Source organism: Calonectris borealis, chromosome 5 (genome assembly GCF_964195595.1).
Source record: "Calonectris borealis chromosome 5, bCalBor7.hap1.2, whole genome shotgun sequence".
NCBI lineage: Eukaryota > Metazoa > Chordata > Aves > Procellariiformes > Procellariidae > Calonectris > Calonectris borealis.
The window spans coordinates 19,215,766-19,504,123 of record NC_134316.1 but is presented as its reverse complement, the minus strand read 5'-3'; the positions used below and the strand labels follow the sequence as shown (position 1 = coordinate 19,504,123).

General features: G+C 40.8%; 2 protein-coding genes across 15 annotated transcripts in view; one reads left to right on the top strand and one right to left on the bottom strand.

The window, feature by feature from the left end:
- The window catches only part of CALM1 (calmodulin 1), a 9,666-nt gene extending 164 nt beyond the window's left edge, over positions 1–9,502 (top strand). The window contains exons 1-6 of the mRNA XM_075151290.1: positions 1–79; positions 3,197–3,227; positions 4,130–4,273; positions 6,380–6,486; positions 8,015–8,150; positions 8,382–9,502. The exon at positions 1–79 is cut by the window's left edge and continues 164 nt beyond it. Coding sequence (XP_075007391.1) covers positions 77–79; positions 3,197–3,227; positions 4,130–4,273; positions 6,380–6,486; positions 8,015–8,150; positions 8,382–8,410 — 450 coding nt within the window. The 5' untranslated portion in view covers positions 1–76 and the 3' untranslated portion in view covers positions 8,411–9,502. The remainder of the gene's footprint in view (positions 80–3,196; positions 3,228–4,129; positions 4,274–6,379; positions 6,487–8,014; positions 8,151–8,381) is intronic.
- A 119,782-nt stretch (positions 9,503–129,284) lies between these two features.
- On the bottom strand, positions 129,285–278,897 carry TTC7B (tetratricopeptide repeat domain 7B). 14 transcript variants are annotated; one of them, XM_075151288.1, is made up of 22 exons: positions 278,627–278,893; positions 255,890–256,044; positions 254,587–254,755; positions 241,116–241,246; positions 238,789–238,910; positions 223,455–223,533; positions 220,910–221,082; positions 215,973–216,036; positions 209,858–209,995; positions 206,474–206,557; positions 205,174–205,278; positions 203,733–203,850; positions 203,476–203,533; positions 199,522–199,594; positions 198,093–198,253; positions 184,507–184,623; positions 180,333–180,430; positions 176,665–176,829; positions 174,570–174,620; positions 168,932–169,072; positions 163,025–163,227; positions 129,285–130,285 (listed from the first exon to the last, which is right to left on the bottom strand). In XM_075151288.1, exons 1-22 carry the CDS (start codon positions 278,745–278,747, stop codon positions 130,064–130,066), a joined length of 2,748 nt encoding a protein of 915 aa, XP_075007389.1. In that variant the 5' UTR covers positions 278,748–278,893; the 3' UTR covers positions 129,285–130,063. The 14 variants fall into 14 exon arrangements, with proteins under 14 accessions (XP_075007389.1, XP_075007375.1, XP_075007380.1 ...); XM_075151274.1 differs by lacking the exons at positions 174,570–174,620; positions 176,665–176,829; XM_075151279.1 differs by lacking the exons at positions 174,570–174,620; positions 176,665–176,829; positions 255,890–256,044; positions 278,627–278,893 and adding exons at positions 245,015–245,205; positions 245,877–245,988 and having other exon boundaries at positions 254,587–254,651.
- Between the last annotated feature and the right edge of the window lie 9,461 nt (positions 278,898–288,358).

The following is a 288,358-nucleotide window of genomic DNA, read 5'->3' as shown; positions in this document are numbered from 1 at the left end:
CCGGGGAGGAGGCAGCAGCCGCCGCCGCTCGTGGTCGCGCAGTTCGTGCAGCCGCCGCTGGGCCCGCCGCCGCGCCATGGTAGGTAGCTCGACCGACCGCGGCGCAGGTGCCCGGGCTGCCGCGGGGCCTGGCGCGCTGGAGGCTCGCTGCCGAGCTGGGGACGGTCGGGCCGGCGGGGTCGGACTCTCCCCGGGCAGGAGTGGGGGGGAGCCTCGCGGGGATGGGGCGGCGGGAGGCCGCAGCCCTTCCCGCCGGGTCTCCGCGGGGTGAGCGGGCTCGTGGCTGCGGACGCCCTCCCGCCGCGCTGCGCGGAATCGCTGCGGAGCTGCGGCCCTTCCTCTTCCGCCGCTTCCTTCCCCTTTCCCCGGGGCCTGCCGTCTGGGCGCCCCGGCCCCGCGCCCTCCCGCCGCGGCCCCGCCTCGCCTTCCCCCGCATGCGGCGCTCGCTCCCCTCCGGAAACGGCCGGGCGCGTCTCCCCGGGGCCGCGGCCCGTCCGCCGGGCAGGGCGGGTAGCGGGGCGGGGGCTGCGCCGGGTGGGGCACGGGTCTGCGGGCGAGGATCCCGCTCGGCTCCGGCACCAGCTGCACTGCGCAGGGAGAGGGGGGGCGGCCCGGGGGAGGGCACCGCGCTGCAGCTACTGCGCCTTAGCCCCCCCCCATCCCCCAAAAAAACGCAGCAGCCGCGGCGAAGCCCATCGCTGTCTGCATTACATCATGTCTCCTCCTCTTCCTCCCCGGCCCCCGCGCACCCCCCGGCTGGGGGGGACCGGGGCGCAGTGCGCGTTGCTCGGCTGGAAGCGGCCCAACGCCCGCCTGGGGGGCTCGGCGGGGGGGGGGGGGGGGCGGGGCAGCCTTCCCTCTCCCCCGGGAGCTGCGGGGGAAGAAGAGCCGCTGCCCCCGCCGCCGAGGGGAGGGAAGGGGATGCGGGAGGCTGGCTGCGGAGCCGAAGCGCCCTCCCGGCTGAAGGATGAGGACGTGGTGTGGCCGGCGGCTGGAGAGGGAGGGGGAACGGGGACGCACTGCAGCAGTGGGTGGCTGCTGGCCGGGAAGGGCGCCTGTTGCGCCCGGCGGGCTGCGAGCCTCCGCTCCGCCGCCCGGGCGATGCAAGCCTCCGCCTCGCCCTCCGAAGCGCATCGCTGGTGGGCTCCGGGAGCAGCTCACGGCCCCCGGCCGTCGGGCGCTGCGGTGCCAGCCCGGACTCCTCGCAAAAGAGGGCGAGAGGAAGGGCTGGGATTTTCCCGGCGGTTTTTCGCTTCCTACGAGAGCGGCCAAACAGTTGCAGGCTGACCTCTAATCGCATTTTGGCAATCTGGGTGTTCCTCGGCTCTGTCTCTCCATCTCCCCTTCCCGTCGGGGAAGGCTGACATCACCAGGACAGGATTTGATGACTTGGCTGGGTGGGGTGATGGCTCCAGCCCTGGGTACCTTTGTCCTGTAGCGGGGGCGAGCGGGCAGTGGTTATGCCTGTTGCTCGGGAAGGTGAACCCCATGGCGGTTTAGGGTCGGGTTGCGTGCTTCTGGCATGGCCGTGTGTGCTTTTGTTGTGGGGTTTTTTTTTATTTAATTCGAAACACGATTTTTAGAAATATCCAGTGAGCTCCGGCTAATGGGGCAATGAACTGGTGCTGTGGGTTGGAGGTTTTTGCCGAGGTGTGGCTCTGTTTCCTCTTCTGCAGGGCATTGAGTCTGTTATGTAAATTCCTTAGATAATCTTTAAGTAAAACCTCGCATTTTCTGGAAAATCACGAAGAGACTGCGGAAAGTCAAACTGGATTTTGAACACAAGTTTTCTGCTGTTATTGAAGAAGATTTATTAAATTTGAACTCTGTCTTTAGCTGTTAGCATTTCTACCCTTTTCTCCCCCCCAACCCATTGTGAATATGGGGAATTGTTTAATCATTACATACAGACATCAAAACATTAAAAAAAAAAACTACCCAACACCTTTTCACTGACAGATGAAATCTGTGTATGTCACTTAACATATACAGCAGGCTTTCAACCCTAGCCTGTTCACCTGTGCAAGAGCGTAACAGATTGTATAGCCTGTTAATTCTCCATTGTATTTGTTGCTCTTTACTGCAGTTAAGTAGTTTTATACTTGAATAATGGTATTTTAGGACAAAAGGGTTACAAGATGCCTGCTTTCTCTGACCTAGAAAATTCTCTGTTCTATTAGTAAAAACTGCCCAATAAAATGGGTATAAAAGGAGTTAGTACCTTGTATTCTCTAGTATCTGTGACTAGGTGTGTAAAATCCAGGCGATTTTTCTTTTTTAATTACTAGGAAAATGCATATTTTTCCATAGATAACTGGTTAGCTCCTTTGAGTCCAAACAGCGGAGCTTTTTGTGATGCTCTATCCATACAGAAGGGAGAGGCTTCTGGAAGGTTGTGGTTAGCACAGTTAAGCTCTGGGAAAGCCCGTTTAATTGCCCACTGAGCTGTATACCTTTGGATGCAGCAGTGGCCTCTTGATGTGCAGAAGGTCATTAGCAGGCATTTTAAATCTTGCCACTTAAAATGATGTATAAAACAACCTGCATATCAGTGTGAGGCACCTTATTTTTCCATTCAGCCAAGCAGTTTAAGGTGATGCTTGAAAACTGGCGTTTTCTTTGTCAGAGATGGCAAAAATCTCCATAATACCGAGTAGTAATTCCTCCTAATATCACAGCATGGTCCTTTCTGTTAAGCTTACACTAGGCTAATACTTGAAGCAATGTGGTGGGGGCGGGCAGACTTCAGTAGTGTTAGATCACTAGGTGGCACACTTGTCATTAGCCCACTAATGTGCAAATACCCCCACGCAGTACTGAGGTCACTATACAGCTGGAAATGACATCTGATGTGGTGTGAAGCCCCAAACATATGTCACTAAGGATTTTGTGCCTCTCTGACCAATTGCAAGGAGCCTGCCCTGTGTCCTTCACTTGACCAAATCGGATTTTTCAAGTCGAAGGATGGCATGTCCGGTTCTTCCTGTGCAGTTTCAAAACAAATTAGCTTACATGCTTTTGGAAACGGCTGCGTCGTGTAGGTGAGTGGAATCTCCTTGCAGAGGCAGAATTCCAGGGGTTGAAAGTGGCTTTGTAAAAGTAATGATAAATCACTACTGAAATCTAAAGGAAGTGTCTCATGGCTTGACATAGCTAGAGGTAAACAATATTCTAAAATGTTCTATTCTTCGTGTAGGCTGATCAGCTGACTGAAGAACAGATTGCTGGTAAGTGTCTTGATGAGAGGTGACTTTTTTTTTGCTAACTCCTTGTGACTAAAAGAAAATATATTACCTCAAACATAATGGAAAAAAACTTTTTGACAATTTCAAATCTGTACTAACACTTGTCTAAAAAGCACTCACTTTTTTTTTAAAAAAAAAACCCCAAACATTCTGGAAGATTACTGGTTCATTGCCTCTTAATTTAGACTGCTTGTTCCTTGGACTACAGATAGTGATTTTTTTTTTAGACTTTCAGACTTGAGCCAAGTCCTTCTAGATTTCTTGCAAACAGAAATAATTGCTAGTCTCAGTGAACTTCTTGGAGTCAAAGCAGACCTAGGTACTCTTTTCTTTTTAATAAAGTGAAGATAAACTTGAAATGAAATGGCAATGTATAAACCTAAAGTGGATTTATTACACATTAATGTAAGCCAATGGCTTTTAAATAACTTCTAACAGAATGTCTGTAATTCAAACTGGTTAGGAGAAGTAGCATTATTTGACCTTCTGGAGACCAGTCACCCACTTGTGGATGATATCAATTCTTATTGTCTGCTGCCTTAAAAATAAGTGGTAAATGACAACACTTATTGTTCCTGTAAGTCCACACAGCTGCTGTTTATGGTGCAACTGTGCCTCAAGTAAGATGATGTTGAAATGCATTACAGAATTGTAATGGAGATAATAGCCACATGAAATAAGTTCGAATATACTATGCAAATTATGTGTTGGTACTGTAAGGAATTTTTTTGTTAATAGTTGAGTGTTAATTCTCTCAGTACATGGACAGTTAGATAGAATGTTTCTTAAAATTCTACCAGGCATTGTCTGTGCAGTGCATTTTTAGTATGCAGTTTTCTCATGCTGGTGATGTTACTAAACACTGGGACTGTTTCTGCCTCTAGAATTCAAGGAAGCCTTTTCCCTATTTGACAAAGATGGTGATGGTACTATCACAACAAAAGAACTGGGAACTGTCATGAGGTCATTGGGTCAAAATCCAACAGAAGCAGAATTGCAGGATATGATCAACGAGGTAGATGCTGATGGTAAGTGTTGGAAAGGTAGTTATTAGCACTGTGATCATCTTAAGTATGTATGACCTCCACACCTCGGAGGCTTGGACTGCATAGAGAAGATTCTGTGACATTGATCTCTTGCAGCAGTTTCAAAATACTCTATAGAATCTAAACTCAGAGGGGTGTCAATTTTTTGATTTCTCTCTGCACAGCAGTCAAAGATGCTAGCAGTATTGGAGAGAATCTGAAAAAGGGGATGGGCAGAGACAAAGTTATGCTGTTTGTCTTTAATATTTTATGGGTCACAGGCATCCTATTGCTATCTGACTTGCCCTGACCTGCTGTTAACCTGCGTTTCCACCCAGCTTTTCTATACATGTGTCATCAGCCCATGTTGGTCTTAATAGCTGTACTAATGTCTGTGGTTTTCTCTAAGGCCAAAAATGTGGTAGGAGTGGAATAGTGCTAAACTTCCAAGAATTGAAAACACAACAGGGAGAGACTGTATAGTGTAATGTAGTGTATTAGATCACTAATAGATAGGGGGGAGGGATTGGAGGCAAAAGCAGAAAAACCTTCCTGTATCAAGTCTATCAGAATTATTTTAAATGGATGCCAGAAAGGGTAACTGCACATTCTTGTTTCTGAGACTCCAGACAGGCTAGCAGTTACAAAAAGGAAAAATGCTTTCCCCTGCTCAGTGATGTCCAGGCTTTGATCTTGTATGTTGGTTGTGATAGTGATTTTTCTCTAATATATCTGTAAAAGAAGAATGAAAGTATATTGGCAAGAGTATAGATTATCTGATTATCAGACTACTTGCAACTACTTTCCTAAAAGTGTAAGTTGACCTTATTTGCTAACTTTTGCAGATACTGAAAACTTTAGGGTTTGCAGTGCTACGTGGAATTTGTGTGTAGTGGCTTGTCTAGGCTGCAGTCAACAGTGCTGCACTAGTAGATTAAAAATGAAAGGAGACTGAGGACTTCAGTTAAGTATGCTTGCCCATCTGTTTAAACTTGTTTTATGGCAGAATGCTTTGCTATTATTCTACTTGTTCACTGAGGATTTTTCAAAGCTGAGTACAAGACCTGTATTCAGATTTAGTTGGTAGATGAAGCTGGCCATGATGATAAATAGCTGTGTATGTCTTAATCTGGAATCCCTAAGCTGCAAAGGTTTTCTTAAACTGCATTTATTTAGCTTCTTTGCTATACTTACCCAATAAGTTTGTATGTTTCCCTCAAGCAATGTGTAGATCTTAGTTGCACTGTGGACTATTTAATGCAGGTTTTTTTGGCATATAGGGCTGAATCCTGGCTATACAAATCTAGTTTCTGCTGTTTTAAAGAACTTGTTTCTTCACCATACCACTTTTCTCATAGCTTTGAGCAGCCTGAAGTTTGAATCCTTGCTTTGAATGAAGAACTCAACATCCAGGCCTCGCCCATAAGATTTTTACCAGGGATTTTCAGTTTTGCAGTGAAATACCTATAAGAACACCTACTGCTAAGCTTATCAGAAATACCAAATAATAGCAGCTTTTATCATGTCACTGGAATTCGCACGTCCTTGTTGCCCCTTAAAACGGTGCATTACTTTTGTGGTGTACAACACATGTTGGTAAGGAAGTTGATTTTTAACAAGGAACAAGTATTTATGAGCAGCTTAGTGAAGTGTAATTTTCTCAAATTTTAGATATTCTGGATTTGTAGTGCCAGCTTTATAATACATTCCCTTCTGGAATCTCCTACAGCAATTGGGAGATTCTGAAGAAACTAAACGATTAATTTTGGGAAGTGATTTGAAGTAAAGATAAGTCTTAATATTGTTAGCCTTGAGCATCAGACTGACATTTTACTTGCAACTTGGGTGGCAAATGGTATGACTTGACCCGGAGAGAAGGCAACAGTTGATTTTTGTTGTGCCAAAACACTGCAGTGACAGTGGCTGCTGCACATTGTAATAGCAAAAAGGCAGTGGTAGCAATTGGGGGAGAAGATCCAGTTCTTCTATAAGAATGGTTTACAGAGGATCTGTCAGTCTTGTCCCTGGCTAAATTAAATGCCAGATTCTTCTTTTTTTGTATAAAGAAAAGCATGGAAGTTTAATTTTTGGAAGTTTCTTTTCATTAAGGCAATGGCACTATCGACTTCCCTGAATTTTTAACCATGATGGCCAGAAAAATGAAGGACACAGACAGTGAGGAAGAAATCCGTGAAGCATTCCGAGTCTTTGACAAGGTATTAATAAAAGTACAAATACTCTTTAGAAGCAGTAATGATGTCCATTTTTTCCTCAGGGTTTTCTCTGTTCTTGTCTAGAAGGAAAAAAAAAAGTACTCTAGTAGAAGCAGAGGAGTTGGAAACAGAGCAGGGACTGTTCTGGAAACAGAACCGGGACTGTTGGCAGGCTGGTTCTACCTGCTTTACACAGCAGGTCTAAGCTTTAGGCTGATCCATGAGGAAAACTTTCTGGCCTTTCCTTAGGAGCAGAGATGAGCAGAACTTGATGCTTGTGGGGTGGTTTTTTTTTTTGGGGGGGGGGGAGGTATAGTGGAGGGATGGGGTTATTCCTGTACCTTCTGACTTTGGGGGAATGGGGAAATGTTTGCATGGATGCACAAGGTTTTACACTTCTTTATGGAAGCTTTTGAAGCTAAGATGATGTGACCAGTATTTAGAGGGACATGAAGTATTGCGTGTTCTGTTTTCAAGATGTGGACTTTGAGGTTGCTTTCAGGAAAACTTAAGAGCTCAACTCCCTCTGTCTTCTTTAAGGATACCTGGGCATACATGATGGTCAATTATTTCTAGAACAGGGGTTCCCCTCTTTGGATTGCTTGGATATGACAGATGTTACAAGAGCATTGTGTTGAGCAATGGCTGGTGCAGCTGCTAAGCTGATGCACACACATGTGTGGAAGAAGGCCTTACTACTACTCCTTTTTATGGAAAAAAGTGGCAGTCTCTAGTACTTCGCTGGAAAATGCTAGAGGAAATGTTCGATTGTTTGGTTAGTACTTCATCTACCCTATGGGGTTATTTCTGCAGACTAAATTTGTGTTTAAAGCCACTGAGGTTGCTTATCTACTGGTGATGGCCGTATGAACTCCTGCTTTAAGCTAGTGTATTCTTCCTGTAGGTGGGAGAGGACAATTTCTGAAATGGCTAGGGATGAGCTCTAGTTTTGGATATTACTAATGGGAACACTGATTTAAAAGTGTCATTATCTCTTTTTTTTTTTGTCACAAAGCTTTTCACAACTCCTTATAAGTAAAATTTAAGTGTTTTCTTTGAAGGTTTGTTCTATATCATCTTATCCAAGAGGCCTAACCTAGCCACCTGCAGTCTGGTTATAGAGGTAGTATTACACAGAAGAGAAAGCTGATTTTATTCTTATGGGTGGGGAAATTGTGGTGGGGTTTTTTTTTTGGCCTTGCTTAGGCAGCAGAGACTAAACAAAAACCATCTTGTTTCTGGGTTTATTTTTGAAAGCTCTTTAAAAGCACTAAAAATACCTCATTGCAGCTACAAATCAGGCATGCGCTTATTCTTACAGTACAATAATTGTATAGAAGGATATGGTGGCATGCATGCTTCCTAAGGCAGTGAGACTAGTACTAGGGTTATACAGTGTACCAGGTCTGTATTTCTGTCCTAAGTGCTGAAAGACTAGTTCAGAAGCAGTTACTGGAAACCTAGATGTAGTTTCAGAGTTATTCAATGTCAGGGTTGTTGATCATGATCTTGTGCAACTCTTTCCTTACAGGATGGCAATGGCTATATCAGTGCAGCAGAACTACGTCATGTTATGACAAACTTAGGAGAAAAGCTAACAGATGAAGAAGTAGACGAAATGATCAGAGAAGCAGACATTGACGGGGATGGGCAAGTCAACTATGAAGGTAAAAAGATGCTTGTCTTGACTCAAAACCATTACTCAGATTGAGTGAAAGCCTGTTGCATAGGGCATTAAATTCTAGTACTTGAGACACCAGTTTATTCAGTTGTTGCCTTCTGTTGACAAAAACTTAGATGCAGTGAAAGGGGCTTTTTTTATGCCAAGTGTGTTTAAGAGACTTATCAGTTGAAATACTCTGGAGACAATAAATCACAGTGACTTTTTATCTTTTCAGAATTCGTACAGATGATGACTGCAAAGTGAAGAGACTTCCTTTACACCTTTTTTCCTCTAGAAGAATCAAATTGAATCTTTTACTTACCTCTTGCAAAAAAAAAATGTTCATTTATTCATTCTGTTTCTGTATAGCAAAACTGAATGTCAAAATACCTTCTGTCCACAAACTGCATGTAATGGTTGGTGGTCCTGTCCCCAAAAGATAAAGTTAAACATCAGTTTTACAATATAAATAATTGTACTACCTTGAAAATAAAAAAAAAGGAAGCACTTAGTGAACTCAAAAGTTCCATTTGCTAATGACTATTACACTGTTTGGGCTGGCCAGTTTTTCATGCATGCAGCTTGACAATTGAGCACAGTCAGACATTTGTATTAAAAGGAAAAAAAAAACAACCTAAAAGATCCACTCTTTTGTTCAACAGTGGATTCTAGTTCAATTTGTAGTATAAATTGTCATAGCTGGTTTACTTTAAAATTGGTTTATACCTCAGGATGGTATGCAGCAAAATGGTTGAAGGATGCAAAACTTAGAGAAAATGCCCTAAAGGTTGAATGGTTCACCTGTACGTAGCAGCATTGTGCTCCAAAAATATGATGATCTTAACTATGGATGGCATGTCTGTGTTAAAATACTGGTTTAACATTGTCTGCATTGCACTATAGTGAAACGGGTGTCGGGCTGTTACCGTTCACAAAATTTTTAAAAGAAACCTGCACCAAGGGAGCATCTGTGGACTCTCATATTTTTAAAACCTTCTGTACCATGACTTGGAGCTGGCGGAGTAGCCTGTGGACTTCAGCACAACTATCAACATTGCTGTTCAAGATATTACAATTTATGTCCATTCCAAGTTGTAAATGCTAGTCTTTTTTTCCAATAAAAGACCATTAACTTAAAGGTGGTGTTAAATGCTTTGTAAAGCTAAAATATATATATAATTGAGATAATAAACCAAAAAAGCAGTAGGAGGGAAGTGTTTCTATGAATGACTTGCTGCTAAATTATAATGCACATGTATGCAATAAGTTATCCCCTATCTTTTCAAGATGGCAAGAACTGACCTCCTGTAACCCAAGACCTTTGCTATAAATAAATGAACTTGTGCTTGCCTTTCATATTACGACAATGTTAATTTAGTTGGTCTCAAAGTCGTGTAATGCTGACTCGTCAACTATCAGCACAGAAGTAACACCTCATTTCACTAAAGTGGAGAGCTCTGAGCATGCATGTCAATAGTGGGGAAACGTATAGGTTGCTTATGGTTTTTTTTGGCAGGTTATAGAAACTTGTTGGAGAATTTAAACAGCGTGGACTTCATAGATATCTATGATTCTCAAACATGCCAAAAATGCATTTCTCTACCCACAGAAAGAAAACAAAAGGACATTTCTTTTACAGTATGTAAAAAAAAAAAAAACAAAAAAAAACACAACAAAAAAAAACCTAAGCCTTTTTGGAAAGTGGGGCTATTATGTCTTGATTATGTCTTGACTATCTTCTCAAACACTTGCATGAATTTTGTGGGGTGGAGAAGAGGACTAGGGTTAATTTAAAAACCATCTTGTTACTTCTGCTTTGCATGCACTAGCAGTGCTTAGTCATTCCAGGACTCCTGAGTAAGTGTTCTCTGATCCTTCAGCTTCCCCATGAATGAGTGGCAAAGCAGCCAGTGTCCACTCTTCTTTGTTTGAAAGAAGAATGCTTGCTTCCCCCACCCCCCACCCAAATAGCAGAGCCTCCATGTAGAAGGCTTTTATGCTTGGGAGGGAGGGACTACAGCTTAATTACTTGACTGTAAGTTTGTGTCCAAATGTAACTGGAGTTGCAAACCTTAATTGCTTAATTGCCTTTGGTTTTGGAGAGTATTGATACTCTGTTGGAAGAGATGCAAGTCTCCATTCATCCTGTCTAACTGAGGTGCCTGTGTTAAGAACTTGGTTGCTTGAAATGCAGCTTTGCTCAGTGGGGGTCAAGAGACCTCCAGAAGGCAATTAAGACTATCTGCCTTCAGTGGTTTTTTTTGGTTTTTTTTTTTTTTTTCCTTTCCTGGGGGGGTGGGGGGAGTTCTGGGTGACTAGGGGCCCAGACACCTTAACCAAGTGCCTAAAAGTTAGATGGGCTGAATGTAGGCAATTGTTTAGATCTCTAGTTGTTGCAAAGGCTTTTTGCTATGGCTGCATATGCTGTCTTAGCAAACTGGCCACAATGATGGGACTGTCTGACGACCATTTGAAAGTAGTGTCTTGCATGGCAGCTGCAAACGGCTACTTTGGTAGTGCTTGAGAAAGGCTGCACTGATTCTGTAGACTAGCTTTTAAAGAGAACGTACTTGAGAGACAGGCAAGGTAGGAGCAATGGTTGCTGCTCTGAACTAATTACTTCTTCTGCCTGAGTGTGCAGAGAGATCTTGTCTAGTAGGTAAATGCTTCTTACCATCTATTTGTCATTCACTCACGGTTGGTAGGGTAGTTCATTTAAGAACAGCTGCTTTTAGCTTATTCAGTGTGCTCTGCTTGCTAGCGAAGAGACCTCATTCCTGCAAGAGGTTCTTGGCTTGATTAGAAATTGTCTGGCAGTGTGCAGTGTTGGTATGCCCTGTAACTGAATCTGCCTGGAGGTATCTAATTATTAACTGACTTCAGTACCACATCAACCTCGAGTAAATGTATCCTCTGTACAGGACTTTAGCTCTGTTCCCTCTGCATAGTGACTATCTAGAGAAATGAAACGGTGTCATCAAGGACTTTTTTTTTGAATTTTTTTTTTTCTGTGAGAGTGTGTGTGTGGCTTTGGCTTTTTCCAAATGTGAAAGTGTGGGCTGGATACACTTGGTGCATGGCTTAGAAACATGGGACTGGAAAGAACTTCCTGGGTCATCAGATCCAGTCCCCTGCTATTGCGGGCAACCGTGTCATATAATCCTTTTAATAAACTGATCAAGCTTAACCACCTGCTTGTAAGTGGCTTGTTTTCATGGAAGTTCTGTAACTCATGTTGCTTTCAACTGATGCAAGTAATACATGAAATATGAAGTTAATCAAAAGGTCCTCCAGTTTAACTTTAGGTTTATCATTACACTTATTTAACTGACTTTCTCAAACCTGTTATTCTTTGCACAACACTCAGGAAAGTGTTGAATCTTTACACCCCCTTGCTATGAATAAGAGTTGGTGTGCTTGCTTATTTTTTTTAATGGAAAAGATGGATGTCTGGCTTGTTGAAATTTGTTAGATATGTTAATTGTCAAGGCAAGAAGCAATTGAGTTACTTGTATTTGATACATAAATTTAAGGCTAGAGTATACATAACCATTTTTAAAATACATCAACTTGCAGTGTAGTTTTATATTTAATACTGAAATTGTACTGCTAAAGTTTAAACTGCTGTTAATCATATTCCTCTTCTGATCATAATGAAAAAATAAAGGGTAAGAAAATGCTTAACATAGATTATTCATTATCATGCTTATTTTATTAATAATTCAGGCTCTGAAACGTCTCCAGGTATGGGGCATTTGTTTTGTTTGCTGGGGTGGGGTGGGGCGAAGGGGGGGTTTTACTGATATGGTAGAAGACTTCTATCTTCCAACCATTTGTCACACTTGTGCAGCTTCAGAAACACAGATGCTGTCAAAAACTGATCAAGAGATTACCCTACGCCTTACCGATGCATTAAATGCACGTGTGGGTGTGGGTCTCATCTGTGGGCAGTGTACAGTGCTGCAGCTGCCAGCCCCTGCGCCCTGCCCAGGTGAGTGGCGAGGGGGACGAGGCTGTATCTGGGTCCCTATATTGCAGTACGGGTGTGATGTGAATGCAGATCCCTGTTCCCAGGTGACACCATCCTAAACTAAAAGCACGCTCATAGGATTTAGAAATAACAGAGTTAATACAGCTTGCTTTTCCCCTACCATGAAATTAACTGGAACACTTGTCTTACTGCAATCCAACTAGGGTTTGGGGTTTTTCTTTTGTTTGGTGGGATTTTTTGGTTTGTTTTTAAAATTTAATGACTAAGTGAAATCTGACAGAAAGGACTGTGGCAGGACCATGACATGTCTTCTGACCACAGACATCTAGCTGTCAAGTGAAGATAGGTGATGAAGGCTGATGCCATGTTTCTCCCGACTGACATTTAGGAAAGCAAATGGTATACTTGCAAATAGACTTGCAAATAGCAGGTGGACTTTTAAAATGAGTAAGACAAACGCATACAAAGGTGTGTGGGGATTTTTACATAACAGCATTGTAATTCCAAAATATTAAAGGGTTTTTTTTTTAAATCCAAATATAAGATTTTGAAGTAATGGATTAGATGATGAATTGTGTATGGATCTGGGGTTCCAAAGATTCCTGATGTTATTTGCTACAGAAAATTTGTATGAAGGCCCAAGTACTTAAAGGATTTTATATTTTGTAAGGACCACTATCAGTGGGTGTCCTAGGAAAGCATTCAGAGGATATTTGTAATAGTTGATAATTTTTTTAAAGTTTGATATTAATAAATCCAGTTTTGAACTGAAGTGGCCAAATATCCCAATAAATGGCAGAGCTGCTGCTGAGGTAGACACTAAGAAAATCTCTTAAAGTCCCGTAGATGATTAAGCACATTTGATATCTAGCAATAAATGAGTGCTTGTGTTGCTCTCCATCCTACTGGTGATGGTAACCAGGAGCAGAGGAGAGCAGACCAGCCTGTCGTGCTCTCCGCCCCATGGCACTGACAAGGACCCTCTTCTTACTTCCCTGTGCAGTGCTTTGCTCTGCAGAGGTAAGAGCACGCTTCAGAGCACAGCACAGCCCTTTCGGCCATCAAACTACTAAACTCCAGGAGAAAAAAAAAACTGATAGAAAAAAAAGGAGTGTATTGCAGCAGGGAGTTAAATTTCTCCCAGACTCTTGTGGAGTCTGAGATGCTGAGTGACACCAGCACCATATAGCGATGTTACAGACACAAAGTTGAGAAGCAGGTCTCCCAGCGTTGCCACCAGAGACCCTAATAAAGAGGTTGCAAGCTGCCCCTTCCAGCATCCCTATAGGTGTTGGACAAACCTGGGTCTAGCTCGCAATAAGTACTGCAGCGTCGTATGTGGTGACTTCTTGTTCTGATCTTTCACAGAAGTTTCATCGACTGGGAAATTTTGTACAGGTCTCCTCTGAAGAGCCACTTTCATTTCAGTTGCCTCAGAAGTCAGCATCTGCAGAAATACGGAAAGAATTATTCATAGTGCAGCCTTTTCCTGGCAAAAACATCTCCTAAGATAATTAGTGGTTGAAGTACAATATGAAAACTGGGCTAATCACCTAAAAATGAATCAAAATGTTTTCTGAATTTTTTTTTTATTTCTAGATCTCTAGATATGATGTATTTGAAAAACAGATTCTTGAACAAAAGTGCTACTTGCCCTACTAGTTGCGGCATTTTAAAATGAACACAATATTTGAATAGGAACCAGCTGGATCAACTGAGAAATCCATAAAAAGGTATTAAATAGCATTCCCCATTTTACTAGTTTGCAGTGGGGTTGGCAATAACAATGCTGACAGCGTAGTAAGTATTCTGAAAAAGGATATGGTGAAAGAAATGGATAGGGCGAGAGCAAAAAGAATACCTGAGCATGGGACTGCTTTGTAGTCTTGTCTCACAGAGTATTTGTTGCCCATAAAGCTCTAAATATTTGATTGTGAGCTCCCTGCGCATTAAGTTTTTCTAGCAGCGGTGCTGTCATTCAGTCTGTCCACTTTTCCTAACGCAGCCCCCAAAGCCCCCCATGCTAATTCTGAAAATATACAACCTGGAAAAGTTGGTTGTAAGCCTGCTGTGGTTCAGAACTTGCCAAATGTGCTCTGCTTATTCTGAGCTTTCTTCACAAAGACATTAAAAAGAATCATTTCCTCCAGACATTCCGGTAGGAGACAAAATATAACCACGATTTCAGAGAGGTTTTTAATGAATCTATTTTGTTAAGTAAAATATTTTAACCCAGAGTATTCAGCTTCCTAGGAATCTGTGTGCAATGTCATCAAAACTAGTTTCCCAAGGATTTTGACATAAAATTTTATGGATATTTTCTAACAACTTATTTTGTTATTTAGATATTAATAAAATAAAAATTCCTACACACATACACCAGGTGCCCTGACAATAAATAAGTGTGCATGATGCTGTCCACCCTACGTAGCTGAGTTAAAGACAAGTAGATTCAATCAGTAAATTAAGTTAATAAGTAAAACGTCTTTGCACTACCAAAGAAGGTACCTTGCTCTACCGCACATTTACAAAAGCATAGCTAAGGTGCAAAAATTGGCTTGCTGATCTGTTTTCCATCAAATTAATTTGTAGAGGAAGGTAAGTAATTTCTTCACTAGCTCGGGTTATTATTCTTTTCTATATTAAACAGTTGCACACACGGAAAATATTATGGCAAAGAATGGTCTTAGGGCTACAAAACTAAGCACTCAAAATTTAAAAAATACCCAATTAAGATATTAAGTACCCATGAAACTCCAGTTTGGCCTATTGCAAACGTGATTCCAAACATTATGACACTGTCTTGTCTCATACTATACTGCCCACAGCATCTTTGCATCAGTGTATTAAATATTGCATTGCATCTTTGTTTTTGAATGCATTATTCCATACCCTAGTCACTACCCACTACCCAGCTCCTGTTCCAAAGGCAGAGTTACTAGTTTCTTCAATTTTTCCTATGGCACTTAAGTATCTAAGTGCTTCACAAATACTGCTTTCTTTTTAGGACCCACAGTGAAGTAAGCACGTGCTTTATCCTCATCAAACAGAAGGAGCCGAGGTGCAGTCACTGAAGTCTAAAGCAGTATTTCTGAGAGCTCAATCTGAGACATTTTCATTTGTCAGAATCATAATCATGCCTTATGTGTGGTACGAAGAGACCTCATCGGTAACAGTGTCCTTTGTGTCCAAAAATCAATCTAAGCCTCTGGGTCAGGCAGTTGACTGACATGCTTAGAGGCAGCGACCGCCTGTAGACAGCTGAGTCTGAGCGATCAACCCACCCGATGCAAGGACTCCACGCAGAGACCACGAGCCCTTGTTTTCCAGAGCAGCAATAGCCTGCCTCGTCCAGCAGGTCAGCTTTCCTCTTCTTCCAGCCCCTATATCACTCACTACGCATTGCCTGATTTCTGCAACACAAGAAAAGAAATGAACTACGCAGCATTTCTTTCATTGCAGCACACTGATTCATGCCCAGAGCTCCCCTTATGCCAGGAAGAGAAGGAGCTGAAATAAACAGGGTGATTTCACGCTAGGACCACAAAATAGGGGGGTGGAAGGGAAGTAGGGCAGTAAAACTGGCAAAGAAACTCAATTCTGGCACTTCCTAACTGTGAGGCATAACTTTGTGCTTTTGCTGCTGTTTCAATCCTGTAATTTACTACTGCGAGAGTGAAAGCAGAACTATACTCCCAGCACAGGAAACTCCCTTGTGTGGCATCATGGTGACACCCCCGTGAGTCATCATCTGAGCCGCTGCCTTTGGGTTCGGCACAGACCATGACCTCTTGAGGTAACAGAGGGACAGCAAGCAAAGCTTTTCCGCTTCCTCAGCCAAGCCGAAATGTGGAGGGAGCGCTTTGCCCACGAGTTTGCAGAGGAAAGGTGGGTTCGGGGACTGTGGGAGCAGCCCAGGGCTCTTTAGGAGGCTGTACTTTAATGGTCCTAGGCTCTTCCACCCATTCACTGTAACCATGACCCCATATCTCCTGTCCTCTGCCTGTCCTGCCCCCTCCCTTCCTCTCCATTTTATTCTCTACCCTTATCAGGTCCAGCTTGTGCCTCTCAGACTTTTGTAGTTTTCCTTGTCCCATGGTCCTTGCCCCTTTTTCATCTTCTCGGTTGTCATGGGTTAACCCTGGTGGGCAGCGCAGCCCCACCAGCCGCTCACTCCCCTCCCCGGTGGGATAGGGAGAGAATCGGAAGGGTAAAAGTGCAAAAACTCGTGTGTTGAGATAAAGGCAGTTTAATCAGGAAAGGAAAAGCCATGTGCACAAGCAAAGCAAAATAAGGAATTCATTCACCACTTCCCATCGGCAGGCAGGTGTTCAGCCATCCCCAGGACAGCAGGGCTCCATCACACATAATGGTTATTTGGGAAGACAAACACCATAACTCCGAATGTCCTCCCTTCCTTCTTCTTCCCCCAGCTTTATATGCTGAGTGTGACGTCACATGGAATGGAATATCCCTTTGGTCAGTTGGGGTCAGCTGTCCCAGCTGTGTCCCCTCCCAACTTCCTGTGCACCCCCAGCCTCCTCGCTGGTGGGGTGGGGTGAGGAGCAGAGGCGGCCTTGACTCTGTGTCAGCACTGCTCAGCAATAACTAAAACATCCCTGTGTTATCAACACTGTTTGGGTCACAAATCCAAAACCCAGCACCATACAAGCTACTGTGAAGAAAATGACCTCTATCCCAGCCCAAACTAGTACATGAGCCCATGTATTTCTCTCTCTGATCAGGGCTGCCAATGGCACATCTTCTTCCAGATTCCCACAAACACCCACTTTTTGTCCTAACCTGCTGATTTCTCACCAAGCAACTTCCTCCTCTGTGTTGCCTAAGATCACTCAAGACAGGGCACAAAAGAAAGTCTTCCTGTGTTCTGCTCAGGCCCCAGGTTCTAGACATGGATCTGAGCCTCGCTCCGCTTGCAGCAGCAGAGAGCTGTGGTTGCGAAAAAAAAAGATACAGAGCAGGTTGCCCTGAGCTTCAAGCTGGGGGTACCTGGTCTGGGAGGAGGTAAGCTGTTGGAAGTCTACCTTGGCCATGAGTGAGGCTGGAGGGTGCACTGCACTGCCCTGCCTCACCGCTTTCCTGAAATGCCGCTTTCGTCTCAGACAGTTACTACTTTTGAAAATGTGAAGTGCACCACTCTATCCCATATATATACACCAATATCTTCTTGCTTTCAAGAAGAGCTTTGCTGTCCACTTCTCCTGAGCAGAATCATATTAGCTATAAGCTTAAGTAGTCACTTCACCCACCACTGACATCCAGCCATCTGGAGCCTAAAATGTGGTAGATTTTTAAGGGATGGTCTTTGCACATCGGTTGTTCCCAGCGGAGATCAATGCATCAAGTTTTGAACTTGGGGCCGTAACGTGGTGCAGGATGTGTGTAAGTCTGAGAGGAAAGTGGGACCAGGGACACACTCTCCCAAGACACTGGCACCCCTCCTAGCCCTCTTCTCCCACCAACTCTCCTCTCCCTCTCTCTTCCCTAATCTCCATCTCTTCTTAGGCTTCGTGAACCACAATTTACCTATTCTACAAAGAGCACCTCACCGAACTTAATTCTGTTAATAGGCAGCTTTAGATTAGGAGATCAGTTAGTATTTGCTAAACTACTGCAGGAGTACCCACACACAAAAAGTACAAGTAGGAAGCTCTCGATTGCAGAAGTATGCCTGCAGAAAAAGTCACACAGAGTTTGATTGCACTGATATTAAATTATTATGGTAGTTTGAAGTTTTATGAAGTAATAGTTATAATAATGCCATTTTAGTACTCTGTACTTAGACACATTAGACCTGCTTCCATATAGTAGGTAGTTACTATCTGGGGAAAAATAACCTTCCTTCCCTGATGTGGCAAAAAACTTCTTCATATCAAAGCTATTGCCATTAGTGAATATGTAGAAATGAAAAAGTAAAATCTAATAAAATATGTATAGCTAGGTACTTTTTTTCAGACTTTTGCAGTACATTGCTTACTATGAAATAATGGAACATAGTTTAGTGCTGCTCGTTTTAACAGGATAGGGAAGAATTCAGATTCTTATTCATGATTAACGTCCATCACATGCAAGTGACTTCACACTGCCAGTTGATATCACTTCAAGGATGAAGTATGAAACTAATCTGTTTGTGGGTTGTTAATTACTAAAGCAATACTGAATCTCACATGCAGCTTTAGTTCCTAAGCTATTAACCAGAGCTTATAGAACCTACTTGTATGTCAACATAGGTATTTTTAGTGATTTACAACTTGTAAGGCATTGTCTTGCACAAATTCCAGATTAAATTAATTTGAGCAGTTAATACGATAACAACTGGAGTGGGCATTAAGGTCACATGGCTGAATTGGTGAGAAAATGGAACCTTTTTTTAGGGCTATTGCTGGCTGCACATTGTTGACTGCTAGTTTTAGAATTTATTTCACCTCTTCAGTCTTACTCTGTTGGATTGGCAAAGTCTTTTTACATGCAGATTTTCTAATGAATTGAGTATACTTCCTTCTAAGTGAATAGGTTGCTGTTAAATATTTCAGTCTGGGATTTGACCCATTTTGCATATTTACAGCAAATTTTATCCCACTTTTATGTTTCCAAATATGAAAACTCCATCACTCTTCTCAAAGAAAACAGCAAAAGCATGACTCTACAATCATCGTGTTCTGTTCCTGCCCTACCAGCTCGGTGCCCATGAACTCTGGCAATTAGGCAGGATTAGCTGAACAAGGCAAATTCATCATTAGCTCAGAATTTCTTTGATTCTGGAGATGTAGGTCAGACCAAGTTTTACAAAATGAAGTTTTGTGGTTTCATTTAATTTTTTATTATACCCTCTATAAAAAAGAAAAAAGGTTTAAAAGGAAAAAGGTGTTACTGGTATAAACAAGGGCAGGAAAGCTGGACTGATGGATTTAGGGGGGGAATAAAAGATGAGTGTGTTTGGCAAAGCACTCGCACAAGAAGAGCTCTGCTAGGGATGATGAGAGATTTCTGTAGAGCCAGCACCGGGAGAATCCCTGCACAGAAGAGAGATGAGTGGGGGCAGAAGTGTTTGAGGGAAGATCTAAAATAGATGAAAAAAGGTGAAACATGCAAATGGCCTTGGGAATGCAACCTGCTACAAATTATAGCAGCCCTGCTGCAGAAGCAAAGCCACCATGGCCTGCATTAAGTTCCCAGACTCCCTGCAGGGATTACAGGGAAAGAACCAATGCACAGGCAAAGATTGAGGGAATGCTCAGCAGGGACCAGTTTAATGTGGACATTGGGGAAAAAGTACGAAGAGATGACAACCAGACTTGCTGCTGGGAAAGCTGTTCCCCTATACAAGCTTTGTCTGGTGCCATGCCTGTTCCCACTTGTCTGGAAGGCAAGCAGATGAGGACCACGCGGCCGCTGTCACCAGACATTGCTGTGGTCAGCCCTGGGATCATGCCTTATACCCTGCCAGGCTTTATCTACTTCATTCTCAGATGCTGAAAGGCATCTCCATTGTGAGGGAAGTCAACGGAGTGCTCCGAGCCTGCCTGCAGCAAGGGCTGTGCTGGCAGGGCCATCCATGATGGTCAAGCTGTTCTTCATGATACAGGGGACAGGGATAGCTTCTCTCCATCCCTGCACAGCTTCCCACCTTGCACAGAATGAATGCCCACTTGGTGCAGAAGAAAACAACATGCATGAGCAAGCGTGTCCCTCATCTCTTACTCTCCCTGGAGAGGGGAAAGCTACATCCCAAATCTTTGCACCAGTGATGCTGGCTTCAGGATAGTGAAGTTGTCAGGGGACCTAAGGCTGGTGCCCAGGCCTGCGCACCCCAGCCATCAGGAAACAGACTTGGGACCCTACTGCACAGATCCCAAGGGGGCAGGACCTATATTGGACATAAATGTTGAAGCCAAGGAGATAACAGGCATGTCCAAGGACTCAGAAAACAATTTTCAACACCATAGCCTTTAGGTAGAAGCTGAGCAGGGGTTTAGGAGACTGTGACTTGGGAGGAGTGGGACAAAATCCTTTTGTGTTTCCAGTTCCAGCAATGACTCTAGTGGTGGCTTGGCTTTCTGCCTAGTCTTTAAAGCTGACCTTGTCTCCTGTGCTGCAATCCATGTTACCCAGCTGGGTACTGGTTTTTTAGGGTGTTTTCTCTATCCAGTTATTGCCCACATGCAGTTCTCCTCAACTTTTAAAATATTAGCAGACCGCAGTTTAGGATTGAAGCCTTACACAGGACTAAGCTTGAATATGGCCTATTTGATTGAAAACTGTCAGACGAGAGCTTTGAATGGTTTAAAATACAGTACGATATTTTCTAGCTCCTTTCTTTAGCCTCTAGCCCTAATTTTTTATTTTATCACACCAGTTTTAAAACTAGTGAAACAGAGACTACAGAGAAGGTATAACAGGTCCCAAATTAACATTTAGTGGCAAAATTAAATGCGAACACTTTCCTCATTTTGAACACTTTGGCAAGTGGTCTAGAAAAAGGAATATGGTGCAGAGGCATGCAGCCCAAGTTCATCAGTTCAGATGCAACCTGCAAGAAGTTAACAGAAGTTATTGCCAGCAAATGCCTGCTTGGCAGTCTGCGGAGGAGCGCTGCTAATAACTTTACCCTATGTAAGTACTTGTGGTTGCTGATTTCCTCCTCACAGGTGCTGCTACAGCGGGGGACAATACTCGGTCTCCCAGTCTGGTGGTACTCCAGCTGCTGAATAGACGTCCTCGTTTTCAGCAGGCTGAGCACACACAGCTCCGAAGTTTAAATACGTGCCTCTGCAGGCCACCCTGCAAGCGGAGGCCAAGGCTCATTGTGTCGCAGCAGTGACCAGGGGCTGCTCAACCAGCGAGGGCTGTCGGCTGCCAGGCGTCCTCATTGTCACCCCTGGCGGGGGGCTGGGGCTCGCTGCTGTGGCGGGCACGCCTGCCGGCCCAGCTGTGACTCGGGCTCGGGTACCTGCCGGCCGGCCGCCACTTCCCCGGCAGGTTTCGCAGCCCATGCCGAACGCTCTGCTGCTCCCGCCAGCGCTGCCGGTTGACGAACCCAGCTTAAACCAGCTGGCAGAGCCCCACACGATGCTTCGGCTGCTGGGGATTACATCCTCAAAGTCTACTCCGGCTGCTCCACAGGGCCGAGCTGGAAAAAGGGATTTCTTGTTATTGTTGATATCATTATTGGAGCCAACAGGCTGCTGTGAGCTCCCCACTCGCTGTTTTTTACTGCCCTTCACAAGGAAGTCAGCCATGGAGCTGCTTCCTTCCCCCCCAGCCGAAACCTCCCTGTGCCCATGAGAGCAGAGCAGCCGCCAGGCCGGATCCTGCGCGGCCAGCCGGCGCTGACCCGAGCCCGGCACTTGCGGCTCGCTGGCACACGCCGTCGCGACCGCCGGCCCAGGGAAATGTGACTGGACATTTGCATGTCGGCAGGCTGGAGGGACTGGAGGAAACTGGTCTCAGCTCAGCAGCTCCCATCGCTGCCACCTGGGATACAAACACAGGGAAGGAAACACCTTACAAATGGATTCGGGCTGTACACAGCGATCTGTGTTAAACATTGGCAGCCAAAGCCCCCAAAACTTTTGGCAAATTCAGATTTAAACTTTGTCAGTGGCCTCTATCTTGTTAATCAGACGAAACACCCCCATTCCCCTCTCACCCCCAAACGCAGTATGTTTGAAATTCAGATGCAGAGAGAAACTTCACACCTGTAAACCTCCTCCCCCCCGTTGTTTATAGCATGCCAGACATGCTGTTCCTTTCTTTTTCTTTTCCGGGTCAATATGAACATCTTTAATACTTTTATGATTGGTCTCTATAAATATTATCAGGAAAACAAATACCAGAAAAGAAGGGTCATTTAAGTCAAGGGACAATTCTAGAAGGACGAATGGGTAGGAAGGGGCCTAGGGTAAACCTACATTGGAAATTAAAGGTTTCCTGGCATCAGAAGAGCGTAGCCCTGGAGCCACCGTTCTGTAAGTAGCCATGGGAGAAAAAGAATTGGCTAGTTTTCGCTTAAGCCTTACCAAAGGGAATAGATGATGTGACTGCCTGAATCTCCCAAAAGCCAACCCCAAGCCTGTCTCCTGTCTTCATAATGGCACTTGCAGTGGGGCTAAATAGCTGGGACTTTTTATTACAGTATATTTCAGAAAGAAATTTATGGCAAAATTGGTGTTTTCCCACCGTCCAGTCAGTCTCCCTGTTCCTAATGAAAAGTTCCCTCATTTTTTGGTTTGCATTTTGCTGTAGTTTTTTAATTGTTTAACAATTACAGATCCTGCTCATTATGCCCACAGCAAACTAAGCAGAAGAGGAGCTTTCAATCAAATCAATTGGATTCCGGGTATCTTGTGCAGCTCCCTTGGTTTTTTTCCAGTTAAAAACCTCTGAGTGTTTTGCAGCAGTGCTATTAGTGAACTGCCTGCCTGCATATAAACAACATTACCACATTATTTCCATATGTCCAAATGATTAACTCAGCTTCTCCCTGTCTTCATTTTATCTTTTTTTTTAGATAACTAACACAGTTTCTTAAGTGTGTACTCAGGTCAATGAGCTCAAGAGCTAATGCTCAAAGAGGAGGACTTATTGGGAAATAAGAAGAAGAGCTCAATAAGGATTTATGAGCCTCTTTCTGGTGTGGCTGAAGCCTGGTTTGAGGCAATAGTGACAGGTACATTATTACCATACACCATATATTTAATTTTTTTCTGGAACAAGTTTGATAGTGACAGTTGACTTCCCCCGGGGCAAGTGGCCTCTTAGGAACATTATCTTCACTGTCAGCCTTGTTGGATGTCTTGAAGGACAAGCTGAGAACTAATTGGGAGCTGGATAGCAAAGGGCTCATGCATAGGGATAAGCCCTGGGCCACGAGTAGGTGGGGTAGGGAAACCTGGTGTTACCACTTCCAAGCTGTATCTGTTACTGGATAATTAGAAGATTTCGATCTTCAGGGGTGCACAAACTCTGCTATCCACCCAGTCATTCTCTGAATTATTCACAACTCATTAAAAAAATAAGGGAATGAAATACAAGATGTGTGCACATAAATCATAGTGAGATCTTGCCAGTACCTGCTATGGTCAAGAATGAAACCCAGCTTCCATTACAATCTCTTTTTCTCACATGTTCCTAACTTAGAAAAGAAAATAAAAATAGAAACAGCAACTTTGAAGCAAATGTATTTGGGTTGGTTGCTCTCCAAGATCGATATTTAGGGGAAGTTTGACTATCACCTTTTTGCCGTCACCCAAAAGTTTTTTCCTTTAAAAAGGAAACAAACAAAGAAACTAAATGCAAAGTGTTCAAGTTGACAAATGCCAGATATGCAAAAGGGAAGTTTCTAATCGCCTCATTGTCTGACACTGTATTTTGTATTTCTCTTTGTTAGGTTTAATATAAAATTAAATAAAATAATACCTGTAGTTTAGCTCATACATCACAGACTATCCAGGGGGCCAGGTTTTCAAAGTCAGCAATAGCTCAGTTGAAAAGAGAACAGGAACTGCAGAATGGCGAATACTTTTGAAAAAAATCTGGCCTCTTTCTTAGGTAGTCAAGTCTTCCCCTGACAAATAGAGGAGGCATCACTTTCCCACCGGTTTGCCTCTCTGAGTAAAGTTACTGAGATGGCATTGGTTGTGCAGCTTCAGTTTTAAAAATTTTCTACAGCGCACCATTTTGAAGTTGTGTATGTTTTCCCAATATGATTAGGTAATGTACAGTGCTATGCTGAAAAAAAAGGAATTTTGCACTCACAGAGAATAAAATGATCCATTAGAACAATACGTGTATTAATGAAGAATTTCAATGAATATTTAATATTACAAGAATGTCACTTTGAGTTACAGTTGACTTATACATGCAATCCCATTTACTTTAATTGAGAGAAAAATTTGCTACTTCTCTTTTCTGTAACTAATTGTTCATTAAATGGTTGTGAGTTCTCTGCTGAACCATGTGGCACTTGAAAAGACCAGTATCTTCATTGCTTATTTATGATCTCTGCTGAAAGTCTCCATTACAGTTGCAATTTTGCCTTACGTTAGCAAATGTACTAATGGAATTACCCTCTTTTGGGCCACTTTTTACTTTGCAACAACAGTTTCCATGTTTTGTTTTAATTTTATTTCCGCTCCTTCAGGCCGTTTTTCTAATGAGTTTCTCTGTGTGAGGTGCAAGGACTTAGGTGCCTGGATGCTGCAGGCAATACAGTGATATTCTGTAAATCCAGTGCCTACTTAGATGGTATTAGAGGACACAAGGTTGTAGACAAATGAATTTAAAAACTTACTATGTAACAAACTCCTCACAGTGAAATGCATACAGTATCTTGTTGCTATTAAGAAATTGGATAATTAAAATAAGAAAAACAATTGGAATTGGGTGCTATAAAAGTGGCCATAACATCAAAGAAGGATCAGGGTCTGGGATTTGGCTCAGGTCCTAAAGATAGTTCACAAAGCTCTGTGGGTAGTTTAGGTAGTTTGTAGGCAACAAGATTGGCGGCTTTAATGTCTGTATGTATTTATGATATGAAAATATTGCAAAATCATTTTACATGGTTTGATCCTCATGGCACAGATGATGATACTTTCGTTAATGGCTTGAGTGGGTGTAGCCTTTTTAAGCTAGTAAAATAGTGAAGGTGTACACCAGCATTTAGAATAGAATCATAGAATCATTAAGGTTGGAAAAGACCTCTAAGATCATCAAGCCCAACCATCAACCCAACACCCCATGCCCACTACACCATGTCCCTAAGCGTCTCATCTACACATCTTTTAAATACTTCCAGGGATGGTGACTCAACCGCTTCCCTGGGCAGCCTGTTCCAAGGCCTGACCACTCTTTCAGTAAAGAAATTTCTCCTAACGTCCAGTCTAAACCTCCCCTGGCACAACTTGAGGCCATTTCCTCTCGTCCTATCGCTTGTTACTTGGGAGAAGAGACCAACACCCACCTCGCTACAACCTCCTTTCAGGTAGTTGTAGAGCGCGATGAGGTCTCCCCTCAGCCTCCTCTTCTCCAGAGAACTCAGCCGCTCCTCATCAGACTTGTGCTCCAGGCCCTTCACCAGCTTCGTTGCCCTTCTCTGGACACGCTCCAGCACCTCCATGTCCTTCTTGTAGTGAGGGGCCCAGAACTGAACACAGGATTCGAGGTGCGGCCTCACCAGTGCCGAGTACAGGGGCACGATCACCTCCCTGCTCCTGCTGGCCACACTATTTCTGATACAGGCCAGGATGCCGTTGGCCTTCTTGGCCACCTGAGCACACTGCCGGCTCATGTTCAGCCGGCTGTCAGTCAGCACCCCCAGGTCCTTTTCCTCTGGGCAGCTTTCCAGCCACTCTTCCCCAAGCCTGTAGCGTTGCCTGGGGTTGTTGTGGCCGAAGTGCAGGACCCGGCACTTGGCCTTGTTGAATCTCATACAGTTGGCCTCGGCCCATCGATCCAGCCTGTCCAGGTCCCTCTGCAGAGCCTTCCTACCCTCCAGCAGATCAACACTCCCGCCCAGCTTGGTGTCATCTGCAAACTGACTGAGGGAGCACTCGATCCCCTCATCCAGATCATTGATGAAGATATTGAACAGGACTGGCCCCAGTACTGAGCCCTGGGGAACACCGCTCGTGACCGGCCGCCAACTGGATTTAACTCCGTTCACCACAACTCTCTGGGCCCGGCCGTCCAGCCAGTTTTTTACCCAGCGAAGAGTGCACCTGTCTAAGCCATGAGCTGCCAGCTTCTCTAGGAAAACGCTGTGGAGAGTGTCAAAGGCTTTACTGAAGTCCAGGTAAACCACATCCACAGCCTTTCCCCCACCCACGAGGCGGGTCACCTGGTCATAGAAGGAGATCAGGTTGGTCAAGCAGGACCTGCCTTCCATGAACCCCTGGTTGTCCCAGACATGGCTCGTGAGCGCCCTCAAAACGAATCGCTCCATGATCTTCCTCGGCACCGAGGTCAGGCTGACCGGCCTGTAGTTCCCCGGATCCTCCTTCCGGCCCTTCTTGTAGATGGGCGTCACATTGGCAAGCAATTTGGACCAGCTCTTACAAATACTGTATCCCCTTGACTATAATTTATGTTAACAGGTGATGTGGACACTGAATACTTGGAACTGCGCTGATGGGATCAATATTACCAGATGCTCAGCGATCCTATGAGATGCTGAGAGATTTCTAGTGAAGCAGCGAGAGGCAGAGTGTCAGCTCCTGGCTGGCTTGAGGCTTTGCAGAACACAAATTAGGTCCTATCTGCTTCTCTGCAATTTTGCTGAAAATGCTCACTCTTTCATGCTGTCTAGTTGTTGCTCTGCTTTATTATTGTTTATGACAAAGTAACAGTGTAATCAAAGTCAGTCTTTTTATAATCATATAGGAGTAGTGATTTAGTGGGACATCATATTTTTCTGGGGGGATTTTACGAAGCCTGTTTTAGTCATCTGGAATGGAAACACACAAAGCTGTGCAGTCCCAGTACCCAGTTAAAGATCATTGGAACAAATACACAACATCATCTATAATAGAGTTGGACAGTTTATTTATTTGGAATAAAATACTGAAGAATTGCTCCAATTAGAGTGATGTTTGTCCAGATCATCTTTGTTGGACTTGAAAAGAAAATACGGTGCTCTTCTTGTTGCTCTTTTCTGGGTTTTTCTTTCTCTCCTCACACTTCCTTAACCTCCTGGCTTGCTTGCTTTCATAGCTACTGTAAACCATGCAATTTAAGAAAAGATCTACAAATTTGGGCTGTTGTGTTTGTTACTATACATCTGTATTCAAGCAAAATAAAAGGCAGTGTTTGAAGATAGACAGAGGCTGATGACATTCACCATGGAGGTCTTTCTGAGGGCCTGGAAACCTGTCTAGCGTAGCGGGGGGAAACAGGAGGACACACACCTTTTTTCTACACTCTTTATTCACACAGAAAACATCAGGGTTTGAGCTCTGTCTGTGGCTGGCAATCTCCTTCTGGACATGAACATTGTGTGCAAGACCACAACAGGAAGAGATGGCATGCTCTTGAAACTGAAGACAGGTCTGTAAGAAGATAACAGTCCGTGGAGGTGCTGCCCTGCTGGCAGCCAGACTAGTTCTTAGCACACAGACCTGGTACCCCTCCCAGATTCCTCCTGCCTGCAGCGCTCGCTTCTGCTGCCGGTGTCCTGGCGCGTGGCTGTATGAGCTGCAGCTGCATGGAGGTCCTCGCTCTGTTTCTCACTGTGGATTACAGATTTCAGCCCTGCAGCAAGAGCAGTCCCAGAAGTTCCCAGGAGGTGCACAAACTCAGGGGCTGGTAGCGTTCGTCAGGAGAGGGCAAGGGCCTGGGAGGTGCCCCACAGGTTCTTCATCCCTCAGGACCTGCCCATTCCCATGTAAATCATGGCAGAGTTCAGATATAATTTTGTTTTCTTCACATAAATCTTACTTAAATTTAAAGCTTACAGCTACCTCTTTCTGCTATGCAGAATACAGGATGGACATGACATGTTCCCTAAAACGTCGAATAATGTTCTGGAGGGCTGCAAAGACCCATGAGCTGTACAAATAATAACTGTAAACCTCCTGAGACTCTTAGTAACATTCTAACCAGTCATCCTTCTTCAGGCTAGAGAAAAAAACCTGTCTCACCCTGCGTCTGCACACATAGCACTAGTATGATTCATCACGCTTCCCTTCTTTCTCAGAAGCTGCCTTCACAGCCGTTTGGTCCTCATGTGTTCTTTCACAGAACTGAACTGGGCATCTTTTCAGAATTACAGAGCAACATGTTCACACCATAATCACAAGATGGAAGCAGCTGGGGTTTTTTCAGGCACTTGAGCATATGCATTTGTTTCCTGCAACATATTTCCAGTGGTAGATATTGTACTCACAAAAGGGTTAATGACTTCTCTGCAGTTGCTAGGTAATGCTGTCTTGTCATTGGGACCACTTACTTGTTAGTGACAGCCTTTCTGATGACGTAATGCCTAAAGAGTAATTGTGGAGTGCATTAAATTACCTTTCTATTTTTCCTGTTTCCTTTAGGAAGCTAGGAGATGAAACATAAAAGCCTGCAGCATTGTGATATTATAGCTGCATGGAAAAATCAACCAAAAGCCAGAAAATACAGAAGCTGAACATTCGTCTAAGGAGACGTCTTCAGCCTCTTGATAATGTATTGTAATATAGCTTTTGGTAGAAAGTACTGTTGCTTCATAGGTCTTTGACCAATGTGGATTGAAATGATGGGTCCAAGTGATGGGTCACTACAATAATAAATATGGAAATGTCAAACGGGCTATATTGCAGTTAAAAATTCCTTTGCTCACTTTAATTTTTTTTTCTTATTTCTGTTTAATTCAGCAATTAGAGCCGCTCTTATAAAACAGCAAGCACTGTTTGGATTCAAATTACTTTTGGACACAGACCAAACTGCTTAAACTCACATGCAGACCGAAGTGCAGCCAGAACCCATGCAGTCAGGTCAGTTCCAGAGGTACATTCTTTGGATATCAGATCTGAAGTAGTTGCTAATTTGTTCCTAGGTAACAGGAAAACACATTAAAGTGAATACAACTATTCAATAAACATTTCATTCTCACTTCTGTTCATTTCATTCAGCCAAGTGGTCCAACTCCAGTTCCCTCCTTTTCTAGTCTGGGAAATACCGGAGGAGGGAGCTGAGACTCATTGGGGTTTTACACCCTTAAAATCCTCGGAGCTTGCAAGAGCCCTTGACCCTGGCTGTGGCACACGCCACCTGTGCTTGCTCTCTCAGCCTCCTGGGACCCTCTCCTCCAACCCTCCTGCCCATCCCCAGCATCGTGTGGGCCAGGGCTGCTTTGCTGATGCCTGCCCTAAGGTTGCACAACCCCAAACAAGGCTACTTTAAAGTGAACACAGCACAGGCTCAGCAAGTGGTCCCAATCAGCATGCCAATGCCTTCTTTCATGTGGCCTTTTTCTTTTCCTCCACGAACATCTCAGACTGTGAAACAGCATCAGGAGTCTGGGGACTTACGGCGATCAGAAAGTGTCTGACTATGTTTTCATGCAAGCAGGGCAAATCCACTTGTGGATGCCATCCCCGAGGCAGGATCTTACCCAAGATTAGAAAGCAATCACATAATGGAGAAGTGGGTATTTATATAGCTGGCACCATACAAATGGAAAAAGAAAGTTATGGATAAACACCAGGTTCTTTTTTTAATCTCTTTGTGTGATCATTTATGAACCCTTTGGTGACTAGGAGAAACTGCACGCTCACTCAAACCTATATAATTGTGCTGAGCTCAGCTGATGTGCCTGGATGTTGCTGAGAGTAGCTGTCTTAACCAGCACCAGTGGCAACCCAGCATCTTTGTACTTCCCATTTGTCAAATTAAAGGTCCTATTTCAGGCTTTCCCTTATGTATACTCCTACAGTGCTGCGTTCAGTGGACACATGAAAGGAGACCAATTGCTCTCTGAGATGTGTGTGGGATTGTGCCAGGAGAAAACAAGAAGTCTGCAGGCTTCAGCACCCAGCTTTTTTATGCCGCCAACAAAACTAACAAGAATAAAATATACAGGCTGAAAGGAAAAGGGAACTAATTGTATACTTACGTGAGCCCTTCTCTGTGTTTTGGGATTGCAGTGATAATAATGGTGGACACTGCATAGAAAACAATACACGGGATGAGGTCATTCTTGTAGTCAAGTTCAATACAGGTATTATTTACCAGAACCACAGTGTACGGAGACTGTTTGCAGGACAAGTCTGTCCTATGATAGATCATTCAAATGCTTGTGGCAAGTACAGTGACCGCTGATATGAAAAAGCAGTAGTAGGAAAAGAACTGACTACAGATTGTAAACCACTTTAGATAGTTAGATTTTATTACACTAAGTTGAGTTTTAGCCTGTATGTAGGTAGCTATACCATAACAAGGATGGTGAAGTATCACCAAAGCTGTGAATGGCATTAGCAGTCACATTTGGTTCCATTTGATTAGATAGGAGATTTCATTCTACTTACTCATTTGTCTCATCTCGAAAAACATAATCCCCTTATACAAATACCTGATATATAATGTAACATCCCAGCCAAAGGAGTATGCACTGTTTTGAAGTCATCCCGTTTTGCACTCATGTTTCTCCCCACACGGAGCAAGTGGCTGGTAAACGCCTGATGCAGTGCTGAACGGCATCCGCGGGTACCGCATCCATCCCGGAGGGCTGACAGACACGTGCGTGTGAGGTGAAGCCTGGTTTACTGATTTGCACATTTCTCCATTTGTGAACCCGTCATTAACAGTGGTGCCGTGTCTAATGTATGGCAAGCGTTTAAAAGAGTTACAGAAACATTGAACACTTTAAGGGAAGAAGGTTTAGCCCCGCAAATCTCTCTTTCAGAGATCATCCCAGGATCTCTCATTGTCTTCCACTTAAGTAACAAATTCACAACAAAGACTGATTAGGATAGTAAGAGGTTGCACTACATTACTACTGAAACTGAAGTATCTCTTTGGTACTCTTTAAAAATACTTTTCCCTCTAAGTATCAGTGCTCTCCGCAAACATCAGTTACACGTACACTTACAACCGTGCTGACTGAGCTTCCTGCCTGCAATGCCGGGAATCACTGCTACCCCTGCCTTCCAGAGAAAGGACGTTGCATGCCAGCAGTCCACCTGTCCTCTTCCAAGTATAAATCTTGGCACAAAGTGCGGTCCAAAATTATTCACCTGGTCTGTGATGCCTCTAACCGCAGATAACTACAGTCACCCGAGTACCACCTGAAGGAGTCCTGGCAGTGCTGCTTGCAGGGACTTGCATGCAACTCCTGTGTTCGGGTCTCCACAAGCGAGCAGCGTTTCCTCTTCAGTTTCCTTTGGCTTGGGAGAGGTAGAACATCGTCCTCATTCACTGGCTTTGCTGGAGCAGACTTGGCCTTTGCTTTAGCTAACACAAGAAATACATAGATCGAAACCAAATAGTGGAATAAACATGTATTTCCAAGTTTCCATTTCCTAAGTGTATCTGAGCTTAGGTCAGCATCTGTCCAAGATCTTACCCCACACTTTGTGGCTTCTGCATGCATCCACGAATCTTCTCCCTTCTTGCAATCATTTCCTTTGACCGTGGCTTATTCTGCAAGTGACAAGGTCTTAGCTAATATAAAAGCCTTCTCCAAAGCTTTCTTTTTCTCCTTACATGCACCCTGCCAGGTTAATGAGTTCTAGCACCAACAACTGGCTTCTGTGTTCAGCTACTGGCAGTTTCTGACCTCTGCTGTGGTCAAAATATCTGCCCGGTTTTACCTCCCACCCAGCCCTTGAAGAGCCCCCTGCGCAGCGGGGTGGGCGTGCCGGGGAGCCGGGCGGGAGCTGGGGGACCTGTGGCCCTACACACACACGCGAGTCAGGGACACCCGTGGTTGTGGGCGGAAACGGGAGATTCAGGGGCCCGTGGGGAGCTCTGCTCCATCTTCCTTCGCCTAGCACTGTCCAGGCCTGATTCTAGACTGGGGACGCGTGTTTTGTCCTCCTCCCAGTTCAGCCATGGTTCCCTTCGCCAAAACCCTCTTACAGTAGCTTTGTCTGCAGGATTGGGCTCCTGACAAGTTATTTCTATTCCGTACATGTGCTGGGGCGTTCTCATCAAATGGTCACAAAGGTTTGTTTCTGCCTCTCCCCTCCTCAATAAATCTGCAATTTGGGAAGCAGATTTCATTTTGCTGATTCCGTCCGACTGTTTATTATGCTGGATTTCTAAGGCACTTATGCTTGGCTCGGTGATTCCTCAGAAAGGGAATGGTGCCTATTGTAGTTAACCCTGTAAAATGTCTAATGAATAATTAAATAGCATGTTGTCTGTAATTCAGCTTTGTCAGTTTGGTCAGTCAATTGCTGGTTGCTGCTCCTATCAGACAAAAACCTTGCTGTGAAGCTTGTTTAAAATTCAGCATTTGCTAATTAGCATTGTTCCGAATGTAATTCTAAGTGCCACTTCTTCAGGCAATTCAAGAGAGCAATGTAGGACTTCAGTGTCTCTATGGAGACCATCTATAATTTAAAAGACAGAAACAACAGTTTAATGCCTTGTAATACTTAAAAAAATCACCAGTAGCTCTTTCCAAAATACCCCCAAAATACAAATAGAAAAAGGATTGTGCCCTACTAGTATAGAAAGACAATTTGTTGAAGATCGCTGAATTGTGATCGAGATGATTCAGTGAAACTAGTTGAGGGCTAAGTTAAAGCACCAGGATTAGTCTCAGGGGTTTAAATTAAATACTGAATAAATATTTAAAATGCAAAAGATCAAATCGTTAGGCACATGTGCCAGCTGTAGGAAGGTAAAAGCATTTTGTTGGATTTATGCACAGAAAGACCAAGAAATGAATTCAACAGCTCTGCTAACCATCTGGCTCGCAGGACCGTAAGCCATGACTGATCTTGATTTCCAGGGCAGAAGCAAAGAGGGTTTGATCACCCACACCGGGCATATTGCCTCCAGCCACGCCTTATATCCGACGCTTGGGAGAAAAACAGCATTGGGCATGACAGAAAGACAGGGTCTTCTGTAAATAACCAGCAACCACACAGGTGAACTCTGGTGAGTGAGTAATGCGAGATGTATGTACAGAGCTGTACCTCCTCCTGTACAGAAGTATTACGGCTGATCAAAACCCAGTGCTGAAGCTGGTGGTGCTGCAGCACGTTGGGGAGAGCAGAACTGACTGCCTGCAGCAGGGCACCGGGATAAACACAACTCCTGGGGCTCTTCAGGCTTGCAGACAGCTCACCGACGCCTTGGAAAGTCCAAAATCATGGACAGAGAACAGTGCTGGGCATGATGTAGGGAAAACGTGCAGACAGCAAAAGCCATGTTCCCTACAGCTGAGGAGCAGAGTAAAGGTGAAGGCTGATGGGGTAGCAGAGAAGGTCCCAGCAGCCATGAAAGAGCCCTGTCCTGGCCCAGACCTACGCTTTGCCCCTGGCAGGTTTGGGGAGCTTCCTGGTCTGGTGGCATGTCATGAAATCAGCAGGGAGGGCAGGAAAGGGAAACCAGGAAAGGAGGAAGAGACGGGAGAGAGACTGGGTGGGGAGGGTTGTGAGCACAGCCTTTCTCAGCGTTGGGTCTGAGGCACCAGATATGAGAGGGGATAAGCCCCATCCCACGATGGATGGGCAAAACACAGCACCTGGCAAGGCCCAGCACTGTACCAGGCAGGCTTTGGGGAAAAAAAGCTGTGTGCCCTGAATTTTGCAGGTAAAGGGGAACACGACAAGTACAAATCTCACCATGCAACCTGCGGGAAGAGGTAGGATAAAAGGCAGGCTACTCTGCCTGAAAAGTGTAAGCAAAAGCTAAAGAAAACCTCTAAAACTGAGGTCTTTATTGCTCAAATTTCTCTATCCCTTTTTCAAGGTTGCCTTGCAGCTGAGAGCTTCTGCTCTCTTAGTGTGAAATATCCTAAAATAAATAACGCTATCTTCTCCAATGGTGCATTATAATCAGAGTGGGAGTTTTTAAAAAGCCAAGCGGAAATGTGTGGTCTAATTTCTAGCTGAGTTGATCAGCGATCAGTTTTCTTACATCCTTAAAGGTATTTTAATATAGTAGGATTTCTTATTATACCTTGTTAGATCACAGGAAATATTTACTACTCAAAATTGTTAAGGAATACATTTTACCTTATTCATTGTCTTATTTCCTTTGCCCCTTCAGCAATAATGTTCATTAGTGTCTGTAAAAATAGGCATTTAATGAGATGTTTACTTCATTTAATTAAAGTCTAATATTTTCTGCCTGGAGTACAATATCTACTTAGTCCTTTTTTTCTACATTAGATACATGTTAACTACATAACTGGATATTAACAGTGAACAGGGACTTTGTTCTTTAATACCAATAATTCTATTTTTTTCCTTATTATTCACTCACTGTTCCAGCTGATGTCAGTGGGAAGACACATATAGGAAAAGCATGATCCGTCAACTCAATGCACTTCATATTTCATGTGCAGCAGTATTTTTCTCGAAGAAACAAATGCTTTTTGAACACCAGCTTTAGTTTTTAGGTGGCTTACGTGATTTCTTGTCTTGCAACATCTTCATTTGGAGCACTAGGTTATATGCAGCCATGGGATGAAAGAAATGCTTTGATCACGGCAGTTTTCAGAAGCCCTACTTGGCATATGACTAGGGATGGCTCACTCCGCTGCTGCCCTCACCACCTCGATGCTCAGCTCACTCGCTTTTGTCTCCTTTTCCCCCTTTATTTTCTTGCTTCACTCTTGCTATATGTGACTAGTTATCACACTGCCTTCAGCAGTCCTCTTGAAACACCGCCTTCGCAGAAGCCGCCAGCGCACACCGAAATCCCGCTCCTTCCAGTTGGTAGAGTGCTGGTCCAACCAAGGAGCTGTACATGCTACACCTGTCTAGTGTCTGCAAGAGCATATATAGGTGCAGTTCTGCAATCAAATGTCCCTCTGTTTCAGCAAAGGTTAAACCAATGGTCCATGGCTGCAAAACCATAGGTTTGAGTCTTGCACCACAACTGTTTGTGAGTTAAAGAGGGTGAATAGCTGGAAGCTCCGTACGTCTTTCTCCCTACAAAACAAGCATGTATATTAGGGCACAGCTGGTCACGCCAAGCCAAAGAGCAGTAGCGTTGGATCAAGCCAGCTGGATTCTGGCAAGAGCCTTACCACCAAATATCAATCTTTCTTAATTGGCCAACATTTAGCCTGAAATTATGCCTCATCAACACAGCCATATTCCCGTTGAACTTTTTTCTTTTATGGTGGATCAGCGTTACTTGACTGCAAAAAAAAAAAAAAAGCAAAGAAATACCCCATCAAAAATGACACCTCCTTCCACCCCCGGCTCCAGCGAGGGAGTGTTTCATGGATCAACGCTGCTGGCTCCTGCCTGGAGCCAAAGAGGCCCCACCTCTCTAATCAGACATACATCCGTTTTGAAAACAAAAAATTAGGTTCCCCCTTCATTCCGTTTACTTTCCTTTCTGTCTACTGGAGTAAATACATACAACACATATCTTAAGAGTCTGTGTGATGCCTTCTGCCCCACTGGATCGCACTTCAGGGATCTGCTTCAGACCTCTCTTTTAATATCATGTCTCTTCCACTTCAGACTAGGTCAGCTATTATTGTGTTAAGGATACTAGAAGTGTTTTTTAAAATGGAAAATTAAAACCTACCATTTCTTATGTGTCTCTCTTCCTTTCCAATGAGATTGTTTGGGCAATACATCATAAAAAATGCCTCGCTACAGTGATGTATGGCAATAATCTATCATGCGAGCACTATCTTTTTGGTGATATATTAGAACAATGCATCATTAAAACATCATTGATGTAGATATATATTACTCAGCTACCGACTGGCTAGCAACAATATATATATGGGGACTTGTATGGGTTTAATGTATTAAATCAAAAGTGCATGGATTTGAATCCAAAATAATAATAGCCGAATGCTGTTAAGAATGGTGTGAAGTTGTATATTAATAGGTATAATGAGAGCCTCCGCAAGACATTTCAATTAAAAAAAAAGCTATTTTAATGTGGTGGAAGCTGCCCTTCTGCCATCTACATTGTTTTCAGAATGGCCCAGAATGGGCCAGAAAGGAAAGAAAAAGGCAGAATGAAAAGATATAGGGCAATAGTCCAAAGGCATCACTGCCTCCCACGGCTTTGATGGGAAATAGGAAAAATAATAAAAGCAAGTGAAAATTTAAATGGAGAAAAGCAGTACCATTCTTCTAGAATTTGCTGACAGCTTTGGGTCTTTTTAATATCCCTGACTTTGAAGTTAGAACAGGGTCTCTGATCTTTAACAAACTGAAGTGAGGTGGACCATGGGTGTGGGCACTAATAAAGAGAATGAAAGGGAAGCATGACCATGAAAGGGAAGTATGTAATTCATTAGTTTCTAGCAAATTATGTGGCTTTGTCCTGGAGCATTTGTTAAATTCCCTGTCTTTTTCTAGAATGATTCCCTTTGCCCAAATGAAAATATGGGGTCACATCTCTTGAGGAAAAATGGTGTTGACAGAGCCCTTCGCAGACTTGTGCCAGAACATGAGATGCACCTGCAGTTTCTGGATGATGTTGGCTCTTCCTGACCCCCCATCTTTTGGGAATATTCAGGAAATACTCAGGGGGTCGGGGAGAGGCCATTGCATTCTTCTGTATGGGTCCTTTTTGCCTCCAAGTGCAAGCTAAAAGCAGAAGTTGTGTTACAAATCTCTGCCTGCTCTGGTTCCTTTGGGGGGATGTTTTTGGTTGTGTAGGGATTCTCAATGACCTGAAAGCTAACTTTTTATTTCTAATCATCTGCTCTTCATTTTACATGGTAAGAACACTCTACATGGTTAATAATTTCATCTCATAACCCACCTTTGAACCATAGAAAAATTAACTAATTTTTCAGAAGCTTATTACAGCAAAGCATAACAACTGTTTTATCCAAGCTCAAGGAGCATATTGGTGTCAGAGCTGGGATTGCTGTCAGGCTCCTTCCACGTTTTCCTAGATTTTAAGCCATATTTACCTTCCAGAACTTCCAGCGGTCCTTCACATTTGTTAACCATTTTTTATCAGTCTGATTTCTTATATTACCACATTAGTAGCTTAACCAAACTTTCAGGCCCACTATCATAGCACAGCAGATTCAGCTCAGTAATACACAATATAAATCATTTATTCCCAATCTATCTTTACTCCTAAAGAGCAAAGTGGATGATTATCCCACAAAGAAGCATTCTGTGGACATGGTTTGGAAAGGATAATCCAAACTCCAGAGTAATCTCTAGGGTGCAGATGTACCCTGGTCTGCAAAATGACAAAGCTACCTACTAACATCAGACTGAAATCAGGATATGTTGTGGTTCAGTGATGAAACTGCAAATTGTTTGGCCATATCAACAGAAGGAGAGAGACGCGGGAGTGGGGAGCTGCAGGTTCAGTAGCACAGGGAAACCACTTGGTAGCATTTTGTAATGATGGGGGAGGGAAGGAGTGTGTTTCCGATGCCTGAGGAATCATTTTCTACACAAAGACCTTTCCCTGTGTACAGCCTCGAGTACATCCTGCACTCCACGAAGGCATTCAGTATTGCCAGGCATTGGGTCATGACATGCCCTGTAACTTCCAATAATTAATTTCCCTTTCCACTGAAAGAATATGTTACATCAATGAATATCACTGACACAGTGAGGTGGCAGCGAATGTCCTGGTTCTGCTGTTAGTGATGCAATGTAGGACACAGAAAATAAACTGCCTAATAGTTTAAAGGTATTGTCTAGGAACATGATGTGGATGTAAAAATTCAGTAGTAGAGGGCACCGCAAACTCATCTGTTCTTTTTGCAGTTCAGGCCATATTTTCTTGTGGCTTTCAGCAAGCCCCTCAGGTTTTCTAAGCCCAGTCCATAAAATCAGCCTTGCAGTCTTTTGTCATGTCCCACATAAGGGAGCATTAAAGATTGATTCATTCTTGTTTGAAAATTGCTGTGAAGATGAAAACTGCAGTATAAATTCTGCCCATTGTTCCAGTGGCCTCCTGATTTCAAAAGCTGCCAGGGTTAAAATGGTAGGAGACTGATTTGAGTGGAAATCAAGACGCAGTGTGGCTGATGCAGGAGTCACACAGAACAAGTTCACCAGCAGCAGCCTGAGCAGGAATGATGCATGGAGACATGATACATAAAGCTCTTCAATACCATAAAGGCGCACATAAAAAAAAAACTCATTACTGCCTTTTGCACTCTCTAGCCACTGTTCCTACAATCGGGCCCTGGCAGTAGTGAGAAACATGTTAATGAAACGGAACAGTATCTGGACCATCTGGGAAGGATGTTGTGTCAGGTTGTATGATGAGATACACAGACATCGTTTGGAGTTTGCCAAGAGTGAGACAATAATATGCACGCTTAAATAAAACCCCTGCCTTTGCAAGCAGATAGCAAAATATCAGAGGGGCAAAGAGGTGGGAAGAGAAGCTCACACTGTGACACACAGTGGCTCTGTCAGAGTGCATGAAAGGAGCTGGCAAATGCTCTGTCAATGCCTTTCAAAAAACCTGTCAAGGTAAGAAAAGAGGCAAATACCAAAGCAATGGATACCAGCGTGCCTGCCTCGGTTACAGCCAGAGCACAAACCCATGAATCCACCCCACAAGGACGGCGCAGCTGCTTGTTGCTGCGGATGGGAAAGCCGGTGCAGGAAAGAGTCCAGAAACTTTTACTCAGATTTCCTCTTTAAGAAACAGAACAGCGAAATTAACAGGGTTAATGAATAACCTTGAAAATTCATCATTAATTAAAACCCAGCACTGACTCATTGAAGTCCAGGCATATTGGGTGCTCACAGTGTGGATGATGATGCTTGAGGCAGAGTCCTAATCTCACCTAATTGAACTCACTGCGGATCTGGGCAGCTTCCACCGCAGCACCGAAATGGGCTTGGCAGCGGGAAGGGCTCTGAGTGGTGTGCTTGTCACCGTCGCCTGTAAGAGAGCTGAAAGCCACTGGGAGAGCTGGGGCAGCCTGAAAGCAGGAGCTGCATTTGGGAGCTGACCTCAAACCCGGTGAAATCTGTGGAAAGAGCCCCATACATAAAAGCAAAAGATGCTCTAACTCACGTGTTACAGTGTTATTACCATCACTTCTCTGCATCACGGCTGTGTCTGTTGAGGTAACCCATGACAGGACCCACTGCCCTAGGTGCCATACATACCTGTGATGCCAGCCTGGCCCCACAGCTCAGGGCTGGACTCAGCCCTGTCCAGCAGCCTGGGTCTCTGTCAGCCCTGAGGCCCAGAATAAAATGGAAACAACATATCAGCATGTGCAAAAATGCCATCCAAAAGTTGAGAAGCTGCAAATGATTCAGTATGTTACTTTGCGGTTTCCTGGCGAGTCCAGGCTGCCGTGCAATGACAGGCTGTATGGGAGCAGCCTTCCCAGCGCACACAGGAGCAAAGCGGCGCAGGACAGTCTTGTAACCTACCAAGGTGCCACTGTGCTCCCCGCAACAGCCCTTTCCCTCCACACATTTAGAGGACCAATAATAATTAATTAAAACATCGCCCTTCTACAGGGCCTTTCAGTCATGGCGTTTTATAAGCATTACCAAACAAAGCTTCCCAACCCCACTGGGAGGTAAGAGTGATTGCTATGCATGTTTTATGCCTGGATAAGCAAAGGTCTGGGGAGATGAAAGGCTGATTGCTCCCAGCCTTGCCTGAGTGGGCAAGGAGAGAGGCAGGGGCCAGGAAACCTCCCCTTTTCTCTTGGATGGCCTTTCCCAGCCCAGCTGTCCTCCCAGGAAAGAGCCCGGCAGCTCTGGGATATCTGCCCGTCACTGTGGCACGAGGGCTTCCCCGGAGGGATGGCACTGTGCGTCCCATCACATACGTGCCAGCAGCAAAGGGACCGCTCACCGGGACAGAGAAAACGGCACATGTCAACTGACAGACAATTTGCTCCACACCAGCAGGGAATGTTTTGCGGCTGAGGTACCCAGGACTCTCATCTCCGTCTTCTTCCCTGCCAGTGAAATCACATGACTTTGGGATAGCTGAAAGAGCAGTCTGTAAGTGAGCGGGCCAAGCTTTTTATCTTCTGAAAAAAGGGAGATGACCAGGGTCAAGACATTGGAGTGCTCATAGCCTAGCTGTCTTATTAGATTGCTAGCTCCAGTTTTGGGCCCAGATAGCATATAAAAGCTGACATAAATTTATCACAGAAAAGCTGCCTTTGGGCACTCTCGTGTCCATCGTCAGCAGTGCACACAGTCATTTAATGTTTCCTCTGGGCTTCCAGGGTAAACACTGCTTTTATGTAACATACCTACGCACATGCACATATGTGCAGGAGGATTTGGGAACAGTTTCGCTGAATTCTGTGTGGAGAAATTAGTCTACCTGAATGCCATGTTGAATTTCATTGCACTCATATCACCGCACATCTGGCACAGCTGTGGCCTTCTCTGGCAGACGACAGCCTGTGCCTCCTACAGCAGCTACATGGAAAAGGCCTTCTGTTTGCACTGCTGCCTTCTGCAGCCCTCTCCCTCCCCTAAGAGGCTTTAGATGATATAATACATACCACTGTTTCACTTGCTCCTGCCTTTTCATCCAGCAAGATAAATGATCATGAAGACTCACTTTGCCTTCCTCTGAGCACAGCCTCCTCCATGTGTAGTGAAGATAAATATTCAGGCAAGCCGCTCATCCGAAAAAACATCTAGGCAAGCATTCACACTATTTTAAAAACTCCCTGCCCGACGCTGTAGTGGCAATTGCCACAGAAAAGCCTATAAACAAAATAAACAAAGATAATACCATTGAGAATCAGGAGAAGAAAGAAATAGTAATTCTTGCTATTTTGCAACCACTTCAAAATCCAAAACAAACCAACAAAATTGTTTTCCTAGTTATCTGTTCATCCTTTTCCCTAGGCTTTTTCCATAAGGTACTTAGTGGAAATGAAAGCAATAATTTTATATAGATAAATCCATAGCATTGAAAAGAGACTGATCTCTTTTCTCTAGGTGCTCGAACGCTGCGTCAGTCTATATGGTGTTTGAAAACCATGTGGGAAGGAGATCATTCTCTCTTAAATTCAATAGGCTTTTAGAATCACATTTATTCACTTCTATAGAGTTTTTCCATATGGGATTTCAGAGCCTTTTGTACAAAAAGGTGCCCCCTTTCTCCTCTTCTCTCCCTCCTTTGTGCTTGTTCTTCCACCAGCACAAAGCTGAAGTGAACAATAGTATGCACTCGGCTTTACATCCCGCAACGTCCAGGACTCTGAAGAACAAAGAATAAATTCATGGCCAAGGGGCTAAAGATAGCAAGTTCAGTGCGATGGGTAACTCCGGCTCTGGCAGAAAGTTCTGGTGCTGGTGGAAGGAGGTTTATTTTAGGAGCCAAAGAAAATGCGTACTGAAAGCCGGTTCTGATGTGGGCTGGCTATAAAATCCCGACTGAGTCACTCTGCCTCTCTGAGCTGCGTTTTCTACAGCTGTAAAACGGGGTTTTGGCCCAGAAGCCCGGGTAATGGTTTTATAAGGCATTATAAAGGACTGCGAGGAAGACAAACAAATAACTTTGCTTTTTTCATGTGGGAGGGCAGGAGCAAAGACAGAAGGGAAAAAAAGCAAATACACTGAGTGGGAGTGTGGGGACAGGAGTTGGGACAATTTATTAATTTGGTTTCCATCTCATTCTGGTAAACAACTTACAGCTGGGTTAATCTGCTTTTTGATCACTCTCTGCCTGAGGAGCCTTTCCTGGCGCTGGGGCCCCGGCCCCGCGACCTGCCGGAGGCTGCCCCTCGCTGCCCCGCCTGCCGGCATCCCCTCCCCGCCGGCGCTTGCTCTGCTTGCGGCCACCTCCGGGAGCTGAGCCCGGCTGGCTGCCCCCCGCTTTGCTCCGTGAGGGCAGTTGGGGTGACCGTGACTTTGCTGTCGCTGCGGCACCCTGCCTTCCCTCCCCCTGAAAACTGGGCTGGGGAAGCATGTCTCCCTCCCCAGCCGGTTTGTTACAGAGGGGAAGGGAAACTCTTTTTCTCCCCCAGACGCAGGTGTCCCTCTGGAGACCTTGGTGCAAGGCAGAGGCCACCCATGGGACCTGGGAGAACAGGGAGGGGGAGCGGGGCAGGCCAGAGCCCCGGGCGAAGCCGTGCGGGGAAGACAAGGTCTTGCTTTTGTCCCCTTCTCACCGAATCTCTGGGCAATCATGTCCTTGCCTGCTGCTATAATCACTGATTACATGCCATTTGCCTGTTGTATTAAAGCTGCTTGCTTAATTAATATCATTTTAAAGGGCGGTCTTGGCATGAGGGACACAAGCTGTTTTGAACTCCAGTAAACACATTTAGTATGTGATCACCGTAAGCAGCTCTTGCAGCCTTTCTACGGGGAGCAGACAGAAAGTGCCATGAGTTAATGAACTGTGTTTTAACCACCTGATGCTGGTCAAAGCTTTGATCTATCAGGTTTAAGGCTGGGTGGAGGAGGGGAGGCAGAGCGCTTCGCCACGCTCCCCAGTACCACTGAAACTGTTAATCAGCCTGCTCTGCAGTCTACTGCGGAGTTTGCTTTATTAAAGCTCCCTGCTGCCTGTACACGTTCACTGGCACAGACATCAAGAGACAAGCAAACACTTACCCAAGTGCAGAGTACTCACTGCTGCATTGCAGAGTTTACTGGCATAAAATGATGGGGGTAGGTAATCGCAGGTGGAGGCTTGGGTCCTCCCTCAGCCCACCTGCATCTGCAATCTTGTGGATTTCTGTAATAAGGGATACGAGGAGGGCTGGGGGCAAAATATGCACCTTTAGGGCTCTCTTTCCAGCTCCTAAATGTCTGGATAGCTGGTATTGCATGTACTAGTCTCGAGTGTGGTCTACACTGCTTAATGTGGTTTTTATTCACTGTTATTCTATAAAACTAAAAATTAATTTCTTTTGAGGTACTCAATGGGGTAAGCATAATTTTATTTACTATTGTTATAAACTAACCTTGCCTCTGCCCAGAGGCCCTCTATAAGTATGTAAGGATGCCGTTGTGCTGTTGAAGTATTCAAAGTAAACTCAGCCCCCTTTCAAGGAGCTTGCAGCCTGACTATTAGAGGCTTTCTGATTTTTCTATAGGTTGTCTCATGTAGAAGCTTGAGTGAGATGAAGTCATTTTTGTAGGAAATTGTAGGTGATGAATTCAGTTCATTTTTTCCCCCCCTTAATAATCATATCTGCAAGATTATACTTTTTTCCTTTTTTTTTCTTTTGTGCCAGCACAGAAATATTTGATTATTCAAATCATTTATTGAGGTTTAATACCAAATAGCTGGTCTGTTTTGTAATGTCTGTAACCACATTGGATTTGTTGTTTTCAACAGACAGTTTTTTCTGGAAGAAAGCTGGTATTTGCTTAAGAATTGTTAGGCATTTCTAATCTACTGCTGTAAATATGCATGTGGAAATTTAATTATAATAATCTTTTTCTTTGTGAGCAGCTGATTCAGAGTTTCTTACATACCTGAGGAATACAAGGGGAAACATCTCAGCTGCTTTTTTTTTTTTTTAATGGGACCAGGATGGCTCAGATTTCTTCTCCCTACGTGTTTCCTAGTGATACAATACTGCAGCCTCTGCCTTACTCAGCTTATGTCTAATTGCAGAGTATTTAGCAAAAGAATTCATGTGCAAGTTTTAGATTTGAAGTTAACCATCCATTATACTCGGCTTTGTTAACAGATGTGAGCTGAACAGCGGGTACAGTCTAATAGGGAGAAATTCATCTTGAGGCCTGTGTGAAGGTGGGCTCGCAGCAGCCTGAATCAAGAATTTGGACTTTGGGAGAGTTTAGGAAAAAGAAAATATTCTAGGCTGCTTTTCATCAAAAAGCCAGGATGTTTCAGTGCAAGTGTGACACCTGTGGCAGCACTGGTTACTGATGGTCTTCTGGGACGGTCTTCTGGCCAGCAGGACTGGGTATCGTGGGAATTAACGCTCCGTGGTCGTATGGCAGCTTAACTGTTCAGTGCACACGTCGTCTGAGGGAAAAACACAATTTTCCAAAAAAGAACTACTAGGACTTGATTTTTGGTGCTGTTGAAGATCCCTCGACTCCCATAGAAATTGGTGGGAGTCCCGGGTACCAGGTGCTTCCAAAATCAAAGTCTCATTGTCAAGATGAAGATCGCGAAAGAGAAGCCAAATACGATTTCATTATTATTTCAACCTTCCACATCCCAGTTTTCATACCAATAAAATGAGGCTGACATTTTACTACCTTTAAGGAGTTTTAAGGGTTAATGAAAGATAATATAATCTTAGGAGTCCTGCAAAGAAGACATTGGAAATTGACACAGTTGTTATGCTGTTAAATTGCTCAAAAATGGCCACTTTCTCATCATTCAAATCCTACTTTAATTTGCTTCCTCCAGTGATCCTTTCAGTGTTAATCCACCACGCAGAAGTGTTGCAGTTTTAATTAAAACGGAAATCTCTATCTCTCTAAGCTTAGTCTGCCATCTGATCATGCAGTATGGTTTACGGACAGTATTATCTTTCTAATTTACATCATAAAACCGTGACTTAAGCAAGGCAGAACACATTGGTAGCCCTCAGTAAATAATGCTGCTCTAACCAAAATCAGCAATGTTTTAAGCAAAAAGCTACTGTAAGAATGGAGATGTGAGCACATCACACACGGCGCTGCACACAAGGAGGGTTACAGGGACACAGAGAGCTTTGTGGGATACGTCATTAAAATGAAATCTCTAAACTAAGTTTGGAGCAGCTTCTGAAAATATATGCTCCAGCTCAACCACAAGATATGGATTTGAGGCAGGATTTACTGGATAAAATTATTTGGCTTCTGGTATAATGAAGGCTACTGGTCCCTACTGACCTTTAAAATCTATGATCTTAAACATTGGCAGTGGTTATGTCCCAGGTCACTTGGAAATCCATAAATCAAATAGCGTGGTGAGCTGCAAAGCTATGAACTGTCCTGAGGGCCTGCACGGGGCAAATATTCACAGTGGGCTGACTAATATCTCCAGATCCCGTCCCAGCAGGCAATGGGATCAGCCCAAGTCCAGGACTCTGGCAAAAGTCTCCTCTTAGTTGTTCTTATGTTTGGGTCAAGGTAAAGCAGCTGTCCCAGGGCAATACAAGGGTGAAGAACAGCAGTAAAAAAACAGTCTTGCCGTTCGGCTCCCAACAGTGCTGGCACATCAAGGTAGCAAAAATGATCTGGGAGTCGCTGAGCAAAAACAGAGCCCTACAACAACTTCTTTTCACATTACTGTCAGATTTTTAAAACACTGTGGGAGGAAAGCAGTGGGGGAAGGAAGAGGAGAGAGAAACTGGATCTTGTATTTCTTACTAGCAGAACAAGGAGGGAGGCTTGAGATCTGTGTCACGCTGTAAGTGCTTTACCTCAGAGGAAAGTGAACCACACCTGGCAGAAATTAAATGTTAATGTATCAAATCATGTCCAAAAGCACATAAAACTCAAGGGACAGCTTATGATACCCTTTGAAAACAAGATCTAATTTAATTCATTTGCATATCCTGATACCCAATCCTGCAGATTAGCATCAGTAGGTTAATGCACTGCTACCATTAGGTTCCCTTGGGGTTATCAGAAAACTGTATTCAACAAACTATAGGCAGTGAATTCAAGCACCTGGTCAGGGAAAACCAGATCAAACTACGTCGTCTTAATTGTGACCCAGATTGGGATGCAGTAGAGTGGTAGAAAGAAACAGTAAATTGATTTTGCTGAGAACCTCATCAATCACTGATCACAGTGACCCATGGATCATTAATCTCATTAAAAAGTTCAGCCTCATGGCAGAAGTAATAGCAGGCACACCGAAAGTGTGTAAATTGGATATGCTTTCACAAATTTGAATGGGTCTGGCTGGCATCCCTGAGGAGAGCTCCATTTCTAAATTGGGCAAACTCTTCGCTGACTCTAGTTGAACTCCATCCATTTAATCTGTGCCAGATACGGTCTTTAAGGCCTGTGGAGACTGTCCAGAAGGTATCTGGCCTGTTATTGAACCATGTTTATAATACTTAAGTTAGGGAAGGAAGAGCTGAATGGTACATCATGGCATGGTGCGTCAGGGCATGGTACATCACCTCTTAATGTTGAGATCTTTTTGACAACAGACCTTTCTGCTGTCCAAGCTCTTTACGTGAGGTGATTGGTAAATAGGCTGGGAAACACATCTGGGAGTACACAGACAACCCTGATTTTCTGTGTTTCTGTTAATCTGAGGAGTTTGCATTGTTCTGGAGGATGATATATGACAATCAGTAAAGAAAGTCAGTTGTTCACATTGGTCCTTTTAATTATGGCAGACACTATTGTATCACTGAGCTTAAGATTTTGTTGTCTTCACCATGGGCTTTCGTATGAAAAGAATGAGTTGTGAGGGGTCCTTTTTGTTAGATGCTGGACTTTTGGAGGGGAAATTGCTTAATATCGCCTAGGCTATTTCTTGTCAGTACATCTGTTCAGTGTGTGGCCAAGACAGAGAGATGCAATCCTGCGAGACGGGATGAGCTGATATAATGGCCATCCGCCACTGGAGGGGGAGGTCCTGCTGTCTCCCAACTTCTTGCATTTCCAGCTGCAGTCACCTGCCATTTACCTTTTGTCAGCTCTGGTGCTTGTCAGACCCACCTGTGATCTACATCCATTTGCTAAGCCAGAGGAAACTTAACCCAGCAAAAAGAAAATGGATACTTTTCTCCTGGCCTAGGGAGCTGCATGAGCTCATAGGTGGGACCAACATGTGTCCAAGCTCAGACATGAGGTGGAGGGGGAAGTGAGTGATCAGGAATGGGAATGCAAAAGGGAAAGAAATGTGAGGAGGTGGCTGGGTTGCAAGACCACTGCTTGGCAGCAATGCATAGCTAAGTCATCTCACCTGCTCGTGGAACCAGAGCCTATAAGGAATTGGGTTGAGATATGGATGATATACAGATTGATAACTCATTTCCACTGCTTCCAGTCAGTACAGAGTCTCAGTTTTTCAATAACAAGATATGCAAATCAGTGGAGTTTAAAGCCAGATAAAGTGTCGTTAGTCAATCGAAGAAATTGGTTGTCATATGCCTGATTGGTTCCTCTCTTCTTTCATGAAGTAGACAAGTGAATCTGAGGTATTTCCAAGTACCTATTTGTAGAATTGTAAGAGCATGCATGCAGATGCCAAAACTGCTACTGTGCAGAGTACAGTTGGAAAAATTGTACTTGTTCCTCTCAGACCTTGTGAACACAATCCATGACTCTGGATGCATCCACGCAATCCATTTGTACTCAGATTTGCTACTTTGCCCTGGTCTCCCAGTCATCTACATGCAACCATGTCAGCCCAGCTCCTATCTGAAGCAAGTTAAATAGCTACCTCTGTGAAGAAACTTGGATGCATTTGAGAGGGTTGTTCTCAAGGATCTGCACACCACAGACACTACCTACACAGGCCTGGGCACGTTCACTTCCTCTCCCCCGAGAGGCCCCTCCAGCGCCCATAGGCTTATCCTCATGCACACAAATGTCACTCCAGTGTGCTCACAAGACTCCTAGTTGGCATGAAAAGTACAGATCTGGGGAGCTCTAAAACAATCCTCGCATTATTTGACCACTCGAGTTTTTGTACTGAATCCTGTGATTAAAAAAACTAAAAGTTTGTCAGGTGCAAAAAGAAATTCAGGACTTCCATATTCAGAAATTCCAGGATGTCCACATGCCATGAACTGGCTGAGGCCAGTTCGTGTTGTGCGTTTGGCCTGCAGAAGTAAGTAATTTGACTTCAGATTCATCAAAACAAAGGCTAGAACTGTTTGGGACTGATGTGCCATAATAGTATGCTCTGTGCTTCACTGTCTCCTGGGACTTGAGCATCATGCTGAGTCGGAGAGGTCTAGGACCTTGACAAGCCTTGAGACAGGTGAGACTCTCTGGAGCCATTCATTCACCCCTTCCAGCTTTATTGCCATGCTCAGGACAAGTGGAGGGGCCCCAAGCACGAGGCCATGCCTCTGTCATTGCCCCTAGCAAGGTGTCTTGTCTAAGTTATATTTACTGGAGAGATGAGAGTAAAAAGTTATGTTTATGTACAACTATGTTTAGGAAAGATACACTGTGTGATTCGGGCATTCTTCAGCAGAGGTGGGCAGCTCAGGGGCCGGGACAAGAGAGACTCATCTCGCCCCATGCCTTGGGTACCACTCACACACAAACACACACACACATGAGCAGCCTTTTCCACCAGCAGCCTCCCGTTCTTGTTTGCCAGCAACGACACCCAGGCCCCAAGAGCACTTCCATATAACAACTTGCTATGTCACAGCTTTGCTGGCAGCTAAAAGCCAGGCACATAATTGGGGCAACTGTAGTGCACAAACACCATCTGGCCAAAATCAGCTCTAACAGGCATCTGTGTGTAGCCATCCATAGCCCTAGTTTGAACTGGCCTTGCCTGCACCCCTATGCATGAGGTTTTCTGTGGTGGGACTCTGACATCATGTGCTAAGGAAGCAATGGCAGCAGACACAGTCATAGCAGACACAGTCATAGCAGAAGCAGGCAGTATGTTTTTGCAACAGCCTCTGCGCTCGTTTATTGGGCTTGGTCACCTTATGAGAAGGATGCTGGTGTGGTCCTCTGCTGTGCATGGGGCAAGTGCATTCTGACCCCGATGCTGGGGAGGCATGGGGATGCTCACCCCCAAGTGCAGACAGCAGTGAAGACTGGTAGGATGCCAGGTTTGTTCCCAGAGCACTGCAGTGTGGTCACGGTTCACGAGCTCCTGAGGGACACAGGACAGATCGTACAGGGCAGCCAGGGGACCAGGGCTTGCTCCAGGTGTGAGCTGCAAAGACAGTGTAAACAGGCTTTTTGTCTCCTCTATAACAGGGTCCCACTACATCATGGTGTGTTTGAACACAGTACACAAACCCAAGGCTTAATCATGAGTTCAGGGAAGCATACCAGATCATTGCTTCCTAGACTGTTGAGTTAAACGTGCAATGCCTAATGTTAATATTAAGCTATATACCGAATGGTTTGGAAAGTACCTGTTCGTACCAAGCTCTCCCAACTGAGACACTTCAGCTGCAAAGTTCTCGGTGCAGAACTCGTTATCCTGAAACTTGTTTTCCCAATTAGCTGGAAAAGCTTGATTGTTTTCACCCTTTGGATCACATTTTAACTCCTGTAATAGATTTACCTGAGATAGATTGATGAGCAGAGATTTCTTTAACAATGCTATGATTACGGGCCGATTACACTGTCTGCATGAATGAAACTTTTCATGTAATTGGGCGTGAATGTAGGGAGAGCCTTTTTAAACTCCATTAGCAATTCAGCTGGGTTGTCTCTTCTGACTGGTATGACTTGCATCTGTCACACGAGGGTATTTAATTGAGCCATGCACTTTATCAAATGTAAATATGTAAATGTAAATCTAGACCAAACTGAAAGTCCTGAGTCTGCTTACACCCCAGCATGAACCCGGGGTCTCTGTCATGTCGTTTTGACTGCTCCAGCTGGACACGACTACCTCCTGGCAACCCTATACATCATCAGACATGTCTGCCTCATCCCTTCCTGATGAAAGAGTAGATTATGTGATCCCAAGCTATTGCCAGCAACCTGGACAAAAACTGCATAGCTCACAGGTACAGCATGACTAAGCCTGTGGTCAGACTGGTGCTTTCACTTCGATATTGTTGGTTTTGTCTATATCTTGCAGAATATCTGCCCTGCCTTCACAAGCAATACACCATGGAGTTAAAGAGGTTCAGGAAAACATGCTTTATGAGGAAATTCTGAGAAAGTTTAGGTTGTTTTGTTTAGAGAAAAGTTGACTGGGGAAGAAAGGATAACTTTTCAAATATATAAAAGGTCACTGCAGAGAGGAAGGGATAACCTGTTCATTATATGTGCTATGGACAAGACAAGAAGTAAGGTGCTTGGATTGCAGTAGGGTAGGTCAAGGGAAAAACTTCCTATCAGTAAGGAGGTGACGGACGGAAACCAGTTATCAGGAGGGCACAGCGCTTCCACCGTTCCACCAAATGCCTGTTGGGCATGTCATAGGCAGGGGCAGGGCATCGGCGTAGCACGAGCAGGCAGAGGCAGGCTGGGTCTGAAGGGAGAAGAAGAGCCTCAGCAGACCCCAGGTCACCACTAGCAGCAGCAGCAGAGAGGCTCACATCCCTTTGCCCCCTCCATTAACGGGGTTGCATAAATATCTGCCACAGGTATAGCTCATTCAGACCTATTTTCTAAGTACAATCATTAAATTGCAGAGCTGAGAGAAGAGTGTAGGTAATCTAATTCTTAGTTAGCTGTTCTGCTCACTAGACCACAAATACCGCCGTTCTCCTGAAACATGAAATTAAGCCAGGCTAATAATGAGCTTTCCCCACAGTACCATTTAACACAGAGGTGCTAGCAGCAGCAGCCCCAAGTCCTAGGGGACCATGGGAGACCTTAATTAGGAGGTGTGGGTTTTTCTGTGGGGAAGTGATTTGGTGGGCTAGAAAGGTATTCTTAGTGTCCTCCCATGGACGCAACCGTGAGCAATAAATGATCTTTGTGCCACCGTTTTTGTAGCAGGTCATATTTTCGCGATGTCAAGCATGCTGCTGTCTTTTCTGCAATAAAGCTCACCTAATCAAAACAAGTCAGAGCTTATCTAAGCCCCTAGCCAAAGATATCTCTGTGGTGGCTACAGAGCCGGGTTTCCTAGCAACCTAAAAGGCATTAGACAGGGCTTTGTCGACATTTATCTGTTACACACAAAACCCTCATTTGAATAATGTTATGGGTGTGACATCAACTGACAAAAGCCAGGAAATTCAGAGCTGGGGTTGATTTTCTATCCTTGCCGCTCACAAGGCTGAAAAACAAAAGGCACATTCATGTGAGTGATGAGCAGAGCAAACCAACGTTTATATTTCCTGGCTTTTGTCCCAAACGAGATGCCATTTAAATGAGGTGCTTGGTATTAATTTCCTCTGTTTAAGACAGGTTTAATGCTCACAGTAGGTAGCATGTTGGCAGTGCTGTCAGCTTCCCCACAGTGTCCCTTCTTCCTCCGAGGGGCCAGCTTGCATGAGGAAAGAGGTATCGCAGCCCCTCTGTGATCTTTGGTTTCTCCACAGTGAAACCAGTTTTCAGATCCTTGCCTTCAAAGGCGAAGGCTGCGAGCTTGCTCTTCGCAGGGCCACCACTGTGTCCTTCAGCAGTGAAGATACTCCATCTCTATTAGCCCAGGGTGAAGCCAGTGAGGACACACAGGTTAAAAACACCACATCTTGCTGCTGGTGCCCAACTTTATAAATAGGAAGATGCCTTTTATAGTTTTCAAGGACTTCTTGGTACAAGAACCTGGAATGGATCTTGTTATCAAACGTTATGAAAACAAAAGGTCAGGAGAAAAAAGAATTAATGTAGGTGGTTTTTTTTTCCCAGACCAAACATACATGGAGGGCTGACGAATGGTCTGAAAAGTGATACTTCAGCAATGTCTTTTATTTCTCCACTTGTAGCAATAGGAGTGTTTAAAATCTCACAGCTTGTGGTTTGTGGAGGAGACTGGTGGAGGAATGGAAGAACTACCATGGCTGCTGATTGCCAGTTCAAATCCTTGGGGGAAAAGTCCTCTGGAAGTGAATGGGAACTGATCACCTCTCTACAGACTTCTTGAGTCATCCCACAGAATTTAACAGAAAATAATTCTTTTGCTTCAGATTGGTGTAAGTGGCTTAAAAGTGCTAGAAAAAAGATCTGTTAATTTTCACAATCTAAATTATCAGCTGGGGTAAATTAACTTCATCTGACTTCTCTGCAACTCTTTGAATGTGTACCAGCTCAGTCTCTAACTATATAGCTTTTTGTATGTGTATTTGCAGTGCTTTACTGGTTTCATCTCTGGGTCTTTCAGTCAAGAACAGCAGCCCTTTTTTACATTTATTTGAGGCCTGACATGAAGGGTTTATCTCCATGTAAATGGAGGTTGTGAAACCTCTGAAATGGTTTGTAAAGAAAGTTCTGATGAAATTTAGCTGTAGTTGAGTACTCCGGTGTTGTAAGGGAAAATCCCCTGAATCGCTGTCAGTGGGTGAGCAGCAGGGTTTTCATCCCCTCCATTCTTCACTGTAATCTTCATTAACATAAGAGTTGTGTTTGGCTCCCCACTCATGGATGCCATACTGTCTGAACTCCAAGGGGCTGGTGGAATAAAGGCACTTATACAGGCCTCTCTGCTGACGACAGCCAGCATTTCTTTAGCAAGCATATCGTGAATATATACGCTACGTATACCACAATGGAGAGGAATTACTATGCACAAGCCTTTGAAAGAAACAGAAGCAGAAGGAGGTTCTTGCACTTTCTGCTGACATAATCTTTACTGTCCATCCATTTGTTCCCCATCTAGCCTCCCCACTGGCAAAGCCTCTATTATGTGTGGGAAGACCAGACAATGGGAGCCCACAATGTGCAGCGAATGCGTGCATTGTTCCACAGGCTCCCTATAGAAATCCCTGCGTTCGCATGACCTGTTTTCCAAAGTTTGGTTTTTGTTTTCCTGAAGGGGGAGGGTAAGAGGAAAAGGGACAATGTCTCACAGCTCTACGCAGATGAGTGGTACGTTCATGCCCATACATTGAGGTGGATAAAATAGCCATATTTTTCCCCAAAGTGTTTCTTTGTAATGCATGCATGAACTCACTTAACAAGCTTAAAATATTTAGTGAACGTTGAGATGAATGGAGAGTATGGGAGGGGGGACAAAACTAGCAGAGATAATTGAATACACTTAGCAATCATAGCAGCTTCACATAGCTGTATCATATTCTCTATGGATAACACAGCTGGTTAGAGTTTTAAAATATCTAGGGATTTCTGTCTTAAGTTAGTTATCAATAATTGCAAACTTTAACATTAAACATTTTTAGCTCAGTTAAAATAATGCATGACAAAATATTGTAAAATAGAGAACATTTTCCCTTTGTCATTTTTTCAGGACTCAGGTAAGCAGGAAAGGTCTCTGAGAGGGTCTTTTCTGGAACTGAAATCTGCCTTGGGGAAGCCACAGGCTGCCAAAGGCTGGTGGATTAACACACAGAAGACAGTGTTTGAAATGCCAAATGAGATCAAGGAGACAGGTTGCTATAACACAGGTTCATATGACCTGTAAAACTGGAAAGTCCTTCAGCACTGGAGAAAATCTTGCTAGATCAAATCATAATTTTCCAGCTTCATTCCAGCTAAGCCTAAACCTGTACCTTTGCCCTTGTTCTGACTAGGACCAGGACCTCAAACCCGCAGTCTGCAGCAATACATCCATCTCAGCTCACATCTAATTAACTGCTTAATTAGAGCAGCACTGGGGAAATTCTGCTGTTTGGTTTCCCTTTCTCTCTGGTGCCTGATGCCACTCGGCAAGACCACGGTTCAGCACGAACTGCTCAGAGCGGCTGAGCCTTCCTGGTGAGGCACGGCAGGTTCAAGGTGAAGGTCTCCTCTCCTGGGGCTTTTCCTCTCTCTTCTGAGATAATTGACCTTGATGCCACCATGAAGCTCTGCCCCAGGTTGCACCACTCGTACCGCAGCCAATTACCTTAGCTGGAGCTGGGGAATAATACCTGGCTGTTTAATTCAGAAGAGCAATATGAAAGTCACTGAGGAAGGTAATGCAGTCCTGTTGATTGAACATGTGGATAAGGGCACCACAAAAACATAATCTACTTTGTTGGGGATGTGATAAACCAGGTTTATGTATGCAGTTGGCCAGCAGTACTTCTGAGTGTTACTCCATCAGGTAATCCAGACAGCAGAGCAATGATATATCCCTCCAGTCCCCTAATATGACTTTAATCTAAGGATTAGGTCATTTTCATATTTGTAGGGTTTTCTAAAACAGTATTAAAAGTAACTCTTATTTATTTCCTACTTGTTTCCTGATTTTCATTCATTAAAAACTTATTTCTGTAACCAAGCAAAGGTAGTCTAAGGGGAAGATTTCTGATATTCCAAAGGGCAAAAGCTCAGTGGGACAAGCCCTCTTTTTCCATCCAGAGTAAGGTGTCCAGAAACCCCAGAAGACTAACTGGTGTTTGCAGACTGACGCAGAGCTGTTTTGCTGCGTGTGTGCAGATGGCTGAGATGTCCCTCATGTGAGACTCACCACACGCACGAAGCCCAGGTGGTCTGTGGATGGGCAGTAAACTTGCTGTATAGGTCTATCCTGCCCAGCCATGACAGCACAGAGCGGGGAGTTCGGGTCTCTTTATGGCAGTCCTGCCCAGCACTTGCACACCCCTTTCTGCCAGGGACCTCCGGCTCACTGCCCTGCATCGGGCAGGGTTGTGAGAGGGAGGGAAGGAAGTGGTTGTGGTGGTAAGGTATGATCGATGTGATCCAGAGGAAGCTTCTGCAGATTGAGGCTGCAGATTCATTGTGCTGCCAGCCTGTGGCCTCAAGCAGGCCCTATCTTCTAGCTCCTGGGATCAGGGTCCTGCGTCAAAGCTGCAACAGGGTTTACATGATTCAGCTGCTAGGCAGAGGGACACCTTTCTGACCAGGGAACATCCCGCCGGTACACATGTTTGTCATCAGGTGTGAAGTGATTCAGTGTTGAATTCTCAGAGGTACTCTGGCAATTTTACATCCTTCCTGAAAACAAAGGACCCAGGGAGAGCTGTCAGTTATGCTGCACTACTGTGGGCTTGGGGGAGGGTGATGATGGACCAAACACCAAGGACCAGATAGCCCCTCAGAGTTTAAAATGCAAAATCATTTAAGGAGTGGTTGGACTCTTCTTCTTTTTTTCTTCTTTTTTCTCTGGAGACAAAGTTTTTTCTCTCCATTTCTTAGTATTACTCTTCTGAGATCTGTTTCATTTGTTTACCTCTTGCATTTTACAAAATATCATCTGAAGGGACATGTAGGCTCTATGTCAACAACATGCATAAACATACGCCTGCCTGCAAGCGTACGTGGTTAGATGGTTCTTGTGCTTAACAACAGAAGCATCTGTCTGATGTGAGGAAACCACTAGCTAAGGCACTGCCATCGCCTGGTTTGTCAGCATCGCCTCTTCTTCCTCCTTGGCACTAGGATGCTCACACCACTACAGGTTTTTAATTATGTAGGAACTTCTCTGGGGAAGGCAAAGGTGCTAAGAGCATCTTAGGGCAGGGTTCAGCACATGAAGCCCCAGGACTGACAGAAACCTCTAGGCTCTGCTTTCATTCCAGGTAACAGTTGTGTCTTCTTTCTCTGCTCACCTCACTGGACCTTTCAGACCTTTTCATTCTCTTTCTCAATGGAAAAATCCTTGCAGTCTCAGGACACGTCAGGTAAGGTTTTTCTAACCCAGAAAGAGAAGTATGAATGCTATTGAAGAGGGCACTGGTGAGGTCTCCTCCAGAATAGCATGTCCCAGTCTGATCATCCCCTGCTCCAGAGAGATTAACTCCAGGAGAAACAAATGCAGAGGATGTCCGAAGGATGGACAAGCTATCTGACAAGAAGAAATTAGAAGTGTCACTTATTACCTGGCAATGTGAAAGGGTAAGAGTGAAGTCTTGCTCTGTTTGGATGCGGCCTCACAACTGGTTTAAACTGATCAATGTCCAAGCTGTTAGCACAGGGTTTTTTGACCTCTCTCTGTCTGTGCTGCATAGTCCTGACACCTCCCTTGGCCCAGCGCTTATGCTTGGGTAACTGTGGGATCAGGGATCTTTTCTGAGTTAATTTTCAACTAGATGAGTTTGCCAAGACTGGCTGACCGTGAGATCAGCAATAGCGTGAGCACTAGCGTGGTATGGAGGAGGGAGTGTGACCACATTGTCAAGAGCAGAGATGCAGGACGTGCCTGTGCCACCGGCTGGAGGGAGGTGAGGGAATGTCTGTTTGGCAGCAGCTCACACATAGAGTCAGCTTAAGCTAAGCATGAAACCAGAACTGAGAGGTTAACCCCATCCAGGGAGAACTATTTAAGCTATGGTACAAGGCTGGCACAAGAACAGGTGGACATATGGCTATGAATAAAATTAGGCTGGAAATGAAAAGGTTTCTAGCCACGAGAGGAGTGGGATTCCAAAACAGCTTTCCAATGGGAGTAGGGGGGTTCAGAAGAAGTCAAACAAGTGTGAGATTGAGCTTAAGGAGATTTACAAGACACAGTTGCTGCGATAGTGAGGAGCCTGGGCCAAAGACCCAGAAGATGTATTTCCACCCTATCTCCCCTGCTTGCTTTCATTTTGACTTTCTCTGTTACCCTTCCTTTTCCTTCTCTTTTTTCCTATTCCTTTTTTTTACTTGGATGACAGGCCGAAAAATCCTCTCTGTGCATTTTCTCTGTTGCCGTTACGTTTATTTGGCAGAACAAGGCAAGGGCAAATCCCGTTCTGGTACTTCTAGATGGGCCTATTGAAGTACGCAGGCAGAGCCAGCGTGGGGCTGACCCTCGGGGCACAGGAGCAGGGGCTGTGGGAGGCCATGGTGCCCTGAGGACACAGCAGAGTCCTTGCCCTCGCGGTGCACGGCTGGTTCCCCTTGCTGCTGTGCCATGGATGCGCTCGCACTTTAGCAGGCCACTCAGCTGCAAAGCACTTGTTTTCTGCTTGGGGAGGCCGATGACACAATATCTACCCAAGAAGGGTGTTGAGAGCTTAAATTCATTTAGAAGATGAGGTGCCCTGAGGTGTCCAGACACCTACACAAACTACTATGTTTCTGTGGAGCAGAAAGGTCCAAAATACATGAACAGCTGTAATGAACATCACTGTAAACATGATGTTCTGTTTAATTGGAAATGGAGAGGCTGACCAGGTAGCACTTGTTGGGGGGAAGCAGGAGATGCCCTCAGAGCCCGGTGCCAGGAGCTGCTGGGCAGCTGCGCCTTGCACTGCTGTTGGCACTAGCTGTGAGTACCCACCACTTTTCGGGTCCGGTCCTCCTGCACTTGGCAAGACTGGTCTGAGGTGAAGCGACACAATGTCAGGCTTCCTCTGCCATACCAGTGGCACCGTCAGAGTGTGCGATTCGATCCTGCACCTCTAGGCTCTGAAGTTCAGCTTGCAGAGAGCAGCTTGTTTTAACATATAATAAACAGAAAGAGAGGCTCTTCGGCAGGGGGTGTGACGCTTCCTGGCACTGGCTCCTTCATCTGCACCGGTGCCCACTTGCAGTGACTGTATTTTACAGGTTGCAAAAGAATTGCTTGTTTTTCACAATATGCTGTTCTGTAAAAAGTAAGCATATCTTGCAAGAGGTTGATTGGGTCACATGAAAACAAGTAATTTAGATGCTAGATAGACCAAGTCACTTTTTTCTTCTATTGCGCTATTGCACAGATGTTTAGGTCACTGGCAGACACCTGAAAAGTTGCTACAGCTGTATTAGTCGGCATTAATGACTTCCTTTCACAGAAAGAAAACTATTGCTTTTCACAGTTCAAACTGTAATTCCACGAGGACCTCAGCCATATATCAGCTAGTTGCCGTGGTCATGGTCTTCCTCCCACCCTGGTTGTCGGACCCTGCCTCCTCCCTCAGACAGCTCCAGTACTGACCACCCCCGGTGCCCAGCCATTTCAGCATGCTGAACTGCCAGAAAACTGTTCACCTTTTTTTGCCAGGCCAAAGGGGGCATGCCCAAAGTCACAGGAGCTGGCCAGAGAGCAGCCAAGCCTAAGGAACCAGCAGTCAGATGGGTTCAGGCTGCTGAGGAGCAACAGCAACCATGTGTTGCTCACAGTTTGTGCGGAACAGATTTAAGGAGTCCTGTGGCTTAATTCAGCTTGGGTGTGATCCTGCTGGAGCTTTTCTTAATTGCCACAGTGATGAATTTAGCTCCTTTTAGTGAAACCCGGCCATTAGAGATGATATGCACCTACATACATACCCATCTAAATACAGCATAAGCAGCTGAGTGAAGGGGAATATTAGAAATCCTGCAGTTTCCCTCTCTTCATCAGTGTTCTCTGCATTTTCCCTTGTTGGAAAAATAAGTTAATACTCATTAAGATGAAAGCAGAAAACTTCCAAAGTGTCTGTCACTTGTGTTTGTGTAAATTAAAACTTCTCATCTACAGGAAACCTTTCTTTTTTCCTGTAGATTTTAGATTCCACAATACGCACTGCAGCATGAGATGCGCATTGTCGTCCTGCCCACTCTAACGCAGCCCATGCTCCATCAGTCCCACAGAACCTAACCACAGGTCGGTATCCTACGCTGGTACCTGTTTCACCATCAGGTGCCAGGGGAAAGGGCTGCCAGCTGGAAGTGCCTGTAACACAGGCAGGAGGATGTGACCAGGTGTCCTTTGGGCACTGTAGTCCCTCTGAGTGGCTAGTTAATATTCAGAGCCTTTAGAGTTTTTGGGGTTTTTTTCCCTTTGGAACTTTCTGATGAGGTTTAATCTTAAACAAAAACATTTTATTTACAGCTAATGCACACAGAATCTTGTTTGTCTGGTTGCGATAGAAATAAAAAACATCCAGGCCATTTTCACGCCCCAAATCTGCCTGTACTCTGTGCCCATAGAGCTTCCTGCTGACTCCCTCTCGGGGCTATTCTTGCAACATCACCCATTGCTGTTTGGGCAGGTTTTGCTGGTTTTTCTCTCTCTCACACACACACACATTGAACTTGCATTGGTTTGGGCCAGAGAATCCCTCTGCTCGACCCGTCATCGGGCCCAGAGGTTGGCGCTGGATGGCTGTTACTTTTATCAAGTGTTTCACTCTACAAAGAGTCTTAACTGAGCCTGAAGAAAATGTTCTTAGTGCTTTCATGAGATCTATGATTTTGAGTAAGACATATTAATGCCTCCTGGTATTATTAGTTCTGTTGCAGCAATGGGTAAAGTATCAGATGTTAGAGAAACACTTATCAGCTGTGATGTACTTCTCATAAAAATCTGAGCCTATAAATAATGAAGTTCTTCCCTTTCTGGAACATCCTTGATTATCACCATCCAGAGGTATCGTTACAACTGTAGGATGTATCCATGCACATAAAAAATTTTGCATGGTGTCAAAATATCCTCTATAATTGGAGAGATCATGTAATAAAAAAGGAAGAAATTGTCCAGCATGGTGGAAATCATTTGCTTAAAATGAATCATGATTGAACGAACTGCCTGAGGAGTGGAAGGAGCAGTGAAAAAAAAAGTGAGCAGAGCCCATGTTCTGGGTGCAAAGTGATACTGCCTACTGATCTGCGCAGAAATGTGCACATTTATATTACTTATACGTGGAAAGGCATGTCAGCTGAAGAGAAAAAATAGCTGGTACACTATCAGGTTAGATCTGATGAATACCTACCCAGAAGCTAACATAATATCTGTGTGCTAGACACCCTGACGTGATGCCCAGGCCACAGAACAGTCTGTGATAGTTTGACTTTTTGGTGAAAGGCTGTATTTACTGAGGCAGACTAAATAATATGAGATAGAAGAATGTGGGGAAGAATTCAGCAAATGTGTAGTAGCTCGGTGAGCTGAGTGAAGCTATAGATATGTTTGTCTGCAGGCCCCATTGCTGCTCCATCCTGCCATCATATTCATGGCTGGTCTGCCTCCGCAGGCTTCCCCTCACCTTCTGGGGTCTTCTCCAGCCATGGTCAATGCTGCCTCAAAACCTGCCTGCCCACCGCTCTGTTGGCCGTCGTTCACATTGCATCAGCGTGTAGTGCCTTTTCAGCCACCGGCTTCTGGACTTCTTGTATGAGGTTACTGTTTCAGTTTGAATAATGTGGGATCAGAATGAGCCGTGGATCTATAGATGTTTCCTGTGCTCTCCTGCCTATTCCTTATTGGACTGTAGTTTCACAAGTACAGTTTCATTAGAAAGGCCTGCAGCGGAGATTGCCTTCCCACTCTTTCCTGTCTACATGATACTGCTTATGTGTGCCGGGCAGAATAGCCTTTTTCTTCTTTGCATTCCCACTATCAGACGTTTATAGATGCATAGAGGCCACTTTAGTCTAATTTTACAGTGTCTCTGTGGGAGGGAAGGTAGGGTTAAAGCAGTTCATTGGGCTCAAGAACACTGGAATCAGTTCCTCACGATATACTGATAAAAAGGATAATTCGGTTCATATTTTTTTTATCTTAAGTGCCTTTTTAAAATGGGGATAATGACATTTAGATATGTAGGATCACAGCAGGCCAGAGCTGACTGCTGCAGCAGTGGGCATCGCCATCACAGCTTTAAGCTCACTACCACTGGTGGCAAGGCAGGATGATTTCAGCCTAGGCTTTCACACAAGTATGGTCCAAGATGCCCACAAGACTGGCATAATTTGCCCTGAAGCCTGTGCCTGCTAACTGCTGGCTGCCAGCAGGTTGCCTGCATAGCAGGCAGCGGTGCAGCTATGGCACAGGCTCACGTGTGTGCCCTGCCTGTTTCTGTCGTGCTGTGGGCAGCCTGGAGAGCAACGTAGCCCGGAGCCTCTCGGTGCTCCTTGTAAGAGAAGCAAGAACAACTGTCTGGGTTTTCTTAGTTCTCCCTTTCTCAAAAGAGAGAGGAGTGTTTTGAAGAGGTAGAAGTTGCTGCAATGAAGTGGTGACTGTGACCCAGCTAGCCTGGTAATTTGGCTGGCAGGGACACCCACCAGGCATTTAGGAGGACAAGGCAAGAAGCAGCACAGAAGGACAATGGTGGTAATCTGCCACCAAGAAAAGCCCATTCCTAATCCCCCATGGTGAGATATTACATATTGATTTATATTCCCTCCAAAATTCTTTGGTTTTGTGCTTATTACGTACTTTTAACCCATTAAAATGCCCAGTCTCCCTTTGAATGTACACTTTGATTCTATTCTCCACTTGGATAACAGCCTGTGACAATGAGTTTCGCTGTCTAATTACTCATTGTGTGAAAAAATATTCTTTGAAAGGCTTTGAATTACTGAACTTTCCAGTTAGTGAATATCCTCTGAATGTCTGAGCAGAATGCTCTGTCTTTTCTACATCAGTTCTACAGGATTTTGGAAGGATACCCATGTGCTGTACGAACTTCCCAGTATTATGTTTTCTTTTGGAGCCTCAGTGTTGGAATGGGATATGGTAAAGTTAGAAAAAAAAAAAGGTCATATTTTTCCTACCATGGACAATGCTTGCTCAAACTAGAAGAAAAAGGAAACTTTTTTCACTTAAAATTTGTGTAACTCCTTTGCTTCTTTTTCAGCCAACCTATGCCTGGTACAGGCATATACAAATGCGTATGAAGAAATTTCTATTCCTTCTGATGAGGATGATGCCATGTTTTGGCAACTAAATAGCACTGAAGATTCAAATGGTGGAAACAACTAGTTTTGATTGATTCACATAGTTGTATAATCCTAAATTATAAAACTTTTCAGAGAAGAAAGACAAACTTGAACATACTATTAGAGTGTTCCCTGTTTGATCTTCTATCTTGCCTTAACTGTTGATTTCTTTAGTGCTGTATTTAGTCTCTGGTTCAAGTATATGCCCACATACTATAGCGTTGAATCAGTTCCTCAGAAGACACATTTTCAGAGCTGGAATCAAGTCAATGTGACTAGAAGTGTTTGAATATACGCTGCATTTGGATTTCATCTGGATTTGCTTCTTACACACATTCCTCTCCCTTACAGGTTTCTAGCCTGTTCACTCACATGGATTGGATATTTGCAGTAGCTGCTTGGAAAACAGGGTGACTTAGATGGGCTGCAGAAGATCTAAGGTTTAGATTCAAGAACCTCTTAGTGTGTTTGCCTACTGAAGACAAGGAGCAAAAGAGCAGGGATTAATTTATTCAACAGTGGCTATAAATAATACATTTTATTCTCTGCCTATAGTCACCCAATTCATTCAGAAACCACAGAAGCAGGAATTTCTGATGTGAAAAGATGTGTTAGGCCCCCTAGGTCTCCTCTGTGCCAACAGCGGGGCAGAAATGAGGAAAAATTGACACTTGCATGGGAGTTTCAGGTACCGGCTACCACATACACTTCAAACTTAAATGAGCACAGTTTTTTCTGCTGCAGAGGCTGACTTTGAATGTCCTTGAAGTCTGGTATTATGCATCCTGGCAAGCAAGTAGAGAAATGAGCCAGATGCATCAATTTAGTCATATAGGGAGGTTTCTAGTAAACTTCTGCAAAACAGGGTAGTGACAGTGTACTTAGTAAAGCCACATGCTTTTTTAAAAACAGTGCTATTGATTTTGTTAGTGTGTGTATCAAATGTTAGCACATTCATTAGAACAGCAGCCTTCCAAACACTGCTGTAGAACAACCAGCAGGCCTGGAGTCGATATCCATCTGAATACTGGCTCGCTTTCAAAGGGCAACTTAAAATTAGGGCATTGACTTTTCATGTTATAGAGGAAAGATTTTAGAGGGAGCATTTATCAAATAGAGTTAGGCAATATTTATCAAATACAGCTGGGCTGCAGGTCCTGTTTGAGCAGGCAAAGATGTGTGCATACAACCATGTACTAGCACTAGCAAAACAACACGATATATGTTTATACATATATATTAACATCTAGGGTAACTGTCTGGTATAGATACATGAAAATAAAGAGGAAGACATTTATCTAAGGAAACTTTCAGTTCTAAACTCCTGTGTGGGTATATTGAAACATCGTTGAGTAGGAATGTAATGTATTACAACGATTAAATAGATACTGTCTCTGTGTCCTTATAATGTAATTTTTGTACAGCGCTGTGAACAAAGCAGCACATTAGGACAAATATACCCTTTGTTGGCAGTAGGTTTACAGCAACAAAATGCAGTCCATTGTGCCTGTTGAAAAAGAGCTAAGATAACATAGTAAAATCAACTTTTTTTCTCTCTCCTTGTAAGGATGAGAGATGAGGGAAGAAGAGTGAAGGTCATTCCGCTTCTCATAGATTTACTATGAATTTGTGACTTACCTGTTTTTACTTTTTCCCTTTTGTGTCTGTTCATGCAACCCTTCAAACTTTCATGGCCCCTGAGAAAAGGCTCTGCAGAATGGGTTCAGTACCTGTTGTGCATCTCTGTATTCTTAATGTAAACTCATGAGGATGATTTATGTCTCTGGAGAACAAATGTTCCCCCTACCAGGGCACTACTTGTTTCCTCCACTAAACTGATTAGGTTTATCTAATATCTGTGAGTTTTATTTGGTTAGTTGGTTGGTTGGTTGGTTGGTTGGGTTTTATGGCAGGGTTTCTTTTAACCCAGATAGGGTCACCAACCCAGTTCACCACATTATTCTGCTGTCAACTACCTACCTGCGATGGTGTGGGTGGGGGGAAGAGGAGGTGGAGATATCTGATTATATTGCTTTAGCTGCCAGGAGAAATGGCCATAGGAACAAAGCCAAAACCACCTCCTGAAGTACCCTATTTCTCTTTTTACTTAGAGAGGGACACAAGAACTTCAAAGCCCCTAACTTAAGCACCTTAGTTAGATGGAAGAGAATAGGCATTTCCACAGTTACATACAAATTTTAGCTGTGTTAGTTCACCCTTTAGAGATGCCTCCATTACTGCTGTGACTGCAGAAGGACACTTTGGTGAGGTGCCTGATGCCAGGGGGTACCACTGTGTCCGCAGTGGTGGCTCCCACTGGCCCAGGGGCATTGTATCCAAGCTGAGACTGCTGCTACAGATACTGAATTCAGTGAAATCACAAAATCCCAAGTTGATCTACTCCTGCTTCCCAGCCACATGCTGAAGGCATTGAACTGCATTTTCCACCCTCTCTATATTTTCCTCACTTTCTCTTTTATAATGCAGAGCGGCAGTCCAAGAGGAAGATTTCATTGGTTTTATTGTTTACAGGTCCTGTTAATTTTTAACCTGCTTGCAACCTGTGTCTTGTTTGGTGAGGTCTGGGTTTTGCAAACTTCTCTTAAGCCTCAGCTGTCACACACTGAAAAGTGCTTTTGTGGTGCTGTGTGGCAAGCAGTTAGAGTAAACAAATATCTCAGAGAAACTTTATGTTTCTAATGGAAACAAAAAGTAGAAAAGACCTGTCTCTGTATTATTCTCTCCATTCAGCTGTCTTCATAGTTGGTACTGGATGCCTCTGTCCAGTGTATATATCTTACTTTGAACCAGGTTCAATGTTTCTAATGATGAGACTTCCCTTATTTTATCTTCTTTCATGTGGAATGCATTCAGCCAGCTCGGGTTCATGGAAGGCAGGTCCTGCTTGACCAACCTGATCTCCTTCTATGACCAGGTGACCCGCCTCGTGGATGAGGGAAAGGCTGTGCATGTGGTCTACCTGGACTTCAGTAAAGTAAAGTTTAGTAAAAAAAGTAAAGCCTTTGACACTGTCTCCCACAGCATTCTCCTAGAGAAGCTGGCGGCTCACGGCCTAGACAGGTGCACTCTTTGCTGGGTAAAAAACTGGCTGGACGGCCGAGCCCAGAGAGTTGTGGTGAACGAAGTTAAATCCAGTTGGCGGCCGGTCACGAGCGGTGTTCCCCAGGGCTCAGTACTGGGGCTCAGACTCAGTTCTGTTCAATATCTTTATCAACGATCTGGATGAGGGGATCGAGTGCTCCCTCAGTAAGTTTGCAGACGACACCAAGCTGGGCGGGAGTGTTGATCTGCTGGAGGGTAGGAAGGCTCTGCAGAGGGACCTGGACAGGCTAGATCGATGGGCCGAGGCCAACTGTATGAGGTTCAACAAGGCCAAGTGCCGGGTCCTGCACTTCGGCCACAACAACCCCAGGCAACGCTACAGGCTTGGGGAAGAGTGGCTGGAAAGCTGCCCAGAGGAAAAGGACCTGGGGGTGCTGGTTGACAGCCGGCTGAACATGAGCCGGCAGTGTGCCCAGGTGGCCAAGAAAGCCAACGGCATCCTGGCCTGTATCAGAAATAGTGTGGCCAGCAGGAGCAGGGAGGTGATCGTGCCCCTGTACTCGGCACTGGTGAGGCCACACCTCGAATACTGTGTTCAGTTTTGGGCCCCTCACTACAAGAAGGACATGGAGGTGCTGGAGCGTGTCTAGAGAAGGGCAACGAAGCTGGTGAAGGGCCTGGAGCACAAGTCTGATGAGGAGCGGCTGAGGGAACTGGGGTTGTTTAGTCTGGAGAAGAGGAGGCTGAGGGGAGACCTCATCGCGCTCTACAACTACCTGAAAGGAGGTTGTAGCGAGGTGGGTGTTGGTCTCTTCTGCCAAGTCACTAGCGATAGGACGAGAGGAAATGGCCTCAAGTTGCACCAAGGGAGGTTTAGATTGGACATTAGGAGAAATTTCTTTACTGAAAGAGTGGTCAGGCCTTGGAACAGGCTGCCCAGGGAAGTGGTGGAGTCACCATCCCTGGAAGTATTTAAAAGGGATGAGGCGCTTAGGGACATGGTGTAGTGGGCATGGTGGTGTTGGGTTAATGGTTGGACTCGATGATCTTAGAGGTCTTTTCCAACCTTAATGATTCTATGATTCTATGATTCCTGTAAATGAATTTTACTCTTTGTCTCAAGATGCGTACCCTAAAGATCTTTACTTTATTTCCTGCTCCAAAAAGAGAAACCATGGCTTTGGGCAATCAGCCTGTGTAAAGCATAGTTTTAGCCGTATTACTGTTCCCCACAGATTACGACCCCTCTGAAGTATCTCTGAACTCCTGAATCTCCTCCTACTATTAACACTGTGACCTAAGTTGGGCTCTAGAGTCTAAGGGGTCACCCAGGAGCCCTTATCATTATGATATATTGTATTTATCTTGTCTCCTTCTTTGATGAATGCTGAGCAATAATTTTAAACCTTTCTTCCCTTAACAGCAGGATAGGTTTTCATCTAGAGTTGAGTCTCTCCAAAAAAAATCCAAGATAAAGTAATCAACAGAATGAGGGAATGGAGTATTGAGGAGCAAATATGGGGGGTACAGGGAGTTTCTGAGTCTTCCTTGTCATTATACCACCAAAAAGCACTATTGTAACCAGTGAAATTAATTCTTTACTTCTTTTCCACTTAGCCACCAGTTCAGAGGGTGGCTTTAAATGAATCTCTTAGAGCAGTAATTCACAGGTGGCAGCAGATTCATCATGAATTTAAAACATCATTTTGAGAAACTTGGCCTATGTGGCAGAAAAGTTGAGTTCCTAAACTGTGAAGTGTCCAAAATATGGACTCATATCTCTAATTTTATGAAATGAGACTAATATTCTTTACCATGTTTATAAAATACTCTATAAAATAATCAAGGCTGCCATGGATGTGCCAAGTATTAAATTAGACTTATTTAGGTAACCCTTCTCCTCCTTAACCTTCTTCTCTTCCCTCTAGTTTTGGGCACCTTGTAGCTACCAGTAACCCAGCTAGGATTTCCCATATGGATTGCATGGCAAGCTCTGAGAAATGTCGAGTGTAGACACTGTTTGGAAATTAGCCAAATTGCCAAGCTCAGATGATTTATAAAAAGTTAGCTTTTTATGTCCTTTTTTCAAATTTTTCCTTTCAAAGCAATCAGGATTCAAAAATCCTTTTGGAGCATGAGAAACAAATACTGCAGAACTAGTTAATCCCATGAAAACTTCCCTTTGGCAATGCCTTCCTGTAAGTAAAACGCAGTCCCCCAAAAGTGGTTTCCAGGAGCAAAATGTTCTTAGATGGCCATGGAGACAATATGAAAAAATGTTTTTTGGAAACATTTGCGGGCAAAAAACCTCGGAAGAACTCCTTACTGCTCCAGTTGCTGGACACTTCCCGTGTGGAAGGAGGGCAAAATCCAGTTTTGCCCATGCCAGTCCCAGCCACCCTCAGCCTACGCCCACAGCAGAACCTGGGCCCATTTTTAGGATGGGTCCCCAGCTGGCCCGGCTGTGCCGAGGGCTGCAGTTCGCTCTCTGCCTTCTGTACGGACGGACACAGCAGGGAGAGTGAAGTGAGCCACACGCACCCCCCAGAGATGGATGGGGCGTGAGGCTAAAGTGGAAGGGATGACTGATAGAAAACTGCTCAGAAATCAAGAGAAGTTCTGTATGTTATGAACCGGATTTGTTAAATTACCCCCAGATTTTATTTTTCATTCAAAAATGGGCTCCTTCCTGACTAGAAAATTATCTATTTGAAGTCTTAATAACTTCGAGATTAAACTAAAAATTAGATTTCTGGATTTTAAAATTCCATTTTAATTGAATGTTGCAGCCCTTTGGAATTTAAAGAAACTGAAACTCTCTGAAGCCAAATGGCAGACATATTATTTGAAATTTGATGATGAATTTGTCCTTAATTTTATCCAATTATATTAAGAGTTCTTTCTGTTACAAAGTATTAAAAAGCACTACTAAGGCCAGAGAGGTGCTAGCGAAATCTTTTTTCTGTCGTGCAGAGCCCTGTACAGAATTGCGTGGGCTTAAATAAAATGTATCTTGATAGTTTACCTTAAAACTCTCTGTCCTTTTCCTCAGTTCAGCTGAATCCTATGAAATAGATACGCAGCTTGGAGAAGTTCTTCACACCCCCACAAATGCTAAAAATGGCCCTGATACAACATGTATTTATGTAACAAAATCATCTGCATTAATATCTTCCTTTCCTTTCTGCAAGAAGCACAGGAGGGACCCAGGCTGACACATTTTCATGCAGTCCCTTCCATTCTTCTCCTTGCATTTGGGGCAGCAGGGACAAGCCATGTTTTCCCTTAAAAAACAGGCCACTGAATAAGCAGGAATCTGACATGACTATTAATAGGCTGTTTGGCTGCAAACCTGCAGCCCAAGGGCTCTCTCCCCTTGAATATTCAGTACCCTGTTATGGATCAAAATTGCTTAGTAACAAGAGTTCTGGTCACTGTTGTTATCCTGATCTTCCAGAATAAAGAGGGCATTAAAAACATAACATTTCCTCTCCTTTTACTGAAAAGCCAAGAGACTGGCTGGCTGATGGGATCAAGCGTGATGTATCGAGCCTTTAACCTCTTATTCACATCTGGCAGAATGAAGAGAAAAATGTCCCTACTTGGCAGCTATTTGCTGTCCCATTTGTCACCATCGCGTTTAGGTGGACTGCTGTTCTTTAGATCACAGCCCATACCCAGGCACCTGGGCAGGTCTGCAGCCCGAGAAGAGGGCTCAGGCGCTGCATGAACAAAGAGGGGGGCTTTATCTCGGCCTCCCAGGGCTGGCTCCCCGGGCTGAGATGGAAGCACGCTGTCAGGAAGGGGAAGAAGAGTGGATTATAGCTACTGCTGCTGCTGCCAATAGGGCCGGAGAAAGTCTTGGTAACCCTGCCATGCTTAGCGTCACCAAAATACCTGGGAAAGTCAACAGCCAACAAGCCTCCCCGTTTTTCATATGGAGACTTATGTACCGGCTCCGCCATTCCCCTGACACCAACAGCCGAAAGTGCTGCAGCCCTTCCTCGCGCCACGGCTCGCCAGGATGGCTCCCAGCTGCGAGTGGGCTCCTTGTCAGGGCGTGTTATTCCCAAGGGGCCGTCCCGAAGAACGACCTCCTAAGCCTGTTAAATCAACGCTCGCCGCCCCAACCTGCTGCCTGTTGCGGAAATGAATGCTGACCAGCAGCAAGAATCAAACCAATATTCTCAGCAGCAGCTGTAAACTCGATAAGCTCCCTGTCCTCCTGTCTCCCCCCCCCGCCCCGTCCCTCTCTTTGGTTTTGAAATGAAGGCAGAGACATGCTGAGAGAAGCAGTGCAGCGCTCTGTTTACAGGATAATATGCAGACCACATGTATGTATTAAAGGCTGTATGGAGTTATAATGAGCCAGGAGCATTTAAATGCAAGCCAAGGGGAATTTGCTATTCTGTGTGGGCAGATTTCAATTGTAAGGTTGGCAGCTCTGGTATCCTGTTCTCTAATGCCATGGGATGAGAAAAAATAGGCTTTTCTTTCAGAGCAGTTGATTATTGAATCCGCACCAGCTGTTCACCCTAATCCAAGCTTTCTGTCCTCGCTCCTTGTAATAGAGGCATCTCTCATCCGTCCATCCACCCGTCCATCTCCCCGTTCTCATTTTCATGGCTCTTTTGTAATCTTTCAGAAAGGTAGTTAGCAGATATCAGCCACCTAAAGCGACACAAGTGTCAGTACCAGGCAAGGGTTATAACTAATTAATGAGAGAAGACAGACACCCCCCGCCATATATTGAAACTCAAATTATATTTCACATCTACTGCAAGATGGGAAAAAAGCCATCGTGAATCAGAAGGCAGACAACCGTTTTTTAACAGTGACACCTGAGTCTGTGCCCAGCAAACCGTGTGGGATCAGAGCTGGAGCAAGTCCTGAGCCGGCGCAGAGCTGCGGCTGTCCCTCCCACCCCACCGCAAGCTGAAGGACCTGCACCCAGGCATGCGGCAGCAGTAAAGGAAATATATCTTTTTTTTTTTCTTTTTCTTTCTTTTTTTTTTCCATAATAAAGGGTGAGGAAGGGGTGAGATAAGAAGTGAGTTCCTTCTGGGTGCTTCTCACTCAGCCTGCAATGTTATGTAAGGCTGGCACAGCTAATGCCTGCTCTGCTTTGCCATCAGCCCGGCTGTTTCATCCCCACTACATAATTATTTCATCAGTCTCTCCTACTAGACATCACAGTGCTATTGCGATTAGTCACATTTATTAGGATAGTGGCTAAAAAAAAATTAGCAAGCACAGGGGCCCAGTTGCACAAGGGACAGGGTGAACACGGCTCCAGGTGGTCCCTGCCCCAGAGACATTCAAATCTCCTGGAGGACGAGGACAAGGGGGTGACACACACGAGCCAAAAGAGGGGTGTGAAAGCAGCAGGAGAAATGGTGTTTCTGTGAAGAGCTTTGGCAGGGGAGGGTGAGTTTAAGTGGGAATGAGCCGGCTGGGAATAAAAGCAGCAAGAGAAAGGACATTGTAGGGGAAAGTAGGGTGGAGGAAAAGGTAAAACAGTAAGTGACAAGCTGAAGAACAGAGGTTGATGGTGGGGAAAAAAGGAGGGTTTTCTCAAAAAGGCAGCCAGCACACCAGATCCTCCCTGCCTGCATGTCTCCTGCCTGTTTTGTCTGCTGCTGCTGCTGCACATTTTGGCCCTCTGTCCAATTCCCTCACAGTGTTTCTCTGTCTGAAAGGTGCCTCCTTCCCTGCTCGCCATGTCCTCCTGGGCTCGGAGAATTACCCCGAGCTTTGTGAAAGGGTAGCCTGTGGTGTCCTCTCTGGAAGTCTTGGTTGAGTGGCAGAGACTGAGTGTAATGCCAGAACTATGCAAACTGCAAAGCTGCATTAGCACTAAAGATTGTATGTTCAGGTTTGGAAAACACAGATCTGGGATGCTCTGGGGCATGGTGGGGAAAGTGGACTGTATCACTGAGAAGGGACAGACGGACAGGCATGTACAATGGCATTCCTGTACGTTATAGGCATACGGATGGAAAAATGAGCCCTTGAAGTGACTACTTCACCTCCAGAAGCTGGAGATGTCAAACAGTGTGTGTGACTTAGCTAACAATTTAAATTAGTATATCTGGACAATTTACAAGTAAATCTCCATAAAGAATTGGCTTGGCAATTCACTAGCTGACAGATGTTAATATAAAAAGAGGGCTAAATGTGATTCTTGGATGAGTAGAGAGGGGAATAATAACTTGCAGTAATGTGATTTTTCCTTTGCAAATGGCATTGGTAACACTTCTAGTGGACTACTGGATAATGCTCAAGTGTCCACATTTTCAGCAGAATATTGAAAAAATGATGAGGTTGCAGAAAAGAGTTCCAAAAAGGCTTTCAGAAAATTAGAAATATAATTTGAGATAATACTTTCTAGAGTGCTTAACCTGTTATGTTTATCAAAAAGAAGATTGAGAAGTGGCTTGATTATAGTGTGAGTACCTTCATGGTGAGAAAATACCAAGTATTAAAGAATTCTTCAATTTAGTGGAGAAAAACGTAATAAGAAACAATAGTTGCAAACTGAAGCTGACCAGACAAATTTAAACAAGAAATTAGCATTATTGGGTTTTTAACAGTAGGAATGATTTCTGACTGAACAAATTTTAAGTGCCAAATTCTTCACCTCTGGATCTGTCAGATGAGGACTAAATTCATTCCTAAAAGGTTCAGTCAAACACACATTTTTTGTGATTCACTGCAGATGATATTGGGTGAATGTTGATGGTTTGTGATATAATTTGATGGTCTTTTTTGCCTAGAACTCCATGAACAGCCTATGTATCCACAAGAGCTCAAAGCTTTTTACTCTACCCACTTTATCTGATCAATTCCTTCTTTACCAGCATAGAAGTAGAAGGCTGATGGATCTGTATACATTTGCATAGCAGTTAGCCCAAGCCCTGGAGATCCTCCAATTCACATGCTAAGTAACTGTAATTAAAAGTTAAAACACTTACAGCCTCAGCTTCAATCAAGACTGACTTCCAAGGGTATTTTTTTGGGCTGACAGCAACAGGAAGGCAGATATGAAGGTTATATGAGTTGGGTGAAAACTGGACAGAAGAGAAGTGTTAATTTGACAAAGTGGAAAGTTTCTTAAATCAGGTGCTCAGCAGGTAACTAAAATGGTTAAAATTGACACACAGTTCTTTGCAAGTACTGTCAGAGGGTGGCTGATAGGGTGCTGGGAACGGCTTGGTGTAGAGTAGATGATGTTTGGACTCTTCTGGATTAAACAAGTATTACATGAATTCTGCAATCATGACTGGATTCAGTAATTCAGTCGCTTCTAGTCATATGGTCGTAAAACATCGCCGGCGGGATGCTCTAATCCGAACGCTGCAAGCACGTTTGTTCGGACCAGTGTGTCTCCCATTGCTGCGGGCACTCCCTGAGTAGTCTAACAAGGGAGCTGGTTGGCATGAACCTTGGTGTCAACAACAAAAAAGGGCAAATATGTCCCAAATTTAGAACCAATGAGTTTAATAGTCACAGTACTTTACAGGACTGCTGAAAATGAACCGCAGCTGCCAGGCTGTTTGTCTCAGCAACTTCTACCACGCCATGGGTCCCGTCAAAAAAAAGGGAAAGAACATCCCATTTGAGCAAAAGCCTGGTACAAAGCCTGCCCAAACGTGAATCAATGCAGAGCCCTTTAAACACTGTGGCCCAGCCCCACTTGTGGCAAATTTACCCGATGATGAATCAGTGCTAAAATTGTCACATCTCAGAAGCCTGTCTTTCTCTGCACAGCCTGCTCCTTTCTCACGCTTTCAAATGCACAGCCGGCCCGTTTTGTACACAGCTGCCACGGCGCGATTTGCTTTGTGTTTATGCCTCAAGCTTTGCCTCCCTGTTTCCACGTCCGCAGCCTCAGTCTATTTTATGTCATCTTAGCTGGAACGTGTGCAAGAGAAACGTCCCCTTCGGCCACGCGTCAGGGCATCGGGGCTGCAGCGACACCGTAGAATCGCGCCTCATTTCTCTGATTGACTCTGGGTGCTGTTGTGGGGGGAGGGGCTGTCCTCATACTCACCAGCCCACCTATTCCCACCCAGCATCTCACCAGGTGCGACTGGGCCGTGGGTCCCGGGGTGCCGGTCTCTGGCAGCTCGGCCGCTGCATCCTGTCCATCATCCGGGGAAGGTGCTGATGCAGCATGGCAGGGGACAGACAGCCTGACAGACACAGTGTGGCACCCGGCCCCGGCACCCTGCAGCTCCCGGCTTTCTTTGCACAGGCATCACAGTTTCAGATCCGAGCCCGGAGCTGTGGTGCGGACGCTGTGTGGTAACGTGGGTGTAAATCGGGAGCAGCGGTTATGAAGTGGGTGATGTGGCATTGGTGTGGAGTGGCGGTACGGGGGCTGTGCTTTGGTTCGAGAGAGGGAGAGAGGGGGAGAAAGGGAGGGAGCGCTAAGGTAACCACAGAAACATGGTATCCTTGGATATTAGCAATCGTGACCTACTTCTGGGTATTCACTCACTTTTTTAGTGCTGTTGACAAAGGAGGAGAAGATGGAAGGCTTAAAGCTCCGGGGGAAAAAAGGGATCTTTCCATCATTTTCTAGGATCGGGATTATTCATGACAATATTCAGCTAATGTAAATCTTTAACAGTTTTATTCCCTTGCACATCATACTGTTTTCATTTCTTCTTTGTATACTACAGAAAGTATTTTAATAATACATTACTGAAATATAATTGACAGAGCTGTATTGTTATGTGTACGGTGTATATTGGAGTGACTGACTGGGGTGTCGTTGTGCATGTATAATCTAGCTGCTGTCAGTGGAGTTAATCTTGGTCTGCATTTGGTTTAGATCAGAGAGAAACCCTTCTTCACAAGTGGTACCTGAGCCTGCAGGGCTCTTGGTGACCCTGCTGCAGCTCAGGAGAGATCTCCACTAATATCAGTGAAATCACATTGTTGTAAATGCAGGAAAAACCAGGCCCTGGGCTTCAGTGAGATATGGAGAATTTATACTAGTATGTAACTGAAAGCAACTGAGTCTGTCTATGTTATGCCAGATTAAATACCTCTTTCAGACCAAAAAACAAATGACAAGGAAAAAGACTGTGGAATTCACAGTCATTCCTAAACTATCAAAGGGAAGGGCTTTATTGATAAACAAAAACAGATGGGAAGACAAGAATGTTGCCTGCTTTTGAGCAGTAAATGTCCATTGTAAAGAGTGGAAAATACATAATTTAGGGCTTCAACTGAACACCATTAAAGCTTTCAGTTCAGTGGACCAGGGACCATTGTCGTGTAAAAATCTGTACCTGGTGTGTTAATAAAGACAGAAGTTGAGGTTTAAATCCATAACTTCAGCTTCTAATGTTCTTTCACTTTTGACAATTCTGTACAAAAAAAAAAGTTAATAATGGATCAGGGTTTGTCAAGGTGTTTTTAATATTTTTCTCAGCTGCAGTTCCTTCCTGCATACACAGTCTCAAACATTTAGACTATGCTGGCAAAATGAACCAGAAAGAAAAGAATCTGAAAGTCAATGGTAGTGAAAGTGTAGCTTTCCAGCATTACTTTTTATTAACTGCTAAGTGAAGACCAGATTAGCTAACGATACTAACATAACGTTGCCTGAATTCTATTCTAACACTGGGTATGCGCACAGTTGCCTTTTCTACAAATTGAAATCCACAGGTATTTTATAGCTGTATCATCTTCTGCAGAACTTGAATCTCAACAGCAGGGTACTGACTAAAGACATGGCTTGAATAGCCTGCATAGCCCTTCACCTACACCAGACATGGCTCAAGCCGTGTTGTTAATTCTCAGAGCAGTAAGTGATGTGCTCAGTCTTGACTATTCCCACTTCATGGGTAGAAAACTTGTACTAGATGGAGATTAGATAATCTACCTAATGCTACACAATGATTCATTGTGCAGGATTGAGTGGAAGCTCATGAATCCCCAGTCTGACAGAGCTCAAGACTGAACCATTGCCTTTACAGGCATTGACCCCAAAATTTTCACTATTTCTTTCATCTGTTCAAGAAGGATTCATAGTCCGCTGGTTTCTGCTGATGATTTAAGCATTGTGTCATGTAGACTTGCTTTGGTCAGGCTTAGACTGTTTGGATTGAAATCTTGGCTCCACTGAGGTCAGGAAGAGTGTCACCATTGACACCAATGGGTTATGATTAATGAAACTGAATCTCTGCCAGTTGCGCTTACCAGGGGCCTTGTCCACTCTAGATGGTAGAGACTCACATACACATCGCTACCCTGGCAGTAAACATCATATGAACCTCTGGTGGAAACAATAGCAAATTTGGGGCATGCACTGCATCCTGCCTCCTCCTGCCTCCCCTCATCCTCCACCATCAGCACAGACATCCTGGGAGAGCATTAAGCAGGCACAAAAAAGCAAACATGGAGCGGAGGGAATGTGTCAGTGGGCTGTGGATAATGCTGAGCTCAATGTGCAGTTTTGCAGTGCTGTCTAATGCCTGTGTCCTCAGGGAAGTAGACTTTCTTATTTTGAAAAGGGCTTGTGCAGCAGGTTCATGAAAGATTTTTCAGAAAAAGCCTGTCTCAACAACCTATTAGTAACACAGAGTTATGACAGACTCAGGGATATTTCTAAAGCTGTTAGCTTAATTTATCGTGGTTGGACTGGGTGATCTGAGGCTTTATTTTTTGAGAGGAGACTTTTTTTTTCTGTTACACCCCAATTTGGATGGTTTTCAACTAAAAATACATGACACAGATTGACTTTCTGGTCAGATTTTTAATACCCCCCCTGCACCATACTATACTCTCTCTGCTAGGGAGTCTTATTCATTGAATAGTATTTCCCACAAGCCCGTAAATTTCCTTCTTCATTTAAATAGTTACTTAGCCTTTCTTTACCTTAAAACTGAACTTAAACAAAATGTAATTTACGTAACAAGTCACTCAGAGCCTATTGTGTGTCAAATAAAAAAACCTGCCATATTTTATCCTTTCCAGCTGACAAGTAGAAAGAAATATGTTGAAAGGGACATACCTAGGTACTAAGGGGTTTTGACAGCATTTTTTCTTTTTTTTTTTTTAATTTTAGTAAAAATGCCCTTGTCATAAACTAGGGTTTTTAAACACAAAAAGATCCTGAAATATTAGACTGTGCTATCTGGAGTTTATTCTCAACAACAGGCAAACAGCTTGTAGGAAGAAGCTACAAGAAAGAGGCAAAACTAATAAGAGATCCATGATGGAGTAGAGACTCAGTAAACTGGTTCTTGTGTTCCGTACATGAGCAATTCCGTTGACTTTAAGTAAAACATTGTAATACTAGATCCTTTCATTCTTATTCATTTTCTTGAAGTTGAAGATGTGCTTTGCTGCATGGGATTCACAGTGAATGGCGCTTTGAACAACTGAGTTATAAGTGATTAGTAGAGTCTGAGCTTACAATTATCATCAAATACCTGAAGTTGTAAGGAACATTTGGGCAGCAGTAAAGCCTTATAACCTATGAAATGCACAACTGAGGTCATGACCATCCAAGGATACTAAATATCCAAAGCAGTTTTCTAAGTCTAGCCATTGGTTTTGGTGTACAGATCACATTTCAAAGCGGTAATAATCTGCCTATGGCAGTTTTACCCACCTCCAGTATTATATTCTGTCCCAAGTCACAGCATGATATGTTCTTCACTGATAAAAAAGCTCCTGCTCTTCAGCAGAGAAGTGACAGTCTCTCAGTGGACAGTGGCACCGATGTGCTGCAGTCAAGGTGACAAGAAAATATTTGTGTTGAAGAGAAACATGTAAATACAAGTTTTTCTTTGAAGAAGGTGGGGTTTGCTGGGGCTTGACCCCACCTATGAGCCCTCATGGGCTGGAAGCTCTGAAATCCTCCAGCACCAAGGACTGACAAGTCTGTCCATGGCCTCCATCAGCAGTAGAGTTTTCTTCCTGGTGTCTCCATGAGAAAATTAGCCCTATATTTGCAGCTTTTTGCCAATGACAATATTAGTGGGAACACTGGGTATCCCACTGGGGAAAATCTAAGAATAACATTAATAATGTAATCCTTATGAATTCAAGCATCGGCCAGAGCCTTTCAGAAGCGGTAGAAGGGACATGATACATCCTGCAGCTAACATGGCAACTTCAAAGTGCATGGACAGCGTACGCACAGTGCCACTAAGTGATATAAATACTTCTCTTAGCACTCTGTGCCAGGCTCCCTGTTGATACAAGCTGTTCACAAGAGATTCAGGCTAAACCTATACATAGACAGAAGGAACCCAAAAGGTTAGGGTTTTTTAGATGGAAAGTATAGGAGATCTACAAGCTCCCAGTTACTAATTGTCCAGTACTTCTTTGAAGTATCATTTTCTGTTGTGAGCTAATCTCTTTACTTTAACCTGCATGTTTATTCACCAGGGACAGCTTACTTTGGGAATGGTGGGGTCCATCCTCACCAGAATGACACAAAACTAAGTAGGATCCTTTTGTGCCCTATCCTCACCTCTGCTATGTGAGGACAGCACACACGTTAGCACTGAACCCAGCACCACATCTCACCACACTGGGAAGTGCACACCAGGAGGGGAAGCACACTGTGCCTGCACAATACCCCTCAGCAGGGATCCCCATCAGGCAAAAGGCCTTAGAGCCAACCACAGTCCTCAGGCAGGGCCTAAATAATAAAAAAGAGATTATAGAAGTGCGTGCAACAGGACCAAAGTCATAATGGAGATCCTGCAGTCAGAGGATCTGGCTTCATATGACTCCATGCTAGTCTGGGGAGGCATCTTCTTCCCTGTCAGCTCAGAGCAGCTCAGCAAAGTAGAGGGTATTTCTGCCATTTATTGCAGTGTTCACTGACAACACTACAGCAACGCATGATGCAAGCAAGGATGAGTAAGAACATGTTGACAGTGCCAGGCAGCTACAGAGATTTGGAGTGTCCATCATTGCATCCCTGTCATAAGATGTAGGTTGCATTGTCCAGAAATGGAAACTGTCCCGAAGAACTGGCTGTGTAGAGCGAGCCAGTAAGTGGCCACTGATCTTTGGGTATTGCCTCCTCTTCCTAAAAATCCCTAGTTTTCAAATACCATGTTTGTGAAGGAAATAACTTCTCTTTTTCTTCAGTATATCCTTAGTAGGATGACAGGTACAGTACATCTGGCATTGGGCTACCTGATTATTTCTAAAATGGAAAGACAAAGGGTTGGTATTCACAAAGCCCATTATTGTTCTGTGGATCTCAGCACAGGGTGAATTTTGATTGGACAGCTCTTCTTTTTCCTAAAACAGATTTTGTGGAAAGTTGGCTGTAGGGAATGTACCTGTTTTGCCTGCTTTGATTACTGGTGAAGGAGAACAGCAACTGGAGGCATTTGCAGATTATTACATTTTTAAAATCTGGTTTTTGCACAGCTTAGGACGCTATACACTTTTTGGGAAAAGCTGCTCACTGATTAGAGCACTAACTTGCATGCTCAAAATGCTCCTGGCCAGCTACAGAGCTGAGTGACCTTGGATATGTTACTTAACCACTATACATTATAAAAGACATCTTTCCCTTATAAGGTTTTTGTCAGAATAAGAATATAAAAGATTGTAAACTACTCAATGTGGTACAGTGGACAACATACATTTAAGATAGATATTTTTGTGTTGATAAAACATGGGTCTTAGATGACGTTATTTGGTATGCTTAATCAGACAAACACTGAAATAATCAGGGAGCTGTTTAAAAGTGTTCTGTATAACCTTATTGAGAATGAAGCAAGTTGTCCTAACCATACTTGTTTTGGAGAGTATCTTGATAGAAAAGGACCTTCCAGTTCAGAAGCAGAAGCTTTCTGTACAGCAGCCAGGTCTCCCAGTCTCTATTCCTTTTCTACATTTACGTCTTACTGTATTCCTGGTTCCTCCCATGCCAGGATTTTCAAAAGTGACAACACATCTTGGATGCTTCAATTTCTAGAGAGCTGTGAGGTGTCCCCTCAGTGCCCAGATGCTCCTGTCACAGGCTGTAGGTACAGGAGAGCAGGAGATGCAGACCCAGAAACAGGCTCAGTTCAGTCTTTTTTCTCCCTAGAGCTGCAGATGTGCAAGGCAGGAACTGAGTTCAAGCCACTCCACATTTCTGTGTATTCCTCCTTGTATGCATCCATCTGTGAGAAGCTCTACTGAGCCTGGGAATACATATATATATACCTGGGGTGCTAGAATACATAAAAATTCACATTCTGCATTTTTCTGCAATCCTATAACATGTCAGAGGCAGATAGACCAATAGTAGTCAGACCTATTTAACCTTGGTAAATGTGTTCAGTTCATTTCCGTGTATTGAAGGGCTTTAATTAGTAACCAACATGCCCATGTGAACGCAGGCCCACCAGGCCCATGTGAACGCAGGCCGACCAGCCCGATGAACCGTGTGGTTTGGCTTCTGAACGGTACAATACAGATAGAAATAGTAGATAAGTAATGACACCCCCTTTGGTTTTAGGAATAAGGATTTTCACCCTCCAGCAGAGCTGGTGTTAACCAGTAGCCTGCTTCTGGTACTACCCCCATGCAAAGATCCATTCCCTCAGGGGAAGCCATAGGAAAATGCATTGAATCCCTATGGAATAATCTGCCAATAGGGGAGGTTTCTTCTACTCCTACTTACCATTTAGCCTAGACTAAAAACATGGGAATGAATTGCCCTTCAAAATGTGTTTAATCCTGTCTAATACAATCGTGGATATTTTTGTCATTCATATCAGAATATAATTTGTCTTCTCTGTCCTTTCAGGATGAAAAGTCTACCTCTGGCATTACAGTTAATGCCACTACCTGCCCTCCAGAAAATGTGGGGCATTGCACTGAGTTCAACCTCTCATTCTTGCCATGCCGTGTTCTTTTCTTGCCACGCAGAGAAACTAAAGCACCGAGCCTGGCTGCAGAACTGCTTGCTGCAGGGAAGGACAACTCCTTGTGACTTGGGAATGGGACCAGGAGTGCCCAAAGTCTAGAAGGGAACTGAAGCAGTGCTAACGCCACAGGCCCAGACTCCCGGTCCATCCCCATCCCATGTGTAGGCGCTGGCACTGTTAACCAGGGCAGGAGCGGTCTGCAGCACACCTTGCCCTGCCAGGGCACCTCTCTCAGACACACATCAGTCTCTAATGGCTTTGGCCACCTCATCAGGCACTGGGAGCAGCAGATATTACTGTCCCTTTAGAAGGTAAAGAAACCAACAGAGAGAAGTCCAATGAGGCAGATCTTCTCAGGTGAAGTCCCCTTTCTGGTGCTGTATTTTACTATGGTCTATTAATTTTGTATTGAATTCTTGTTCTGTATGAAAAGTCTTTTCTGGAAATGAAGTAAATGAACAAAGGCCAAGACGGGCTCCCTTTGGCTACTGCTATTATTGCTAATGCAATGCTAGCACCCTGTGGCCCCGCTCACAGCAGCATCCTTGGACTATGCTTCCTACAAACCCAGGTCTGATGCCATGTACCCAGGCCTAAGTAGTCCTGTGATGTCCAATGTACTATACTGGCACCTAAAGAGATTAATAGTCTCTGGATAATGAATTAAGAGAAATATAGACAATATGTATACTGATACATTTGATATAGAAATATAAGATAAAAGCACACATATAAACCTTTCTCGTTTTCATTCTTTTTTCTCTCTTTTATACCGATCTGTGTTGAGATTGGTCTTCTTTTAAATATTTTTAGAAATAATGAAATAACTGATGCACTGTAATCCCAGTAGAGGCCTCACCATTATACCCTAAGGCATTGCTCTGCTATTTCAGGCTGTGAAAGAGTGCAGTTTAATAGAGTGAGAAGATCAGAAAGCTTTGTCATTGTCCTAACTTGATGTCTGAGTCCTCTAGGATCTGCTCAAATGCCCTGCGATTTCTGCTTAGTTCTTTTAAACATTATTCCAGTGCTGTAAGAGAAGACTCTTGAGCTGGGACCATGCTTCATCTCCAGAGGCAAAGAAGCTTTAGGGTAATCATTTCATTGCCTAGGGTTTTGGGGGAAGTTTAAGGCATCATTGTGCCTGAGGATTTCAGGCTATATCAGGGACCAGAAGAGCCACTGGCATACATCAGAGTAGTTTCCACAGCCCAAATCAGGCCACAGCCTCTAGAGTAGCATATGCTACAGAGTATTTTCTGTTCTTAGTGCTTTTCCTTTCACCCCTGCCCTCTTTGCTGGGCCTCATAAAGCATCAGTCTTGGAGGTACAGCAGGGATTGTTCTTGTCTCTTAGTTGCTCAGCTCTGGTCCACATGAGCCTTTGGAAATGTACACTGGGACCAGGCCTAGGGCAGAATCTGCCACTGTTTGGCTGTAATTCCAATGCTTTTCAAATTCTGATGCAAATTCACTAAAGAAAAAATCTGGAGGGACCTCATGTAACATGAATATTTAGTTACGGTCATAACCGAACAATTGTTACGCGGTGCGAGTGGCTGTGCATCTGTTTCTATCTTTAGGTAGTCAAACCAACATTAGAAATAAAAAATATATAACAAATAAGTAATGAATATAATAAAAAATTCTCAAGCATAGTCATTCAGATTTTAAATGAATTTCCATAAATTCTGCTCATGCCCTTCCTCCCAGTCAATGAATGTTCAAGAAAAAGGTTCATGGTCAAAAGCATTCACAAAAATAGCTCATTTTAATTAAGCAATACAGAATATTCACAGAAGTGCATTTCCTATTCATAACTGTCAAAACCACACCAGAAACCTTTCTTTAATAATTTTGTCTGCTCTAGCAGGACATGGAGACCTTCCACCCAAACTCTGTGCCCCACCAAAGCACTTGAGCTTTCTACATGCAGGCATAAGGCTCCTCTCTAACCATTTTCTCTTTGAAATTCTGCTTGATACTACTTCATATCCACAAGAACCTGAGTATTTTTCAAATATTGTCCTCTGCCTTCTTATTTATCTGACATTTGGCAACAAATCTCCTTTGTTGAGCAAGATGATTTAAGTAGCTGAAGCAATTGGCCAAAGCAGTAGCCAAAGGAAAAACATGAGTGAGGATTTGACTTCTGTGAGCAAAAATATGTACTGTAAGCAGTGGAAAAACTCAAATTAATAGTTACCTATGGCAGAAAGCCAGGAGTATGCAGAAACTTTTTTGTGCAAGAAAACTGAGAAAACTGCCTTTTTATTAAATCTTACTGTGATTGTGGATTTTGTGGATGTCCTTTGTAACCAAACAGGGATCTGTAAAACCCAGTTTCCATAGACAACATGCAACCAAAAGGCATAGTTCTTGTCCTGTCAAAAAACACAGGTAGGTGTTAAAAAGCTGATATTTAGCTGATGTGTTTCAAGAAAAAAAAAAAAAGGAAAAAAAGAAGACAGGGAGATTAAGCCAAGGAGTCGGTGGGGCTGCGGTGGGAGGTTGGTGGTCATGGTTGCGGGGTCTCTCTGGAGGGGCTGTCTGCCCTGTGGGCTGAGGTACCGTCAGAGGAGCTAGGCAGAAAAAGCAAATGGAGGAAGGAAGAAAAGCGTTTCCAACCTACGTCAAAAAACCTGGGAAACGGTGCCATGCTTCTGCCAGCCACGCGGCACGGCAGAGGCAGGGGACTCAGAGCAGAAAGCCAAGTCTTTGCCTCACTGTCCTCCATGTTTGCTTAAGGCAGAGGAGGCAGCCCTTCCTGAGGTGCTTTTAACACAGGTTTTAATAATTAATTTCATGTGAGTTTCCTGCTAACGTGAGGGGGAAGAGGAGCTGGGGCAGGCTGCGTTAGGGAGCCTCATCGGTATGGAAATCACATGCTCCCAGTCATCTATTTAAGAAACGTTGTCGGTGCGGGCTGGGAGCGCAGTGACTCAGCACAGGCAGCGGCAGCGGCAGCAGAGGGGACCTGCCACGGCCTCTGTGCCCCACCACTGCCCCCAGCCCACCGGGCTGCCTTCCCTTCTGCCTCAGAGGCAAAGAGGCACCTCCGGGCAGCCATTGCCAGCTGGCCCCACATCGCCCCTCTTCTCCCCCCGGCTGTGGAGGAGCCTGCCCCAGGCACACTGCAGTGCCCTGGGGAGGGTGTGGAGGACACGGGGTGCAAGGACAGCCTCCCTCCCCAGGAGAAATGGTGGTTTCCAGTTGTGACCTGGAGCAATGTTTGTGATGGGGTCACTTCAGTATTACATAGGCCCAGCCTGCCCCCGAGCTGCTGGAACAGGCAGAGGAGATGGGCACGCTGGTGGCTCATGCCGAGCCTGAGTGCCAGGGCTGGGGCCGCATTTCTCTGCGGCAGGGCTGGTTGCATGAGGTGTTTTACTGATGGAAACACCATCACCAGTTTGTGCAGCTGGGCAGCGGCAGGTTTCGGCAGTTTGCCGAGTCTGGACCCGCTCACAGCATGGCATAGCATGCTGGCTCGGTGCGAGGCCTGGGGAGCCACAGCAGCCGGTAGCTTCTCCATCTCTCCTGGGGACACCAGCACTGGGACATGTCTACCCACAGGGCTCAGGGTCTTGGAAAGCTGCTCGTCAGCAGGGTGTGTGCAATTTGTAACCCCTGTGGGTTCAATGTTACTGGAAATGTAGTAATTTAAGGTGCAGAGCCTCTTTTTCTGCTGTCCTGTACCTTGTAAGGTAAAACGAAACAGGCGCATATGCCCAATACCTACCTAAGGTAACAGTAAGAAAAACATTTGATTATTAATAATAAATTATTATATATATAATCAGGTAGGTCTGGGTCAGTCTTAAGGAAAATTCTGCTGAACTTGTACCAGACCAATGGATAGCTGCTTAAAATTGTTTTAGATAGTTAGTTTTTCTTCTTCTCCAAAACCATCTCCCAGAGATCACTTACGAAGCCAGAGCAGAAGGCAAGAAATGACCGTGTCTGAACGGTTTAGTTATGATATGGGCCTACTTGGAGGGGCTGGAGACAGTTTAAGTTAAAATGGATTTTAAAGTTGGTAATGCATATGATTACGCTCTGCCTCAAAAATCCTTTGAGGTAGGCAAGTTATCCATATCTAGATGTTGAAATATGGTAAGATTAACATTGTGTCTCGTGTATATAAAATATTGCAGAGTTGTGGTACAAATTACTTTTTTTTTTGCCTGAAGAGAAATAACAAGTGAGCAAGAAAAGTTTTCAGAAGACAACAGTTTGTGTTTTGCAAAGTGTCACATGAATCTAGTCTCAAAAATGGCACTGGCTGTGGCAGGCCATCAGTTCAGAGGCATAAAACAACTAAACACAGAAAACAAACTAAACCAAACTAAAAACTTTCCCGACCAGCAAGAAAAGGAGTTCACCAAAATGAAGGAAGTTATGTTAGAAAAATTCTTCAGAAAGGCTGCTCAGGAGGGAGCCACTCAAGGACTTGGAGCTGTAGGGTAAGTGGAAGAGCCCTAAGGGTTTATCTGCAATAACAATCTCGAGAGTAACCTGTCATTGCTTCCCAGAAGGATAACATTGAATGTAATAATTAACCCATCTATAACCAGCATTTCTCTCCCAATAGAGGAAAGGGGTGGAGAACAGCCTGTCAGAGTGTTTGCTTTCTTCGTTGTTGACAACGTACCCTTGCAATGGGAACATCTAGAGAGAGACAGTACAAGATAGCACTAACTGCAGAGCAGTTGGAATGAGGGAAAAAAATCCCTTGATGGAAAGCTGGGAACATTTATAGCCAATTGGTATTTTTGAATGGAGCTAGGAGGAGAATTTTCCTGCCTTTTCACCTATAAATAAATCACTAGAAATAGATTCAAGTGCTGGTGGGACAGTGCAGTCTATTTTTCTGTCTCTCAGCAGGATAACCTGGCTATATGGAGGACTATCACTATCCTGTATTTTGTTTCGAGGCAGAGCATCTCACTGGGTTGCTCAAAAAACAAGTTTAGACTCAGTAAACCGAAGGGAGTTCATATTTTGGCCTCAAAGACCGAATTCAAACATTGAGAATTCAGTTGCCAGTACACAAAACTCCAGACAGAAGAGCTCCAAAAGTTGCTGCCATTGATTGTTCCTGCCAAGCTCCTTGGAGGGGCATCACTTTCTTAGGATGGGCTCAGCTGTTTCTGAAAATCAGACATTGTTGATATCCTACTAATTTTGTTAGTGCTCTTCCAAACCCTGGCTCAAGTTCTCCCTGCCTGAAGTATCCCAACAGCCAGTATTTGTTGAGAGTCAGATGAGGATGAAGCCTCGTTTCTTGATACAGTGCCGTAGGAAGGGCTGAAAGTTAAATAAAACTTACTGATTCAGCTCACCCAAGTATCTGTGCAGAGGAGTTGCCACACTCTTGACAACACATCAGTGTGATGTTATGAAGAACTGAATGCATGCTAGGTGGAAAATGCTCTTCATTTTTCTGCTTGCATCTATGCAACTTTCATGGGGATTTTTCTTAAGCTCACTGCTGTTTGTGGTCGCACTCTGTGTCGGCAAAAGGAGAAAAGGTTTGTCCCTGTTGCTGCTGAATACAGATGTCTTTCCTTTGGCCTGAGTCCTGGTTATGGGGGCTCTGTAGCAGAGGAGAGGAAGGAGGAGGGATGGGGAGCGAGACTTCAATATTACCAGCTTTGCTTGCTTGTGCCCAGTGCAGGAAAGACCGGAGCCAACGCAGCAGAACACTGCACCAGTCCAGCTGTCACCAGGGGTTGCCACAGGAGCCATGGATGTTGGAACACTGTAATGCCACCAGTGGTAGCTTTAAGTCATCTTTAGTCAATTCTACAAGTGGGGGCTTATTTGATACAAAAACAAGTGTGTTGTTTCCTTTGTGAGACCTGCTGGACGGACCGGCTTGCATGATTCCCTTTGCAGCAAATCTCTGTTACAACAATTCCCCGCTTCAAACATGGTAAATATTCTTTCCACTGTGGCATCTGAAAGGATACAGTTACTTGAAAGTGGGGTGACAGCTTGATGCCTTACAGTGAAACCTGTTTAAGGGTCTGTGCTCTTGCATTGAAGCAAAAAATTAAGTAAACTTTGGATACTTTTTTCAACATTGAGTTGGTCTGTATTATTCTAACCACTGTATGTTATCAATGCCTCTCAATACTGCACTGAGCAAGATAGGAAACCTTTTTATACAAGAAAAGACATTTAACATGTTTAACTAATTATTTTTGTAGCTTAGCCAAATGTGGACTTTTATTGGGGTGCAAAGGATTACCCTCAAACCCTAAGCATCCGAAGAAGGTGTGAGCAGACGGGATATAATCTGCCACTGCTGTAGTATCTTTTGCCTTTAATTTTAAATGCAAGGCCATGATTAGGAAAAGAAGGACTGAAACCAGAGCTCTGATTTTTAAAAGGCCCTCGGGAGTTGTCATTGATAACCAACTAAATGTGGTTTCCTACAAAGAGTGTAAGGCAAAAAGCCTAACCTTGGTATACAAAGAGAGGGATCTGAACAGCAGGGCAATTTGTTCTGAGTACGGCACCAAACAGGAACCCAGTTTGGGATCTGTGATTTTGGGGAAGAATCAGGAAAGAATTAGGCATGGTAAATGTGCTTGATGAAGAGATTCCCAGTGATAAACTGGATGTGTTTTTAACATCATGCAACCGTGGACTACTAATCTGAATGCAACCTGGATGGAATTGCATCAGCTGTGTTAGTCAGGAGACAAGATTAAATAGCTCTAATAATTTCATTGGCCTTTAGAGATTTTGTGATTCCTGGTAAGTGTAGTTCCTGTGATGAGCTTTGTATAAGTCATGACAGGCAAATGAGTGCCTAACTGCATGCCAGAGTTGTTCCTCTGTCCCAGGAGCAGCCAGCAGCTATTACCAGACAGTACCCTGCCTTTAAATATTTTATTTTGACTCTTTTGTTCTCTCATAAAAATAATTGAAAGATGATGACTGGGGTAGAAATCAGGAAACAGGCACTATTCACTGAAGAAGCTGTGGTTTGGCTGCCATTAAGATGTGGTTGACAGTTAACTGTATTGAACTTTCGTCTAATGCCAAGAGTTGGGATCTAGCATTTCAATATTTTACCAGTTTTAAAAAAACATGCAAGCAATCATTAGATTAAGGAAAAAATCTCTACATATAAATTTGGCATTTACAGCACAGGTACCTTGGTGAAATACAGTTGTCAGTTGTCTTTAGTTAGGTTTTGTTGTCTTTTTTATCTAAAACAAAAGTTGCAAAAACCTCTTGCCATGAAAGAATGACTCTGGTTCTGTGCATCCTGAACTCCCCTATTTGGCAAAGACATGAAGTGAACTTAAACATATGAGGAAAAACAGTCCTCCCAAACAGAAGCACAGAAATACAACTGTAAAGTGGCAGGGGCAGGGGATGATTAGGACTCACTGAAGCCAGAAACTCCTGATTTGTGAGACTAAATCTTCTCTGATAGCAAGCCAAAGATGAAATTTTTAAAACTTAGGTTTCTGAAAATGACTAAGGAATCAGTTCTTAGCTGTCTGCCCAGCTTGAGAAAGAAGTTGAAAATTAATTTGGTTGCCAAAGGATAGTTTATAAGAAGTCTGTTTTCAGAAACAGCTAAAACATCTTTGATCAGAAAATCACTTTCTAATTCTTGAGCCTTCTGCTATATTTAGACATCTAAGAGGATGACTTTTTCAGATGTACTAGGCAAAGCCATCCATGAAGTTGCTGGGAATTCAATGTTGGTGAATTTTGTCTTTTTTAAGACAAAGATTTAGCTTTTATAATCATGGAGAAAAAAATGGAAACAGGAAGGCTAAAAGCTGAAGGCTCAGAATCCTAGCATAAAAATATTAATTTTATTTGTCTAATTTAATGATTTTAAGGTAATCTGTGGTCTGTAGAGAGCCCAGTTCATGATTAATTCCTCTCTCCCCCTGCCAAGTTCAGGGTGAAATGTAACATTAGGAATTGAGAGTTGATCATTTTGACCAGAAAATGATTCTGCTCATTTTGGTGCCCTTTGTGCTATTACAAACCACACTTTTGTATCTTTTTCTGAAGAATATCCATAATAGTTGGGAACAATATAGCTTGCATTTTGGTAGGAGGGTAACAATCCTGGCATCACTGAAGTTCAGCACAAGAGTGCCATTACTCCAGCCTCTTCATCAAACTCTGGTAAGTTTTGCTTTTGATATTATAGGACATATTAGGCAAGCTGACAAACTTAGACGTCAGCTGGATTTCCTAAGTAAAAGAAGGCTGAGACAGGTAGGTGTCTGTCTTTTGATTCACCTTGTCTAGGTTTTTCATCCATGTCCAACTGCAGCCAGTGTGACGTGGTTGACATTAAATTTAAATATTGTGAATTCCCTACATGATTTGTCATGCATGTAGAAGGGAGAGACGCTGGTAAGTCTCCACTGAGAAGAAGGATTGCATTGTGAAGCCCCCAATTTTAATCATCAGAGAATTCACACAGGAAAAAGCAACCATGAATTTCCTGCAATTGGAGCCAGCTTTGCTCAGAGTTTGTGCATATTAGGCATGAGAAACACCAACCATGAGGCACAAATCCCTAGGAAATCATGCTTTCTTAGTTTTTGTGTTTTAGAACTAGTCTGTTAGTTTTGAGCAGTAAAGCAAAGATCACAGTTGTGTTCTCCACCTCTAACAAAGGAGTTGTTGTTCCAGATAATGTTTGCAAAGTTGTGTTGAAGGAGTAGTTGCTGGTGTAAATAGAGCAGGACGTGGGCAAGAACCCCAGGGTAGGCGAAAGCCTGGGCTGCAGGGGGGTCGGGAGCATACTGAAGGACCTTGCCAAAAAGAGATGTGAGGAGGAGAGGCAAGAAAATGAGGTAATGACTTTAATGAAATAAGGAATAAATATAGATGCCTGAGAAAAGAAACAAAATATTCTGCAAAGTGACAGAGTTAATGAAATCCTTTAGATCCGTGTTCTGCAGTTGAATTCCCTGGTACCAAATTTTCCAGTGCAACCTCTTACCATTTTTTTTCCAGAAGCTGGGAATTCACAGCATGTCTTTCCTGGGTGGATTCCCTGTGTCTGAACAAGGACTGAGCTTCAGTTTCAGCACTCCTCAATGGGAGAACTTGTTGCAGCACACATGCACCGCCTTTATCATAACAGGGCAGCCCTACCATCTCTCTCTCCATTGCCTCTCTTATATCTTCCTTCCGGCAACGATCACATGTCTGCTCACAATTCCCTTCACCTGTTTCTGTTCCTGAATCAGCTGGTACTCATTAGGCCACCTCTTAATTCTTCTCCACATCTCCCCCTTTTTTGTTTATGGTTTTATAGCATTGCCAAAGTCCTATCCGAAACTCCCGATTCCAGAATTCTTCTCCACAAGAACTAACAAGGTCTAAGAGGGGATTGACACGAACAGGTAGTGCATGAGTGCTGGTTTGCTTTGAGCAGGTAATTTATATTTAGTCATTGGATGGTTTGGACATTTTTCTGTAGATCACACCTCGTATTATGAAGGCTTTCTCTGCAGTGGTGCCTAAGGCAGCTGTGAGAATGCTTTTTCTCACTTCACCACTCTTTTGCCCACTAATACCAGACTATCCACACCCAGACATGTTCACACAAAGAAGAAATATCCACATTTTAAAAAAGGTATCTATACCTAGTCACACCGAGTTTCAGTCTTACACTGTTACAGTAATCATCAGACTCTCAAGGACACAGAATTGGGTTGGTATAATAGAGAGTGGATGAGCTTTTATTCATTATTCACCCAGGTTTTAGACTTGTGCACATGCCTTAAAGCAAATATAACATAAGGTTTTAAATTTCCGTTACTGTGGTCAGATGTTACTCAGAAATAAGAGGAGGAAGTAAAAAATAACTTGATTGAACCTACATACTGTTTAAAATGTGTTAGTCTTAGCTGCCAGAGTTGCAGCAAGGAAACCAATTATTTCAGAGAAAGTCCAGTCTTGTTCGGCCTCTAGGCATGGCGTGGGGTCAAAAGCTTGCCAACATTTTGGGGTTTTAGGTTTGGTTGGGTTTTTTCAGGTAAACTGTTCCCCACATCACAAAGCCCATCGAGTTGGGTCGGGGTGAAGGCAGGTGCGAGTAGGAGGCAGCAGGGCAGCTGCTTAGGACCTGTCCATCCCCACCAGCCTTCACGGGCAGCTGTCAGGCTTTCCTCCAGCCCCACACTGGGGCGTCTGCCCGCAGGCCTTCAGCAGAAGTCGTGGCGGCGGCTGGCACAGCAGGGCAGCTGCGGGAGGCCGAGGGGTGATGGCTGCTCCCTGGGCGGCACACGGCGGGCACTGCTCCTGGCCCATGGCAGCCTGGCAGCATCTCACAGAGGCTCAGCACGATGCCTTGTAGGAAATGCTGCTTCCCATCCAGCATTGCTATGGTGACGGGGAAACAGGCCCCATTTCGGGCTCTTTTCTTGGCAGCTGTGTCTGAAAGGAGCAGCCAATGCATGGGTGCATAGGTCAGCCCTGCTCCACATACTCTCACTATAATCATGTGTATGTATGTGTGTATATATATACACACACTTTTTTTTACTAGAAAACCCTTGCAGAACCTGTTTGAGGAAGTAACCTAAACAATTGATATGAACCGGAGAATCAAGAAGGCAGCTTAGGTCAGGGAAATCCTAATTTTGGAAAAAAACACCAGTCCAATGTTCACCGTTCAATCTGAGATGGCATTTGGTTCTTTGCACGGCCACCGGCTGTGCAACAGGCGTGGGAGAAGCTGGGTGCCCATCACAGCAGTGCCAGCTGGGGAGGCAGCCCCGAGCTGAAGGGGTTCCCATGGAGCTCCCAGCAGCTCCTTAGCCATGTGCAGGAAAGCGCCTTCTGCAGAGAGGGTGGCTCTTTCGGTGAAATGCAGGACATCTTGGCATGCCAGTGATCTCACACCCCTTGAGGTTGGCCCTGAAACGTTCATACGACTAGGGAGCTTTCAGTTGTCAAAAGGAGATGCATCTCACCACATTGAGGACAAAGCACTAACAGTGACCTGCTCCAACACTTCGGCTACAGGCAACTGCATATAAACTCATCATGTTTGTGGCATATAGATCCCTTTTACTTGCTTTTGCAAAATTAATATAGTGAGATCTTGTAGTGTTTCTTGTTAATTATTTTCCTGAAAGATCTCTGTATACCAGCAGCCACACACATGAGTGACCCTGCAATAAAAAAACAAGTTGTGCTTCAACAGTGAGGTGACTCTGGGATAACATCTGGTCTGCAGTGTAGGGATATTTTCTCTTTTGTAACATTGTGCTAAGGTTCAGCATTGCTTTAGATTGGATACCTCGAAGGACTCTTCTGATTCAGAATATAGTGTATTGTGAATTTCAAGATAGTTTATTTCTCCTTTCTTCATGTGATAAATTGGAGAAGTGATTAATTTTTCATTTATTCCAGCATAAATTAAGAGCATCCTGTTGAAGCTGCCAGAATTTTACTGATATAAAAGTCTCCAGAATTTTTGGCCCCCAAATCAGTACCAACCCTTGCAATTTCTGTTGGATAATATTCACCTTAGCCAAGGCTTTTGACAGAGGTCATCATGTTTTTGTTTTTTAATATGGCTCAGTAGACCAGTTCCAAGTAACTTACCGTAGGATTACGGACTACTTTAGATTTGACAGCCACTAAAATAAAACCATAAAGTAGGAAAAGAAGATTATTGGTCCTATGATAACAGTAATCAATACCACATAAACGAGATGCATTTAAACTTAAGAAAAAAGAAATTGTATACATCGTGAAATAAAAGCTATTTTTTTTTTCTGATGTTTGTCTTCTTTACCAACGTAATTTTCTTACAACATACCTCTGAGATGCATTCTCAGAAGTGTAGGCTTCTGTCTGGTAGAACTTTGCAGCTGTTTCAGTTTCTAGAGAAGAAATCAGAAATGCAAAAGGGAGTTACTCATCTGGAATTGGGCCAGAATTGCAGCAAAGTTGGATGGCAGAATAAGAGAAAAAATTAACCAATTAAGACAAAAAGGAAATTTAAGGAAAATGAAGCTTCTTTGGCCTAACTCACTGCATTATGCTTCTCAGATGTTGCTGATGTCTCTGAACTGTAGGAGATATGTGTTCAGGGAATCCTCTTTATAGCAAAGTGGATTTGGGACAGTGGGACCCTACTGTTCTGGCCTTGTATTTGAACATCCTTGGTCTCACTGTATCATGGATGCTTTCTTAGTGTGATAATTGTCAGAGTAATTTCTGTGGGAGTGTGTGAAATACCATGCAAATATGTCAGTTCACATTTAGACTACTACTAAAATTCATTTTGCATGCCCTTGTGATCATTTGCAGTAGTCATTGGTTATTTCTTCCAACTATCTGAGCAGCACTTCTCACTTCTCTGGCTGATCTGTTTCCTATGTAGGATCAGGAGAGGGTTTGGCTTCTATGGAAGAATTGCCAAGGAATAGGACAGTGCATGTCCTTTTTCATCCTCTCCCCTCACTTCCCCATGGAAGTAGTGCTGCCTCCAAAGTGGTATTTGGCTCATAAGCTTGAGCAGTGAACTCCAGGCTTGAAACATAGCACTGCCTTTTTAGCAATGCACTACCCAAAATGCATGAACTGTTTGACCGGTATTTCTGTGATTCCAGGTTCACTGTGCCATATACTCATCTTGCTAGGGATGGATGCCATGGATGTGTGTGTAGAGTGAGCCCTTACTTGCCTGGGCGACACAGTGAGGAAGCCCTCGGGGCTTCTTGCTGGAGAGACAGAGATGGGGACAGAGCGAGAGCTGAGGTCTGGGCAGGGCTGAGTTGGGATCTGAGGGATCTGCAGAGCTGGAAGTTGATACCTGCTAAATTACTGGGCTGACAGATAGTTAAGGGCATGAGGGGTCTGGGCAAAGCATTCAGAAAGCAGATCCTGCCCAAAATATAGCCATATAAAACCAGCATAACTCCAGTGATTTTGGAGGAAATCATTACTTGAGTCTGAATCATGACTTTTGTATTTTTTAGATACTGACTATTATTTACCTGGGGCAAAATATGCTTCTCTATCATTGTGCTGAGCTCCCATTGCAGAACTCGGCCAAATTTAGTGTTATACTCGGCTCCTTTTTTCTCTAGAGTTTGCTCTCACCTTATGTACAGAATGATCTAAATTTATTGGAGCATTATCACCTGCTTCAGAAACACCTCCTTTTTCTCACTGAATCTGCAAGTTAAGTAGCAGTGAACTCCAAACAGCCAGGGCAAGCTGAGTACACTTGAGGCTCATGTAATCAATGTGTTAGTGTATCTAATAATTAAAAAATATAGTTATGTCAGTTACTGTTCCCTGCAGAGTTTTAACCTCAGTTTAATGCTGTGGAGCACATAAACTGAACTCCTTCATAGACTCACTTTGCCTTTTTCTCTTCTGGGTTTCCAATTTTGCTTTGATACAGTTTTTTAATTGTAAAATATTTACCACGGGGAAAGTAGAAAGCTTTTAGTCATTCAGATGTTTATTAAGAATCTTTAGGTTGCAAACCAAATGCACATTTCCTTGCCTGGAAACCTGTTCATTGCCACCCAGACTGTTTGTAGTGCTATGAGGGCAGCTCACTATGTCCCAAAGAGCCTTGGTGTCTCGGCAAACTGCTCTGGTCCTGGACCTGCAAAGGTAATGGACCAGCACAGGACCATGGCACACAGGGCAGGAGGGGCCTGGGCAGTATCAAACACTTCAGGGAGTCCCCAGTTTCCCTCTAGATGGACAATGATCAAATCTGGTTTTGTGGCTTTTTAATGTCTGAAGTACTGTCTGCTTGAACGATGAATGTACAGTAACAAATGAGAACAAGAAACTGGAAGTGAGCAGTCTAGTTTTGTGCTTTAGACATAATAGAAAAACACAACAAAGTAAGCAAGTAAGCAGTATACACAGCTAAGCTTGTTAAGGTAACTATAAAACATACCCAAACCTGTGGAATTTATGATCTAAAAGCATTGAAAGTAAATTGGATGTTTAAATCTGGTGATTGTGATATGGGGTATTTAAAGGACAATAACTTATATGACACCCCTGTGTGAAGAAATATGTATATTCCATTTTAATAGTCTGATATCTTGTGGTTTGAGAGGCAAAAATATTTTGGTAATTTCACATTCACAATATCCTGTTAAACTTAAAGGCAACCTCACTCGCTATTTTTCTTGTTGCTATTCAAACTGTTCTGTGTTCTCGCTGCAACTGGGAAGCCTCCCTCCCACATGCGCACACCTCGGTCATTCGTCTAACTCAGTACCTGAACAGTCTAGTTTGTCAGGGTGAGCCGACTCTGGCACATTCATCACCATTTACCCACTATTGAACTGTCACACTGAAAGTTGACTAATATTTTGTGATGCTCTGTTGTTTTCGATAACGGTAAAGAGATTTCTAGGACATGTTGTCATTTCTGTTTTCTCACATGTAATTAGTCTCCCATCCCACTAAACACAACATATAATGTTTGTTTTTTAGAAATATTCAAGTTGGTATTTTGTTTGAGCCACAAGTGGAAGCAAAACGACTGGTCTTCTTGAAAGCATGTATTTCGAAACAGTGAACTGTTCCAAAGAGATCATCACATTGCTGCATAATATAACATATCTGAAAGGCAGTGACAAATGTCAATTAAAAGCTGCCTCATAACAGGATAAGACCCTGGTGAAGGATCCTCAGTTACAAGGCAGCAGGGTATTCTCCTTGGATCACACACGGATTCTCTACAACTGCACTCTCCAGTCCTATAAAAAGTCAGTCAATGGTTTTTACTCTCTTACTGGAGTTTTTACTATGTTTTCAGTGTGTGTTTAACTTTACAGAGCAACACGAATCTTTGGACATTAATTCAGAACCTAAAGGATCCAAGCTAGCTCTCAACAGCCTAAATGAGAGGGGCTAATTATAAAAGATTACTCATTGAAGGAAGAGTTCCCTACTCGGTCTCAGAAGATGAAGCTCATCTGAACTCAGAAGATGAAGCTCATCTGAACTGGGACTATTATGGCTTGCCTCTGCACACAGTCACGCAGGTTAGCTCTCCTCTCACTGATACAGTATCTCTATGGCAGGGAAAGCAGATATGCATAAACAGCACTTATAAATGCAAAGTATTTACTGGAGACTTGGCTTGAATTAATGTTTTGTCCTGTGTCTCTCAAGTGTTCCTATTCATTGCCTTTCTTATTTCCCATGCCTCTCTCTTTGAAGAACTGTCCTGGATAAAAATTCCCTCTTGGCATTCATATTCTGCAGGGCAGTGCGGGATCTCATCACCTCCTTTCCATCTCCCCCTTCCACTCTGACGGCAGCTGCCTCTGGTATAGACAGATATGGCCCATTTTTAGCGGCATTATTAGGTGTAAACTCTTTTCCATGGTAAAGAGCTACAGGGGCAAGGAAGGGAGAAGGAGTGTAGACTCCTCTGCTGTAGGCGCAGGAATGCTGTTGCAACAGATTATTCATGTTTGAGCAGCATCTTCAAATCCAGTAGGCTGCTGACTTGGCCTCCTTGTAGAAAGAAATACTGAACCTTTTCTGGGTATTAAATATCCAGCACTGCAGAATGATTTAAAACACATGAGAATTCTCTTAGCAAGCAGTCCCAAGTAAATATGTATTCTGTGAAATCCTGAGTTGGTTGTGTTGATGGCAATATCTGTAGAGATTTCAGAGGGGGCTAGAATCTAATCTGGACTACTCAATTTAGTCAAGAACATGAGCATCAGCATCTCCAATAAGTGAATTATCATATTTCTATAGGGCTTGTCGTAAGTGTGTCTTAAGTCCTCTACCTAAGTACTCATAAGTACTTAGGCTCCCATCACTACTGCATGCAAATGTGAACTAGATCTTACATAAAATCAACTTAGTGGCACTATTCCTGATTTACAATGGCATCAGTTAAATCGGAACTGAATCTTTTAAAAAATCTCTGCAGAGTGCTTTGAGCATTATTCAGTGTTGTAGGAGAGGCAGAAGCAAAGGCATTTCTTACTGGAAGTTGAACAGATTTACTGAACTGTTGCAATGTAAACACAAACACTTTACAACTGGGACACGTTTCCTCAGACTCACTCCAGTCCTGGGTACAGAACAAGGTGAGATGAGTAACATGAATGGAAGGTTTTATTTAATCTTCTGACTTGCTGCAACAGAGGGAATTACTAGAGAGGGTGTTGAGTGACAGTTCTTTTAAAAGGATTGTCTTGAGAATATTTTAACACTGATAAAATGGTGACTAACATTTCAGACCTGTTACAACACTGCACCTGCAGAAAGGCCACTCCTTGGGAATCGGTCCAACAGAGAGGGCGTAAGCTACGAGAACACAGGAGGAAAAAGACCTGTGGAATGAAGAGACAAGAACTGGTGAGAAATCCTAAGTATTTATACATGCGGAGTAGACCCCTCTCCCTGGTGTCAAAGCCCATGTTTCCTCCACAGGCCAGTCAGGATTTGCAAGGGCTGGGTGTCCCTCTTTGTCCTCTGACACTGCTCTATGGCCGCCCTGGCATTTCGTGCAAGATGAAAGGTGAGTGAATCTGTGTAAGAAGAAATGAAAGAAGTGGGGGCTGCACAAGGTGAGTCCCAATCTCCCCCCATTGAAGTAAACCTCTCTCTCCCCAAGCCCTCAGTGAGCCAGCCTGCTTCTCCTAGTTCACCAGCTGTCCTGTTCATGGCCGCCCAAGCTGCCAGTTCCCTTGCTCGGCACCCCTGCTGCCACTTATGCAGTGAAGGCATATAAATCTCTCCTGCAGTGTGTGAGAGCTTTTAACCTCCAGTTTGCACAATTATAAATGAAAATCCAAGCGGAAAGGCAGAGGGGGATGTGAGAACAGTACTGGAAGAAAGAAGGGCAATGTTTAAATCCTCAGCAGTAGTGCTTTTGAGTTTGCCCTACATGAACGTCACGTATGGTGTTTGTAGGGTCTGGTGCTGTAGGTGCCTGCTATCTTTGGGATGTGACATTTAAAATGGTGCGCACACACACACAGAGACACACACACACACACACACACACACACAGAGTTCTGACTGCTTGTACTTGCTGAGGTTCTGGATTTGCATGTTCACAGCTACAAAATCAATAGACCTGGTATCCCAGACAATTTGAAGAGTGGTTTTCTTTTGTTTTCCTGCCTACATTCCTTACTAGTTTTAATTGGAAGAAAGCTTTTTTCTTTATTTTCTTTATTTTCTTTATTTTCTTTATTTTCTTTAATTTCCTACCCTCAACTGTGATAGTAATTTTAGTCCTCAAGATAGTTTAGTCCTCAAGTTTTTTTCTTCTTCTTTTGTTTTTTTTTAATCATTTTTCATAGTTTGTGTGTTAATATTATTTATGAGAATGACAAGGAAATTTCCAAGCCAGCAAATTTTGAACTACTGATTTAAAAAATCCGAACAACACTGACTGCAGTATTACAGTAGCCTAAAACCTACTAGCTAAATGCAGATCAGTGTCTTCCTCAATAGAACAAAGTGGTTTCAACAGCAGTTAAAGCTACTGAAATTGTTCCTGTGGTAGTGAAGCCTGAAGCCATGGACAACGTCAACTCTGTCAGTCATTTCTGCTATGAAAACATCAGTCAGTCCATAAGCACAGACACATTGGCATGTTTCAGCTGACAAATTGTCAGTGCACTACTTTCAGATGATGTCCTTACTTTTTGTTTCTTGAGCTTCCAGTTGGGCTTGACTGCACAGCCCTACTAGTTATAAGTTTCTCAAAATCACTGGAAGTGGACTGTCCCTATTCTGCATCATTTGCTTTGAAGGTTCCTGGTACATAGAAGTCTATCTTTCTCCAGTAAGCTGAAATGAGTTGTTATCCTAAAATATCTGCTGATTGGATTAATGGCTAGGAAACAGTAGCAGGCAACTCTTCTGAAAGGTAGCAGATGACTGAAAGGGGACTGTGATCTTTATCAGCAGAATAAGGCAGAAGGATACTGGTGAGTTTCCCTGTTCCCCTCCGTGGCATGCTTTGACTCTGCCCTGCAGTGAACCTCCTCTGGGCTTGAGCAGTAACCCAAACATCACAGAGGAGTCAGACCTTGACATCGTTAACAAACCTGCCCTGCAGTACTTCCAGGTTAGCCCTTTGGAGGCTGTTGCTTTGCCACCACTAAATTCAGAGACCGCACAGCCTTTGAGTCCCTTAATGGGGTTGCTACTGCTGCATGAGAGAACTGGTTTCCCCTTGTAAAGTCTCTGCAGCTACCTGAGTACCAACAGACCTGCCTCTTGGCTGCTGTAGTGTCTTTTGGAGGCTTTGCAGAATGGATTATAAAAAATCACTCCTGGCCATGTTTCAAGCAATACACCACTTTCTTTATAAGATTAGTGATGGGTCATTCTTACAAATAGTTATTTGACAATAAGATACTACATGTGGACAAATGCAGTGCATGCTACCCTTACCTGTGACCAAAGTATGGGTGCTGAAAGGAAGAATTTAGAAAAAATCTGATAGTAAGCAGGATGGACTAAGATTGATTATTAATAAAAAAAACAGAGGAACTAGAAAAAGAACTGCTCTAAAAGTTTTTGGAGCTCCTTGTTTCCTAAAAGCGAGCAAATAAATTGATGTAGACACAGCAAGCTGAACCAAGATAGGTTTGGGGGAATTTTTCTAACTCACAATATTCTACTAACCAGGAAGTGCAAATTATAAATGCTTGAGAACAGGCTCTATATATAGCTATTCCAGGTGACTGTTAGCAGAATAGTTACCTGGGACTCCAGTCTGGAAGAAGGTATGCAATACAACGTGTTGGAGTAATCTGATTATGACCTGAAAATAAGCAGGTAGACCAATGAGGCTATGAAGGATGAACCCTATTCATGTTTAGATCAGGATAATGTAGCAATACAGTGTTGAGTGACATGGTACTTCTCACCCATGCTTCATAAAAAGTTGTTGATAATAGCACTGGAGTAGATGAAACCAATTAAGAAAGTGATGAGTCAGGCAGAGTTTAGGGGGGTGATGACTGGGTCATCTCATCATGATTATGATAATGAAATACCAGGTGTGTTTTCAGTAGCGTCTTTTATTACAAGAATAACATCTCTTTAAATGTATTACTCTGAGTAGGAAAATACAGTGACTATCTCTGGAAGGAGAAATGGTTCGGTGTGCCAAGTTCAGTGCAGCGAGGCACTACCCGTAAGATAAGCAAGCTGAAAAACTATGTGCATGTACATAAGGAGTATTGTATACTACCTTACAGTATACCAGTGAAGCACGCTGTTGGATGTAACTGTTATTTACAAGTATAATTCCCTTTCAGTTCTAGAAAAGGACAAAATACCTTAATGCCATAGGGATGTATTTTTAACACGTACCAACTGGGATTGTGTGAGGATGGTAAAATGTACAGTTAAAATAAATAGCTCATACAGACTGATAAACGGTAGATACTAAACCTTCCATGCTGGATTTTCCTAGGAACTGTACCACCTACCCTGGCTATTCCCCAGTCTTTTGCTCAGCTCTAGGTCACTCTATATTCATTCTGCCTCAGACAGATCTTTCTGCAAACAAACAGAATATCACAGATACTTACGACTCGAAGAATGTGACCACAAGATACCTTTAATATTGTACATGGGAAGGGGACAGGGAAGAAGGAGGTTTCTCCTTTCTGTTAATAATAGATCAAAATGGACTGGAGCTACTGGATTAGGGCTCTGATCTTGATGGATTAAGCAAAATTAGTCAGATTTGTAGCTAAATGAGTCGTGAATGGGTAAATCAGGCACTGAGGGAAACAGTATTGGATCTTATTTCATTTGATTCTGTTCAACATGCTTTTAAGGGGCAGTGCCATTCAAGAGCTGCTGTCTTTTTGAAAAATAATGAAGTAGATAAAAAATAAAATGCAAGCACAGTCATTCCTCTCTGCGAGTATAGGCAGCTGGCTTTCTATTTAAGCTCTCTATACTGTACCCTTAGCCTTCAAATCTTCATCAAATTCCGATGTATATTGTTAAAAGCCAGACTTGCTTCACAGCCTCAACATTTGTGCTGTCTGAATATTCAGCTAAAAGGGAGCTATGTATTAAGAATGGATGAAATCACATCGGTGTGCATATCGATTATAAAGTACTGAGAAAAAAGCTGCCCTGTAACTGGAAGTTACTATTGTGTAAAATTTTGTTAAAGAATACAAATAGTTATATTCTCTGGAATCAGATAAGCATAGGTTATAGGATATTTGCTGAAAGGACTTGGTTAATGGATTTCAAAATCTCAAAGTAGCCATAACATAACATCCCATTTTTGATTCTCAAAAAAACCCCAGCTAATATACAAAATAGCCCTGCCATGTATGGTATATATTATTTCCAAGCATATCATTCAATTTGGCCGTATTTTTACCTAGTCGATTTTTTCTGCAAAATCTTTCCTAAGAAATGTCATCTGATGAGTTTAGCTCATCTTCTTTTTTGCTTGTGCTGAGTCAGTTTCTTCCAGGTTAGTTTCTTAGTTAACCAGTAATCACTGTCTGGATAGCTGCAGTTCAAATTGTTTGTTAATGATGACTGGTCAATCAAATAACAGCATTTCTGTGCCTGCACTAAATGAATCTACAAGAACTGCCATTTCAGTGTATGTGTTTGAGTGTTTGAAATAACAAGTACTTGAATATCCATGTGTCTCAAGCATATATGTTTATTCTTTTTATTAGTGCTAGTAACTACCACGTGACCTAACCGTATCTTATCAGTAGGAACAATACACATTCACTGGAATTTCACAATTCCCTGAAACAAATCTGCCAGTAAACTATGCATTGTGTTACTAATGGTCATTGAATAGAATAGAAATGTAACCTGCTTTGTGTGTGTGTCCAAGCCCATGTTAGAAGCCGCATAGAAATGATAACTGGTTCCTCCTTGATTTGTTATAAGAAGTGTGACTTGTTAACTCTTCTGTGGATGAGGTATGGAATGGGAGGTTTTGAAGGAACAGAGGAGCATAAAAATTACCACCATAGATTATATTTTTAGTCCATCTAAGTTAGCATCCTAATTTTGACAAACTCATGTATGAGGCATTTTTGGATAAAGGTGAAGGTGTGAGAAATGCACTGTAGGCAAATAGGAGTTTAATTCTAATCTGGATTTGCAGACATTAATTATTGGCATCAAAGGTAAACCATGAATTTAATTAAAAATCCAGAATGTTCCTAGCTTTATATTTTGGACATAATTTAATATTGGGTTTATATTTAACATCAAGTATAAATATATTTAATATGTTTAATATTAACTTTAATGTGGCTTTTAAAATACAAATTCTGAGAGATGTCTCCAGGAGGCTTGTGGAGTGCTGCACCATGGACCGTGTAGGCAAGGGGAGGCCACCTGGAAGGCAGAGGGAGAAATGACTGACAGTCAGTGGGAACAGTTTTATTCATTACTGTCTAAGCTAAACAGGGGAGACCTCCACTGAGCAGTGGGTTTTAAAAAAGCTAATTGAAGAAGTCCTTCCAATTGCAAGTCACAAATAAAAATTGACACTAATGCTGTATATTCAGCTGCTTGGCATTAGTGAGAGACTTATGTTGCCTATTTTCAAATGAAAGAGGTCACTCCTTTACTCATTTGTTTGGTGTTTGTCATAATAACTGTAATTACGAGGCACTACTGTGATAATTTAATGTAATTTAGCACATAATTAGTGAACAAAAATCCTACACAATAATTCTTTCATGGAGCCATGCTACTAATAAATAGTGGCATTCAGTGACATCTTTCCTGTCAATGCATTCATCAGGCTTATGTAGCCTATAGTATTTTTACTTGTCTCGCTTTTTTTGAAAAATGAGCACAAGTATCATAGCAGAATTACCGAAATGAGAGCTGCAAAAAATGCTCTGCCTTTTGGCAAAGAACGCCAACTTATTCATTACCCAGTGAGTACAGCTAAAAAGAGAGTGTCCTCTGAAAGCTTCATTGTCCCTTCCACGCTCTGCTGATGCTCAATAATGTCATCGCTGCTGATTCCAATACTTCTATTGAGGGGAGGGGGAAAAGTCATTTCAATAGGTTTTTCTGGTGCAGACTCCTCTCAGTTGGTCTCTAATGCAGGAAACAATCTCTGATATTTTCTCTTCGTGTAGAAGAGGAAATGCTTGAACTGAGGTATTTTGTGTCTGCTCTGCATGCACGTGACAGAAAACTCAGACAATGCAGTTGACACATGCTACAATCACAGAGTTGAAGTAAAAGAACCAAAAAACCTCTCTTTTGAAACCGTCCTAAGTGTTAATGTGACTATGTAAGCAATACATCATATACCTCTCTTCTCAAGGGATCAAATATCTGAAGCTATGAGTTTTCCAGTCCCACGGTTTATCATAGAGGAGTGACTAAATGCTTTAAAATCAGATTTTAAAGTACAAAGACTTCATTAAACTCATGTTTAGCCTGGAGAAGGCTTATGGAGAATCTTATCAGCACGTATAGATACCTGATGGAAGGGAATGAAGACACGGGAGCCAGACTCTTTTCAGTAGTGCCCACTGAGAGAACAAGAGGCAATGGGCACAAACGGAAATGCATGAGATGTTCTGAACACAAGAAAACAGTTTTATACTGTGAGGGTGGTCAAACACTGGTACAAGTTGCTCAGAGAGGTTGTGGATTCTCCATCTGTGGAGATATTCAAAACCCATCTGGACACGATCCTGGACAATCTGCGGTAGCTGACCCAGCTTGAGCAGGGCGGTTGGACTTGATGATCTCAAGAGGTACCTTCCAACCTCAACCGTTCTGTGATTCTGTGACAGTTTTTTTTTTGTTTAAATCATCACCTTCCGAAGCTGTGGTCCAGCTTTTTACTTAAAGAACAGACTTAATGGGATTGAGTTGAAAACATCCACCAGTGATTAGGATTTAAGTTGATAGCATTTCATGTGCAATGTCATCTACCTATGTCTAGCCAAACCATGGGGATTTCCACTGGCAAGACTATCCCTTCAGCAGTCATTTTCAATAGCATGCCAGAAGCAGACCTTAATTGTCAACCCAAGATGTTTGGTTTATAACGCTTTGCACATTATAACACTGTAATTACCTAGCAGTATTTCTGTTTTATATAGAGACAGAGATGAATCAAGTAGCTTGCCTGTCACTGCGGATGAACATTGGTTTTGAGTGGGACCTCCCATCTCTTAACCTGATCTAGGCTTTAGAAATGGCAAAGATCTCTGGAAATCTGTAGCTGAATGGAGCATCTGCAGCTAAAGTAAATTTGAGGAGAAAAGCAAAAGACATCCGAGGAGTAGGGTCCCCATAACCAGATGTTGATTGCGTTAAAAAAGAATGGGGAGAGCACCATATTTGCCTCTGCACTCTGATTTTATTAGCCTGCCTGAGTGCTGGAAGGGTGAGAGCTTTTAGTCCCCCCTTTCCACAAATCCGTTTTCATCAGCTCCATTCAAAACCTTTAATTCTAAAGCTGAACCCTCATGGTCCTGGCCTTTCTGTACCAGCCTGTTGTATGGGGATATGGTTAATCCCCAAGCCCTCGACCTTTAGTGATTTGTACTGCTGTCAAGATACATTACACAGCTTTCCAAGCTGCTCTGCCTTCAGAAGACAATGTCCACAGTAGGGTTCTTTTGTTTCAACTACCATGCAACAGGCAACAGTTTTTATCATGCAAACATTTTTTTATTTTTCTTCTGGGAAAACAAGCCTCCCCATCCCTTCTTCAGAAGAGTTTCAGTATGAAAAACAGAGCTGAGAAGCTAGAGTAGGTGTAGGGGAGCTGTCTGCAATTTGCAAACTAATGAAGATTATGTTATTCCTGCTGGGACAGAAGCTGAGAGGAAAATGTGAGCTTAGTATTAATACCTAGAAAGATGATAGCTTGATTTTTCAAAAAAACCCATAATTTCTGAACCAGCCCATAGTTTTGATGAAAACTAGGTTCCTACGGTCTAGAAGCATCTGTAAGGCACTCGGGGACCTCAGCTCTACTCTTCATGGTTTTTGGTGAATAAGTTGTCTGTGGAAAGGTGTAGCAATTAGATGGTGTTCTCCCTGTATCCGCAGCGACAAAGACAGCACATATACAGTCTCCCACCCTCAATGTTCCTTCATTCAGAGATTTAACCTTAGGGTAGCAAGAAGAGTTTCTTCTCTCTGCTGATTCAATTCTTGTCTTTTTGAGAATTTCAGCACGTGCCTCAGCTGGACTAATGGGAGTTTTGGAATGGACTAAAAATAGCAGCTCATTTCACAACCATCAGTGATGACTTTCAGCCATCAGCCTAAGCTGCATTTTGATATGGAGCTGATAGAAGAGAAAGGACTTGAGTGTATTAGAAATTCCCATAAAAGAGAAGGCTAAAGAAAGAGTGTGCTTCCAAGATTTACCATGTTCTGCTTAAGAACACCATTCTCATAAGAAAGAGAGATTTCATACCAAATTTTCTAGCTATTACCTTTAAGAATCAATTTCTCACATCAGCTTGTCAATAGGAACATTTACCTTGCATGGTAAAGGAGACGAACATCAGATAGTTTAAGAGGACAGTATCCTGTAACAATAATCTTAGCCTTACACGGACAGTGATGACCTTTAGATTAATGAACACAACTCAGGAAAGAGATCTTTGGGTCACAGTGGATATTTCTCTGAAAATTGCAGCTCGGTAGCTGTCAAAAGTACACATAGATGTTTGTAGAGAAGGACCTAGGAAAAAAACATTAATACACCGTTGCATAAATCCATAGGTTGCTGGCATCTGGAGTAGCATCTGCTTGCAGCTGTGGTCATGCAACCCGGCAAGGGGAATAGTGGGACTCAGAGGCACACTAATAAGGGTAACTGGGGTGATCATACCTGGGGAACAGCTCTCTGCATAGAGAATCAAACAGCCTCCGGTTCTTTGTTTTAAAAGAGAGATGACTGGGGTGGAGTTGATAGATTTGATATTATCACAGATGTTGTGCAGAAAGTGAGTAGGAAATTATTATTCACTAGCCCTAGCAATACAAGTTAGCTAATTATGTTATCCATTGGCAGATATAAAACAAACAAAATGAAGTCTGTTTTCCCCACACAATCCATCCCCACACAATAGTTCTGATATTAAAACCATGAGACTCATTGCTATGAACTGTTGTGGAGGGTGCAAGTTCAGAAAGTGATTAGAGAACTTCAGGAAGGGTAGGTCTGTCAGAGCCTATCAGATACCAAAGCCTGGCAGCAGCCTCCAGCTCAGAAAGTTCCCAAACTGCTCATCACTGAAGCTGGGAGGCTGTTGCCACAGGGGGATTGCTCTGTCCACACCTCGCTTTGCTCTTTTCTGAATATCCTCTCCTGACAACTGCTGGAGACTGTAAGGGCTAGATGGTAGACAGACCTATAGTCAGACCCTATCTATAGTTATCTATTGGGCTTACCACCTACAGTGTTAAACATGTCTATAATGTTACAGTCCTGATAGTTGGACAGAAATTCATGACAACAACAGCACAAAGTCTTCAATGAAACATGCCTGTGATTTGCACTTCGCTATTGTTACAAAGGTCTTGCTGTGATTTCTGCACAGTGCCACAGCTGTACCACATGGTTCACCTTTCACTGTGATTTCTCTCTACACTGGTGTGTATTGTAATCGTACTGCAGGGATTTCTAACCAGTGAAAAGACAGTGTTCCTGGATTCTCTATTGCTGTTGGCCTACCCAGCAATAGAGATTTTATCAGTCTCCACATTCCTAAAATCACACCTCCCTTTATTGGTTTTTGTAACCAATTTTGGGACCTCTGATTCAGCACCTCTCCGAGTCCCCTGCTTTCCCCAGCTGCATTCATGGCAAATAAATATGGTTTTCAGAAAGGAGAGACCTGCCTGGCAAAGGGAGAGGTAGGACAAAGGGGGAGATGGGCAGGAAAGGGGAGAAGAGCTAGGCAAAGGGCAGATGGAGCTTTTCTGGGGCTCCTGCCCAAGACAAATTCTGTGTCCCTTTGCAGGGAGAGAAGCAAGCAGGAAGCCACAGGGCCCACAGCAGCAAGAAGAGAAACGTAATTAAAACAAGGTTGAACCAGGTTGGTAGGATCACAGCTCAGGGTCCTTTCTAGGAGCTGGAGTTGTACCCCAGACTTCCACATCATGAGCACGCTCCTATGCACTTTCCCCGATGCCAAGCTCAGCAGGAGCTGGAGGCCTAAAGGGAGCAGCTGCCTCCAAGAGATCTGGCTCCCAGTGCTGGCCAGACCCTGAGCTTGACAGGGGCCAGCCTGCCCTTCAAGGGGAAGGTTTTCTCACTCCCAGGGCCTCTGTTTCTAAACCGAGCTCAGCCCCAAGAAGGTGATGACTTAAGAAGCTCTGGCTTGTGAGACAGTGACCAATCTGTGACCCAGCACAGATTAGGGAGGCTGCATCCTGCCCTCTTGCTTAGGAGCATGGGAGCTCCCACTGAGCACTCAGCTGGACTTGCTGTAACCCCACTCTGCTGTCAGTGGGCTGAGTGTGGTAACCTGTGGTCCAGGGGACGCCCGGCTGTCAGCAGTGTGAGATACCTGCAGTCAGCCGATGGGCAGTACACTGCTGGAGTGAGAAACAAGTCTGGGTAAGTCACAGGGCTTGCAACGGCTGGCGCTGGGCTCCTGCAGGCATTCCCGATGGAGCTGCCATGCCCCAGCATGGCATGACACTTACATTCAAAATCAAACTTGGTGTACAGTCCCACTCCAAAGAAATGTGTGTACATACTCCGAGAGCTGCAGGAATACCTCGTTGCTGAGCGTGCAGAGTTACTTGGGTTTGCAAAATGGTATCAATTGACAGCAAATTATTAATGGAACAGATGCTGGCAGGGGCAGAAAGGCTTGGAAAGCTCATCAGGATACTCACCCACCCAGATCCAGCCACGTTCCCTCCTTGTGCCTTGCCTCTGTGTTTCCAAGTTAATTTGTAATCCATTGCAATAGCACTCAGTCTCTCCTGTGCTTTGAGTTTCCAAATCAGTCTGCCTGTCTAGAGCCATATCAAATGTTTTCAAGCAGCTCCACGCTTTCACCCCTGTCAGCCGCGCTGACTGGATGAGTAGGCTCGGGAGTTGGGCAGGACTGGCAGACGTGACCTTCTGTGAATCAGCTGCAGACGGGCTCCATCTAAGGGGACTAGAGACACTCTCCAGCAAAGCTCACCACGGTAATTTAAGACTTTACCATCTGCGGCTCCCCCTTTTTTAGGACTGGCTATTTCATAGTGGAAGAGAAGAAGTACTTGCTCCCACCTTAACTCACTTGCTCCGCATTCCCCTCATCAGCTTAAGCCAGCTCTGAAAGCCGGGGCAGCGGTCATACTGACATAGGGCCCCTTCTACTGCCCCTGCCACAGGGAGAGCGCTCAGTCTGCCACAATGACATCTCCCTCCAGTTTTCTGTGTTCAGCAGGAAACAGTATCGCACCTTCAGATGTGGTCTTTGCTGAGAAATAGGTGATTTTCTTTTTTTTTCACAATAATTAACTCAATGGAGACAAGATACTTTTGTTTTGCTTTGGGAGCTGCAATAGGCAATATCAACTCTAGAAACAGCTGCTGGTTGCAGCTGAATTAATTTTTTTCTTTTTTTTTTTCCCCTGGAATATGTAGAGCGGTACATTTTGTAAACGAATCTCAATTTTACTAACTTTCTTCAGTGGAAAGGAACACTGAAAAAGCCTTTTAACACATGGAAGTATTTTGTTGAGATGCTTTCAAATATTCTTTTTATTTGAAGCAATACTTTATTTAGAAATTTTCCTTGCTGTTTTGAAGGCTCAAACAAAACGTTCTGGGTCATTTTTATGGTTCTTTGAATTGATAAAAAATATTTCCTCACATTTTGGTTTGCACAAAATGTCTCTGTTTTTTCATTGTGGTTGACCTGAATTCCCAACATAGAACCAATTTTATTAATATTTTTTAACATGAAAGAACCAAAATATCAGCTATTAGCACATCTCAGAGTGCCTCGTGCCTGTTTATCTCACAGTAGAAAAGACGCCTTCCTTTTTACTTCATTACATCCTATTCTATACAGATAGAGTATCCTTGTGTTGCCCTGACAATTCCTCTGCCTCCTCCTGGCTGTCCTCACCTCTCCAGGCCTTTCCGTTGTATCCTTCTGCTCTATGTAGGTCACTACTGCACTTCCTTGGAGTCTCCCCTTGTCGTTTCTGAAATGAGATGCTTCATTAACCGCTCTCCAGTCTTCTGGCATTACCAACTTCTGCAGTCAGCTTGCAGACATCTCTGCTAGTGGTTGTCTTCCTCCTCTTGCTGTTTGCCCTACAGAAATAGTACCAAACACATCCATGAGTCAGAAACTCCAGGGAATGCCCATTAGTGTGCGCCGGGTTTCTCCTGGGTGTGTTTCACACACTGAATCTTATGGAACCTCATTATGTTTCTTTCGTATTTAGATGCTCGGCATAGCTAATATTTGAGGAGGACAGATACAAGGTTTTAACATTTTTGTTAAATCCCTTAAATCGCTGTATTTGGGGTAGAGGGAGGAGATTTGCAAATAGGAAGCAGCTCTATGCTTCCAGCCTAAATAGCTCTTATTTTACCCTAAGAAAAAGAAAACGAAATGAAAAGGAAGAGAATTATGTATATGAGTCTATGCGGCTCCCTGCCCCCTCCAACAGGAGCCCTGAAACCAAACAAGGCACGGTGGTTGTCTTCTGCTGGGAAAAGACATTTCAAAGGTAGGAAACAGGGAGAACAAAGTGTGCATGTTCCAGAGCTCTGCACACAATCACCAACAAATAAGCCTGGCAGCCTCTTCATTTTCTGTAGGAGTGTGCTCCATACAGCTAATCCCCTCGTCCTGAGTTGCCATCTGGAGTATGCCACAAGCAGGTCTGTGTAACAGAGGTGTCGCAAGCCTGCGACAAGCCGGGCAGCGTACCGAGGGCCTGCCAGCAGCCACGGGCTGTTCTTGCTCAGTCACACTTGGAGCCTAATACACAAAATGTACTCGGTGAAGGGCAACCGCCTCTTGTGAGAGGTCTCCTGGAAATAAAAGCCTGCATCGTATCAGCAGTATTTCCCTCCCACAATTTGGGAGCGGGATGGCCCTGAGCACGCTGCTTGAGCACCACCGGCACCCTGTGTCAGAGAGACTTTCAGAGAGCAGGAGAAATATTGACGGCGAGCAAAAACTGCTGAAGCCCGATGAGAGGAGCTGTGTTAGAAATGGCCTCTCTCCAGTCTGAACGCCAGGTGAAGGCCACGTGGCGGCCGGGGGCTGGTGATTGCCTGTTACCCACCCAGCAGCCGCCCGCGGTGCTCATTGTTCCTCGTCACACGCAGCCTCTGTCAACCGCTCATCCCAGCCAGCAGCATCTCAGCATCCCCAGTTGCCCTACGTGCTGGTGCAGGGCAGCCAGCAGAGCCCCAGCAGCTCAGCTGGAGAGCCCCTGGGCATCCCCCCATCTCTGCCAAGCCAGGGAGCTGTGCCTCTCCCCTAACCCGGCACCACGGGGCCCACACTACTCCCCAGTCTTCAGCAGCCACAAGTCTCTTGGTGGGGGGACGGGGGGCCTCTTTACAGCTATTGCTGTTTCTACTTCTGCTGGATAATAGGGTTTTTCTCTCCTGTCCTTTCCCAGCTTCATCAGCATCCTAATTGTGCTCAGCTCCCTTTTATGGCAGGCACGTGTAGGCAAGCGCAAGTTCCCAGAGTCCTGGCAAAGCTTTCTATTGGAAAAGGGGAAAAATGGCCCAAAAAGCGCAGCCAAGTCCTGATGACCATAACTATGCAGGACTATTTATTTCCCCTTTTTAGGCCTGCACTCTGTACTGGGCTGTCAGAGCAGCAACAGCTCCTGGCAGTGCGGGGTGCTTCCCACCCAGCGATCTCAAAGCTGTCTGCTGACAGCGGTGGACTCTCGCTAATCACAGTTCAGGCACATGGAGAAGGAAGAACGGAGACGTGACATGATCTCCTGCCTGCCCTGCCTTGCTCCTGTCTCTCCTGGCAGCTGCAGTTTCTCACCACCTTGAGACTAGGGCCCTTGTGTCACACAAGAAGTAGAAAATCATCCATTAATCTGTTTTTCCCCCAGGAGCTGCTGTGTTTGTTCAGGTGAGGATGCATTTCCTCAGAAAGGTGAGTGCTGCCCATCGGCAGCGGCCACCCTTTCTCTGCCCCTCTCTGGAGGGCTCTCCCAGGGGCAGGCGGCAGCAGCCTCCTGCTTGACGTCCATCACTGGTAAACCGGCAGAGCAGTCGCCCTCCGCTCCAGAAGCAAAGCGCCAAGCCCCTTTGTTGACATTAACCTCAATAATGAAAGGTGCAACTTCTGTTTGTAAAGTAAAAGAGAAAAAAGGCAAAAGTTTGGGTGACATCCCCCCCCCCCCCTCCAATGGCTTTGATCCATTTCGGGCTTTGGTCCAAAAGTCCATTAAAAAGAAAGTACAGCCAAGTATTACTCTGAAAGAGGAAAAAATGGCTCATCCATCAGAAGAAATACAAACAGTGTCAGATACTGGTTGCTAATTTGCTCTCGCCAGGGAGATCTGCTTCTTTTTACCCAGAAGAGTGTTTTGCCATGGAGGGATGCTGAGTCAGCCTGACGCTTTCTTACCCGGGGCTTCTCCCTTTCCTGGCATGACCCCAGGGCAGGCATTCCCCGTACCTGTTGACCTCCTCTGAGGTGCTGGATGGGCCCTCCTTGGGGAAGGGACACCTCACCAATGTGCGGATGGCACCTGCAGACACCTGCAATAGCTGAAATGTGGCAAATAGATGCATTCTGTAACAGCAGGATGGTGGCAAATAGGTAAATTCAAAAGAGAGAAACCAGTCTGAACCACCCAAGTAAAGAAAAACAAGGCATTTCTTCAAGGGGGGTTTGTTAAACATATTTCAGAGCAAAACTAGTTATATCAGTGGTACCAGCCCAATACTCAACAGAGTTCCTGGTCAGGGCGAGGACTATGGAGAAAGCTAGATGAAGATGCAAATGTTGCATGACAATGAGGAAATGTTTTTTTGTCCAAAAGTGATTCAGAAGGCTTTTGAGCAGAAACTACCGAAGATGTTGATTTGCAGTAGTGCTCCCTAGAGCACTAGGGAAATGCCAGAAAAGTGAAAGAAAGATGATGGTTTTACTAATATTTAGAAAGTATAAATGAGATGTCCATTCATGATCTTCGAGTCTAGGCAAAATAATGGAATAGCTGAATGGAATTCTTTATTAAAAAGGGGGAGGGGGCTAATAAATGCCAATCATCATTGTCAAACTAACTGGAGATCTTTTCTTTGTTGAGATTATAAGTTTGGTGGTCAAAGGTAAAAATATTTATGTGTTTAAATTTAGTTTTCATCCAGGCTTTTTCTTTGGGAAAACACAATGTTTTCATTAAAAAACCCAGAATGATACATAATTCAAAGTGGAGCATGTTTGGTGGCTCAGAAAGTGACTCACTGCCAGAGCTCCCATGTAACCGTAACTGGGGAATCGTTTCGGCAGGCTGGTTTCCAGTGGGGTCCTGCAGGCAACTGCAGTGTTAATCTTGCCTCTCCTGCATTAACTGTGGCTCGTGCTCTGTGTGTGTGTGTGTGTGCTTGTGTAAGTGTGTACCTCTTTTTTCTGGTGTGTTTGCACCTGACTACAGTGGCTGTTCCTTGATCCCACATCTTCAGTGGCTTTTATCGAGGGTCTGAAGGGAAACAGCAAGAATCCTGCATTGATCACATTTGCAGGCGATATAGGAGTTGTAGCCTGGTGACGAAGGAGGACATCTGCTTACCGATACAGTGCAGCTAAGACTGGCCAGTAGGATGGGCACAGTGTGAAATGTCTGCTTGGCAAACGCACTGAAAGCCCTGCCTTGCTGTGGGAGCTGCTGGGAGCTCTGTCCCTCTGGTTAAACCAAGCCTTCTATCTATAGGCACTCCCATCAGGAACATGCCGTTGCAGGGGTCCTCAGTCTGGCAGGCGAGAGCACAGTAACAGCAAATGGGGGGAAGGTCCGTCTCAACAAATTCAGCCTGGAAACAAAGCCCAGATTTTTCACAGTCAGGGGAACCTCTCCTTGCCACAGCTTGCTAAAGGTTGTGGGCACTGGGCACTTAGCATTGGGATGGGATGTTTTTCCAAATGATAGACTCATGTTCAAATGGAGTTGATTCAGGGAAGGCCTGTGGTCTCTGCTGGTAGTTTTCATGCCCTTTTCATCTGAGGACTCCAAAAATTTTCGCCACTGAAAATGTAGATCCCTTAGAAATGACATTTATGTAGATGTAATACAGTTGTAGAACAGTTTTATTGAAGTTGCCCTGTTTAGTCCTCCAAAAAGAGTCTGCACTGTAGGTCAGCTGTCACAGGGTAACCCTGGCAGTCCTGTCTAGCTCATCCAAAAACTGGTGCTTGTACCAATTTATTCTCAAGAGAAAGATGTATCCTCTAGTACAGCATTAGTCAGCAGTCTCCTCTGCTTCAGCCGTTGCTATTTTTTTAGTCATTGGAAGGACGGCTGCTTTAAGAAATACCATTTGAGTCACAGGGAAATTGAGCAGGGGTCAAGTCTCACTGTCCCGAGTAGGAAGTTGCACTCCCACTTCCTTCCTGCCTCTTTCCAGAAGATCTCGATAATCCTCTCCCTCCCGCCTTTCTGTCATTGAGCTGCCTGGGGACTGAAACCTACCCCGGCTCCCTCAGAAGCCTGTGAAACGTTCCCAAAAACGGCCTCTCCCAAACCCCACCAGCTGCCTCCTTTGGTGAAGCTGCAGGGTATCACTAAGATTTTTTGTGAACCCTTGGCTACCCTCAGCTTCATGCCCCTCCCTTACTGTGTGTCTTATGGTGCCTGGAAAGATGAGAAATAAAGTGCCTCCAGCTGTGGGACACTGGGCTGAGGGCCCGGAGGGCGGCGCAGAGCTCTCCATGGCTGCGCCCTGCTGTTAGCACCTCTTCCTACTGGGTCACCATGCCTGAGCAATGCCCACTTAGCCAAAGCACTTTGTCAGCTTTGATTATTATTGGTTTTGCTGCAAGGTGAACGTTTACCGCTTAGAAAACAAGGCAACTATGATTTAATCCCATTTTGCAAATGGGGAAAGTTTAGGCCTGTTCCTGTAAGTGACGCCACGGAAGGATGTGGCGAAGAGCCGCGTGAAGAAGTGGGCTAATTCTTGGGCCAGCTTGCCAAGGAGGAAGTGGCTGAGGATACTTTCATCTTAGCATAGCTGGATGTGGGCTGGATGCCCAAGGCAGCGCTTCCTCCCTTCAGTGCACGGAGGAAGGAAACTCAGTGGTGATAGCGTACGGTGGAAGGTAGTGCTGGCTCGCAAGCTGCAGGGAGGATGTGACTCCACATGTGTCACTGGAGTTGGGCCAGGAGCTGTGCCAGGGGAGTTTCCAGCAGCGATCGCCACTGCACCAGCAGAGAGAGGGCCTCTGCAGCTTGGATGCCAAGTCTGGCTAAGGAGTGACCCTGAAGACAAAGGGCTTAGCTGCCCCGCTAATAACAAAAACACTGTTGGCGCCCGCACTACCCTGTCGAGGTGGGGTGGAAAAATAGGAGGAGGAGCTTTCTGGCTGATTTAGAGGGGACCTGCACGTCTGAGAGATCCCCACTTTGGAAACGTGTGTCTTCCTTGCCTTGGACATGTCAGTGCCCTCACTGAGTGCTTTTGCTGCCAGACCCAATTCCCTGTATATGTTACCCTTTATCCAGGGTTCTCAAAGCTGTCTGCAGTCCTTGATTAAACTGGTGCCTTCCAGAAGTACATAGCTAATAATAAGGAATGAGTTTCATATGATTATATACCTTATATATATTTTTTAATAATTTAAAACAATGTGTATTTTTATACACACTGAAATACTGTGGGCTCTCTAAACTGATGCGAGGAGGGAGCAAAACTGGATTCTTGCTTGCTGCGTTTGCAGGAGGTGTTTATCCAAGGTTAGCAGAGAGCTTCAATAACACCAGCCGCAGATGTTCATTCTTACTTTGTTAAAGGTGGCCTTGTGCCTCCCGTCCTGCTGAGCCCCACACGTGGCGGGCTGACGGCCCTGGTGCTCCAGGAAAATGGGGTGGTTCTGGCAAATGCTGGCATCTCCTTGCTGCGGACACGGCAGCGGCACATCCTCTGGGCTCATCGTGGCTGCTCCCGGCAGCCTGCCTGTGCACTGGCACTGGTGCAGCAACTTGCCCTGCTGCAACTGAGGCAGTGCGGGTTTGTTCAGCTGCACCGTTTGCTGGATTCATTTTTATTTTCACTGTGACAGCTTTTACACAGAGAAGTCAAACTCTCCTCCTAGCTAAACCTGTATATTATTCTATCGCATTGCAATAGAAAAGTAGAAAGACTATTATTGCCTGCAAACACCTATACCTACAGTTAATGTATTATTAGGGAATGAAAGAAAAGGCTCCAAATTCTTATTTTTAGGCAAAAAATAAAATTATGATAAACTATATCTTTTTTGCATGCTGAAGGATTGGATGTAACACAGGTTCTGGGCAAAAAGTCCAGGGGACACTTGTAGTCCTTCTTCTGAAACCTTGTCTTTCATTCATTTGTATGTGGTCTGCTCTGTCAAGCGGGACACAGTATCTCTGAGAGCAATGGGCACAGAGAGCTGCCACTGAGCATCACCGAGGGTAGGCAATGGCTACTCTGCATCTGTCAGCTGGATACCTCTGCAAGGGGGTTATGAAAAGCTTGTCATTCCCTACGTTGTCTACATATGATAGAACCCTCTATAAACAGAAAGCAATTAGCAAGCTAGTATCTAGAAAAGGCGTAAAAGACCAAAATCTCAGATTGGGTTTTACTGTAGTTTTAAGTAGAAATATCCCTGTGCACTGCTGTTGTGCCCAGATGTCCCCTAAGCAGGATTAGTTTGTGACCAGAGGGCAGCTCGTCTGCGAGCCCAGGTAATCTATTTTGAAACTGCATTTCTGAGGAAACCTCATTATGTTGCCAAATGACACTGAGCTGACCTAATGCGCCAGTCTTCCAGGGCAGCCTTGGGCAGCCAGGCACGGCTCTCAGCAGTCAGATGTTTTTCCTAACACTGTCTTGAGAGGCATGAGCTTGGGGTCTAGTGACCCTTGAAAGGGAGACCGAGGGCAGGGGGCAGGAAGGAGAAGGATGGCATTTGTGGGTGCAGGTGGAAATGGAACAGGATCCGTGCCAGGATGTCATGTGGCATTGGGGTAAATCCCTGGCCGCCAGGGAGCCCTGGGTTTGTAGACTTTGTTGGGATGATGTGACATGTCCCAGAAGACTTCACATAGAAAACTGGGAAGTGTTTCTGGTTTCCTCCTACTGTTTCTACAAGCCCATTCTTTATTTTCACCACTATGGAGAAGTTAATCACAGGCATGCAGCAGAAATGACTGCAGTGTGTAATAGGTGGGGCCTTGCTGTAAAACTGCTCGCCGTAATGAGAAGGAAGTGTTTCTGCAGAGAAGCCTGAAGCCAGGGAGAAGGTCAGGCCGGGCACCTGGATCATGACAGCAGAGGGGAAGGCCCGCTGCTTGCTCCTGCCTGGTGGCAGAAAAGTGACCTTCTGCAGGAGCCAGGCTTCGGCAAAGGGTGCTGGGGATTGAGCCCCACTGACAGGACATCGATGTTTCCATACCCTGGAATGGCTTGGACACCATACAAATCGATGACAGGCACCATGGCTGTACTCCAACGCGAAGGACAATTGGTGGTGGAGTTGCTTTTACTGCAGTACGTCTCAAAGCAGTATTTTTGTGGATGCCTGAACATAGATTGTATGGTATTTTCCTCCTTGCAATGAAGGACAGACCATTTGCCTAAAAATAAAATCCAAATTCAGCCCAGAGTGGATTCCTCTAGAATATTGCTTTTGGCCAAACTGCTCTGAATTGGACAACAATGTCTGGAAAAGCTTCTGTGTCCCTTGACTGGCTAGAGAAAAAATTGCGCTTGATCTTGGCAAATATTCCAGCTGTCTTCAAAGCGCAGAATGCTTCTCTCCTTTTTGACCTCATTGCTGTTGGACTCTTACACCAGCCAGAGTTTAGAAGCTCTCGGTTTATTGCAACAAACTGAAAATGGCTGGCAGCCGAGTTCAATACATGCAGGAATAAGGTGGTTTATTCTTTCTCCAGAAAGGCACAGAAGAGAGGCTTTGTCCAGCAAAGCATTGCCCACAAAAGGTATGAGGCAGAGCAGACTTCATCAGCTCCAGCCTATAGAGACTGCCCTTCCTAGGAGGAAAAACATCATTCTGTACCATGTAAATCAGCATTTTGCTCTGTGGGTCAGGAGACCTGTCTGCCATGTACCCGACTGGGCTGCTGTAGGAGCTCTCAGAAACAACATGCCACCTAATTTGCTCTTCCAGGGAACTCAGTTCCCCTGGTTGGAAACACTGGAGTTAGTCATCATTACCTTATTAGCCCACTCTTCCATGACGTAGTATGTAAGTACATTTTTAACTACCATTGTAGTGCTTCATGGCATTTATTCCATTGAAAGGCAAAGGAGCAACATCTGTTTCGAAGGGAAGTGCAAGTGTGGGTGAAAGGGCCTCCTCCATCCATGCGTGGTGAAGTCAGCTGCTGTGCTCTAGAGCTGGCCCTTGGGTTGGGCAGAGGGAGACGAGTCCTCCAGTCCATTTGTGGGGCACGGGAAGGGCAGATCCAGCCCCTTTGGGAACAGACATGAGCAGAGTGCCCGTCTTCCGACATGGCCCTGCCGGTGCTGGAGGCAGATGGGCGGATAGACTCTGCAGTTACTCACTAGCGAGATTTGCCCGGTTTCCCACCCACCTCCTGCTTGTGTCCTGAGAAATGTGAGAATTCAATTTCCTGGCTGTTTCCTAGCTGGCTCCCAGCCCGAGGGGGTGAATCACAGCAGCACCGGCCTGCAGCCAGACTTGCCCTGAGCCGATCACTCATCGCCAACAGCATGTCCATGAAGCAGGATGGCTCCTTCCCTCCACCTCCTAACATCCCTCAGACTTTGGGCTGGTGCAGTCCCTGCCTTGTTGCTGACCTGGTCAGGAAACCTGCAGAGGGCAATCCAAAGCAGCCGGGTGCTCCAAATTAGGCACACTTTTCACTGCATGCTAGGGACTGTTGGCTCATACAAGTCGCATGCCTACACCTAAATAAAGTGGAGAACCTTTTTCACATCAAAAAGACTACCCATTTTGTCTGACATGGCCTCCCTTTCATTACCCCCCCCAACCACTACTTGCTCCTAGATCTGTGTATCCACTTAGATATACAGGCTTTCAATTGTGTGTTTTATTGATTTAAATTTGATTTTGAGAAAGAACGAGATGAGCTCCAAGAAACAGAATGTGATAGCTCTGGAATATTACACAGCGTTAATCTCAGCAGTGAGTGGGAGCAAGACACTGAGGGATGCGCAGCCTGAGAAAACCAGGGAGGCTCAGTAAGTAGCAGGAGCAGATAAAAGCAGACAGCTTGGGAAGATTTTTGGAAGAGAAATATCAGTATAAAGAAGGCAGACAGGAGAGAGACAACCCAGGCCACTTCCAGGGCAGAACTTTCAGTGAGTGCCAGCAGCGCTGTGCTGCTGGATGTGGAATTGTTTTATGGGTTTCTCTCATTTCCAGGCTGTTGGAAAACTATTGTCTAGTGCCTGACCTAACGGGAAGTGCAACTGCTCCACACAGGGAGCACATCCAAGAAAAAAATGAAAAGCAAAAAGTTAAATTCAGAGGTTGGCTTTTCCTATTTTTAGCTTGTCTGCAAGTTATCCGGAGATGCATGCAACTTATTTTGGAAGATTTAGAAAGCAGAGGGTGTTGCCAGTTCTTGCAGTATAAAAAAACCAAATGTGCTGCATTTCTTGTGACAGATGATGAGCTGCAAAAGATACCTAAATAGGCAGTGTTGTTAAGGGAGGCTGGTTTTAGACAGTTGCATTAAAGATTTTTCAAGTAGAAGCTGAAGCACTTGCCTCTCTAATGTTGAAGAGAGACACAGACAGAGGGAGAGAGAGGGACAAAGACCCAACACATGCGTGGTTCTGCAGCTGGGGTCATAGGTTGTGTATGCTCAGAAATTAATGAATTGGGATGCAGCCGTAAAGGCACTTTGCATTTCCAAACTCTCCTATAAGGGGGAGGTTGCACTCTATCATTTGCAAAGCTCCCCATAGATCTGGTGGGGATTTGGCAGCAGGAGTCTTGTCACTGGGGGTTTGCCCATGTTGCAGGCAGTCCAGGTGAAAACATTGCCCCAGACCAGCTCCCTTCCTAACCCCGTTAAGCGCCGCTCCGTTCTCCTGACCCACCGGTGAGCTGCAGCCTGAGCTCTGCAAAGAGCCGTCCTGAGGCTTTCTCTGAGCTGCCACCTCTGTCTGAGGTCCAGCCCCCCCCGAAGGGGAACAGTGCTTTAACCCCAGCCTGTGGCTGTCTCGGGTCTCTCCTCTGTGTCTTATTGCGCAGACATGAAGAACTTGATTTTGTTGTTCCTCTGAACCACTGTGGCTCACTGACTCCCACTGAGTTGCTCCTGATGGAGAGCTAAAACTGTCCCTCACCAAACGCAGCTATGCCTGATGCCACATAGGCTCCCTCTTCCTTCTAGCTGCATTTACTGCTGAGGGCTTGTTAGCTCCCCAGTACATTTTCTTTTTCCTGGTCAAACCAGGAATCCGGCCGAAGTGCCATTCCCTCATGCAAGCTCTGGGAACATCAGGGTCCTGGAGGTAAAGTCACGCCAGAAGATCATAGCCAAGCGATTTGTGTTGTATTCAGCCAGGAGGTTATTGTCTGCTATGCTCAGGCACTAATTGCTGACAAGACGATGTGTATGTAACACATCTTGTTTCTAATCATGTAAACAAGTATTTTCCTGGCCTTGGCACCGGCAGCCACAATGTGATTAAAATGCAGTGCGTTTCCTCCTCTCCCTGGTAGTGAGCGTTCCCACCGAGCCAATGAAGGCAGCTGCCCGGCCAGTGGCCTGGACAATAAATTCTGCGAAGGAAGATGCAAACCTCCAGGAACCGCCTGTTTCCTTGGGAGGTCTGCGGAGCCTGTTGCTCAGAGGACCCCGCTGCATCGCTTCAGCAAGGAAAAGGCAGTGCTGCCCCACAATGGACAAAAGGGATGTGATATCCTGAGGTGTCTTTCAGCGCCAGATTTCTGACTTCAAGGGAGGACAGGCTGAAAAACAGGCAGATATGTCTCTGCTGATCCTGCCTGCACCCTCTTGAAATGCCTTAAGTGTGTGCATCAGGCGTCTGTTGATGACCTGTGGGGCCAAGGAGGAATTGCTCAGCTCCTCAGTGCAGACCTTGGATATGGGGGAGTTTGTTTCTCTGTTATTCCCATCCTCCAGTGGTGCAGAGGAGTGTGGCATCAGCAAGCGACGGCATGCAGAGGCTGGGTTGTGCTCCCAGCAGTGTGCCTGCTAATACCTGTGGGCTTTCGATGATGTGCAGGAGGAATTATATTTTCCAGCCTAGGTTGACAGAAACCACTACACAGCTTTTCCTTCCTTCCTTCCTTCCTTCCTTCCTTCCTTCCTTCCTTCCTTCCTTCCTTCCTTCCTTCCTTCCTTCCTTCCTCCTTCCTTCCTTCCTTCCCTCCCTCCTTCCTTTCCTTCTTCCTTCCTTCTTTCCTTCCTTCCTTTCCTCCTTGCTTCCTTCCCTCCTTCCTTCTTTCTTTCCTTCCTTCCTTTCCTCCTTCCTTTCCTCCTTCCTTCCTTCTTTCTTTCCTTCCTTCTTTCTCTGGTCCTTCCTTCCTTCCTTCCCTCCTTCCTTCTCTCCTTCTCACCTTCCCTCCTGCAGCTTGAGGGGTCTTTTACTTCCTGTGGTCACCTGGGAATTGCCACGAACAAGTCCCAGGCTGCCACAAAGGACCTGAACATGAGCAGGGCCCATGGGGCTCCCCTGCGAGCTTCCTGCACGCAGTATGGTTTTGACTTTCACCAGCCTCCTGCAGACTTGGGAAGTGAGGCATGGCTGCCCCTGCGTCCCCTTGCTGGCCTCTTAGCTGGTCTCAGCCGGTCGAGGGTCCAAGCTCATATCCTGGGTGGATGCTAATTTATTCAGGAAGGCTTGCTCCTTTGGCCGATGTTCTGCATTTCACTACATCAGAGACTCAGCTGTCAGCAGAGAGGGCAACATGCATATTCAGAGTCTCCTTTAATGTCAGCCATTGCAGAAAGCGTCTGCCGCTTGGCAGTAACTGCTTGAGATCTGAGCGGCTATGGGTAACGCACCTCGGCACACTCTGCAAGTGGGCAGCTCCCTTGCAGGCCTCTTCAATCTCAGTCCATTTATTAGAAGCATTGATTACTCTGATCTCTGCTCTGGGAGACTTTCACTAGCAAGCTTGATGGTGAATTTACAGTCTGCCAAGTGTGGCACACTTGCACCCTATGAGGCTAATGAAATTTAAGCTTTTCTTCTAGAAGGTGGCTTACTGCACTTCTTGCAAGTTCCTTGCTCAGTGATTGCCAGTGTGCCTCTTCCCACGGCCAGCACGCTGCAGCGGGCACATGGGGACGTTGGCCTGGTTACTGTGCATTAGCTCCCTCAGGTAGTTGTCCATGGACATACAAAGATGGTCAAAGATCATCAAAGGTGGTTGTTAGTGTCTTCCACCTTATCCTATAAGGCTTCTAGTTAGAGCTGAGAAAACAGTAAATACCTAGCACGTAAGGGCCTGAGTGCTCTGCTAATAACAGTGAAATGGGAGTTTGTGCCTGTGCAAGAAATAGTTGATATAGTTGAATACCATATTTGTGAAATTTTTTTATTTACTCAGGCTTCCCGGCTTGTAATTTCACCTTTACCAAGTGCTGGAGGCCTGTGGCATTGGAGTAAATGGCGCTAAGGAACCTGGGGCATGTAGTCAATGTATAAATCTAGATGCTGGTGGCATCTCATGGGTGAAGACTTTCTCGATCTTGCTGGAGGAGAATAACTGGAATCATTGTGGTGTTGCTCTTTCAGGATGCTCCAGACTTGAGCTTATCAGAAACTATCAGAAGACAGTTACTGGAACCATCATAACATGGCCTTTACTCAGTGTGCCGGTGTTGCTGGGGCTTTCAGTTAAGACCTGGGCAAAAGCTGAGCTATTTATTCCTGCCTGAGGTTACATTCATTTATGAGTATTTTATTCCTCAGGTCTAGGAGGTTGAAGGGCTTCCCTGTGTCACACTGGTTTCTTTAGAATGCTGACTAGTTATTGTGCTTCTCAAGATTACCAGGCTTGCTTTTCCAAGGCAGGGGGCAGCCAGCAGCTAAGCCGTGACAACCAAGAAGGACATAGATGTGTCTTGTAGAACAACATTTAAGAACAAGCATATGTATAGAGTGACACCAGAAAAGTCTTTCACAACAGCAGGGTCAGCTCACATTAATCAGCATTCCTGGTGCAGCGCCTCACTGCGGGTTCACTATGTGGGACAGCTTTGCTCCGCACCACTTTGCAGCTCTGGTGGTCGAGCAGGTGTCCAATCTTCAGCTTCGTTGCGAAGGGATGGCCTCAGTGTGAGTTTTCGTCACGAATGCTGTGTGTCTATCTATCTGACACAGTGGTGTGTACAGAGCAGTGACAGTCACAAGTTGTCACCAGCTGTGGCTACCAGCAGGTTGTGACGCTCCAGCAGCTTGTCCACCTCTGGCTCTGGAGCAGGGAACTGGCTGTGCTGAGTGAGGTGGCTCGGCTTAGCAGGTACCTCCCTTTGGGGGCACAAGCGAGGCCTCAGCCAAGCATTTGCTGCCATTTCCATGCTGGGGCGATGGATGAGGGTTACCGTTCCTGGCATTAACTTGTGAAACTTCTCAAGTCTGTCAGTCCGTGGATTTGCTCCAGGCAGACCGTGAACCTCAGTGCCATTTCCACTCCCCTCTCAAAGTTTAGGGTTTAGTTAACAAATCCTCATCTGCCCCGGATGGTAATCTGGAGCTACACAGGCACCAGCGGTGCCACCCAGCTGACCACACGGGGAATGGTGGTGACCATTCAGGAGAGCAACCTGCACTTCCAGGGGTCAGCAGGCTCAAAGCACTAAAAATCCCCAAGCATCTCCTGGTCAGCCGGGCAGTTTGTGTGTCATATAAATCGAGCCCCGCACACAGACGGAGGTGCTCAGGTTGGGCCCGTTGGACATCTGCTTCCTATCCCGAAGGCTTCAGCCCTGCTTTGCCGCAGTCCCCTCGGGCTTGGTGTGCAAATGCCTAACATGGGGCATCAGCACAGCAGTAACAGCACACGGGCATGGCTGCAGCACCCTGTGCCAGCCCCATGGGAGCCTCCAGCCGGGCTACAACAGCCCAGAACTGCAGCCTCTGCCCAGTCAACAGGATCGTTCAGGTCTTGTCTGATCCGGGCTGGGGGCGTTTGGACCCACAGCTCCCACAGCATGGGGGAAGGCAGTCAAGCAGCAGGGTAAGGAGGGAAATTTAGGAGAAAGCACCCCCCTTTTTGAGCTGGCTGTCCTGAAAGGAGGAAGACAGGGTTCACAAAGGCAGTGTGCAGAGTAAGGCCCTCACCAGCAGCCTAGAGAGTGAAGCTTGGCAAGCGCAGAGTCCCTGACTTGTGGAATACATATGCTTTTTTCTTTCTGGTAAGTCAGTGACTAAGCTAAAGCTCTAAAACTCACAGTCACTGATACCACAGGAAAATATCTGCAAAAGATTCAGAAAAACCTGAATTTTACCAAATGAGGAAAACTGGCAATTTTAGGACCACCCAATATAACTCTGCAATAAGCTAAAACAAAGCTTATTGCAGAACCAAGCTGAACCTGAATTCTGCAGCCCTGGCCATAGTGCCATACCATGTAATTTTTCCTGCCTCTCTTCTCGCAAGCTATTTATACCACCCCCACTTCACGTAGGCTGCAGCTGCCACTGTGCCTGAGCGTCTCAGGCCGAGTGAGCTGCTCTCTGGAGGATGCTTTCTTCTAGGAATCAGGACACAAAAGCCGTTGGAGCGTATTGTTTGGCATCTCCCAGTGAAACGGGAAATCGCGGACAGAGCAGGATGGAGGCAGCGCTTGTCACTGATCCACGTTGCCCTTAGCACAGAAAGGAGGCTGAAGCATCAGAGCATGAGAAGAGCATTGATATATGCGTAGTGGGGAGTAGAATAAAAAGGAGGCAGAATCTACATCTGCTTTTGAACTGCTTACAAAAAAGCTAACATGCACTTCCTCCAAGATGGTGGAAAGTCCAGCTTTCCTGGGGCACGTGCCAGCCCTCAGGAGTACTCGTTAGCAGTCTTATGACTGTTGCCACTAAATTAGTGGAAACGGACTGGAGTTGACACTGAATACTTCTGAAAATGTATTATTTTCCACCTTTGGCTAGAGCCTTCTAGGCATTTAGCTGCTGGGTGGGTAAGTACATTGGTGCCTCATTTCCCAGATAGAGTGAGGCTGTTTGGGCAAAGCGCTTGCTTGCCATGTGTTCATATAGCCACATCACAAGGCCGTCTCGTTGCTGTTACATCTCTGGGTGCGGGCTTGTTGTGCATCAGCATTATCACCTGGAGAACTCCTCTGGTGTAGGCAAGGCTTGGCACAAGTCCCTTCTCTTTCAAACAAGAGTAAGATCCACGGGTGGCCTTGCTCTCTAAACGTAGCTAAGACTGCATCCCGAATACCACACTACGTCACACCCAGTGAAAATCCTGTTAGAAATGTCTGCGGAGGCTGGATGCTGACAGAGCTGTCTCACAAGCACAGCTAGACTGCTGGGACGGTCAGTCCATCATGTGCCAGAGCCCTATGTCACTATTGGCCTAATTTGGGCCTACAGCGAGAGAATGATTAAAAAACTGCAACCCAGGATATGCAGCACTGAATGTTTGGTGGTGACAATGGCCAAGAATCACAAATTAAGTCCATTTTGGGGCCAGGAAAGGAAATAGTTGTGCAATAGCATCACTTCCAATTCTCTACAGACAGGGAATCAAGGTCCGAGATAAGAATCACAGGGTGAGGCTGATACGCACTGAGGTATGTTGGCCAGGACAGTTGTTTTGAGTCTTCTCGGTTGTGACCTATATGATCTGTGCCTCCTTTTCTCCGGCACTTCTAACAAGGCTGGGAGCCATGGGTCTAGGCTACTGTTAGACACCAACTTACAAATTCTCATGGTGCATTTATAAGCTACAGTGAGCGAAGTCCACATTATTTCTGAACAAGAACATCCACATAAGCACGTAGTATATTTTTATCTTACAGATTATATCAGCATCACAGTTGTAATGAATGCATTTTAACTTTCCTGAGCACCTCTAATATCACCCAGTCTCTATTTTTCAAACTGTAATGTAACAAGAGACATCAGTAGCATAATACCTCAGGCTACTGTTCACAGCAAAGGCATCTCAGCTGGGAACAGAAACCCACCATGCTCTTTCCTATTGTGTTTCTTAGGGCAAGTGTGGTGCTCTGCAGACAGGATGGGAAAACTACCTTGCGAGTTCCATGTGGGCGAGACCCAGCTGGGAACTGCCAGACCAACTAACTCGCGCTCTGCCTCCCTACTTCAGCCTTTGTTTTGATGAAAACAGTGAGGGAAACAGTGCAGGTTTTCAATAGGCATAATCCAACCTACCTAATTGCTGGCTATTTCTGAAAGGGGCTCACAACACCTCCCCACTTCCACTGCCTCCCCTGCAGTAAAAAAACAACCCCAAAAGTAAAGGCCGTGAGCACGGTGAGCTGGTCTGACTCACCCTGTAGCCTCACATTCACCAGACGTAACACGATGGGAGCAAAGCAAATGCAGGGACAAGGTCTCCTGTTCAGCAGCAGCTGCCGTTGGTTTGGGTCAGGCATAAGATAAAGTTGCACCATAACCTGACATCCAAGACATGTTTTGGTTAACCCTTCCTGTTGCTGAAGCTCAGCCTTGCAGTACATGATCCTTCAGGTGAAGCCTCTAACCCAAAACAGACCATGAAGAACATGCCAGAGTTCTCTGACAGTAGAAGATGGAAACAGTACAAAGGTTCGTTTGCATCTGCTGGTGGGCCCTCTCTGGGGCTTTTCATAAGCCAGAAGAGCTTGTGCCTACTCCCTTTTTTATTTTTAATCTCTCAGACGCCAATGCTGGCTGACTCAGCACAGATCATGAAGCAATGGTTCGCAAACAGGTGTGTTGTGATTTACTGCAACTCCTGTCCGGGGAGGCAGGGGCGGTGGGCAGGAGCACCTGCTCTAGAAACCTGGCTTCCTGCAGGCTGGCCACCAGCGTGGGGAAGTACCACAGAAGCAGGGCAATGGGATCACCAAGCAAGCAGGACTTATTCCTGAAGGACGCATGTGGGAAGAAGTCATTTTAGCCTAAGAGCATGTAGGTCCTGCGTCAGTGAAGGCAGTCGCTGGGGGCTTCGGTCATAGGACCAGCCCTGCAGGTTGCAGGGTTCCTGTTCCAGCACCCAGGAGTTTGTTACGCTAAACACTTGCTTGCAAGATTAAAAAGAAGAAAGAAAAAAGCCCACCCTTCTGGAAGGGACCCTTAAAAAAAAAAATTGTTCAGAAGATTGCTGTTTTAGTCCAGATAAAGAGCTATTTTTGCAAGGTAGTCAAAAGGGAAGCAACTTGTTATGTTTTATGGCCTCTGTTGCCCCCTCCAGTCCTACATTAGTAGTCAGTGCTGTTTGGAAAACAACAATCCCGGGAAAACCTGCACTAATAATAATGTCTCAGGCTCATTATTTGATACACATCTGACACGCGTTGGAAGTGAAAATTGGGGTCAGAATTTCCTTTTTTGGCACCACCAACTTTCTATCGGAAAAGCAAAGCCTGTTTATAGAGGAAACAGCTTTATAGGAGCTGAAGTGAACTCGCAGAGGAACTTCGAGTCCTCTCAAAACTTTCTGCCGTGAGTATAAAATGCACCCATAACCGAGGCTTTCTGCAACCTGTGAGCACGTGCATGCGAGTAGAAAAAATACACATAAACAAATTGTAAGCAAGTCCCTTTTTCTCTTTTGTGGCAAGCCCAAGGACACACATGCGCGTCAGGTGTTTGTTCCTCGGCTGTAAAAACCAGAGGGAGCCCCAGCTTCACAGTCCTCCCAGAGGGGGGCTCAGCTATAGAAGCAAACAGAAAACCACTGACTCCACACCTTTTTAAAGCCACGTCGCTATGATAATAACCAACAAGTATTACCATTACCTTATTATGTCTGCCGATTATTTTTTTCAAGCCAGATCGATGGGGCATCTTCCGTAATTTCATACTGAAGAGTGTCACTGTCTTGGGGAGGCAATTTTAGAGGCAGAGAGGGAGCCAAGAGCTAGTCACGCTACTCTGGTGTGGATGGGGGGAGCAGGCTCTAGAGATTTAAACCTAGGTGAAGCAGAGAAGGGTAATCTCTCCTACAGAGGAGAGATTGTATGAGGCCTCATGTAAGGACACAAAAGAAAAGAATTCCGCACAACAATGACACATTTCATCGACCCTTTAATGTCCAAAATAGGTTTTTACACTCAGTTCCTCCAAATAAGTTTTCTAAGTGAAGGCATATTTAGAAAGGCAAAAGCACTCTCCCTCGTACCTTCGGGAGCTTTGCTGTGTGCTCCTGCCATGCCTTACAGACCACACCCAAAAGATCACAGCCGTTGTACTCTGAAAATGTCCAGGCAAAAATGACAGTACAGTGGTGTCTAGTGCTTGTCCGACCCATGACTGGGTACGTAACAGGAGCCGGCCAGAAGTGGTTACATCTTTTCAAAGGATATAGAAATTAAAAGGTACAGTTTTCTCTCGTTGAAATAATAATTAGGGAGACTAGGCACTTGGGCTACTAAAGGTGCTTTAAACTGGGAACTAGAAAGGCCAGGTGACCAAGGTGGTGGCAAACCAGACTGTCAGGACCATGCATCCCTGAAATGGGGAAGAACAAAGTCTGACCAACACCCACCCCACATGCACTCTTCTTCCCAAAGAAGCTTGGGGTTGCATTTCTTTCTGATTCTCTTTAGGTTTAACTTCACTGTCCCATCTTTTCAAGCCCGCTTGCTGGCTTTGCAAGTCTGAGAAGTTCCCACTAAGTTTCACATAATCAGCGACGACAACCATGCAGCCAAAAGCTGAATATTCACTGTCTTCCCTATTGTCCGCCAGTAGGATTCTTAGCGGCTAGTGTTTTGTGATAATATAGATGCATGTCGAAGTGCAGCATAGCCTGCCAGTGGGATCAGAGAAGGCAGTTTGGAGATGATGAGGTTAAATAGATGAAATGCTGGAGAAGTGTACTTGCTGAAAGCATATTTTAGCATACAAGGTTTTTAACTTGATGCTAGAGAAGAGAGAGGATGATTGCCAGATTGACAGTTAAGAAAAAAGTCATTTTAACTGACAACTGAACAAACAAAGAATTAGCCAGGTAAATCTGGACCGCTGATATACCCAGGCTTATAGATCATTCCAGAGTAGAACAGTCTACTCAGGAAAAAAGATTTTCAAGGAAAATTATAGCATTTTTAAAAATAGCCTTTGATGTTTAAAATGCATATAATTAATGACAAAAGTTTTCAAAGATCCAGTTGGATTAGTTCTGCTTGGACTAGTTCTCTTGTTCCTGTGATTCCCTATCAATCATGAATGCAAAAAAAAAGAAATGAAATAATTTGTGGAGTAAAAATGGTTATCTGCACCAAAATTATAGATTAAACAATTACTTGAATGATAAGTTTTCTTATTGTAAGCACTGCACAGTCAGACCTTTCATCATGCACAACAGAGATTGTTGTTACACTCTAGCATGTGCTTAATACACCAAATGTTAATCGTTTTGAGTAGCACAAGCACACTGCAGAGTAATGGAAGTCTCCTCTGAAACCTGCTATTCCAGTCTTACGGATGAGAGAAGCGTATTTGATCCCTGTTGAAAGGCTGGAGATCTCAAGCTTGTGCAACTTGTCATTATAACGATACAGTTAGAGCGCTTGACAATGCAATTTAAAAACCATTTTAAACTGGTGCGAATACGGGCTGCTGTGTGGAGGGGAAGTCCTTTCTTCTCTTCTGCACGTTAGCGTTACTACTTGTGCAGTAAATCAGATGAAAGAACTACCTGAAGCCTTTAGTAGGCTTCTACCCAAAGCTTGGTAAAACCCTGGGGCAAGGGAGCAAGGGGTTGGATTAGTTTTCAACTGGATCAGCCCCTGATTTATCTCACCGTTCATCTGAACAGCTAGTATTTGTGACACAGGCTGGGGGAGCAAGAGCACACATAGATCTGTGTATCCACAGAGAGATTTGGTCAGCCACAAAGTCCAAGAGCAACCCTCGCGCAGATGACACTGACCCAGTGGCACCAAGGGGAATACTTCCCTGGCGCTGGCTGTTCACACTGGCATCACTTGCTTCACTCCTGTGACTGAGATACCAGCGCGGTCTGAGAGCGATTGCAAAAGGCAGATATTTCTGTATATCAACTAAAATAGATATAAAAATATTCTTGGCCTTCTTACTCCATTTAAAAAAAAAAAAAAAAACAGCTGTAAAACCTAGTAACTTTTTTCTTGAGTTGAAAACTATGTTTAAACAAGTGTTGCTGTTTAATTCATATGCTGCAAGGATTTCCACTTCTGCCTGAAAATTCCTGAACGTACAGTCTTACAGTGATAATCCATTTTTAAAAATAGGTAGCTGAGGCTATTCCCAAGAGGTAGAAGCTTGTGGATTTACAGTGAAAATGATTCCAGTGTAAGAAAAATGAAACAGATATTCAGGTTCACCTGATACACACAACAGTGGTGACAACTTCTCCACTAATAAAAGATACGACACAATTAGACTGCTAACCTTTCCGCTTCGGGAGTTTATCAAAAGAGGCCAGGACTTTAAATTAAATGAGAAGAATCAAAGGTAAATTCTGCTATTACAGAGTTCTCCTATTTTCCACTTTCGTCTGAAGCTCTCTTGAGAAAGACCACCAGTCTCAGATCTAGGTGCCTTGTTAGAAAAGCTTTAATATTATAATAAAAGGTGAATAAATATTGTGAAGGAGCATGTCTGTGAAAGGTATTACAAATTTAAGTAACTGAACTGTGATAGCAGAAAGGCTCAGGAAGAATTGAATTAAACAAATAAAGGTTTTGCAGTATCTTTTGGTACACCAGGTACCATACAGTGGGCGCTAAAAGACAGCAGGGCCAGAGCATGTATTATGAGCTGGGACTAGAAAAGAGAGAACAGTTGGCAAATAGAAAAGAGAAAAAAAAGCCAAGGACGGTAGGACGAAAACATGCAAAACAGGCTTTAAAGGGGGAAGGAAAACTTGGATGTTTTTGCAGTGAGCAAGATGACAGAATTTCTACTGGCTTTTAAATAGATTTGAAAACACTACCTATTGCAGCCTTTTGGTCCATTTTACAGAGAACATATGGTCTAAGCACTAAGCAGATAGAATTTGAAAGTAGCCTCAGCCTAAAAGGCACATGAAATGCCAGGGGGAAAAAAAGAGAGGCAAAAATGAAGAGCTCCCCCAAGTTTAAGTCTTCTGCCATTTGGAGATTCTCACTGGAGAGCGCAGAGCCTGTCGCAGTGAGGATCCTCCATGCATTTGAGGTGAGTAAGCTCTCTGGCGAGCGACAAAGAAAAACATTTGCCATTATTTTTCTGAATCATCTGCTATCTTGTGCTAAGCACTTTAAAACCGTTTCTTGTGACAAATCAGGCAAATACCACGGAGCACCCAGCCTAACAGGGAACCTGGAATTCTTCCCAGGCTCCATACGAGCCCTGAGTTGTAAATGAGCAGACACTAGACTACCCCAGCTCATGCACCCTGAATATTCATTGCAATGAACGACTCTTCTCCACACATCCCAGAGAAATTCCGGCAAGTGTTTGTCTACTAAACATTTGGCCCTATTACTACTGATATAGCAGCAATATGTTACCGGCCAACTCTTCCTTCAAGGGACGCAAAGTGTAGGAGATGTTGAGAAAGAACTATGAAGACAGGTAAAGAAAACTGAAGAATAGTGTGTAAATATTTAACATGCTCTTCCCAAGCACTACCAAGGTATATGTAAATGTCCATGTATTATGTAGAGGCAGAGTAATCTGGCTTCATCAAGAGCTGGACTGGAAGGAATAAAAAAGAAGTAGTGAAGATTTAAGGAAACCTGAAATCTAAGATAACAATACCATTGGCAAAGAGTATAGCAGCTTCTTTTCTCTAGATGGGCCTCAGGGCATTTAATTTTGTGTCATTCATCTTCGAGGCCAGGCAGCCACAGGCCCCACATCACAAAAATGTGTTCACAAGCCATCTATTTCCCCCTGGGTTCTTAACCAGGACACAGGAAAGGTTCCATTTAAAAATCATTTTATTATTAACATAATCTTCCCATTTAGCCAAGTGTGGGTCATGTATAAGGAATGTCGGTAAATATTCCATTTGAGGCTTCTTTTTACATATTTCCATTGATAAATAAACTCTGAATTCACATAAAAAAGTTAAACTTAAATAACTAATATATTTTTTGTAACAGGCATACATTGGTAAAATATAAATATTCTTGTACTCAGCCTTTGCTCTAAATAGAGATAACAGTTAGCCACACATCACAGTTATTAACAACTCAAAACAAGAACTCAACTGATTTTCTGGCCTGGACTAAAATAGAGATGGAAACAGAAAATTCACATTTTGACTTTGGGCCAAAAGAGGTTGAGAGGCAGGAAGAGAACAGTTTTATTAACAGCCTTGTTAAAAATAGTCTGCTCTGCCACTGAATTTTAACTTATTCTATATTTGGTAGTTGATTCCATTATAATTTTATGTAACACTCAAGTATCACTAACAAAATATGGCACATCATCCATGAACAATATAATGATGTTTTAAAACTACTAGGGCAAGAATGTAGGCGATATGAGTGATTTGCTTCTGGCTAGCCATTTTGTCCTCTCAGTCTAACATTAATATATTGCATCACGTCACTGTTTTGGCCACTTCCCCGCAAAAGACTGGAGTTTGTTACCTGTAGCTCTAAAGTTTTTCAAACTAACCAGTTACCAGGCAGCCTGATGCACTGGGTTTCCTCACTCAGAAGTCAGACGAGAATCGGTTCATCAAGATGCCCTCTCAAAGGACTCTGGGAATGATGGTAAAAGGGACCACGGGACTGCTAGCTTCAAGCTCCAGCGCCGTCAGGAAGCATTCGGTCGCGGCATCATCATTGCCTTGAGCCTGCAGCACCTCTCCCAGGCCGTTCCAGACCTCATGGGCTGTGGAGTTCACCTGGACGGCATCTCTGAGAATCTTCTCCGCCAAGCTATAGCGCCCGAGCTGGTGAAGTATCAGAGCCTGCAAGAAAACAAAGGAAAAATGGTTGAGATTGGCCAGTAGGACTTTCCTGAAGCTCAAATGATATGTCGCAACAGTGAAATAAGTGTAGGTAGCTCTTGGGTTCAAAGTGTTATAGACTACATAATACCTTTTTTTTTTTAAAAAAAGAAAAGAAACGACCTGAAGCAGGACTGGAACAGGCTACTCCACATCAGCAAGGAGTTAAGTGGCTTTGGACAGGAAACAAAGACACTGAAATGCAAAAACTGAGTTGAACAACAAAAACTCCACTCAACCACCAAAAATCAGTAAGTACCTGAGCTTTTGTGGCAAGCTCCCCTGTCTGAAGCCCTACTAAGGTGTGTGCCCTGAAGTGTTCATATCCTGCCTGCACATCTCAGCACCCAGCTCATGTCTTACAAACATCTGAGATCATACACACGGCACCACCAGCTCTCAGGGATGGCAGTAACAGAACCGAGTTCAGCCCAATGGGCAACAGCCATGATACTTGATTCAACCTTCGGAACGGGAAGTGTGCTGGGACTAATATTGCACCAATTATAAAGGTCCAGCAGGCAGGTAACTTCCTCAGGAGCTTCCTAGACACAGATTCTTTGCCTTCCTCTGCGGGATGGGATCCAATTCAACACCACACGATCCAAGAGGATGTCCAAACCCACTAGGATATGGACTGAATGAGGCAGTGGAAATCTCCATCCATCACATTCAGCTATGTCACTGTGCCAGAAAAGTTGTGGAATGCACCCGTAAGAGAGCTTTATTCTGGGATTATAATAATCCTAACGATGTTATGCATTTTTACGTTGTGATTCTGTATTGCAAAATGCATACGGACCACAAATCTTTGTTTTCCAGAGAGGCGTCCTGATTACATGCTGACAGATTCCTTGTGACTTCTCCCCTCCTAGCCCCCACTCCTTGGACCATGAGTTCTTTTATTTCTCTCTATACATCTGTCCCTCAAATCCTTATCAACCTAAGCGCCGATGATTAGAAAGTACTGAAATTCTGTGCAACCCCTGAATTATCCACCATATGTTTCTGGAATTCTGCCCACTAGAACGTCTTTTAGCATCCTACAGAGCAACAGAGCAGACCATGCTCTGAAGAACAATATAAAGAGCGCTCTATAGTATTGGCAAGTAAATAAATAAATGCAATGAAGGCTAATTTCTATCAGCCTAGCAGATATTCTCACATAAAGGTGCTAGAGGGCTTTTCTGGTTTTAGATTTTTTTTGAGATGTCAAGTGAGTCAGCATTTCCAGAGCGACTGAACAGTACTTCCAATCCAAAAATCAAATAACTCTCAGGGTTGGTGTCTTTTCCCTGCAGGAAAGTGATTGTCAGTGACTGGTAGATATCAGATGTGAAACTGCAAAAAATGAAGCAAGGAGGTGGAATATACAAAGGTGGTTTGGCTGCATGCACCTAACCTTAGTAAAATTAAAATGTTCTTAATTTTTGAGACACGATTCTCTAGTTTTTAAAAATCTTCCTGAGGATTTGTGTATTTTATACTAATTAAACATGTGAGTTCTTTGAATATTGGTAATACTTTTTTTCCCAAATATGCCAGACTATTTTCCCCGCTTGCTAAGGATACAAGCTGCATTTTCAAGACCAAAAGAAACAACCAAATTTTGCAGATATAAGCCTGTTGATGGGAACAGAAACATGTTATGTCACATCTGCCCTATTCTGTATGGAAAAAAGTGTAGCTGAGATTTTCGAGGTAATAGAACCAGAGCAAATACTAGCTGTTTGCCTGCCGTTATACTTTTCTAAGAATATAAGCTATTTAGCACTAGTGAAGGAACTGCTCTTGCATGGGCAATCAGGTCGCATCCTGTACCCTCATGTTTTGAAGGAACAGCTTTTTAGAGGGAGAGTTTCCCAAAAGTCAGTCTTTCACTGGTGTCTCAGGCTGGGATGGTATGAAGACTGCTGCCTTGGGCAGCAGCACTGGGGCAATGAGCTTTCCTTCCAAAGAACCAATGCAGAGAAAATGAGACTAGTTTCATGCAGAGCATCAAAAGGACGGTGACATTTGATCACTATAGCTGTGGGCTGAGCTCAAACAAGAGATCTAGAGAAAGAAGACATAATACCCTCTGATTCATTAACTTCCTCAGAATGATAGTCAGATGTCATATATTGTGAGTGTCCAGTTTGTAAATCTCCTTCCCGGATGACTTCATTAAAATTCTGAGGCACAGAACATTTCAAATTGTTTGTGGTCCTTGCTTGACTTTGCTCTATTAAGCATTACAGTACAGACCACAGGGAGACGGAGCAGGCATGCCTATCAGACAGCAACATACTTCAGTGACCTCGCACCATCACCCATCCAATAAAACTGACCTCCAGTTTACCAGCTGTCAGCATATGCTTGCTCTCTGTACTAAACCCTTCAGGAAAAAAACAAACCACTAAAAACAAAAACCCTAAAAACCCCCCAAAACAAAACTCCTCTAAGATTTCCCAGAAATCAATACAAATTATCCTTGTCCTTCACTGCGTATTTTCCCTTGCTTCCTAACTGGAAACAAAATCTTGAAGCTACCAGTGCTGGCCTTTACCTATTTAGCAGCAGATGTACAGACAACATTTATCTGCAGAATAACGTTAAGTCTCTTGCTTTATGGCTGGAGATGGGCTTGAACAACACATCCACTCTGCAGAAACACAGAAGGGTACCTAAGTGACATATGGCTCACACCTTCAGACTTGGCAAGAATGCCTTCTCCCTATATCCTCTTTAGAAACAGGCACATAAACTTTAAAAAAAATAAATATGATAGGGATTTTGGAACCTGAATCCATTAGAAAAACTGCTATATAATCATTTGAGTAAATCATAAAAAAATATTAGTAGGAAAACACCCATTCTACAAAAGATGATGAAAACAGTAAGTTCCTAAGGAATTACACAACTCTAAGGCAATCTATCTGTTCTTTGTACATTTTAAAATGCTGCAGTACTTGACAGAGGTGTTTAAGACAACTGTTGGCATCCTGCTAGGAGAAAGCAGGATCTTTCCTGCTATTGCATCTCTTTCACTAGCTCTTTCACTGAAAGTGATAAATTTATGACATGTGCTTCTAACACAGTTATAAAAGCCTCTAATGTGTGTGGGCTTTTTCATTTTGCAGCTCAGTACAAATTTTGTTTATTACTTTTCCCCATGTTTTGTTTGCGGAGAATTTTGGGGTTCTTTTGGGGTTCTTTTGGTTTTGTTTTTTTTTTTTTTGGCAAACCGCTATCTCCCCTAAGAGTGTTAAGGCTTCCAGCTTTTGTCTGTTCAGGATGTCTTTATGTTGTAAACTGTCTCAGCCAGAGTGTTTTCTTTTAGCCAGTTCTACATTGTAGAGGTTGATTTTGTAACTCAAAAAACTCCAAGAGAAAACTCTAATCAGAAATGGCACAGGCAGAAAGTGAAGGGAATCTCTGAAGAAACAAAGAGACTTTTATTGTGCCATCATCACACAAAGTGAAAGCAGTGCCTCACGTCTCCAATTCATTGCTATTTATACCAGTCACTTCGATTAATCAACAGTACTCATAGATTTGTGGAGTTCAGATGCTCTCTGCTCACAGAAAGGTCAACAGCCCTTTACAGTGCCCAGGCCATCGTCGGGGCTCAGAGCTGGGAGTAACAGGGACTTTTCAATTTCAAGAGCCTACAGGGACTGGCTTTCTAAAAAAGAGTATTACTGAGTACTGCCTGCGACAGGGAGGTACTGTAGCCACTATAAACAAGGTTCTAAACAAGCTTCACATCACAACAGAACAAAACCCCCTAGGAATTAATAAAAAGAGGGGAAAAGCGTTTCCAACTTTCTTCTCTGCTGCAGGTTATTTTCAAGATCTTGCTGATTCTTCCCTCATCCAGTCCAGAGTCACAAAGTCTCCCTCTAGAGGGAGGTCAATGATTTTACATGTGCTTCCTCCCTTGTTCATCACACACTTCGTTTTACGTTGCCCCACATGCAAAACTGCTATTCTTTGCTTATTTCGCCAAAGCATCTGTCCAAGGATTGTTTTTATAATGCTCAGCCAAACAGGGCCCAACCCCTGACTGAAGGCCCTTGGCATTCGTGTCAAAACAGAAGTAATTTGTTACTTATATCTCCTAGGTACCTACACAAATACAACCCATAAAAACAGCTATTGAGTCTGAATAGACAGAAATATCTTAATGTACCATCCAAAACATTTGGCTGAATAACCTTCATTTATACTTATCTTGCATGCGTTAAGGAATGGGGATTATGTCTTCTGTATTTTGGATACTGTCTTGGGACTAATCATGTTTGGTGTTTTAATTAATGACACATCACAAGAATTATGAGAGTGATGATACAATACGAAAAAGTTAAGAGGATACGATATAAAAAGCAACAGGCTGATCATGAGAACTAGGATAACAGAAATATGGCAAAAGTCAGTAAAACAAAGTGGAAAATTACACAACAGTAACACAGAAGTTCTGCAGCATGGTGGATGCCTGTGAACCAAGCAGCTTGGGAGAAGGACTTGGATATATAAGGCAACCACAGGATGACAGTGGGAAAAGGTGCCAGTGTGAAAGAGGAAAACTCAAGTGACATCAGGAGAGGTTTCTAGTACAGAGAAGGACAACAGAGACTTTAGCAGCTGTGCCGTACACAGCTATAGTAGGGCTCCTCTGGCACCTTATGTAGTCTCCTCTATTCAACAAAGGTCATTCAAACTGGAACACGCACAGAAAATTACTATTGAGATGATCAATAAAAATCTTAATTTACAAGAGGAGACTAACAGACTTGGTTTGTTTAACCTAGCAAATCAAAAGCTGAGAGGAGATGAAGTTACTTGCTATAAAAACAGTAGAGAGAACAGAAAAGAGAAAAACTATTTTAGAGAATAATGTTGGCACAAGAATACATGTGTATAAATTGACTGTGAGTAAGTTTACCAAAAAAACGTGAAAACATTCCTGGCAATTGGAGCAGAGAGATTTTGGAACAGCCTTCTACTCGCAGTAGCAGGGTGCAAAACAGTATTAAGACTGAGTCCTACAGGAAGAGCTGGCATGCTCTGATGGTTACGAGGAGGAGACTTGTCTACAGGGTCCAGGGAGCTTCCACTACTCCTGTTCCAATATCAGGTTCTCCCTCAACTGCATTGAGAGGAAAGAGTGTGATACATTTTCATGCCTATATAATATTACTACTTAACGCTTCTGTTGTAAGAACAACTTTCTCTTGATTCCTTGGGTTACACTGAAGAAGCAGGTGCAGAGAAATGTCCAACTAATGAATACAAAGATTAAAAAGCAAAATTATGGTAGGTATCCAGCATATTTCTGAAAGAAGAAAACAAGTATGACAAAATTAATGGATTCTGAAGTCTTCAAATACATGAGGGCTTTTTTTTTTTTTTTAGAACAAACAAAGAAACAACAAACCCCACACCATATTCACAGTCTTTTGGGCACAGAAAGATGCATAATGGAATTTTCAAATGCATGTAAGACAAGATATTTAATCAGCATTCACTTCAATAGGACCTAAATCCTTACTCCACCTAGATAACTTACAGTATGTCATTACATATCTATCTGTATCCTAGATAAACAAGATACCTTTAAAATCTGGTCTATGGTGATGGCACAGTAAAATCAATAATTACAATTAATACCTGCTTCAATAAGCCAGAATTATATTTTGATATATAATGGACATGTCAAAATTATATTTTGGCATAGTTATTTTTCCCCTTGCAGTTCAACATATTAAGGTTATTTTTCATTAGCTAAATGTAAGCATTTTTTAAAAGGAAAACATTCAAATGAATTCTAGTTTCCAAATGCAGCTTTACACAATCTCCAAGTAAAACCTTCAGTTAGTATATGCATCATTATTTATTAATAAAATATCATAACTCAGAGTCTGAACAACATGATACTTTCTTTACTGAAAGAGTGGTCAGGCCTTGGAACAGGCTGCCCAGGGAAGTGGTGGAGTCACCATCCCTGGAGGTATCTAAAAGACGTGTAGATGAGGTGCTTAGGGACATGGTATAGTGGGTATGGTGGTGTTGGGTTGACGGTTGGACTCGATGATCTTAGAGGTCTTTTCCAACCTTAATGATTCTATGATTCTATAATTAATAAGCAATTGTATAAAGCCATGATTCCTTAAATAAGCATGTAGTGTAGTCTTCACTGCAAAGGTATCTTTTTGTCTGCAAACGGGCTTTCTCTCTTTGCAAATTAACCTGTCATAATGATTAACCAAACAGTCAATGGAAAACACAATCTAGAAAAATAAACACAGAACAGAAATGGAAAACTACTTAAATAACTAATTTCTGACTTTGAAAATATGATTAAAACTAGCCATTTAAAGGAATCTAGTAAGGTCACTTTTTAAATTTGCTTTTAGGCAAATGAGAAGCTAACATTCAAATTTTTCCTATGGAATTAACTTTTTAAAAATTAAAGCCATAATTATCACCCATTGTATGTCTCACCAAACTAGAGCTTTATCATAAAGTGCTAAACAAGATTTGCAATAACCAAGGGCTGGGGTGGGGAAGGTAAAAAGGTAACACTACAAAGATCACTGTGGTTTCTTCCACGTGACTAAAAATTCCTGCTCAGGAGAGCTGAAGGTTTTCTTAAGGTTCAACCGTCCGACTACTTCTCCACCCCTCCTGGAAAATAAACAGTTCTCAATCTCAACAGAAGCGCCACTTGAGATTTTTACCTTTATTCATTTGATATCAAGAGGAACAATTTCATTTTCTCTAAGAAAACCTATAGACTATAGGTGGGAGATGTTCTCAAAAGCAATGAAATTTATTTCGAAGTGGAAAAATTATAATGAGAACTTTGACCATGAGTCCATTTGCACTTTTGCCTTCTTCAGAGAGGATGCTGAACTCTCAGCACTGAACTCTCTTGTAACTCTGCAGAGAAGGAAACTGATAACTGGGAGAAATGGAGAGTATGAGAAGAAGAAACGTGGCTGACCTAACATGCAAAAAAGTGTCAGAGACGCTCACTGTATTTAAGAATCACAACCTGTTGACCTGCAAAAGAGTCAACTACGGAGATTTGAGTTCTACCAGCTAAGATAATTAATACTAGTTTTTTCCTAGTAGGTCTATTACGTGACTTGTTTGCTAAAGAGCTTCTAAACTTGTATGATGCAGACCTTATTGAGCTAAATAATACCCCTCAGAGCTAAAAGCTTCCCGCGCAAAACCAACAAGTATAAGAAAACATTATAAGCATATGAAAATCAAAAATGGACTGATTTTGCTTTTAATGATGAGAGCAGGGAGACAGAACAACAGTGGAAATACTGCTTAACTGGTTTGCTGATGACCTGCTGAAGCCCAATAAGCTAGCAGCTGCAAATGTATAATCAGATATAGAGCTATACAGATGTGGAAAATAATGATTTTTTAAAAGTTAAAATAAAAGGCCTAAAGAACTCCCTACATCCAAACCCCAGTAATTTTCCTAGTTCACCTTCTTTTTTTTTTTTTTAAATAAGTCCCAGCCTGCCTAAGAGAGAATCAACTTTCAACCATGGTATGCAGAAAGACACGATAGAAACATCCCATCTTATCTAAAAAACTTAAAAATCAAGGATTATGACCATAAACAGTTACAAAACTTAATATGCAATGTATGCATTGCAAATCCATATGCACTGTAATTTTAGTATCACAAAACTGCCCCTTGTTACATGCTGCTTTTTCAGTATATTTTGCATGTGTTAAGGTGGCTGCTATTTTTGAACAAATCTATCAAACTTGAAGGTTTACCAGAGACTTGACAGTGTTATGCTATAATAATGGAACTGAAGAAGTGTTAGCGAGGCAAAACGAGAAGAATTTGTCATGATATATGGAAAAATAAGTAAAATTCTGCAGCTGATATTTCCCATCCTGTGATAAAAATAAACATTTCAAATGTATTCTATAATCAGTATTTTGCACTTATGTAGAGTGATGCAGACCTTATTTAGCTAAATAATACCCCTCAGAGCTAAAAGTTTCCCTTGCAAAAACAATAGCTACGGAATAGCTGAACTGTATGAAATAGCATATTATTTATATACTATGCTCTCCTATTTTCCTTTTAGCTGATGAATTTGTGCTGAAACATGTCCACCTAATGGAAGTATGACTGCACAAGAAATCATTTATTAACTCCTTCTTTCAAAGGCATGTACCAAGAACAGTTGCATGTTTAGTCACTGTAAGTAACTATTTTCTGCAAGTGTCAAAAAATTGTGACATGGTGCATCAGTTTGAAATAAGCCACTCCATCAGAAAAATGATGAATAAACATAGTTCTATGTCTGCAGTGACAGACACAGATGCATTTTAAAGCAGGGATTTTGAAGGGTGTACAGATAATAACGTTTAAAAACAACTGGATTGACCACCAACACTTACAAGTAAAGATAATTTTCCAGAAAATAAATAAATACATAATTTTTTTGAATTGGAAAAGAAACCGCAATGTATATGTAATTTGTTTCCAAAATGCAGAATACAAAACTACTTAACTCGTTTTCTCTAATAATGCAATTCTTTTGAATAATAAATGTGTTTCTTCAAATATGCTCAAAATAAAACTTCCTTGCAGCTCAGTATGGATTTTTTTTTTAAAATGAGGACAACCAGTTAATAATACTACAGCTGATCACTCACTAAACCAAACCAAAGCAACTGATGAACAAATATGAACCTGCACCTGCAGCCAACATTTTTGTTCATTGCCTGTCTCAAAACATTGCCTGTTCTATGTGTCCCTTCCGCCCTGTCCCCCTCACTCGCCTTCCTTGACCCCCAGCACACCCAGAGACTGAGCTGTGTGCTCTGTGTCACGGCTGAGGCAAGCTCCCAACCCCAGTTTGTTATTTCTTTACCCTTCCCCCATCGCTAACATACCCCCTAAGGTATCCAATCGCTTCCCCTGCTGCAAAACACTTGTTGCTAGGAGAAAACCTACTGCTTGGCAACAGATTTTTAAAACAACAACTTTGGCTGTGTTACTCACTGAACTTTACCTTGCCAGCGTGAAATAAGGAACGTGCGTGGTTGTTAGTGCATCTGTGTATTTATAACCCCCTTGAAAATGACTGACCCCTTCCAACGGGGATGTGCTTGCCTTTTAGTTCGTTACTGTTCACAGCTGATAATGCAGAAAGGTTCAAAATTGAAGTTTGTTTTTTTAAAATTGCTGATCATAGCCTTCCACCAAGATGGAAGCTCCTGGGGGACTTCTCTTCCCATTAAGACAACATAATCTTGCAAAAGTCTGCTGTAATTTTGATTTACACTTTATGTGAACCTTGTATCAGCTTGTAAAAACGCTATATTGCGAGAACTAATTTGACTATAGCAAGCACATTGGAATAAACACCTGAGAGAGTGAAACAGCTACTGACTTCAGAGATTATCTAACTTTTTATCTCCATTTGAAAATTATACCGAGGGTCTTATTTCATATGCTCTATCTACAAACACAGTAAAAGCACGACGATTCTCCAGAAGTCAGATGGCTACAGCTCTGGCAAGCACTGCATCAACACTGGTATCAGGGAATAATTAAATACAACCTGAGTCCTCAGACAATGGCCAGTCCTGAATTTGGAGTACTTGTCATCTGGTGCAAATGTTTTATGTTTCCTCCCAGCTGTGAAACCACGACACTGAAGTGTAGGTGCTTCGTCTCTCGATCACCTTCCTCCACCCGGAAGCTCAGCAGCGCTGTGTCTTCCCTGCCCCCCCCCCCAGCACACATCACCTTTCCCACAAAGGAGAAAAGAGGATTTCCCAGATGTACAGCATCCCTAAAGTACATACACCCGCAATGAAAACAGGTGCTGGAGATCACAGCTACAGACAGTGCTGTTTATGAAATGGGCCTATAGTAATTTCCTTAATTCAGTATATTCTTGTATATTGTCATTCATACACTCACCCTTTTTCCCCTACGCAGACATTTTCTAGATATAAGCGCATGACCTAATTACAGTATATTCAGTACTGAAATCCTACCATTTTATCAGTCTAATCTGTGGCTGTATTTCAACATTGTCTGGTTTCAAAAGCAAGGCTAGGTTTACTACTGCATCATCATGCTACTTACAGAGACTCATAGGTACTGTTTGATACTGATGCCATTATTTTACCAGTTTTGAGTCAACGGGTAAGAAGTAGAGAAAATTGTATTTCTGTACTCAAGACATAGGAGTAACATAGAAGTGCTTTCAATAGCCAAAAGAGGAAGACCCCAAATCCTCCAAAAATGGTACAAGTGCAGAACAGGCTAGGGAAACAGAAAGCCTCAGACCAACATTCTGAAACGAGGAGCTTCAAAGTCAGCCCACTGAGTAAATATTGAACCATTTGAGCAAAAGCTTGATTTTTCATAAGAACTGAGGACAGAGGGAATTCAGTGTCCTCACTCCACTGCCTAGAGACGAGATTTCAATGTAGTACGTCTGAGGGTTCCTGGTTTTGAAAGCTTGTGCTCCACGCAAAATTATCACTAATGTCAAGAAATTCATGTTCATCTGTCCACCAGTCAACCACTGATAAAATTAAAGAATAAATAAGAAGAGATAGCAAGCAACGGCTTTTTAAGAAGCTGTTTTTCATTAATGACAGTTTTTCTATAAAATAACAATGAACATATTTGGTGGTATGTGGCTTCTGGAAACAGTAATTAGAAAAATTGATCAAATGTTGTAATGAAGAAATCAATCTGAAGTCAGGGGAATAGCTTGTGTAGCAAAGAAAAATCAGAGTTGCAGATCCAGTGCTAGGTTCTGTGGTTAGAATTTATAATTAATAGAACCGTCAGAGTTCAAATTGAGTACTTTGGCGATCTTTAGCTAGATTGTCACTATATTGCAGGCTAGCACTTGTAGTCCATACTTGTACACACTCAATACTACAGAAACCAGCACTTACTTGTCTGAACTTTTGAGACTATGGAAAAGGCATCAGAAGTGAATGATACTCTTCTGAAGTACCTTTTTTGCATTTATGCATGTGCATTTCTCTCAAATATTCTGACAAATGCTGTATTAAATATTCAGAGTCAGAACTGCAGTATAAGATAAAAGATGACCAGTCCTTTCATTACTGAAATAAAACAGAAATGCAAAGATTAAAGCACATTATTCACATTCTTCTTCCTTTTGCCCTTAGCCAAAGAGACTTTTGCATATAGAAGTACGTACATACATAAGTTATAACTACGGCTAATGTCACTGTTTCAAAAGCGTTATGACACCACAGCAGCACATGCTAGACTGGCACTGCAATAATCTCCAAGAAAAAGAGGCTACTTTTAATAAAGCATTAATAAATATATTTTTTATAGCACCCCCAGAAAAAAGACCATTTCCGCCCCGCCCTCAAAGCCAATGTGAACTGCCATCTGCTCTTCAGGCCCAACCCACTACAATGGGAGGAGCCATCTTCATGGTGTTTTGCAAAAACCTCCCAGCACCCCCTTTCTCCCCCCCAGATTCTTAAATGAAAGGCAGAAGTTGTAGGTATGCTGCTAACCTGTCCGTCTGACAGGACAACTGCCAGCAGATCCATCTTTAAGGGAAGACTATTTTCAGTGTGAAGGCAAGGCATACACCCTCCCACCTATGCACCATCAGGCGCTGATCAGAAGAGCTAAACCCCAACCATTGGCTAAGAAAGGGCTTTTAGCACTTTCAGAAAAATAAAACACTTCTTTATATACTGACTTACCTTTTCATAAAACCTGAAGAAGTTGAATATACTAAAAACTAAGGAAAAAAGCTTTGGACAGTTAAAGAGAGAAACCAAAACAGCAGTATTTTGGGGAAAAAACACTAAAAATAATTAATAAAAAAAGCTAAAAATAATATTAATGTACCTCAACAAATCAGCTTTTGCTAATACTGATCTGGAAGCAAGCAGATAAATATAACTGAAGTATCACCTACCTTTTATAATTCAACTCCATACAAGCCTTTCAGGTTTTCTCACAACTATCTTTTTGAGGATCATTGTTTATTTTTTACTTAAAACTTGCCAAAAATAAGGTATTTTCAGTTTAATTAACATCAGATCAGAAGAGCTCTCTGAGGTCATTCATTTTGCTCCCCTGTTGTTACCGACAACCTCAGCACAGGATTTCTTGTTCCACACGATGTTTAGACTGTAAATGCTAGGAATCCTCTTCAAATCACCTTCCCAAATTTTTCCCTAGCCAGTTTGTTTTCATTTGTTTCAGTGCCAATGTCAACTAGCCTTATTTTGATTATGCTTATTCATCTCATGTTTACATGGAGCATATATTATCGTTTAAGTTTCCTACTCCTCCCAGGAAACATTCCAGAGACTTTCCAGCGCTACAGTTCAGTCACCTCAGTGCTCACTGTGCATAAGGACAACACTGATGCGAAGCTAATCAGGCCAATTTTGTCATCCAGCCACGCTACTTGGGATTACAAGAGAATCACAGGGCCAGCCTGGGAGGAAATCCCAAGTGAAACCTATGATTTAGTTCACGCTGAGGGTACACTTGCCCTGTTGGCCAGCCTCAACTGGTTTTACTGGGCATGGCAGTCTCCATATTTTGGGGACATGAAGCAACCAGTGGAGGATGAACACCACCATCTTCCATAAGGGAAGGAGAAATCCGTAGGCTTACCAAATTAATGGTGAGACTACACTGTTGACAAGATGATGGCGCTGATAACTGGACAACATGATGTCTCGTGTGGGGCTTGGCCAACCCATGAACAATGAAGATGTAGCTCTTGTAGAACAATGGAGATGAAGCTTAGATCAACTAGTACCCCAGCGCTTTGTCCTCTCCAGTCATTTCCATACTCAGTCTTGCTCTTGCATTTTATATTTGTGAGTCATCGTATTTCTTTTTCTGAAGGGTCTCCAAGTCTCACTTTTAATCAAACTGACGCTTTTCTCCTGCAACTGCTCTTCCCAAGTATAGGTAGTATGTTAACTATCCTACAATCTTCTGTTAACTTAGGTTTCACTAAATATTACTGGAGTAATGATTTATTATTTCATCTACTAGTTCTTCCAGAATTCTGGCCAACTTCTCCATGCTCTTCCACCGGCAAGTACTTGCCACCACTTCCGTACTTTCATTTCCACTACTAATTTTAGCTTTGCCATCCATGATAAATATCACATTCCCATTAAAGATTGAGCCAAAACACAAGTTTAGTGTGGTTATGGACTTTTTATAAATGGTTATCCATCACTGCACTGATTGGCACAGCATGTTAAATCATATGCTGTGGCTGGTTTATGGCTCTTGAAATCCATTTTCCGAACTATGTAATAAGTTAGTGCACAAGGTTGGAATCCGCAGAGAAAGTGTAATTCCAAATGCTGTTTCCCCCTCAGTCCTTTCCTTTCGTTTACTATTGTCAGCTGACAGGCAGCTGAAACACGTTTGCATCCTCCTTCCCAAGTGTCAGAATCTTATCCATTTGAGTCACTTTTCTAGTTCACTGGAGCACAGTTGGCAGGAAGAACACACGAATGGCAAAAAAGGCACTCCCACACAAAGCTAGGATTTGATCAGAATAAGCAAACTGGGAAGTTAATGCTCACTGAGCGAAGAGCTGAAATGGAGAGTGACAGCTTCCACTTTCAAGGATAAAAACTGCAGCAACAGTGTGGGTTTGGTGGGGAAGTGGGAATTCTGGAACTTAAGGCAGCCGCTGAGATACAAACATTTCCTACCAGCTATTGTGTTAAACATCCATGGATTTTATCTTCAGCAAAAATATTCAGATATAAATGTTACACTAAATCGAATGTAATGCACATGGCAGAAAGACTGCACCTACTGATAAAACTTCCTCCGATTTTAGGAAGCTTAGGGTTTGATTCTGCAGCAAATGAGATGACTTTGGATGCCCAGGCTAAAGTTACATCATTTATTTTCAGCAGAGATCACCAGCTGCTCACACTATCACATCACAATTTTAAAGGAAATTAAGTTTGACACATCAATTACTTTAATAGATCTGACAGCATGTCATACTGTTTTAGACTCTATATCAAGAACAGTTATTTCTGGCAACTGTTACCTACCAAATTCTGGCTAGGCATTCAATCAACATGACAAAGCATCATCACAGACTGCATTTGTGTCCTAGCATTTCATAGCCCTCTGGTAAGCCTTTGGGTCTGCAACCCTCATAATACCATCTGTTCCGAAGCCATTGTGGCTATCACTAAATTAAAAACCAGACAGAATCTCAAAGAAGCTATCGTCAGCTGTCACGACAAACTGTAACAAGGACCATGAAAAAATTGGAAATGGAAATGGCTCTGCAGCTGACAGGGGTTCACTTGCTCATCTTTTGAACATTTGTAATGACTTGACAACATCTGCCTTAACTTATTACTTGCCCCCATTTAGAAAATAAAGGTTTTTGTTTTTAAATGAGAGAACATACTTCTAAAACTATGTTTTATTTTAAATTACTTATTTTAAGGTAGCAAAAACCACTTACCAGTAGAGAAACTTTCATTCAGAAACCAAGGTGAAAACAGTCCTCTCTTTTAGTAGGTCAGATCACCTCTGATAGAAGGCAAGTATTTTTCCAAAGTGCTACCTAACACAACCTTTGTGCATGTAGATTTAGAGCTCTGAAATAATTTTCACGCTGTGTATTGTACAGAAGAAATTTTGCATCTGCATGATTTTTTTTTTTAAGTTTTATTTCCATAGCCCTTTACTGATAAGTTCTTTGTAACACTCACAATTCACTACTTTGTCTAAACATGTTAAGCTATCAAGTCATCTAGCTAACTAACCTAATGTAGCAGAATACTTATCTTATGTTCTGGAATAATTTTTAAAAGTTAACTTTTAACAGCTATGTCCATGAGCATTGACCGTAATGAAGCCTGGTTTGGTTTTCTAATGACTGTGTCTTATACCCCTGCAGTAGAGAATTTACAAACGCTCACTCTCCTGTGTACTTGTTGATATCTAATAAAAATTTGAAATCATAAAACAGCCTTGGTAGTCTTTCCTCCTGCCTCAATTTTTCTAATACTTGCACAAGTCTACATTTTTTTTTTCACATCATTCCCTTTTCTGTCTAGATGAAACTGACTGAAGGATTTTAAAGTTAGGGAGGCAAAGCTGACAAACACACACATAAACAATAATGATTTAGTAAGCCTGATTTCCTGAGGATATCAGTCTTAAACAGCAAGTTCAACATGTGTGATATAAACAGTGTATCAGTAGTGGCTGAGGGAGATTGAACACACTGAGCTGCAACAAATCATTTCACCAGCATCACTGATTAAAAAGACTAATAAATGAATTACAACCCAGAAAAAAATTGAACTCAAATGTTAATTTCAGATATATCCATAAAAGAAACATTCATAACTTCAGTTATGAAGTTTAGTTCCTGCGATAAGAGGGAAGCATTTAAAAACTTTAGGATTTTTCATTTAAGTATTTAGAAAAAAAAATTGAAAGAATCAAATGTCTGCATCCTAATGGGCCTACTAAACCACGCTATATTGCTCAAGTGTTTTGGGTAGTGTCTTTCCTCGCAGTGCTTAGCTTCTAACAGTGTGAACAATGTTTGTGTTTTCATATTTCTGCCAAGTAAGCGCTTTGCTAATGAATTGCTTTGCTTGGTTCATCTGAGCAGTGCTAAAAGATGGACAATTTCTTCCAGGTCAAATGCTTTATGTGAAGATATGTGGCTCTTGAGTATGAGCACTCCATTTTAACATCTCAATGTTTTGCTAATACTTCTTTTCCCTTCAGTTCTATGCCAGTTCTTAAGAAAGAAAAGCTGTTTCTAAAAGCAACTTTAAATTCCATCTAAGGGCTATTTCTTGAAAGCCAGCTTCCTTGAAGCACCACAACAGCATCTATTATAATGCAGGATTTCTCAGATTCGTGTGAAAAAGCCACACATGTATAAACTACACACGTTTCAGGTCAGAGATTAGCAGTGTTGTAACATAGATGTAATGCATTGTTATGTACAAAGATTTTTAGTTTCTCAAGACTCTGATAAGCGCATCTTAGTACAAAACTACATTCAACCTCAACATCTGGACAATAATATTTACAACCATTCTGACAAAATTCAAGGTATTAAACTGCCCTCTCTTGTTTACCTCCCACTAATCACAGAGTGGGAGCACTGAGTTATGGTTTGCCACGTCTTACCAAACTGATCTCCTTCCCCAGAGGATATTACCCCTCTTCAGGAAAAAACTGGCCTGAGAAAGTCTTACTCAAAACTATATTTATTGCATATAATGGTAATTACACGAGCACACAAACAACATAACAGCAAAAGGAAATTTATGACATTAGTTCTCCAAATCTGACTCATGCTACACTTGAGTAAATATGCAAGAGTTATGTATGTGCTCACCAATTCATGTTAGGGGCTATAATATCCTCCAACTTCCCCCAAGGACCTAAAACAAGACTTAGTTCTTTGTTGTCAAACCGAGGTAGGAGTCCGATTTGTAGGACACGAGGATGCATCAAAGCATAGACCCGAACAGAACATCTGAGAAAAAGTAACTACCCATTATAATGAAAGAAGCAATCCTTTTTCCTTCAGATCTCTATATCCACAGACTTCATATTTGTGCTGGTTTGAAGTTAGCTTTTCTTGAATTTTAAATTTTCTACTGAGTAATAATATAAGATAAGAAACAAAGATCTATGGAAGTAGTTCACCTTTATTACCGATAAAAGTACATTACCATAAAACAGTGCTAAGTTTAACTGAGCTCTCAAAACCAGATCAAAAAGGAGTCACAGAAACAAAGTACTGATGCCACAGATGCTTATTTCTGAAACAGTCTGCTATCCGAACAGCCATCTCCTTCACCAACCATCTCAGCTGCAATGTCTTGGGAAATATTATATTCATTGAGCAAATACAAGACAACATTGACAAAATCTTCCAGAAAGGAAAATAGTTGGGGGAAAGAGAGATGTAGGTAAATGAACTGATTTATTATTTAAAAGTATTAAAAGTTCTGCAGTGAATTTGAGACAAGGGCCTCACTTTACTTGGCTGAGCTGAAATGGCTACTAAGGAGCTGCCACATATACTTTCACTTAAATTGCATGTAAAGGCAATAAATATCAAAAAGATAATTTTCACTGATAAATGATAGAGCTGTTTTAATCATCTACACTTTAGTAGAAGGTCCATCAGTGACAGTACTAGATTTAAATATTATAAGGGAAAACCCTCCTAAAGTCTGCCAATCATTTGCAAGTCAAAGCCCACAAAAGACAGCTCACAGGCTGCCTTCAGCAGGCAGTGGGAATATTGATGCTGCTGCCCTAACAAGATTGACTGATACATTGGAGATCCCTGTGGGGAAAATGATTTTCTTCAGAGTGCAAATGCACTGGAAAGAATAACCACAGGAATTAAATGTGAGTCCCATGAACGTGATGCTCAGAATTGAAATCAGGAGGCTTGTACTGTATTTAAAGCTAGGTAAGTCGCAGTATCTATGCCTCAGTTTCCCCATTTCTTGACTGGGAATAAATAATACATAAGGGCAAAATGTATTTGAAACTTAACATGTTGATCACTCAAAGTTGTTATGAAAACAAATACTATAACCTTTTTTAAATATCTAGACTTCAGATTTAGAAAAAGAGTAAAAGGGATTTCAGTCATTCTTACTATCTGCCATACCAACTGTCTTAGCTGCCATACTATCTGCAGCCACTCAACTTAGCCAGTTACATTTTTATTCCTGTAAACTTGCTCAGATGCTTAAATATTCATGCTTAAAAATATAAAGAAAGAGCTGAAACTAAAAATGCAGCTATGCAACCAAATATCAAATATTGCATTCAAGATTTAAATCAGCTATTGCTTCAACAATGTAAAAATTTATAGTGCGTAGGTAAAAAAAAGACTATAACTAATGGTATTTTTTTCAAATGCCAAGAATTGTTTGCAAATTCAGTGTTTTAGCAAAACGTACATACTAGAGTCGTAAATATGTGATTAACTGTTGAAACTAAAAAGCTCTTATCTTTTTGCTCTCTATAAAGTCCATGCATATGAATATCAGAATTAAAAAGGTACAGATCAACAGATTGAAAAAGTGATGAAAGCCCGAAACAGCTTTCTGTTTTCAAGTTTAGTGTTTCTAAGTCTCACTCATGATGTATTTTTCCACTCATATCAGTTTAGCCAAGTAGCTTACCATGATAGAAATGGCATTAAAAGCGTTAACAACTCTAAATCTGCATTCACTATGTTTCATGTAGAGCGAACTTGGATTAAACTCACAGTGGGCATGTTTACTTGCAGACAGCAGAGTACTGGAAACAGTCTAGTTTTAGAAAACATTGATTCTTGTGCTTTTACACATAAATAACTGGCTCAAGCAAGTAAACTGTACAACATAGCCTCTGATATAGGTGTATCCAGTACCCAGGTTAACATGGTCAGCTTACTATGGCTTCAGTGAGCCTGCAGTGTTGACCAGACTTTTCAGTCATTACCCAATTAAGTCAACACAAATTGAAACTCAGACCATTGTTTCACAATGCCAAATGTACAGCAGTTTACCAAGACACTGGCTCGTAACTTTCATGTTGATGCTAATTTTACATCACGTCATAGCAACAGCATGAAAAGATCCTTTATGATCAGCAGAAAATCGGATTAAAAAGGCATCCAGACTTCCAAAGTAAAAGTAAAAGAATATTCTTTTCCAAGCCAATGTAAAACCAAAACCAGAGAGATCCAGATAATCAAGTTGTGAGAACTGGATTATCTCCATCCTAGAAAAGGACAGAAAAGAAAAATAAAAGAAATCAAAGACTAGCTACCAAGTTAATAGTGGAAGCACTTTTACTACCAAAAAATAGTATACTGTTTGTATTTCAGAAAGAAAATTATTATTTCAGTTTTCTTAAATTACATGCAAGGCCTTAGAACAAATGTTGAAGAAAGGAATGGTTAGCAATATGGTAATAGGGAAAAGTGGAATAAAACACAGTATGTGTTTATTATTGGTGAGACACTAAGCTAGCCTGTACAGTATTTGATTAGATAGATTAATTCCAGGAAAAAAAAAAGAAAAGAAAAAAATGTTGTAGAACTAATTTGCCTGGATTTCAGTAAAGTTTCAATACAGCTGGATATAGGAAAACAAATCACACTAGAGATGGCATAGAACAGCACAAGAATATAAAAATGAGTTAAGAACTAGTTTCCACTAGTCCATCCATCCAACAGGGACGGATGATGGTGAGTAGACTTCAAGGCTTGGCCTCAGGCCATACCTTAGTTTAATTTATTGTCTTAGCACATGGGTATCAAGAGTGCTGATGAAATTTGATTGCAATGAAGTTATAGTACAGAAGCAAGTCATCCAAAGGCTCTTAGTAAAGAGCTCCTGCAGTCCACATATTTGGCCACGATGGTTTTACTTAAAAGACCATTCTCATATCCTATTCCCTAACTCTAGTTACAGAAGACAGCAGTCAGTTTTATTCAGAGAAAACACTGGCCTTTTTTAGTGAGATGCAGTACGCAAGGTGGCCAAATAGCATGTCTCCTCTCCCTTACTGAAAAATCAAGAGATGGCAGCTTTCTGAAGAATAGTAGCTGCACATAACTTTCTTCATACCATTTGTTGCTACTCGTTGAAAAAATATACTCTAATATGAAGAATAATGGAAAAATAATCAGCCAACCTTAGAAAGGAACACAGTTTTCAGAGTTGGACAAAACACACATCAGATTTGCCCATGAATTAAAGCTCACTGAAGTAATTGCTTTCTCTGTTAGTTTGATCATCTAGATTAAAAAAATATCCTGACATAAGAAATAGCCTGGCACTAACCTTAAAGGCCAATTCTTTAACTCCATCTAAAACCAGTTAGCTACCAGAAAACACAGTCTATGTTTAAAGAAAACTAATCTTGGAGAAATTATATTATGCTCTTCATACATAGTAAGTTGGTTGAATCCTTCCAAAGTGCAAGGTTCAGCTCATCTTTAAACTGTAGACTCATGGGCCCGGGAGGGACTGCTAAGCACAATACTGGCTAGCAGGGAAGTAAAGCTTCAGTAAATGGAAAAGAGGTCTTCAAATAAAATTTAAAATGAGATGAGTTGGAGAGATAAAGAGATATAAAAAGACTGTTCCAGACTGGGGATTTGCAGCAAAAACTCTGTACCAGAGTAGACAACTTATCTGGGGAATGCAGCTGTTTGACATAATCCTGGCAAAAGCAAGCATTAAAATAATTTCCTGAGGGACAGTTGCTTCCAGATCTCTAGTTTTGCATTAAGGTAGGCCACTTTCTGCTTGATGAGGATAAGATAAAGCAGAACTTTTAAGAACAACTTGTTTATAGTTTCTAGTCAGAAAAAAGAAATCATAATTGATTAGGTAACTTCTGGTCCTCTCAAGAGCAGTCTGTTGTCTCAGGAAACAGCTTATGCCAAAGCAAGTCAAGCCCCCCTGTGAGAGATGTAAAGCAAAAAGCAAAAGGTAATTTCATCAGTGAACCAGAAATGCACCTGAGAACTGCAAGAGATTTATAGCAAAACACGTGCACTGATAACTCCTGCGCAATTTTATAGTAATACGTTATTATAAGAGAGACTGCTAAAGAGCTAGGTCTCAGACTCTTGGCTACAGTGCTGCAAGTTTCTCACACACATTTACTAACAACTGCAACTAAACCACATAGAATGGTTTGTCTCATTCAGATTGCTGTTGATGGTAGCATTTAGTTATATTTCACCAGTATGCAAAGTTAAGCAGCACAAGAAAAGAAGGGGGGGGGGGGGGGGGGGGGGGAAGACAACACATGTAGACGACTTCATGTCTCAAATGTTTTCCTGTAGTTAATGAGTTCTCACAGAATTCTACAACAGAACCTTTCTCAGGAAAAGGAAAATAAAATCCCTTTCGTTCGTTTAAAGTTGAGGATGGCTGCTCTCTCCAGCCTTTTTCATATTCTTTATATTTACCCCAAAATAAAGCCTTAAAAGTATTTCTTTATTAATTATATGAAATTCAATTATAAATTATTAGATGCCAGATGTTGCCTACAAGCAAAAGCCCTTAGAGACTACAGGAAAGACAGCCATGCATACCAGGTGCCACATAGCTTTGATTGCTGTGTAAGTTCTCAGCTCCAGCTATAAAGTAATACTTTAATAAATTCAATGAGCACAAAAATGCTCAGGGAAGCAAAATAATCATAATTAGCCCAGTGCATATTTCAGCAGAATGACCTAATTTTAAAAGTGTTTTGCAAAGCAATTCTCATAGTGAAAGGCAACTACACAGAGCAAAATAAAAATTGTATTTTTGAGAGCCGTGCAAAAAAGCACCACCAAGTATCCATGAAAAGGGATGTAAGAGACTACAGAGGATAGTAGGGAATAGCACACATTTTCAATTCCTTCCAGGCCTTCTCACATTTCCATTTTATTCTTTTTTTAAACAAGGAGAACTTAAATATCAAGAGCAACTATTAGCACTTTACTGACACGAGGCCTCCTGGCCATATCCTGAATTACTGGGACTAAGACTACTGACATTTTCATTCTGTTACATTAGTCTTGCTTGTTAGTATTTTTTCACTAGTAAAAATCTGTATTTTTTTTCCCCTCCATCCTCTCTTAGGTGGCCAGTTACCCAGCAAAAGGCATGGGGGAAAAGGCAAAGATTACTCTGGATATCAACAAAACCCAAGTGACAACGACTTTAATGTAGTCACTCCTTTAGAGGGTAAAATGCATAAGGAGATGGAAGGAGTCTGGAAAGACTTTTAACAGGAATTACCCTTTCTAACACCTACAAAAAAAGCCTGAAAAAGTAAATTTTTCATTATGCTGTGATCAGATGCTTTTACTAGCTTGCTGGTTTGTTCATCATCTCTAGTACTACGAAACAAGGAGATACTTTCCATGTAAACAACTGTAAAGAGTCATAAATATTTAAATAATATTAGACACATCTTTGTCTGCAGAAGCTTCAATGTAGATCATTAAGGTATACTTGAACCTCCCATGAGAAAACTATGAAGAGAGAGACAGAAGCCCAAAAACTTAATTTGTGAAGATCCCAACCGAGGCTCTTCAGTTGACTGTTTTGCCACTGACACTTTTGTATGGACATTCTCCAACCATATTGCATAAGCAGGCTGCATGAGGAACATGACTGGAAATATTTTGGAATCAACTGACCATTCTTGCAGTTGCAGTTGCATTGTATCTGCATGCTTTAAAAAAAAAAAAATCATTAAAAAGCTCGAATATTAAAAAACCAGCCAAATCAAGCATATAAAATATCAGACTAGCAACAATCAAAAATGCATCATTATTAACTAGCTGTCACAGAATGGGCCATTTTATGGAACTGCGGGGTACTGCAATGCCTGCAAGACAATGACCAGTTGATAATAACGAGGTTGCACGGCACATGGTTTGGCAGCACCTCACTTTTACAGTGCAAAGACAATAAGATGTATCCAAAATATTAAGGCAGTTTTGTGGCAGAGAATATATGTATACATACATATATGTATATCTTATACATGCATGTATGTAAGACAAGTGAGTACAGTTGAGAAAGATATTAATCTTTTGTACTTTCCTTCCATGATTGCTATGGATAATGTACCATGGAAATGAGGGAAGAAAGGACAAAATCTGTGCTTTATAGATTTTTACCACTGGTAAAAATAAGGAGTCTTGCATAATAGGAAGACTATAACAAGATTTTGTCCACAAACAAGTGTTCCCATCATGTTGTCTAACAGAAATCATTACCTCTATCCACAAAGCTTGTCTTGCTTGCATTGCTAGAATTGCAGGATGACTGAGGTAGGAAGGGATCTCTGGAGATTGTCTACATCCAAACTCAAAGTAGAGTCACCTAGAATGCGTTACCAAAGGCTGTGTCCTGTCAGATTCTGAGTATCTCCAAGGATGCAAGACTCCACAACCTCTCTGGGTATGTGAATGTATCTTACACGTGTATCTGAAATACTGTTACCATTACGCAAATGATATGTGATCGTACTCTCGTTCCCCAGCTCATTGCCTGTCAATGACTTGAAACGGACAGTGTAGGGCAGGGAATCCTCCTCAGATGCTTTGTTATGATGTCTAGCAAAACCAAAGCTCTGATCCAGACTGGGCCATTGTGATCTTTGGATTTTATTCCTTGAACTTGCAATGATACTTGGTTGCTACCTACCAAATTGTAATATTTAATCCGTACTTGCTGTATGTGAAACACATTGATAATAGCTCAGTTTTGATAATAGAACCCAGTTCAAAGACTTTATGCTATAAAACATGAATCAAAGCTTGATATGAACACTGCTTGTATTTTGAAAGTTTAAAACAAAGATTCTTAAAATCTTCCAAGCAAAAAGAAGCAATATTGGAGTAATACTGCACACTGTAGACTGACCTGCTGCAATAGCGAATTGTGATGAATTATCTGATGGGTGGAATTTTATCAGTTCCACACAATACAATAAAAACACTGAAATGATTCATGACCTGCCAAATAAAGAGGAGTAACTCTAGCCAAAGCATCCCTTCCTTCTGCCAGCATCTACCACTAATTAATTTTCCATTTTTTTTAAATGGGAACAAATAGAAGTGATAAAATGGTTTCTGGCAAGCTGAGCCTGAATTGATAAACTGTGGAAAAATCTATCACACAGATAACATGACAATAGACGAAAACAGAAAGTTAAAGCTGAGCATACCAGGCAAAAATCCCTATTAAAAAAAAAAAAAAGAAAAAGAAAAAAACACTTTTCAATTCAGAAATAAACTCTCTTTCAAATAGAAATCTCAGGAAAGTTAATTAAAAAAAATAGATCTAAAAAACACTTAAGAAGAAGTTCCAGAAAGCTGCTCTAACCATTGCTACTAGATTCCTAATAAATACTACACCCCAATGGCTTAGATTCTCTTACTCCAGTTCTGTTCAGTGCGACAACAGTGCATGCTGCACAAAATCCAATTACCTTTGCATCGTCAGATATTCACAGATTGTCTAAACCAAACAACTAATTTAAGCCCAGTTGCAGTATTCCTCTTGTAATGGCTGTCAGCTGAGAACAGCACAGACAAGTTGAAACCTGTTGAAGAGTCCTTATAGAGCTCACTCTCAGGTGGTGAAAAGCATCCAAGAGTGGCGATATTTTCTTGTTGAAATATCTGCTCCTGCTACTGCTGCTTTAAGCCATTTGGAGTAAATACAGAGTAATGTGAAAAGAAAGTCTTTTATGAAGCAGAACCTATGTTTCATCAGCCCCAAAATACCACTTTCAGGACAGCAGTTCTCAGGGGATCAGCAGGAAACAGTCCTGCCTGAATAAATGGGAGCTCTCTGCTTCAAGTTATAAACAAAATTAGTGCAGTAAATTCCCATAGTCACTTTCTGTTACCAAAAGAGCAACTAAATTCTAGTTTAAACCTAAATTTGTAGCAATTATTGTTGTCAAATACTGAACAAAAGTAGATCTCCTTTAAAAGAGTACTGTAAAACTCAGATAAAGCATCCAGGAATTAAGAAATTCTACTGGTCTTCCTCCAATGGTAATCTTTAAGATATGGATCAGTATGAAATGGTTAACTGCTGTACTTGAGCTCAATAACACTAAAAATAAAAGTAGGTAACTTTGAAACAAACAGGGTAAAAACAAACTTTCTTGATTATTCACCTTGATTCACACTTTGTTATATTTCAAAAGCTACTGACTATGCAAGTTGGCGTTACGTACTTTTTACTGCACTAAGCACCGATGAGAAATAGTATTTTCAAGGCAGAAAAGAATATAGCCTGTGAGTGCTACATGGTGGGTGAAGAATTTAAAGTGTATTGAAATGGTCCTTGAGTCACTTGAACTCAATGGACGTGTTCCAGGTTAAAATGCAAGTAGAACGGCCGTTGTTTTCTCATAGTGTAGAATGCAACTACTTGAAATATTTAGATGTGACAGTGGTCAAATCACGGTAAAATGCCTTCTGTAAGCAGTGAGTTTTTGGTTGAACATATGTTTTGCTTTCTCTACTTTCTACGAAATAACCCTGAAGTTTCTGAAAGGCAAACCCACAATATTTCACTAACAAATCTAAAAAAACCAATTACTGTTATTTCTCCATTCTTCTTCAATCACTGTGTGCATAAGGATGCACTTAGAGATCGAATCAATTGAGCACCGAGATTTGGCATTAGCAACTAAATGCTAAATCAACAAACCACCCACAAGAACCAGCATAACGTGCTTAGGACAAGCCCATGTGGCCTAAACCAACAATTTTTACAGTATAGTGGCCTGACAATGAAAATCAAATGAGTTAGTGAGTGTTCCCCAGATGAGGTCCTTGTTATGAAAGGAAGAATAAATACTAGAGAATACTGCCTCACTGAAGGAAAAAAGTTAGTTTGGGTAACTGCGTTTAATCTTTCTCTTAACTCCCCTGACCCCTTCAAACAGGGTTTGAACTCACTTTTCTAAAGCCTTCTCTGCTTTTCCTTTCTTTCAGTCAGCTCAACATCTTTGACAGGCTCATAAGCATACACTACCCATACGTACTGCCAGGCTTCTTTCTGGCAAAGTGTCTTTGGGTTGAAAAAAGAAAGTAAGAAGTCAATGTAGTTAGAAATAAATAACAATATACTTATAACTGAGAGGTAAAGCGCACATAGTTAATCTAAGCATTAAGAGATCTGACTTAGCTCTGCATAATTATAGGAAACTTTAACAGATATCTAACAGTGTGGAGTGGGGAATGTAGTTCTTTAAGATAATGCTTTTTGAAAACTAATTTCTACATGAGTAATTTTGGATAAGTAATTTCTCCCTTTCTGTTTTAGTTTTCTACTCTTGGAAGCTAAGCTACTAATAGGATTAACTGGCAAGTGCTATGATGAATTACTTAATATTCAAAAAATACTAGAGTCTTCTAGGATTATAACAATATACAGATGCTGGAAAAACTATTTCATGTCAAAGCTACATTTAGCTAAGAAATTTTCAGCCTGAAAGAGAATACACAGATTTGTTTCCTGGACAATGGGTTGAAATATTCATTGCCATTTCAGGCATTACTGAATGATGGCCCGTTTCAGGACGTTTCAGACGTCAGCAGTAAGGGCTGCTTTCCACAACAGCACTCTGACTGCAGGAGATAAAAGGCTGTTTATTCTTTTTTCACAAGGGAGGAAAATAATGACAAAAGCAGGAAGGCAGCAGTAATGCAGAAATCTGGAGGTGATGATAAAGGGTAGGAAGAATGGAGAAAGTTGTTCAAATAAATCCATTCTGGACAAAATCAGGCAAGTGACAACCAAGTATATATGACATTCAATTGAAGTGTGAATCATCATTTTTCAATTTAGTAATTAAAGAAAATTTAAAATTTCATTGGGTGTGATAAAAAGCAATTTGAAATACAGATTACAAACTGAAGTATTTCAAACCTTTAGAACACAACTTGCGTTGTTTTCCCTGAGTGCACTATACAACCCTTAAAAACAAGAAAGGACACTGTGTTTGTTGAAAAGCATTGCTGCTGCACACTGAAGTACACTTAATTGATGCTGCCATGTTACTGCTTCACTCTTCACAGCTTGTGAGCAATCAGAGCTAGCCAAATAGCAAGCTGGTATAGCCCCTGGCTTGGAGAACATTTCAGTTAGTGACAAACAGTAAAAAATAGCACCTGAGAACAAGGCAGATCTTAAAATGAGAATTGCTTAACAGAATACAGTGAATAGATGTATGGATTTAAACATTAACTGTATGAAGAATAATTTAGCTGTACAAGCAGCTAAAGAGACTTTTAACAGCATTTCTCTTTGAAAGAACTAGTTTTGCTGTTCAGCTGATTTAATTAATAAAAACCCTAACATTTTAGAAGGGATTGAAATAGCAGTGAGCATGAACACAAACACACTGCCCCCTGCAGCAGGTCTCTGTTAGAATATCTCACATCTCAGGTAATGTAACAGTATAACCCAATCATCCCCATTTCCCAAGAAGTTTAATTAAGCAGAATACAGAACACAGCTAAACAAATTGTCTTTTATTCGTGGATCAAGCCCCCACCATTTGATGTCACGTTGTCTTAGGCATTTCATTACTAAGGCAAATACAGCAAGAGTTAACCTCTCCCTCCAAACCCTCTTGTTTATCATTATCATTTTGTTGGTGAACAGATCTTTTCTATTACTCTTAACTGCTCCAATTTTCACACCATCACCAAGTCCTCCTGTTTTTCATTTTAGTAAATCTTTAAAACAGCAGTAAATCAGTGAAGACCTTAGAGACAGCAGCATAATTAATAATAACCTGTTTCTTTAGAAAATTGTAATTTTAGACAAATATAGTCTTTTAACAGATCACACCACCCAATAAAAGGTAACTGCATTCACATGACACATTAGACTTCTGCAAAGAGCATGCCTTCATGGTCACATTAACAGAATATGAAGTCTGCACTTGAGACAAATGCAAGAGTCTTTATGCAGTCTTTATGCAGAAACTCCAAAGCACAGGACATGCTACAACTCACAGGAAGAAGCACATTCTCAAGCCACAGGACTAAACGTTCTAGGCTTTCTTCACACATTTCTTCAGTAATTTAGATTAGTAAGGTTGTTTCTGTGTAGAAACAGTAGATCGTATACAGGAGTAAGTACTTAGAGAGTTATGGCCAAAAAGTTGTACTGAAAAATAGTAAAGCTTCAAAGTTTAATTTTTCACCCTTCTTACCAGAGTGATGTATCATCATTAAAAGGATGGATTATAAAAGCAGAAATCCTGCCTATTCCCATACCATAAGCCATTCTTATTCATACAAATATAAACAAACATTTCATTTAGTTTTTGTACTTCTCTGGACAACTACAAATAACATCTCAAATCAAAGATCCAGATCTCTAAACTACTAGCATCAGGAAATTTTACTGAATGTCAGATGTTACTCATTCTAAAATTTTAATTAAAAGAAAAAAAATCCTTCAAAACTGATTTCAGGTTCAACTGTTTCAAGTATTTTTACTTGGCGAAGCAGGGCTGGATATGTATGCTACATGCTAGAAGTTGTACCATCCTTAAATCTTATTTCCTTTTTGTTGCATTTTATACATAAAGTTATTATGATCTATACTTGGTATTTGTCCAAAAAGAGAAATTCACCAAAGCTTATTAAATAAATCTAAGCTCTAAGGTAACTGTTATGTTGAAACAGTAGCATTTTATATCGCCTTCTAGGCATTGCTAGAAAGCCATATCAAATAATTTTAAAATATCAAATTAATCACAGAAAATAAGGTATTTTTTTCACAGAACTTTGATTCATAAACTGATTGTAATCTTAGAATTGTGAATACAAATATTACAAGTTAATGTTTCAGCTTTGTTATAGAGGCTGGTACCTCCACAGTGCTGTTGCTATAGCTCCCCTGCCACTGAGACCATATGTCTTTATAATAAATAAGTAAATGCACACAAAGTGTTAAGATGTACAGATATTCATCTATACACACAGGCAAAAGTAAACACTGCAAACTTACTCCTCAAAATACTTTTTGCAATAATCAAAAGATCAAGAAGGATACAGAATCTTGTACTTTTTCCCCACATAGAATTACATAGACAAGTATTTTTATAGCATACATCTTTAACATTTGTATTTAAGCAGCATAAATAGAATAGAATCATTAAGGTTGGAAAAGACCTCTAAGATCATCGAGTCCAACCATCAACCCAACACCACCATGCCCACTACACCATGTCCCTAAGCACCTCATCTACACCTCTTTTAAATACCTCCAGGGATGGTGTCTCAACCACTTCCCTGGGCAGCCTGTTCCAAGGCCTGACCACCCTTTCAGTAAAGAAATTTCTCCTAACGTCCAATCTAAACCTCCCTTGGCGCAACTTGAGGCCATTTCCTCCCGTCCTATCGCTTGTTACTTGGGAGAAGAGACCAACACCCACCTCGCTACAACCTCCTTTCAGGTAGTTGTAGAGCGCGATGAGGTCTCCCTTGAGCCTCCTCTTCTCCAGACTAAACAACCCCAGTTCCCTCAGCTGCTCCTCATCAGACTTGTGCTCCAGGCCCTTCACCAGCTTCGTTGCCCTCCTCTGGACACGCTCCAGCACCTCCATGTCCTTCTTGTAGTGAGGGGCCCAAAACTGAACACAGGATTCGAGGTGCGGCCTCGCCAGTGCCGAGTACAGGGGCACGATCACCTCCCTGCTCCTGCTGGCCACACTATTTCTGATACAGGCCAGGATGCCGTTGGCCTTCTTGGCCACCTGGGCACACTGCCGGCTCATGTTCAGCCGGCTGTCAACCAGCACCCCCACGTCCTTTTCCTCTGGGCAGCTTTCCAGCCACTCTTCCCCAAGCCTGTAGCGTTGCCTGGGGTTGTTGTGGCCGAAGTGCAGGACCCGGCACTTGGCCTTGTTGAACCTCATACAGTTGGCCTCGGCCCATCGATCCAGCCTGTCCAGGTCCCTCTGCAGAGCCTTCCTACCCTCCAGCAGATCAACACTCCCGCCCAACTTGGTGTCATCTGCAAACTTACTGAGGGAGCACTCGATCCCCTCGTCCAGATCGTTGATGAAGATATTGAACAGGACCGGCCCCAGTACTGAGCCCTGGGGAACACCACTCGTGACCGGCCGCCAACTGGATTTAACTCCGTTGACCACAACTCTCTGGGCTCGGCCGTCCAGCCAGTTTTTTACCCAGCGAAGAGTGCACCTGTCTAGGCCGTGAGCCGCCAGCTTCTCTAGGAGAATGCTGTGGGAGACAGTGTCAAAGGCCTTACTGAAGTCCAAGTAGACCACATCCACTGCCTTTCCCTCATCCACGAGGCGGGTCACCTGGTCATAGAAGGAGATCAGGTTGGTCAAGCAGGACCTGCCTTCCATGAACCCGTGCTGGCTGGGCCTGATCCCCTGGTTGTCCCGGACATGGTTCGTGAGCGCCCTCAAAACGAACTGCTCCATAATCTTCCTCAGCACCGAGGTCAGGCTGACTGGCCTGTAGTTCCCCGGATCCTCCTTCCGGCCCTTCTTGTAGATGGGTGTCACATTGGCAAGACTCCAGGCATCCGAGACCTTCCCAGTTAACCAGGACTGCTGGTAAATGATGGAGAGTGGCTTGGCAAGCTCCTCCGCCAGCTCCCTCAGTACCCTCAGGTGGATCCCATCCGGCACCATAGACTTGTGAGCGTCCAGGTGGCGTAGCAGGTCGTTAACTGCTTCCTCTTGGATTATGGGGGGTTTATCCTGCTCGCCGTCCCTGTCTTCCAGCTCAGGGGGCTGAGTACCCTGAGGATAACTGCTCTGACTATTAAAGACTGAGGCAAAGAAGGTGTTAAGTACCTCAGCCTTATCCTCGTCCTCGGTGGCAATGTTCTCCCCCACATCCAATAAAGGATGGAGATTCTCCTTGGCTCTCTTTTTGTCATTAATATATTTGTAAAAACATTTTTTGTTGTCTCTTACGACAGTGGCCAGATTGCGTTCTAGCTGGGCTTTTGCCTTTCTAATTTTCTCTCTGCACGACCTAACAAGATCCCTGTACTCTTCTTGAGTTGCCTGCCCCTTCTTCCACAAGTGATAAACTCTCCTTTTATTCCTGAGTCCCAGCCAGAGCTCCCCGTTCAGCCAGGCCGGTCGCCTTCCCCGCCCGTTCTTCTTGCGGCACATGGGGACAGCCCGCTCCTGCGTCTTTAAGACTTCCTTCTTGAAGAACGTCCAGCCTTCCTGGACCCCTTTGCCCTTCAGGACTGCCTCCCAAAAGACTCTCTCAACCAGTGCCCTGAGCAGGCCAAAATCTGCCCTCCGGAGGTCCATGATAGCGGTTTTGCTGGTCCCCCTCCTTACTTCACCAAGTAACGAGAATTCTACCATTTCATGGTCGCTAAGCCCAAGCCGGCCTCCGATCACCACATCTCCCACCAGACCTTCTCTGTTTGTCAGCAGGTCAAGCGAGGCACCTCCCCTGGCAGACTCACTTACCAGCTGTGCCAGGAAGTTATCTTCCACACACTCCAGCAACCTCCTCGACTGTTTCCTCTCTGCCGTGTGGTATTTCCAGCAGACGTCCGGAAAATTGAAGTCCCCCACGAGAACAAGGGCTAGCGACTGGGAGACTTCTGCCAGCCTCTGGTAGAATATTTCATCTGCCTCCTCATCCTGGCTAGGTGGTCTGTAACAGACTCCCACCAGGATATCTGCCTTGTTGGCCTTCCCCCTCATCCTTACCCACAAGCATTTGACCTTATCATCACTATCATTAAGCTCTAGACAAAGCACTCCCTAACACAGAGAGCCACCCCACCACCTCTCCTTCCTCGCCTGTCCCTTCTGAAAAGCTTATAGCCATCCATTGCAGCACTCCAATCGTGAGAGTCATAATCTGTCAGCATCTATTCAAAGCAACATCTCAGTACAGAAAAGGTCTACAGTAGTAAAGAAAGCTTTTAAAAACAAAACTTTAAATTATAATAATGCTTAAAAAGGACTGGCCAATCCAATGAAATGAATAGTTATCCTCCAGCTTGCACTCAAACTGAAAAGCTCATAAAAAGGGAAGCTGGATTGGAAGCAAGTATTTTTCATCTCACATGCCTCTTAAGGCAGCTAATTTCTCAGTCAATCTGAAGAGCATTGTGTGTTTACAGACTATTTATTCAAAGGTGGATTCAGAGGAAGGGCAAAAAGATACCCAGAAAAACATAAGTTTCATTTTCACTGAGCTGCACTGCTTTAGATCGACTGCCTGCTTGTTCAGAAAAAGGAACCTTTTGGCATTTGTCAGTAGGCTCAAATATCTTGAAATGCTGAAAAGTTGAAACAAAAAACTTTCCCTGTGCTGCCTTCCTATCTGATCTTTTGTCTCATATGTTCCCCTCAGCGATGCACGAGAAATTTCTCTGAATAATTCATAAGCACCTAGTCAGAAACCAGCTTCTACTTCTGAACAAATAGATTGGGTATGAAGCTGATTGCAGGTGTTCTTCTCTGCTCTATCTGGAAGAAAACTCGATTAAAAAAAGAAAGCAATTTTCCTACCATAGTAAGCACAGAATATATACATGTCTGTTTTTATCAAGTGTATAAACAAACTTATGCATTTATGCTGGGAAAGGCACCTTTGTACTTAAAGCTACACATTCCTTTGAGGGCAATTCAAAAATTGCCTTTCAAAAATCCAAGAAATCACATCGCATGAAGGTAATCAATCAACATGTAGAATTCAACTTTTAGTTTGGAATTAGGTAGCAGAATGACTGGTCTTTCCTCTAGACTACAGTATCCAACTCTTCTCTTACGAAGAGCCACCTTTATTTCCCAACGGCACTGAATATTAGGCAGATGCAAATGATTTCTTCTTTTGCAGTCTCTGTTAGGACTGAAATAGTCTTACTGCCTGTAGATCCTTTTTATGTCCCAACACAGACAGAAGAGAGAATAAAAAGCCAGAAAAGACTGTTTCCAAAGCTATTTTGCTAGTAAGAGTATAGATCCAAAACTCATAAGCTCTGTGTTACCCACACCGAGTTAAGATTTCACAATACAATATCATAAATTGAGACAAAAGGACTTATGAACGTGGACTCAAGACTCACCAGCCTCTGCATGCTTTTCACATGGGTAGGACTAATAGATAAGGCCTCTTCATACCAGCGTTTGGCTTCATCAATATTGCCACGAAGTTCAGCCACCTGACCTCTCATGTAGAGAACATAGTGCGACATTGGAAAGAGATTAGCTGCTTCCTGGGTACACGCTGTGGCCTCTGCAGGTTTCCCAATTCCTATGTAAACTTCAGCTGTGGAAGGAATGTGAGGACTAATGAATGCTTGCTTCATCATACCATGACTGGAGGTTGTCACATGTGCTGTATTTGTAAATAGTTGCATTCTAAGCAAAAGCTATTTTGCTCAAAAAATTTTGCAGCTTAAGAGAAATTATTACATAAATTGTTTTAAACGAAATTACTCTTTTAGGAAAATTGCTTTTCTAAATGCAATAGGAGTTTGAACCTCTAAATGGCTGTTTTAAACACCAGAAAACTCTTTATAGTTTGTTATTTTTAACTGAAGTCTGGGATTTTTTCATTTTAGTTTTATTTTTAAGATGTGAGCATGCCAGTATTCCAGAACTACTTAAGAACAGAAAACCCAACACAAAACTGCACACAGAGATTCTTACAGTAGGTAAGAGAATACAACTAATTATGGAGTTTTCTGAATTTTACGTGTCAGCTGTTAAGGAAGCGGTAGCATTTGCTCCAGCTACCAATCACTAAATGGCAAGCCTGGTTCTAAGTTTCCTACTTCAGAGCATTTTGAAAGAAATATAATGTTATTTGATATGAAAAGTTTCCTAGTTAAGTTAGCAAAACATGTGAAATGCTTACTCAGCATCCTGGATTTGACAAAATTTGTTCATATTTCCAAGCATTTTATTAAGATATCCTCCAGAAGCTAAGAACATTTAACTATGTAGCTTTTTTAAAAAAAAAAAAAAAAAAAAACACAAAGAAAAAAGAAGCTATATTTAATTTAACATAAATCACTCCTGATGAAAGCAGCTGAGTAGCCTGACACACACTTGTCTAAATCAGATTGACTACAGGGGGAAGAAAAGGTTCATTCAGTAAATGATTAACAACTAACAACAGAAGAAGTATTTGCCTTCAATAGCTCTTATGACACACTTCAACGCTGCTATTTCACTACCCTGCTGGATTATCTTAGTATCTTGCTGAAAGAGTGGGAGAAGAGAGGAATAAAGAAATACTAAATGCAAGAAAAAGATATTAAAGGTTCTGGGTTGGATTATCTATTTCTTTTACTTTGGTATAGACCCTAGAAAAATTGAGACTTAAAGTAATTGTGTAACTGCATTCTATTGTATCACACTATACAACAGTCTTATAGATTAAGCTTTAAATCAAAATGCTCCATCAAAACAGCAAAGTGATCTATTGCTGTTTAAGACATGCTTCTCACTGTACAGTACAGGCCACCCATGTTGGTTTAAAGGCTATCAGATCAGGATCTCACACTAAGGTAGTGGATTTGGGATTATGCCTAAAACTCTGAATGGGACTGATGTTTGAGTGCCTTTAAAGGAGATTCCTTCTGAGATAATTGCATCAAACAAACTAAATCGTATCCCTAACTAGTCAACCTCAGTACAGTAGAGGGTATAAACCTTAACTTACAGGTGATATCTGCTATGAATATTCATACTTATGTTCATCAAAATCAATTTATAATAATGACTAACAAAACCTGGACTTTCAGTAGCTGTTGGTGAGTAAGCACAGTTTAAAGGTCCTACTCATTTCCTATTTTTTTAACTGATTTTTGTAGGGTTGCTGGAGTAAATTATTTTCTTCTTCTAAGACCTGATCTTATTGATAGGAGAACAGACTTTTTTTACCAAAAGAGCATCATTTTGCTCCTCAGTTGACTCAGTGATTTCACAGAACACATTCTACCTAACATAAATAGTATGTCCACATGGATATATGGATTAATGCAGTATATTTTTAGAAACTAATGAAATGCTTTTTGATGGAAAAATGTCTCATCCACATGAAGAACTAACACATGAAATTGCAGATCCAGCAACACTTTTTTTCCCCCCTAACCGTGAAAGAACCACCTCACCTAGTCAGAGATGTATAACTAAAGAATAGCAAACCTGGAAGATAATGCACGAATGAAATTTTGAAATCAAAATGTAAATTTAGGAAAAATTAAGCTTTTCTAGGATTTTATTTTTACTAACTGTTGGTAGAATCCAAAGAGCAAGTTGTAGCCATAATTTGAGAGCTGGACATATACCATAAAACGTGAATTGTACTGAGAGCTGTTTTTTTTTTTAAAAACCCTAAAATATTTTGGAAAAGCTTTGGGTACTTCGTTCTTGAGTGCTTTTCTAAAAGCTACATGGTCAATATTACTATGTGAGAAACAAGATTTTAGTGAGTATAAAATACACTACATTATTTAAATGCTAACCATTTGAGCTCTCTTGGTTTTCTTGTCTCTTCTCCAGCATCATCAGACTTGAAACATAGTTTTAAATACACACTCCCAAGTTGCTCGGTGAAAAGGCAGTTAGGAAAAATATGATTTACACAGACTAAAAAGGTACTAAGTAACAGCTATAATTATTAGCAAATAATATGCAGAAACTTAAAATGACTGCAGTAGGTGATTATCTGCTACCACAATAATTCTAGACTGAAAAATAAGCAGACACTGGCTAATTTAACAGACTGCGGTTGAAATTCTGTATTCCTTGAGGGGAAACAAGTATGGTAGCAATGGCTTTTAACACTAGCCAATAGAGGCCAATCTGCTTATAGATTAGTCTTATGTTACTGTAAGAGATACTAAATCTTGCTGTCCTGCTTACTAACTGCAGCAGAGAAACTTGACAGTTATTAACAGACCTTCCTAAAAGTATTACATTTAAACAAAATAATTCCTTTTTGCTTAAGTTATTATAAAGTTATTTTAAAAATAACTTCTTTTCTCTACTAGAAGTTATGCCACCTCAACAGAGTATACAGCCGGCTTTTTGAAAAGCTATGAACGAATGAATAGAAAGTTGAACTTGTGGCTAGGTGTTAAGGGTGAAAGTTAATTCAAGAAATTTTTGAAACTGAGAGCAAGCTGTTCATTCTGAGGTAAAGACTTCAAACTGAATAAAAATGTTAAAAACCAACATGGCAAATTCAAATAAATCAGTTGCGGAAAGCTGACAAGAGCCAGCAGACTTTGTAGGAAAATCTCAGAGAGGAGCAGCAGTTTGAAGAGAAACCAGGTGCCAGGTCTGATGTGCTCTTCTCCTAGAGAACGCCAAGAGCCTTCTGGCTCAAACCCTTCCAACACTTACACTTGCATTTTATTGAGAAATCAACCTATTTTCCAATCAAGCTGCATAGAAATATTGAGTTCAGTCCTGATGCATTTCTCAAAGGACCATCACAGCCATTGATTATTTAGGGACAGGTCAGGTTTTTAATAGTGAGTAACTGCAGAATGTACTAATTGCAAAAGTAATTTTGTTTCACAGTTAAAATGAGCCTGATTTTCCACCTTTACACTGTATGCCCAGAAATGAAAGGCTGAAACAGTCCATTAATAAACACAAGATGAAAAATTAAAAGCCAGTTACTGCGTGCAAAATCAAGTTCTTTGGACTGACTGCCAAGCTCATTTACACTAATGACAGCTGGAATGACACTGTATATCCATAAGAAGCAGCATTTTCTCTCCTTTTCACATCATATATATTATTTTGGATAAATATATTCCACTAAGTTTTGCATGTATTAGAACTTATTTACGTAACTTTTCCATGTCTCTAATCTAACAGGAAGAATAATTCTCAATTTTTTAATTTTAAGACTTAAAGCTTGTTAAAGATTTCTTCCCCACCACTACCACTAAGAAGTAAAACACCACACAACCACACAGGGAGTCAAACAGTTAAATGTGGCATGAGTCTCGAAAAGGAAGCAATTTTCCAATGGTAAATCTTCACTTTTATTTAAAGAACATGTGCTGTAAGTAAGGCATTAAGTAATTTTATCGCTGTTTTCTATGCAAGTAACCCATATATACTGATAAAGATACCTTCCAGAATATCTGCTTTGTATTGTGCTTCTGGGATTATTCTGAATGTTCCTACAGAAAGAGCCTTTCTCAAGGCTCAAGGCATTGTAAGCAGGACAAGTAGCTGAATAGCAGGATACCTACACACTCTGAAATGAGCACAAATCACCAGCCTGAAGTATCAAGAACAGGATCATTCCAAAGTGGAGAGGAAGTAGACTTCAGGTTGCAGTATCTTCTCTGAAGGCAGACAGAAGCTCTCTTTCATCTCTTGTTTTTTTCTTTCATTGCTCCCCATACACAAAGAGTCAGAGCAGTCTTCATACTTTGTTGTGTCCTTCCCCTGGATCTTTAACACTTTAGTTCACTCTCCAATCCAACTCTCTCCTACTTCCCACCCATGCTTCCTCCTGCTGGGAATCAAGAATATGGCCTACAGACCACACTTGCTGAGATAGATATTTTTAAGAATGGAAAGTGGACTGTGCAGAAGATTGCAACAGCAGACCACCAACATGCATGCAAACCTGACTAAATCGTGAACTAAAAAGGAATCAGCAAAGAGTGTCCAGACCTCTCCTTTGTGGGCAAAACAGTAGCAGTCACTTGCATGGACCGGGTAAGCAGCAACAGGACATGACCAACACAAATTGAAAAACAGAAAATAAGCAGTGGAACAAGCTGTCACAGAAGGTTGAGAAATTATCAGCATTATAGATGCTAGGACTTACTCTAGATGGCCGTCTGTGATGGTTTATAAATATTTAAAATCAGTGATGCCACGATACAGGGCAGGTGATTACACTATGCCCTGATGGACCTTGCCTTGTTCTAATCTGTGTTGCTTTCGAGGAGCCCTTCCACCCTTAAATGAGATCACTATTATTAATCACTATCATTGCTCTTTCTTTCCAATCTTCTGGGCTTTTTCTCTAAAACAGTAATTAATAACTGTGAGCCATTGCCCTGTAACAACTTTCACACAATTAAACTGTTAATGCAAAATAGGTAAATTAAAATGCTAAGAAATACAGCACTGTTTTCTTGAATGTAAACATGAAGAAAAAAAATAATTATGTCACTGAAAAATGCTCAAGTCTGAAAGCAGACCAAAGCAGAACAATTGCTGACTGATTTCTAAATTACACCTTTCTGATGCAAGTATCAATAAAAACAATTGCACGGTATACATTTTTAACTGTGTAAAAATACACTGGATCATCATTTTCTCTTTAAAATTTTATGTAAGAGCCACTTGTGATAGTGCATTTAGCTTGAGGCTTGAAGCAGCATAACAGTACTAAATCCACTCAAGATGACTCCACATTTAGAAAAACAATCCTGGGTATTTTACATTAATGAAGCTAAAAGGAAGAGAACTGAATGAGAACTCATTATCACAGCTGCAAGGGACAGGTTGCTCAATAGTACTACTACCCTTTTTTTCTACATACGCAGAGTTATTTATTTTCCGTGATAAAGCTTTTCTAGTTGCAGGAACTCTATTCAATAATCTTACAAACATCGTTTTCCAACCAATGGAATTAGGGCATCTAAATTTCCAAATACTAAGATACTCAAGGTACTTCAGAAACTAAATTCTTCACAGATAAGGGAGAGACTGTTGCCTGTGTTCTACAGAAGATATGACTCCACTGATAACAGCTACATTATAAAACCAGTGCCTTATCTTACATAAATGATCTTACAGACGAGCAACTCTAATGTGCTTTTTATTTCTTGACTTGCTTCAGTGCCACACACACACCTGGAAGAAGTTTGATCTGATAAGTGATAACAGATTCTGAATGAAACCAACAGATTTTTGCAAGTCCTTAGGCTAGCAAGAAAGGGGAGGGGAAAGAACAAGAAAGAATTTTATTTTCACAGTACCTGCATGAAGCCATATTTGAGCCAGAGTCATCCAAGGATGCAGGGGACCTTGTTTAGGGGCACTGCTTTGCAGAGATGAAGCAACCTCAGACAGTGCTTGCTCCACTCTGGAAGCTGCTATTGATGTGGCATGGACTGAACCTGTAGAAGTAATTAAAAAAATTACCATCATAGAAAGAATGAAGGCCATACACATTGCATAAAACATTTAATTGTAACCCTTTTCATAAGAGGTTTTACCACAAACTCCTCAAGATTTAATTTAACATGTACCGTTTTGGAGAAGTTTTTTGAAATGTCAGGTTAATTTTCCTTGTTATGAAAGCTTTTATACTGGTCTGAAAGACTATATAAAAAACACACTGAACATCGGTAACTATACCTGACACTTTTTTGGGTTGCTACTATGAATACGCTCTATTAAACTCGACACCTCTTTTCTGGCAATGTACGATCCGAAAAAAGGTTTGTGATGGTATTGTACACTGTAATCTTCAGGTTGCTGCATGCACTTTGATGTTAGTAATTGCTATGTCTTTCCATAGAGTGCAATTAGAGGACTATTTTAAGACTAGTAACAGTACAAAAAAAGAGAACTAAAATATACAAGATAATCACAACATACCCCATCACAAATACACAATTAAACTGCACTGACTGTAAACCTTAGTTAATCAAGAAGGCCGAGTTAAAATGCCGTGTGGCAAAAAAGTCCCTTGCATAAAGAACATTCCCAAAGCATACTATGTAAAGAATAATTCTCGTAAAATGAAGCATGTACAAGTAAGATTAGAATCTCATTGGCAAATACTACCCTTTTCAAAAAACTGGAAATAAAAAGGCTTCTGTGATTAGAGAATATCTAATGGCAACTGAACTTCGGATAGCCAATTACTGACAGCTTATTTAGTCTTTTTTTTTTTTTTTTTTAATCAAGACCATGAATATTTTAGGCTATACTCCTTCTTGTCATCTAAGCTTCAACATATCTAGCAGTTAAGAAATAAATGAAACCTTTGCTCTCAATATCACAGGTTTTCTAAGAATTTTAATAAGAAGGAATTTGCCACATAAAACTTACATTCTTAAGTGTGACAAGATAAATCAGCAAACCAGAAAAGCAGAACAAATTCTTAGTACACAGATCAGTGGAAAGAGGAAGTTTGTCTGAAAGAGTGCATCATTTTTCCCTTAACTGACAGAAACAAGGGAAAAGCAGCACAGGACATAATTAGCCTTTCATATGTCATTATTGAACAAGGAATTGCCCTGAAGATCTGAAACAGTATCTGGCCATGGAGTTTGCTTTCCTTTACTGGCTGATGAAACAACTCAAACTCCAGTCTGCAGAGTTGAGCATTCACTAAAGTTTTTGTGTGTCTTGTCTTCAAGGCTTAATTTCTGAAGAAATACAAAAGGGAAGTCTAAGCAAGAAGCATGTGGAGCGTATTCCAAGAAAAATACCAGCAAAGGTACCATAAATAAGTACTAGTCACCGGTAATCCTTTTCTTGTCTAACATCCATTTCTGTAAATGCACGTCACTGCAGCCTGTCACTTGTTAGCTTTCCAGGGACTAATAGTCAAAGAACCTCCTCATCTCTCCAGAAGAATTTGTAAAGAAAAGGTGCGATTCACTGACACAAAGGATATCATCTAATCCCTTCCTTCTGAAAAGCAAGTATTCAATTTAGTACTAAAAAAGGCCTATATTTTCTATTATTTAAAGCAAGGACTCTGGCTGCTAGCCAGGCCACAAGTAATTTTATATAGAAAGTGTGCTGTTAGATTTTAAGCCTCTAGTACTTAACCATAAAGCATATATGGTAATATATTATTAAAACTTTTTGTACATCAATTTCCATATAAAAAAGAACTATATTGTGACAAAATTCTTCTGAGTTGCAGTGCCACCTATATTAAAGTTAAAACGGAATGGATACCGAGAGCTTCCTATGGTAATTAACTCCTATCCTGGACTTTATTCCGAGTTGCAGAAAAATGAAAAAATCTAAAACCAAAAAATCTTTCGAGAAATTTTTTCAAAGTGTTATTATTCAATAATATATTCAAATTATTCAGTATAAGCAATTATTCAAATTGCTTATATTTCCTGTTTAGGAAAAAGGTATCCCTTAACATATTGCAGCAATTAGTTCTCTGAAGCAATTAGTTCCATATACAAAGTCATAGTCTTCAAGTGTTCTTACTTCAATCAAACTACTAGAAAATAGTTACCTCCTATTTTTCACTAAATTAATACAGCTGATATAAAAATGTATTCTTAATTAATCATGAATATTAACAATCTAAAATTCAATGTGGACGAAGTAACTTAACTGTTTTAGAAACTCAGACTGCAGATTATGATATAATTATATAATAAACTAAATTTAAGCTATGTCTAAACAACATCCCAAATAAGAGGATTCTTGGGCTTTAAGTTTGAAGATCAATGTTAAGCAGCATACAAAGAAACTTGGTGCAATCTTCTGCAGGGCTGTTTGGAAATCCCAGCCTTTGAAATCCTTCATGCTTCAGTCTTATTTAAAATGTAGAGAACTTAAGGATGTGCGAAACAGCACAAGAGTATCGATAGTTGGACTTTTTTGTTTGGTTTTGTTTCTTTAAAAACCCTCCTTGCGGTGGCTATTAAGACAGATATCAAGCACAGGGCTACACAGTTTCCAAAAGGAGGGGGAATGACCTCTAGTACAGACTTGCATATCTAATCAGCACAGCCACTGTATCCTTTATCACACTTTTACATCTTTGCTATTACCTTTTTTTTAGTTTTTTTACATTGCCCAGTCAGGCGTCTTTCAGGTACATTGCACCCATGCTGATAGCTCTAACCCCATAAACCCCTAAATGCTTCTTTAGTATTTATTGCCACAATTAGCTGTCATCATGACTCATTTCTGGCTCCTTCTGTTAAAACACAATTAGTAAGCTTTCATTTTGCAGACAACTAAAAATCATTTAAAGATCATTTAAAGATCCTGTGTACTAAAAAGCTTTTTCCAACCTTCCTCCAAATTTTATTCAACACTTCTCATTAGAACTAACTTATCCGAACTATTTGTTCCTTGTTCTAGCCCAGGGGTCCCCAGGTTCAGATCTTTATAGTCACATTACAATTGTAAGATGTATAGTAATTTCAGCTACAACTGGTCAAGATACATAATGGTTTGTGAGAAACTGAGGGTAAAGAGTGGATCTTAAAGTCTGCTCAAGGCCTCACAGATCCTATGTAGCCAGTTACTTATTTGGTGGCTCCCTGTTGGTTTTGTCATAAGCTCTGCTCTCTCTTCCCAGCCTTATCTGTATTTTTCTTTCTTTGGTCTGTGTTCAGTACCGTCACTCAAACACAAACATATCCTCACTTTCAGTGTTACAATTCACTCAGTTGTAGCTTCCTTCAAATGCTCAGACAGAGTAGCAAGTAATTTCTGGTTTAAAATTTTACCGTATCTTTCACGCACACAAATATCCTTGCTCTTCCCAGACAACAACTAGACCTGCTCTTATAACGTGACACTTAAGAATCAAGAAAAAATTCCTTCAAAATACCACAAGCAGCAAAGAGTGTTTATTTTGAAATATAAAAGCATGAGGTCTGGAAAAGTAATATATCACCAAAATGGATCCTGGCTACTCACTTTCATTTGTTTAGTTTTGTTCTGAAGCTTGTTTATACTAAAAAGGCCAAGTAAAAAACAGGTACTGTCTTTGCAAGAGCTAGAATTCACTACTGAAATTACTTATTGATTAACATCTGGAATCACAATCACATTGCACACTGCAAAGTGTGACAGGTCTTAATCATAACAAAATGTTTCTAAATGAAAAAGGTATAATCTCCCACTCAAGTTTCCTATAATGACATTTGTCCAGAATTTATAGAGTTTCTACTTACCAACCATACTAACAGTATCTGCAACAACCATGGTTACGTCAACGTTTCAATTCAATCTCAAATAGAAAACCTACCAACAGCCTTGTACAAACACAATTTAACCAAGTAGTTAAGTCATCTCACAGAAACCTTTCTTTTCCAAGTCACACCTACAGTTCAACTTCTGTGAACAACACTGTGTTCAATTTATTCTCTTCAGGCTTTTCTTAAAATAAATATTACAGGAGAGTCTACAGGAAACCCATCTTTTAAATACCATTTATAAGTCACCCTATGTAAATAAGCGTGTTATGACTTCTTCAGTTCTTTCCTTGGTCATTTCCCCATAAATTCTTCACAATGTAGCCTAATGGACACGAACTAAGGCATGGACTCTATCAGCACTTAGTTGGCATGCAGGAGGAAAAACAAAATCACTTTGCTATGTACATCAGATTTTCCTTCTGAAAAATGAGTAAAAGAATGGACTGCCATCCTTCATGAAACATGTTCTTATCAACTGAAAAAAGCACTATAACAGGATTTCTTTTTATACCATAAAAGAGAATATTACTAAACAGTTTTACATTCATCACATTTTCAATGTTTCAACATTTACATGAAGAAAAAATGCTTTAACAGCAATGCTCATGCAGGAGAAAAGAGGAAAAACCCACTTTCAACTTCACATGCACACAAAGCTGGCGGTAAGAACATTAGTGGTGTGACATACAAAGAATGCTGTGCTAAAAAAACCATTTGCATGATACAAAGAGGCAGTACCTTCCACAGGACTAATACATCACTGAAGTGATGCATTTGATAAGATAGATTGGCAGGTTTAGCCAAAATTAACAATTTTTCCTATAAAATTCATTAAGTGTCTGAGACATCTTTCACAATCACAAATTACAAAGCCAGCTTATCTTTTGGTACAAAGTTATGCATGGAGATATCAGTACTCAGGTATGGACAGCATCATTCATAGAGCAACCTCTCCGTTCTTTGAAAAAGATTTTCTGTGCTTAGTCACTATCAAACATGCTGTTTTACGTATGTTCTACTTTTCTCTCCTCCACCAAATTGGTCTCCTGTACTACCTCACAAAAATCTATGAAAAAGTAAAGTAAACAATGAAAAAAAATGCCATAATTTATTATTCAAGGCTAAACACACAGCTTTATAATGTAACTGATTAGAGAAAAATCCTGTTTAAAGCAACAATTATTTTTATTGATCTATATTCTTCATTCTCTCTTATTCAGCTTGTTTTCATAATTTCATTATTTTAAAGTGTACTCTTAAGAGATTTATTCTACAAGCAAAATTTGTACCACAAGAGAAAGTAGTAGTTTATTATGACTCATGACAGCAGTTGCAATGTTGCATTCTGGACCAATGTACTCCTTAGGAACAGCAGTGGCGTAAAATCTTCTGTAATGTAACACGCTGGCAGCTGGCCATTATGTTATACAAGACCTTCCTAATATATCTTTATTTGCAGTCCTCTAGAAATGAATACTGCCTCTTTAATTATTAAATGCAAGTGTTAGTTGAGTGCATTCAGGTCTCGTAAGATTACAGGCCTTGGGGTGACTGAATGGGCAAAGAGCATCAGCCTTGCTTTACACACTATCAAACTTGCACTGCTGATGGACAAAACATGTATGTTTTGTGGTAAAGGAGAAAGTGATTTAAGTCCTGAATAAATTAATAGAACTGCACAGTGAATACTACTTACAAACTGAAAAAGGGGAGTAAAAACCATGAAAGTAAGCATCTGATGGATTGCCTTTGAACAGATCAAACCACAAATTAAAATCCAAAGAAAGAAGGAGAAAAAAAATTTTTTATATATATATATATATATATAAACCAAGAACTCCAAGAAAGCCAGAGGATTTCTGATAATCTTCAAACTGCAAATCAGGTTTACAGGGTTTCAAAAGATAAAAAAAGAAATAAGATTACTGTTTACAATAAATATTTTCATAAAGCCTTTGCTACACCTCTAAAATCATGTTTCTGTTCAACAGAAATTGGAAGTCAAGTCAGTAATACAAAGTGCCTTTTGCTTCTTTCACTAGAAAAAAAATTGAACAGAGCAAGATATAGAACATGAGATTTTCAGCCCTGGTAACTATACTAACCTGCTATAAGCATCTAGGCAAACCTCTACTTACTCAAAGATAGAGAGGTTTAACTTTCATTAATTATTTACACTATACAAAGGACTCCAATACCTGTTTTGTTTCATGGTTCTGCTACTTAGATTGGACATTAGGAGAAATTTCTTTACTGAAAGAGTGGTCAGGCCTTGGAACAGGCTGCCCAGGGAAGTGGTTGAGTCACCATCCCTGGAAGTATTTAAAAGACGTGTAGATGAGGCGCTTAGGGACATGGTGTAGTGGGCATGGTAGTGTTGGGTTGACGGTTGGACTCGATGATCTTAGAGGTCTTTTCCAACCTTAATGATTCTATGATTCTATGAATCTATGATTCTACTTCTCATGCATATGGTGGAAGCTCCTTTCCCTGAGGATACGGTAGCTTGGAAATGGAAAACTTGTGCTTTACATAATGGAGTCCGTGCTTGGGCTTCTGCATTCTTTCAGTTTGCTTTCATTCTTGAGTGGGTTCTTATTAACTTGTAGCTCTGCAAAGAACAAGTAATTTAATGCTAACTGGGATGTACTGTTTATAGAGTAGGTCTGAGCAAGTTCAACTCAACGACACCCAAACCTGTAATAGCAATCAATTAGCTATTCAAACGCTTCAGGAAGAAAGTCAGACTTCAACTAGTTAAATTTCTGTAGGACACATTTCCTGGAGTCTAAAGGAAGTGCTTTCCTTAGTTTCCAGTTACAGGCTTACATATGAGCTAGTGTTTTCAAAACTCTGGTCTCACATCAGCTATTTTAACAAGTGAATTTTGCTAATACGCTAAGATTTATTTTCTACATTTTGTTAGGAATTAATATCTTTGACATGGTATCAGTTAGAGGCTAGGTGTCAAAAATGAATTCCTTAAGATTGGATTATAGAAAATGCAGTGACAAAAACAGCACTATGCATAAAGCTTTGAGCGAAGGACGATTTAACAGAAATGAAAAGGAGTTAAAAAGAAATGGCTGGAAAACTATGTTGATTTTACCCTGCCACCTGAACTACTCTGGCAGCATTACTGTACAGTTTGTATTCAAACAACATGGGGATTGATCTTACAGCATGTTTAAATTGGCATCATTTCAATGAACAGATGGCTCTTGACTTGAAACAGCATAATGCTGATTTTCACTGCTCTAATACCTCTGAAACATTCCAATATGCCCTACCTGCAATATGAAAACACACACTGAAATTTAGGAAATTTCTTCCTTCGTGTGAATTTTCAGGGAAGTTTTGGATGCAATTAGCTAAGGCTTTCTGAAATTAAGTAATTAAAAACTGTACAGATAAGAAGGAAATTCTGTGGAAAGGAGAGTCTTGTTAGGCAAAAGATGCCAGCAATGGAAATAATTTACAGCAGTAAATGCTACAAAGCAGTCTTGGCCAATAACCTCTTTTACCGAACATCTATCATTTTCTGTAACAGTGATGAGAGCAGAGTATTAAATATGTCTGTAACTGTACCTCTTTTGGGATCAATAAAACAGTCTATTCTGATGAAACTCTTAAAATCCATTCAGTATTTAATGAAGTGCATCTGAAAGGCCAGATTTAACTGACACTCTGTTGAAACTTAAACTATTTAAACACGGTTTATCAGTTATGAAGATTATCAGAAGAATACAGCACAAACTAACACACCCATCGGGAATAGAAAACCAATTTACAGCGAGAAGGTGTACAGGGCTCAGGAACTTGGTCACAGTATGGAGAGGCTGCATGGGGCCAGACAAAGGTATCTGGTTTAGGATGAGGATGAGGAAGATGAGAAGATACAAACAGTTGGAGAGGAGACTCTGTTCTTGAGAGAGAAGATGAGGAAGTATCAGAGGCTAAAAAGTGAAACAAAGAGAGTGATAAGGGTGTGGGGGGGCGGGAAAGAAAAAAGGTCCAAGAACAGGGTTTAATGGACTCATGGATGCCAAAAAATGCAAAGCATTTATTTCACCATTCAGTAAGATGGAAATGGCTTTTACATAAAGTAAGTATCACTTTTTTCTGAAAGCAACGTAAAAAAAAATACCCTGTACTCATATGTACTCTCCTTCCATACTAAACTAGATTCAAAAAAACAAATTAAAGATTTTTTCCCTATGTTCTAATGCATAAATTTGTAAAATATATTTAAGGGGAAATAAAGATCAAAGTTTAAAACTCAGCTACTATTGTTTCTTCCTCTGATAAACTCAATGGACTGCAATCAATACACAACAAATTGAATAATCTGTTTTTAAAAAGATTGAGTGCAATTTACCTGAACCAGAATAGCCAAATAAGTCTCAAGTGATTTGCATATTGCATATCTATCTTTGGATAGGAAATGTGCCTGCCTCCCTGTGAGATTTTACTTCAGTGATTGATTCATCAAAACTTCTTTTTCTCCATATTTATTTCCTTCATCAATACATACAAATATGGGTGCATGCCACTCACGGCAAACCAGCTGAAATAGAAGGCAAACTTAAAGCCGATTTGCCACAGTTATTGATCAGGGCATTAGAATTAACAGTCTAGCCTTGTAAGAAATTCACAATACACTCTTTTTATACTTCAAAGGTTACACAAATTTAAACTTGAATCATTTAATAATTTCTGATTATGAGATTGGTAAGAGCTCTATATAAAACTGTTTTTTAAGACTTTTTTTTTTTTCCAAATTTCAACTTCTGCTTAATTGATACATCTAAGAAAAAGAATGTTTTATACCCATTACGGCTAGATATAATTTTTTAAAAAGGATTTTAAAATTCAAATTGCAAGTACACAAGACTTCAGATTTGAATTTTAGCTCTCATTTCTTAGTACTCAGATTGGCCGAACTCAGACTAGACAGGCAAAGGGGATCATAATCATAGGTGGCAAGCAAAGTTAGGAAGGGGAAAATTTCCAAATATTCATATGTATACATACACATAAATGTACACACATGGTAGCATTATACTGTGTAAAGAGGAGGTGAGCAAACATTTCTGTCCTAAGAGAATTTTCCACAATACCTTTCCTGCATACCCCTATTTTAACATTTGTTTATTTATTTAAATGGCAAATTCCTTCTGCATTTCTAAACACTGGGGATCCACAGAATTTGCACATGAGCTCTTTCGGCCTATAAAGGTCTAACATCTTGACCATCTATTGTTTCTATCATCTACCTTTTGTGAACAATGTTTTTTTGACAGTCTGCTTAAAGTTTTCTCACTCAAACGCTATGACATGCTTGACTTCTTTTATTCTTATAGTACCATAACCTTTTAATTTCTGCAAAATTTTTATATAATCTTCTGGATGAAGAATTTTGGACAAAACTTGGATATGGAGCTTTTATATGTATACTACTGTACAGCTACAGTAGATGACAAAGCTGTAGTCCTTATCAGAATTTGAATATTGGTATTGCAACAAGGTTTCTTCTGCTAAAATTAACAATTGAAAAAAAACCCAAACAAAAAACCACCCCAACTCCCCCCAAAAACAGAAAAAAAGAGACCCCCCCCAACTTATCCTCCACAATTACCTTTTATAAGAAAAATAATCAAAAAGGGACCCCATATTTTTAATTTCCCATCTTGTCCTCCTTGACAGTAGAGATAAACTCTAACAACACAGCTAAGATTCAGAAAAAAAGACAGAAATTTTGTGTTCTAGATTTTTTTGTTCTAGAAAAATCAGAACATATGTATAGATCCTGTTTTCCAATCAAGATATTGGTGGCAGGATTTGAATCTGAGGCAAGCTTCTTGAAAAGCTCAGTGTTTTGGATGATGGTTCATCTTCACTTAAAAGCGTTGAGGAATATGCAGTCTTTAAAAAGCACCAATTCACTATGCTCTCAAGTGTGGCAGATATAAAATAGGACACCCCAAAGGCTCAAGAGCTTTGTATCCCCCAGGGGAAAAACAAACAAAAAACCACAACTAACCACAAAAAGACTCCCACAATACCTCCCCCAACAAGCACTTTTTTGAAGCCATAAAATAAATTATCTATATTTATGTCTATCTATATACGTACATGAAATGTTTAAAATCTAGTTATGTCCTTAAAACGAAACAATGAGCTAGACTAGAATATAGAATGAATGCTATAGAATGATACAATGTTATGTTACACATTTTAATTATACGAATACAAGAAAATTCCACATTGGGGCAGCAAGTTAAATTATGCCATATTCAGACCATATCATATTGCAATTCTTTGAAATCAGGTGACCTGATCTTTGTAATCAAAACTGCTTGCCACTATAGCAAGCACAGAACACTTTCTATTTACTTACATGATTTCAAAATTGAGTGAACATTCGATCCAACTTTAACTTTCAGAAGTTAAATATCTAAATTGGGTTTTTCTCTACTGCACAATTCTGATATTAAACAAGAGATACATTACACATTTCAATGTATCTTAATTTATGGATCAGGGTATTCTAATTCATAGGCTGGCAAACTTTCCCATAAGCTGTTTGTGTCAAAGTGTGATAAAGCAGAAATTAACATCTGAAAGATGCCAGGAAAAGCATGCTACAGTTTTGGGATAAAACCCAGGAAACACAAAACTCTCAATATTTAGAATGTAAGTAACATGCTGTAAAGGTTTTTGGAACTAGCATCATCATGGTAATTCCTTCTGCAATTTTCACAGAGTGCATGGCTCACCTGCTTTTTGGTTATATGACTTTTAAGGCATATCAATTTGCATTGTGATAAAGGAATATATGAAAACAGGCAAATTACATATTGTAAATATTTACTGACATGTAACAATCCTAGCTTTTATGTAGTGCACCTGTGCACCACAATTTTTAATATGTATATCAAGATATCACAATATATTATTTGTAATAAATAAATTTTGCTTATAATGTCAAAACTATGTCTATAGTAAGCCAACCCACCAATGTAATTATATTTTAATATATTAGACATTTTAATGAATTTAATTAGCAACAATGTCTTCAGTTTTTTTGAGATTAAAAGCTTTCTGAAATTTTTCTGATTTACCTTTTAAAAAGAAAATATGTGCAAATACCAAATGGACAGAAAAGCATAGGACTTTGGCAAAAAGGCTAGTTCAGCATACTAATTTTTAGCCCTTGCATGAGAAAATACCACTAAGCTCAGCAAGATCCGTTCTATAGATATTTTAATTTACGGAGAACATGGTCAGCAAGTACTTCATAAATAAAAAAGTCTTATATTGCACAATGTCTATTTCCACTTATATGACAACAATGAAAACATGATTTCATTTTGCAAAATAAAACAAAAAAACTAATGCAAAATCTAGCTATGGACAGACCATTTTACCTATTTTATTGTTCAAATGCAGTTCTTACCTGTTTCAGGATCACTGAAATCTGGTAATGTAATTGTATTAAGCTGTCTTCTATCAGCAATAGCTCTGTCTAACAGGCTGCTCCCACGTCCGGAATCACTGTAATGAAGTATAGAAATTGTAAGCTATTAAAATATAAAATTATATACTGACATACAAGTTGCATGCTGCCCTCCTCCCACAAAGGTTCTTGCTATGAACAAATTTAGTACCAAGCACCACTAACCACTCACAGTGCATTAAGCCAGCTGTATTAGAACAGAAGCTGAGCACAACTAAATCCATATTTACTTCAGCAATTCTGTTTTCATAACTAATACAACCACGAAGGGCATACAGGCTTTTGATGTGATTCATAGCTAACAGCTTTACAGAAAGGATTTATTGTACCTTAAACTTTTATATAATAGGAGGTACAGCTCTCACAGTAAGCCGAGATGGCAGATGTAAGTTTGAAAATTCACACTTTTCCCAGACTGAAGAGAAACACTAAACTCAGGACATCTAATTTTAGGTAAAGATGTTCCTATTGCGCTATTAGGATCCAATTCAACATTTTGAACACTTCCAACACCTCAGGAGCCTAAGCGGTAGCAGTGATTTTCACTGATTGCTCCTGTGGACAAATGCACTTAATTTCTATTTTAGTCGTAATTCAGTATCTGTCCCTCAGGCTTCTTATTGATATACTTACTGGAAAACTAATTGCTCCTAGAACTACTATTAAAGATTCAGCAGAAGAACAGGGACTGAAGAACTAAGTGCTCCTTCTCCTTAAGACGAGGGGAGTATTGAGACACATTGACAGAAAAGTGTGAGGAAGCACACTTCCTTCTTTAACATTCTATGGTTAATACAGTAATTTAATTTTTAGGATTGTAAGTCTGGTACTATTCAGTATCAATTAATACTTTTTTAAAAACCTCATTTAAAAAAAAAGCACCCCACAAACTTAAAAATAATTAAGCTTTAAAGCAATTGGGCTGTTAGCCCAACTTAGCAGAGTGTAAATGTTTGTCTGATTCTCACTAAAGAGACAAAAACTCCACAAAATTCCTAGCTTAAAGTAAAGCCTGAGAGACTTTAATCTAAACGGCAAGACTGGAATTCAGTACATCTTTCCATTTGCCTTAATTTTAAAATCCCCTCCTTCCAAATTTGAACTGAGAGAAGAGCAAGAAGTGTTTCAGCAACTCTTTACAGTTGCACACTTCAAAAATCAGTGAAATTGTTATTAACTTTAGTAACAGTAAAGCTGTTACTAAAATGGTATAAATAAAATTTCGCATTACCCTAACATTATTGCATGAATTATTTCCTTACAAAATGATGCCATTATAGAAATCCACAGGAAACAGAAGGGAACTTTCTGGGACACACACTCTCAGCTATAGTTGTTACATCAGTTGGTGCATATTTTCTGGTAACCGCTGTATTAATTACTTCCTCAATCCACAAGCAATAACATGCCAAAGGAGAGCCAGGCTTAGCATAAGTATCTTCTAAGCACAGCACTGGCATTGTGGTTTGTTCTGTTTTCCTAATGCAAACTAAGAACTGCAAAAGAATTGAACTATTTTCTAATAAACTTGAAGCAGCAGGCTGAAGGTAAACATTTAAACCTTCCAAGCCTTGCACCACAAAATAAATTTTAAATTCATATTAACCATCTCATGAGGAAAATGTTTGTATGCCAATTAAAGACAAAAGAAAATTGTTCTAAATCAGCTGAACAAAGGCAAGGCACAGTGTTGCATTTAGCCCTTACTTTGTGTGGTATATCTAGTTATACATAATTTATTTTCATTATTAAAAGATTATTGAGGACACTGAACCCAACTTTACTCCATAAAAACTGATTAATTGCAGGAAGAAATATTTAACATGAAACACAGCTTATCAAAAAAGTGAGTTCTTATCTCATTGGGAAAATGATACATCAAAATTAGTTTTCAGTCTAAATCAGAATAGAAAAAGATGTTTCAAATAAGCATAAAGGATATTTAAATCTTTGAAAAACAACATTCTAAAAAAGGTTTCACATGATTAAAAGACCTTTATTATTGGCTGAAAGGACTATTAAAATAAAGCTTCAGTTATTTCCAGTGGGAAACACAATTTTCAAACAGTGCTTTTCAACAAAATGAAGTGTGTGTTAAAATTACAGAGGTTGAAAAATTTAAGTTTTCACAACAATCCTGCATCATCATTCTTCACCACATCTGGAGTGCAGTTGGGTGAATAGAACTTCCCAGTCACATTTAATGTCTGAGTGATAATTGTTATCCCAGTCAGACAGATCTAGATCCCTGTGATACAATATGAAGGTATTCAGCCCTTAAATTTCACACGGACCGTCCAAAGAAAGGTTACAGCTTGGTATCCATATTCACTGTTTGATATAACTCTGAATGTGTGATTTGTGAAACCTGTCTCCTTCTATCATGACACTTATCCACAGCTCCTGTCCATTCCATTCCTAATTTGATTTTAATTTGTTACCATAAACCAGAACTTCAAGAAAAGCTTTAAATGTCAAGATAAAAAAGCAGTAAAAACTATCAGATGCAAAGTAGTCCTCGCTGATTTTTCCACAGAGATGTTCTTGAGGGAGAACAGTGACATGAGAGTTAGCAAACATTGCTGTTTGAAGCTGACACAGCCAAGAATAAGTTTTCACAGTCACTACTGATGTCTGAAGGAAGCCACACTTAACGTGTATTTAACATGGCACAGTAGCTTTTAGCACAACAACAACAACAACAACAAAGTAATGACAAGCCATGATTAGAGGCCTGATCTGTGTAGAGGATGTAACATCAGAGCTGGAAGGTGAAAAGTTGTGCTGGAGTACATGCAAAGCCCCGCTGAAATCAAGCTTACATAGAAATTGTAACTATAACGCACAGCACAGCATTCTGACAATAAACTCTTAAACCACCCTCCCCACACACAAAACCAGCCAACTAAAATAAACCACCACCCACTAAGTTAGAAGAGAAATTCTCTCCCAGGTCCCTGCTGCTAGTTCAGTGACTTCAAGCTGAAAATAATTCAGCTCAAACCTTTCTGGTTGGTGACGTACTTGCTTTCTATAATCCCCGAGTCCTGCTCCTGCTCCACAGGAGCGCAGTATCAGATGCTCTGCTCCCAATGCACTGTGACTGGCGCGGGTCCCTTCCCAGGCTTTTCCTGCCACACCCTCCAAACTTCCCTGCTCTGAACTGCTCACTAGTTCGCTAGGGAGAGAAGCAATTTTCCCTCTTTGGCCATTAGACCAACTCTCTCAATCTTCTTAAAGAGATGCATGTGTTTACATAACTGAGATCAAACAAAGTAAGAGCAAAAACTGAACAGAAAATGTTCATCATACTGCTACACAGGTATCCGATGCCACCTGGTACAAAGCTCTTCTGCTGCAGCATCTGTTCTCCAGAAACTGTCAACCTTTCAAACAACCAGATAGCAGGAAATTCTGCTTGTCCTCTTCTCTGGGTACTTGATAAACGTGTTGAATAGTACCAGCATGGATTTCTGCAAAGTGGCCTTCCCGTTTATTTCACAATTTATCTAAATATATATGGCAAAGGACCTTCACAGAAGCATTTTGGAAACCCAGATAGGACTATATCAACTTATCCAAATACTTGCTAATGCATTCGAAGGACTTACATAGGTTTATAGGCAAGACTTCCCTTTAAAAAAAGCCATGCTATTTATCCATGTGACCTCTGATGTTTCTGTAGTCTTAATTAACATCTAGTCCTCCTTCATTTTATTTAGTGAAAGTCCTTGAACTAAATTTCCACTACAGCAATTCTCCAACTAGCCAATATAAAAGGCTCTATAACCCAGATCAGGGAAAAAATCAAGACAATACCAGAACATTGAGCCCCATCAAGGAGAATAGCAGAGTTACCCAGTCTCTGTAATCAGTCCTCATCACTGCAGAGTTTAGTAGCTTTGGCATACCTTTCTTCACAGAACTCTGGGTAGTTTCTGCATGTCCATCAACTGGTACCTTTGCACTTCAGTCTCTAGATTCCCAGAGGATTAGTTTGTTCAGACGAAATACCAGACCAAGTAAAAGCAGGACTGCTCACCTAATATTGCCCTGAAAGGCTATTGAGCAAGGTATCGAGCAGCCTAGAATGCTTAGAACCCAAGCATCTTACCTGGGGTTAGTGAGATTGTAGCAGGATTTCCAAATCTGGAGCATGTGTTTACAGGTGAGGAGTGCTTCATCTGGGCCTCTGCACAGGGACTCCAATTTGACTTTTGTAAACAGTAATCTAGCGAAAAGGGAAAGAAAATTAAAAGAGAAAGAAAAGAGATTCCAATTCAGGAAAACATTTTTAAAGATAGCCAACATCATACCAAACTGGAGAAAACATAACTTCAAAGACAGTGTTAATTTAAATAATTGTTTCATGAAGTAATTACAATATAGTCAAATACCTAACATCATCAAAGTAACAGTTCTTTTTACAAGATGGCCTTTTCAACTGGACAGAAACAATAGCTGACAGGATTTAAAAAATTTTTTTTAAAAGTTAAGCAAGACAATATAGCTTAGTGAAATTAGCAGGACCACTAAAAACAGTACTGCATACGTTGAAGAGAAAAGAGGCGTCTTCACTAAAGAAAATCTTTACTGCTTTTATGAGAAAGGAAAGTATTTTCCATTAACTGGCTCAGATAATAGTTATCTAACATATAACTCACAAAAGAAAACAACTCAGTACTGATGAAAGTTACTTCCCTATAATATCAACTTCTATTATAGGAAACGGAAGAGGTTATACTGAAAAAGATACCATTAGACCAGATAGATTCACGGGAGGTAGTCAGCATTGGTAAGGTCAACAAGAAAATGTAGCTCCACTCTACGTTATGTTGCCATCAGCAGGCACTAAAATTGATATTTGACTTGAATTTTGAACATTTACAAGTTCAAAACCTGAAGAAAGCACATCATGCATCAAATATGCAGCAAACTATTCATAATGGAAGCAAACATGTTTGCCGGAATTCACTATAAATTAATTCTGATTTCAAAGTCGATGTTTCTAATCGCAGCAAGACAAATAAAGTGCATAGTCTCATAAGATGATGCCTGCATATTGCTATTACATTCCATGTATTGGTAGAAGGTTCTCCACAGAGATTAGCTTAGACACCTTCCTGGATAATTAAAGAATATAGATGCAATGTGACAATAAAGGAGCTAGTCAATTGGTACGCACATTTACAGGAGTCTCAGCATCTGGGAACAGGTAATACACTGGAAAAACACTAATATAAAGCAATTTTTAGAAAATTGCAAGATTAAAGAGCACGAAGCAGGAGTAGAGGATGCATATAAAACTGTTAGCCTACTTTCTGTTTTTAAATCCAGGTGTACTTCGGCATTTTATTTCAGTGCAAACTTAATCATCCTAAGTGAAAAATTTATATGATTGGTCATACGGTTTGCGTGGGAAGACTGAGAAGGGTGTAGAGAGTGGGCATGTGTGAAAGCTCAGAACTTTCTTATCCCAAATACAAACTTTGAGGCTGCTAATAGTAACTGCAAATTGCCAGAGGGTTTTCTCAAGAATAAGAAATGACATCAAGTGCCTCAGCAAGTTACAGTAGCTAAAGCTTTAGTGTTGCACTGAACATCCTTTACAGAAACTACCCAGCATGTAAGTCTAAAAATGAATCACACTACCTTATATGTACAATGTGTGTGTTGGCGGGACTGAGGAGGAAACAAAAGGCAGGTCCCTGAGTTACTTTGAGACAACGAGCGCCTGTGGATAAGCAAGATAAATAAGGCCATAGGGAGTCTCACCTGATGTCTTGTAGGAATGCAAAACAGAGTAATCAGTTACACTAGTTTAGCTTTCTTCCTATCAGTAAATCAGATTTGAGTATACAGGGAATTATATAGATAATTTAAAGTCATATTTCATTTGGCAGAGTGGTCCTTTCTAGGTATTCCAGACTATATCACTGGAAGAAAAAATGTCCAGGTCTGTCCATCATTTTACTCAAGAGAGAAGGAAAAATGACAAATAACATCCTCCTCCTCTGACACTACTACATCTATTCTACCCTTAACATGCACATACACCCCACAAAAATAACAAGACCTAGGCATCAAAACCCAAACCCAAAATCACAGGAATCTACCTCATACAATCCTTTCCTGTTTCTCTGTACGTAAAAAGAACAGAGCACTTTTTACAGTTTGAAGAGCCTATGGAGGTTCAATTTTTTAAGATTTGTGATCATAAAGCACTTTACAAAAGTTATGGAACATAATAAATTCAAAAGCACTGAATTTACAAGTAATTCTAGAAAGAAGATAATCGTAATATATACCTTATTATGTACAGTTTACAGATAGACTGCATTTACATTAACAGCCTTCAAGCATTTAAGACTTTCAGGAATTCTGTAGCAGAGAGAAGGCACAGGATCAGTAAATCACTAAGATTCAGTATGCAAGAGCTAAAAGAAAAATTGAGCAGGAGATAGAAAGGGAGGGGATTTGATTATTAAGAAATTACTTAAAACGTGTACAAAATAGCAGGAGTCTGTGCAACAAAAATGTAAGAACCTGGACTACTAGTGCAGGACTCAAGGGCAAGATAGCAGAAGACAAATATACGTGTAAGAATTATTGCAACACATCAGAGTTTGATGCTTTTGGATGCACTTGGTATACACATGCCACATCATCCCTGTTTCTTATGCATTACAGCAATCATGGGGACTGGATGGTTGCATGTTTCCCAAAATACAAACAATAAACAAAGTATGATGGAAAAATATTCATAATTCTAATAAAGAAAGGATACACAATTGTATCTAATGGGGGAAAAAGGCACACTGGTGTGGTATTATCCACACTAAACCAAAAATAATCTTTTGAATACAAAAGGTTGCATTTATCAAGCCACACAGAGCAGTTTCCCTGGGTCCAAGAAATATTTTGACTATAAATCACAAAATAACTAAGACACTTCAGAAAACTGAGATGGGATGTTAATAACAGAATGAAAACCTGCCAACTAAACGTTTACTTAACAAATGGGGGAAGGAAGGGGAGAAAGAGGAAGGAGGCAACGGGCAGGAGGAACACCATGTGACAAACAGGTCTCCCAAATTAACTTAATTCTTCCAAATTCCTCTGAAATATGGCTGGAGGTATGAGTTCATAACAAGATAAACAAGCAGCTCAGGGACAAGTATTACCAGGAAGATTTTAGAAACCATGAGGCAGATCATCTGAAAAAGGATTTTCTGAAAAGTCAGCTTCAAGCATCTGTGGAAACAACTCTTCTGGAATACAGCCTGCATTACTGACACAGAGAATTTTAAACTTCACAGGGACATTTTCACACCAGTTTTTAATACACTATTAAGAATGGTGAAGAAGGGATAAAAACTGCCAAGAAATAGGATGACGAAAATCAAGCTGTATATTTTATGTTGTGTCAGTTTGTAAGAGTCAGAGGTTTAAATTACTGGCACACGGTATGGAAAAAAACATGACAGAGTAACCACAGCATGGTGGGACAGCACTCATGACTAAGAATGAAAGTACTGAGGAATAGGCAATATTCAAAATAGAAATGAAGAGTAGAACAATGTGTGTCAGCGACATGTCAAACTGGAATAACTATAACAGATAACAAGAACAGAAATCTGTTCAGGTCAAATCCTTTGGGGTAGGATTAGACTAATGGGGCATTTGTTCCAGCATCAGTGTTTGATATGGATGCAGATCTTTAACGTTAGACAAAAATAAAGCGAATTGTATCACTTTAGGAGACTAATTACCCAGACACAAAATGGAGAACAAATCAAACTCTTAAGTAGAAGGGCTTAGTTATTCTTGGAGCTAATAGCTGATAAATTTATGAAATAGCTACTGAAGCAGCAAATGACTCCATTACTTCAAGACTGTTCTCACTAACTAATAAGGACATTATAAAACAGCAGCTCGTAACCTGATCCATATTATTACTGGATTTTTATTTAAATAAAGAATGAAAAATCCCAAATGGGTTTATAACTAGGTCTTTGAATTTCAGCAGCATACACCCAAATAATTTGATAGCGAAGGTTAGCAAAGACATCCGAGATACAGCAGAAGCCTGGCATTTAATACAAAGATGCTTAAACGTTTAAGGATCCATGTCTCAAGTTGAAGGGGTAAAATCCGATGTTTGACAAGCCAATCATTGATAGCATTGCGCAAGTAAGACATCATAAACACACAGAAATCCCATCAAGAATAGCAGGGAACAGAGAGGGGAGTGAAGAGAAAGAAAAATCAGCACAGAAAGCTGCATCTTAGGTATATAGTAAAAAGTAAAGCTAAACTATACCTGAACAGGTTATTATACAAAAAAATTACAGTCTTTAAAGGCTTTTTTGTACCTAAGTAGGGAAAAAAAATGTATATATTAAACAGGGACAACAGGATGAAGATTAAGGATACTCAGGAATGAACCCCCAACCTCCACTATAATCCTTATCTATGTTGTCTCATTTATGAAAACAATCACAAATGGAAAATAGGAACACTTTAAAAATTATTAAAGTTAACGCAGTCAAAAATAATCCATTTCTCAGAATTATAGAAACAGTGACACATAAGATTATCCTTTCTAACGTAAAACTTTAAAGAAAATATCACTTCTGTAATGATTGGGGAACAGCAACTATATTGCCAATGTTTTGTACAAGAGGGAAGGCACAGATGAATATATACAATCTTAATAACATGCAAAAATTTAGACAAAAATAGCATACAAAAATGAAAGGAGTATTAAATAACATTGTTAATGGAAAAACGGGTTATAGTTCAAGTTTAATAAAGAGATTGTACCAAACAACCTGTGTAACAGTTATTCCAAACCAGAGCTGCCTAACAGCCAGGTTCTTCAAGGCGAGACAGCTGTGAAGAGGGCAGATGCAATTCTGGAACGTACTCGTTGGAACAGAAAGAGAAAGAGACAGTGCCATTGTACAATACCCTGGTGATACCACATCTGGAATGTTATACATAATTCTCATTATAACAGTTAAAAACACACACACAAGAAATTTCAAATTGGAGTAGCTGCAGAGAAAGGCTGCGAGAGTGATCAGCTGACTGGAGACTGCAGAGTATGAAAAATACTTCATTTAGTCAGTCTAGCAAAACAAAGTGAAGAAGAGGTACAAATTCTATCTATAAATACAGATGAGACAAGCACCATGAAGGGAAAAGAACAATTTATCTAGGGGATAATGGTTCCACAAAAATGAGTGTATATATATATAAAAAGGCCATACAGACTATTAAAACATTAAGGGTGGAAATTAGGTCTCAAGACTATAAATGAAATTGTAGAAAAGACTGCTTCCTCACAGTTTGTTTTGGATAGGCTGCAGAAGAGGTGGAGCAAATAACCCAGCTGTTCTTAAAATACAGCTGGTAAGTTCATGAAAACTATTACAGGTAGGACAACTGTAATAATGGAGCCTTGTGACTTCCGAGGTTCTTGCTAGTGCTCTATTTACTAATCAGTACAAACTAATCTATTAAATCGTGATCTGAAGCTTTCCTTACCAGCCAGCCAGTGTAATTTGTAGCATAGTTAAGAACATGTGAATCTCCAAAATAAAGTCGCTGTCTTAATTATGCCTCCTTCTTCTCAGCCAGCCTGTTTCACTTTTTGAAATAAAATACCCAGATGCTACAACCACCAATTGCCTTCCACAGCAACACTCTTAAAATGTCAGGAGATCAAGAGGAGTTAATTTATCCAATACCAGCTTAAGTTATTAAGGATATTTCTATTCTATAGAATGAAGCTCTGCGGGAAAGCAGTACGCAGAATGCATAAAATTAAGTTTGAACAAATATTATTCAATATTGATGATTTGAAAGAATCTAAATCTATTCACCTTTCCTAAATAAAGTGTTAGCAAGTCACTTCTTGCACTCAACAATTACATATATAGGAAAAACTTCCGATGACTGTTACAGGAATCATAAAAGAAATGAGACAGTAGGAGGAAGCCAAACCTTAGCAAATTCAGTTTTTCTTAGTCAGTACATACTATCAGCAAGTGCCCTTCTGACAGTCTTGTAATTACTCATAAATAAATAGTTTAGAAGAAAAAGGTTAAAATTAAAAGAAAATCCTGGAGTTCCCAGCGTTTACTTCGTTCACAGTCCAGAATTTGACAAGTTTTCTATCTGCAAGATTGTAGCTTCTTTTAAAAGGAGGAGGTAGGGCTGACTGCTTTAAGACCCTTCACTTGGGAATTCCACTTGAATCCAACAGGACTGTAATTTATGTGTAATACACTCTCCTAATGAAAAGAGCCTTATATAACAGCACAGTAGGAAGCTTTCCAAACAATTTGTTCAGCAGCATAGCTTAATAGCTCTCAAGCTGGATTTCCTTTTAAAAACCCAGCATATAGCTATAGGAACAAATACAGCCTTTACACTAACGTGGAAATGCCTCACAGAAATAACCGACTAAGAAGCAAATAAAAATGCCAGCAAACAGGTAGTTGAATATAAGCCCCCAACGAAGCAATTACGCTCAAAATAATTAACACAATCTTTTCCAACAGACACGATGCAGGTGCTTCTCTGTATAAACGAAATATTTTGTGCAGTTCTTGTTTACATGTGATGAAAACTGGCCACAGTTCAACAGTGCAACAGATAACTGAAAGGCTAGAGAACATGCCCTACTGTCAGCAAGAAAGGTGATGTTCTTATCAGAAAGGACATTTGGAGGTGACCTGATTACAGAAGTTACCATCAGAGTATGAAGTCACCAGTATTACAGAGTGCTAGTAAAGAATGATATAAAAATCAATGGCTGGAAACAAATAAGGGATCAATTCAAATTAAGAACAAAAATACAGTTTTAATGAAGAGTACAACTAAAACACTGAAACAAGCTACCACACGGTTTCTGCAGTTTTTGACGTGTTCATATCAAGATGGGATGTCCTCTGGAAGGTATGCTTTAGCTAAATTAATTATTTATAGAATTATTAATAGAAAAACTATATCTATATTAATAGAAAAACTAAAGCAAATTTTGCAACTTCTGATATATAGAAGGTCAGGGGTTTTAAACTTCTGGTATATAGAAGGTCAGGATCCTCTTGGCTTCAAACTCTATTAATTTGAGCATCCAGTTTTGACAGATGTCCCTTTAACGCTCGCTGTAGAAAGCTTACAGCTTCACATTAGTCAACTCCAAAACATCTGCATGATCATAAAAATGCAAAATGACACAATTGCAAAAATGAACCTCTCCATTCAGGAAGAATGACAACATGAAACTAGATAGACTATGAAATACGTATAGTTTTATAAAGGATTTACTTACACATTCAGTGATTTTAGGCGCATCATTTCTATCACCATGATAATCAAAGTACAGAAAGAAATTCATAGAGGTGTCTGCTGCAATTGCAAAGTGAACCCCTGCACAGTCAGTCTACTCCATTTTGAGTATTCAAGGAAAGTTTTATTATCAGGAAAGATATAAATATAAATCGTTCATTTCAAAACATGAAAAATCATAATTTGTAAGTACCTTGAAATAACTTTTTGCATGATTGAACAAATTAATCTTATTTCCTGGTGACTTCTTTTGAATTTCTGTGACATTGCTACCCAATCAATTTCTCTCGCCTTAGCCTGAAGCCAGTTTCCTCTTTCCCAATCAATCACATCTGTTTCTCATATTTATTCAAAGTGTCAACAGTCAGGAATGAGTCTCAATTATCCAAGCTGCATTTGCAAGCTAACAAGACACAATTAATGAGAAGAGGTTACCGAACACAACTATCAGCAATGTTTACTTAGGTATTTTTTTCAGCTGCTTCTATCAATCCAGTTCCTCCAGGAAATCCAATTGACTGAATCACTGGATGCCCAACACCAGCAACAGGAGGTCAAACAACCAAATCTAGTTTTTGTAAAAACTCCAGAAAATCATTTAACTTAATTAAAAAAGTCTCCTAAACTGTTTCTCAATCACCAAACACACCCAAAAGGTGTGAAACCTCTTCCAAGTGATTCAGGAAGAGTGACAGATTTCTGTAGTGCCAATATTAATCATAAGGGTAATCTCCTCCAACTTTGGCTGCACAGATTCCCAGTAGTGGGAAGCCCATATACATATAGAAACATAGATGAAGTAAAAATAGGCAGTTCAGATTGCTGTTTGAAGCCTGACTCTCAAACAAGCGAGAGATGTAATAAAAACAGTCCTCAAGCCCCAAAATAACACAATTTTGTAGAAACCATGAATAGGTATCCTTGGTGTGCATTGGATGGCCTCCACCACACCCTTTGAAATATTATTCCCCATATATTTGTTCACAAAGCAGTAGCATTGCTTCTTCACAAGGAAAAGCAGCAGTCAATTCTGTGACTTTTGGTGGAGTTTATGTATACTGTATTCCATCTTATGAACTCAATGTCCTTAAGAAAATGTAAATCTGTTAACTATAATGAAGATAGTTTCTGACTAAAGCCAGAACAAATCAGTTACACTTGAAAACTTTTTGTTTTCCTGCCTTGAACACCCTGCGGCAGCCAAGTGGTTTGTTCCCAAACCCAAACTGGGACTCTTTCAATCAAGTTTCAAAGAAGAATCTACAACCTAGCAAATATAATTCAGGGATAAGACCCTGAGGCCAATGACCAACTTGTTATATAAAGTAATATCTACCTATCAACAATGTCTTTTTTAAGACATTGGATCATTTTGTAAAAGCACATAACAACCACCGAAGGAAAAAAAAAAAAGAACAAGCCCTGCATGAAAAGAAAAAACACAAGCAACTGATACTGTCTTTCGTGACTTACAGAAAAATCACTCCTGAGAACAAATTCATTTCACTCCCAAGATAGACAGGACCAAAATGGAATGGATATGAAAAAGCATGTTGTCAAATGTTGATAAGAATGTATACACCAACCTGAAAGACATGATTTTGACAAGACTAGTAGATCACTACTTCTTGTCCAACCATATATTACTGCCCTTTCCTCAAATAATTCCCAGTGCCCTATTTATCAAGGAAAAAAAAAAGTGCAAGTTTAACCAACACCACACACTGTAGTGCAACTATGACCAACCTCAGGAAAACAGAATAGTATAGTCTATTCCCTTTAATTGATAAATACACCCCTGTCCCACAAAACATGAGTGTATGTATCATCATACACTGCATGCACCAACCAGCTCTTCTGTTATGCCCCCCCAGACAACTCCCAGAAGAGAACAAGTTTGTTAATCAATGAACTGAGAGGGATGTTAAAAGGCTCTATGATTCTGGGAAATTTAATGTAGCTCAAAAGAGCCCTTGAGGGTCAGGAAGAAAAAGATTTAATAGTTTTCAGAGGAGTGACATATTGGCCTGATGCTTCTGTGAAATGTGCTTGGAAGAAAAAAAATTTCCATCACACTTCAACAAATGTAAATGTTTAAACTGTGAACTTAGTCTTCAGTTGTCTTCAAACCTGTTACCATATGTCTTTCCTTTTTGAGTGTACTTAACATTAAAATAACATGCTTGCACTCCTCAAATAACCCATCTGCTGTTCCCTACTTTTGCTACTTTAAAAGCTTGTCAGCTGCTATGCAGTTCAATTTTCGGCATAAAATTAGCAATTAATATTATTTATTTTGCCTAATTAGACTAATTTCAGGCACTGTACTCGTCTTTAAGTGCCCCAACACTTGAAATAACGAGAGAACCCCAAACAACTAGGATTAAGAAAACAGTATCACAAGTATTTCATCAAGAAACCTTCCTCTGTCTCCTGATTCTCTGAGAATCTACTTTTGACTAATCATGAAGTAGAAGCAGATAGAAGCGTTGTTTCAAGATTTCATATCATTCAAAAGACCACTATGATATAGATTCTTCGTAACAAGCAGATAAAAAGACAGGAAAGAATCATGGAAAGGAGTTTGTAAATAAGGCTCCTCAGGTAATCGCACATATGACTGTACTATATATATTGCACAAGATATACAAGCCCAACATGAACCAATGCAACACAACCACCATTACCTTGCATCACCTTGAATACACCTTCAGACTCTAATGCACACCTCTGGGACTGCTTATACTTCCAGGGTAGGCAATCATTGGATTAAAATAAATAAAATTCAAGGAAAACCCAAGCAGCTAAGACCTCAAGCCTCCCTCATAGTTAAGTATTCTAGTAATTTAGGATGTACCGTGGCTCCTTCCTGCCTACTCTCTTTGCATTCAGGGCAGCATGTCCCTGCTTCTTTTTCAAGAGGAGAAAGGGATCATCTCACCCAGTCTCCCACATAGTTTGATGGTTAGGACTCTGAGCTGCTGTTAAGCTGGAGAAGAACTGAACTTCACATTTCTACTACAGGGACAACTTGTCTAATGAAAGGTGGGGGAGAAACAGTGTAACTTTAGATTAATTCAAAAGCAGTAGGATTTGACTGAGATTAACTATTCAGATTTTTTGGTGCTGGCACCTTACTCCCACCCATCTCACCAGAGCAGGGTATTCATAATCTTTTCAGTAATCTTAATCTGTTCAGTAATCTTTTGTCTAGAGATCTTTTTGTCCCTGGATCAAAGCACTCAGATTTCAGGAGTCTTCAGAGGTTAGCTAGCATTTAAAAGTACATTAATTGTACTGCTCTGAAAAACACAGGTAACTTGTCTATAAGTAGAGTGGTTACAACCTAGTATTTTAAGCTTACAAAAAGTTTGAAATGATAGTGCTATAGATATTCAGCAAATATCTTGCATTTTGATTATTTCTGGAAAACATTAATACATACCTATTTCACTTTTAGAGGTTTCTTAGATTTTCACCAATAGTTTTTCCTATACCCCTTAAAGTCTCAGAGCAGATTGCATATTTATGCTGCCAATATAACGAACAAAGGAAGAACAATCAACTCTTTATTAAAAAAAAAGCTATACCTTGCTGCTAACAGCATAATGTGATGTTTGCTCACTCCTTCCACTCCTTTAGATAATGATGGGACAGAAGTCTCTGGCTCCGAGGAATTTCTTTCTACTTACTGACCTGCAGGTGCACGGGGCAAAATCACTATCTGATTGGCCATGTGTGTTGAGCAACTTTCTAGCTTTATAGTGCAGGAAGGTTAATGCTAATTTAAGATACGAAGGTATGCTTGCTATATGCCTCAAATATTGAACATGAATTCTAGAAACGCATCAGATTTTCAAAGTTTAAAAACTGACAGGCAACATATTTACTAATTGACTACAACAGAAGAATGCTGGAAAGTATCCACTTCTCAGCATGACTCACAGTGTATTCTATGACTTCCTTGCAACCTCTGGCATTTTACAAAGATGTAGTATTATAAGCCAATAAAATACCATAGGTGAATAATCAAATGTTTCAGTATATCTAAAAATTAGCAAGCCTTAGAGGAACACAAGAGGATCTCTTCCCAGTCTGCTAGTAAGTATGGTTAGATTGTACTGTTTACAGAAGTTGCAGAATAATAGAATCAACAATACACTAAGCATTTGTGTTTTATATTTTATATATATATGCACATATACGTTGTCAACCATTTCAAGAGCACCAGACATAGCGCGCACAAACACATTGTAAACTTGAGGTTTTGCTGATAAATCCTTGCAAAAACAACCCAGTTACATGAAGGAATCAATCCAAATTTATATTATTGACCAGATGTGTCTGGCTGGCTGTCAGTATCAATTGCAGAGAGCACACAAGGAATCTCAATCATATTCTTGACTTCTCTGAGAACCAGAAGTAACCTGACTAAAAACAAGACTCTAAAAGCAAGCACTAAAAAAAGGACTCTAAAAGACTGTCTAGATACACATATAGCTGTGTCTCACCTTGGATTCTTCAGCAATTGTTGCCACCTCTGATGGCGATTCCTACTGCCAAGATATTCCTCCCAAATTCCCTGATCTGTACCAGTAGGTTGTACCTTAGTATACTGTATCACCAGGTGTTTGTATTATACAACAGGACTAACAATTTAGAACCACCATTATGACCCATATGACTAATATACATACATACATTAACAGAAAGATCAGTACTTTTTAAAACAAACAACTCAGGCAACATGTTTAACCACAAGATGCAATTATAAACAAGTTCGGAAAAGCCATGAACCATATTTGAAAAACCCATAAATAGCTTTTGAATGCTCACAAGAGTAATTTTAAACATTTTACTGAATGATCCTTTGTTCTCTTATTATAATAGGGAGAACTGCAGTTTCAGAAGTACTTCTAGACTATTAATATCCTGAGAGATACAGCAGCTGCTTTGTCATTTACATTGCCACTAAGTGGCAGAAGATGAACCAAAACCAGACAGAAGATGACAGATCATGGTGCTTTGAACATATTTGTTTTTAACAATAATAGGGTATAAAATGAGTTAGCTGATACTTCAATTGCTTCTCAAACCATGACTTACTGACAGGCCCCTCAGATCTGAGGAAAGCACAAACAGGTTTGGGAGAGGAACTGCTAGATAGTTCTGAAATCATGAAGCATGTGTGGAAGCCCCTAATAAGAACAGAGACGAGTTATACATGTGTGGATAAACCAGGAAGCGAGAAACAGCAAAAGGCCACAAAAGCAGTTGCACAGAACTGGCTGCGAGCCACAGAAGTTCTGAGGAGAAGTGATATCAACAGAGGTCCTAGTCAGATTTATGAGGAAAAGGCAACAGTACCTCATATAGACAGCCAACAAGAGGCACAAAATGTCAAGGAACAGGAAGGAAAGACATTATAATTCCTATTTTCAAAGTAATAATTCTTAAAGAAATCATATTTTTCTGGTATGTTGATATAGTAACAACTGATGATACAGGCCAGTCATTTAAAAGTTAAGGTTGAGATACTTTAAAAAATTGTCTAAATATGCATTTAGGATATTTGTAATATTATGGATTACAAACTTGGTGACTGTTGGTAAAGCACTGGAACGGAACGTTGGAAGTTAATGGAAGCCATCCCCTAGATATTTCGCTGTGAAGCGTTTCATTAGATTTTTATAATAAAATTAAAAAAAAAAAACCACAACCTTACAAAAGTACAAAATCCAAATGTATTTTAAGTTATACTTAACATGAACAACAAACACAAAGAATTATTTCTTTCTTAAACAACAAGAGAACATCTACCAAATGTGCTTCTTCCCTGTTCACTTGTTTAGTTATCCATCAGCCAACTTCAGATGACTGGTTAATATACAGGCAAAAGAGGAGATTCTCTGTTATGATGTATTTTACAGAATAGATTCCATACAAGATGCATAAAGTTATATGTAGGATGGGATAAATCTATCCTAGGTAATGGTAAAGTCCTGTTTACCCTTCTTAGAATACTGCATAAAAACAGAAGACAGAAAAAAATACTCTAAAGCATGCAAAAGGGGGAAAATTATCTAAACAAAAAATCTGTAGAAAAAGACAAAATAAGATCAACTGTCCAGCTCTAGCCTCCCTTCCAAAACCAAATCCTTAATTACTATTTAACAAGCCTTTAATAAAAAGCAGACTTGCATTAAATGGGCAGGAACACTCTTGGAAAAAAACCCAGACCAATCTTCAAATCCACCCCCTCTTGAAATAAATGAGATGAGAATCTAAGAAAAATAAATATGAGAGAAAGCGTAGAAAGCAAACATGACGTTCACTCACATAAAATTTTCTGGATATTCACTCAAGGCCATATCAATGATATTCAAAGCATCATGATAGTGTTTCTGGGCTGATAGCAAGAGTGCAAGGAGATGAAGAGAGTTGGCATCATCTCCTTGTAGTTGCAGAGCCTGACGAACATAACCCAAAGCTTCTGGTATCTGATTAAAAAAAAAAAAAGGACAGAAAAAGAAAGTACCACTATTAGAAGTATTGCCTATTACTTGATTGCATGTCCATAAAATTTTCAAAATATTCACCTGGATACCATGAAGAATTCTATAGACTCCTGTAAGACACTACTGAGAAGTTTAAAATGGACCTGATGCTCTACAGTGAACGGTAAAAATTAAATAATATATTAGTCCTGGAAAATAAGATACAAGTTTTATTAAAACAGTTCCCTTCAGCACTTTAAAATATTCACTTACTATTCTTTTTCAAGTATTGGTTGTATTTCTATATGATTTTGAAAATATTTTAATTGTAACACATTAACTAAAATGTATAGCTAGACTGCAACAGTACAGTAACTTTTCTTCACATGGAATTTCATCATCTTTTCTGCTGCCTGTTCTTTTGCTCAAAATAAGTACACTAAGTGCTAAACCCAGGAAATTTAATTAAGCAACATGAGAAGTTTAGAATTCAGAAGTACAGTCATAGCCTGATACTGAAAAATATTTTGTGCAATTAAAGTGACAATCCATTCCACTCTAATGTGACATAGTCCAATGTCTCTGCTACTCATTAGTAATGAAAAGTAGTCACTTAGAGCATGTAAACTACTGTGCTCAAAACTACTTCCTAAAATAAGCATCACACAGGAAAAGGCTTACCATGACATATACAAAGCTGCTCCACAATATCCAAATTCATGTGATATATGATAGAATCCTAAATCCCTTAAGCATAACAGCTGTACAAGTTGGACTGAGCTCTGATCTCTTTTATAACTTTAAAATATTTTCCAGTTTTCTTACACACATTACAAAATTTTTGTAATTTTGTTCACAATAACCAAACCTCCTACCTCCTAAGCACTATCAAGATCCTTAAAGACTAGATTCAAGAGTCCCACTCTCCAGATAACCAGTCTGAGCAGAGATTACACATAACAGGCAAAAACACGGTGAAAATTGACTTTTTTTTCTCTCCATCCAGCAACATAAATGCTGAAACAAATAAATTGAATGACATGTCTTAGTTCTAATCCTAGAGCTGGAAATATTGGGGTAGAACTCTGGAGAAGTGCACAAGACTGAAGGCGTTCAGAGTTAATATGTCAGGGTTTTTTTCCATAGATATGCATATATGCACAAGGAAAACCAGGTTTTTATTGAAGAAATCTTCATCTGTATCCATCAACAGATACAAATTCTAAACTTCATATGACAGTGTGAGGCTATGCTTTTAAAACACAACTAACCTGTCTGGATATGGCGAGCTGCAGTGCCAAGTAAAATGCTGCCAGATGATCTGTTGGAGATAAACTGTGAGCCCTTAAAAACAAAGAAACAAAACAAGAAACCAGTGAATTTTTCCCCTGTTAATACACGTTAGACATATACACAAGCGCATACATATCCATGTACCCATATTCAGATCTCTTCACTACACGTATGCTCATATTTTGATATAAGTGGTATTCATTCCAGTGACTTTTCTGTCACTTTTAATAGAAAACAATTATGTCATTTTTAATAGAAATTAAGTAATTTCAGTATAAATCTTAAAAATGAGCAATACAAAATGATTCTTCAATTAAAATATACTCCTAAACAAACACTACATGTAATTATCTAAGACAAGGAAAAAAAAAAACCCACACCAAACAAAACCAACATGCCTTCAAAGACAAGAATTATGTCATCGGCATGAGGGGTACCCAAGCAATTGCACTGACCCTGACCAGGACGGTTCTGAAGCACAGAACTCAAAGAGGATGAGTAGCAGCAAAGTAGATCAGAGTTTTGTTCATTCTTCAGACTCCCAAAGTTTAAGCACATTTTCAGTCCAGCATACTAAGCCTCCTAGGAAGGCAGCTACTTCTTGGCTTTGAGTTGCTTTGAGATTTAGTAGAGCACCTTGCTATGTAGCAATGTAAAAAAATCTAGGCCGGACAGCTTCTTCATCATAGCTTTATAGTGAAAGGCAGCATAAGATCTGACTCATCATGAACCTCTGTCTTCTCAAGTCCAAAGAGACTCCATTAACTTAGCAACTACACCTAACACATATCAAAGTAGTTTAAGTTATTAGGAGACAGTTTCACATTTTGTTAAATTTATCTCTAAATTGGAGATTGGAGTCAAATATGAAGCCTAAGAGGGTCCAGGACCAGCCCTTCTTAAAATTTAAGTTCACAAATTAAGCAAGACTAAGTGAGAACAAGAGATTTTAACTTAGAGAGTACTTGTTCAGCCACTCAAGCTTCAGCTAGTGAAAGAATAAAGCTGTTACTATCTATCAACTATTTGGCGAGTTCTGTGAAACGTCAATTCACACCAACCACAGGAAAAGCACTAAGAGTCTTCCAAAATAATAAAAAAAAATAGTTAGTGAAACAAACACCCTCTCAGCACTGTGCAAAGACGGCAACAAGCACCTTCTCAAATGGCCACGATCACAAACTGGCAGCCTTGAAATCTCGCATAGGCAAGGGTCCAAAACATAACTGTATTTCCTCAGGACCTCTACTTCTTCAGGAACTGGTCCTCTAGATAAGTGATTAAAAAACTCACAAAAAAAAAAAAACCACCACAAACAAACAAACAAAAAAACTTGGCAGATCAAAATAGTGAGCCCAGTACAGCTGCTTGTTTTATAAACCGTGTAGGAGATGAATGGAGAATTTCAACTTCCACCTCCTGGAAAACATTTATTTTTAAGATGTGGGAAGAGAAAATGGGCATGACTCTGGTATGCTGAGCATAGCATACGCTCCATGGTAACAAATTTTCGGTAACATCCGATACCTATGTTATCAACACAAGGAACCAGCAACATTATCAACCGCATTGAAGTGTATTTCCAGTACAGCTGATATATCAGGTGTGAGTCTCTCTAAGAACACAAGTGGGGAAACATGTTAATATGCAGAACAATCACCTTTCAAAACATACTTTTTCCCTTCTCTTAGAAGGTAGCTGTGGGATTTTTGATATGCAGAAACTCTGTTCTTTTCAAGGGCCAAATCATTCTATTCAAGATTCTGTGTGGAGTCCAAGCTACTCAAATCAGCAATATCACTAACAGCAATATTAGCAATTCACTAGAGTTTTCAAAACATATACCCTGCACATTACTAAAACCTCCGAAAGATACTAATTAAAAGCCTGTACAAGTTCGTTCTGAGAAAGGCCAGCAGAAAGGATGAACATAAAACTTAACATCAATACCTTGGAACATGCCCTTAAAAATACAAAACATTGTTTCTAAGAGGTTGTATCAACTGCAAAAAGAAAAGAACAAAGAAAACCCCAAAGCATCAGAAAGTTGCATAGAAATCACATGCAATTAATCCTCATGTTCCCAAGACTTTCTGTGTATAAATTTATATTCTGCTAGTTAGCACAAATATTTCAAAGCTTCGTATCACTACAAAACTGAAGTTCCACTCAACCTATATAGCTGAAGGACATGTGTAAGGGTTCACTGAAGAGACGCTAGATATGTTTTCAAATTTCAACTGGCACTATTCGCTCCTAGGAAGTCTTCGAAACTGAACAGTTAAGAAGGTATCAAGAAGCTTATTATTCAAATGTAGAGAATGAAACAGAAAAGTTCCTGGGTGAGAGACAACATAACACAACCAAGCAACAATATCTGAACAGAGAGTGTGAAAGAGTAATTTCACAGTAATAAGCAGCTGAATATCGTTTGAAAAATAGTTCTCCTAACCTACTGAGTATTGCTTATAGTCTTTTAACTCAAACGACTTATTCTTTTTCTAGAGTAACCTAATAAAATATTATCACAATAAGCAATATGCTACCTATAAAAGCATCCTCATGTTTACGGGTGGTCAAAACACTGCACAACCTCAAACCTCAGAAAATGGAAATTTTCCAGACAGATCGATAGCAGGGAACAACTCTCAGAATTTTGGGAATCGCTACACTAAACTGGAGAGTAGAGTCCGCAGGCACTGAACTGGAATGGACTAGCTTCAGGCTATGGTTCATTTCATCCCTTGCTGTTTCAAAGAATCAGCAGAAGAAAGCAAATCACTATTAGAACCTCAAAAGTAGTGAATGGGTAGAAATGGTTAGCACAGTATTTTTGAAACAGTGATGATAAGTCAGTGTTAAGAGGGATGGGTGAAGAACTGAGATATAAAGCAGGAGGTAGAAAGTTCAGTTTCAACATGGAGAAAGAATGCTGATGTAATAAAAACTATTAAAACATTAAGGAACAGGAAGAGCAAAGATACGTTAAAACATATTTACATACAGAGGAATAGTTAAGTCAGAAAAAGGAAAGACCAATACATACCAGCCTCACTCTAAAGTTACCTGCAAAACACTTTTTCAACCCTAACCCCTCAGATACAAAATCACCAACAAAAATACCAGACTTTGCACTCACATTAATGCACAAATCAGTTTCCCTGAAGCATTCAGGCCTGTGTCTCCAAAGTAGGGTTTTCAAGAATATATAAACATAAAAAGAAACATATTTAGACATCGCAGCACCTCTGCCAGCTTTGCCATCAAGATTTGTTTCTTCTATAATTAGGGTAGAGATGTTCTTATTCACCTGTTTATTGTCATTTCATTTGCAGAGTCAAACCCTTGAGAATGAACTACTGTCGTCCCCAACAGCGCTACTTCTGTGTAAGGCACTTGGAAATTAGGGCATTTGCGTTGTCACTGCCTGTTAAATCTCCAGATAGAATTTTTTCTTCTTCCCCCTAGCTTACTACCTAACTACCTGCATTTCACCCCTCATCCACAGCAGCAGGGCCTCAGTTATCGCAGTGCCTCTACAGAGATAATTGCAAAACCCTGCTATATAATCTGTTCAGCAACCAACTCTTCTAGAAACACCATCACATTGAACCATGACTTGAAACCTTGCATCATACCATCTTCCCTTCTAGATCAGAACAGAATTCTCCTTTGAGTAAATAATTTATACTAGAGAGCCACAGAAATATCTTTAAAATGAAATAAAAGGAAATGTTTAGAAATCAATTCAGATATTTCTGACAGAAAATGATGAAGTAAATGCTAAAGAAATACATTCTGTACTCATGAAGGCAGACTCCCAGATGTGAAATCCTTATTACACAATCTTTTACAGGTCCCTCTTTTTAACACATAATAAAGCTTTTCACTACATACAGCAGAATGAAATGAAAACATTAACACCCACTCACCTCTGAAATGCAAGAAGAGCCTTTCTCTGCAAGACCTCCTGCATCCCTCGCAAAGATGCTGAAAAGGATATATTTAAATCAGTGATACGCAAGATCAAGAGATTTCATTCCACATGCTCATTGAAGAAGTTTTAATACATTGACTGATAAAAACCGATTGCAAACAGAAGCTTTAATTTTAAGTCTAGCATTCTGCTAGGTATCCTTTTTCAGGCAACGTGGGAATTTCCAAATGTGAATGTTTACTCTTATCTTACCATCAGTAGCCTGCAGACTGTAAGTCAATCCCAGTGCCAAGTAGCCTTTTGCTTTGAACTCTGATGTTTTGTCCCCAAGATCAACAACTGTTTTGGCAAATCTTTCAGCTTCTTCCAACTGAAAATATTATAAAACATCCATGTAAGTCTAAAACGAGCTAAAGCTTACATTATAATGAGAAGAACGCACAGCACGTGTATTATGCACACTGAGTCTGTTGAAATCTCAGCCATGATTGCTTTTAAGGACTATTTCGTTTTTCATTAGAAAATTAGTTTTCCTGCTAAATCCTGAGTAAAGAACACAGATATAAGCTGAAGCACCGACTCCTATGGTTAAAAGAAACTCTGGCACATAACACACAGAGCATTCTAAACTTCCTGTGGTTTTGCCATTTTTCTTTTGACTTTTTTTTTTTTTTAAAAAATAAAAAGGCATTTCTGGTCCATATATTCCATCTACCATTTTTGCATTTCATAAATAGAGTTCTTGCCCCATGAACCATTTCTTTAGGAAAATCAATTACAAGAACTATGGCTCCAACCCTGCAAAAAAAAGCATAGCCATGCAGAACTCTGCATCACATATAGTAGTGCTGAATGTATGAGAACTCATAAATAAAGAAACATGTAAAAGATCAGGGTTTAACTGCACACTCATGCTAGCACACTATTTAACAATCTAGAAATAAAAAAAAAAATTTGAATCCATTCCAGTAAATGTAAATGCTAAGTACAGTAAGCTACTCCATATAGAGTCAATCCATAGGGAACAATTTACAGAACTAGGATCTACATTAATTATTAAGACTGTATTTTTGTCAGACTCAGCAAGTCATGTTTCTGCTACTGCACTATTTTGTCAATTTCTGATTGTGACCTTTCCCTTCTCTTTTCCTCCTAAAAATTACACGTGTATCTTGAAAACCACACGATGTTCGTTGATCACCTTAATGTTTTTTGTACAGATACACTAATTTCAAGGTTATCTAAAATACAACTCCAGTAACATTTTTTAAAAAGACATTGTCCCTACTAGGAATTCATAAACATGGTATCATCAGAAGAGTCTCTTGAATATAAGAGATTTGTCTCATTATCTTCCGAAAAAAGTTATTTTCCTCTTGCACAGAGGAAACAGAAATCTAAGTTGCATTTTTAATCTCTGTGTGCCAACGTTTCAATTTCTAATACATTTTTAGCTGTGTCTTAGATCAGTATCAAGAATACTACCTTGATGAACATAACCATTGCTGTCAAATATTTTAAATTAGCCATGCAAACAGGGATGCACATGTGCATATATGTATCTGTGCTGTATTTTCAGAGATGACCAAATGCATGTAATCACTGTGCAAAAGTATTGCTACATCCCTAAACCAAGATTTTGTTGCCTTTTAGCACAGCTCTTGCTGAAAAGTCAAAGAATGGCAAAGCTTACCCAGTGGAGAGATCCCATACAGAGCTTTGCAGCAAGCAGTGGAATAGTTGCATCATCTGGTTTCAAACGTATACATTCCTTCAAGACTTTAACAGCTCGAGCAGACTGTTAAAAACATTTTCCATTGAAATTACTAAAAGGATAAATATGTTTCACAGATAGAAGATTCCTATTTCCATCATTTACTTTATTCCCATGTGAAGGAGACATTACTAAACATTTTGTTGGCAATTTGTCACAACTCCTCATGCAAGTGAAACACAAGACTTTAGGCACTGCTGTCATTGTTTAACCCCTATGAACTATCATTAAGTGTCCCCAGTGAAACATTTGCCCAGAATATAATTCCAGTGGTACCTGATTCAGAAAACAGTTTTGAGATGCATTTAAAACTTTGCTAGGCCTGTAAGCTCACAACATTTGAGCCAGGCAAATGAAAGAGCAGGAACAGGACAGAGTCTTCACAATAAGCAGTGTTTTAATGCTGTTTGAGAGTTACAACAGCACTTAGGAATAGCTCTGATACAAGATTGTATAACAGGGTGGCACTGCTCCTCTTTTTTTAATTCACTTGCCTCTATCCAATCACAGTTTAGAAGATAACTCTAAGTAAACAGAGAATGGGAAGAAGAATCAAGCCCCTCCAGAACGAATGTGCTTCTAAAAATATTTTCTAAAGAAAATACAAGTAATTCCTTTTCTGATCTTTTAGAAAATTAGTATTGTTTATATTACATAATGCATGTGATTTATTTCCTGTAACATGACAAGGAAAACCTGAAAATAGAAGATAGCATAGAATGATAACATAAGTTCCTAGGTTACATAAAATTAAAAAAAAATCCAACTCACTTTAATTGCACAGAATACACAGTCTCAAAGACAGTAATATTAAAAAAAAGACACAATCAGAAATTCGCAAAGAAAAAAAAAGCAAGACCATCATGAATCACCATTAACTTGTACCGAAGCATAAAATTTGTTCATCAAAACAGCACTTAAACAAGGTTGTTACTGGATAATACGGTCTGGTATAATTCACTACTTATATTCAATTAGCTTAGCTTAAGCTTGTTGGCAAGATAGTTATCATCACCTTTCAGTCTTCCTAAGTTAGAAAGTATTGAAATAACAACATTCTTTGTACAGCACTAGGCACAAATTCAGGAGTACAGTCTACTTAGCTGATTTAAGGATTAGAATTATTTTCAAAACCACTACAGATTAAAATTATGGAAGTGCCAAAAGTCGTTATCAAAAGCCATCAATACAAGAATTACATCCAAAAATTAAGACTTACTTTTCCTGCTGCCATCAAGGACAATGCAAATTGATACCAGAGATGGAACTCTTCAAATGCAAACTTCATGGCTCTTTCTAAACACTAATTTTGGGGGGAAAATTGTTATTTAAGGGCATATTCTTCAATTATTACGAAGATATACTAGTATAAAAATTTTCGTATAGACTCATACCTGAAATACATGCAGTTAAAAATTTAAATAATTCAAATATATTAAGTGAAAACAGCTGCCAGATTCTATATGGAAAAAAAGAATTGAACAGAAAATTGATTTCCCACTTATTACGTTTGTTTAAATACTCTTGCTGGTACTGTCCTATTTAGTCTGAAAGAAGGAATGATAAATATCAGCTTACTGAAGGTATAACTTCAAAAGGCAGGAGATAAGTCTTAAGTGAAAATGAAAATTGTATGCACACTCTTCCTAAACTGTAAACAGCAATGGCACGACAAGTACTTATCAGTACCTTAAAAACAGAGGAAAAGGTTCACCTGACAGTATTATTTCTATTTTTAAGAATTTTAACTTCACACTCAATATTCTGCTGAGATTTTCAAATTAATAACTGAATGCCAAAAGGAAATTAATTATTTACTATACTGAGATTAAACATATTAAATTAGCATTAAATTATATGCTAATTTTGAAGGTTTCATATCTGCTGTTGTCAGTAAGAATTATTTCATTTTGCTATGCTCATTTTTACTAAAGAGGCCAGCTCCAGACTGAAGCTATAACAGCTCCACTACAGCAATTATAATTAGCTCACAGAGAATGAAGCTGGCAAAAAATTACATGCCTATTACATAACCGAACAGAATATTTTTACATTTCTGAATTTGTGTTTATTGTAATACTTAGTATACTAAGTATTGCAATATATAAAAAAGTATTTCATATATAAGTATTACATATATATTTTATATATATATGTATACTAAGTTATAAAAGTTTCAGACTATGGGCCGCAGGATTTGAGGGCAGATATCCTCTAACCACTCACTAAACTGTAAGAGCTTCTTGAAGTTTATGTTTTCCGCTGTTCTTTGGATGACAAGAACTGGAACAAGTGAGATGATGTAACCATTTCCTGATAAGCTCCTGCTGCAGCTGAATATCTAGAGTATCTGTAGGCTAAAATAAGTATTGTCTATTGTATCAGGTCTTCATAACATGATTTTTTTCATGTTTAGAATAGTTACTTTATGGACATAAAATAAATACATTTTAATTATTCTGTATTGAAAAGTATTCTTCAAACATACAGGAATTATTTTCTATTTTTCAAAGAGAACATTTCAAAAGAATATACATGCAATTTTGATGGAATATAACTACAAAGATGCTAGACCCAGATTAAAAAAAAAACAAGAAAAGACCTTAAAACAAGCCTTAGGTAGACTTTAGGTGTCAAAACCCAAGGCTTTGAGTGGCTAAAAACCCTCAACTAAGCAGCTGGTCAAACATGGAGACTCTTTAACTTTCCAGAACTTGTGGTTCTGCTTTTGTCTGTAACCAGGATCACCACCAGCAAAAGCAACTTCTAAAAGGCACTGAAACCCAAGATCTAAGTCGAGTTAAAGCATCTTCCATTAGTTAGAACATTCAACTGTGCTCAGAACACAGCAGGAAAAGGAACAGGCAGAGGTACTCATCTGTCAGCTACATGGGCTAAACCAGTCACACAAGCAGTGAGAGAAGCAAGCTCTATGCTCTTCTCCATGTGAGGGGACTGTAAGACTTTCCTCCTACCCTTCAGGGTAATGTCCTAGACTTCAAGATACATAGCTAAGAACACAGATACCTCTACCTTTCTTGGTGAGGCCAAAAAACTTCTCTATTAAGAAAGGCGAGAAGAATTGCAAACGAGAAGCTGCGTCTATTGTGACATAAATACTACCCAAAGTCTCCCAAAGGAGACAGTGGAGGAATCCCAGGAACCTTGATGTTCCCATTAATATAATGGTTGTTTAATATTTAAAAAAAGACAAAAACCCCAAAACAAACAAACAAAAAACCACCACGACACCACAGACAAAATAAAAGAATCAAAACTGGAACCCAGGGCTATAGTACCCCTGCCTACTTACTAGGCTAGTATATAAAAAGGAAAGGTTGCCAGCTGCTTAGAAAAAAGAAATGAGATTTACTTTTTCCAGCTTTTTTTTTTTTTTAACAATATTTGTTGATGTCTATCTTTTAAAAAGTTCTAGACTAAAATATATCTCTTGCAGCTTTGGCACAACCGCCTAAAACTCCATGAAGGTGATAGTGTCGGTAGTGACAAGTAAATGGAAATATTCCTGATTAAATTATGTTGTAGGGTGACAGTCCTGTATGAGCTTTCACACTTCTTAGTTTTGTGAATGACTTTCTGTTGTACTGATTAATACTGACTTGTATGCCCAACTTGCAGCTATGAAGTACTTTCAAGAAGAAGAATACCCGAATTCAGAGCTTAACATCACAGCAAATGCAGATTAAAGGGTGACTATCAACATATATCAGAGAAGAATTGGGGCATTTTTTTCATTTTTATCTTAATAAAAGTCCTCTGTTACGATAGAGAGAAACTATTTCTCAGCAAATCAATCCCTGGGTATGCCTTCCTACCACACATGCTGAAGTATTCCTTCAGGATACCAATAATTAATCATGGTCAACAACAGTATCCTGCTGCTGGGTGAGCACTGTTTTGAGCAGCAGAAAGATCTGCTCTGCCCAAAGACCTGTAGTTGTTTCTCAGGTATAAAACTGTTAACGATACTTGAAAATTTCCTGAAGAATTACATCGCCACAATCTAACAAAACACATGCAAGTTGCATAATCAAATACAAGACATTTGAGACAGAGAACGCACTTTCTTACTGTCCTGAAAAAGTAATACATTTCTGCTTTATCAACTTTTTGTTAAAAGCCATTTTACAAACTACGAGGACTTTGGAGCACTCCAAATATTATGAGGTGTAAAAGAAAGTTTCTTTTAAAATAAAACAGCACAAATCCTTTTTCTAGGTATTTATATCTATCACATATATCCACAACAGCTTTTATCTTTTGCCATTCCTTCCTGCTGTCTCCATTTAATGTGTATCCTTTTAAGCACATCCATGCCCCCCTGCCTAAAAACCACATGAATTGCTGTGCCACTCAACATTTATCACACCTTTCACACAATTTCTATGCTTGACCACCTCAAGTCACTTGTATAAATTTAGACAGTAAAACGTTTTGGGGTGGAAACTACCTACTGTATTTATACAGTAGTTAGAATGACAGCGTCCCATATTTGTTTAGCCCTTAAGTACTACCACAATTAACATGATTAACAGAAATAAGCAATGAAGACACAGTTGAATATTCGCTATTATCAACAAACCTCTGAGAGCATTTCATATTGACCTCTTCTTCCCAAGGCTATAGTAAGTAAATCGTAGACTACAGATGCACTTTGCAAACTGATGATACGATCGTTTTTGTGTTCTGGTATTCTGCTCAGTACAGCATCACGGTTAGCCTGAAACATACCACAAAAAAAGAAACAAAGTCATTCATTGTAATCCTACCTTTTCCTCAAGTAACTACCGTTCTATCCAGACTGACAGTCAGCAGTTGATATAGGTGATACAGAGAGATAGTATCTGCTACTAATTTATAGATAGCAAGAATGACCAATTTGATATATTAGTGGAAAGATTTATGTTTCTATATGGATCTATTTTTAATTACTTGATTCTAATTATATAAATTAGGTAATGCATTTAAAATTATTGAAGAGTTCTGAGAAACCAAATAATGTTTTTTTTAATATAACGTATATTCATTTTTTAAAATTTAATTTTATTTTTTGTATGCAAATAAAACATATTAAGAAGGATCTTCAAATCTTCTATTCCATCTTTTGTAAAATAAGGCAATCAATTTCCTTTCCCTTATTAACATTACGACACTACCCTGTCACTTGTGAGTGGTAACCTGCCCAGGATAACCACACAATCACCTTCATGAGTTACTAGTGAGAAGTGAAAACTGTCCCTGGTTCTGAGCACAGGTTTGGAATCAGGTCATGTCTGCAGTAAGACTTTGTACTTTCAACCCTGTTTTGTGAAAGGCACATTGCAAACCTAATTCCTTAATTAAACTTTCCCTTTCGAGACGGAAGAAAGCTGAGCTAGAACTAGATTAAATTAATTGACCACATTCACAGAGAAATCCTGTTAAAGAGCAAAGGATAAAATTCAAGGTCTCCCAGTAGCTAAGACTACCTATATTCAACTACCCAGTACTTCTCCCACTATACCATCAAGCCCCTGAAAATACCTTATCTTGATATGTTATCTATTTCTAGATTTCTTGATGTTTAATATTCCCATTAGTACAAATGCTAGTATATCTACTGTGACTACATCAGTGGACGTGGGAAGAGCTACGGATGTCGTCTATCTGGACTTCTGTAAGGCCTTTGACACGGTCCCCCACAACATTCTTCTCTCTAAATTGGAGAGATATGGATTTGATGGATGGACTGTTTGGTAGATGAGGAATTGGTTGGATGGTCGCATCCAGACGGTAGTGGTCAACGGCTCAATGTCCACATGGGGATCGGTGACCAGTGGTGTCCTGCAGGGGTCCGTATTGGGACCAGTACTGTTTAGTATCTTCATCACTGACATAGACAGTGGGGTCGAGTGCACCCTCAGCAAGTTTGCAGATGACACCAAGCTGAGTGGTGCGGTTGACAGGCCTGAGGGACCTGGATAAGCTCGAGAAGTGGGCCTGAGTGAACCTCGTCAAGTTCAACAAGGCCAAGTGAAAGGTCCTGCGCTTGGGTTGGGGCAACCCCTGGTATCGATACAGGCTGGGGGATGAAGGGATTGAGAGCAGCCCTGCCGAGAAGGACTTGGGGGTACTGGTGAACGAAAAGCTGGACATGAGCCGGCAACATGTGCTCGCAGCCCAGAAGGCCAACCATATCCTGGGCTGCATCAAAAGAAGCGTGGCCAGCAGGTCGAGGGAGGTGATTCTGCCCCTCTACTCTGCTCTGGTGAGACCCCACCTGGAGTACTGCATCCAGCTCTGGAGCCCTCAGCGCAAGAAAAACATGGACCTGTTGGAGCGGGTCCAGAGGAGGGTCACAAAAATGATCAGGGGGATGGAACACCTCTCCTATGAGGAAAGGCTGAGAGAGTTGGGGTTATTCAGCCTGGAGAAGAGAAGGCTTCAGGGAGACCTTATTGCGGCCTTTCAGTACTTAAAGGGGGCTTATAAGAAAGATGGGACAAACATTTTAGCAGGGCCTGTTGCGACAGGACAAGGGGGAATGGTTTTAAACCAAAAGAGGGTAGATTTAGACTAGATATAAGGAAAAAATTTTTTACAATGAGGGGGGTGAAACACTGGCACAGGTTGCCCAGAGAAGAAGTAGATGCCCCATCCTTGGAAACATTCAAGGTCAGGTTAGACGGGGCTCTGAGCAACCTGATCTAGTTGAAGATGTCATTGCCCATGGCAGGGGGGTTGGACTAGATGACCTCTAAAGGTCCCTTCCAATCCAAACTATTCTATGATTCTATCTGGTAGTTTGAAGTCAGAAGTTAAAGATCCTTCGCTCTTTTCCTCCTCCCCTTTTCTTTTTTTTTTTAAATTAGAAAGAGCATGGCCCCCTTAATACATTTACTTAAATACACTAAATTTTAATGGGCAGTTTATTTCCCCCATTTTCAGAGGGGAGGAATGACATACATTAAGAGCTAATAAATTGTTTCTCTGTTTTAACAGGATAACATTTTAAGCATATTAATACTCAATACATGATTCAGAGAGATACATGGAGCATAAAATGCACAGACATTTCAGGATTTATCAACTGAATAATCCACAGCTTGGTTTGAAAACACATACCCCCGCACATGCACCCCAAAACAGACATTTTGCTTTATTTTGATCAAGAAGTCTTTGGCTTTTCCTTTCTACACTGCATAAATATTTTGTCAGCTTCAAGAACTTCTTCCTTTTTAACTCCACATTTAATCATTGTTTTACTCAATTCCTTGCAAGTACACAGCAAGCTATGAACTAGCACTTCTTGTGAAAAAATGGCTGACAATGCCAAAGCAGTGTTATAGGAGAGGATCCTTTGTAAGTATTAAAAATATCTTATACATTTGAACAATCATTTTCTGCATAATTATAAACCAGAATGTACGAACAAACTTAAGCGCTCAGTGTTTCAGAACTGCCACGGTCTCAGACACAATAAAGAGACAATCAGTTAAGCTGCAGTGCGTCAGCTGGCCACACTTACCCTATACACACTTTAAGCCTGAGGCAAACGCAAGCAGTATAACTTAGTTCACCCACAGTGGAAGAAAGGATATGCTCAGACATTTTACCATCAGCTAAGAATAAAAACATAAAGCTGAGCCCAGGAGGTGATGATCAGTGGAATGTCTAGTTGGAGGCTGGTAACTAGTGGTTTACCCCAGAGATTGATACTGGGCCTGATCCTGTTCAAAATCTTCATTAATGATCTGGATGATGGGGCAGAGTGTACCCTCAGCAAGTTTGCTGATGATACAGAATGAGGAGGAGGAACTGATATGCCAAAGGGCTGTGCTGCCATCTGGAAGGACCTCAACAGGCTGGAGGAATGAGCTGACAGGAACCTCATCAAAGGCTTCAACAAAGACTTGGAAGTGCAAAGTCCTGCTCCTGGGAAGGAACAACCCCATGTGCCAGTACATGCTGGGGGTCACCCAGCTGGAAAGTAGCTTGGCAGAAAAGGACCTGGGGGTCCTGCTAGACACCAAGTTGAACGGGAGCCAGAATGGGCCCTTGCTGCAAAGCAGGCTAGTGGTATCCCAGGCTGCATGAGCAGGAGTGTTGCCAGCAGGTCGAGGGAGGCAATCCTTCCCCTCTATTCAGCACTAGCGAGGCCACTCCTGGACTACTGGGTCCAATTCTGGGCTCCCCAGTACAAGAGAGATATGGAACTACTGGAGACAGTCCAACAAATGACCACTAGGATGAATAAGGGACTGGAATATCTCTTCTATGAGGAAAGGCTGAGAGAGCTGGGACTCTTCAGCCTGGAGAATGCTCGGGAGGGAACATTATCAATGTGTACAAATACCTGAAGGGAGAGTACAAAGAAGATGGAGCGAGGTTCTTTTCAGTGGTGCCCAGTGACAGAACCAGAGGCAATGGGCACAAAATGAAACACGGGACGTTCCCTCTGAACTTCAGGAAACACTTTTGTACTGTGAGGGTGACAAAGCACTTGGCACAGGTTGCCCAAGGAGGTTGTGGAGCCTCCCTCCTTGGAGATATTCAAAAGGCGTCTGGACACAGATGCAGCCTGCTCCAGGTGGCCCTGCCTGAGCAGGAGGGTTTGACAAAATGACCTCCAGAGGTCCCTTCCAACCTCAATCATTCTGTGATTCTGTTACTACAGCTCAGCTGACAGGCAGCAACACGTACACACACTGTAACGTGAAGACATCAGTCCTTCAGATCCCACCTTTCTACTCATTCCTGTCTAGATAAGGAAAGGCTAGTCTATACTTCACAAGTGTAACAGCTAGAATACAAGGACATCTTACAGTAAGAGTGATGGCAGAGTTGCAGCTGACTTTCCTCATTATGCATGACAATACACTGTAGCAGCAGTCATGTGGCTAAAAGAGACATTTTGTACTCTGAAATGTACCTATAAGAGAATTAGCACACTTGAAAAGCACAGAACTATCTGTCCCAGAGCATTTCTTTCATAAATACTACGATTTAAAACTTACTCAAAGCATCCTTTCTGAATTCAGAAATTAAGGGAACTCAAGGTGACACAAAAGTAGCATTTGTAATCCACTAGCAAGATTCTATTTTCTGGATATATGTTGCACTAGATCTAATCCAAATGAGAAGTTATGATGTTAGAGTACACCACTTCCCTGAAATTAGAAGTATGATTTAGGGCTTCTTTATACACAGTGATTTGATTACTTTTACTTACACAAAATGCTACTTAAATGTCAGGTCCTCATTCTGTTTTCCAATATTTACTTGAATAAATACTTGAAGGACAGGTCTTGACACCTTATCTGTGTTTTTACTAATTCACAGACAATGCAAGGAAGGGATCATACTACTTTAATAACACAATACCATCTCAAAACACCAATGATTACTCAATCTTCTGTAACTGTTCTTATTTCTTTCCCAAACACTGGTTTCAAAATCATAAATCACATACTACTTCATAACTACTACAGCTAGAAAGTTAGCATGCTGAAGTAAGAGTTCTCAACTCTCAGAGAGAAAACTTCATAGCGATGAATATTTTTATGCTCAATCTTCCCCTTTCCCCCCTCCAAAACTAATTTGAACAAATGGCTTAGCCAAAGCAAGTCAGTCATGTGAAAGATTTTATATTCCCCCAAAACAAACTCTCTTGCCTCAGATAATCTGCAATAATTACTTGTAAAGAAAAAAAATATTGAAAGCTTGCTAAGGGTATATGCTCTACAGCAACAAGCATTTGATATAATTAGGCAGTGTCATGGTGTCGTGGTTATGAGTATGTGTTTGCCACTTTAAAATAGTTCTAATAGGACAACGTTCACTAAAATGTTCTGATCCTATTTAACTGTATCAAAAAAGAAATTATGCCAGAGCATGAAAGCATTTGAATCCCCTATAGAACTTAAAAGACTAAGCCTCATTGGTGTGCAGTGAGACAGACTACTATATGATGCCTGAGATTCTAGAGGTTCCACCCCTCCAATTAGAAAAACAGCAAAAATTCCAGCTTCAGCTTTTCATTTCTGCCATTTGAGCACATATAACTGACCTGGTATGAGAATGTCAGTACATGGCAGTTGACAGATGACTAGTAAAATCATACTAGAGGAAAATATGAAAGGCTGATAAAAGACACAACTAGGCCATTGAAAGGAATCACCTACTGAGGAAATGAGGACATTAAAAAAAAAAAAATCCAGTAGGAAAGGCTGAATGCCAGTATCATTAAAAGTCATTTACAAATTTGAGTGACATCTAAGATTTAATGCACAATGGAAAATACTTTTTGGCTATGTTTATTATGCTCATCTAGTAGTCTTTGATTTGGTTTTTACAACAAAAAAAACCTTACATTTTGAGTCTCTGTGAATGGCAACCAGCTGGTGTAACAGTGGTTCATACTGATAAATGATGCCAAATGAAAGACCTGGCTTTGTGTTCACCTGTCTATGGTTAGAAGGAGGCTAAGTTCAGCCACTCTAAAGGAGAAAAACTCCTATTCATAACATTTGCAGACCTCATCTTGCTGGCTCAGAGGAACAGAAGCTTGAGTTTCAGAAGTAACTGCCTGCTTTCCTAACAGAGAATAAAACACAAGTCATAAAGTAAGGCATGACAAAAAAAGTTCTATTTTCATTTAAAAAAAAAAAGGAAAACACACACATACAGCACAAGCACATTCACTCTTTTTTACGTACCATAGATTCACTAATAAGCAGCAACAGTAAGGCTTCTTCTGTATTTTCTTGAGGACAAAAGATGCTGTTCAAAACAAGAATTTAATTATTTAAGCAGAATACATTACTTTTAGGAGTAGCTTACACAAATATAGTAAGAGTACTGTAAAAACTGGAAAATTTCCAGAAAAGAGAACAGAGAATAACTTGCATAGAAAAAACGGTTGGTTAAAATGCATTTCTTTGCAATGCTCTAAATTTGCATTTCAGAAAAGTTGGCCAAACACAATAAGAGAACAAAAACACCACAGCTCTCAGAGTTGAAAACATTCAAATATCCCAAAACGGCACATAATTTGACAACTGTAAAAACTGTACCCATAGTTTAACTAGCCTCTGGCACCTAATCTATGTGAGCTGAGTCTATATCACTGATTCAAAGGTTGGCAACAAGAAACTCTCTCACAGAACAAGGTAACTTTTGTATTTTAGGCAATATGTGGATAATTACTTCTATTAGTCTTTCATCAGATATGCTTGAGAATTGTTTTCCTGATGCATTCAATAGATGTGAATATTTTTAAATAGAGCCATGGCAATCTCTGCCTCCTTGCCATAACCACTGTTACTTCCAAGCACTTAAAATATTAATGAAGTACACTTCCTTATGACTTAATACTGAAGGTTTGCATAGGACTAGTTTGCAAACTTGTCCTGGTTTTGGCTGGGATAGGGTTAAATTTCTTCCTAGTGCTGTGTTTTGGATTTAGTATGAGGAGAAGGTTGATAACACAGAGATGTTTTCAGTTGTTGCTAAGTGCCCTCCTAGTCCAAGGACAGCTCCCGTGCCTACTGACTGAGCTAGGTACACAAGATGGGAGGGAACATAATCAGGACAGCCAGCCCAGCTGGCTAATGGGGTATTCCATACCATGTGACGTCATGCTCAGTATATGAACGGTAGGCGTGATCCAGGAAGTAGCGATTGCTACTTGGTTATCGGTCAGCACGGGTGGTCAGCAATTGCATTGTGCATCACTCATTTTGTATATTCTATCATTATTTATTATTATTATTTTCCCTTTTCTGTTCTATTAAAATGTCTTTATCTCAACCCACGAGTTTTTCTCACTCTCACCCTTCCAATTCTCTCCCCGTCCCACTGGGGGGGCGGGGGGAGTGAGTGAGCAGCTGCGTGGTATTTGGCTGCCTGCCGGGTTAACCACGACAAAACTTTACCGCTTTCTCTGAACACTGGATGCTTTCTGAATACTTTTCTATGCTGGCGGACAGACAACAGTAATCTGCATTGGGTACATGACTGGTAGGAATTCATTCATTCATCCTTTCTCTCACACACATACACAAACAGTGACTGCGTTTTAACTCTCCAGATTTCTTTCTCTAAACTGTTTCTGAATTAGCACAAGTACTATTTCCTGTTTTCAGACCAATACATCCACAATTAACTGTTTAAATGTAGAAAATAATTTCTTGTTGTTAATAAGGAATTCCTGTAGTTCCAAGGGTGCTTAAACTACAACAAATTACAGATGGGAAGCTAAACTTGTCTGAGATTAAAACATCTTTTGGGTTTTTTTAAATGCACTAGAAACTTAAGGAGTAATTAAATGCCTGAAACATAATGGAAACTAAAACACATCTGAACTCCAGGCGGTTTGAAAGCAAGATTGTGAATGTACTGTGGTAATATACAGCAGGTAAGAGCCCAGAGCAGTTGTTTTATTGTTGGATTTTTATTTTTTAATCAATGCAAGTTGCTCACAAGACAGAAAGCAGAATAACGATTGGAAATAGTTGCTGGAGAAATTACTTTCTTGGAGAAAAAAGGGAAGTTGCCCCAAAGAGTACTACTAAAAAGTCACTTATCAAAATGAAAGCAAATGTTATTTTCTCCTACAACTTTGAATATATTTTGGTAAATAAGTTGATGTTTGTCTCAAGAAGTGAAGATCCTCTTCATGCAGAAACTACTGGGAAACTCCTTTCTTGTGTATGCAAAAAGCTCAATTCAGTTGACTGAACTCAGACATTTTCTGTGTCTCCTGACAGATGCAGGCATAGGAGTAAAGTAATTCCAAGGTAACAGGGCAGAGCAAAAGAGGTAACTGGAAGCATGAAATGGCTACCAACCAAAGGCAAACCAAGAAGTTTAATGCTTCTTCAGCTGAGAATAAAGAAAACTGAAGAGGCGGTAACAGAGAGATCAACAAAATCATACATGCTATTAGCCAAATCACACTCACCATTCTCAAAAGAACACAGTACACTTAATATAAGACTCAGAGTTGGTGGTCAGATGAATACCTAGGAAGACGTTTCCTACATGTCTGTCTTGCTATTCATTGTCTTAGGTACTTGCTTTCAATCACTGCTGAAGATTAGATACTTGGCTAGACATGTTTTATCTGATCTGGTGTTAATCCCTCTGATGTGACAAAAGAAAAGGACTTAATTACATGCTCTGTTGAAATTGTGGAACTCCTCGCTTGCATGTCCCAAGAACAAGAAAATTACACTGGAAAAAGTCACACTTTTGCCAGGAAGCATGTTTCTACAAAAGGATGAGTTGAGAATGAAGAACATAAGTTTGAAAGACTGAGCCTGAGCATTCTGGATCAAGGAAGGAGAATTGCTAGAAATCTTTGAAGATAAAGGCCATTCTACTTGCTAGTAATAATGACGCCATAATTATTTGGGCTTGCTACTATATAAAGTATTCATTAATAGAAATCTGCAATAAATGCAGCTAAACAACTCAAATGCCTGCAGCGTGACAGTATTTTAGGTTACAATATAAAGATACTGTGAACACTAACACAAAACATCTCTTCAGAATTTAAGGTAGGACTACTTCTATAAGCAATGTACAATAAAAGCAGACTTTTTTTGCACATAACAATAAAGTCACACTATGGAAAAAAAGCTTTCATATTAACTAATAAGGCATATATACTGTGAGAGAGGAACAGACTGTTCCTTAGGGTTTGCTGTGTGAAACCAAGTAGTTTGAATGAGAAAATGTGTGACACTGCATAAAAGAGATTTCCTCGTGTTTGGGCAATAAATGCATACTTTTTAAGTGCAATGATCAAGGTGTATCCACAAACCAGGCATTTCTTTTTACCAAAAAGGTTGCCTGCATGTAGTTTGTTAATTATGTACTTGCGGAGAAACATAGTAGTTATTTTGGCAAATTGAATGTTCAGCTCTATGGCTGCATCTTTTCCTAAAGCTCAAAAGACTGTTTTTTAATGACGTCACATCCTAAACATAGTCAGACAAGACTAAAATTAAAAAACTCACAATGCCTGGGTTTTAATCCTACAGTTGGACAACAATATTAAATAATACTAATACTACTACTAATAATAAATTCTTAGGAGAAGAAGGGTCAAAAATTTAACATGGAACAGACAACAGTCTCCTCAAAAGAGATTCCCAGATCACACCGATTTCACAGAATCACAGAATAGTTGAGGTTGGAAGGGGTGTCTGAGGATCATCTAGTACAGCCCCTCCACTCAAAGCAGGGTCAACTGGCAGGTTGCTCAGGACCATGTCCAGCTGGATTTTGAATATCTCCAGCAATATTCTCCAGACTCCACAATCTCTTCTGTAATTTTTTTTCCTGAAGTTTACACGGAATTTCAATCTTCTCCATCTGCATTACTTAGCACTGTCCTACTATGGCAAATAGCAATCTTGGCTAGATCATTATCTCCACTGCTACAATCTATTTCTCAGTTCTGTGGCTCACAGTGCTTTCCACCATGTATCAAAACAAGCAAGCAATAGTTGTTGACCGTATTAAATATATATTTACAAAATACAAGATCCCACAAGGACTTGCGTGTAGAACACAAGTAGAGCAGTGCAAAGATTGCAGATTATGTAAAACAAGCATGCAACAAAGTTTCATCAGATCAAACTTAGTATCAATGAAACAAAAAATAAATTAAAAAAGACAGTGCCAAATGGTTAAGATTTCACTAGTATGCTTTGACACAAGTACATTACTTTCAGGCAGTAAGCTACACCCAAGGACTGTAATAAAGTGCAAAATTTTGTCAATATATATTTTTGGCACTGTCAGAGTGTGTCTAAGGAAAACAACTTTACCTTAGAAACCATTTTTCATTTGATCAGATACAAACAAACAAAAAGCTATTAACTTTTAAGAAAAAGTTCAAATTCAAGGAAGCGGCTATCCACTTTTAATACTAATGGTGATGGGTTTTGAAAAAACCCCATACATTTTCAAGAAGGAAAAGATACACACCAAAGCTACTCTAGAATTAACTATATATGGGGGATACGCTACACAAAAATGATCCAGAGCATACCACTTGTCTGAATCAGTGAAAGAATAAAACTCAACAAAAAGGTGGCATCATAGAGAAATACCAAAACTAACCTAAGAAGATTAAAAGGTAGCTGCCTTGGGAAATAAACTACCTTTGAAACTGCTAGATAAATTGCTAAATATGTTTTACTTTTTATAACGTTTCAGGGATGAATTTGAATCTCCATATTGCTAACTCTTTCCTTTCTATGATAAGACAGAATAGAGGTCTAGAAACAGCACACAACTTTTAAAATGTGCAGTCTCAGATTTGCCACCCATTCATGTTTTCTTTTGAATCCCAGATATGAGATATTGACTCTACCATATACCCCAGTATAGAACAACAAAAAAAAAAATTTTGAGAATTGAGAACAAAAGGTCGCATGCATACAGTGCAAACTTCCGCTTGGAGAAGCATGTTGCTTCCCTAGTTCTCTTCAGGGAATACATATACACACACAGCACGGGAAACATTCCCATTCACATTGCCCAATTCCTTCTACATTTTCAAGAATATAAACTAAATTACCCAGTGCACTGGTTAACAATTGCAATTACAGAAACAAGAGAGGTATAAAGTCAGCCATACTTTTCTCCAGTGTATACCCGCGGTCTTCTACTGAGTGCGTAATTCTTAGTATTTGAACCTTTTCGAAGTGGATCATCTAGGGGTGATTGGTGAGGAGGGTCTTCCAGTGGATTCCAATAACTCTGTTCACACATGCCTCGTAACAAAATTTCAGCCAGTTGTCTTGCTATCGTCTGTAAAAGTGAAAGATAGAATAAACTATTTCAGTTGGAAGGTACCTACGATGATCATCTAGTCCAACTGCCTGACCAATTCAGGGCTGACCCAAGTTAAAGCGTGTTGCTAAGGGCATTGTCCAAATGCCTCTTAAACACTGACAGGCTTGGGGCATCGACCACCTCTCTAGGAAGCCTGTTCCACCGTTTGACCACCCTCTCGGTAAAGATAAATATTTTCCTTAGAAATGCTGAATACAAACTCTTCAAAAATATTTGGATTATTTCTAATGAAGACAAGTCATGTAGAATATATTTTCTGTTATTCTAAAACATCCAAAAAACCAGGCATACTGCTGTTTGAAACATACAAGTACCCAGTTCAATTCTCTAAACACAAAGAAAAAAAAATGGAATAACAAACAATTTTTCAGTCTTATCAGTTAAATCCAGATACTTCTGATGTATCAACACCACCAACTGTTCCTCCTAAGAGTGGAGCACATTCAGGTATATTTTCAGATATTTTGTGCTCAATAACCTCTATTGCCTCTCCAGGCCTGGAGCAGATGTTTCTGTGGGAAAGACCACAGTGGAGCAGATATTTCCCTACAGTCCGTGGAGAGGACCACAGCGGAGCAGAAAGCCACACTGCAGCCTGCTGAGATGACCGTGGTGGAGCAGGTTGATATTCCCTGAAGGAACTGCAGCCCATGGGAGGGACCCCACACTGGAGCAGGGGAAAAGCGTGAGGAGTAAGGAGCAGCAGAGAGGAACTGTTATGGACTCGCCACAACCCTCCACCCCACTCAGGGAGTGGGAGGGTAGGGGAGAGGAGGTAGAAGAGACAGGAATGAAGTTGAGCCTGCGGAAAGGGCGTGGGGGGAAGGTGTTTTAGTTTTTGTCTTTTTTTCTCATCATCACATTCTCTTTTAATTGACAATAAATTAAGTTAATTTCCCCCAAGTCCAGTCTGTTTTACCCGTGACAGTAACTAGTAAGCAAACTCCCTGTCTTTACCCCGACGCTCAAGCTTTTCTATCTTATTTTCTCCCCATCGTGTTAAAGAAGGGGAGTGAGAGAGCAGCTGGGTGGGCATCTGGCAGCCAGCCAAGGTCAACCCACCACGGACAGTCACAGTCCAAACCGCAACTGACTGGGGCTTCTGACAACTTGTACTTCAAGGTGCTGGTGTTTGCTACTGCTGGTAAAGCTTAGCAAGAGAGAAACGAGGTTGTAGATCAGTATGAAAAAGTTTATTTTGATCAACTATTCTTGGCACCGTGTATTTAAGTGTAGAAATACTTACATAAATATTATTTAAGTACATAATATTAATTTAAAACTTTGAAATCATCCTGTAATCCATAACTATCAGGTTAGTCTCCTCTTTAATGTTTAATACATATGCATACAAGCTGCACGACTATATATCACAATGATGAAAACTCAGAGTTTAGTACCAGGGCAGTAGGAAAGAAGGCAAAATCCACATTTGCATCAGAATTGGCAGTATTTCCCAGCAACGTTTCCCAGAAACAGATGTGTAATGTTTAAGCCACGGACAGCACCGTATGATCTGCCTCCTCCACCTTAATTCCTACATCATAAGAAGCCCCTTCATCTTTTATTCTGTTAAAATTTGCAGTATTATCCCTCTCCATTGAAAGTCTATTATTTAATAATTTTAATATCCTTACTAGGAATCAGTTATTAAATGAATTAAGAAACCAATTACCTTCCTTATTACCACTTTGGAAGTTTTAAAGGCCTAGTGTTAGGAAACTAATCTAGGACATTTTGAAAATCATTACATTAGAGCAAGAGATACAAGGCTTGGCCCTTTATTATATAAAAGATGCAAAAAAGATACATCGCTCATTTGGTAAAGGCTTATTTTCTGACAATATAAATAACAAATTTTCATGATTTTGCTTTTATTGTTTTCCTTTAAGATGCTTTATCAGAAAAAAGAAATGATAACTTGATAACTTCCAACTTAATAGAACACACATAAAGACGCTGCACTCTGCCCTCAGTCCCATTACATTACAAAAAGATGAAACAACACCCTTGTGAAACTATAGTAATCATAAATAGGGCAATTATGATTAAGGTTGAAAGTACAGTCAGTCAGAGACCAGTCAGGTTTTAACCATAACCACAAATAGGAAAGAGAAATAGGGAAGAAACTGGGTATCAAACATTTCTTTTTAATTTAATCATTCACTTAAGCCAGGAAATGTAACCTTTCAGAGTGGTGGATAACAAATCCTGATCAATATACTGTGTATCTGATTATTTGTCTCTAACTCATCCACTATATTTATGCTTTACTTGCCCACTAAAATTCAGATGCTGCAATAGGAATGTGGTTTAATACAACTTACCATTCGCAGATTTTGTGTAGTTCTTGTTTCGACAGCTCTTAGTAACTCTCTAAATCTACCAACTCCTCTCGTCAAGTTCCTGTATATAAACATAGAATTTGACAGTATTCCAACTTGGATGTAGTAACATCTTAATATATTACTCAATAAAGTTGTTAAAATCCATGCTATCATTTTTTTTTTCTTGCATATCATCATCGCCTTTCTGTGAGATAGATAGATACTTTTTTTCTTCATTCATCTGGGAACCCCACCACTGATTACTGTAACATTCCCTGCCAGCTTATTGAAAAATAAACATTTTCATGACCACTGGACAGCTCAAGAGAAAGCAAGGAAAAGTGTAAGAAGTGACCACCCCAAAAAGGACAAAAACAAAACTGAGGTTGTCCTCACTACTGCAATGGTTTTAATTTTCAATTACATTAGGCTTCGAAGTATAAACTTTTGGGGGAGGAGGGTGGAAATCCATTTTAGCTGCCTCTTGATACCTTAAAATAGGGAAATAAAAAAGGAATAAATCTGGTAATCCTCAGTGAATGTAATGTAAAATTTTAAACTCCTTTTCAGAGAGGAAAGAGCACAAACACAGCAAGGCCCACTGTGTGGCCAGAAGAGGACTGGGGGATCAGTGTTCTGTTCTCGACTCCAGCTGGCTTTTGGTGTGGCTTCCACAACTCAAGTTTATTCATCTATGTTTCTTCCACTTCTGCTGCCTAAACAGCTTTTGCAAAGAGATTCAAGACCCTCAGAGAGGAGGCATCATTCATACTAACAATTTTAGCAGATCCGAACTTTCTTCTCAAACAATAGATTATTTTGAATGGTCTTTCAGCTTTATCTTCTTCTCATCACTGTATCAGTTATCTCAGCTATCTGTTTTTTTATTGCACTTAAAAGCAGTTGAGAACATTTTATTTTATATTAATATGGTTTGTCTTTGAACTGGTGAAGGACTGGGATGGCTTTTTGCTGAGCTGAACAACTGAATTCTGCAACCTCAACACATAACATAGGACAGTCATTTCACTATTTGAAGTTTAGTTGCAAAACAAAATTATTTGATCAAAAGCATGTTTTGTGTTAAATCATTACTGTTATGTCATATAGTTGTATTATCTTAAGATGTGATTTTATGTGCAAGTTGCATAACATTTACCTAACATGGACTCAAGAGAGAAAAGAAATATTACATTTTGTGTAAGCTTTTCATAAGTAAAAGCACTACTGCACTGCACTATAAAGCTGATGTTGAAATTGCCTTCCTTACTCTGATGTCTTTATTTACAATTATAATAAAAATACTGATCATCTGAATTGCAACTTTGTACAAATTCAAAAAAAGCCAGCATTTTTACACTGATACTTTCTTTAAATTTAGTTGCAGAATCCCTGAAACCGGAGCGTTTGATGCAAGGGATCTTGCTATAGAACTGTAGAACTCATCACTTTACCTAGAGACCTAGTCATTTATTTTACTCTTCAGATTACATGACAGAGGTCATGTCTGTTCTGTTTTATGTAATAAAGGATTATCAGCCTATTTCAGAAACTTTAGTTTCTAGCACAGACAGACATCTTTCATTAGTACGAGTTCACCTTCTAAAATACTTTTATATAAAAGCTTATTTAAAAAGAACTCGCATTTCCAAATAACAAAACCTCTATGAAGAGGTTGAAAGTTATGTCAAAGTATGCCACCAGTTGGTTAAAAAGAAATAATCACCAGTCACAAAAGAAATAATGATTGTTTGTAAAAAGTCCACATGTTACAGCAGAGCTTGACCACAGAGTGACCAGTTAGTATATATTAAAGAAAATTAATCTTGTGTATACATCTGACATGGAAATAACTGCATGAAAGATTATATTTATTTATATATTTCACACAGGCAGGCCTCTTAATAGCTAATGAATATTACACCAACTTCATGTACTAATGAAGTAATTACAGAAAGTCAGTAGGCAAAATTTTAAGAAAACCTCTGAACTCAGTGGAACCTGGATACCTTCAGCACCTTTGCAAAGCCGAAATACATACCATTCAGTAATACCACATGCCAAATATTTTAGAAAGCCAAACCCCGACCACTGGAATCCCTAAGTCCTCTGCTCTAAGTGCATATTTCCCACGAATGGAGCTTTCTCTCCAGGACTGTATTGCGAAGTCACAGATGTGTCCTCATAACAAGATTTAAAAAAACAGACAGACTTGCCAAAAAACGGAAATGTTCCCTGCAAAATTGTCAAAAAAGAGCAAGAGCGAGAACTTGTCAGCTGGAAACACTAATTTCCCAATACAGATGAAACATATATTATACAGTAGAACTTCAAATCACAATAATTTAAATATTTATGAAATTTTAGAAATTAGCATTTTTTTCCATATGAAGTTTATGTCTTTTGATGTGTTACAAGAACAAAAAAATACTCTATGAAAAAGTATGCAACTTTTAAAAGTCCTTAAGAATTTCATGACAGGTTGTTATTAGTTACCTATTACATTTTTATAAGCATCTGCAAGGGACTGAAACTTGTGATTGAAGTTCTACTGTATCATGGAAAAAGCAGTAAGATTGTACAAGAAAAAAAAACAACTTCAAATACAGAATTTAGTTTTTGCTTCATAAAGCATTTAACACTGATCCACTGCACAAGTGAACACAAACACAATACAGATTTGTCAAGCATCTTCTACATGAAGTATACAAAAAAAAAAATACACTTCAAAACTATAATCTAACTCACCCAAAAATTGAGTTAAATGCTTTGAGAGACAGTAATGAAGCAAAATACACTATGAACAATATGGTAGATCTCCACACTGCACTGCTTTTAGCAAAGTACATTTCCTGTATTTGTTAACAGTTTGTAACATTGGGAGAAGAAGGTGGCAGCTATTCTGGCACATACTTTTCCTGCATAGCCTAGGAAGCACACAGCTTTTACCTGCTTTTCACTACAATGTGCCTTCATGTTAGCAGTTCCACCCGTGCTGATCGAATGTCAGAGCAAAAGGGCAGGTTAACTTAGAAAACAACGTCCCACAGTGTCTGTAAACGACTTTGAGATCCCTTCTGTTCTTGAGACAAGGAATTTTAAGGTGCATTAACATGCACTCAGAGCTGACACATTTTCAGTAATTTCAGACAAGACAAAGACAGCCCACAGATAGACGCTGCTAGTTACCTATGTGTTTATATGACTGCCTCCCATCAGAACATGCTCAGTCAAGCCCTTTGAATTGCATCTTCCTAGTTTTTAAAGACTAATTAAAATGTTTGCTGCTTTAAATCTTCAGGGAAAAAAAACCCTACTTTGACTCTTTAAGTAGCACTATATCAGTTAAAGACTGAGAACCAGGATTTAAAGGTGCAATCTACTATTGAAAGTCTATACAGATTGATGCCCTTAGGGCTAATTTGCATCCTTCTGTCTGCATATTTGCACCCTAAACCCCAATAATTTATGTTACAATCTAATTAATTATTCTGATGCAAGATCAACTTTGAAACCTTCAGGCAGCATTTCTGTTTAGAATAATGAAAATATTTTAACTGCATCTATGCAAAGGTGCTCACTCCTAAACAGAGAGAGAGATCAATAATTGTCAATATGATACAAGGAAAATGCAGGAAGAAAATTAAGGGGCAGTAAGGACAGACTTTCAGTGCAGGATCAGAAGACCTGAATGTAGGCCAGCAGTAACAAACTTTTGGCACAAACATATTTGTCACCATCACCACCAAGAAGTCTCTTGGTTTTAAAAAGCATATTTGGCATCAGACAACACAGTGCTTTGGCATTAGTGGTCCAGATAAAGCTCACACCCCAGACAAATACTACTTATCTTTGTGTTTTTAAACACACCAAAAAAAAAAAAAGTGGAAAAGAATGAAAGAAACTGCTCAGTGAGAAGCAGTCTATATTTGAAAGATGTTAGGATAAAAAACCAAACACTATTCCTTATAACAAAGGGAGTGAGATCTACTCACAATACACTCAAAACAGGCTACAAAAAAATGTTTTAAATTTAACCTCAAACGTTTGTATTTACAGCATATTTTTATAATATCTTCTCCATTAGTGTGAAAACAGCTTTGTCAGGCATTTCTCTTATGCTTATCAATTAAAAAACCCAAATATTTAGTCTAACATTGCCTTTTATAGTTTAAACATGGAATTAAAGTAAATTTTTGCGTAGTGAGCTTAGACCAAACCTCACCTGCTCTGCAATTTGGTGGCTAAATTGTCAGTACTTCTCCCACTTAAGACAGAAAAGTATATCCAGAGCCATACCAGCGAACAGGCTAAGTTACTTAAACTAGCCTAACGATTAACTCATTGCTGAGGCCTTACTATATATATCTCATTTTACAAATATTCATGTTTTAAGGAGTATAACCAAGAACAATGAGATCTAGATTGCTTGATGAAAGTGATGAAACAGAAATTGCTTTTGGAATTGAGCCCACTTTCCAAACATCCATTCTCTCTCCTCTCTCTCTTTCTCTCTATATACAGAAAAAGAAATGCAATGTTTGTAAACTCAGTGGTACATTTTAAGTTTTAAAGTTTGGGGTTTTTTCCCAATAATTCAAATAGAAAAGAAAAGAAAGATACTTGTTTTAAAGGAAAGGAGTGAGGGCAGGCAAAACTCTTGATATGCATGCCTATCAGAACAGCAGCATTTCAGTAACTTTGGTATGACTGACATGTTTACCAAAAAACATAAGGATGATTTAAATCCATAAACTCTTAACTAATAACTTTTGGCCAATTAAGAGTAATTTACACAGTATTAAGACCAGAAATTATTTTACATTGATTCAAGTTACTATATAAGCAAAAAGCAAGAAATGTGACAAATCAAGAGATTAACTCTTCAGCAGTAACAGAATATCATCCTAATACTGAGGCATGCCATCTACAAGAAGGGCTGGAAGGAGGATCCGGGGAACTACAGGCCGGTCAGCCTGACCTCGGTGCTGGGGAAGATCATGGAGCGGTTCGTCTTGAGGGCACTCACAAGCCATGGGCGGGACAACCAGGGGATCAGGCTCAGCCAGCACGGGTTCATGGAAGGCAGGTCCTGCTTGACCAACCTGATCTCCTTCTATGACCAGGTGACCTGCCTAGTGGATGAAGGAAAGGCTATGGATGTGGACTTCAGTAAAGCCTTTGACACTGTCTCCCACAGCATTCTCCTAGAGAAGCTGGCGGCTCACGGCTTAGACAGGTACACTCTTCGCTGGGTAAAAAACTGGCTGGACGGCCGGGCCCAGAGAGTTGTGGTGAACGGAGTTAAATCCAGTTGGCGGCCGGTCACAAGCGGTGTTCCCCAGGGCTCAGTACTGGGGCCGGTCTTCTTCAATACCTTTATCAATGATCCGGACGAGGGGATCGAATGCTCCCTCGATCAGTTTGCAGATGACATCAAGCTGGGCAGGAGTGTTGATCTGCTTGAGGGTAGGAAGGCTCTGCAGAGGGACCTGGACAGGCTGGATCGATGGGCTGAGGCCAACTGTATGAGGTTCAACAAGGCCAAGTGCCAGGTCCTGCACCTCGGCCACAACAACCCCAGGTAACGCTACAGGCTTGGGGAAGAGTGGCTGGAAAGCTGCCCAGAGGAAAAGGACCTGGGGGTGCTGATTGACAGCCGGCTGAACATGAGCTGGCAGTGTGCCCAGGTGGCCAAGAAGGCCAACGGCATCCTGGCCTGTATCAGAAATAGTGTGGCCAGCAGGAGCAGGGAGGTGATCGTGCCCCTGTACTCGGCACTGGTGAGGCCGCACCTCGAATCCTGTGTTCAGTTTTGGGCCCCTCACTACAAGAAGGACATGGAGGTGCTGGAGCGTGTCCAGAGAAGGGCAAGGAAGCTGGTGAAGAGTCTGGAGAACAAGTCTGATGAGGAGCGGCTGAGGGAACTGGGGTTGTTTAGTCTGGAGAAGAGGAGGCTGAGGGGAGACCTCATCGCGCTCTACAACTACCTGAAAGGAGGTTGTAGCGAGGTGGGTGTTGGTCTCTTCTGCCAAGTAACAAGCGATAGGACAAGAGGAAATGGCCTCAAGTTGTGCCAAGGGAGATTTAGATTGGACATTAGGAGAAATTTCTTTACTGAAGGAGTGGTCAGGCCTTGGAACAGGCTGCCCAGGGAAGTGGTTGAGATACCATCCCTGGAAGTATTTAAAAGACGTGTAGATGAGGTGCTTAGGGACATGGTTTAGTGAGCATGGTGTGTTGGGTTGATGGTTGGGTTTGATGATCTTAGAGGTCTTTTCCAACCTTAATGATTCTATGATTCTATGAAATTCTATGGCTTTCTGTAATAACTTTAATAAAGGTCTGACCAAATGGACAATGCTAAGTCTTCTGCACAATTGATGATGCTTCAGATGGTTGTGACTAATATCTGTGTCTGTTTTTCCTCAGGTTTAAGCGGGGGACGAGGGGAGGGGAGAAGCATAACTTTATCCACAGTTAGAAAAATGATAGATTTAATGCAATCCAAGTCACCTCAAGTAAACATCCTGGTAGGGTTTAGATATCTATCTCCAAAAGGCAACAGAGTTGCAACTTCAGACAGTTCTGTTTTCCCCTCTCGCTTTCACACTTATACTTGGAATATTCTCACAATACTGTATAATTTCCACAAAACATTGATTATTTTACTGGGTATTATTATTACTGGGTATTACTTTCTGAACTACATGTAGAAAATCCTTTATTTCCTGCCAGAATGTAAACTACTCTTTTTTTTAAGCACACTTAAAAAAAAAAAAGCATCATGATACAGTTCTTGTTTTACCCATTGTTATCTCATGTAGAAAGAAAAATCCCAGGTATCTCAAATTCCCTACAGAAGATCATGTTTGCTTGATGCTTGAAGGTTCCTGATCGACGTTTGGGCTTACGAAACACCTTCAGTGTGCCATTATAGCTACACAAGCCTAAGTACTTGAAACAGCCCAGTCAAGCAGCGATTCTTGCATTCATGCATTCAAAATGAAAACATTTACTGCCTAGACTGCAGCTGCACTGGTAGCTAAGTCTACCTAATGGTTCACTACCAAAAGAGGAAGGTCTTATTCTCCCCATTGTCCTCTCTTGGTGTTTGTTCCTGTTTTCCACCATTCTTCCTTCTTCACATCTTCCTACTCTCACTTGCATGGTCCTACCTCTTTTCTCACAGCCACACCAGCCATTATCACACCTTCCAGTGAATCAATTCATCTCACTAAAATGACAGAAAGCTATAATTTCTTTGCTGTTTGTTTTCTGCTATTTTGGAGAATGACATGGCTCCACAAAAGAGCCAAACAAGTACCTGCACCAGCAAAAAGCAAACAAGAAAAATGCACGCCAGGAGTGTAGTATGGGGAAGATGAGAGCAGGTAATTCCACTTTACAGTGTCAGGACGCTACACATTTTGTTTACTACTTCTCTTGACACCACCACCTCCGCTCCTCCTCAGAATGTTCTTTCATATAAGTGTATATATACAACACATGTTAAAACACTTTAGAGATGTTAAAATCAGAAGAACCGTTTTCCACTACTTTAAGTTGTTTATGTGCCATTTATTCATCAGTATAGCTAATAAGAGTTTTATCCTCTTATTGCCAACTCTTGTATTTGCTGTCAGGCTGTTACTAAGACAAAGTAGAAGGAGGACAAGATTTCCTCTCCTCTTTTGCACACAATGGCAATTCTGAAAATGCTTACTAAGCTGTCTTTTATTTTTATACTCTTCAAATTAATCATGAACCAGTGTTGAATGTAATTGAATACATTAACTTAGGGAAAGGCAGGGAAAGAGAGCCAAAACTCCCCAAATTCATACTATATACAACACACAAAATGTGAGTTGTATCTACTAACAGGGACAACACTTTCTGGAAAGAAAAGCCTGTATAAATACTTCAAAACATACAAGCAGAATATTTATTAGTAATCACCTTTCTTTGTACTCCTCCTCTGTTCATACATTGCAGGTAAGAATTCATGCAGCATTCCTAAGCATGAGGCTTACAGCAACACTTCTTTCAGGAAGGAGAACATAAGATCACCTCTATAAAACATCCTGGCAATAGTTTCATAAAAATATCACAGTGAAGTAAATGAGATTAATTCACTGCCGAGTTGCTTACCAGACATGCGTCTGTTTGAATATAATGTCTGAGGAGCTAACTGTTTCCAAAGAAACTCTGTTTTAAAATAACCACGCTGCAGTAACGTGGGGATTTGGCAGACAAAAAGAACCTGAAATTTTGTCACATTATTTATACATACGCACTATGCTTATGCACAGGAGAGAAATAAAATGCACAAGGGCACTACGACACACCCGGAGAAGGAAGTGTTACTTTCACCTTCTCATGCTTAAAATACAGTGTATCAAATGGGAGTTCAGAAAAAGGTCATTTGGGACAGTGGGCCAGCACTGGAAGGAGAATTTGGGAGGCAGAAAAGGTCAGATCTAAGAGGTGTACCAAACCCAAACAAAACTACTTCAGTACAAACACCAAAATGCCTGCATGTCAACAACAACAAAACAAAAAAATTACAAGCTCTCCTCAGTAAACCGGCTGTATAACACATCATCCTGGCAGTTACATATTTTAAAAGGAAAGGAGATGGAAATCAGGAGGTGGGAAGAGGAATTTTCCAGTATTCACCTAAATATATAAAAGCAATGCTTGCCTGCCTTTCAAGCTTCAACTGGTGGCTAGCATTTCTGTAATAGGTATTATATCTCCAAGGTATTCACAGCAGTGAATACTCAGCATGGTCAGTCTAATACTGCTTTTTATCTTAAAAAATTAGAAACAACTTTGTAAATTGTTTGGCCAATGACAAGGAAATAATTTGAGTAATGAATACTTTGAAAGAATTGATGAGTTTTCAAATGCTTTTAATCTCAATAACAAATGAAAACAGACACACACAGCCTCAAACACCTGCACAGTATTCAGCTTTTCTTAGCACTGTACCAGTCTTCTGTTCACTAATTTTTGAATATAAACACGCTGGTACAATTTGATTGCTACAGCACTGCCTACAGCTTAAGAGGATAATGTTGAAGAGCCAAATAATGTAATTTGGTAACTCTTCGCAAAAATAGCTTATGAATAGTTATTACTATTTAAAATAAAGATGGATCATCCTTTAGTACTAGTATTTTTTTTTTTTTTTAAAGCTCTGTACATAATTCGTCTCCTAGTTCTTCCAAGAGCCATTTCCCTTTATCTCCACTGTGACCAAAACACATGCACTCTTTCCTTGGCACACTTAACGCTGAGCAAATCACTTTCCACTACTATCATAAAGAAGTCTAGCACCAATTAGTCCTCCTACCTGCTAATTTCCTCCTTTTGAAGTTAACAGGATCAATTAATATTTTTGCAGTTAAAACTGGCAGCTTCCATAATTTTTAATCAATTCAAAACCATGATTTCAATATGAAAAAGGAACCGATGTAATTAGTAGCCAGTAATTCAAAATACTGAAAAGCTCCATGTTAAACTATTACTAAAGCTTTAACAGAAATGGCCAAATGCTACATTCATAGAACAAAGTCTTTCTCCTGGTGAAAATAACTATCATCCAGGTATAGCAACTAATTGTCCTTTAGAGAAAAATCAGTACTAACAGAAAGAAACTAGAAAGACTTAATTAGTTGTAGGTTACTGCAGCTCACATTCAGGTGATACATTTAATGAACATTGTTCACAAAACACCTAAGCCCCAAACTTCATCAGAATTTGAACCTCCATCTTTGGCAACATGCAGAACAACTGGCCAAGGCCCTGAGCAAGCTGCTCTACACTGGCTGTGTTTTGAGCAGGCGTTTGGCCCAGATGGCCCCTCAGAGTCCCTTTCAACCTGTATGATCCTATGAAACCATATCTTACAAGCTGCAAGGGAAGGGACAAAAAGAAGGAAAAAAAAAAAAGGAAGACTTTTGGCATAGCCATGCCATGTGATACCTGCCATGCGAAGCACTGTTCTTCAGAACAATACCAAAACCAGAGAAGGAAATAAAGCAAAAGTATTAAATACAGCAGTAAAGCAAGCATTTTGGGGGAAGCAGGGGAAGTGCACTAAATACTCCCTCCCCAATGTAAGGCTCCAATACCATTTTGTTTGCTGCCCATCACATCACAACATAAAACCAAAACCTTGAATTTGATACTTGCAAATGTGAGCAACAGCCACAGTCAGCAAGACTTGTACATGGGCTAAAAAACGCTTAGTATCTTCTCGGAAAAAGTGAGCTAGAATCAGAATTCCAAATTATTAAAATTATCGAAATTCAAGATCAACTCAGATACTAACATTATTCTTTCAGCATGCTTTGTATAACTAATCATTACAAAGGTTATTTGAGATGATTTTGAATAAAAGTGATTCCTTCATGTTTATATCCACCTTAGTCCTCTATGTAAAACTGCAAGATTTTCTATCTGTAACTTCACAGTAGAATCTTATTTTAAACTCTTGAAGTTAAGACACAATTCTGAGCAATAAACACACAAGACAGGGATTGAAAGAGAAAGCATTGTTGATGGATGATTTTTTTCTGAGGATCTGAGGGAATAATAATTTCCCCTCACATTCAAATAGATTCTGTTTTTTCAATGAAAACTAACAGAGTAAGAACAGTATCTTAAATAGGGATAAGGAAAGCATCTGATATGTCATATATTAAAGTATCCTTTGAAAATGCATTTTTGTTAGCAATCACAAAACAGTGATTTTTGTCTCTATCTTGAATATATTCTGCCTTAGTTTCCTAACCACACAAACATGAAAGCAGTTATCTCCAGGACAAAGTTGATTCGAAAACTGCAGCAGAAGTAATTTCCAGTTTACTTTCCAATACAGCAGTGGCATCTCACATAAAAAGAATGTGATACTTTGTAGGTTTTCAATGTTTTTGAATTTCATCTTACTTTCTATTTTTTATTTAATGACCAATTTGTTTTGAGACTGATGTAGGATATGCAACAAGGTGTCAAAAGATTCAGAGTGATGGGTAGCCTGCACTGTATTCTAATACAGTGGACAGTCAGTCACACAAGTCTTGATGCGCACTTACGTCAAGATTTACATAAATCCTTCTCTTATGGATTTCATCACTGTAAAATCTCCAGCTGTGAGCAGTGTATAGGTATATATGGGCAACAGAAGCACTTATGGATTGGCTTCCATCCACTCACCCTCACTTACTAACATGAAAGCTATATTCCTATGCTATTCCTATTTGTGTTATGGTGGAAAAACAAAAACAGATAAAAGAAACAACTTCTACATAGACAAGTCCTTTACATGAGTAACTCTAAGGATGGTTTTTTTGGTTGTTGTGCTTGTCATACATTTTGTAACCCAATAAAAATCAATCATATGCAGAAAAAACAGTTGCGGTTTTTTGTTTGGTTTTGGGGGGGTTAATTTTCTACTGAGAAAAAGCCAGCCTTTGAGAAACAACTTCATGGAGAAGACTGGGAAGGTCGCGCTTCCCTGCAGCTGTGCCAGCACAGGTAATGGCACCACGAGGAGTACAGATCTGGTCCAGGTTCCTCAGGCTTTGATTCAGCATGCGAACCATGATGAAGATAGACCAAATTGCAGTCTGGATCCTGGACTCTGACAGAGCAATATCCTTGGAGAAGGTGTGAAATACAGGAGAAGCCACAAAAAGGAGCTCTGAAAGCTAGCTAAGTCTGGTTTTCACATGATGGCCACCTGATTTGACTCCAACCAGAAAGCTCTTTTGCTTTAAGAGCATATACCTCCAGTATATTTCTGAACACTACTACCTCAAAAATAAAAAGCATTTACAATTTAAGTTTGTCTTGATTATCTCATAACACGAATACAAAGCAAATACTAGGACAGAAGGATTACTGGGTACATAAACTGCTGTCCTTTCTCTCTCAGGGGCATTTTACTTGAAAATAGCTATGTTAAAGTACTAAAGTCAAAGTTCCTGTGCTCATAGCTTTTCTTGGAACAACATCAGGACTTCGAACTCCTTCAATTATGAAATTACAAAGCAACTACTAGACTAAATGGAAGCCGCATAATCAGCCTCAAAGACATTTAAAGTTATATATTTCAGAATGTTTTTTAAAAAGCACATAAACCCTACTTTAAGTTTTAGAACAGTTTCCTCAATGTCTTTGTTACTAATTTCCAAGCTGAAATGTTCCTCTGCTCCCAAGTGAAAAATGGGTATGTAGTTTGATTCTTTACTAAAATTCTGTACACTTTGGAAGAAAACATTAACTTCAGATTTGTGTTTTAATAGAGCACTAAAATAACATTATTCCGTTGAAACTATTGCCACTTTATTTTTTTTTTTTTTTTAGATAATTGCTTTTCCATGTATTTTCAAAATGCCAGCACTTAGCAGTTAGGCTAAGTTAGGTTTCAAACACTTTCTAGTTTTTCATACAAGATAATGCATACCTGAAAGATAGTCAATCCTCTACAAAAACTTGATTTCTTGGCTTAAAAGAAAATCTCTGTACAGGTAGTGAACAAAGGGAAAATTTAAAGTGGATCAACCAGTCTTCTGGGTAGGCAGCAATACTCCCTACATTACTGCTAAAATTATGCTCTTCCAGCTAGTATAAAAGTTATCTTATTTGCTTTTCTAGTTTGTAACTGACACATGCACAAAAATGATGCTTCCATTTCTAGTAGAAGTATAATTAAAAGCAGCGATTAGCCAACTGACCCCTAGATAAACAACAACAAAACCCACTCCATAGCAAAAGGACTTCAGACAAATTCAATTCTCCAGCAGATTTTGAGAGGTGTTTATTAGTACTTATTGGAGTGGAACTGAAGTCTAAAAAACCCACCAAAAAAATCCATATAATTTATCCGTAGCTATCTACTCAGATCTTTAAGCATGCCCTAATGCATAAATGACTACAGCCATTCTGCTGGTAACAAGATAACATTTAAACTGACTCAAACCAATGCCAGGTTATAGTTTGGTAAAAGGAATTTTATTTCAGATTCAACTCTTCTGAGTGTCAGCCTCACTTCATGAACATACATAAATAAGAGATTCCACTGCATTGCAATATGAATAGATTTAGTCTGCCTGTAAAAACAGACAGGCATACTTTTCCTCTTCTCCTTCCCCCCTCATCACTCACAAGCAGTTAAACTCTGGTGATTCCCTGCCTCCTCCACAGGATTGAAGCCCTTTTAACATCTACAGGTTCAATTGCAATAAAAGTTTATTTAAAAGAAATCTACATTTCCTCTCCTTGAAAATGCTCATATAATCTTTACAATTTTAGATTAAATTCAAACTTGAAGTATGTCACAAAACTTAATGGAAAGATCTTGAATCTAATTGCTATAAACCTAGCAGCAGGAGAGATGACAAATTTAAAAACCAAGCAAAGCATCCTTAAAATACATATATTTAAATGCATGCTATAAATTTGTCACTATTAGAAAAGTACATATTTAAAGTTCTGTTCAGTTCTGTTAAACCCAAGTTAAAAACTAAAAAAAAAACAAAGAAGGGAACCATAAAAGCAGCAACATAACTAGCAGCCTGGAACAATGAGCATATTAGGAAATCTTGAAGGAATTGGGATTGGCTCTAAATTAAGAAAGGAAACTAAAGGATAGAATTGCAGGAATATGTAAAATAATGATTGGCACAGAGCTATTTTTCCTAACACGTCGCTTCCTCTTGTACCACAAAAAAGTAGCACTCGCCAATGAAATTGGAAGAAGAAATCGAAAATTAAATATATAATGTGTAATTACCTTATAAACTACAAGCGACCACTGTACTTAAGATTGCAAAAAAGATTATATGCATATGTAGGAGGTAACAAGAACAGCAACAGCTTCACTGTGAAGGACTAAAGTGTACATGGAATACAATCAACCTTTCAAAGTTCACACCAGACCAACTGATACGGTCTAGGAAAACCACTCCTATGGGCTGGATGTTCCTTAATAACCTACTGCATGACTTTTTTGTGGGGTTGTTTTTTGTTTTTCTGATTAATCTTATTCTGCTATGCCTACTGCTGATTGCTTTCAGGCACAACATGTCAGATTAGATGGACCATTTCCATTCTTGGCCTTCAATCAAAATTCTCCAAAATGTGGAATTTTTAGCTTGTTCTTAACCACGATTGCCACTGGGATTCTTTGACTATGTATATTTTATTTATCTTTTGTGCAGGCATGAAAACAGAAATTTTATTTTTGGCTCTAGTAAATGAGAAAAAATTAACTTTCAGAACATTCCACTCCTCCTGCAATTAAATGATGAAAACAACTAAAACGTAACTCTCAGATCATGTGTTATTGCAGCACTACTTCATTACTTTAAGAATGAGATTTCAAAAGCTTAGTGATCATTTCCATGCTGAAATCCCTGAATGGTTTGGAAACTTGGATAGCCTTTTGTCACCCTACCATCAGTACATTAAAATCTCGAACTCTTTACAGACACTGCACAATTTCCCTTAATCTCCTGCTTATGTATTTGAAAGAATAAGAAACATTTTTGGTACAAAACAGTAGTCCTATCAAGAGTTCCAATATTTCAATCAAACCACATTTTCCTAGTGAAATAAGAAGCCCTGAAAAACAAATTTTTAAACTATGTGATTTCAACAACAAATGTTAGAAATGTACTTAAAAACCATTCGTGCCAAGTTTTGAAGCTCTTCAAAATGGAGAGTTGTATTCCTTTTTTCATTTTCTGTAATATCTGAATTTATTTTTAGGCTTTTAAGGGAAGCCTTATTTAAAATAAATTATAAAGGATCTCCCATGCAAAATCTAAAAGGATCTATAGAGCAGGTACAATGGAGACTGTATACTTGTATACATACTGTTGATCTTCATGCACATTTATCCTGCAGCATAATGTTAAAATAAGTGATAACTGAAGAAATTTGGAAAAAAATTACAAAATCAAAATTATAAAAATCAAGAGTTTCATTATGTTGTCAATCTCTTTCTAACAGTGTCTAGTAATAAAGTAAAAGAAATTTCAGATAGTTAAAGTTTAAGGTATTCTAAGTTCTCACAATTTAGTAAGTAAAAATACAAAATGCTTTCTGTTTAATATATTTTGATTAAGCGATTTTACAGTATGTAAATAAATAAAATATGGGCAGCCTTACTATTTCAATCAAAATGTTACTACTTTATTAATAAGAGGCCTCATGATTACACAATCCACAATTACTAAAAATGATGATGCCCAGTTAGATCACAAATACAAAACCTAAACAAAAGAGCAAACGAACAAAAAAAAAAAGAATCAAAACTTACCCATTCTTGAAATATAAAACATGTGCTCTTTGAAGTCCTGTTTCCAAGAAAAAACCAAGTTCTTGCTCATGTGCTGTGGGCCCTGGCTTAGGGCTTCTGTTTTGTATATTGGCATTAATTACCTAAGAGAACAAAATAAAAAGGAAAAAACATATTTAGGAAAAAAAATAAAAATCAAGTGTTGTGGACCTTTACACAGAAGCTAATACTTAATGTTGGAGAAGTCTTCATTTGTAGGCAGTGGCTAGTAGAATATTTCTATCCTTACCTCCATTCCAACCTAAATATAAATCTTTTTGCTCTTGGGTATGTCCTTTCTTCACCAAGCAGAAATGCCGCTGAGAAGAATTTTATAATACTTTTTCAGAAATTTTTTGAAGAATGGTATACAAAAGAGAAATGTATGAAAAAGCATATTTGCAACCTTATTAGGTAGAAGGAGGTGATGGTATTCAAAATCTAAAACCCTGTTAGGTTAGGAAAGACTGTGGCAGAAAGCAGTAAGAAGATTAAAAGTGATCCCCAGAGTGATTTCCAAAAAACAATTTAGCAATAATTTATTTTGCATTACATCAACATCAAAAATGCTCTCTCAAAATGGAGAGCTATAAGCTTTCATTTGCCTTCATATTCACCGCACACAGTCTACCAGCCACTAAAAGACAGTAACAAAACGAACAAAAAACCCAAAGCAAAAAAAAAAAGTGTATGTATTTAAAAAACAGTGTGAATTACTTTTCTTTCCCCATCACATCAAATTTTTCTTTCTCCTTCCTTTTGCTTGTGTGACCCTAACTGTATCTAACAACCCCTTCAAAGACAACTGTCAAATGACAGGCCTGAGGCTTGTAAGCAATAGGTCTGAAAAACAGGGTCAGATAGATATTGCTAGCTTGCTTCATTCTAATAGTATTCACAAGCCAAAGAATAGAGCCCTAAGTGTATTGTCTTTTGCCCAGACATATCTCAAAGTCTAAATAAAATGCAGTAGTGTGTAACTCCTAGAAACAACAGGTACCACAAATCTTTTCTTTAAAGAAAAAGTATTTATAACACTTGAAGTGTTTCTGCTAAGTGGTAAGAAACAGAAGACAAGGTTAATGGTGTAAATGAAAACAAGAGGAGGAAATAAAAGAGCCTATGTATCCCTTTAAATTCAGATAAAGCCTGAAGCTTTTAAATCATGAAGTGTTACACTCTTTACAAATAAAGAGCCTAACTTTAACTTTCCATAATTCATAATCCATAACTTATAAAACGGAAACAGGGAGGGGGGAGAGGGTGGAAGTAATTTGCCTATTATTCTGCAGAGCTGTTTGTAGGTTATATTTTGTCTAACATTAAGAAGGTCAGATATATCAGCTTTCATCAATAAAAAACAGGTCTTCTACATATCTAGTACCTCAGATTTTTTGCTATCTTTCTACTCATATGTAGTATGAAAAGTAGAGCAACTCTGGAGTCCAGATTCAGATGTAGACAGACTCCTGTCTCTTATGGAAAAAAAATCCAACTACTTTTAACACTAACTGTAGTTTCATACATACAGTGAGTAATATATTCATGAGATAAAATGACAAATGGGCTATTAAGTCCAATAACATTGTCCTGATCCAATTTATAGAACTATTAAGATTTATCTCAAGTTCACCTATATTTCAAAATCATATGTTTATCTGGCTATCCTATCTGGTGATATTTTCATTGTCCCAGGATTGTGCCTATTAGTTGAAGCAAACACACTTTCAGTTACTATTCTGGACACCCCACTGATACATCAAGTGTCTTGTTGACAGGTACAACGTTATTTCAGAATTTTACCTTCAAGTAGTTTTATAAAGAAGATTTAAGAGCAGTGAAGTTATTGGCCCCAAATAAACATCAACAAGATTAATTTTCAATCTTCATAGCTTCATTTTGAAAATAATTCTTTTTAAGAATATCTGAAAAGCTAGTAAGTATATACATACAATGTACATATTCCCACGTGTGTTTGAAAGACACCATAATCCCAAGTTCATAAATGAACTACCATAGAGAAACAGAGGGCACAGATCAGCATCTTGAATATACATAGTAGTTCAGAGGAGTTGTCCCTTTTTAGACTACTAGCACTATTTTCTAAGAGGTTAGAATGAAAGAACAGTCAGAAGGACAGCTACCAGACATCCATTAAGGCACACTAATTTATTGCCCAATTGTAAGTTGAAGTCCTAAGAAAACAAATATTAGACATCTTTTAATTGAGTTACCAAAATGCTGGTAACACCACATCAATGAAAGATGAGCCATGCATTTCTTCAATTAAGCAAATCATCCCAGCTTACCCTTTCTATCTCCTGAAGGTACAGAAGAGCAATATCCCCAGCCTTCTCATAGCATGTAACAATTTCTTGTTCACGGTCCACATGGAGGTTGCTAGCTGAAGAAGAAACTGGCAATTTCTCAAGACAGAGACCTGAAAAAAAAAAATTCAAATGAAGCATTAAAAACTAATGAGATATAACACTATACCTCAAAAACAGTCCAGGCTAAGCCCCTTTGATTAGGAGAAGAAACAGAGAAAAAAAAAAAAATTACCAAAAACTTATGAAGGTATGGTCCTCTGATACAGACACTAATAAATACATAAACAACAGTGACTCCTCCTTAATAATTATAAAACCAGAAGCAGCAATTTTTTTAAAATCAATTTTGATTTAAAAGACATTATGACAGTCTACCACAAAAGTGCCTAGTGTCTTTCTATACCAGTTTTAAATTACTGAATACATCTTCGCTTTTCCAGAGTGATCACAGAAACCAAGGCAGGGTGAAGAAAGGCACTCAAGGTAATACTAAACTTAGTAACTGCGCAAGGCAGAAGCACCTATAAAAACAAATACATTTTCAAAAAATAAGGGGTTAGGAAGTGTAATTTTTGTATTTAAATTTAGTAAGAGGTAGCTTGCTCTCATCAAGGCACAGAAGTCTTTCCCTCTCAGGACTTTATTAAACTTATCCAACAAATACATTACCGGGTGCTGTGAAGGGAAAAAAAAAGTCTTTGCTTGTCTAAAATAAAAACCCAACAACTCTTACTAATCAATGCTATCTTCTACACAAACCACTTCTCTTACCCTTATTTTCAAGATAATTAGAGAAAACAGCTGGAAAGGACCTTGAGAACACTAATTCATCTATCTGACCCAGGAATCAACCAACCCCAGACACTTGTCTAACCTGTTCTTAAAAGCCTCTGACAACAGGGATGCCTTCCTATGCAAATTATTACAGAGCTCAACTATTCTCACAATTAGTATTTTTTCCTAATAGCTAGATCTCCCTCCCTAGATTAATTACTCCTAGTCTTCTTCACAGAGAGATTATTCCTTTCTTTACAAAACGTTTTTTCAATGTTTATCTAGGGAAAGAGAGACATGCTTGCAACAGAGAATGTCAATTCTCACTCATTTCTCTTTTCATGCTTCCTTGACAGCTAATCATTTTTATCTTCTCTGGACACCTCCGACTGGTTGCCTTTATCTTGACTCACTGTGCCAAAACTGGATACACGGCTCCACTTGAGCCTCAATAGCACTGAGCAGAGAAGATGAAAGACTTCCTGGTTTTGATATAGGATACTTTTAAAAAAAAAAAATACAAATTAGCAGAACTTTAGGGCCTTCCCTTACATATTAGTGAAGCATTCTCTTCTGTTTATGATCTGCAACAGACCACCAGATCATATCCTGCAAGCCAAGTGCCTCATCAGTTACCCCATCTTATATTTATTTGAATAATTATTTGTATTTGAAGTGTAGCACTTTCCACATGTTCTTAAGAGATTTATTTTAGGTCATTCTTCCAGCTTGTCTGCAGTCAATGCTGATCCTAAAGCGCCTTCAACTGCTCCGGCATTAATATAATACACTATTTAAATGACCATATTCTCAATTCATCGTCCAAGGTTTTGAGAATCCATTGCTGGAGAAACTAAAAACAAAAGCAAAAACAAAACAGATAATTATATATTGGGGAGATGCCAGGTAGTACAAAACCCCAGTCTGAAGAACAGTTTATCAAAGGATTTCTTTCCATCAATAATGTAAGGTGGGGACAGCATGCTTCATTGGAATGGCAATAGTTTTCCTACTAAAACACCTTGGGAAGACACAGACATGGAATCTGGAGTTTATTTATCGATAAACTCAAACTATGCAATATTTGTGACCTCCAGATTCTTTTAAAACATCTATTAAGTTTCAATATCTCCCTGTAGAAGTATAACATATCTGTATAAAAAACCATCAAGCCATATTTCTGGCTTGAGAGGACGCCTTAAGTCTGTATCAGAGTTTGTTGGCCACCTTTACACTCTAATCCACCCTTTTACCAGAACAAACAACATATATCCTACAGCTCTATTTGCTCACTATACATCCAGTTAAGACAAAATCCTGTCTCCACTACTCACGGCTCTGTTAAAGACAAAATCAAATTCAACATACTTTTCAAAAACCTACACATTCCTAAAGAGCAGCAAACACATAAGTAGTCTGTCTCTTAAAAACCCGCCACACCTGAGTACAACAGACATTGGAACTTCCTAACATGTTATGGTTTTCACCTAACATATCTCTAAAAATAAACTATATTTGAAAATAGCCTAAAGTAGCCTAGGCTAATCTGCTTTCTTTCAATTTTTCAATCAAATAGCAAATATCTGAGAGGTTTTTTTGCTAATTGTAAGTCATAGACCCAAAAGCAGGAAGATTAAACTATAGAAAAAGGTCAGTTATCCTGCTTCTGCAGTAGGCTTGAACTGACCTTCTAATAAGAAGATCTAAATGTAAGGTTGATGCTGGATAGAAAGTTTGCAGTGTCGTACGCAAACACCTTCAAAGTCAGACTTAGAGGTGACCATAAAATACAATAAATGAGCTGCAATAAAAATGTCAAATAACTGAAAGCATCAGATAGTTGGTAAGCGGATCACTCCTCCCCACCTCTTCTCTCCCATGACATGAACAGCCAGTGCGCCACAGTAATCCTCTACTACAGGAAACATATTACCCAACTGGCTATTTGTAGATTTGACTTGGACTTATTATTTCTATTTTTATACTTTGTGGCCACAACTATAATCTTTTTAATCTGAAAAACTCACTGTAAGAACATTTTAGCTGAGAATTTTCTTTAAGATATGAAAGCACCTCTGCCAGAGGTGCTCTGCCAGAAACTTTAAGTAATGCAGAAGGGAAGTACAACATTCTACGTGTCCTTTGATGAAGTATAATAATACTAATAATACTATTTCTTAGGGTAACTTCATTATACAACTATTATACAACTGTATTTTTCCTGGTATGTTTATTACAACCCAGGAAAGTATGACTATTTTAAGCAGAAAATGCTTTAGAGCAGGAAGATCATTTGGAGAACTATCTTCAAATGACCACTTAACAGGATGGTTTGGACACTTTATTTGGTTTGATGACACACGGAATAATTACAACTCAATATTGTAATAAAAATGTAAACATATCAACTAGAAGAAAAACCCGGAATAAATTATTATTTCTGTAATAGATTACTTGTTTAATTTTTTTCTTAAATACAGATGAAATTTAGGAAATACTGTATTAAAGTACATAAAAGTTTTTTTTAATTCTAAACAGGTATAAATAGCAACATAGCAATAACAACCACATAATATACTGCCCACTTCTTTGTAAGAATACTGAGAGATGATAAAAAGTGAATTAAAATAAGAGATTATTCTATTAGGCCCTTGAAAAAACAACAAGCAAGTGGTAACACACAGAATTGAGAAACACATGAATTTCAAACAAATACATATGGCCCTAAATTACTGTGGTGGTGCATTTCCCCCCTTCCCCTGGGCCGCTCTATGATCTCAGGAACTCCTGTTGGGCCTTAGCCATTGTATAACGAGTTGGGCGGTTGAGCGTCCCTTGACCGTACCAGGCACTCTTGCATGGCTAAGGTGGGGAGCGACACTGATCGTACCAGGAACACCGGCTACCTGATCAAGGCAGGGAATGAAAGCAGGGGATAATTTGTCATCCCTGACAGCCCTGAAGCATTCCCTACCTGGATCATAACTCAAGTGGAACGATACCATGGTTACCGTGGAACAATACCATAATTACTACCCCGGACCACGCCGGATAGCGGCCAGGATGGAAATTTACTGATGACTAAAGCCAATCATCTTGCAAACCTATAAACAGTGGTCCCAAGCGAGACCCTTTGAGTTCTCCTGGACCGCAGCAGGCTGCGCCTAGAGTCTCCCTCTGAGTGGGACGCCTCTCAGAGTTCGCAAACTCTCGAGTCTGTGATATTCGGAGGACCATCGGAACCTGGGCTGAAACACTCCTTGGCTGAGACACTCCTTGGGGCTCAACCCTTCGCCTGTTGAGAAATGCCAAGACATTTAATGTGAGTATTTCACAGACAGGGAAATTTCCAGTATTTCACAGGGGAATTTTTAACCAGTATCTTTATCTAGCTATAGACCTTTGTCTTTCAAGAATTTATCTAGCTACGGGCTCTTGTGTGTGAATAGATCTATATTGTATGTGTGTATGTATTGATTTAGATAACTAACAATAAGCATAATCTGTAGTTTAGTAATTGTACTAAACTTGATTAACTTGCTTTGTAACTGTTAAATTAGTCAATGATTAAATGCTGTCAAAATCTGATGATCTACCTTAAAACTGTAAATGAACTTTAGATTGCTGCTAGACACTTTAAATAACTGCTAAACAGATATAACCCCTTAGGCATAAACCATTGCCCAAGTTTGAGACTAGGGGTAGATCCAGCCACACCTAGACTCCTCTCTGAGACCTAGACTCCTCTCTGAGAAGTTTAGAAAGCAAGGGGGTCTACTCTGAACCTTGTGACTCAACAGGAGGGTCTTCCTTACCATTTTTGTTCTTGGTCTTTCTATAAATCATGCCAACATAATTCTGACACGATTTTCCCTGTGTATACTTAATATATGTAATAAGTAACAGAGTGAACCTTGCCATCGAATTCTGTTAAGTTGCACTTTTACAAATTTCTATTAACATCACCTTTTGCTGATACCTTTGCCAGTGATTCTTTAAGCGGTCTCAAAATCACTCATTCGCGACAAACCAGCGTAGTCGGCAGGATCCTAAATCAGTATTTTGCAACAATTACCTGCTGAAGATTATTGCATATATTCAGACAGATCAGTTCTCCCCTTTGTGCTTGTTCCCACACCTGCCAGGCAGGAATCTCTGCTATTCTCCTTTAAAAGGGCAGGAATTTCTTTTAACTGTCTGCAAACTTTTTTTGAGATATTCGGAAAAGAGGTACATGTTACTGCTACAAAATATTACTGCATTTGTTGTAAAGATCATAGCTATTGGTTTATCTAATCTTTATTGGTTATTTTGTTTTATTCTGCATTCAAGAATATCACATCAATTGGCATCACAAGCTGACTTTGATATTCATGGCTTTTAAGTTTAAGCCCTTGCAGTCAAAATCACCTTCAAATAAAAAGCTTCCAACAAACTGGGTCAGTTTTATTTCGGGAAGACGCTTATCTCATACATATCTAATCCTGATATCAAGCAAGATGACTCCTGAGGGAAAAGAAATTGAGAAGCAGTGAAATGAATACAAGCCCATACTAGTTAAGCTTACATGTTTTGCAAAGTAACTCTAAAATTGCTTGTCTAAAGAGTAGAACAGCAAGAAACAGTATTTGGACAAGAAAAGACTATGCCTGATACTTAAACTACATGATAAATGGCAAAGGTTTTCTTTAAATCTTTGAAAACTTTATAAATTGTCCATATTTTGTAAAAGATGCAGAAAGCAAACAGTAGATAGTTTTTTCACTTATTCCAAGTGGCATTCTTGTGTCCATGGTCTCAAAGCAGTGGTCGAGGTTATGCCAAGTTCATTTTTACAAATACAAGAGCAGACCAGCCCTACCACAACATATGCACACACCAACCACTACCCGAAAAAAGAGAACTCCTCAGTTAAGAACGAGTAACGAACTAACAATTTTTAAGAAGTCCCCATGCAATAGATTTGCTTATCCTTAGATAACCAACTGCTTTACGTTAAAGACAATGACAGTTATTACTTTTCATTTACAAACCACTTAAAAAAAAAAAAAAGAAAGCAGACTTATAACTTCTGTAGGAAAACTGATTAACTAACACTCCCATTTCATTATACAGAGTAAACCAAAAATTCCTCTAAGGTCAAAAAAGAATCCACAGCACTTCACCATTTTACCAAGTACTCCTACCACACAGATCACTACTGAGACCATTAAAAAAAATCCCACACGGCTGAGAAAAGCCTATCACATTTACTGCATTGTAAATCTGAGGATTTTCCAAGATGCCAGACAGTACCTTATCTGTATAAGTGCTGCTAAACTTTGGAGACCACAAATAATAACGGATCTCAGTTTATCTACTGTTTTCAGTAGACAAGCCAAAGGACAGAGGAAAAACAGTGAAAGACTATTTTATACTTAAGTAAATAAACATGCTTTTGCAAGAGAGGAAGAGTTGCATCAATAGATGCAAAGATTTCCGGGTTTGCTTCCTTTTTTCCTTAAATGGACACACAAAATCCAAGTGTCTTTTAGTATACAGCACTTACTCTTCCCTATATGATATGCAAAGCAACACTGGTAAGTATTCCAAACACAAAAAACCCGTTTCACCTCCTTTTAAAGAAACTTCATATTTAGCTTATATATTTAGAATAAACCATTATATAGACTATGGCAAACATTTACAAGTCACTTTAAAAGAGGAACTGAAACAATCTAGAGTTACCGCTATCAAGGAACTCCCACAGTTTATTTCCGAACTTAGAATGAACACTGCTAATCTCACTGAAGGGAAAGACTTATTTCTAGAAGTCCTCAATCAAAGATTGTGACTTGCTGGCAGAGGGTTTTTTTAGAAAGCAAAGCATGAATTTTTTTCCTCTTCAATTGCCTACTGGTATTTGTAAAGTAATTATTATAAAGGAAAGGAGGAAAAGTAAGAATAGAGAGTAGGGAAATATATTTATAATAAATTACCTCTTACTTTCACAGTTACTGCAGATACATTGTCTTAGTAGGAACTGCCTATTTCTTTAGGCGATCTAAGGAAACACAATTCATTTCTCTGATTTTTTCAAGTACCTTGTATTGCTCGTCCCCCCCATGCCAAGACACAGGGAAAAAAAAGTCTCCAATAACTGTCAGGATGCTAGTTTCATACCCAATTAGCTTTCCAGAAAATGCATCAGAGAGAAGGTCAATACACCCTTCTGTCAGCATACTTGAATTTAAGGGAAGCTGCTCTGGCTAGCCACTCTTTTAAACACTTTAAATACTTAAAGAGAATTAAATCCATTCTAGATGAAACCCAGAGCAACATAAGCACAACCTTCCAGAGCTCAAGACCGCATTTTATCATGTATGCTCGTAGTGCAACGTCATTTCATCAGCACAGCTTTACTAATACCATAGTTATGCTAGTGCTTCTAAGTGTCTTGAAGTTTCTCAAAGTTAAAAAGAAAAAAAAAACAAAGAAACAGGAACACTAATCTCTTTTCTGAAGTGAACACCTACTTACTAATCCAAGCAGTCAATAAAACCTTAACAATATTTGGGGATTTCTTGTAATAACATCCGAGAGAACTGTTGTGAAACGATTGGTCACACTTGGCCTCTAAATGTAACGACATTCAAATCTTTGCATTTTCTTAAAAGCACAGAATAGACTTTTATAATATTTTTAAACAGAAGAGATCAGTATTTTCACAGATGCATTTGCTTCTTACAAATCATGTGCCAGCCAATTCTTGCTTTACAGTACAGCCCTTTGACAGACAAGCAACTTCTGGAGAGGCTGAAAAAGTTCAAACTAGAAATAAAAGCTGGGAAAAGGACTGATAACCATTGTAGATCTTGGAGCAAGTGAATCTCTGATGAACCCTCCCCAAAGCAGAAGAGCTGCACACCAGAGTGTCAAGGAAGCTGTTCGCTCAGGAGAAAGGAGATGGTTCAGCTATGGAATTTATACTGAATTGTTTTGCTGTATATTGTCAGGTGCTCCTACAAGCACCCTTGAGGAAAAAAGACCAGGCTCCACTGTGACACCAGTTCTTCCCATGACATGAGAAAAAAGGCCAGAATCACTAATTTTAATTTTGGTCCAACATTTTCTCCCTCTCCTCACGCTGCCAAAGGCAAGATTCTGAAAATATTCTAAAGATTCTGAAGAAACTAAGAACAAGAAAAACACACCACCAAAACGCGTAAGTCCTAAAGAAGCCTATTTTAATAAGAAGCAAATTATTTTCATTCAGTGTTTGGATTTCAAATACTGGAGCTAAAAGCAGCACTGAGGAAAGCAGGACAAACCCCCCCCAGTCCCTGCTCCAGCAGGGCAGAAGACACAAAAAAAGAGGGGGGAAAGACAAGCTTTAACAGACAAAGTTTGAAGTATCTATAGCACAGGCTTCCTAGCCGTGGTCTGCAAACTGCTTGCTGAGGGGCTGCAACATTTGCACAGCCGTATTGGAGGAGAGAACTTAAGGAAGTTGAATTTTTGACCCATTGCCTAATGAGGCTAGAGATCCCCAACATAATTACTGAAACAGCTTTCATTTAGCATTCTTCCATGAAGAGCTGCTTGGTGTCTGCTGACACAAGCTAGCAGTGCACAAGATCTCATTACAATCGTATATGATTGAAGTTAAGTGCAGCATCTTTTGCAAAGTGCAAAGTAATAATTCACATGCACCTGACACTTCCACTGAACCTAATGAGTATTTCCATGTTTCTGTAAATAGAACTAATTAATAGCCAATCATTTAACTCGGTAAATGCAACATTAAATTTGAATATGGGCCAGCAGCAGTAAAGACAGACTCACCTTACTCAACATACATCATCTAAATATAAACACAGCTATTTGAACAGGCAATATGAGATGTAAAAGGCTACAAACCTGTAATGTCACAGTCTAACTTACATATGACATCCCTCACATCTTAACAAGAATTTGTTACTGTGATACAACACAGCCATCTTGACAGATAACCACAGAAGTCTACTGATCTATTACACTATAGTAAATACAAACACAGTTTATTTACTAAAATCAATTTTACAAATTTGCAGACTTTAAGAAATGTCAGACCTGTAAATTGCTATGCTCATCTATAAGCATTTGTAGAAAGATTCACTAATTTGTAATGCCATTATAAATCCATTTTTCAATCACGTCTTTTGACTTATGCAGCAGTATCAGAATCATGTTACCAAACATTTCAATAAGCTTATTTCCCAGTTAAATATATACTTGTTATTTCAGAGTTACTGACAAGTTGCACCTCCCCAAATTAACACCTCGATATCCCACTGTGCATGCATCTCATCTCTGCTTCCATAAGCAAACAAAAATTGCTTAGAAACAAGAGATATTGCCATGCACAGTATTTGAATAATGCTTATGTGTGCTTTCCAGTATATTACCTCATTCATATACTGCTGAAAACTTGCAGAATCTTAATTGTCCTGTTCCCAGAGGCCATATCCCTAGGAGGATATTAGCTTCAGCCATTATTAAAATGGATTCTAAATATATGCTTCTATATGCTAACAGCGTATACAGAATGTTTTCTGGTTGGTTTTGTAAGAGAAGGGAGTAGGAAAAGTTGGAGCTACCTACACAAGCCTATCTTGAAAAAGTCATACATAGACAGTCTTTAATTACTTCTTTATGGATTCATATCTTGTCTTATTTCAATTCTTCATAAGATTTTCCTCACTCTCAGAATTGAGCCTTGCCAATTAAACACAGCTAGTAAAGAAAGTAAACAAATGGATACTAAAGAGACAAAATGAACGTCTTCTAACAAGGGAACCTGCTTTACTTATCGGAATGTAGTAACTCCTAAGGAGATACTTAAATATCAGATACGTAATACAGCCAGAAATGTGCAAAATCCCTCTACATTTTACTTTGAACCAAGACTTGCCACCACAATCTCAAGACTGTTCTTCACTCCTCCTCCCCCTGCCCAGCCTCATTTCTTAGCTTTGCTCTTTCTGCATAAGACAGCTCTAATAACAGATACCAATGGCTAAGCTAATCTGTGGCAGAAGGAAAAAAATCTGCTTTTTTCTGTACTGCTTCTTAAAACTTCATATTAAAGGTATGACCCGCTCCTGTGACCTACTATCTTAAACGCTACTACAAAAGAAGGAAAGGCAACAGCTTCAGGGAGCCGGCTCCAGCAACATTCATACACCTGCTTTCAGGCCAACACTTTGCTACAAGGGAGTCTTGCAAACCTGCCCATCTCCTCAACAATGTCCTTTTATACCCATTTTTCTTTCCTTCATCACACCCTTTTGAAATAAGCTGGCAGCTCCAACCATAGACATTTTGCTACAGAAAACTGTTTTATCAGATGCTTTTCCTCTGCTTTTGTGTCAAATGTAATTACAAGCAGACGGGGGGAAAAAACTAAACAACAGATCCAAGTAAGTATTCTCATGTTTTTGCAAATACTAAGTAGCCCGTTGATTTGAAAAGCTCCATCTTTTCATTTCTATATTTTATATGACATTTAAAAATTACCCTACTCAATTTCTTAAAGTAAGTCTTTGAATCTAAGAAAATTCTGAATTTAATATCAAAACTACAATTTTATTAATACTCCAACTATCCCACACAACACCTTCTATGTACACATACAGAGTCATTACTCAAAAGCACAGCATCAAAATCAGCTCTTCCTTTAAAGTCAAGAAAACATGAGATCTAATCCAGAACTGGATTCTATGGGCACACACACACACACACCAGCAAACAAACAAAAAAACCACCACACCAGTGAAAGGTCAAAAAAGGTCCACAAAGTTAACCACATAAAAGACAACCGTCCTCCACTACACTGCTGTTTTTAACTTGTGAATTTGAGGAAATGGTGAAGGAAGGCAGAATAATATCAGAATTACACTACATTCAGTGTACTGTGTGGTAGTTACCTCCTCTCAACTTTTGCATGAGGGATATCTAAACAGTGCTGAGTCCTGACCTATGCTAATCAAGTTTCTGAGGCTTTGCCTCATGCATCCCACTCAATCTAGCACCTCTGAGGTTACAGAATGAAACCTCGGAGTGAGAAGGTAAGAACTTGGAGGTAGTCCTACCTTAAATAACGAAAAAAATTTTAAGGCATTTAAAAACTATCTTTAGTTATCTGCCCTGTGCCTTTGTCAGGGCTAAGTACCTCAGTATCAGACCACTGCACAAGAAGATACAAGACTGCAAATCCATTGGAACTGGATTTGCCCCAAACTGGATTGAAATGGGGCAACTAAAACAGGTACCTTTAACTGCCTTTGTGCAGATTGCCGCACTGAACGGTGCATCCAGGCTGATGCTTGCAAACAGGCAGCACAGACAGTCCCACATTGCTTAATAACATGGTGCTATGTTCATGACTGCCAAAGAAATAAAATCTAAATACTCAGAAGAGTCTTATCTTTATATAATCAGGTTATCCTTGAACTTGCAAGCAGAAATACAAATCGTAGTGAAGCACAAAATCCCTGTAAGAATAACTTGTATTTAGTCGGGTAATACCTGCAAGCCTCAATCACCTCTGAAAAGACTCTGAATTCAGGCTGAAAAGTTTTATAGTCCACTCTTACAAATAGAAAGAAGAAATTCCAGGAGGAGGGGGCAAGAGGAGGAGAATTAACTGCACACTATTGGGTAGAAACATACACTATTGAACTGTCAATTACTCTAAACTTATCTAGACTTTGAATACTACATTTAAGACTGCTCTGTGACCTCTACCTCATTCTAGAACACACAGAAGACGATATTCTTGCAACCTGCTACCATGGGAAAAAAGTATATTAAATTTTATTAATCGTCCATTCAAACTGGAAATATAGTAGTAAAAAAAGATGAACACGAACAGAACAACAAAAACACCCCAATAGTTTGCTCAGGTAAACTGGTAGCCAGCCACCCAGTAGAAGTGACCAAACTAATGATGTCTGATCAAGATTAGATCAGGCTTGATATGATAGATTTCAATGTTTAAGTATAAAACTTGAAATCAGAAGCAAAAAACCCCCACCATGTCTGGCAGAAGACATGCTGGTTTTCTTCCCTCTCTCTCTTTTTTTTTTTTTTTAAATAAGCTGAACCTACAAAACATTCCAGGGTAGAAAAGATACATATTTTACTATTTTCTAATAAACGATTTTTATATTAAGTAAAATTAATAATACTAATCCTTTCTGCAAAATTTATGCCTTCATGTTTCAACTGTTATATACGAGCTCAAATAAAACAGACCCAGAAGAGTTGAGCTCTGGGAACAGATTCAATTAAATTATTGGGATTCCTTGGAGATATAAGCAAATTTAGGTACTTAAAGTTGATCAAGTCCAAGATTGCATTTTCATGGAAAGAACATGACAAATTCAGAAGACATCCTCATAGATTAAAAAAAAAAAACAAAAAAAAAAAAAAAACAAAACAAAAACTACAACCAAAAAAACTACAAAGCTGAGTGGAAGTCTACCCATACCAGACATTGCCAAAAAGCCCACAGAGATGCTGTATGAGAGAACTGAGCAGATTTACGTCATATATAAGAACTCCCCATGTACTCCCTTCCCACTTTAATCTAAATATTGCCCAGATTTAGGAAGCATCCTTTTGTCTCTGCTACCAGTTAGTTCTCTTATTTCCTTGACATCTCTATAGGGAATGATTCATGTTTGTCTATCGTTTACTAGAGGACTGTGCTGGTGGAAAACAGTCACCCTCTTCCAAGACTAATGTTAGAAACAATCCTTGACCCGTTGTCAGTGAATGCTATTGAAGTCTCTCCTAAATTGTGTTTGCTGACTTTGACACTCCTCTTGCCATAACAAAAAGTACATATGCACACCAAACCCAAGCTTAAACAAGCAGACCAAAGTAAACATTTAGACATAGTAAATTCTAATAAACCTACGGCATACAAACTGCCACTTTCCTCAACACATTGACCCAGCTTACTGCCTATTAATGAGTTTTCTAAACTGAAGTGGCACTGCCACCTTAAGACACAAGATCAGCATTACAATTTTCACTATACTAGACTAGTAAAAAAAAATTTTTTTTAAATTAACTTCACTTTCTGAATTTTTTAAAAAAGATATTCAGGTAAGAAAAATTAAAAAAATAAAACTGCGCAAGAAATGCACTGCTTCAAGTCATTTTATCACATTATTACTATTTTTCTCAATTAAGTAGCAATTTAGTTAAGCAATTTAGCTTAGGTTGAACATTTTAACATTCAGTAGAAGGCATCATGGTGAATCAAGGTTCTCCAATTCCATCCACAGCAACTGCAAAACTGCACTACTTTTGTAACTCTTAACTTTCAGCAATAGTGATAATACTTTTAGCATCTAGCCACAGTTATTGTGACATTTACATACTGAAGGACTTTTAAATACACACATCAAAAAAAATTGACTGGGTGACAACACAGTTAGAATATTAATTGAGGTAAAAATCTTGTCAACCTAGCACAAACTCTGAATAATTTAAAGGGGCCAAGCCATCCTTTTATTTATCTACAAGTGTGGTACTCCACCACTGTGTTGATGATACGCACACCAAAAATTTAATTTCGGACAAGATGTGAATTAACATTTTAAAAACTATTTCCAAATTATTATACTGGAAAGAGCAATCTTACCTTTAGTAGAGTACGCTTCAGCAATCATCCGTAGCCTATACGGTGGCACTGCGGCTAGCTGCAAGTCATCAACTCCAACTCTGGCATATGTGTTCAGAGCTTCTTTGTAATCACCTTCCACGTAATTTAATTTGGCCATAATTAGGTTAGCTTCTTGTAAGAATTCTGGCTAGAAGGAAGAGGAATAAGAAAGGTTTTTTTTCCTGAGAAAGCACACCTAATTCTTTCTGAAAATTATCTGGTCTGTTTTCAGTATATATGCGCTGTAGAAACCCTCAGGATATTTCTTGTAATAGCGCTACAAACCAACGAAATTCTGTCTTCATGTAATATTTGGGAAGCTTGCAGTAGGGGGTGAATCCACAAAATCTCACTCCAAGCTACTGAAAAGCACTACCAGTCATTTTATATATTCACATATTTATTTACACATGCACCAGAAATACCTCTGTCAGGATCCAGCTTTGCCAGGTGACAAAACTATTTAAAGGCAGCCTATCGTTGCAACCCCTCCAATGATTTTTTCCTAACACCAACAAGCACAGTTGAAAATAACATAGCATCAAAACTCAATGATATATGTTCCACAGCCTATATATTTAATTCGCACAATTTCAAAGTATTGGGGCAGGAGAAATGTCTTGCAAAAAGGATTCATGGAAGAATGAAGAAAGAAGAGAAATTAATACTCCCACAAATCACAGGAAACAAAACATTACAGATGACTGTAAAACAAAGTCCTTTTGATCTCTCAAAAGATGGACACTGATACAGATAAGATAAGCTGATGTAGTAGCTACAATGATAGTTAAGCAAAGAAAGGCCAGAATGGTTAAGAACACCAAAAGGTTATGACAGAAAATCGCTCTCAAGTATTAACCTCACTTTCCGCCCCCACAAACATAACTTAAGGAACCTTTCTTGAATACTTAAGAGACTATTACAGAAATTTGTGAAGTATTTTGCATTTTTCTAACATTTCTATTTAATGCACTACAAACAATATAGTTATATACTCCAAGAAAAACTTCCACAAAACAGGTTGTAAGTTCTCCACTTAAGCATCCCAGAAGACAATGACAGTTTTCTTATTCTTCTAATGAAAGAAGATTTGAGAAATTTATCTGAACAAAAATCCATGAAGAAACAAAGAGCCATGAAAGAGCATACTGCTGATGATGTTCTGGGAGTGGCACTGGTAATAAAACACCACACAAGCACTTTCCACATTTTTCTCCATGATCAGCAGAGTACTCCAGTCAATCTCAGCTTTTCTAATTCTTGCTCAGACTCACTTACATACCTTTAGGTTTCCCCTGTCAAGTGCTGCTGTGAGATGTTTCCTGACCTCAGTCAGCTTTGGCCGGGGGCCCAGTGGACTACTACTCTGTTTAAGAGCATTTTCCTTCAAAAATTGTTCTAGTTTGGACTCCCCAAGAAGAAGTTCTGCCATGTCATCTGTAAATGAAAGCAAACACATGAAATAGTAGAAATCATTTTATTTCACTAACATTTCAGTGGAATTAGAACATTAACCTGAAGTCAGTATTTTCCCCTTCCCGCTTAAAAAGCAACACTTGATTCAAAAGCCTTATGTAGCTTTCTGAACATGACAAGATACACTTCTGATATTCACTTTACCAAAAAAATGGTGTGTGTTTCACAAAACACCTATTGTAGGTTCAAATATGAATACTGAGAGATATTGGATTAATTTATGCAACTGGTTTTGAGTTACATGTCCCTCAGGATGTCTTTGATCACCATCTATATCTCGGCTGTAAGAATGCAGATATCACTCAGACCTTGTTAAGGCTCCAGCCATCCCAAGTCTTCAGTAAGACACTCTCCCCGTGTCTTAGGAGGCATACCACCACTTCTCAGACATGAAGGTAGAACGTAATACCAGGCTGCCCAGCAAAGCTGCAGCTACCACATTTGCCGAAATTCAAGAAACTAGTCATCCTTTACCTTGCCCTTACCCAGGACCACTAAACTTATTTTACTGAAATGTGTTGAGTAGTTTTTCTAGTGAGAAGAGAGCTGTAAAAGTCATCACCTCACTATCTGGGACTTCAAAAGCCCAGATCATGCCTTGCAAACAATGTCTGAATAACCCAAATTTGAACTAATAATAAATAAAATAGATTTTAAGAAGGGGAAAGGCAAAAAGCTAACAGTCAGAAAAGTGCTCACCACCCTATAACCTTTAGCACTGTCCTTAGAGGTTGTGGGAAGGGACTGAAAAACCAGGACACGCAGAACTCATTGTTACTGTAGAGGAAAAGCTTTCCTTCAGGAAGTATAAATGCATGAGCATTATCTCAGCTTTTAAGTACAGCAAATTTCAGTCTCATGTCAGTTGGACTAGTATACGACCCATGTACAATGCCATTATACAGTAAGCTATAAGGACCAGTGCTGTCCTGTAATATGTCCTATCAAGTAGAAAGACAAAAACCTAGAATTTTTTTTCCTTAAAACCTCCAGCTAACTGCTAATTCTTAAACCATAATTTCTTCAGGAGAGAGTTTAAGAGACCAGACAAACAGCAAAAGAATCAAGGGAGTGATTATTTTTCCATTTATGTTTTTTATTTGATGTTCTGGGGAAGATAGCCATGGTAATCTGGGCATTTATTTTTTCTCAACAACCATTCACTCACATTTTACTGTTTAAACGCTACTGCAGAAGGGAAAGATCTCAGCATCCAGATGAAGACAAGCCACGCCACATATGCAGCCTGGTTACCAGCCTGCTTAATTTTCTGGCTTTCAGACCATAATTGTCAAATTCATCACTCTTAAATTTGCAGTAACAGTTTCATTCCTTTGCCCACCAAAGTTTCTCCTGATACTTCAGCTATACTCATCTCATCTCTTCATCAGACAATACCAAATAATCTGCAGTGTCACTTTCTACATGCACTTTCTTCTTTGAAGAGCGCCTTTATGCCTCTTCACGTGTGTTTGTTTTGCCTAAATTGTGCACCTTCTGCTCAATTTATCCCCCCTGCCCACAATGCACTCTGGATACAACTTTGATACATGCTAGCCAAAAATATCGGTTCCTTGAAAGATAAGGAAGGGGTAAACAAAATATCTCCCTCATGCATCATTACTTTAGAGACATTTGAAAAAACAATGACACTCGGCATCTTCCAAATACATATTAAAGGCATACAATTCCCAGTTCAAAAAAAAGAAAAATTACTACCACTCAATAATACAGCTATAGTATAACAATAAAATCTTATTACCCACTAATTGGCAACCAAAAAAATGCTTTTATTTACCTATTCAATGCTCATATGGCAAATGGCAGAATTTGACATGCATCAGTAAGTCCATCATACAATTTGCCCATCCCTTAACAATGAAGTTGATCAGTTTATAAAGTTTGACTGAAATGTTTTCATCCCAAATATCTGATGTACAATTTAACAAAACAAATAAGAGAACTTAAGTTTAAGTTCTGAAAAATAAAAAGGCTTAAAGTTTGCACACTATACTATTTTAAATACAGCTTAGGGTATGCTGCATTGAAGGTTAGCTAATCTTGCACACTGGAAATTTAATGTTTCTGAACAGAACTAGAATGAGAAGGTTCTACAGTAAATAAGCAGTATTTTGGTAATGCACAAGAAACCCATTGTTAACTGCAGCAGGAAACAAGTGAGTTAGAGGACTTAAGCGCTTGGTCTATCAGGACTGAGCACATTTATGACTTAATATGGCTTGCAGAGTCTTTCCTGTGTTTAGAAAACAAGGAGAAAAAAAAATTCTTTACTACATGAGTTTTACCCATACATTATATCAGAGTACAGTAAAAAGCAGGGAAAGGGGCAGTAGATGCTCTCAGCATAAGCACCTGGAGGGAGCAACACCCGGCTTTGAAATCCCTTGTCCACAGCCTCCACTGCTCTACCACCTTATAGCAGCAGCAGCCACCAGCTCTGTCAGTCATGATCAGCTGCACTCTCCTAGGAAAGGGCCCAAGCCAGAGACCCCAGACTGCCCCCCACCCTGGCCACAGGCCAGGATTCTGGCAGGCTCAGGGCCTGCCTGAAGACTGCGTTGAGGTTGGCCAAAGGCAAACAACTACACTTTGCCCTCTGGAGAAGAGCAAGAGAGCCAGCTAGAAACATCCCTTTTTATTGCACCCAGCTCATCGTCCTGGACCACACCACTCATCTGTAATTGGCACAACTGCCATTTTTAATTTCATAGGCTCTCAAAACTCCTATCATTTGAAGTTTCTTCTAATGTATTATACCTGAAATGTTAAATCCTCTGAGGAAATAGAAGTAGAGAAGGACCCAGTTTGTTCTCACACATTCACAATGTTATCAGTATAATTCCAGGAATTTTTGAAACAATTTACACTAACTTTGCTACTCTTTCATTGAAGTCTCAGCAAAAATAAAAAAGAAAAGATTTCGTTCAGCAAAAATGAAAAATAAAAAGGTATTTCAATGTACTAAGTGAAGAAAAAGAAATAAGAAACATACTTCAACATTAGGACAGCCAATTCAGGATCATACCCATGATGTTTTGAGCATTTCCACAGATTACAAACCCCTCTGGACAACCTTTTCCAACATTTGGCTGTTCTCATTGTGGAATTTTTTTCCTTGCTATCCATTCAACATTTCCCGTGTTGCAATTTTTGACCATTGCTTCTGATACTTTCACTGTGCATTTCTGAGAAGAGGCCACCTCCGTACTTAAGAGGGGGGTGAAAGATGGCAGCAGTAGGATTCCCTCTTAGTCTTCCCTCTCTAAGATCTAACAAATGCAGCGCGCTCAGCTGGTTCTCTTAGGTCACGTGCTTTCGCCCCCTTATCATCTTGGTGGTCCTCCATAGGGATAACTCTACTATACCAATGTCTTTCTCATGCCAGGGAGCCCAAACCTAGATACAAGATTCCCGATGTGGTCTCAAGTGACAAACAGTAGGGAATAATAATGTCTCTCAAACCGCTACCTACATTCTTACTAACACAGCGCAGCGTGCAGTCAGTCCTCATTGCTGCAAGGGTTTGCTGCCAACTCACGATCCCTTTGTCGTTCACCAGGACCTCCAGATCCTTTTCTGCAAAGCTGCTTTTTAGCCAGTGGATCCCCAGGCTATATTGTTACAGTTATTCCTTCTCAAGTACAGGACCGTGGCATTTGCATTTGCTGAACTTGATGAGTTTTGCCATTAGACCATTTCTCCAGCCTGTTGAGATCCCTCTAAACAGCAGTCATATACTCCCCTTCAGTTTTCTATCACCCACAAAACCATTGAGGGTGCATTCTCAGTGTCTACATCACCAAGAAAAATACTACAGTATTGACTGCAGTACCAACCCATGAGAGGCCCCACTTCTAATACGTCACAGATAGGATTTTTTTTTTGTTTTTGACCTGTGATCAAACCGCTGAGCCCAGCCAGTTTTCCACCTACCACCTGTGTTTTCAATTGAGCTACAAGATAAACTATAGGGAACTGTGTGCAAAGACTAGACAAAGTTGAAGCCAACAATATACCACCTTTGCCTCAGTCTTTAATAGTCAGAGCAGTTATCCTCAGGGTACTCAGCCCCCTGAGCTGGAAGACAGGGACGGCGAGCAGGATAAACCCCCCATAATCCAAGAGGAAGCAGTTAACGACCTGCTACGCCACCTGGACATTCACAAGTCTATGGGGCCGGATGGGATCCACCTGAGGGTACTGAGGGAGCTGGCGGAGGAGCTTGCCGAGCCACTCTCCATCATTTACCAGCAGTCCTGGTTAACGGGGGAGGTCCCGGACGCCTGGAGGCTTGCCAATGTGATGCCCATCTACAAGAAGGGCCGGAAGGAGGATCCGGGGAACTACAGGCCGGTCAGCCTGACCTCGGTGCCGGGGAAGATCATGGAGCGGTTCGTTTTGAGGGTGCTCACGAGCCATGTCCGGGACAACCAGGGGATTGGTTGTCCAATCAGGCCCAGCCAGCACAGGTTCATGGAAGGCAGGTCCTGCTTGACCAACCTGATCTCCTTCTATAACCAGGTGACCTGCCTAGTGGGTGGGGGAAAGGCTGTGGATGTGGTCTACCTGGACTTCAGTAAGGCCTTTGACACTGTCTCCCACAGCATTCTACTAGAGAAGCTGACAGCTCACAGCCTAGACAGGTACACTCTTTGCTGGGTAAAAAACTGGCTGGACGGCCGAGCCCAGAGAGTTGTGGTCAACGGAGTTAAATCCAGTTGGCGGCCGGTCACGAGCGGTGTTCCCCAGGGCTCAGTACTGGGGCCGGTCTTGTTCAATACCTTCATCAATGATCTGGATGAGGGGATCGAGTGCTCCCTCAGTAAGTTTGCAGATGACACCAAGCTGGGCAGGAGTGTTGATCTGCTCTGCAGAGGACCTGGACAGACTGGATCGATGGGCCGAGGCCAACTGTATGAGGTTCAACAAGGCCAAGTGCCAGGTCCTGCCACAACAACCCCATGCAATGCTACAGCCTTAGGGAAGAGTGGCTGGAAAACTGCCCAGAGGAAAAGGACGTGGGGGTGCTGGTTGACAGCCGGCTGAACATGAGCCGGCAGTGTGCCCAGGTGGCCAAGAAGGCCAACGGCATCCTGGCCTGTATCAGAAATAGTGTGGCCAGCAGGAGCAGGGAGGTGATCGTGCCCCTGTACTCGGCACTGGTGAGGCCGCACCTCGAATACTGTGTTCAGTTTTGGGCCCCTCACTACAAGAAGGACATGGAGGTGCTGGAGCGTGTCCAGAGAAGGGCAACGAAGCTGGTGAAGGGCCTGGAGCACAAGTCTGATGAGGAGCGGCTGAGGGAACTGGGGTTTTTTAGTCTGGAGAAGAGGAGGCTGAGGGGAGACCTCATCGCTCTCTACAACTACCTGAAAGGAGGTTGTAGCGAGGTGGGTGTTGGTCTCTTCTCCCAAGTAACAAGGTCTTTTCCAACCTTAATGATTCTATGATTCTAATATCCACTGTCCCCACTTTATCCATACAGTCAGTCACTTATCATCAAAAGCTATCTGGTTGGTTAGTCCTTGATAATCCCATGTTGCTCCCAATCACCTCCTCATCCTTCCAACCTGTCTGTAGGACATGCTTCCTAATCTTTCCAGGGCTTGAGGTTAGGCTGAACAACCTGCTTCTTGACCTTCTTGCAAATGGCCATATTTGCCTTTTTCCAGTCACCAGGAATCACCCTCAATCACCAGGACCCTTAAAAAAATGACATTGGTCCTTGCAATGACATTGGCCAGCTCTTTCGGCACTCTGACACAACCCACCTGCGTATCAGAGACTTGATTGTGCCCCCTTTGCCCAACACTGTCGTCCTCTGTCAGGGCATAATGCTTCACTTCACGAGACTTTTCCATCAAATGGAGTAATTTTCCATCAATATCAACAGATTTTCTGCAAGCACTGATACATACACTAAAAAGCACAAATGGTACAGACAATTGTCACTTGCTGCAAGAAAGCAAATTTTCCAAGAGAAGCAATATGCCAAATTGAGATTTTTTTTATTTTTAAAGATACTCAGCATCTATTTTGCTATAGTTTATTTTCTGCATGTTCTTTCTTTTCCTTCAAACAGAAACATAATTGATAAAAATCAACAGCTTGTGTAGCTTCAGTTTCAAGCTGCAAACTAAACAAGACATTAAACTGACCAAATCTAAACCTGGTATTTCGGACCAAATCCCCTTTGTTAGAGCCTTATTCTAAATTCTACATTTCATTAGCGTAGCCACAGTATTATTATAAACAAATAGTAAAGTCAGATATTATGACCAACATTACCCTGCTCAAAGATAACTTTAGCATAGCACTCTGTAGGATTGCACTTTCTGCAACTCTCTGTTCCATCTCTCTGAAAATCAAAGAGTGTAAACTGCATGCTCAGAAAAGACAGCTGGTTTTGTACACCAATGCAAGGCAGGTTAGTCTTTGGCATAAGGAGTTTAACATGTGCTGTGTGAAAGAGTCTGAGATCAGAGGCCCGCTCCAAACTTACAAAACTGTAAGCTTCAGAACATGTTCACAGGATGTAATTATTTGCCTTGCAAAGAATAGGTCACTGAAGGGTCCTTTCAGCACAGACATTTTACTAATTATATACAGAAGACTCCAGAGAGTGTTCCAAGTACACAATTTTTGTTTATGAGCCTCTTTAAAAAGGTGATTAAAAAAAGAGTGGGCCTTGAAAATAATACCCGAGGTCAGCATAGTAATGTCCTACTTGGGAGAAGAAAAATGAAGATTAATTTTACTAATTGTATTTTTAAAGCTAAGTAGTGACTTAAAAATGGGTAAAAATATGTTAAACTGTTTACTCTAAGTTTTAAGGGATGTGCAAGCAGATAATTCCTCCCTGATCTGTGCTCATCAAACCTGAAGTATTTCATTTAACAAGCAACATTCCGCTTTCCTTTTATTCAGTTTAACGTTTCACTGAGAAAACTTCATTTCCAGAGAAGCTTGAGGAAACATGAACGTCAAACATAGCAAGAAATCCAAATGACGCTGTAAAACCAGTGCTTTAGTTCAGGAGCTGAAATATCGTCAAGGCTGTTTGCAATGAAAAGAGTGAGGTCTATCATTGACATTCTTCAACACTTCAAACAGCAGAACTTCAAACGTGCCAAAGACGAAAGTATCACATACGCCTTCCCTCTCATATGCATCTCCTTTAAGTAGGTCTCAAAAATTCTTCTGACCCACACTCCTGTAACAAGCATTTCTTTAATTAACTTAAATACAGTAGATCTATCTTTATGGAGAGACAGGCAAAAACCACAGCTAGACTGTGCACCAGCTGTCAGAGATGTTTTGTTTATATAAACTGCAAAATTGTCATGGAAGCATGTGAAACAACTAGTTTGGATGGTTACAATAGATTAGCGGATATCTTGAAGAACAGGTTAGACACTAAGGAAAAAGAAAATAAACCTTGCACTGTTAGGTGTGAAAATGCATTCCCTGAGGCATGAGGATTCTTAAAACAAAGTGCTGAAACCGTCCCTATTACTAAAGGGGAAAATAATCATTTTGCCTGTAACCAAAGCACTGGCACATGCAAGAGCAGAGTATAGCCATACTCCCCTCCATACTCCAGTTGCTCAACAGCTGCACCATGAAAGAAGACGACCAGCTCTAGAAGCTCCAGCTGTCACCCATTTGTGGGGCCACAGTAGAACAAGACAGGCATAAACACCGATCTAGCTCTCTGCAGAAAGTTTGTAAGATCATTCCTCTCTTACACACAGAGGGAAATAAGAGGAGAGAAACAAGAAGCCACCTCTGGAAAATTTAATTTAGTCTCTCTCTCTCTCCCCCCTCCCCCATCCTCCCCCCTTCACTCTAAGGTAAGTTTCTTCTCTCTGACAATGACTTGAAAAAATATTATATTGTCTCTAAAGACAGGACACAAACAAGAGCAAAACCTTAAGTCCATGCTGGCGCATACTCTGAAACTATCAGACACCTTAAGATGAGAATCAAAGTAGTCTATAGCACCCAAATATTTTGTTCCCATCATTAATGTAAGTTAGAGAAACTAATGATCCATACTAGCTAGTGACAGTCACAGTGCAGCAACATACTCTCCTTCAGAGTAAAAGTGGGAGAGGAGAAAACAACAGCTGCACTTACACACAGATCCATCAAAACAAAAGCTATTCTTCTAGGTCACCCATACGCAGCACAACTCACCCTTTTCCTATACCATTGCTATATATCATGAGACACAGCACTATAAGAGAAACAGCTACCGTCAGACTGGCTTTCATCACAGAAGTGCTGCACTCACTCAGCTGCTGGTGACTAACATTGGAAGACAACAGGTCACAGAATGCAAAGCATAAAAGTTGCTGCAAAGCAGGATTTTCTTATTTACTGAGTCATTCATCTGCTAGGGCAGTCGGTCAGAGCCAGACATTGGCAACAAATTTTTGAATCAAATTATGACTGAGAGTGTGCTTTATTAACAAAGCATTGGCTCGAGGCATGTCAGCCATTCTGTGCCAGTAAGATCGAGCGTCTATGGTGCTTATAACAAAATTCCAATTATGTGGGCATTTCTGAAAGAAACCATTTATGAAACCATAGCTCTAGCAGAGTTTTTAATCAGTTTTAGCTATCCCTTAAGACATCCTGAAATAACGTAAGTAATGTTTGAGAAGAAATTGCTTTTCTTTTTCTTCCAGCACAGTATGACTGATCTAGATTACACTCTTCTATGAGACACTTATAAAGACAGAATTAAACTGTGTAAAGTTTTTAGATACCATGAAGTCTAGCAGTCTTTCAGCCAGTCTAAACAGATGTTTCAGAAGAAAAAGAAACTGTTAGTAAACAGTTTCAATACCATGAAAACCAGTTTCCCACTTTTAGAAAATTGAGATAGTTATGGATCAATATAAAATTCTTGATCAAAGGAAAGACTCCCTTTTATTCATCCATTCGTCCGCTGAAGAGTTCATCAACAACAATTACTTAGTAGAGTTAGGGGATATTTGATGACTTACATCACAAGTGCATTGCAGAACCATTTCCCAACTGGAGGACAGCCTAGCTTGCCCATCTGCTTCTGCAACATCACAGTATCACTGTGGCTAACAGGCACAGTATCACTTGCCTAACAGGATGTCCTCTGCCTATAATCAAAGACAAGTCTGAGCATCTTGGAACTGGAAGACAAACTAAAGGATGCTTTAAGTGAAATATCAATTTCTGTTAGCACCGAAAGCAAAAGCAAAAACCCAGACCTTCTACACATGCAAGCTGTTTTCTTTCAGCTTCGAGAAAGCTTAGATACACTCATACAAAATGGCTTGAGAACCTTGTGCAGACATGGCTATCGCTCTTTGCAAGATGGATCAGCCCTAACCGTCTTCAAAATGAGAATAAAGGCTGGCATAAATACGAGGTGGGGGAAAAACCACACATGATGACATGTCTTTGTAAAATAGTGTCTAAAAATACCATAATGACAGCTGCTTTGCTACTTGATTTTTAACATCTGCTTTTTGAAGCAAAATTGTTACAACACTATCGGGATCTGAAACAGTTACTCTCAAAAAAACAGAGAATTAAAACAGAGGATTAATCTTCATTTATCCTGGGTCAAGAATGATGAAGAATACTTATTACTATTAGCTTAAAACCATGGTCCATCTTGAATCATCCACTGAATCACATGCTAAAATACAAAATAATCAGTTTTCTGATGAATCCTACCTCAACCTCCAGGCATTTGTTGAAGAACCCAGGGGCTGTGAGCAGGCTAGGTGAGAGGAATATCTAGCTCTAAATTCCTTTCTATAAGTAAGTTTAGAGAGACGGGGAGAAAAAGGAAAAAAAGGGCAACAGTACACACAGCTCAAGGAAAAAAAAAAAAGCCCTAACTGAATACAGATTAGGAGCTCTGTCTCTTGTCTGCAGAATCCCTCTCCAAGAGGTGACTTTAAAAGTTCATTCAATTCCAGAGTACACCAAAATACATTCATAGCAAATGATTAAGTGTTCTCAACAGAACTAATGAACCTGCTACCTGTTGTTCTGTGGGGTACCAAATAGCTGCTTCATTAAAGTATTACTTTTCCTGTGGTGGTTCAACAGTCTTGGATAAAAACCAAAGCAAAACACTGAAGGTTATCTAGGCCACAACTACTATCTATGTGGTTTCTCAAGTGTTCCTAATATTATTGCAGAATATGTAATATTTTTTTAAAAAGGCCTGAAAATTATTTCAGTTGTATTTTTAATATCACAAGGAAATACATGAAAGGTACAATGCAAACACGCCTCCCACAGATAACATAGTTGCTATCACCTCTGTGGTAACAACTATCAACAACCCTGCTCCTGGTATCAAGGCTCCATGCACAAGATGTTCCTCTGCAATGAAACATCCATGTCATACTGCTGTCGTACGCTGGCAAGAATACCCATGATCCTGTGCTAACAAAGATAGTTACACATTATGGAGCCTTGACAGCTCAACATCTAAAGGCAGAAAGAGTAAGGGGAAAACCAGTGTTTTCTTCCTTACATGCCAAATGGCATAGATTAAAAGAAGTATTTTTAGTATTTCGTTTCACTCTTTTCTGAATTACACAGCTGCAAGAAAAATGTGCAGAATTAGAATAAAATCTCCTACCACAAAGACTTAAGCAAAGAGGCTCAACCTCAGACTCAAGCCCTGGGGATCTGAATTTGAATAGAAAGTATTTAGGAATAGGAAATAGAGTGCAAGCTAGCTACAGAATCTGAGGTGACTGGCCAAACAAACTTCCATCTTTCCTTGTAAGCAAGTAGATAACAAATCTAGAAGCATGCCGTATCACTTCACCCACTCCCCACCAAAGTCTTCAGTATTTCAGGTAACACATTTCAGACTCTTAAAAATCACAATTGTCCAAATGCACTGAAGTCAAAAAATGATGGTTATCATTAGCTCCAAATGAAGATACTGCATGAGGTGAGATCAATTAGATGAACCATGGAGTTGTAAAAACAGAAGACGCTGCTGCTTCACCTGCCCTGTTCTGGATTCCAGAGGGAGAAAGAAATAAAAAACTCAAGTCTTAACTCAGGACTAAAAATAAAAAAAAAAATTAAAAGCAGGGGAGGAAAGGGTCAAGGAGTAAAGAGGACAAGTATGAGTATCCCAATGGGTCCGTAAGTTGACATGCAGGATTCCAACAAGTCAAGACTTGTCTTGTAATCTCTGTTCTGGTGCTTCAAATCTTCCCAGAGGGAAACTAGCTTGGGAGTGAGAAAGGAAACTCCTCCTACTTAATCCCTAAAACTCTTATTCTCTCTAAAGGTAAAACTGAAGGCTCAGAGTACCTGTAAGGCTGCATGCTACATTATTTTGAGAGGATTTTTCCTCAGACTTCCTAAAACATCTGAAATTTCAGAGTAAAGTTTCTGTAAAAACAGCTGAAGAGGAGAAAAATTGTATAGCATCCCACAGAACATTTATTAAGAAGGTCATTTTGAAAAGGAGCTTTCTTCCAGAGGAGGATCTGGAAATCCTGGATTCAGAGCTGATTTTATATTCATCTGGCAGAAACAGCCACTTAAAGACATTTGCTTTGTTCATGATGCATGTAACAGGCATTAAAAGCATTGGCTGTACCTGAAGAGGAATATTAGCAGAAGTCTCCAAGTACTCATGCAAGTAACTCTGCCCAGAACTTACTTGAATTAAAATGAATGCTAAAACTAATCTTAGATTTATACAAGGTTTACATTAAAGAGAAAAGAAAAACAATATATGGATACACAGGTGTCACTTAGGATTCCATCACTGACTACTAAGTAGCAAGAATTCACAGCATCACAGGATGGCTGAGGTTGGAAGGGACCTCTGGAGATCGTCTAGTCCAACACCCCTGCTCCAAGCAAGATCAACTACAGCAGATTGCCCAGGATCTTGCCCAGTCAGGTCTCTGGGAACAGTAGAAGAATAGCTAGAGAACATGTGCAGACCAACAGGCACTACTGGCAGAAAGGCTGCAGACTGATGCAGATGATACACATGTAAAACCAGAAGCAGAAAATACAGAGTCAGCTGCTCAAAGAAACTTAATTCTACTTATTAACACCTTTAATTATACACGGTCATTCACTTCTCTGCCTCTTAAGTATGCAGAGGGCATGGCACCCTTTTACTGTGCATCTATGCAGAATCTAGACAATCTTCCTGCTTGACAGCCAAAACTTGCTTTAAAGAAAAATATTATAGGCTTCCCACACTATTTATGCATATGCAAATTTACTTCCAAAGTACCACTACTACAGAAATTTATTTTATGAGGGCACATATTAAGAAGAACAGAAAACTGCAGCAATTGTTTCAAATTATATTATTTTTATGGATTGTTTTTTCTTTTTAAAATATGCAAGCTCCCAAATTCTGTGAAATGTTAAGACCATCAGAATAGTAAATAATCAAGCCAGGACAGCCACAATGTATCATCTAGATTATTGATAAGTTTACATTTGAATTAAACTTAGCCCATTCAGTCAAACGCAATGTAAAACCAAGAAATACGAATGTGGGTCATACCCAAGATTGGGAAGCACAAAGTGTGGGAAACAGGATCACCACCATCCTTGGGTGTTTAACTGGGAACAGTTCTAGTAACCACACTGAGGGAGAATGATCAAAATTCAGCTTCTTTCCATTCATGTTTTGTTTAGGTTACAAAGAAGATCAAAAAGTGACTTGGAGAACAGGAAAAGCACATGCTGTGATAGCTAGGAATTCTTTTCAATCTTGCTTCTTGCCATGATTTGTTCCTCAAAAGACAAACCAGTTCTCCCCTCGCTACTAACAACAACAACAACAAGAAGACTAGAGACTATTTAGATGGAAGGCAAAACCAAACCATGTTATGGAGACAGTGGCTCTTGTCCATGCTCCACCAAACAGCTACATTGCAGCACAGTGCAAATTTGACAGATGATGACAATGGAATCCAACTTTTGTTCTCCCAAAAAGGTAAAGAAAATGACTGACAAAAAAGAAGAAATAAGAGATTGAAGAGATCCTGACTCTGCCCAACTTCTTATACATCAGGAACACTTCCTCACTCCTAAACCTCACCATCTAGAGATTTTGGTTCGCACCTTCACTCCCTGGACATCTCTCTGTATTAATGACTGATTAACTGTCAGGTCAGAAGAGGGACATTTTTCATCTATGGGATGACCCAAAGCTCAGGTGAAAGCACACAGATGAGCCTCTGTTCCCCAGAAGAGGAGATCTTGCAGTTCTCTACCATTTCCAAAAGCCAGTCACTCACAAAAACCAGCCTCTTCTCATCCTTTCCCCCCCCCAACTAGCTTCACCTGGGAAACCTCAAGTAAATTCTTGAAAGGCAGTAGCCTACACCTGTCACTCTCAGAGATGATTGTCTCAGATACATAACCACTAGTTTTAAGACAGAAAGCATCTTTTAGCAATTTTGTTGGTTTGGGGGGGGGAGGGGTGTTTGTTGTTTTTTGTTTTTCAAATTCTATCAGCTGTTCTAGAAGCACCCCTACTTCTGCCCCTCCTTAAACCCAGCTCTAAAGCAATCCCATTAGAGCTTTGATTAATGCACAACATTTTCTCCCCATTAAGCTAAAGAGTAATTAACTGTAATTAAATGGTAAAAAGAAAAAACAGAAGTGTGCCTGGAAGCTGAGCCCAGACAAACCTGAATTTGAAATAAAGCACACTTGAAAGATAAGCAACAACTCGTTCACATAATTAACTGCAGAAAAAATAGGGGAGGGCCCAGAAGCTGTTGGTGTTTTCATATCTTCATTGCCTTTCCGAAAGTTTTATGGAGATAAAACAAGTTACTGGGCTCAGGTGAGCTGCATTCAGGATCTGGCTAGAGCCAAAAGTGATTTCCCACCAACTTTTTGTGAAAGCAGCAGTCTACACCTCCTTTTGGGACAAGGAAGGATAAGTCTTCTGTGAAACCTGGCAACACTCTCCACCTCGGGGACGATGCATAACTAGATAATAGGTGTCAGTTCCCCAAGGAGCTGTCTGCACCAGGGCTCCAGCACCTAACAAGCTCAAGGCTGCAAAGACTACTCCTTTATTCTAATGAAGGGGAAGCTCTAATTCATACAGCCAAGGAAGTAACCAAAACAGAACAACAATACACAATTTCAGATTAAACAGGGAACTTAGCAGTGGAAGAGCAGCATATGCCAAATACTGTAACACATAAGTCCTCTTTTATTTCTTCCTTTCTTTCAGTACAGCTTAAACAGGATCTACTTTCACTATCAAAAAAACAACTCCTAAGTATCTGCTAGGGTCAGATCCTGATCCTCTCCTCTTTTCCAGACAATACAAGCACACATTTCAAAGTCCTTCCTTTGCTTTATCGCCCTTTACATGTTACACATCAGAAACATCAGCTGTAGAGCAGCTGTATCAAAACTCGAGCTGTTTATTAATCATTGCCATCTCTACAGAATACTAATACGGGTGACAAGCTTAGTAACAAAGTGCTTAAGTACAGCTTTCTTCCTACTACAATATTAAAGATTTTACAGATTTCTCATGTGATAATTCCACAGGCAGTGATCAAGATAATTCTAAAGACAGAATGAATGATATGACGAAGTATTTGATTCTGGCCTTAAGATTTATGGCTCTACCTCCAGAGGCCGGTCTATTCTGTGAACTGAATGAACCAAGATCCTATTGGAAAAAAAACAGCATACGCACTATAAAACTGTAGCAAAATCTTTAAAAAGGAGATTTAAAATTACAACTACATTAAAAAAGCTCACCATGTTTCATGCATTCTCTTCTCTTAAAGATAACATGAGATTATAGTAAAGGATTTCTGTTTATGCATACACATTTTGAGAGGAATCACACCAATCACACACAGATCATCAGTGGGGTGGGAACTTGCAGAAACTCATGCAACATCTCCTGAAGCAACAGAGCAACTGATAACATCTCTGACCACAGCAGCTTACTAATAACTGCCACTATGCATTCTGCCACACATAGGCTGACACCAGGGAAATGCCCAGATTCCTTCAGAGCCTGGAGCAGAGATCAAATGCTCTCCAATGATTAAAGGTCTTGCTACCAAGAAACATAGCACTATTAGTCAGACATCTCTCCCTCCAATTTATCTGAACATCCTGCCACTTTGCTTTTTACAAAGTTGTTGTCTTCAGTCGCGTCTTATCAGATCACCAATTAAATCGTGTTCAGTGCAGAGAAAACTGCAGAGAATTTAACCATCAAATTCTAAAATCTGATTATTTACAAGATGGATTTGCAGGGAGGGGGAATGGCCCAGATTTGGCAGAGGAGGAGAATGGCCCACATTTGACATGGTTAAGGACCTTCTGCCCCCTTCTTTACTACCATACAAATCAAATTCAAACAAAAGTGGTATCAATGATTCTGAGTTTATGCTAATGAACTTACTTCCCTATAGAAAAGTTAATGCTAACCTTTAACCCCTGAAGTTAGGTTAAAGGAACCTAGAGCAGCTATAATACAGACATATACCAGTATATATACACTGATAAGTCAGGCTACCATTTCTTCATATATCTTCACTGAAAGGGTTGTCAAGCGTTGGAACGGGCTGCCCAGAGAAGTGGTTGAGTCACCATCCCTGGAGGTATTTAAGAGATGTGTAGATATGGCACTTAGGGACATGGTTTAGTGGTGGACTTGCCAGCGTTAGGTTTACGGTTGGACTCAATGATCCTAAAGGTCTTTTCCAACCTAAACGATTCTATGATTCTACAATTTTCAACAAAGCAACAGAGTGCAATCAACCCAACATTAATATGAGATGTCTAATTTCTAAAATAATTAGAGTCATAATATACAGAAGTATCATTATAAATGCAAGCAGCTATAAGCTCCAAATACTCAGAAGTACTTAGTTCATGCCACTCAAAGCGATTACATGCTTCTTCACAGTGGGAGAATAAGAAACTTCCCCTCGCCTTTGCCCTTCACTGGCTGCTACCACTGTTCATTTTCCACCAGCTGTTATACTGATCTTCAGACCTCTGCAGGAGGCAAATCAGCTCAGTAAGCCAGCAGAAACTAACCCCAGAAAGAAGAGCATAGAGTTTTCTGCTGGCCCAGCACAGTAAGTCCCACCTCTGGTGTTCATCAACACAAGGGAGAGGCCAGGAACATGTAACCGGGAGAAACTGCATAGGGAAGGAGCAGCTTGAGTAAAGGTAGAAAGAACGAACTCCTCCATGGAACAGCAGCAAGGTGTTAGACCAGCTTGGTTACTTGTGAAATCATACTGACTACGCTAGCATTTTCTCTTCCAGATGACAAGTCAGTTGGAATACAAGCAGCAGATCTACATTATTGCTTACACTGTTTTAACACCCCTGGCTATCTGAAGAAACAAAATAAGACAACACATCTTAGTACTGTTACCATCTTTGGTCTTCATTCAGAAAAATGTGTGTCCTTGGTAAGCTTGTTCTGTAAATATGATAGTGAACGCAACAGAAGGGAAACAAAAAAGGTAACAAATGAAGAAAAAGCTTCATTTCCACTTTTGTGGAAACGCAAAAAGGCATGTCACATCATGGTCTGCACACTTTTCTGCTAGAAATGAAGATCTCTTTGGAAAACTTTGCATATATAAATTGCATTACAAGCTGTATGTATAAAAACCAAACAAATTTGATAAACACCTCCTAAGTAGGGCATGAGTCCTAAGAGGTTTAGAAATCCCTGGTTTACTTTGAGGATAAGCTTTAACCATACATCTGAGGTCTTGTATTTCACAAGGGAGCAAAATAAATGAAAACTGATAAGATGTTTCTATTTTTACATCCTACTTATATCCAGATAAAGAAGCAGCATAAAAAGTGACAAACAAAAAAATAGACATGTAAAATACTTCCTGATCCTTTGGTTTTGCTACTCTGCTCCTAACTCCTCTCTGCTCCCTTATTCTGCAAGACTAAATGTGAGGAAAGATATAATAAGAAACTATAGAAACAAGCTGTTGAGAGGAAAGATAGTCAGAGCAAAGATCACACACAAAACAAAACAACAACAAATGGAAATGGGATAGTAATGGTAGTAAGAAACTCAATTGGTAAGAAAGCAGTGTATTAAAAGGCTGGTGTATTGCCATCAGCAAACTTGATACCTGTAGGTAATGTTCTATTTTCATGGCAATGTCACAATGCACTTGGTAGCGTATAGATCCACGAACTTCCAGGGCATGCATTCTCTCCCCACAGTAATGCAGTATTTCACACCGGCTAAGGTTTCTACAGAACTACATCATTCTACCTCACTTGAACTATAAGCATTCGCCTCCTCAGTGCCTTTCCAGACAGAGCCATACATCTTACTGAACTTGAGCAAGGTCACGTTCCGATTGCAGCAACAACAAATGGCCGGAAATACCTGTGGAAATTCATGGATCCTTTATTTTATCCATTCAGCTTGCCACTGAACTGACCTAAGGTTTCCTCACTGTGTTTCCAAAGGAAGGAAAGAAAACATTAGATCATTGATGTCCTGAGAACGCTCTGAGCAGACACAACCTTCATACTGAAGTCCACTGTAGCCATTTCCTTCGAGATGCTACTGTTTCATCAAAAATTCATAATGGGCTTGCAATCGGCTTTGAAATGTGATTGCTAGCTTCCAAAATTATCATTCAAACACCACAAAATTCTAGGCACCCTGAGAATCCCAATTCCCAAAGCTATGAATGACACAGTACTCTCATTAAAACTGTTGCAGAGAGGTTGCAAAACACAATCCTCATAAACCTGAACGCTTCAATAAAATACACAAGTTATCTGTAAGACCAACATGTTATGATAAACTTACTGAAAAAGAATCATCACTGGTATTTCATAAGTCCTATTTTTCAATATTTCAGAAGGGCAACTTTACAGATAAAAAATAAAAGCTTTTCATGAAAAAAAAAATAATGGGGATTTCAAATATATGTGATCATTAATATCAAAGTGTTGTGGTCATCATTAGTTATTTTGGGGACTGCTACACTAAACTGTGATCTTAGAGAAAATTTCCCTCTTATGGCACGTTGCATTTCATTCACAGAACTGTGTTTTTGATGCCAAGCAAGTTTTCCAAGACAAAACAGGATTTTGTCAGATTAAGGCCTTTATTAAATAAAGTAGCCCATTCAGACTGGCTTAAAATACAAAAGAATCCTATAACCAATGCTTCCCAATTCTGGGCGCACTTTAAAACACATTCTCATTAATTTCAGATGTTCAACATTTACTATCTTACCTCTTCCAATAATCTGTGAACAAGTAATTTTGTACTTGGAGCTTTTGCTAACTCTTATGACCATGCTTCACTACCATGCTGTTCGTTTTCAATATTAGACAAAATTCAACAAGCGGAATCAAAATTTCTTCAGATCATTTTCTTAGAAGGAACCTTTTTCAGTTAGTTAAACTAGCTGGCAACACTCACAAAGCTTCATTAGTGAAAACTGCTTTAAGATTTTACTTCTAGCAACTTGGGGTTTGTCTCAGTTCCATTTGAGAAGTGACACTCAGATGTGAACACTAGCCAAGGACCACATCTTCGTGAACCTCAGAGTAGCACGATGATTTCTATGCCAGCTGCTACAGTTTTTGTAAACCCTGCTGTACTGGGTGTAAACAGCAAGGTGCTGGCAGCGGGGGGGCTGCAGGGGTGGCCCCTGTGGGAACAGGGCAGGGGCTGCCCTGTCCCAGGCCCAGATGGCTCCAACAGACCCACAGCAAGACACAGCTGAGCCTGGCGAAGCTGGCAACACCTCTGGGAAAGCATATTTAAGAAAGGGCAGAAAATGCCACAGAGAGGAGGAGGGAACGAGAGGAGTGAGAAACAGCAGAGGGAACACCAAGGTCAGAGAAGGAGGGGAAGGAGGTGCTCCAGGTGCCGGAGCAGATATCCACCACCGCAGCCTGGGAAGGACCCAAGCTGGAGCAGGTGGATATGCCCTGGTGGATATGGAGAGCTTGTGCCTGAGCAGATTTTTTTCCTGAAGGACTGCAGCCAGCAGGGAGCCCATGTCAGAGCAGAGGAATAACGTGAGAAGGAAGGAGCAGCAGAAAGAAACCACCTCGCACCGACTGTAACCTCTCTGCCCCCCGCACCACGCAGGGAGGGGCACAGGAGTTTGGTGCACAGGAGTGAAGTTGAGCCAGGGAAAGGGGGGAGGAAAAGTGTTGCTTTCATGTCTGTCTTTCTGTTTCTTACTATCTGAATCTATTTTAACTGGCAAAAAGTTAAATTAATTTTCCTCAAGTCAAGCCTGTTTTGCCCGCAACAGTAATTAGTAAGTGATCTCCCTGTCTTTATCTCAAGCTATGAGTCTTCTCATCCTATTTTCTGCCCCACTAAAGAAGGGGAGAGACTGAGCAGCTGGGTGGGCATTTGCTATTAGCCAAGCCTAACCCACCACCCCTGCACGAAACAGTTTTGACCCAATCTTTTACAGGAGTGCTGATGAAGCAAGAGCTCAAACGGAGATTTGCATTACGTGGCATGAATCTTATTACTGCTGCCGAGTCCTGGATGTGAAGCAGAGAAATGTAAGTGCCTAACAATTCTGAGTTAAAGACCCCTCTTTCATCTATCTATCCTTTGTCAAAAACAAAGGCTTGACACAGAGCACGCATTTTCCATGATCCAAATTGTGACTATTACTTACAGAATAGCAAAGGCAGTAACCAATCCATTAACATTTCTCTTCCCTCTTTATCTTAAAGCTCAGTAAGCTCACAAAGCCTTTCAAATACAATCCATCAGATACAGAAATTGGTTCTAGTAAGTGCCATTTTTGTGCATCCAAAATCCTACGTAAACTGTCATTCATATTTGATCCACTGTCAGGTTTTATACAGACTCCTAATTCTGTGAGGGAGTAGATAGGATCCATCAGCAGAACAAAACAGAATAAACAATACAATAGTCAAGTCCACTCAAAATACTGCACTTCTCAAGCGCTGTGCTTCTCCAGAAGTATATATTATTGCCTTATGCATCCACACAGACCTTCTTCCTGGGAGCTGTTATTGCTATTTCTTCCTTCATCTAATTTGGGTTGCAAGCTTCAAGGGATGGGAACTTCATAATAGGAAATACTATATCAATGCAAGACAGCCCAAAAAATAATCCCTATTAAAATTTCTGTCAAATTCTCTAATCCCCATTTCCAAACAGGAGGTGTAATTAAGTCCTGGTAAAGTAACAGTCTATTATTTTGCAACAGTACAAGATTGAAGAGATTACAGGAGGGGTTCCCCAAAGGATCCCTTCCCATCGGCGTTCAAAGAGCAATAAACTTTATTCCTAGCAATACTGATGTCCTCAGTTAAAATGCTCCAGCATTCAAGAGTCAGAGCCAATTCCCTACACACCAATATATGGACAGAATGAAGATCCTCTCCCTTCTTTTTCCTCCTCTCACACTTTTAGATCATTCCTACGACATATTGTTCCACATTCAGCCAAAACACAGATCTTTTGTTATCCATTCCCTAGCTGATTTGTAAAACTAGACATTAATACAGAAGGAAGCAGTGAAGTTCTGAGTACTTTTTCTTAAATTAATTGCTTCAGATTAATTAAAACAGGGATACGCATCAGAGCGCCTTTCAGTTCATATCTGTCTTCACTGGTAGAACAGAGGCACTGCCTCTCCTTCATAGTCTCACTAGCTCACAACCTCAGCCTGCAACCTGTTAGGTACACCAGGATCTAGAACACAAACTTACAGTTTTAGACACTCTCAACAGCAGGGGCATGTATTTCATTAAATAAATTACTCTCTTCCTATCTTACTCCACTACAAAAGGAGAGTCCCTTACAATCACTTAGTTTACTGACTGTTGATGTTCTCAGTTAGCTAGAACTTGGACTTGATTTAATCATTCCTGTGCTGTCAGAAAGAGACAAAATCTACATATGATACTTTGCCATGTTTTAAAGATCAGGAAGTGCTCCAATAATTTGTATTTTGACCGGTACAGAATCTAGAAGATACCATAGTAGGAAAATTACTGAAGTGTAAAGTTATGCAGGCTGCATAATCTTCTCCAATATGCTTCACTTAGGTAAAAAGTACCCAGGTCAGAGAAATTTAAGTCAAACTGTCAATAACATCTGCCTAGCTCTCCCTACTTGTCTGAAATACCTTAGTACACCTTAAAACTATGAAGGATCATTCTTCTCAACCAGACAGCCAAAAAACATTTGCCTTTGCTTGAAGTGCTCTCTAACTAGTCCATAGTCTATACCTCAATGCAGCATGTCCTTAAACTAAAGATACCTTCCACCTTTTCACTTGTGTTTAATTTTAGTTAGTATAATACCAGTGCGTTTCAGGATCATCCCCCAGCTGTTCTTAAGGCCAACACATGTAAGGTTATCTACTACCCATCCATCTATTCTTAAATTCTCTCTCTTCTCTTTACTTTGATTCAAGCTTTTCCTCCTTTATTTTTATTTCTATAGACCTGAATTATGCAGTTTTCTTCTCTGCCTAAACGTGCAAAGCTATCACTGCCTTCGCAACACACTCCCGGTGACACTAACCTTACGCCTCATCCTCTCTCTATGTTAACTTATGACCTCTGAATTCACCGCAAGTTCTGTCTCTGCAGACTTGATTTCTATCTAAAAATACCTCCAGGTGCACCTCAAGCAGATGAGTGAGCCCAGAGAGGTAGACACTATCCCCATGTCTTTTCTCACACACAGAATGAAGGCATCCATGCCAAAGACAACTTCCCTCCATCTCCCTTGTTCATTAGGCACCTCCATACCTCAGAACGAAGCAGTTCTTTTCACCTCCTTCAGCTAAACATTTAAAGTTTGTGATATAAGAAATAAGGGACAAAGCAAACCATTCATTTTTTTTATAAGAAAATAAACTATATTGCTGAAGTATGTTTTCAAGTAAAAGGACGGAAACCTTTATATGACACGCTGTGTACAGATACTCCGGCTGTGCACAGAAGGCAGAAGGACATTTAGGGCTTCATGCACACTGTCAGCATGTGTGCCTGCAACACCCATGATAAGCCATCAGACTGCTCAGCAGTTCACGACGTAAATCCACAGGGCCCCGCTGCCGGCGAGACGAAACGCGGCCTCCCTCGGACTTCAGAGGGGTGCTCAGGCGGGGGGTGAGCGCCCCAGCTCACCGCCCCGGGGCGATTTCCGAGGCGCCCGCACGCTGGGGTCAAGCCCCCAGTAGCGCCCGCCTCCCCGCCGCCCTCCGCGGGGCTCCTGCTCCGCGGGCCGCCCCGACCCGCTCTCCGCCCCTCCAGCGGCCCCCCACGCCCCGCCACCTCCCCGCGGGCACCGCGGGGCGGCCCGCGGGCCCCTCACGCCGGCCCGCCCGACTGCACCTGCCGGGCCCGGCGTCCGGGAGCCCCGCCGGCCGCCCCCTGCCTCCCGCGGGCCCTCCGCCGCGGCCTGCCGCCTCCCGCCCTGCGCCGCCCGGCCCCGCACCGTTAGCGATGAGCTTGGCCGAGAGCTGCTTGACGAGCTCGGGGATCCGCTCCCACTGGCACTCCGAGCGGCACCGCTCGATCTCCGTCTCCAGCCGCGAGCCCGCCTTCTTGGTGGCCATGGCCGGGCCGATGGGCCCCGGCGGGCGAAGGGGCCGGGGCGGCAGGAGCGGGAGGGAAGGAGGAGGCGGGGGAAGGACGGCGGCGGCACCGGGCGCCTGGGCGGCGGCAGCGGCGGCGGCTGGAGCCGGCGGAACTCGAAGGCTGCGGCCCGCGCCGCGCTGGCGGAGAGCGGCGGCAGCGGCGCCACCTGCCGGGCAGCGGCGGGGCAGCGCGGCACGGGGCGGGGCCGGGGGCGGGCCGCAGCCCGCCCGGGGAGCGTGGGCCGAGCTGCGCGGCTGCGGGGGCGGCCCTGCCCGCCCGCCCGCCCGCCTGCCGGCCTGCCCGGGCCAGGGCGCTGCTGTGACTGCCCCGGCACCCAGAGGAGAGGGAGAGGCTGCCTAAGGAGGCCGCCGCGCTGCTGGAGGTGCCGCGGGCAGCAGGGCCGGTACGGCCGGGCTCCTGCGGCCACCGGGAGGAACTGCTCCTTTAAAACGATTTGCCCAATTACACATGGGAGAAAAAAAAAATGGAAACTCATCGGATCGCATTCTTCCACAGGCCAATGATGAACATGCACCATCGCCCTGTCTGCCACACTTTTCCACTTCCACAAAATGTGACACAAAATTAGTTCCTGCGCGTTAACGATCGCCTCTTTCCCCCAACTTGAAACCACCCATCCACACTCGCTCTAGGGGTTTTGATCCATTCAAAGGCATTCTCCTTCCTGTCTTCTCCACCCACATACCTCACACCACGCTTTCTCAGCGGCCGCATTTACCTGGTACACTCTTTCGCTCTTTTTATCCCATAGAAAGGCGGACCTGAGCGTGGCCCACCAGCCCAGTACTCACCCGCGCCTTAGTTAAACAGGGGAGGGTAGGGCAGCGCCTGAATAACGAAGATCTGCACTGTACGTTGATTATGCCCTATGTTTTGAGAAAATAAATGTATTTCCAACATTTGGGTGGAATAAAAATACTAGCTGAAACAAGTTCAATAACTACCATGTACCTTTGTCAAATACTTACATTACACACACACGACACACCAGTTCCACAAACTTATATACCTCAGAAAACTGCCATGACTGGTTTTTCACTGAAAAATGTAGTAAAAAGACCAAGACTACATTGAAGAGAAATCTCACAAATCGCTAGTTACTTTTCTTAAAATAAGGATCAGCCCACTGACAGAAAGAACAGGTTTTGCAGAGATGCAGTGTAATCTGCCACATTAGACACAATACGAATTTAAATAATTTAAATGTCTTGCTCCACATCCTTGGGTTATAGTGCAGACTCATACAATTAACACTCTTTATCCCCAGAAAGGAGAAGTCAGTGAGGTCAACAGGTATTTAGCTGAGTTTGTAAGGATGACTATCTGTCTGCTGGTTTGAAGACTCAAAATATAGGACTGATGCTATTATTGCTGTTACACGCACTGCATTCCCCTGGATCTAGCACATTTTAGTCTTCAGAAATGCCAAGATCACAAACTCAGAAGTCAAATTCAGGCAAACGTATCATTACCAGCCTGAGACAAGTCAATCATTGTTTCATAACTGTTAAGAACTATATATCTTATTCCCCAAACCCTGTGAATTACGGTCTTCAAACTCTCGGGGAACAATACTATCACCAGTCACTTCTATGTGCTGTCGTATAAATAGATCAGTTAGATATAAACATGACATGCCTATGGGCATTGGTAGAGTCATTGTCCACATAACAGAATTTCTAAACAATTTTCTAGTTAGTGTGTGTCACATATGCTAGGGACAGGTGCTTTCTGAAGTTTTGCTTGGTTTTGGTCATCAACTGAAAGATCAGAAAAAGGATACATCTTTTTAAAGACGGGAAATCAACAATTGCCATCGAATCATTAGTTGATCAAGAGTGGAACCAGGCTTGTGTGACTAAAAGTTTGTCCCTGTGTTCCCCGGCTGTATCCTCAATGTAATAAGTATCCACTTCCTACAAACCTTGCTTTGCTTCTATCCTGAGACCATCACAGCTAGTGCAACTCTATGACAGGACCAGACTGTCTGTCTCGGGGTTTCAACTAATTTACTTTTCATTCCCAGTGCTATTGAAAGCATAATAGCACAAAATTCAGATATTGTAATCTGCCTTTTTATCAAATTGCTGTTATAGTGCTTTCAGGCCACAGTCTAATTTCAAACAAAGTATACTTCAGATTGTAAAAAGCGAAATAGAAACAGTAGCAGAACATAACTGATTAAGAAATACAATGGAGTACTGCAGGGGTAGAAAGAAGATTTAATACTGCAACAAAAGCAAAAGGAGAAAGATGTAATAAAGCATTTTTTGCTTAAGTGAGGTTTCAGAAGATCCAGAGAACATTAAACTGCTTATAGCATGATTTTTTACTGGAGAGGTAAGATGATTAAATTAAAAATGAGACAGGAAAGGAATGATAATTCGAAATCTTTGCTATCACAACTACTAGTTCTTTTACACCTAAGACTGTGAAAACTAAAATTTCAACTTTCGAAAAGAGTTAATTTGCTTATGAAGATTATTCATATTTATTCATAACAATTTAAACACATTTTGTTAGCACTGATCACATCATTTCAATAAAAGCTACCAGCAAAAGAATAGTATTAAAATATTTACATAACAGTTTATCAGGCTTATTATCTCAACAGCTACTATTTATGAAGTGAGATATCTATGCAAAAGGAATTAGTATATTTTGAAATGCATTGGAACAATTAAGAAATCTGCTTTAACATTACTGAAACTTCCATATACTTAAGACTGCTCTGAGAAAATTCCATTGTACATGACCCATAATCGTATACAATAATGGATCTGGAATGAATAGCATAAAAGTAATATAGAAAAGAAGTCTGATCCTGCATATTTTGTCAATTGCCACTTATTTTTTCAAACTGAAACGAAGTGTTGGTTTCTGGAAATGGCCTGTTTGGTAAACTGTTAGCACAGACTGAAGCATACGTGCACTTTGCTAGAAATAGGAACTCTGCTTGTAAGGTGAGGTGGCTGCCTAACTAGAAGATATAGAGAGATACCTGGTTTCTGAAAATGATGGAAAATTAAAATGCAGGAAAAGTAACTAAGACATATTCGTCAACCATTTTGCCTTATGCCACCTCTCCCACTCCAATCCCGCCGAACACAGGGCAATAAGAGAAATAATGGCTTGTTCAGTGCAGTTTCATGAGTTTGGTATGAAGAAACAGGAGCTTTCAGTACACAGGAACACACCGATATGGTACTCTGATACTTCTGGTAACCCGATAAAGAAGTTTTCTGCACTAGTACTCCATACAGAACTATGAGAAACAGAAGTTACAGGGGTTTAAACTGGTAAAAATGTAAAAGTTATGGAGAACACTGACTTAAATAAAGTAACATTTTAATCTCTACTAAAATATTAAAGATTCTATAATAAGGAATCAGAAAAACCAATTCAAAAAGTACTCGCATTTTTAAAGGTAACATATTCAAATAGAATGCTGGTAACTCACATGAGCAAAAAAAAATGCAAGCAAACTTACAGGATCACTGGGTTTTATTCTAGATTGAGTTTCTGGCTTCTTATGCAAATACTATTCACTGCTGAAGTGGCAGGGGAGGAACCAAATCTCACCTTTGTTCTCGCTTTCCTTTGTTCTAAAGAAAGAAAAAAGAAAAAAAGTTTAAAACAATGTTTTCGTGACAGCTTTGCTGAAGTCAGCTCACTGGTATGGAGGCCCTTGAGAGAACAGGTTAGTCCAAGCTTAACATCTAATTTGTGTCAAAGGCTATCAGTGCTTAATGGCAAGTGTTTTTCACTATTTACAGAAAAAGTGTTTAATATGCAGGTTTACCTACTACTCTGGTTTTATTCTGGCACACTGACCAGTGTGTGGGGGGGTGTGGGGGTGGTTCTAAGTAGAGTTTGTCTGAAGCTGCTAATCAAAGTGCTGATTATTAAAACTATTTTCTTCCTCAGAGTTTCTACAGAATACATCACAGAAAGACGACAATTCTGAAGGAAATAAAATGTTACAGAAGACAGCACAAAAGTCCTTATTTTATCTCCACGAAATGTAAAACAGAATTAAAAAGTCAATATTAAAAAGTTTTTCCTCAGCACAAATCCCTATTTTACCAATTTCTTCTCTTTCAGTTCAAACCACATTTTAATGTCTATTAAGATAAATGTAAATGTATTCTATTGCAAGTGATCAGAGATGCAATTCAAATATTATTTGCATTTTAAAGCAATCATATTCAGCTCCTACTACCGTCTGCCATTTTCTCAAATGCGAAGTACAAAAATTTTCAGGCCAAAATGCATTAATGTGAGAAGTAATTTCTCTACAGCGAAGAGCACAACTCATAAGCATTATAGATTCCAGGAAAATTTTTGCTTCTAAGTCTTTTTTTCCAGTTAGCATAACACTGTTAATGAAACGAGGTAACTGCAGAGTTCTCCATTCCTACAGAAGCCAGTAATCTCTACCAAATTTAAAACAGTCCAAATGAAAATTGTTAGAGAAAATAATTTCACAGTGACACATGGTTCCTTTTTGAGAGTATCAAAATGCAATTTAAAGGGAAGTGAGACTGAACAGCATCCACAAAATCAACAGTTTGACAACATGCACATTTTAAAACCTGCCACCCCCACCTCATAGCAAGGAATATAGTCATATAAGAAGTGCAATATGCTTTATCAAAATATTTCAACATTTCAGGGTTTTGTACTCAGATGAGTTTATTTTCTTAAAGATAAAATAGTTACATCTGTGAATGTACTTTGTAAACCATTAAGCCCTTACTGCTGTTTGAAAGTTAAAATCACGCACAAAAAACAATTCAGAAAAACCTAGGAACCTGGAAAGCATTTTTTTTTCTTCACAATGGACTTTTGATTTTGTAGTTTGTTGCTTTCAAACTGATTCAATTCATACTGCACTTGTGAAATAATGGGCAGTACAATTGATACTTAAAAAGGAATGTATGCCTGTACAACCAAGCAAATACTTATTTTTCACAATTGTATAAAATCCCTTGATGTTAATTCTTAGTCTTTAATAAATGACAGTGCTAACAGTCGTTGCTATTGATAGGCTGAATCTGAAGTTTAATTACTAATTGTGCTGCAAAAGATAAAAAGTCAGACTCCAAAAGAGATCCTTTCCAAGCCCATTCATGCTAAATGGGAACCGGCATTGCCAATGAAAGAGCAATGAAAGAGTATCACTCAACCAGCAATATATATTAAAATCATATTGTTTTGGCCCAATGTTTCATACTGCATTTTAAACCTGTCATACTGTTTCTGGAAATACCCTCCACATGACAAATGCATATATTTACACATACCAAAAAAAAAACCAACCATGAAGAAAAGTCAGCTCCCAGAATTAAAAAAAGCACTTCACTAGTGTTTATAGGCTGAATAGATGTGAGTATTTATATCTGAATTGCTACTTGTTCCACAACTGTATTTTTACAAAGATATATTGCCAGTTAAGTTGCTATCCTATATTAATATGTAGTAACTAACAGGAAGCAAAATGGGAAGAAAAATACCATAGTTTGCTGTTTCTCATATTTATTGTGCCAGTGTAAAACTTTTCAGCCTTGTTCAAAGGTCTTAGAATTTCAAATAAATGCTTTGCCTACTTTAAAGTTCAGGGGAGAGCCAAGGTAAGGTCTAATCGTGGGTCTTCCATCCTGTTACACTCACGGTAAGCCTCTTTCCTGCTGTATTTCAAACTATTGTCCCACACGGTGATGCTCGTCGAGCAGCAGGTAAAGAGGGTCTCCACACTGTCTTTGCACAATAACAAAACTGATAGACACAGTTCAGCTAAATTCTAGATGTGATCCAGATTGTAGCTTAATCTCTCGCCTGAACTCAAAAAAAAAAAACCAAAACCAAAAAACATCTTTGTAGACAAATTGAACTTTAGTGGCAAAGATATTTTCCTATTCTTTTGACTCATTTATGCAAAAAGTCTCCAGAACAGAACTATTCTGGATTTAAAAAATAATAATTATGTATTTTTAGAAAGATGCAAGCTTCTTACACTTTAATTAGCCCACTGCTTGTCAGTTCCTTTGGTTCTACCCAGCACAGAAAATAAGCCGTGTATCATTTTTAACTATTTCTTAAGGGTAAAAATAAGATACCTATTACATGTTAGGAAATTAGAAAACTAGATTTTAGTAAATATGAACCTCTTCTTAAATCTAAATAAAGTCTCTTCAACTAGCAAAGCCATAGTGGCAGCTCTTCTTTCTGTAGTATAATTGTTTGATTTAATTACGTTATTGGCTAAAATCATACTTAGGTTTTATTCCTGTATCAGTTTCTGTCTACACAGGAATCACTATCTTTACATAATTGCTGTTTCAAACTGCACTTCTGTGACCACTTAAGAGAAGATGAAGATCAAGTGTTTCTCACATTGAATTTACTGATACAGCGGAGTGCAGCAGTTGAGTTACATCTCTTCTTCAGTTCCGAAGTTCAATCCCTTTAAATAAATTCAATTGTTACATGGAAGAAAAGCTTTGAATTTTCACCTTTTCTTGGTTGTTTTTTTTTTTCTCCACCCCCCCCCCCATGTTCCTAGCTACTCATTGGTAATAAAAATTATTTGTATTATTAATAAACATCAATATTTTCCCCATTGCTATTTAAATGCATCTGGGACAAACGATGGTTAAATTTGAAGCATCTACAATGTCATACTGCATTCAAACATTTTCCTTGTTACTGTCAATATTAGCAGTTAAACAACTTGCCAACTACATTGCCAGACCACCAGAGGGAGTCGAAAACTATATATATAATTTCTGAAAGTTTCTAAACCTGCAGGCTACAGTTCAAAGCATTAAGAGAAATTGCTATATGTTGTGAGTACCACGACAAATGGGTAAGGACAAACGAAATAAGTTAGAGGAGTCCACGGAGATCAGGAGTTGCTGAGGATAAAGATAATGAAAAAATTGTAGCAACCTCATCAGTTCATTACTATCCAGAGATAAGAAAAATGTTTGTGATATAGATAAAGGATGGTTCAGCAACTATTTTTGTTCTGTGTTTGGAAAGAATGAAAATCATGCATTTAAATTAGATTTTTCAATGACGTTAATAACTGGAGAGAAGTCTTGAAAATCTATAGATCCAGAATTAATACACAACAGTCCTAAAACAAAGGATTGCCCCCTTCAGTCTCATCACAACCCTCTGAATAGCTCATGGAATGCCAGAGGCATCCGTGGGGACACTGGGCTTGTGCATATGTGCCAAAGGAAGGCCGAAGACAGTGGTAGGGTATAGCCTGCCTAGCCTGGTGTGACCCTAAGAGAAAAACCTGGAAATTTGCATACAAAGTTACATTATGATGTTCCAAAAGCAAGGTCTTTAGCAGAGAGGGGAGAAGGAGACTTCCTAGGATCAGCTGGGGCAAATTCCAAGAGACCTGTACTCCAAATGGGCAGAAACACCAAGAACTGGCAAAATGTGGACCCAATAACAGCAGTGCGAGCTGCTATTTCTGCACAGCAAATACGAGTTAAGAGACTCAAGGCCAATCAACAGTCTATCTCTGCCATAATAGTTGGCAGAACCAACAAAATACTGGTTTTATGTTTTGGAAATTAAACTTCATGGAAAGAAAACAGCATTTACAAATAGATTAATGGAGAAAATAAAATAAGAACACAAAGCTGCAGACCTGCGACAAATAAATTTATATAAGAAATTAGATCTTTTTAAAAGCTATCAGAATAATTTATATTTAGTCAAATACCAAAGAGCTAGTGAATTCTTTAAGTCTTGATGTCTCCAAAACAAGACCGCATGCTTTTTGGGTAACATGAATTGGTCAAACACAAGTTATTTGTTCTACAGAAGACGAACTGATTTACAATTGATACCCTGTTCTACACAGGACGTCAGATAGGGAATCACAGACAATTCCCCGAAATCCTTGATGCATTGTGCAGTGGCAGCCTACAAAACATCAGGCATCACCAGGAAGGCTACTGAGAACAAAGCAGCAGGCATCATTCTGCCACTCTTTAAACCATGCCACACCTGCATCTTGAGTGCTGCATGCATTTCTGGTCTCATTGGTTTGACTCAGCAGGACATTTCTTATGTTCTTGCAATATTCAGTTCTTTACACACTGCAACTTACTTTATCTCACCCTACGCAACCTTTCAGAAGTCTATTGCCTAACACTTGCTGACCTTGGCAGAAAGACAAATTCTGCTTCCGTCTTCTGAGATTCTCCAGAAATCAAAATTTTTCCTCTTCGTATACTCCGCTATGTCATAGTTTCTTTCTATGAAAAGTTCAACTAGATATTTCCAGGGAAGATTAGGACTGAGCTGCAGTTTATTTGAAATACAGTAACATGATCAAAGAAGTCTCCGAAAGGTCTAGCCTGAACGTGGTTTCCAGTCTGCTTCACTGCCCTGGAGATCATTCTACCTATCAGCATAGGCCAGGTAACCACAGAACATCTGTGCTTTTTTTAGCTGCTTGATAAAGTAGAAAGCAATAATGTTACTGTGACTACAGCTGGTTGGGGATGGATGTGAACTATCATTCTGTGGGCTTTATCTATCTTCAGTTCACAAAGATGATTCATGAGCAAAGTTTCTGAGGAATAACTGCCAGCTTTCAGCCTCTTAGGGCTCCTGCTGGGTCTAAGTACAGGTTCTTGAAAATCTGAAGTTTTACATACGTAGGACAAAGCAGATTTCTCCTGCATGGTTCTAACCTAACCCTAGTGTAAGAGGCAAATCAGCCAGCCAGATCTGACACCTGTTGTTCAGAATGTGTTTAGATCCAAGTTTGAAGGTGCTATTTGAGTTTGTATCTTTTGGTTTGCACTCATTCTCAAAAAAAAAATTTTTTTTTTTAATTAAAACTGTTATTTTTGTACTTCTAACGCTATTCATTCCATTTATCAAATATAACAGTTGTCTGAAGAGTAAGATATTTATTCATTGATCAGTGTATTTTAAGCTAGGTATTTTTACACCTTTGATAAAGAGAACGATTTGTTGCATAGCCTTCCTTCATATTTTTATTCCTTCTATATATTGGACATTTGACTCTGCAGTTCTTTTTGGGCAGAAAGATCCGTGCATTGCCTTCCAGGACAAGCAGACAGAGAAGTCAAAGAGGTAAGAGGGTTAACATAAATTGAAAGCTCAGGAAAGGAACAGAATTAAGTATACAATATGGGGAGAAAAATAAATAATAGTAATTAAAAAAAACCCCACAAACAAAACCTGCATAACCTACTGTCATGGTTTAACCTGGCAGGCAGCCAAATACCACGCAGCCACTCGCTCACTCCCCCCCCAACACCCCCAGTGGGACGGGGAGAGAATCAGAAGGGTAAGAGTGAAAAAAACCTCGTGGGTTGAGATACAGTTTAACAGAACAGAAAAGGGAAAATAATGATGATAGAATATACAAAATGAGTGATGCACAATGTAATTGCTCACCACCCGCGCTGACCGATAACCAAGTAGCAATCAGTACTTCCTGGATCACGCCTACCGTTCATATACTGAGCATGACGTCACATGGTATGGAATACCCCATTAGCCA

Bases quoted from the DNA above. Each gene is read 5' to 3' on its own strand.
- TTC7B (XM_075151288.1), bottom strand. From the start codon at position 278,747: ATGGCCACCAAGAAGGCGGGCTCGCGGCTGGAGACGGAGATCGAGCGG. The intron at 256,045-278,626 runs GTGCGGGGCCGG...TTTCATTTACAG, and splicing joins GGCCAAGCTCATCGCTAACG to ATGACATGGCAGAACTTCTT. The intron at 198,254-199,521 runs GTTAGTTGTGTT...TTTTTTAATCAG, and splicing joins AGCTCGCCATATCCAGACAG to ATACCAGAAGCTTTGGGTTA.